Consider the following 282,553-nt stretch of genomic DNA (forward strand, 5'->3'; position numbering starts at 1 on the left):
ATCCTGAATATCTGTATAAAAGAAGCAAGGATTCAAAGTGCAGGTGCTCCAGTTTTCATTTTAACATATTATTCAGTAAGTTGATACAGGATACTATCATTTTATATAAAGTGACAGTGTTCTCAGTAAGACTTAAACATTCAGTTACATTATCTTGCAGATTTTTTTCATTACTGCTACTTTACACTGTTGTAAATGAAGACTTATGCAATACAGGTTTTTATATTCTTAAGCTAACGAGGATATAATAGGTTGGTGGTAAAGGTTAGTTTTCAGAGCTAAGCTATATATGTGCTGCAGATCCAGCCTTAGAAGTATATATATATATTTATTTTTTTTTTAACTTGTAAAAACAGGTTTCAATTTTCAAAAAGAGACTCCACCAATCTGTTCTGGGACCTGCATACACTGTCTTTGGAGCACACCAGCAAAGCTTCCAAGTCCACTAGTTAGGGATACAGCTCCAGGCAAGGTCACGCTGGACATCTTTCCTTGGTGGCCGCAGCTGGGAAAGGGCTTTCTCTCTGCTGGGTCTGGAGCAGCCGGAGGCCGCTGAACCCAGGGAAAGGCAAATGGGCTCTGCCTTTTGGCGCAGCAGAAATCATCACATTTAACTACGTTTGCCTGATGTGCCAGGTAGGCTTGGGATGGACTTCTCACCTTTATTTGAGTGTACCAGTCTTGAGTAAGTTAGGAACCAGGCAAGTGTCACTGAAGTGATCTTTCGTATATTCGAAAAAATAAAATTGAAGCATGAGTTAAAACCTATCATCTTCTTTGAAAAAAAAGTTCTATGAAATAAAATTATCCTTCAGGGATTTTGCCTGGAACTTAATTTAATCTGAGGTCCTATTCAGGTTGACAGTGTCCCTTTAAATTTTAGGTACTTCCTGTTTTGTTCATTTTTTTCCCAAGAATCAGATCTCTATATAAGTCTGTTTTAAAAATGCATGTAAATATCAGTATTAAGTTTATATTAGAAATTAGGAACTAATCTTTACCATTTTATATTGACAGCAAGATTAATAATACACACACTTCACTGACGACTTACTTTTTTTCTGTATTTTGAATAAAACTTGCATTTGTGTAACATTTCCCACAGAAAGAGTGATTATACTTCAAGATAGTTAAGTTTGCACCCCAACATTTTCACATTAGTGAAAACGATCATGTTTTGAAAATACCAGGGCCTGTGCCAGGTACTAATAAATACAGAATTAAAAAAAAATAAATAAAAAACCCAACTGCCTTTTATCCCGACATAGTAGAGATTTCATAGTCACTGGCTGAGGTTATTGGTTTACCCATCATCCTTATGTTTTTAGCATTAGTAATCCTAGCCATCATGGACACAGGCTTGTCAAAGTACCTAACCAGTGCCGGCTCAGTCAAAAGGGAGGCTAAAAATTGTTCAAAGGTGATGGCCCAATCTCTGTCAATGCTAGTGCTTCTATGAAGAGAAGTGGTGTGGTTGCTCCGTACCAAAACGGTGTCTTCACCGATGTCCTCGCAGTGCAGCTTTTCTTCTTCATGTGAACCTGCACTCAGTACTGAGTAGGAGGACATGGAACTATCATCTTTTGTATCGTCATCGGAAATGAGCATGGCAGAACAGGCCCCGTTGTCCCTTGGAGAAGAGTCTTCGAGCTTGATGTCTTCCATCTGCATGCCCAGGGTGCTGTCGGTGCAAACGGCCTCCTCGTCGTTGGTGACAAGGCTGCTTTGGAACGGCTTGTGCTGTTCGAGGGGGTACTGCTGGTGCTCCTTCTTCTGAAACAGCTCACTCTGAATAGTTTTGCTGCAATTGTTACTGCTGCTGTCTGCCTCTTTTGTGGGCTGCACACTGAAGAGCTTACCGACCTCCCCTATCTCCAAAAGCAAGCTCGTCACAGCAGCGGTAGCGTGGTACAGATCTTGTTCATTGGGGTCTTCACTGAACATGTTGTACATTGTCTTGCACAGTTCAATGAACTGTCCCTAAACACAGAGGGAGGAAACATTAACGAGAGAGCAGGAAACAAAATCAGACTTGAGATCTACTAAATCAGTTTTAAAAGTCTGGAATGGAGGTATGACACAACAGTTTATGTGATTAAAGTGAAATTGGAAACAATCTAAGTGCAGTCTAGAAAGGATCTCTGTGACTGGGCAGCCAGATGCGTTGCCTCTCTCAAAGCTGTTTAAAATAAATTGTGGGATGTTTCTTCCAACATATGACAAATTTATTTCTCTGCAGCCACAGGAGGGCAACAGAGGGTGAGCGGTGAGACACTTAGCATTCATTTTGGTGGATTTTCTCTAGGAATGATGCTGAGTATAACTAGGGGTCTGACAAAACTAGTGACAAGTAATGAAAAATGAAGTAAGAGACCTGCAGCACTCTTGCAATTGACAGTGGTAACTTAGTTGGATGAGAGCCTTTTGGAATTCAAAACTCATGAATTAAATAGGAAGGAGATTTGCTTAGGGCTACCTTAAGTAAGAAGCATTGTTCTACAGGGAACAAACCTTCCCTATATGCTCTGGAGGAAACAGCTGTCCAATGGGTCTCCTCCTCCTTAGCAGCTATGGATCTAAAGGGAACGAGACTGACAGAATATACTACAAAACATCAAATGTGTCTTTCAGATAATGCATATGGAACATTATGAGCTAGCTGGTGATATTCAGTGTCATATCACACTCTGTCTAGAGATCAAAATAATATGTTATCATTCCTGTATGTGTTTATCTTACTTTTAGAATGTTTTGGGAGCTGAATGTCAGTTACAACATTCTGAAAACAGTTAACTAATTTCTGTAATCAGCTGACTGCTGCTCTGGTAAAAAAGAATCTGCCTCAAAATAAAACCATTTTTCAGTGTTAATGTATTGAATATTTATAGGCATGTGAAAAAAATTTAAAGTTAATGAAAAATAAGTACCTGATTCAGTTTGGGCAAGTCCTTTGTGTTTTTTGCTTTGGATTTCTCTTGGCTCCACATTCTCAGATAATTACGATTCTCTTGTGAGCTCTTCTTGCCTACTGTCAACAAATTACCCAGAGATGCAAGAAAAGTCCATGAAGAAACCTTAAATTAATAATTTCTTTTTTTTTTCCATTTTCAAAAGGAGCATCTTTATAAGAAATGAAGGATGTAATTGAAATGGAGACACCATGCATACCTTTGTCTGTTTTCAGACTCACTGTAACAAACCCATCATCTACTCCTTGTTTGTTCCTGCTGTCTAGGCCAACAACTAGGAAGTGGAGGGGCAGGGGGAGAGAGAGATCAGTGTGGTTTTTAGATACATACATACTTTTCATATGTACAGTGAAAAATACAGAAAAAGTTTACACTGCAGAAAATGCAGAGTAAAAAAGATAGGACTAAATGATGATTTTTGCTTATTCGTAAATCTGCTGACAAATTCCATATAATTAATAACATAATTACTGAGACAGGGACCATCTTAGGTTTTGTTTGTGTAGTACGATTGGCCTGTGTTACCACAACAGAAGCAGCTTCTAGCATGATATATATTTGGTGATGATATTAGTGCATCTTCTTTTGTCTAAGGGGACTTAAAATTGCCATCTCTAGTCCATTAATTCTTATCTGAATTTTCAAACAACCCTCCTTCCCCCTGTAACCTGAAGGATGGGCAATATTTTTCTTGAATCAGAGAGAAACTTAGCATCAAGTATCTCAAAAGAGAGAGTGCTGTTTAAGGCAACAGCAATGAGACCTAGGCTCTCGTTAGGGCACAAAAATATTTCAAATTGCTGAACTACATTTTGATATATCTTTTGGATTCAGTTTTTTAGAATATTTTAAGTTCTGATCCTTTTGAAAGCCAATGTATTTATTCTCATTCTCCATCAAGGCGCATATGCTGCACTTATCACAAAATTACCTGTATTGCAAACACACGTTATTCTGAGAGTACTTCTGCAATGCCTGATCCAGGGGAGTTCTTAGTGTACACACCCCTGCACCTCTAAGGATATCAAAACATACACAAAGACTACATATTTCTTTTTACAGCAAATACTTCACTTACAAAGTTTAATCCAATAAAAAAAGTAGCTTTGTAAAAAGACATGTTGTTTGAAACACGTTACCTCATCTTTCCATGCCCAAGACAAAAGATGCCTACCGTGTGTACATTCTGGTGTGATGTCTTCAAAAAAGTACTGAGTAGCTTCAAAAGCAGAGTCTGGCTCTTCTTGCTCAGGGGATGGATCTAAGCAATAAAATAAAATTCTTTCATTAAAAATTCCACCCTTTAATTAAAAACTAGACCATATTTCCATTGATACATTTAGAATGTCAGTTTCTAGAAGTAAAAGCATGATGATGTGATGAGTTAAGAAACACCTCTTTTCAGCTCACAGGAGCTGAACAACTGGACCTGTACTGTCTCATCCCCGATACTCAATCCTGTCTGACTAACAAGGAGCTGTTTGCCTTCAGAGGCTGGCTTGCTCATCTTCCCATGTCTACTTCCATTACTTTCTTCTATGCAGCTCAGCGTGTCTTAAGCAGGGTACGAACCACTTCCTAGCTGGAAAGAGTCTGTTGTCATTTGGTGTGAGCTTACCAGTCCCCGAACACCAGAAGCTGCATTCTTAAAAATGGATCTCTTCTGTTAGAGTTCAAGAAAATTTTATTTTTTCCAGTTAAACTAGTTAATCACTCAAGCCTACCTCCAGCAAAGCCAGCTGGGAGCAATTAGAGACACATGTTCAAGGCACATGAAGGTGAATGTCCTCTCAAAGTTTTTAGATATCTTTACCAGAGGATATAAATGTGCACGAGAATTAAACTGCCTGGACAGTGGCAACATATCACAGATTCAGTAAGGACAGCGATCGGTTCTTTATGCCAAACGTGTGACAAGCCAGAGAGGATATAGTTCCAGAACATCATTTTCTTCAGAGGCAAAACTGTTTTGAGCTGTTTCCCTCCCCTCTCCACCCTAAACTGCCTGTCTCACTCAGCTGAGCCCAACAGTTTGTACAGCTCCCTGGAAAACACATCCAAGAAATGATCTGGAGCTTCTCTCTGCAAACAGTTGTATCAGCCCAGAGGTGAAACCATGAAGAAAGCCTGGGGACAGAAATGAGAAGCCAGGGCATACAGGAACATTTTAAGATAGCTTCACTATTAAATACAGGGCGTTACAGTAATAAAAGCTGAAGAATACTGTATTTGTTATACATGGGGGAAGTCACCAACCGCAGCTAAACAGGCAAGAGACACATATAAATGGCCTGTTTGTGGCCAGAGCAATAGAAGGCTCCATAGGTGCTTTTAGACTTTCCAAATCCATGTCCGGTTATGGCAGAAGCTCTCTTATTTTACTGCTGCATAAACAGCTACAATAATTCCCACAAATTAATTTTTAATTGGGAAAGCTAGTCATAAACAACTCTGCTCCAAATTTCCGTTCTCAACAAGACAACAGCTATTTTAATATCATTTACTTACCAGGCAAAACATGCATTCTGTACAGTAACTTCAGCTTCTCTGTAAGATCTCCATGGCATGCCGCACCTAAACAGCATTATATACAGTATGTTAATACTCAGCATTCAATGCTGTTCTATTTATTATTGCTACAATATTTTGTTTTAGAAGCACTGTACTCCCTTTACAGCCTGAGATCATAATGCAGTCACTTGACTTCTAAGATCATATGGTCTGCAGTAGTAACAGCAAGAGAACACAAACCACCTTACCCTGAACTTTGTACTTCAACTTGGGTCCTTCATTAAATGTCTATTTTATGCTCAAAAATAATCTATGATCATCACATTACCACTCAGAAAGGCCTCTAGCTGAAAGTGAAGAAGACCTTTTTGTGGGGACTTCAAATTTTCTGAGAATCCACTAATAACATCACATGATTTAGAACAATAAGGCATTGACCAAAAAAAGAGAGAGAAATTCAAGTAAACAGCATTTATCACAGCTTAGCTACAGGCTAAATTGATGTTCAGGCAATACTTTCTAGTAATTTATTCACCTCAACCCCTGTTCCTTTCTGGTCTATGCTACAATTAGCTGTAGAAAATCCAAGGAGTCTACTGTAGCCCCTCCTTCCAATTAATTAAATGGATATTATTTAATTTTAAAGTACTAATCCAATCAATAATCAGACTTCTTCACAAATCTTACCTGTTATGACATGTAATTAATAAACAAATGAATTAACCTTCATTAATTAGATTACACATAGATTTATTTTATCTTGCAGGCTACTGTGTCAACTTACCTCTGCTATGCAAACTACAAAGCTTGGTTTAGCAAATACTAAACGATCACAGTCTACTGTAAAGCTTACGCCTACAACAAATACAGATGTTAGGCCAAAGAACTGAGTATATCTACATTAGGCATTTTGCTTTCGGCTTGGTCCTTTTTAAGCACAAAACCTCCTTATGTTCCTATCTGGTGTACCACATCGTGCAGATAATGGTTTCCTTTCTGGTGAAACTATGTCTTAGGTTATGCACCTAAGTACTACCTGAATTGCCCCACTGCTAAAGGCAACATGAAATAACCAAAGCAAAGAACACGCTGCAGTTCTGTGTTCTCCAGCAACAGCTAGAGAAGTATTCACCAAAACAGGATTCAGGACATGGGATATCTGGTGGCACGTACCGGCTTGTTCCTCTCCCTATCCACAGATCTGAAGAGAACTGGAAAAGCTCAACAGCTACTGCTTTTCGCCTGAGATGAATCTGTGTGTGCCCTTTTTCTCCTCAAAACGTACGCGAATGAAGACAACACAACGTGGGACAAGTCTACCAAAGATGTTACCTGGACTCTCAGAGACAACCCTCTGGGTCTCTCCTGGGAGAAGTCAGAAAATTTTACAAAGGGACGAACAGTCTACTGGCAATCTGCAGGAACTGCCTGGCAATTAGCTGCAAAGGGCTACCCAAGATCAGAGGACCGACGCTGTATTAAACAATAAAAAATATAAGACTACATTCATAAAGACAACTGAAGAGGAATGGACCTCTGGTAGACATGCCCCTATTATACAGAGTTAGGGGAGACCTTTGCATGGGTGGATACCTTGGCTCATTTTGACCAGCATGCTACAATATAATATAATCATTTCACAGGAGAGCCCAGAGAATTTGGTGGCCTCCTGCATGGCTTCTGTATCCCTGAACAGCAGAGCAGATGACCCTGCTGAGGGCCTGTGAACAGCACTGGGCAGGTGGCAAGACCGTTCTCAGTCTCAACCAGAAATACTTCTTTCCTGGCACTCTGCAGTCACAGGTCTTAAGACCTTCAACAACTTTCCAGAAGTTTTGTCTTTTTGCAGTACAAGTCTCAGATGATGCATCGCCGGTTTCTATCCAGAAGTTTTAAATTTACATTGTGGTGAGAGAAGAAACTGTGCTTGGGAGAGAGCATGACTACACCCTTTAAACAGTGAAAGCTGTCATCTTCACACTACAACCAATGTCCTCACACACCCCTGCTCTTACCCCTTGCAGGGCTTGACCACCACACCCGCCTCTTTCATGGCATGACCAGGAACAACATTCTGATTGTTCTCCTTCTGTCAACACTATGCAGGTGTCAAGTCTTTTCTGGGCATAATGTCATATCTACACAGCTTTTCCCCGTCTTCTTTGAGGCCAATGGAAAAGTAATTAAACAGGTTAGAACTTTATTCTGTTAATATAAAACTTAGTAGCAACAGAAAAGTGTTGGCTTCAGTTGCTTCTCTCTTGGTCACAGGTGGAGGGGTGTGGAGTGTTTGTACAGCGTTCAGCTTCCCGAAAGGATGGGAGGAATGGTGAGGTTAACACTCTACTTTCTGAACATCCTCTTGCAACCTGTGCTTGGAGAAAAGCTGTTTTCCGAAAAAAACCTTACAACAACCTACACTCAAGTACTCCTCGGGAGACATAGATTTCATGTGCCAACTTTTGCATGAGGCTGTGGTGAGTGCAGAAGTCACCAGCAGTGACTGGACAGGTGGAAGATCTGCATGGTCTGAGAAGGGAGTATTGCAAAAACACGATGGGATGCAGGCGTCCACTTTGAGTCTATGTGGAAATCTCTCTAGCTTATGGGCATCCCGAGTCATCCAGTGTGGTATGGGAGTGCAGGTGAGCTTCTTCATGACTTAATACCCCAGATGGCTCATAATCAAGACTGACAACCCTTTCTGAGCAGCATGCTCCTAGAGCAAACTAATCAAGACCGCTCCTTTATTTGAACTTGCAGTAACACAACACAGAGTCAATGTACAGGAAAATATGCAAGGTGGTTCCATCTTTGCTCAGTTGAGGCCCCAGAGGCACCTGAAGTAGGAAGCTGTTTAGCTATTTGCTGCAGGGGCTATGAAAAGGAAATGGAGATTCTCAGTTGCAATTACAGCACTCTCGTATCCCAAGGATTTCATGCTGACACAGAAGAAAGGGCCTCAAGCCCACGTAGGGACACACAGCACCCCTTTGGACCTCCTAGAAGGAGTCAGTGGCATCAAAGAGAGGCTTTGAGGGAGCAAACCCTTATGGCTATGCGAAATAAGGCCATGAAAGAGAGAGTTGTGAAAGGGAAATGGCTCAGGTGCCATGGTTGCTTCAGCTGTCAACAAGCACCCTCTGAGGTGGGCCATGTCTAGGAAGTATTTGAACAGAACATTTCCTTTAGGAAAGACAAACTTGACTAACCAGGGCCAGAGTCCAATACTACTGTCTGGATACAGTAAGAGAGAAGATGGTGCCCACAGGTCAGCTCTAGAAAGCCCATTCTCTAACCATGCTCTTTGGGACAGCCACAAGGAAAAGGTGACACAGTCCCCTGTTGAACAGATGCATCTTGCTCCGAAAGAAGGTATTTCTCATTTAGGAGACTTTCCTAGTCAAGGCATATTGGGCTGAACCAAAGGCAGACTGAAGCAGCTGATGATTGTGAAATTTTTAAAAGTCCTAGGGCATGGTGAAATATGCTCAAACAAATCTTAGAATGGTTTGGGTTGGAAGGGACCTCGAAGATCACCTAGTTCCAAGCCCCCTGCCATGGGCAGGGACACCTTCCACTACACCGAGCTGCTCAAAGCCTCATCCAACCTGGCCTTGAACATCTCCTGGGATGGGGCAGCCACAACTTCTCTGGGCAACCTGGTCCAGTGTTTCATCACGCTCAGAGGGAAGAATTTCACCCTTAGATCTAATCTAAATCTCCCGTCTTTCAGTTTAAAGCCATTGCCCCATGTCCTATCACTACATGCCCTCGTAAAAAGTCCCCTCTCCAGCTTTCTTGTAGGCCCCTTTAGGTACTGCAAGGCTGCTAGAAGGTCTCCCCAGAGCCTTCTCTTCTCCAGGCTGAACAACCCCAACTCTCTCAGCCTTTCTTCATAGGAGAGGTTTTCCAGCCCTCCAATCATCTTTGTGACCCTCCTCTCGACGCGCTCCAACAGGTCCGTGTCCTTCTGTTGGGGACCCCAGAGCTGAACACAGTACTGCAGATGGGGTCTCACAAGAGCAGAGTAGAGGGGCAGAATCACCTCCCTCAATCAAATCTCATGTTGTTTTTATTAACTGTGTTGTCCTTGCTACCATTCATGTGCTGCTTAAACAAGAAACAAAAAAGTGCTTGGGAACGTTGACTATATTAAAAAAAGTTAGTTTTCAAGCTATGCCACATTGGGTTTAGTTTCTAAAAAAAACATGTTTTTGCAGAATAAGTAGTTTCGATTGTTTAGCACGTTGAAGATTTAGTTCAATCATGTTGACTTAGTGCCATGCCACGTTTGTTCATTTTACATTCATTTCTGTTCACAGTGCTCAACACTGTTCCTCATTCTTATTATTCAGTATTGGTTCTAAAAAATGCTGGTTGATTGCTATTAACAGCAGCAACAGTAGTTAATCCATGGGTCATGTCTCAACAGGCCATTAACTGGCAAACAGTCAATTCTCAAATAAAATGCATACCTGCATCATAGAAAGTACTGGTTTTTTGGGTGGAGTGAAGGAGAGGTGTGCCATCAGTTTTACCCTATTTGGCACTTGTGAGAGAACAGCTGTTACAATTGCTGTACGGAGGTTTCAATGCAAGGCTGCATTTGGAGCCCTACTGCTTAAAAATACCACTACAAAGAGTTGATGAAAGCCAGACTAGGAAACCTTTTCTCTCTCAAGAAGGATCAAAACGTAAAGCTGGAGGAAATGCCAGGTAGCTGGGAAATAACCTGACAGATGGCGAGACATTGGTCACTTACAGGGAATAATTCCTGCTATATTCAAAATAGGGATGGTCAGCTCCTGCCTCATCTTTGCTTCTTCACATTAATCCTGGGGCTTACACATTCCCTTTGTTCCAGTATAGACTTTCATGTGTTGAAATCTTGCTTCTACAAGGCTTGCATGGGATGTAATCTCCATTAATAACATTCAGCCTCCCTGACCTGCACCTCCACTTTCTCCTTTTCAGATAACTTCCATCCTGCTCTCTCTCTCCCTTAGTCTGCAGTCTTGGTTATCGATTTCATAAGTAATATGGGTAGTACCTCTCACTGCGTATTCTGTGAGGTATGATACCTTCCCCTCATGCAGGGACACATCTATGTGGGGTATCAGCAGACTTCTGAAAAGAAGCACTTTTATTCAGGGGCAAACAAAACTAGCATCCTCACTTTGTCCTTCCCCTGCCACTTATACGTGCACATAAATTTCTCAAAAGTATTCTTCCTGAACAACCAATGAAGCAAATGCTGCCTCTTTCCCCTCTCCCGGCAAAAGGTATAAATTCTCAAAGGAAATACTTTGATTGGAAGTAATCACATTGTTAAGCACAAAAATCGCAGGTCATTTTCATGTTGAGAGTTAATGGTCAGGGAAATCCTCAGACCCAGTAGCTCATGCGTGGTCCTTCTCCCAGTGTGATACACCACTGGCTAATGTAGATGCACCTACTGAGAACAGCCTAAGCCCCAGTGGGAACCACTGTCACAAGCATGATAAAATGAACTGAATGGTAGCGTAAACAGCTCTTAAAACAAAGGTGACATGCAAACTGGTATATGTCAAACTCATTGTCTGACAGCTAATATAACATCTGTGTTTCTGAAGGACTGGATCCCCTTTAGACACAAGCTGTTTTGGTGAGATTATTTTGAGAGTGCTGTGAATTCTCCTTACTTAGCCCAGAGACGAATTCACGGAAGTTGATGAGCAAGTCTCCGTTTTCATCCAGAAGCCTGAATAGGCGTGCAGCTAACACATCTGAATGAGTTCCACATGCCCAAGGAAAGAGGAGAGCAAACATCCCCTTGAACTGCTCGAAGTCAATACGGTACTGCTCCAGATAAGGCAGGCTGGGATCATGCCGGTCAATAGCATTGCTGTTTCCTCCCCAGTAGCAGCTAGTCAGATGTTCTGCCTGAAAAGAAGGCAAATGCTGTGAGATTGTCATCACCTCTGTAAAAAACTCATCGCTATCAATGATTAAAAAAAATCCAAACAATTCATACACACATTCTTACAACTACACAGGACTAGCAGATATATTTCCATCTATTTAGCCCTTGCACTTCTGCAAGAGGTCTCTCCTCTAAGCAGAACAGGAAGACATCCCTCCACGAAAAAAAAAGAAGATAAAGCAGAACTTCTTCTGTCTCCTAGCCAGATGAAACATGAAATTCCTGTTTTGAACAGAGCAGTAAGCAGCTGTGACTTGCACATATACACAGGCTTGTTCTGCTTAGTCACCCCCTTCAAGCTCACCACACACTCAAGTCAGAACGGAGACTTCCCTGAAACCTTTTAATTTCAGAACATATGAAAACAGCTGTTTATTTGAAGTATTTTTTGTTTAACTATATAGTCTCAAAAATACTGTTTGAAGTCCTACTCTTTCAGTCTTACCGAAGTCAGTGAAAGTTCTGGAGCTGATTTTGGTGGAATCTAATTCAAAACAACTCAGAAGCTTAGAGAAAGAGATCATAGCACTGCACAGTGATCAACTGGAGTGGAATGTCTGACTCCATCTCACTGATTCCATGGAAGACTGAAAGAAGGCACTGAAGACTTCGGACAGTTGTAAGAACTGTCATTACAGATAGGAAACTGAAAGAAATTCTTCATAATATACCAACATATCTCTCTTATAACAAACAGAAGAAGAAACTATCTTGTTTTAAGGCACTGTATATGAAGGTGAAGCTAAAGCACTGTAACTGCTCATCTTTAAACTTGTGGATCTAATGGTATTGCTGTACACTCAACTTTCAAAGACACATCACTTTGTGACACTAAATTTCCAGGTAATACAGTATACATTAAGGCATTAACAACAGCAAAAATGACCTGTTGTGTTATGGAAGTATTAACTGTCTGAGATAACAGAATAAAGGTATTTCTGTGCTACGTTCTAAAACTTGGGTCAAGTAGAGACGCACATACTTCAGTTTCTGAAGACTGATCAAAAGCCTCTATATATTTGTTTTTTCATTATAATAGTTTTCATCAGTATATTCATTTTTTTCCATTAACAAATCATTTGCTGCATTACTTATTTCCTGAGCTTTTGAAAACTAGCTGGGTTTTTTTTTGTGTATTCAATAATACAGCAGCTAACTAAAATTTTTATTAAGATTCTGATAGTAACTCTCAGACTCAACCTGTTCTTTAGAAAAGAAACAGTACCATAAAAAAAACCAAACACATTTGCATTGCCTGCAGGCACATGATCTCTTCTTCACTTAGCTTTACCTTGAAAAGTGCATACAGTTCCTCCAGTTCATCAATAGTAAAGGAAGTCTCTGTCACAATAGTTCGTACCTTTTGAAACACAACAGTAACAGTTACGGATTTGAAATCCATGTCTCACTAAAAAGCTAATTTAAATTTCAGAAACTGACTGACCTTAATCTTTGCAAAGAATATTATTTCAGCACTTACCACATTGCGCTTTGTAGTATCTTCAAGGGTTTGGATAACTTTCAGCCTTTGTTTGAATCTCATTTGTTCAATTAAATCTGCTCGGATACTTCCAAATTTCTTAAAAGAGAAAAAGTAGTACAGCATAGTCTGTGTGTTAATATTTGCAATACTTAGCTAGCCTTTAATGTATTTAAGAAATTAATTTAATTATGTGATATACCACAAATGGTATGTTTAAAAAACTGCTATTAAGGCATTAACACACGACAAAGTTACGCAGACTTTAGGAAATAGAATTAGATTTTATTTTCCCCAGTAACTTATTTTCATTTAATTTGAAAGGTTTTTATTAAGTTACAAATCCTCAGATTTCAAACTTTAATCTCAGTAGTTAGAAATTTCTTCCTTGGCAAACCTCTATGAATAGATTGTTTCCTAACTCCTTCTGCAGGGTTTTATTTCAGCTTGCCCTGGAATATGTCTTAATTGCTACAGAGAGAGAAGATATTTAGACTAACTAGATCTCTAACAGCTGAGACAGTACAGAAGTTCTTACATTCATGAGGATCTGAAATCAAGCATCAAGAATGCAACTTCCATTAGGAAGAAGATTCTCAAAAGTGCCCAATTTCTTCTTATTTTCGGAAGTTTTTTTTTTAAATGCACATAACAGTCTCAGGGAGATTCTGCATATACTACAGAAGCATCCCAGGGGAAAACCTATTAGGAATAATATTGCATGTTTTTGCATGTAGAGGAATGTCTAAACCCAAAGACTTCTTTTTGTGAATTGTAAGAAGTCTTTTTGACATCAGGAAAACACTTGTAAACACATACTTAGAAATGCACAGATGACCAGCAGGAACAGTAGTGCCAGACATCGAGTATGCCACACGTAAAACTAAAAGGGGGTGCCAAGATACGCTTTCAGACAGGATAGATTTATACTTCCAGTGCAAGTGCATCTACACAGGCAGTGATCAAATTAATGCTAAAGCTGTGATGCTACTTGCACCTTTATCTTGCTCCTCACAAGTAAAACAGATGTTTCATGTACTTGGAATATTTAGCAAATAAAGAAGTCTTTTGAAAAAATGGAATCTAGATAAACATCCATGAATATTAAGCATCACACAGGTCACAAAACCTTGAAAAAGAGAGGTATGCTGTGGCTCTGACACCACGTCTATTCCAGTAATCAGGGCTTATTCTCTGTCTGGAGGCCAAATGAGGTGGTCTGTTCACACCCATATAACTAAAACTCACGTAGCCTACAGAAAAGGAAGGTTGCATGCAATTACCTTATGGGAATGGTCCCTTGCTCACGTTAAATTTCAAATCATACCAGGAACTATGGGAAGCTTGCCACTTGTTCTAGGTCAAAACTGTACCAAACCTTTCAACAGTACAGACCTTTGAGTGTCAGTTGTTTAGTTAAAACGGCCAAGATCAGATACTACTACAGATATAGCTTAAGTTTTTAAGGCTCATTTTTTTTTTCCACATTAACTAACACATAAATTAAACGATTTTTAAGCACATAAGAGCTCTGAATATTTGAATCAACACACCACTGACAGTTAGTGAGCTATACATAAGCTTTTAAAGCTCTGGTGATTATGCATTATTTCAGTCATTTCTATTGTAATTATTCTAACGTCAGGCTCTACCTATGGCTTCTGAATTAATTGCAAAATTGAATGAAAAGGTAAGAGATTTTTTACTAAAAAGTATTTTCAGTAAATGAAAAAATTACTGGCAGGGTAAAGTGTATTTTTAATATTGTATATTCTCTTATTCCAAGAATGTTTCTCTTTTAAAAGCAGAAAGTCAGTTCCATATCATCACAGAGAGGAGTGCTAATCACTTAATTACCAAAAAATTCCTCTGCATCACTTCAGCTTTCACTGGAGACTTCCCATATATCCATCTGACATGATTACCTAAGAGCTGGACAGGATCGGAGAGTGATGGAAAGTAACTCTTCATAAAACAATACAAATATTGTGCTTTTGCCAGTGCTACTCCTTCACCAAGTTCTCAGACTCATTACGCTCCCATAACAAATACCTAGGACAGTCTGCAAGGGACAAGGTTCCCCCCACTTTGGGGACATGTTTGTGTGTATCAGGGAGGACAAAGCATTTTTTTCAGCTGTAGGTCTTCCTATTTTTTGTAAACAATAAATGCCTAGAAGGTTAAGGATGGTTACCAAACAAGTACCTTTAACAGCTTAAATTCTAAAAATAGCAAAGATGTGCTCTCTTACTCAATATTTTGCTCTTAGTAGTTGCAGCAAAGCTAACATCATGAGCTCCCAGCCCTGACTACACACAATTAATTAAGGAATGTAACAGCCATTGAATAATAGATTCCTTGGAGTTTTTTATTTTGATAGTTTACTATTTAATTATTGGGTGTTTTTTTAAATAATCAAACCAACTAACAACGACTCCCCTGAAACTAATGCTCTCTTTGCAACCAACCCCTGCTTTCCTTGCAGTTCTTCACTCCCTCATGCTATTTGTTTTGCCTAATTATACTGCTGTACAGCTGGTTATTTACCTAGAAGGAGCTACAAGGTTCTGTGGTGCATAAGCCCAAAAAGACAGATGGGTTCTGCACGGAGTCAGGTTAATCATCTAAAAGCAGTTAAGCCAATGCAAGCTGTCTTCACGATGAGGAAATCAGAAAAATACAAGGGAAACAATTTCATGTAAACGTCCTTCTCCCCATTACAACACTGTGTGAAGGAAAATACACCTAACTTAATTCAATTTGCCTTTCAGAGCAGAATAAACTAAGGACTACTTACTTTCTTGTTAAACAGTTATCACATTATTAAAGCAAGGAGGTTTTAGGGACATAGGAGATGCCTCTGAAACAGCTGTCATATTGCTAAGTATGAACCTACATCTTGAGCTAAACATACTAATTGATCCTGCATATCAATGGAAAGAAAAAAGGAAATTGAGAATAACTCTTTAAAGTTATTCTTTAATTTTTATTAAAAATTTATGTGTCAGTGTAATCATCAGGGATATTTTAATTGATAGCTTGTTTTTAAAATTTAAGGGCAATGAAACTGGCTTGCAAATTTTAGGGTTTTTTTTTGCAGGCTTTGTCTTGTGCTTTATAGCTATTAGTTATTACCAGTTCCTTTCACTTGAAATTTTTTTATCTTTTTGTGATAATACAGAAGGTAGTGGCCGATGGTCGTAATCAGCACTTTCTGGGGGAAGAAAAAAAGAAGGAAGAAAAAAAAAAGGGGTAAAAGAAACAAAGTTCCACTGATAGTAGAAAGTCTTCTGAAATCATATAGATTTCATTAACATTTCAGTCTGGAAAAGCATGAAAAAGCTTAGATGAGAATTAATCTTTTTTTAATCACAAGTTCAGTCCTTAGTTTCGAAATCACTTTCTGGTTGGAGGCTGCTCTCCTTTGATGCTGCAGCCTTCTATACAAAACAGCTCCAATTAAAAGTTGTGGTTAAAAGGAAAATAAAGCCTAACTAATCTCCCTGCCCAGTTTCAGACTTGTCAGATGAGTCTGTATTTCTTTAATGTTCTTTAAGTTCCAAATGAAGTCAAACTACAGAGTATCGAATCCCCCTGTAAAGCAGTACTAGTGTGGGTTGGCAAGTTCCTGGTAAGAAATCCTATCCTACCTCATAGGAAGACCTGATTAGTCTGAAGATATCCACCTCAGGATAAGGCTCCACATCATCACTGAGCAGCGAGTGAAGATGAGGAATGGGTGGAAGAGTGCTGTCCTTATTAGTTACGCTGTCCAAATATCTAGTGGAGACAAAAATTAGAAATGAGAAACCCAAGATTCATTTGTATCGCCATCCTTCTGAGAGTTAACAGAATAAGGGTTACACATAGATTATTAAATGTAAAAATGATCAAGCCACTCTCTACTAACGAAATACACGATTTTTGACATCAGTAATTTGCCAAATTCTAACACTGCTTTTTCTCAAAGAGACCTAAGGTAACCCTGGTAATTAATTACCCTTCTCAAGAAACAGCTCAAATATAGGTCGGCACAAACGAGTGGCTTACTGAACAGGTTTGTTGCTTCTGGCTGTTTAAATAAGCCAAGGGAATTATGACATTGGTGCTTCAGCCTACATACCCTCCCTGCCCTATTACTGCCCAGCCTCACTGCAAGGGGCTTTAAGGGCTTTTGCCTCCCACTGGTGCAGCTGCTGTACATCATCTGTCTTCTATCCTGCAGCAGCAGAACACTAAAGTCCTCAGCGAGCACTGGGTCTTACTTCAGAAAAAACATAACCACAGTTGTCTTTAATCCCAAAGAAACTAAAAAATAGACTTCAGTAAGGCTATACTAATGAAACTCACTAGGAAAAAAATTTCCAAAGTTCCAGCAGCATCTTGAAAAGTAAACACTGGTACTAAACACAAGGAAATTGGAGGCTGCACTCAGCAGTATTAGTTTGTATTAAATAACTCAATACAGTATCTACCAGCCTCCTGTTTTACTGAACTCTATTAAGAGCCTGCCTAATTCTTCTGAGTTCCATTTAGTCCATTCCCAAAACAATTTCCTCTGAGACCAAGGTTTTCTCTTAGCAGCTTTTAACAGTAGCAGGCAAAAGATGAAGTAACAAAAAACGATGTAATCAACTAAAATAATAATCCAAAATAAGTTTCTATAACCAGGTTTGGGAAGTTTATTTGAATGTCTTGAAAGAAAAATTTGTATCTTGTTGGTCACTTTACATTACTTTAAGATAATATAAAGAGTATCTTATATGGGTGAGAAGGGACTATAAGCGTATAAAAGATTTACATATATTGTACTGGTTCAAATTGAGTATTTCTACATAGAACACAAATCAGAGAAGTAGGCAAAAAGAAAATGAAGAGACTTTATTTTCTGTAATAAATACCTTCCCAAGACTGTCATGGCTTCTCCATCATCTTTACAGTTAAGCAGCTTGTCTACATTAGCATCGAGGACAGCGAGTGCTAATTGAAATATCACCTTTATTCCTTCACAGAAGAAACAATCGACAACCACCACTGCACTCTCAAAAGGCATTACACTGAGGAAAAGAGTGAGGAACCAGGACAGGGAAATGGTGGATATTACACCCAAGTCCTGCATGCAGTCATAAAGCTGTGGAACATAGTCACGAGCCAACTCTTCAAAGACACCCTGATCCACCAAAGCTCCTGTTGAAAATAAATAAGGTGGATATCCATTAATTCAGGAGCAACTGACCACATCACCATCTAGGAGAGAAAAAAATACATACACATATATTCTATATATATAAATACAAAACCTAAGAACATTCTACATGACGCTTATACACATTTTCTCACTTTCAGATAAGTAACAGATTCTATTCACCTACTAAGCTGTACATACAAATCGAACTGTAAAAAGGTTTTTTGTTTTAATTATACACTTCATCAGAGCTAACGAAGGGTCAATTCAGTATAGCACCTACAGAAGTCATATGATGGGTTAGTACTTACCATTACTAATTAGAGGAATACTTTTCCGCATCATCTATTGGAGGAGGCCAGGCTGACTGTCTGTGAGGGTTTGGATTCAAGAGAACCCTGTGTCATACATATCTCTGCCATAAGATCAGTATCTTAAGCAGGTCAGGAAGAATAATTTCTAAGGCGTCAAGTACATGAAGCATTTGGGAGCTCCAGTAAAGACAGTTCCCATGATGAACTGAAGAGCCATTCGCTTCCAAATACACAAGGAAACCATTATCTGACAACAATAGCTTTCAGATACTTGTGCCCTTTCAAATCAGAGGTAAACAGGCATAAAAACTTCTACTGCAAATTGCCAAAGCTCCTGTTTCTACCTTACTTTTATTAGATAACTGATTACCTAAGATTCACATTTTAGCCTCCCATCTCTTCTTTATTTACTTTGTTTAAGCTCACTTTACCAATTAATTTGGATAATTTTTGCACTGTCATTTTAGAAAATTTCCCCATAACATACCAACAACTCTTGTGTTGTAGTAGTCAGGCAGCATACGTTCACACAGAGCCACCAGCAGCCAAAAAGCTTCCTCCTCTTTTGCATAAAGGAGGAGTACTGAAGTGACAATATTCATAGCCTAAAACAAAGAGAAATATAAATTTCCTGGACCTATTTATTAAATATTTAGCACAGTAACTCGGCAAGTAAGTGGCTACTATGGTTAGGAACTTAGCTACATCTCCCCATACAGATCCCAAACTGTTCAAGTATTTTCCTGTGAAAACAGAAGGCAGTGTTTTCCCAGTGCTCTATGGAAGGCTTAAAGTCTCAAATAAACCACAAAAAATTGTTAAGTGTTGCTTCTTTTGTGTTTGGTTGGTTTTTTGTTTTGTTAAAAGAAAAAAACAAATCAAGATGTCTTTTCACAATCAAGGGCCTACTCAGGTCTGCAAGTATCCCGTCACGCTGCTACTGATGTTTTGCCAACAGGTGCTCTTAGGGAATCTGGGTCTGATGCAGACAAAGTGCCTCCTACAGCAGTGCTGACGGCTGCTGCTGCACCACTCCCTGCCGAGGCAGATTGCCCTCTCCATGCCTTCTGCTCCGATGAAACGATCGAGACACAGCACCTGGGAGCCGAGGCAAACGCCTGTAATAGTGTCAGTCGTGAACAACTAGAGTGCAGAGAAACAAAAGTCTCCTGCTGTTGTTCACTCTCCATGTTTGACTATACATGAGTTTATGGCCCCTTTCACTCCGTTCCAGCTATCACAGCATTTTACAATGACCTCTGAATTGTTTGCTTACAGCCTTTGACTAGACCTGTGTTAGTCTGAAGAAATGAAGTATTTTGGTACCATTTGCTTCTCAATTTGCCTCCTAAGGAATTAGCTGCTCATTTCAGATCCTGTAACATTTTAAGACTCCAGCTCAATCATTATCCGTTTGAAACAGCAATGAAGGTTTCAACTGAAACTCAGAACAACATTACAACTCTGTCATGGTCTATGCTATTCCTTTTTATCTTGTCTACCATGTATGAAATACTACAGTGCCCAAATTCTCACTGTAACCGTGAAGAGGCTGCCCAGGGAGGTGGTTGAGTCCCCATCCCTGGATGTGTTTAAGAATAGGGTGGATGATCTACTTAGCGATATGGTTTAATGGGGATTAGGGACAGTTGGACTCGATGATCTCTAAGGTCTTTTCCAACCTAGAAATCTATGAATCTATGAATCTATGAATCAGCATTCTGAATGCCAGGGACCAAATCCCACAGACATTAACAATTACTGTGACAGCTTTAAGAACCAGAATCACAGTGTCTTTCTACTGTTCCTCTGTTAAACAATCTTCACAAAAAGTTTTTGTAGCTATTACTTAGTATTATATTTGTAATTAAATAGTTTATGATGGTATCTGTTAGAATTGCTTGCACTTCCACTTACCCATGATGCATCTAGACATCTTAACAGTCAGATATTAATCAGGCTTAATACTCAGGAATTAAAGTTTTCTTTTTGCAAAAATAGGTAGGAAGGCAAAAAGAGAGCCCAGATGATAAGTCAAAGCTACATAGCAAGAAAGAATGATTTGGGATCAGATACTAAAGTGACCTGAATCATAAGCATAAGAACTCCAAAACCATGCACTGGTCAGCATTAATTCTATTGATACATGGTTGTGATGCACAGTGATAAGCTATCTTCTAGGGTGCTTTTTTTTAATTTTTTTTTTTTAAGTTTTGTTTTAAATGATTGAATGGCGTCATTGCAAAAAAGTACGGGAGGTTCTGGATGGCCATTACAACTAATACATTGAATAAGTAGGTAAAAATTTAAGGCTGGCAACTAAAGTTTGAGGTTTTTTTCCTGCTTAAAGGAACCTTTCTTGAGGGTCCATTTGCCATTTTCTGTAGATGCACTTCAGGACAGCTCTGTTGTTATTCTCTGTCCAGTCTCCAGATTTATGGGCAGAAGACATGCTTCCAGAAATCTATGCACATCTCTCAGCATGCACTGCTAATACTTCTGTTAGAGTATGTTAGAGGAGGTCTTTGTGTCAAATCCCTCTGACCTCAGCATTACTGTAATTCTGCAGCATTGAGGCTTTACGTCACAGCATTATACATGTATCAAGGTACTTTACACAGCCAAATACTCGTGTACGTGACTGAAGAAATAAGAGTATAAGGAAAGAACTGGAATTCCAGAAATTGAAAGGAGTGACAAGGTATTTCCATTACCTGACAATATCCTATGTTTGGATTTCTAAAAGCATAAGCTGTCAAGACTCTCCTTAGAGCAGCAATACCCATCTCATTCTGGAACGCAGGGTGTTCCGGAAGGGAGCGGTGCAGATCCCTCTCTATCTCTTCTGTGGCAAGGTTATACTTCCCCATCGATTTCTCCACTAGGTCCTCATAATAGCCAGGATGAGTGGCCATTTCATTAATGGCTCCTGAGAGTGGGAGAACAGTATTAAAGCCAGAAGAAAAAAGCAAGGGTTAGCAGATACAGTATCCCAACACGATGATCATCTGCTACCCTTTCATCTTGAATGTCACCAACAAGCGGTTTAAAAGCAAATACGAAACGTTACTTTTGCAAAAGTGATTAAAAGAAAAATGCTTAGGTGATTGAGGTACCACTCCTTCTTGTCTTCTGCCCTAGAGATGTTTTATAATGAGGTTAAAAAAAAAAAAGAAAAAAAGGGAAGAAGATAAAGTCTGCCTCTCAGCCAGAACGAAACAGGAGGCACAAAGAACAAACCAGCTGTGCAGTCACATGGTATCACGAGCTCTCTCTGCAGTTGGCTGTGGGTTTGATTATCCTAAATAACTCAAAACATGCCTCTGAGAAAGCTATTTGCCCTGAGGAGGGAGTAGATTCATGCTTGGCTGCAGAAAGTATGATACCTCAGCCAAAAGCAAGAGACAGGTACTCTTGAGCTCTATTCCTGCTTCTGAAGATGACTCTGTCATCCTCAACAGGGCATTTTGCCTGTCTTAGGGATATTATCCCATGCTCACAGAGTTGCTATGAGATTTCACTGCTGGCTTTAAAACTTCTCCGGAAATGAAAATCTCAGCAGCAAAGGAAATCAAGTGTCAGTAGCACAAAGTAACGTACGTGGAAAATACTAATTATACCTACATCATCAAAATTGGTCCAAACTAGCTATTAATCAGACACAGGGCAGATCTGTGCGTTCCTGTGTATATTTTCTGATAATGTTTGTTTAATGCCCAGCAGCAAAGAGAAGATGTACAAGATTAAGCATTATTAGGGAACAAGTAGAAAACAAACCAGGAAGCATCATTTGGTCATCATATGAAGTCCCTGGTGTGCTTGTATCCTTAATGGTGCTAGTAGACGTAGTAACTATCTTGCTAAGGGGCAGAGCTAGAGAAGGCATACTGTAAGTGAAAGGTTATGAAGAAAGCCTGAAGTATAGACTGATTTCCATATAACTAGTAATAAAATGAATAAAATTCTTCAACTTCGAAAAAAAGCTTAAGGGGAGACAGATCCAGAGAATCCTTGATGGCACAGACATGGATAAAAATATTTTCTCACCATTTTTCACACACTGGGGGCACCTAATAAAATGATAAAGTACTTTTATTATTATTTAAAAAGAAAACAAAGATAAAAGTTCCATGCAATACGCCCAAACTCTAGAATTCCTTGCAACAACTTGCTGTGAAGGCCAAAAGCTTAATTGGATTCAGAAATGATTAAAACAAATGGGAAGCAGGCCTGCTGCTGGTTGCTAAACATCTAGAATCCCCTAGACTGCTGGCTTCTGGTAACAAGAGTGTATGTTCTGCTTTTTTGTATTCTTCTCTAAATATTTGAGCCTGTTTGAGAAAGGGTACTTACTGGTCTAAACAGAACTCATGTCTAAACTAGGCTGGCCCCTGCTAACAATCACAGTCTTAACTTGCTCCAAATATTTTTAGATACTTATTATTTGCACGTTTAAACATCCTTGAAATCCTTTATTCCCTCATGCTTTTGCTTATATCCCACAGTCACATTCAAATGAACACCTACCTGAGAATAGAAGCCAAAGCTCCCCTCTCATGCCTTCTGGAATGCCTTTCAGCACAAGGTCTCTGGTTTTCTCTGTACGATACATACAGACTCCTTGGCCATATTCGGCAAAGTGAATCTTCCAGGCCTGTTCCTTCAAAAACTCTTTAGCCTAAATGCAAAGAAAGGCAGGTGTAAAGATGCAGCTTAAACTCTCACACTCTGCCCCACTGAAATGCTAAACGCTAAACAGCCTGCAAAGTCCTGACTGTCCAACTGAGCAAGAAACAACTTGGCTACAGTCCAATTCTCTTAATGGGCTGCCTCCTCCCATGCCTCAGATTCTATCCCGGCAGACCTTGCTGTTAAAAGAATATTGTTGAAGCAGCTGTACTTAAAAGCAGGCATACAACCTCTCCTTGATTTACATGCAACTTTGCTTTTTTATGTAGTGAAGTTGTTTGTATTGGTAAAACGAGAGCACATTCAAAGCTTTATTCTGCCTCTTAACTCTCTGTGGCAGAATGAAACTCTTCTGGGTCAGAAACACGGATTTTAAAGAAAACATAATTTAACAACTTTTTGAGTCAGGTACAGCACTCTGAGGTGTATTTTACCAGCTTGGGGTTGAACTCCTCAGGGGACCTCCGTCGATACATCGTCATTAAAGCTTGAGTTGCTGTTGGAATGCCGTTGTCATTGAGATTGAACTGTCGCTCTCCCTCCGACTCAGAGCTGAGGCTTTTATGAGGGCTGGCAGAAATTAAACTACTTGATCTTGTAAACACCTGTAGAAAGGAGTCACAAGCAACGCAGACATGAGGCTGAGCCAGAGTCTGGACTTTTTACTTCATTTTACTTCAAAAATCTATACATGCCCACAGCTAACAAACTGAGAAAATTTAAATTACCCAGGTATATTCACAGGCTGAGCATATGACAGCAGAAATTCTACCAGTATAGAATAATGCAATTGTTTCCAGTTTCTCAATAGCTACCTCCTCCCCAGGAAAAGTAATCAAATCCTATAACTAGAATTGCTAAGGCAATGTTAAGTAGCCCTGGGCAATTAAACCAGCTCGCTTGGGCTCCTGTCAACATCATAGAATCATAGAATGTTTAGGGTTGGAAGACACCTCAGAGGTCATCTGGTTCCAACCCCCCTGCCATGGGCAGGGAAACCCTCCACTACATCAGGTTGCCCAAAGCCTCTCATCCTCCTGGCCTTGAACACTTCCAGGGATGGGGCATCCACAACTTCTCTGGGAAACCTGTTCCAGTGCCTCACCACCCTCAGAGCAAAAAATTTCTTTCTTATATCCAATCTAAATCTCCCCTCTTTCAGTTTAAAACCATTGCCCCGTGTCCTATCACTACATGCCCTTGTAAAAAGTCCCTCTCCAGCTTTCCTGTAGGCCCCCTTTAAGTACTGGAAGGCTGCAATAAGATCATCCTGGAGCCTGTTGATTCCACAGGTGGCTCCTTGACTGTCCAGAATGTAAGATTTATGTATAACATATATTTATATATGTGTGTATGTACATAGACATTTACGTCTGTATATATGTTTATACAGACATAGACAAAATAAATTATTTTGTTCCTCTCAAAAAAAAAAAAAGGTTCTACAGAAAATTCAACACTGTCAGATTGACGATTTGGAAGAAAAATATTTTGAAGAAAGGATTTTCTGACTTCTGAAACGGATTTGGAAATCTATCACAGTAAGATCTCATATAGCAATTCACATCAAATGCCTGAAATTGAAACTAGTCACGCACGTCTACGTATGTAGTTATATGACTAAATGTAATAATAATGCTTGCAATTATTAATTTGTGTTTATAATTCAGTAGGTAGAATATGTAGATTCATTTAGGGCAAAAGGCAAGACAAAGTTACAGCATTATACATATATGCATATGTGCTCTGGTACACAACTACACCACCACACTAATTATGCCTCGCCATCAACAAAGCAAGTAAAAAAACGGCTTTTAAGATTTACCTGGCCAACAGGGTAGGGCTACTCAGTGCAATATTGAGGTACAGCTTAGTACAGACTCAGAACGTGAGATCTACCTACACAATACCAAAATGACACACCACAAAAGCCTTTTCTGCTTTGAGATCTGAACTGTTAAATTTTGCTGGGTTTAACAGATCTGATGAGGTTGTGATGAAAAGCACCTAAATTTCACACATAAAACCGAAGGATTCGGCAGAAGGCTTGATATTAAAAACGCCTGAGAAAAGTTTGTCTAATCATATCTTTTAAGAACCATTTACTTTGAATAGGTAAATAGGGAGATGGTTCAGAACAAGGCCATCTGATATCCAGGACAGAGTTTGGATTTTTTTTGTTAGTTCAAATGATCCAAAGTTCGCTAGCAGTGCACATGCAAACTTGCTCAGCTCAGATGTTGTTTTCTGAAGAATCAAAGGATGAGATTTTACAGCTAAAGTCTCCAATAAAAAGAGTTTCATATCAACTGATCATTTCTTCAAATTATTAAAATTCCACAATTACATTTTGACTTTGACAAAGTTGACAGATACTAAACAGTCTTACTCAATTAACCAACTGGTTAACTATGACATTTTCCAGCAAGATACACTGTAATTTCAGAATGTGGCAGCAGGAGTTAGAGCAGCTCATCCACAGCAATAGTGATTTGTCTTAGGTCTAAAATGAAAAAAATAGATTCCCGAATCGTAACACTTCAACTGTTCAGCTTGAGAAAGCTAAAGGCATTAACACAAAATAGGTAACATTTCTGTGTACAAAGGTTTAGCTTTACAAAAATTTAAAGGGTTTTCCTGGCTTCTCTCTCCTCACACCAGTTAAAATCCCCTTCTAGTAAATGATTCATATTCTTCCACATACCTCATCATCTGAGCTGATATAGCTTCCAGAAATATTTTTTTCCAAGTATATTTTTGAAGTGGTTTGTTGCAGAAAGTCTGAGATCCTCTGTACAAGAAAGTCTCTGTCTTTCAAGTTGGCAAAGAGGAACGTCATTCTGTTTTTCGTGCTGATTGATAACGGGCTGGGCAACACACTGGAGCTGTCTGCCTTTTCCACTATTGTCACCTAGAAAGAAACAGTAGCTACAGCTTAAGATCTTTACTTAATCAAGTTGCTTGTGGTCTAAGAAACCATCTAAATACAATAAACCCATGCCCCTTCCCCCTCTTATATTGAATTGCTACGGACATCCCACTACAGGAAAAGAGGATTTGGATACAAGGACTTAAAAGTCTGAAAGATGAAGACTGTCATCCCTCAAACAACAAGCTTCAGTACATTCTCCAGCAAAACTCCTTTGCAGTGTTTAGTTTATTTTCCTCAGGCTTTTAAAAGAATCAGTAAAACAAAATTTCTTCTGAGAGATGCAGATCTGCAGGCTTTTTATAAGACCTCCAAACCCCTCTCCTGCTCCCCAGCACCAGTACAGGTCTCTCAACAGAAATTTTTGCTTACTTTTTATTGCCAATACATATGAATAAGTCATTTTTTGGACACTCTTGTACTACTATATTATAGTTGCATACTGTGATGACACTGTTACTGCAACTGTATTTTCACAGTACACAGAAACCTGCAAGAAAGGGAAACTAACCCCATGTCTTTCCTTACAAAGGAAAACATCTAATCCAGTGAGGTGGAGGTTTCTGTTTGGCTTTCCAATTGTTAGTGTAACTGCCATTAGTCTAACTGAACTCCGTCCTGTAAACAGTACTCACACCATAATCTACTAAGTACAGGGCACTAGTTCCCTGAGCTTTTGGTAAAACACTTAAACACAAAGAAATCTCAAGGATAAGTCACACACTGTGGATGAAATATCTAACAGTTGTGTGTTATAAACATTACCAATTACTAGCCTTAAAAATGAATAAACCAATGAAGTTTGTGCAGTTCATACATTGAACAAAACACAAATCACAATTTTGAGTACTTCTAACCACCGCTTTTTACGACTTTAAACAATTTCCTAGACAATGAAAACTGCCTTACTGCCTTCAGAATAGAAGAGGGCACGTTTTGGTTTACTAGGTTCTTTACTTTCATTTTTTTAAGAAAACTCTTTTAGAAACAGAGATCGATGGTAAGACATTAGTGCTACAACATTAGTATCTCTCTAGGGAAAAGGATAGGATAACAATTTTTCATATAACATTTTCTTTGAAGATGTATTTTAAGACTGCAATGCACGCACAGCCCAGGTGCTAAATCACTTATCCTTCCAACTTCCTTTGATTTTTCTGTTAGCTACGAATCTGTTAGTTAATGAGTAACTTCAAGGACCTTCACTATTGAAATTAGCTAAAAAGAGTTCCTATGTCATTTTTCTGTTCCACTTAATGATGGTTTGAGCGTAATCAGCACAAGAGAGAGACAAGTTCTAGAGGCACAGGACAGACGTTAGAGCAAGCATGCTCTGCTATAATGACAGCCGATATCCACTTCTTTCCTATTCAAGCAGAGACACACACACACACATATCCAAAGTGCTCATCCTGGAGACTGCATCTACAGGGTGCAGTAAGCAGCACAGTCAGCCACTGAAAATCATCTTTTCCGAACGTCATTTCTGAATGAATGCCTTGTTATTGTCTCATCTGTCAAAGCATCTCCAGAATAGCACAAAATACTGGAATAAGGTTAGGGTCTGACCCAAAGCTCTAATTAAATCGAAAGCTTCCCTTTAATTATTAAGGTTACTGACCAGTTGTTCTGACCAGGACTGGTGCTACCCAGTGTGTTATTGTTCTCCTTGCTGGTGAACAGAGTCTCAGAGACTTAACCCGTCCACACAAAAGCACTTACTCCTTCAGCTATTTCTTTCTCTTAAAGCTTTAGAGCTGCTTGGAATCCCATGCTGCTGCAGCTGTGGTTATCAAAAGCAGTTGCTCAATCGGCATCCAGGAAAAGAGGTCCTGTTAAATGCAGACTTTGTCCTCCTCCTCCACCACTTTACCTGGAGGACTGTTGTTCCCTTGGAGTTCCAGACAAACAGTGCAACCATAACTGAATGTCTCTTCTCAAATAGCCAAAGCCATTGCAACACATTGAGAAAAAGCTGTACTTCAAAGTTTCCAAACAAATACCATTTGTTTTTACTCTTAATGATTTGTGGGGGAAAACAGTGCCTTAAAATATTCCATGGTTCTTCAGTCAAGTCAAACTGGTCTTGGTTACATCAGCTTTGCTACTATTTCCAAGGCTTACTTTACAAATTTTTCCATTAATCCACGAATCAAGTAAATCATAAAAAACCTCTCCGACGTAATTTTTTTTATTGCATCAAACAAATTCTTTTTACTGGCCACCTGCTTTAAGCAGCCAGCTTTAAAAAGGGAAGCACAACAATTTGTAAAATGCTGAAAAATATTTCCATACACAGGAATAAATGATTGCAAGTCTGTGTGAAGAGACAATGCAAATCTTTAGGATTATGAATCTTTTTACATCTGACAAAAGCAAATCTTATCTGACAGATTCTTCAATAAAAGTTTCACTCATCAATCCAGAAAGTTTTATCGTCTGTCCCTCCCTGTAAGGCACAAGAAACGCAGCATGGGACTGTAAATCAGAGTATAAATTATGGGAGAGGACGGACTCACAAGGGTTGTAAAAAACTGTAAGAGAAAACTCCCTGTGAATTTTACTAGTAGGAACTTTCAATGAAGATACACAGTCATTAAATATTACTTAGAGCACGTCAGAATAGTATGCTCACAAGAGATTAAAGGGATGAAAAGAGGTTTCTCTCCAATAATGAAAAAAACATCAAAGCTAGGATGCAATTTCTGATAGGATATTGCTTTATTATTTGCCCTATAGATTTACAAATACAAGTATTTACCTCTCGAAGGGGAATAATAAGGCTGCACAAGTTCTCTTCTTTACTAGTAAAGCAAATGTAGTTTGTAGAAACAAACATCTGACCCAAAATATGCATTTTGTTGAATGGAGTCCAGAGAGTACAGTCTGTGTGTCCATCTAATTTCTCATCCTTGGGAAGTCGGAACAATGCACGGTATCTCTCACTCTTTGCTCTGGCATCAAGATCTCTAAAAAAAAAAAACCAGCCTCAGAAAACTTTTCTTGTTTTAAGAAAGACATAATACATTTTAAGGTATATTTTATACAAATCATTGCAAGTTACCTGCAATATACAACTTGGTTAAGTATTGACTGTACAGCAAAGCAGTGGAAATAGTTTGCATATAGGGGACGAACAGTTTCCACTGCTGGAAGATTCTAAAAGTACATGGAAAAAAAAAATTCTGTCATGAATGATTTAGAAAAATTGATCCTGACTTCTCAGAGGGGGCAGGTTGGGTGATCTTTTCACATTCAGCCCTGCTTTCTGAGAATACATACGGCGAATCCATTTATTATTAAAAAACACATGACCCCATGTAATATTACATCAAAAATGCTTCTTTGAGGCTTGTTTATTAACATAATGGAATCCTTAGGGCTAGAGTTTGTTAACAATTTCAAGACTTAAGTCTTGATAATGCATTCAGTGTGAAACAATGAATAATTTGAAAGACAAACCCAAGCGATATAATGCATGTCAGATGTCACTAAGTCATGAGAAATAAGAACTGGTTACAATTCTGTATGGTTCACTAAAATGACCAACAAATAAAATAATGAAAAAAATTAACAAGAAACTATTAAATTGCAGCATGCTATCTATAGAAGAAGAAGAAATATTTTCCAGGTAATTTTTCATCCCTTAGAATTTTATGTAATTTTTGCATTTCTGCTACCTAAAATAAGTTCTAGATAGAATTCATCATCTAGAGGAATTATTCAATTCCAGTAATAGGATCAAGTATGAATGTTAGGTGCATTTCTTAATAACACTTAAATCGCTTTACTACCTTCCCCTGGTAACATAAAAGAGCCTTACAACAGGTACCTAACACAGCCAGTGTTGAGAGGTACATCAAAGAGCTGCTGCACAAATGAGAATTCGGCTCAAATATGTTTATTTTATTTTTGAAACATGTTCATATTCACATGTTTTCCCTTTCCTATTTCAACATGAGACCAAGTAATTAAATGTAAACAATTATTCACATTTTGTCACCACTGGAACTAATCATTTCTTTTGGAATAACAGTAAATGGCAGCAACATTAGAAAACTTTTGGACAAAACGCTGCAAGTAAAAGGACTGAGGTGAAACAAATGACTAAGAGCCAGTGCTACCTACCGTTTCAGTGCAGATACTTTTTTGGGGGATTTCTTTTTCAGTTTAGGTAATGACCTGTCTTGTTCAAATCCTTCATTGTCCAAAAGCTGTCGCATAGCTATATTGGCAAGCTGTTCCATTAGTTTAAATGTCTCACTGATATTAAGGAATACTGAGAAGAAATGTTCACTTGACCTTGTGCTCACTTTGATCATATCAGGGAAGAGCAGTGTAGCATTCTTCTCAAGTTGAGTGATATCGACCCAGCGGATAACTAACTTTGCTGAACAGAAGCAAACAAAAAAAGATTAAGTACAAAAACTGGCATAGTCAAAAGCATTTCTCTGTCGCTTTCTATAAAATGCATTCAGCTGAAATTTTCTGGCATCTTGAAAAGTTGGGAGGACAGCATAAATAGATCCAGCTTGTACAACCAAACTATGATCACCTGACAAACAGTAGATAAAAGAGCTTAAATATCATTTGCTTCTGTACAGAACACCGCACAGAAGCATTACAAAGCTAGGTGGGCTAACATAGTCCATCACTGCCACAGCACTAGCTCAGACTCTGATGTTCGCTCTTCCTATGAAGGCACAGAAATGTAGTCTGAACACATTAGACAGGCTTGTGTTAATTTTATACCTTAAAACATTTCAAATATCAGAGCAAGGGCAGATCCTTGGCTTTTCTTCCAACACCACTACAGGTTAGGACATCGTCCTTAAAACAGGGACTAAATTGATGCTCATTTTTGTCAAAAAAAAAAAAAAAAAATCCAGTCATTCACTGGAGTATGTCTATACAGCTCAACAGAAAGACCTGGGAATGATCCATTGCCCATAACCAAGTACTGCAGACTCGCTCACCTCCACACTGTTTAGAATCAACCCCCTGTAGAGCTGACTGGTTGTATCCACACTAAGTGGCCCTTGATCCTGGGTCTCCTCTGAGCCCTTTGTGATGCTCTGGTTTTGTACACGAGTAAACGTGACATTTGAGGTTGCAAAGTCTGCCAGAGTAGTACTGGGGGATTGTATAAGAGCAGAAGCCAGAACTGCTGTGATCTCATCCACGTTCCCTTTTGGGCACAGTCCCTGAAGTGAACCATGCCTCTAAACAATGCCCAGGTATTGTTTTACAGAGAACTACTTTGAGAAATACAAAACAAACAAGGGAATAAGCACACAGTTAAGCAGTCTGATGATCAGGGAATTGCTCTCTGCTCCTCTTTTCCTCAGCAGTGTTGTCTCACCCCCAGCAGTTCAGTAGACGAACAGTAACAAATTAACAGAATATTTCCTTAATAATTCTTAGATGCACAGACCACTGTTCCACTGTAAAACATACCTTCCCTGCCCATGAGGAAAGAGTAAAAGCAAAGGTGGTTAATGCTGAGATACACCCAGCCCTGACGGGGAACCTTCCCCTTCCAGTAACTGCAGGAGTAGTAGTTGACTAATTTCTCTTCTTCCGGCATTCCAAATAGCTTGTGAAATTTCACTATGGCTTCCTTAAATTTTTCGGTATCATCATCCTCCTTGATGCCATTGATTTTGTTGTACTCAGCGATGATGCCCTAAGTAGGGAGTGAAAGAAGTACATAGCACGTTAGTTGCCATGGAGAATCCGATATCCTTATTACCATTGCTGTCTGGGCCAGAGGCCACAACAGTTACTGCAATGCCAAGAAAGTCTTTTGCTTATCTCTTTTTCTTCTGCTCATTCTTTTGCTTATATAGTTATTTACCTTATTCAAGGCTGTCTTTCTGATGACCTTGCTCCCTACCATCCCTATGTCAAAAGCAACCAAACACCAACCACTTGCCAGCACCTTGTTTTAAATTAACCAGCCTATCTCAAATACTCCTAACAACTAACTCTGTGAAGCACCTATGATTTGTAATATTTTTTGCCTCCATGTAAATATGCTCCTTGCGGAGGCAGGGATAGGATTTCACCAGAAAATTTTCTCTAAAAGGAAGGGAAAAAAGTCAAAGGAAAAAAGATCTGTCATTCATTAGAGAAAGTATCAAACGACTTCTATGACCCCTCTTAAGGGACCTTGAGCAAAAGAGAAGAGCAAGAGGAATAAAAGAAATATCTTCTATTAGATTATCTGGCAGGATGAAAAAATCATTCATGCTTTCAGATGCAGAAGACCTTTATCAAATTTGAAGTGGTAGCAGTCTTGTGAAAAGCTGCTTTTTGGTACCTCAAAGACTATGGTTTCTTCTGTTCTACACTGAAGTTCTGGTCTATTCATTTATTTTCCCAATCTCTTTTATAAATCTTTTCTATTGCCTTCTATATCAAAGTTGTAAGAAGGAAAGTGACTTCTTGCCTTCAAATTGCTCCATATTTACATGGAAAGCAGAGTATAAGACAGCAAACCATCATTCATATTTAATATTTGTCCAAGTCTAGAAAGTAACAATTTCCTTTAAGGATCGTATTTCACAAGACAGATGTCTTCTCACACAAGGTGTTTCCATGGTCCTCTACAACCCTCGTACCTGATTCACTAGTAAAACACAAACAACTAGGAGACTCTTAAGACAGTGGACTTAATACATGAAATGCTAAAAAAGGAATGAGACAAAGCCAATGCTTAGAATACACACAAAGTACAGCAATTTTGCTTACAATCAATCTTTTACCAAAATATTTACTTTTAAATAATTCTTAGTGTGGATAAAGTACTTTTTACTAGTATAGCTCCTATCTCTCACCTAAAGACAAAAAGAAATTCTGATAAACCAGGCAACCAATCACTGAATATCTATCAACCAGCAACTCTTAACATCTATATGAAGTGTAAACGCAAACACTACAGGACTTAACTATGCAAAAGAGGGAAAGGAGACATTATACGATAAGTGCATGAAAAAAAAGAATTAAAGCTTTGCACTGGAAAAGGAGTTACATAGAAAACTGTCAAAGTTTAAGACAGAAGCAACAGTGCAATTGATTTTAAAACCCATAAAGTTTGAGGCCCTACCTATATATATAAAAATATATATGTATATTTAATCACACTGCTCTAGTTACGTGTGCTAATTGCAGTTTCCCTAATTTTTACACTCGTGTTGCTACTCAGAATCTGATTTTCCTTCAAAAAGACGAAGCAGCTCAGGGACTATCAGGTCAAATTCGTTCAGAATTCACATCAGTTTTCCTTCCACAGTCATATTTATCATTAACGACATTTAGAATAATATTCTTAACTACCTGTATTTTTCCTCTGACAAATGTATTGATGTCATTCTCATTTTCAAAGATTGAAAGAGTTTGCAACAAATTCTGTTCAAGCCATTCCCAATGTTCAGTGATTTCCTTCCTTGAGCAACCTGTACATAAAAAAACACAAACAAACAACCCAAAAAGTCACAAAACACATAATCACCAATGTCAATGTCCTCTCAATCATAAACAAAAGACTCTAACAAAACTCGCCAATAACTGGAGATGTGGAATTTCACCAGATACTGTGTCCCTGGCAATTCCAAAATTTCCTCCCAGAGGAAATTCCAAAATTTCCTCCCAGCAGCCTAATGTCACATAAAAGAGCTAGCAAAGGTATTACCTGCATCTGTTCGGAACTGAAAAACAAACCCAACAGCTGTACATTCTACCATTGGGTCCTAATTCTTCACCATTATATACATCTATAAATTATGAAACAATGATAAAGTTTCAAGAGTGAAAGCTGAAAAGGATAATTTTCCTGACAATTCTATTACAATGTCTCTTCCTCAAGAGAAGAGTTTTGATAGACCTTTAAGACAGATGTACCTTTTCAGGGGAAGAGGGTTGTCAGAGGTGGTTTACTTTTAACAATGAATGAATAAACTAAACTTTGATGACCCTAGTTTGCTTAGGAGACCAAAAGGGGTCAAGTGAGGTATCTTTGATACTGAGGAATCAGCTTACATGTAGCCTGTAAAGCAGTACAGAACAATGATGAAAAAGCTTCTTGTACAAACAAGAGTTTATACACGCAATTTTTTTGCTTCTATTTTACTTCAGATGGATTGTAATAAATATAACTTCCATTTTGACCCCAATCTCAACATCTTGCAGAACAAAGCTGTTGGTGCTTTTCAGGATCTCCCTGTGCCCACCCTGAAGGAAGAACAAATTCACGTACACACAAAAAAAAATTGTTCCCCCCAAAAAGGATGCTGAAAGAATTATATCAAAACCAGAACTTTTGAGTAAGTATTTTCAGAAAACAAACATTACATGTTCACACAGAAACATCTGTACCTGGAGCTTGATTAAAAGTATCTCAATCCAGGTGGGAAATAGTATCAATACTACGTCATCTTTCTGTTCAGATTTGGCTCATTTTACTCAGAACTCACAAGTAAATATACCTACCTGCTAACTATCACCTACAGAACCCAACAAAGCGAAGGGGCTCATGTGAGGAACCATTAGAAAGAGGTTGAACTACAACAAGCTGTTGCTAATAACTTCTTCACTACAGACACAAATCGTCCCATGGCTGTGCATAAGCATTTCCATGGTTTGTAGAAACACTCAATGTGATCATCTTGAATACATACCAAACAATCGTCTTCCTTGTTGTTCAGCAACAAACGACAGGGGACAATATTCTTTCTACAGTATACAATCAGAGCTTTACACAATTCCAATGAAAGCAACCAAAACCAACATTCTGTGCAACTTCCAGGGGAATGTCACAATTCTAGTTGTAGTATGGATACATAAATCATATTGCAGAACAGCCTGCATATGTAAGCAATGTCTCAGAACCACAAGTGATTGCCACTGCTGCTCTCCTTAAAACTACTGGATGCAACCAGACCTTTCTAGAACTCAGGAGGTGGTCTGAAGACCGATTTATTTCTTCTCAGCTTTTACATTGCTGTAAAAAGCAATGATGAAGTACATGAAGAGAATACTCTTTCTTGTTTGCAGTTCATAGATTATTTTTCATCACTTATGAAACAGCTTTGGTTGATTATTCTCAATCTGTAACAACTCCTCTCATTGTTTCCATTGGGAGAGTAAACAGTAAGATAGTGGAGACAAACAGCAGTCTCCTCTGCAGCAGATCACGCAATCAGGCCAAAACCCACATGCCAGTTCTCACCAATTTATCATCACAGTCTAGATTTTTCTCTTTGCTTTGTTCACTCAGGATTAAAAAACACTTTTGCTGCGATGTTTTAAACTACAGGTCTATTTTCAACTCTGCTACTGGCAAGTCCTTGCCTATCTTGGCGTATTAGAAGCATTCATCATTTTGCCATCATTGGCCTTTTAGGTAAATTAAGCAATATCTCTAACTCTCAGGGAAGGGAAAAAACATTTAACAGTTAAACAAGCACTTTGGAATACAGAGCCCTCAAGACTGGCGGGAAATAAAAGGGAAAATAGGAACAATGCATACAGTAGGCTACTAATCACTCCTTCCTCTCCTCTAAATGGTACATCCATCTTAGGGAGTGTGCTCCGCTGCTGAAATGGTGTAATGTTGGCCAGCATCCCTGGTACGCTGAGCTATCCTCCTCAGTCTTCAGGGAAGAAACTAGTAAGCATGTGAAACAGAAGTTGGAGAGCTAAGGGAGGTCCAGACCAGAAGAGCTGGATGGAGGAAGGGTGCATGGTGCTGGAGAGAGGATGAGAAGATACAATTGCCTGGCAGGTGAGGTGGAGCAACAGCAAGAGCAACATGGGAACATCTCTGGGTATCAGGGTTAGGTTTTAGCATCTGGGTTGGTTTGTCTAACGTAAGAGGTGAAAGTACAGGGGGAATGTGATTGAGCTCAGGACTGAGAGGAAAATTAACAAGTCATATAAGCATGCTTTCAAACACACTCAGAAGTATAACCTCAGTATTGTTTCAGCCAGTGACTGAGGAATAGGAATGGCTTAACTTGAGACAACTGATGAGGCTGTCATGTCTGGTCTTCTCTTCTAAGTAGATACTTACCAAGATGCTTATTAGTCAACCTGAACTGCTGCTGTCAACAGAATGCACTGCAAGAGAACTTTTAACACTTCTGAACCTGCCATTACTGGCAAGAACGATTTTAGGCTCCCTGGAGTGGACTGGCAAAACCTCAATTTGCAGAGAGGCAAGAAGAAATAGTTATGTCTGGTAGCACTCTAACTAAAATTTGTAGCTTTGTTAACCAAAGCACGTGGGCTTTTCTGAAAACCTTTTCCAAGGCATGTGATAAAATTTCAAGGTTGGTGCTTTAAAATAATCTGTAATTAGTTTTTTTTCCACATGTGAAACATAGATTTAGAAACTTCTATGAAAATGCATATAATTAACCATTACCGCAAACCTACAGCAATGGGTCTATACCTGAAAAATACAGAAAGCCACAGTAAGAATGACCAATTTCATAGGCAGAGAAGGATCTAAAAAAAGTTGTTCATTTCCAAACAGAGTTTACATATACTATCATTTTTCCACGTAAATAGAAGACTAGCAGATCAGGGAGAGACAATGACATGCAACACAGGAAGGCTATTACAATATGCAAGACTGATCATATACAACATTTTGGATTTCTAGACCATTACAAAATTAAATGCTTATTTAAATATGCTTAAAACAGTTCTTGAAAAGTCACCAATAACATCTTTCCAGTACAGTTTAATAGACACAACTTGAACTCTTGACTCTTCAACACAACACTGAACTGGAGAAAGTGCTGTTAACAAGCCTCCTCTACAGATCTATAATGCCTCAAATCTATCAGCTCGCATTCTCATACAGCCTGGATCAGCAGAGCTAATACCCAAGAAAATCCACATCCAAAATGAATTACAAACAAATCTGGGGTCTAAAAGTAACTTAAATGGTAATTTTAGAGCAAACGGAACCCCTTGGATTATGTCTTACCCTCAGTATAGCCTTGTACAGAGCAAAACCAAATGTCATGCAGCATGAATGAACAAGGAAACAACCATGTTTCTTCCAGCCACTCTGTATAGCTACTTACTTATGGAAAGCAGAGGAGAATATGACAAATTTCTGTAAAAATAAGAGATTACAAGTACCAAATGACCAGCAGTCTACCCCTAGGGAACAGGGAGGGACAGCTGTACAATGCAGGACAAATCAGAAGTGCATAGCTAAATGCAGCCAAATCCCTTAGTAACCTGTATAATGGTAACAAGCCTTGATCAGTTCAGAAGGAAATGCTTTATTTGCAAATTCATAAAATAACCACAGTGTAGAGCCTTAGGCAACATGGGGCTTCTCAGCTTCAAGGTTGCGTAGATAAGCAATTTGCTTTCTGTAAATTCTGTAAAATTTTACCTCCCTGTAAGAGCCACACTATTCCCCTCAGGAGACAAGACTAAGCTAGTGCAGTCTTATAATTTAACAAAAATAACTAAGCCAGTCAAACAGCTAGGTATTAGAAGACTAAAAATTCAAGAAACACTCCACAAAACTGAAGCATAGATATATACATTAACTATTTCAGCAATTTCAGTTAGCGTTAATATTCATAACTGAAGAGCATGTCTATTAAAACTAGCTTAAATGTAAACAGACTACCATATTTCTACATAAAACCTGCAATATCTGTCACAGAAGAGAAACAAAATCCTCACAGTTCAGCAACAGCATAAATTTTTACACGTATGGTAATTTGTTTATTCTCGGGCCATAACTCATCTGCCTTCAATTTTGTGCCTCCGGTTATCTGAGGACACACATTGTAGGTATAAAATTATAGTAATTATCTATAGGTGTCATGCAAAAAACTTGCAAATACACTTAAAAGTAAAGTCATATGGCCTATTTCCAAAGTCTTAAAAATTAATTTCTCAATATGAGCAGAGTATGAGCGTCTTTGATGAAACACTATTTTGTTGAGAGCTTTATGATATACTATTTTCTTTGGAAGAGAGTCTGCAAACAGCAAGAAAATTTGTGCCCTTGGTTGCTGCTCCCTTTCAAATTTATGGGACAGAGGTGCTTACTAGTTGCTGCACACTGATATTTGGATGAAGGGAAAAAAGGGTTGTACGTGCACTTGCAGCTACCTCTGTTCATGCATAAATAGTGTAAATAAACACACTGGAAAGTACTTTTATGCTTCTTTCTCATGACTGAGATCCATGGAAAGCTGACATGCAAGGTCCTATTAACTTCATAATATTGACGATTTCATTGATATCTGGTTTTACTGTTAGCTGTCACTAATGCCAAATTATGTTACATCAATTTTAAAATCTTCAGTGAGTTGGTACTAAGAGGTGTAGAGGGAAAACCGGCTGCTTAAATTAATGCTTTCTTTCAGGTTTGCTACCATCAAAAGTAGCAAGAAATACTTGTGCTAAGATGAGTTATTAAAAAACTTCCTGTTGGATTGAGAACACGACACAGCTTTGATATCACCTTCGTCAGACACACAAACCATATGCTCATAAGAATAGAGCCTGCTTTGAACTTCTAAAGTTATTAGATCTATGGCAAACCTTCATCAATTCCTCCTCCTCCTCTTCGCGTCTCAAGAGAGAGGATTTGTCTGTAGGAAAAGTCATCCAATTAATCTAAATGTCATATATTATTGGGAGAATGGGGGCAGATGAGAGGCCACTGTTAGGCCAGAAGAAGTCTACAGCTTCATTAACTAGTATTTTTGCACGTCAGGCAGCACTGGGGGTGCTGGAAGTTACCAGTCTATTAAAGAGATGACAGGCATGTATGCACTTCTCATTTGTCCTCTTTCTCAATTTTCTTTCAAATGAACAGAGTTCTGGCTGGTGCCTAAACCAGTGTTTGAAACTTTCAAGCTAGAGGAGTTGCATTCAAAAGCTTCCATTTGCTAAGAGTGAAAAGCAATACTATCAAACTGAGGATCTCACCTTACAAGCTTGGCCAACCAATGCTAAATAACTTCAACCTTCTGCATTCAGCTTCAGAGCTATTTTCAGAGCTGGCAAACAGAACCAGAAACGAACTACATACTGCTTTATGCTACTTGCAAGAGGTACCTGACCACAGAAATAAGCATTTAGTATTCACTAGACTTGATGCATGCAAAAATCCTATTTAATATACCAAAACATCAACTTCATTGATTTCACCAACTATTACGACAGAAGAAGCAGTCTTACAGATAGATCTGTCAAAGTTTGAGCCTTGAAGACCAAAACTCTTAAGAGTTGTTGCATCTACGAGAGAACACACATTTCTGTATTGAACTCTAATGGAGCTACAACCTTGCTGAATTTCTACATATGTCATATTTAGAATGACAATGCCAACAGACTGTCTGAAATAAACATCCAGGAGGTGGGCATCCCTGGGATCTAGATGGTATTTATCCTCAAGGAGACAGAGCTCACTATCCAGGAAACACCATACCGATATTCAGTACTCAGGTGAGAGTTGGGGTTGCACTATCTTCCTGGTTTCCCTTTCAAGGGAAGCCAGGTGCCCAGTCTGGGTAATTTGGGGGCACCTCCTACCATACTCTATTTAGAGATAGCCCATCATTTAGGAATGCTGCACTTCAGAAGTGTTGTAGGAGTGAGTCATGGGCATGGAGAACATGCAAGGAGGAGAGATGGATACTAGAGTGCTTGTCTGGGAACATATTTGGAAGATGAAGAGTGGGAAATAACAGAAGCTTCTGTCCCTATTCTATGGCCACTTTTGGTTTTACTCAGTCATTGTGTGTAACACATACAAACATGCTGGCATTCGAGGTCTGAATATTAGAAGCTCTGGAGCTTCTTAATTTAACCACCAGAGCAGGTTTTCATCCTGACCCATTTATTTGTCCTGAAATGACTGTGCTCAGCAGGCAGGATGCTCTATTAGTTATGTGGTACAGTACTCGGGAAGAATAAAAATCCATATGTCAGTATGTTCGTCCTTACCACAGGCAATAGTCCAATAGACCAAGGAGTCTGGTGCTTGGTAGAGGATTCGATACGGTGCCACTCTGGCACTGGAGTCCAACACGACATCAAGAGTACCCACAAGGAGACCTATGGAACAGGAAATTCTGATGAACACACAGTGATGGATCATCCGAGATTCCACAGGAGGGGCTCTGCAGCACACCCTCCATCTTCCGTTTCACCCTCCACAGCAAAATGCAGACCTCTCTATTCATCTCCACACTTGTTGCCTCATGTTGTAAAGAGGGAAGGTGACTCAAGAGGAAAAATCTTCAGTTTCAACAAGACTTTAACTTTTAAATACACACTGATTTAAAAGTTACTTAGTTATTTTCTGTGTCTTATACATACTTTTGGAGCCCCGGGGGAAAAACAAACAAACAAAAAACCACCACAACATCAACAAAAAATGCCAGACAATACACCCTAGAAGGCTTCAAAACTCAAATGTCAGGAAAAACGTCTTAGGAAAAACTAAGACTTCCAGCAAGAATAATTATGCTACTTAACGGTCTGATTCTTTAGGGTAGAAAGGATCAAAAAGCCTAACAGTCGAGCTTTTTTTCAGCTGAAAGGATACTGATGAAAGACAAAGCCATACTGTTTTACCCAAAGTAGCTTTGAAAATTCTTTGCTACTGAGGGGGCCATCAACAGTTGCATACCAAATGCTACCAATAATTCCTAACTATATTTACTTAGTAGTAGCAGAGGGTGTCCCTGCCCATGGCAGGGGGGTTGGAACTAGATGATCTTTGAGGTCCCTTCCAACCCAAACCATTCTATGATTCTATAATGTTTCCACAAATTCTAGATCTTATTTTTATAAGAAATCACACACAAACCAAACCTCCAATCCCCCAACCTCTCTCCCACAGGAAGCCCTCTTTATTTTTAAAAGATGTAAAATTTTTTCCCCCTTTTCACCCCTACAAAGAATTTTCATTTTCCCTGCAGAGAAGTCAGATTTAAATTCTCATGTTGAAGTTCTCAGCAAATTCACATATTGAAAACAGATGGATGGACTTTTTCAAAGATTTTTTTACTGTAAATGTTTATTGGGGTAGAAATTAGGGGGTTTTTTTTTTACACAGCTGAAATAAACTACACGCACCGAAAAACAATTCTAAAGCACTCCTGTTAAAATCTTCTGCTTTCATCTTTTACTGTCATAGTTTTATTAGTTCCTCATTCTGCACTATCACAACTGATACAGAAGAATTGTTGAACTGTTTCTCTCGCTGTTCTTCTTTCAGATCTGCTTTATGTAACCCAAAGATATAAAAGCATTACCCATTTTCCATCTTAGTAGATCCCTTAAACCCAAAATGAAACTGATATTTGGAAATATGCCACCTATCAGTGATTTTTGTATTCCCCGTTCTATGGTTATTTGCATTTTGTTTTCTACAGATCTTCACAGACCAGATCAAATGCCATCTCTTCCTGTCCAATACATCAATATCCACCATTTTTTAATCCAAAAATTCTGAAATACATGAGAAACAACTGTCATGGTTTAACCTGGCCAGCAACTAAATGCCACACAGCTGCTCGCTCACTCTCCCACATCCCCAGGGAATGAGGAAGAGAATTAAAAGGGAAAAGGGAAGAAGACTCATGGGTTGAGATAAGAACAATTTAATAATAATAACATAAAATTTAAAGTAATAAAGATAAAATAATATCTAAAAATGATAACAATATAAACAAAGAAGCGATGCACAGTATAATTGCTCACCATCCAGTTACAAGCGCCCATCCCATTCTGGCAAGTGATTCTGAAATATAGAAGTCCCAACACCGCAATCCCGGACAAGTAAGAGATCCGAAAAGAGAGCAAGTGAGAGAGAGAGAACTCCGAGAGAGTCCTCAAAAGAGAATTCCAAACTTCCCAGTGAACTCTTATCTATATACTGGGCATGATGCTGCATGATATGGAATGCTCCATTGGCCAATTTGGCCCTCGATCCTATGTCTAAGTTCAAATCCTAAGGCAGGAGCTGTGGGTCCTTTGTCCCAGCTATTCTCCTCTCCAGCTTGTTGTGCACCTGCACGCTGGCAAAACACGGGAAGTTGAAAGGTCCTTGATTTTCTTAGAAACAACTGAAAACATCAGTACACCATCAACATTCTTCTCATAACAAATCCCATACTAAATCCAAAACACAGAGCTATTCTAGCTACTAAAAAGAACTAACTCTGTCCCAGTGGAAACCAGGACAGAACACATCAGGCCATTTGTACGCAGTGTTAGAGAGCTGCCTGCTGACTAGAGGATACGAACACAAAATATTAATGTAAAACACCCCAATGCTCATTAGCCTAACTAGTTTTAGTTGTTCCTATTGCCATCTTAAACCCTCATTCTCATGCATTTTGCTTACTGGTGTACACTGACAGGCTGCCTCTGATCAACCCTCCATCAGCCCTCCTAGACTCCTAGCCCACCTCGACTCCTTCCCAACTCAGCAGACTGAAGTAGGTTAAAATACTGTTCCTTTAAACCAGTTTTTCTGTTAAATATACTCTCCATTCTAGCTTCACAAAACCAGCATGGCCCTGGTCCAGAGAGCACATCTGTGGTTCAACCATGGGCAAAGATCCTCAAACTCTTAAAGCTGCTAGTGAGCTCAGGAGTATTGCCCAACTGCAGTGCAGACCAAGCCAGGTGCCTCACTGCTTTACTCACCTGGGTTTGCTGCAAACACATAGCAGGGCTCATGCCAAAGATTCTGCATGCTTCGCAGCTTCACGTGTCTACTGACAGTACTAAATATGCAAGAGGCATGATGTAATATCTAAATAAAGTTGTATGCTGGCCAAGTGCAATCTTCTCTGAGGTACAGATACGCTGTTGAGTCCCTGTAATCTTTAAAAATATGCTTGTTTCTTTCCTTCTGCTGTATTTCCAAATCTGTTGGTGTGTGGGTGGTCCTGCCAACCAACTCTGCCACTAGTTCTAGGAGGGTGCTGCAGCTGTGAAAACTGGGATACACAGGTAAGGTCGGGGAGCCAGAACAAACCTACTGACTTGTGCAGAAACATCAAGCTAGGAGAAGCTTCTCATCTTACCTCCTTCCATCCTGCCTTCTTCTCCCTGAGATATGGGAGATAGGAGACGGACATCCTCCTGTCCCATCAAACAGGAACGATGTAATACAGAACAGTGTACGCAAGAAATGTGGAAAGCATCATAAAAAAAAAAAAAAAAAGGCAACCAAAAAAACAAAAGAGACTAGCCAGCACTGAAAGAACAGACAGGAGGCAAGGGAAAGGAAAGAAAGAATACTCTCCTCTGGTGCAGTAAGTAGGAGTTGCCCAGTGCCTTTTCAGCAATGGCAAGGTTATAGAAATATCCACCCAGTGAGGTTAAAGGAAAAAAATTCACAGAACTGCAGAAGACCACATGGAAATTCGAGGTCTAGCTTACCAAAATAATTGCAACAGACAGTTTATCAGTACAATTTTACTTATATAATGAAATAGCTGTTTTGATAGATGATACATGTGATATTTAAAAAAATAACATATGTTTTTATATACATCAAAGCCAATTAGTATTTACTCTTGCAATCATGCAGCTACACCCGACTGCTGTCCTTCAGGAACTGTTCCATTTTGCATAGTAGGTCAGTGTTGTTTTTTGGGTTTGGGTATTTGTTCGGGTTTTTTTTTAATAACGCAGACGTGATGCAACTGGAATGAAATCACGGCAGTTCAAATTGATAATTTCTCTGAGGAATTTCTACATGAAGTAATCATAATAATTTTTTTTAAAAAAACCCACAACAAATCAAACACCAATTTATTTTAATACTGTTCATTAATTCTTCATATAGCAAGTATTTTTTGAGACATGATTAAGAAGTAAGTAGCAGAAAGTTTCTATAGAAACAGAACAGGCAACAAAGAATCACATTCCTTAGATTAGAATCATGCAACTCTACCAATTGCAAATTTTTTTCCTGTTATTTCATCAGGTTTCTGACTACATAGTGAAATAAGGGAAGGAATACTCAATGTAAGAATACTATATCTACCAGCCCTTGTTCAAGCGAGCAGTTTTCAAGAGCAAAGGTTTAAAGCACGTGTTAAAGTTTGTGGGACTAGCGTCTGGCTACCTGAAGACAGCCCCGATCCTGAGGGCACTCACGCACAAGTAGCCTCATATTGCAGAACAGTCCCATCAGACACACACGCCAAATATCTAGAGCAACCATACCTATATACGAGGGCAGGAGGGGAAAAGGGAGGGATAACGCCTTTGTTTTGTTTGATACGACTTTTGGAATAAAGTTAGCTTTCTCTTTTGCAAATCTGAATTCTAAAGCAAACTTCCAGAAAATCGTTCAATATTCCCTTTCTTTTCTGTAAAATATAGGTATTAGCAGAGGAAAAGCAGTGAAATGTAGTGTCTAAAGCCAGGGAACACAAAGCCACAACTGGCTAGGGGGCCTGGGCGATTGCTCTTGCGTCATGTTACTGGAAGGACATACAATGCACTAGAGGGTATTACTGGAAAGGAGTTCACAGTTACCTGATGTGATTTACACTGAAGGAAGAAATCATACATTCTACTTATCTGACCACTGTGCCTCACAAGCTGGAGGGGGAGCCTATAACCGTTGCACAAAGGATACAGATTAGAAGTCTGTATACGTGCATTAAATTATGATGTACTGTACTTGCATCCTTACACTAGCAACCAATTTTCAAACTGCTTTTTACTAGAAGGGACTACGACCACACAAAACCTGACCTCCTGCATAACGCAGACCCCCTTTAAGCCAAATTATTTCTATCTGACCAAAGGATATTTTCCAGAAAGGCAGGTCCATCTTGATTTGAAAACTGTGCGAATTGATTCAGCCAGTTAAGACTCTTCCAAGCACCGCTTGCACTCTCCACTCTTTGGAGACCAGCATTCCAGATGGCTTACAGTCCAGACCGATTACAAATTGCCCACAAACGATAATGAAATCAAGTGATGACCTGCAGTAGAATCAACTTTGCACACTGTGAGTTACCAACACTGAAAACACACACACTTTAAAACATATGGACTCAAACAGCTGTAATAAGTCACAATATTTTCAGCTGCTTGGATATCTGTGGCACAGACCTTTGCTGCAGGAACATTCCTCCCTCTTTCTTTCAAGATGTAACTAGAGATTAATTTTTTACCTTTCATAAAAATTTGCAAGCTTCTTTGTAAAACACCAATTACTGGTGTTTTTCAAGAAAAAGCAAGTTTAAGCATCTTACATATGAATAATCCTTTTTCTTACAAAAGGATTTTTTTACTGACAAACAGTAACCCTCTTTCACAAAAAGTCATGCTTTGATTTAAATAAAAACCACAAAGATCAAGTAGTCTTTATCACCTTTCTACAGTCCCCCTGACAGCAATCGTACATAATTATGTTGATGAGCCGGTGGTGTTTTACCTGTTAAAATACACAGGGTTCTCAAACTAAATTGGATTACATTTTCCAGAGTGAAGACCTGGATTACGTATTACTTCTTGTGCCCCTTATTAAAACACTAAAGCCAATTTATTTACTGTTTATGAATGATATTTAATAATGACACTTCAGACCTTAAAAATAACCAGCAGTCATGGCTTTGCTGCACAGCAAACACTATTAAAAAGCTCAGCACACCATCAGACAGTGACACTTCCCATTCAGGTTTAACCATGCAGTCCCCAGACCCGAGGTGTTTTCAGCACATGCCAGTGACCCGTGATACATCTGTTGTTCAGTGTCATGGGCAACTCGCACCAAACCTTGCCAGTGCTGGAAGGAGGTCACTCCGCAGCTGGGGCCACTGTTGTGCCTGACGACTGCCCCCAGGGACACCCTCTCTTCCTCCAGTTTGCCAGACGACAAGCATGTGTTATGCACCCAGTTCCTGAGAGCTGAGCCCTGCCCTACCACATCCTTCCCCCAGCTCTACACAGCCTGAAAGTCTTTCAGGACACCTTCTGTTAAGCAATTTTTATTTTAAAAATGCCTAAACAGCATACATCTTTCTAACACGTAAAGCAAACACTGAAGTATATCCTCCAAAAGAGCTAAGATTTAACACAGGTCAGACTGTGACTCTTGGAGTCATGCCCATGAGCTAGTCACCCAAACAGTCCCACGGATGTCAGCAGCCTATTTGTGAATGAGCTCAACACCACAACTAGGAAAACCTGCTATGTCACGTGTGTCATTAGTAAGAATTTTTCATAACAGGCATCGTGATGTTCCAACGCTGAATGAAACACAGACTGCTTAAACGGGTCCCAGTATTTAAAGTGTGCTGATGAACCCTTCTCTTTCCACTAAAGCAAGATGGACATACAGTGAGCTCTGGTCTTAAATCTGAAACATCCAAGCGACCTACTTGGATTGTAGATGTCAGTTGACTTCTGAGAAAGCCTCAATCAATAGGGTCGACTTAAGTCATATTTGCACCCTGAGGATTCAGTTTTGTACTGATTTCACGGCCAATGAACAAACTCTTCCTAAAGTTTAAGTGTTACTTCCTGGACTATAAAAACAGTAACTCATAATGACACATAGCTAAAAGATACAGCACAAGCTGTTGTTTTCCTAGTAACTGTAATGAATCATTACTCTTCCATTCTTTCTCAAGGCAGTCCACGTGTTTAAGTGATTAGCTCTTTCATTTGTTATTACATGATGAGGTCATCCAATTACTTGTCTGTCAAAACTAAACCTAGAGCAACAATCTCAACTCCAGGGGTAATACTACAGACAAATCCTTTGAACGAGGACGATCAAGTCTATCTATTTCATTTCATGGGAGAGCCTAAATTACTAGTAAACATTATACATCACTCAAAAATAAATACAACGTTAAACTTCCAATCCCGGTAATAATATCCACAAAAGCATGGAAACAATCTCTTCTCTTCTCTCTTGTGAACACCACCCTTGGAACTTTAAGAAGGGTTATACAGTTTTGGTTTACAGGTGTTCATTCATATGAACGGAAGCAAAATAACCTCTAAATTCTTATTTGATAACCGTCTTCCCATGTGAGTTATATAGCAGTGGCTCATATGGACATATTGTGGTATCGAGAAAATCAAATTCTTCCTCTGAAATTAAGGCCTAAGATGTGTTAAGTCTTCCCCAGTGCCTGCCTTTGCTGCTCCCTCTGTCTTCCAATGCAGTTTTATACATTTTTGGATTTGCCCAGCCACTGTTTTCCTGGCACAGGAGTTTTCAAACTGCTCAGTGAAACTGACTGTGAGGAAGTACTGCCCCTCTACTGACGTTTAGCAAGACAAGCAGCAAAAACAGTACTTGCTTTTTCTGTCTTCAGGCTGATGAATACAAATGAGAGAAGACTGAAAACCTAATCACTAATCTTTGAAAAAAAAAAAAAGCTCAGGAAAGGCCAATGTGATGATCTGGCTCGACCAGTGCAGGATAAAGCAGTAACAAAGGATAAAGCTTTCATCCTCCCTTCAAGTTTAACAATTGTGATTGAATTAGATTACCATCCAAATATCTTCATTTGAAAGTGATCAGCAATTGAACGGCTACCACAGTACTTGTCAAGGTGCCCAAACAACTCATGACTATCCCTATAAAAATCTGTATCTTAACTCGAACCTAAATCTGACCAGATTTAGACTTTCAGCTTTTAGAACTTATTTAAAGCAACTACACCTGCACCAACATAATCTTATAGAATTTATCTGAATCTTAAAGTACAAATCAAGTAAGTGAGCAATTGAAAAAAAAAAAAAAACACAACAAAAAAACAAACAACAACCCAAACCAAAGGCCAACTACCACCATCCCTGAACTAAGAAAAACAATCGTAAACTGAATCCAGCCAACAAAATCAATGGTACAAACTGAGAACTGAAGCGTGCACAGTAAATCCAGCTTGAACTAAGGCACAGTCCTGAAGCACAGCATGGTCCAATATAAGCTAAATCTGAAGAGAAGCAATAGTTTCAGGAAAAAATTATTCAAATTCTAACTGTTCTGACTGAATAGATAGATCATTTCAATAAGCTATCAGAGGAGGCACTTTACCAGCGAAAGGAATGATGCTGAACAGAAAATCCTAAGAACTTGGCTAATAAAATATTGGAAAACACAGAGGGGAAGCACAAGACAAGACTATGAGGAAACAAACAAAACCACATGAAGAACTTACTAGCTGACTAGTAAGTCAGCTGCTGCTGCTGCTCTAGTAGGAATTCATACACTCCTATCTGGAAACTTCAGAAAAAGAAAAAAAAAAAAAGAACAATCAGAAATCAGGCCTGGAGAATACTTACAACCTTTCTTTTGAAAATAAAACAAAAGGAAAGATTTTGAAGAAGTCCTCCAGAACCGAAGCTCATCTCAGCACCAGATTTAAGGGCAAAATGCAAACGTAGATTACTGAACATCAACATTGATCAGACATCAAAAGTATGATGAGTGATCAAAGAGCTAAAAAAGCGCAAGATCACAGTCAAATGCTTACAGCCCTTTATACACTTTGTATCAGCATATTTCAGCAGTCAGTGGCAGCAACAACTCATCTACCACAGGAAAAAGCCATGCACAGTGTGATACTACGAAGCATAAAAAAAAAGCAGAGGTCGCAAATCTTAGGGAAGAACAGAGAAAGCTGAGTGGATCCTGTCTGTACCAAATATTTACAAGAACAGTCATATGAGAATACGTGTGTTTCAAACACCTTTCAAAAGCCTTTGAGAGTAACGACATACCTTGTAGAACCTTTTTTAATTCTACAGAACTCTAACTGAAACTAAGGCCCAGATCTCTGTGAATATTCTCTCACTGTAGGAGATGAGCATGTTCATCTAAGGAACCTGAAGATGTACAAGTCCATGGGACCTGATGAGATGCATCCACAGGTCCTGAGGGAACTCGCAGATGAAGTTGCTAAACCATTATCCATCATATCTGAGAAGTCGTGCGAGACTAGTGAAGTTCCCACAGACTGAAAAACAGGAAACATAACCCCTGTTTTTAAAAAAGGGGAAAAACAAAGATCCAGGGAACTACAGGCCACAGTCGGTCTCACCTCTGGGCCAGCAAGATCATGGAATAGATCCTCCTGGCAACTATGCTAAGGCACATGGAGACAAAAAAGGAGGTGATTGGTGATAGCCAACATGGCTTCACTAAGGGCAAATTTTGCCTGACAAATTTGGTGGCCTTTTATGATGGGGTTACAGCACTGGTGCATAGGGAACAGCAACTGGCATCATCTACCTGGACTCGTCCAAAGCATTTGATACTGTCCCGCACAACATCCTTGTGTCTAAACAGGAGCAACACGGACTTGACGGATGGACCACTCAGTGGATAAGGAATTGGCTGGATGGTTGCATTCAGAGAGTTGCCGTCAATGGCTTGATGTCCAAGCAGAGATCGGTGATGAGTGGTGTTCCTCAGGGGTCAGTATTGGGGCCAGTGCTGTTGAACATCTTTGCTGGTGACATGGACAGTGGGATCGAGTGAACCCTCAGCAAGTTTGCTGACAACACCAAGTTGTGTGGTGTGGTCAACACGCTGGAGGGAAGGGATGCCATCCAGAGGGACCCTGACAGGCTGGAGAGGTAGGCCTGTGAGAACCTAATGAAGACATGAGATCTAAGGAAGACATTCTTCACTCTGAGGGTGGTGAAGCACAGAAACAGGTTGCCCAGAGAAGCTGTGGATGCCCCATCCCTGAAAGTGTTCAAGGCCATGTTGGATAAGGCTTTGAGCAATCTGGTGTAGTGGAAGGTGTCCCTGCCCCATGGCAGGGGGGTTGGAACTAGATGATCTTTATTTAAGGTCTCTTCCAACCCAAACCATTCTATGATTCTCTATTCTTACAAGGATGCATAACTGGATAGTGGAGTTATGGAAATATGGAAAATGATGTGAAGAAGTGCTACTTTCTCTATACCTTTCAATGTAGGACAAGAGAGTAGTATCAAATTCCCTGTAAGCAATACAAATTCTGGTATAACACAGAAAATTACTAAGAGGCCTAGACATTTTTTGCCTACTATATTGAGATCCTGTGTGACATTTCCAACAGGGTTTCAGAGATCTCAGGAGAAATAGTAAGCCATCCTTGAATTCCATGGGTCAAGCAGTAACACTATGTTAGCAGGTAAAAACAGCAAATGACAGCTCAGAGGTCTTGATGGGTCACACTACTCAAAGTGTAAAAAACGAAGAAACATCAAGGAAAGTCTTTGACCAGGAAGCATTACAGTACAGAAACCAGAGCTACGCCAAGCAACATCGCAGGCACTGTATCTGTGCAAACAGTGGATTTCCTGTAAGAACTGACAATCAAGAGAAGTATTAGGCAGGAAATGAGACACTTTCCAATTAAGCACCTGTGAAAGCATCTGAGAATCCAACAGAAAGACTGGTGAGTCAATCTGGAGAATCAAACAGCAGTTCAACCCTACACATCTGCATGTCCTCTTGAAGTGGAAATCTACTAGTGTGAAGAAGCAAACACACCCACAGCAGATCCTAACAAGAAGCTCAGCAGCATCAGAGCCAATTTAGTGACACCAAATGACAGAGCGGAGCGGAAGAGACTATCTTCCACCCCATGAGCCAAAATGAACATGGAAAGCTGACGGATAGGCTGACCACTCATGTAAGTTATGCTAATCGCATGCATTTGATAAATGATGTAGCTCAAGTATCAGAAAACATACTTTCCACTCAAGTGTACCAAGTTCAACACGCAAAACCCTAACTGTTGGAGTCAACGAGGACAGAAAGTGTCAAGTTTGTTAAAGAACAAACCATCCTTTCATCAAGCATATGATACACTGGCCAAATGCTTTTCTAAATCTTGGGTATAAACAGGTTTTCAAGCAACCTCTTCCTCAATCCTCTGAACTGAGAGGTTGAGAACAAGATAGAATCTTACCTCCAAATCTGAGCTACTAATTGTGTTGTCCAGCAAGGCTCCAGAAAAGTGTTTTGAGTTAGAACACTGTCACATTATTAAAAATGAGCCGAGCTCACAAACTCTCCTTTCTGCCTTTACAATGTGGAAATTACATGCTAACTCCTTCTGCAAAAATATCTGGGGAGAAAGATGGTACTTCATTAACTTCTTTTATCACCACAAGTCAGAAAATGTCCATCTGCTCTCTTCTGCTTAAGCATTTGAATCATCTTCAGCAACATCTCATGGACAGACAAACTCGTACTCAATCTCTCACACATGCGCTGTCCCAGCTGTAAGCATAAACACCTTACCTGCAAAATAATTCACTCCTCAAAACAGTTCTTGCAAACTAAGAACTACTTATTTGCCTTTGGATTCAAAGAGATCTTTCATTCTAAACAAAATTACTTAGAATTTCACCTCCGCTTCACACACAAACGGAGCACAGCAGTCACAAGCTAATTGTACCACACCCCCGATCTCTCTTCCCGTAAGCTCTAAGTGGATACCTTCCTCTGCCCTCAACTATTAGTTGCACTAATTCCTTGCAATATTGCTTCCAAGTAAAAGAGTTTGATGAGCATTACCACAGTACGGCAGAAAGCAGTTAGAGACTTTTTTAATCTGTTTGTTGCATCAGAATGCAAGATATACTTAGCTCAAAAACATGAGCTTTTAGTTATTCACAAAACTTCAACATGTTCAAGATCATGGAAGTACTGCGGTCATACAGGGCACAGTGCCGAAATGATGGGAGAGATGTGGGTTCATGTTCTCTCCAAATGCCTGTGCTTCAGCTGATGTAGGCTGCTGTGGAACACACTGGATCCCTCTGGAAAAGGAAGTATTTCGTACAGGCCAAACCACCAGGCTGCCCAGGGAAAAGAGCTGACAGGCAGGAGGCAAAATAGGTACAAAGGGGAGAGGGTTAATAACACCCAGTACCTTTGAGAAAAGTCATAAGAGCAAAGGAAGGACTTCTTCCCCTGTTGGTGAACAAAAGGAAGATGAAACTCTTGAGCCAGGGTCACACAGAAACAAAATACAGGCATGGCATTATGCGCAAGGCATGAACCAAATTCCATCGTGGAAAAAGCTCATCAACCACTTTTAAAGCAGGAAAGTACATTTTTTGCTCTTGTCCTGGAAGATTAACGTGGCAATGCAAGACAATGCGAGTTTGAAGAATAGCTATGAAAATACAATTTAAAATCCCATCTACAAGTCTTTCCCATTTTTCTTTTGTTAAAAAGGAAAACTAAACCCAAACAACTCTTCAGTGAAGGCATGCTTACAAAGGAAAGTCACATTGATGTGACTGGCACTGACACAGACACACTCATTTAAAAGAGTCCAGGCCTTAATTCAGTAGAAAAAGGGATTCACACTGCTTAGTAGAAAAGCTGTATCCCTTAAGAAAACTATTCACCAAATACATTTTGTTAGCAGAGATTACTTCTAGGGACTCACTAATTAGGCACTGCCCTAACACATAAGATCATCATGATGCTTCTAACTTGTTACAATCTAGTATTAAAATAATTGCAGAAAGTGTCTCCAAAGTTCGAATGAGTATTTAAATAAGAGGGCTTTCCCCATTCAACTAAGTTACATAAATCGAGGCCAAGAAAACTGATGCTACTTTTCCTGCAAAGGGTTGCAGTACTCAGAGTGGACCCAGGAGAAGAGGTAACGTGAGTACTGCTCTTCTGCTTCAAATTAAAGCCACCTGGAATTACTTTCACTCACCCCCAAGGCTATATAAACCTATCTGGCTTTAGACCGAGACATGTCGAAAGACCTAAAAGATCCAGTCTTCTGACTTTGCTCTGGTGATGGTAACCTCTGCCCACAGGATGGTTGTGAGTGAGTGATGGAAGACAGGTAACACCGAGACCCTGGGAGCTGCTGCAAGGGTAATCATCAGCCTTCAGCCACGTTTTCATTCACAGCATCCAGCCACAGTGCTGTCTGAAGAGGTCTGTCCCCAGCCATTCCTCATCATTCCCATTTGCCCAGGGGAAAGCACTCTCTCCCTTCAGCTATGCCAACACAACCACACTACGATGTGGCCCCAACGTAAGCTCTTCCAAGTCTGACATGTTTGCAGATGGTGAGAAGGGCATTACACTTAACCCGCCTCAGTTTGCTGACCAGCAAACCTAGATTCGAGGGCAATGCCAGAGAATCAATGCTTCTCGTTGTCGAACCACTGCTTAAGTTACAGAGTGAAGTCATCTCATGTCATCAAGCACACAGACTCACCAATTTGAGAGTCAACTGTCATGCCATAATTTAAGACAAATGACTTCAACAGTCAATAAGGAGGGAGTACAAATCAGCAGAAGTTAGATCACAAAAAAAAGTGACAGCTGTATTTACATCTTCTCTTGCATACATCAATTCAGACTACTCCCACCACAGTGAAAAATCTTGCATACAATATTTCTAGACAACTTCAAGGACACATAATCTGGTTTCCCACAGAGTAACCAGGACAAATTTTATACCACATTCATGGGTGGATAACTTTTTTTATTGTATCTGAGCAAATTTCAGCATTATGTCCTTAGAGAAGGGGCAATTAAGAAAAAAAAAAAAAAACACAGCAAAAACCCCACAAGTTTCTTTACTTTTGACCTGGTAACCTCCACCTCTGTCACAAGAGCTATATCATCTACAGAACTTCCACAGGGTCATTCTAAATGCTATCACTACTGCAAACAACATTACCCTGCTGACCATTTCAGCAGATTTATTTATTCTGAACCCTCAGGATCAGTGAGGCCTCTCAATAACTTGCTTTCAAACAGTCTTACCTACCAAGAACAATCCCTTGCCTTCCTTTGCCTGCCTTGGCCCTCAACAGGTAGACCACAGCTGTTAGAACAACCAGTGCAAAATTCCAGTATTTCCATGAAAAAAAAAAAAATCTTAAATTCCACTTATTACCGTGCCTACCAAGCTGGGAGTGGCCTGGACACTCTACATCCCTTCCTTTCTTCTTCACCTACCTTTTGTTGACCACTCTGTCAAAACCCCATGACCTAAAGTGACAAGGTCTGACGAGTTCCCATACAGCCCTTTAAAAAATGACAGCACTAAGAATTTTCTGCATGCTAGTAACGAGTATTTGTTTAGTTATGGTTCTGGCAACATACTGAAAACAGCCACAACTTTTTTTCCAGCCCTTCCCCATACAAACAAACAAAAGCCCTAGAAATTGTTTAGCTACTTGTTGGTACTACCTCAAGGCCACAACATCTGCAATTTCAGGCAAAGCACAAACACTACTAAAAGCTACATGGAAAGCAGTTTTGAAATACGCATAGAACTTTTGCATTCTAAATCATATTCGCTATACAGGCTGAACTAAAATAATGAATACAGCGCACAAAAACTTAAATTCCAAGAGGGGAAAAAAAATGCAGAAACAAAGATAGAACTATTTCTATATTCTGAACTCCCACCAAAAGCTGCCAGCTTATCTGACCTTCACAAAAAAATGAGTGCACATTTATGGATCCTTCTCCCACTCAAGGACTAAATCTTCAAAACCGATCTCTCCAACTGCACAGTGGTATCATCAATCAGATTATTACACATACAAGTGGAAGAAGGCTTATGTATACATGCACTGTGCAAACAAGTTGAAGAGAAAATCTCAAATTCTCAAAATGTTTCCCCAATAACTAAGAAATGTTTGGAAAATTGTCTTGAGTATCTCAAACAATCTCTAATCCCTTGTCAGATGACCTACAGTAAGACAGAGGAAGAAAGAGAGCCTGCAAAGAATTCCTCAGTAAACACAGTGAGGGCAAACTTTTAAGGGAAGAAATTCTTTTACGGGTTTGTCAACACTGTCCACAATTAAAAATATTAAAAAAAAAAAAAGAAAATCTACAGTCAACGTGAGGTGGCTGATGGTCACTTTCCACGCAAGAATGAGGTGGTTTATCAACACACAGCACTAAAGATGACTGAAGATCTCAAGGGCCTACATGAAAACACACTTTAGAGAGGTGCATTAGTTCAGATTATAAACTGTTTACAAGTCCATAGAGCATTCAAAGGCTGAAGAAAGACTTAATCTCCTGGTAAACACGCACAGGACCTTGAAACAAACATAGATGTAGTCCGTGTGCTTATTTTGATGAGCCCGAAGAAGTACTTGCAATGCAAGCGGGTAAGGAAGAAACCACAGCTTTTCAGAGAACGAGTTTGACTGTTTTCTGCCAAGCGGTGGTACCACCATTAGGTTCTATATCTCCAGTTTCAAAGGCAGGCATCCGTGTTGCCTAAAAACAATGAGAAGTCTCTCCAAACGTATACGCGCAGCGTTACAGAGACCAAGACGCATATGACCCAAACACACACAGAAGTGTCTCCGGTTGCAGCGGTGGAAAACAAAGCATTCCCAAGGACATCCCGAAGAATACGGAGAAGCCGAGGCAAATCTGTTCCCACAGTACGCGTTCGTAAATTACGACGCGGTCTTATTTGAAGTAACGCCTGTTCGAGGTTCCAAAATGAAACCCCGCAAGCATCTGGGCAAGTCACCCCCTGATGCGGGAAGGCAGCGGACACCGGTGATCACCCGCACGAAGCCTCACGGTGCGTAAATGCTCCGGGAGACCTTCGCGCATCCTGCGCAGCCCCGCACCTGAACCCCAACCAGGCGCCCAAGGCTCCCCCGGCCTTGCAGCGCCGTGCGAGGCACCGGCCGCCGCCCTCGGCCGCGGCAGGGCCGCCCGGTTCCCCCGGGCACGGCCCGGGAAGGCGGCGAGGAGCGGGGAGGGTCCCCTGCAGCCCCGCGCCGCGCCTCACGGTGGTTGCGCGGCGGCCGCTCCCCGAGGGCCGCCATCCCGCCCAGCCGGCGGGGACCCACCGCGGGAGCCGGCGCGAAACGCGGCGCCGCCCCGCTCCCCGCGGGACCCCGGCGGCGGCCGCCGCCGCCCTTACCCGCCAGTCCGCCGCCGCCGCCATCGCCTCCGTGCCCCTTCCTCCTCTGGAGGATGAAGTAGGGGTTGGCCCGCTCCGTCACCCACAGGGCGTTCGCCAGCAGCACCTCCTCGGGGTTCACCCACATGCTCCCGGCGCAGACAAAGGCCGGCCCGACCGGCCGGCTGGCTGCGGGGCGCGGGGACTCACGCACGCACCGTCCGCATCAGACGCCACCATGCCCGGCCGCCGCGGCGGCGGCGGACGGCGCAACCCCGCGGGCACCGGCGGGCGCAGGACGGACGAGCGGCAGCCGCATGCCCCCGCGGCTCCCGCCGCCTACCCGCCCAGCGCCGGGCGCGGAGGGGCGGCCGCAGCGGCCAGGAGCGGCGGCGCCGGCAGCGCCGCGGGCAGCAGTGACATCAGCGCCCGGCCCGGCCTGGCCCCGCCGCCGGTGGCGCCGCGCCGCGCCGCGCCGCGCGCTCGCCCGCCCGCACAAAGCCGCCGGCAGCCGCCGGGCACCCGCACGCCGCGCGCCGCCGCTCGCTCCGCCCGCCGGGTGCGGGGGGGGAGGTGGGGGGGGGGACCGGCGCGCTCCGCGCTCCCCGCACCTGCGCGCACGGTGGGGCGGGGCCGCCGCGCGCCGGGAAGAGGGGCGGGGCTACCGCGGTAACGGCGGGTCGTACCTGCAGGCGGCGGGCGCCCCGTGTCGCGGTGCTTCCCGCGCATCCCGCGGGGCGCCGAAGGGGCTTTGCCCCATCAGCAGGCACCGCTGGTTGGCGGTCCGTCCCCCGGCGTTAGTCCGCAGGGTCGCTGGGGAGGAAACGCGGTTACGTCCCCCGTTTAACCGCCCGCTGTGAACGATTCGGGGCCGTTTCATCCCGTGGCTCAGAGGAGTTTGTGAAATTGGGTGTGGAAAGGGAGAGAGGAGGGCTCCGGCCTCGGCTTTGCGGGGAGCCATCCTGCGCTGCTGGTGAAGATCACCTCTGCTGCTCAAGGGGGCACACGGTACCTGCCACTTAAGATTGGGGGGAGCTTTGGAGGGCCTGAAAAGCCCTAAAATAAACCGATATATTTGGCAGACGTGCCAAGCACACTCAGAGGGTGTAGTAGTGTACAGAGATAATACATTGTGTACCCTCGCAGCTCTGAACACTAGTTTGATTTCCAAGTTTGACTCACTGGCCTACCTTTAGTCAGAAAACTGTTACTATCTGATCAGATCCTTATCTTTAGTTTATTAAAGAGTAAATTAAACTCCAAAAAACATATTAAAACCGTGGTCCAAACACAAACTTTTCATACGCAGGCCATAGCTTTACAGTAGCATTTAGCCTTTCACCACCTGATGCTGGCCTGGAGCTGGATACCTGGCGCTCACGGTGTGGAGACGGATACACAGTCATGGGAGAAATGGCAGTGGTCATGCAGCTGTTACGGTGTAGGTAGAAAGTTCAGGGGAGGGAAGTGGTCACGTCTGCTGGATGCTTAAAAGTTGATAGTACTGTTGTTGGCCCCTCTGCACCATGGGGAATATTCGTCATTGTCACTAAGGCAGGATACTACAGTCTAAATGGGAATGCAGAAAAGTTTACTCACCTTTTCCAAATTCATCATAGAATCAGATTATTTTGAATTTTAGTATTGTTGAAATTACTTTGTCCTTCTAACTGGAAGCTTTTAGGAGGGGTAGTATTTTTAAAGAAAATCTCTGAACAAGCAAACTTCTTATAACATTGAGAAGAAATTTCAGGATTTCTTTTTTTAAACCAGCTCGAGTTAAAACCTTCATGCCAAGTAGATTGGAAGTTAGATTCTAGTCTGGTAGCTTCCTTTATTAAAGGCAAGATGTCACACACACAAGGCTTGTCAATGCTGCTGTGTTGTCACAGGAGTACTGGTGGCATTACATACTAGTGATGTCATCACTGCCAACAACCTGCAGTAGAACTACTACAGCCACACCGACATTTTAGGAAAGAATAATGAAATGATTCTCTGCAGCAGTCAGAGCCAGGGATGTTCATTTTCTTTGTGAACAGTTCAGTTGACCTCAAGAAGAGAAGCTTTATCAGAGACTGGGAACTCCTCCTGCTTCCCATTCCTCCCTTGCTTTTCCACAGTGGGCACAGACAGTTACGCACACGAAACTGTAAGTGCTGAAAGCAGCTACCAGACCTTATTAGTGCCAATTAGTCAGTTTTAGGTGCGAGTAGAGCGACAGATATTACTGGCATAAAGAACACCAAAAGCGTAATTTCTAACATCCTTCCTATTTATTTTCCATTAAGCGTTCTAGAATATTCGAATAAAAGTGGAAAGAAATAAACTGTCATCACTCGAGTAAATGTCATTTCAAATGAGGTTATATTGTGTCTTTTCGTTGCTGTGTTGCAGATAGCATCAAGGCATTTTTAAATGGAAACCTGATCTGCTTTCACAGTTACGAAACATAGGTGTGGTGCTATCATGGCTGACCTTTTTAGTGAAGCCAATGCAAATATTTTCTCCTCTATGCCCATCACATATTTTTATCTCTCATGTAAGATGCTCATCTATGTGTATTTTTTCAGATTTTAGTGCTCCGTTAAGAAGTTTCTTTTTCGTCATGTAGTTTGGGCACAAAATGAAGAACATCTGGCCAATCATGAGAGTTATAAGAGGAATGAAAAAACTCTTAGATGCAAATAAAGGAATAATTGCCCCAGCTTGTTTTGTTGTATTTTGTTGAAAAAACTTACCAAGTTGGAACCTCAGTGTGGTTTTAACACTGAATGGGACTGTTTAAAGATCTCTATACCATTAGATTTAAAACTTCAATGTATGCCATTCAATTTTGAAAAAAAAATTAAAGAAATCGGGAGCAGATATCAATACAAAGTAAGGAGTTATTTCTTATAACACTGTATCAGAAACCTCTCAGAGAAGAAAATAAACATGATTCTAGAAGGACAACCATTCTATGCAATGTCATCAGACTAACGGACAATAACACTACTCAAGCAGGAAAAAGATGAAATAAAGCAGACATTTTACCATGTATTCCCTAGAAGACCTTCTTACAATGAACCTCTTTTCTAGATGCAGCCAACTAGCATTTTCTAGTGGTTCAGGACTGCCATTCAGTTGACTAGGAGCAAAGATAAAATATCAGGATGTCAAAAATTATCTGAGAAATGCACACATTTTTCAGGTTGGAATAATAGCCGTGTATGTCCTACATGAGGACTTACCTTAGCATGGAGAAGCACCTAGCCAGCATTATCTAGAAGCTTAGAGCCTTCAACTACAGTAAACCAATACCTTGTTTGTACCTGGAGAAGTAGGTGTTTAGATTTTTGTGACTTTTATTTTACAAACAGCAGTAAAGCTTCAAAAGACTGGAGGATGTTACTTTAGGTATGATGTGGGATGAAACAGAAAGTGGGGAAAAGCGGTATCTGGGGTTTCTTAGTGTGTGGTCAACTCAAGTGCCACAAACCTTAGTGTTTATATGCCTATAACACCCTGCATTGAAGAAACTCAAAACATTCAAAAACAATGTTCGCTTTTATTACGCTCCTGCAAGTACCTATTACGAGCACTTTTACAGGTGAGCGAACTGAATCATGCAGAATAATTCTTGCTTTAGGTCATCCAGCAAGTCTGCGAGTAGAAGTAATCAGATCACAGCATCCACAACCTGCAGTTCCCCACTTCCCGGCCCTGATCACAGTATCCTTCAATGGCAGGACCGAGGTAAGTCACTCTCAAGCCCTTTATCGTGCCAGAATAATTTTATACTCCTTGGGTCTAGTCTCAAAGGCCATTAATGGACTGATTGCTTACCTGAGTCCCATTTGTGTCGAGTGCCTGCTGTAAAATGTACCTTTTGTGTGGAGTGTAAGACTCAACACATGTCAAATCTTTACTCTGCATTGGAACACGACCTGCCTGATAGGAAAGAGTTAATTTCTGTAGGATTGAGGCAGCTATTCAGTACTGGGCCACCAGAAATATCATTTACTATCCCAAAAGGACAATGTCAAAATGTCTCCCAAGAGAATCTGGAAACAAAATATTTCAGGGTCAAGGAGAGAGAAGGAATCAGAAAGAATCCCAAATGAGCCCCAGCAGTTTGCAACAAAAGGTGGGGACATGTTTACCAGCATGAAAGCAATTTGAGAGGACAAAGTGTGCCCTAACTGCGTAGGCTAGATAAGCATCTGCACCCTATTAAGAGGATGCTGACAGAAGATTTTTGCATTTGCTGCTTTGCAGAAGAACAAATCTCACTTTTTTTTTTTTACCATTTTGCTTTCTGAAACCTTTCTTGACTGTCCTGTATGCCATAAATGAAAACATTTATTGGCTTCTGCATTCATTTCAGAGGAGTTAAAGGTGATTTCAAAATAACGGGCTAGCAGCAGGGCATTCTGTTCCTATCGCTGTGGTGATTCTTAGAGAGGACATGTTTGGCATTTCTTCTGTGTGCCTACAGAGCAGCAGGGTGGATCTCCACCCAGCTCTGGCAGCTCGTTTTGGCAGCTGTTCCAGAGGTGGAACAGAAGAGCAGGGTCTCAGGCATGCAGCAAGGCAGCCGGGAGAGCACCTGACCCTCTGGCAGGGGCTTTCGACAGTGACTGTCTAACTTACCCATACTCAATGAGGCTTTTACTAAAGCTACCTACGTACCAGGAGGTCTGTTACAGCTGAATTCTTTTATGTTTGCATAACTGACAGGAAACATCAACTTTAAAGATAATACACAGTTGCCTGTTTCTCTTCCCAGAACTTTTTCATTGCCTGGGAAGGTTATCAAATTCAGGACAAACAATCTGACTGGATAAGTTCCAAGGAAGGTTAAATAAAACAGTTTCATGTTCTACGATGCATTTTTTGCGCTTCCCTATAATTATGACAGCTCTTGTTGAATCTACCACTTACTACTTTTTCTCTCGTTGTGAATGACAGCCTTTTTAGGCCAGTCTCTTGTGGGATTCTGCCAGTCTCCCATGACAAAGGGACAACTTGCTGCAGGTTGATAAAAAACAGTTCCCTACTTTCCGGCAAGATGTTGTATTATGATACCCTTAGGTATCATAAGGACTACTTTACTCTTTACAAAGCACTGTTGTTGTACCAGGCTCTCCACTTGGTAAGGCAGCTGCCTGCCCACAGCCCACGTCTGTTTGTGGGCTACCTTGCTTCATGAGGTGTGTCAGATAAGACTCAGCATTTCCAGCTCTCCTGTCGTGTCTATGCTGTCCTTAGAACTCTCATAATTTCTGAAGTGTAGATATCAGAATTGTACAGGATATTTTAACAGAGCTTTACCAGTTTTTGTTTTGCTTTGACAGAAGCAAGGTCTTTGCTACTTTGGAGACATTCTGTCTGAATCATCCTTTTCTGACAACGGCACTGCATTAGGAACACATGAGCACTTTATCCAAAATCTTCATGCAGGAAGAGCTTTCCAAATCAGCCACCTGTATTTTGGATATAACTGGCACTCTTTGCCTTACGTCTTGTTTATGAACATAAGCACTGGGCTGTAGTAGAATTATCTGGCTCCTGATACAGCAGTGACTTTACATCACTATCATTATCTTGTCAATCCCTGTGTCATTTAGGAACATTGTCATTAAACATCCTTTAGCACAGTATTGATCATGTAGAATATTAAAATTATAGATGGGCTGCTACCAATTTCTCACTATTATCTACAGATTACCCACTCACTCACTATTATCCCCTTATTCTGAAATCTCTCTGTGGGTTCATTTTATACTCAGCTGTTATGACCAAGTTAATTCCGTATATGATCCATCTTTACAATTGAAATTGCTTTGGTAAAATCCAGATGTATGATACCAATTCTACTCTCTCTATTGACCAAAGCTTTTACCCTGCCAAAAAGAGAAACAACCTTTGTATGACAGGACCTACTTCTGTGAGACCGTATATTGACTGTTCAAGATAAAATACAATTATATTCTCATCCTGGAACTAATTGTTAATATTGTGGCAGAGTAATTATTCTGTTATTGTAACAAAGTTCAGTGACAGGCTAACTAGTCCGTAGTTTGTTAGATCTAACTAACTAACAAAGCTTGCTGGTTTTGAATGTGGGAACTACATCAGTATAAGGATGGATGTATAAGTTTCAACATCTGCTGTCTTCTAGTGGAATGAAAATAGAAAAAGCTTAAAAGTTAAAACTCCAAAGAAGTTATTAGAATTTCCTACAACAAACCAAAACTGACATAATCATAAAACCGAGAAGAAAAATAGCAGCTCTTTGAATATGCCTTAGGAGGCTACACACAGCTGACCTGATGTTACTAACAGAAGCGGAAAACCAACAAACATTTGATGGCAGCTGATATTTTAAATGCAACAGTGCCCTGAAAAAGGCACTGTTACCATACCTCAGTGAGACACGAGGGAAAAAGGGAGATACACATCTTGGTAACAGCACGTTCTGCCCCTTTCTCTCAGATTCAGTGATCCAACTTCGTTTTGCACCTTCTTGTTTGCGCTTTCAGGAGCCACCGGCAGTCAGACAGATGAGAAGTCACCAGACCAGTTCAGCAAGCAGCTTCGTCAGCACTGCTTCTTCAGCATGACAGGAGTAAGAAAGGCTGAAGAAAAACACTGGCAAGGAACAAGGTTTCTTTTAAAGATTTTGATGGTTTCGTTACATGCTCTTGTATTTAATAACTTGAACCAGTTGGAGATGATAGATCTCTTGAGGGACATATGTTGAACAGAGAAATGCTGGACTTAATTTGGCTTTAAGAGTGTTAATACTCAGTAATTACCTACCTCAGAACCTCTTTGTTAATTACTTATGCTAAGTACCTGAATTTAAACACTTTATTGTGTGTCATAAGACTTAATTACCTTTGCCCATTCATAAACTGGTTAGAATTGTTTATCCTTAAATTCAGAACAAATTTTGTTTACCCTCCAATGACATTCCTTGCTTTTTCTATGCATTTTGTTGTCTGTTTTATGCTAAAATAGAGTGCACATCTGAATTGAAATTATTTAGAGAAGCAGCATTCCATCAAAGATGAGGAACAAACCTATATTAGACCTATGGAAACATAGAGAAAAGCCAAGGTAATGGTCTGTCTGTTTACTCATTTGTGGATTGAATTATTTACAGAGTTAATTTAATTTAGAGTTAGTTTACTCTAGTGCTTTCCTCACCATTCGTCTGGGGTCTTCAGCAACATTTCTGGTTGCTGAAACCAGAAACCTGCAAACTGGCTCAGAGATCTTCAAAGCATAACTTCGCAGGGAGACATCAGGAAGCAGAATACAGAATTTCCCCTTGATTTGGCTTACAAACTCAGGTAATAAATAAAAGTCATAGTAATGTATTACAACAATTGCAATTCTTCTGTTTAACTGTGATGTCCCTTACCTTTTACCAAAGAATCCAATGTGATTATGGAGGGAGCTGACAAAGATGTTGATAATAACATAATTCGTGGGTGTGAATGTGTCCGTTCAGTGTCAGTCTGTAAATGGCAGTGAGGTTTTATTTGTGTGGGTTTTTTTGTTTAGTTGTTTTTTGTTTTTTAGTAAAGAAGTTTAAAATTTGTGTTCCAAGTTCTACTAATGTCTCTCTTGTTGAACAGCCTCTTCAGAAAACCAATTATCTTTGATACTTATTTCTGATGCAGTGCCACATGTATGATAGTCTTTTGAACATGGGTCAAACTGGGGTCACCATGTTTAGATTAAACTCCTCAATGATCTTATCAGGGCCTCTTTTTAAAAACACAGTTGGAGCAAATAGGGTATAGTTGAATAGTCACTATTTTAAGTATTTCACAAATTATTATGGTGTATTTTTGTTTCATTTTACCTTTTTTATTTTTGTCTTTAAGTGTATCTGAGATGTCCTCTACTTACTTACAAAATATAAGAACACATGGCATACACCAGGTAAATTCCTAATACAACTCCAGTGCTATCAGTGAAGATAAATCAAGGAGGAATCTTGCTTTGTGTGACTAAATGCTTAAAAATTTATTATGTGGCAGCTGGTATCTGAATTGGTACTTAAAAATTTCCATTATATGTTCTTAAAGGAACTAGATGGTTCCTAAAGTGCTGATAAAATATGCTTGTTTTGACATCTAAATGGTGGGTGATAAACTGTTTACCAGTTACTTGCCTGCTTATTGAAAATAACAGACAATACCAAGATGAGTTAAGATACTGAAATTAGAAGAGCTGGCTTTCTTCGAAAACATCACATCTGTTCCAGTTGAGCACATTAAAATCCCCCATAAATAATATCATTGTACTTGGTGTAACCCAGGAAGCCAGGTTTGCCATAGCAATAGAGCCACATAGCCTCGCAAAACAAAAACACAAATTGATTTGTGCTAATTTTCTGAATGAACCATGGAAAGAAACACTGACCTAGATAACAAGTTGTTTTTCAGTTTCTTAGAGCACTGTTGCCTGCATTTAATCATAGGCTCACAAGACTTCGTTATGTGCGTAGCTCTCTGAAACCTAAAAGACAACAAAAACATGCAAGTTTTTATTACTATTATTGGCTTTGTAGATCCAAAAAAGAGAATATACATTTCAGTGTTCATCAAAAAGGTGTGGCCAAAGGAGGCTTTGAAATGCCTATCTATTACAGAGTTAATTTAATTTACAGTTAGTTTACTCTGGTGCTTTCCTCACCATTCGTCTGGGGTCTCCAGCAACATTTCTGGTTGCTGAAACCAGAATCCTGCAAACTGGTTCAGAGATCTTCAAAGCATAACTTCGCAGGGAGACATCATGAAGCAGAATACAGAATTTGGATGAGGTGGTACTCAGTGGAGGATAATGTGATGCCAACCAGACTCTTAATAAATCTTTAATTCTTAGGAAATTTGGAAGAGGTGGAGGGAAATGAAAAGTCTTTGATTATCACAGGAAGAGAAATGGTATGGAACAGCTTTGTGAAGCGGCATGGAAGGCCTGCCCTGATTCCTCTCAAAACAAACAAACCAACCCAGCTGTCTTCCCTTCACTTGCTTGAAGTTCAGACCTATCCCATCTCCGTTCAATGACTGGATTTAACCTACCTACCTCCAAGGCAGTAGCTGAGGGGAAATGAGTTGAAATATTCCTGGCCATAGGCATGCTGCTTCATCAGCTTAGCACCCGCAGCTGGCTCCTGAGCTACCTGGAGTTGCAGAGGTCACTACAGGGGGCTGTTACCATGCTTCAGTGAATGTTTGGGAGGGGATCTAGTCATGACTTACCCCTCAGCCTTTTTGGTTAGTCTGGTCATTCTCACTTCTCTAGTCTCAGCCTGTAAAATTTTGAATTTCTTCATTAGAATCCTCTTTACTTTCTTTTCAACCACCTCTTCTCCCTGTAAGCAGAAGAGAGTGGCAGTTTATTTTGGTATTACAATAGATCCACAGTGAACAACTCAAATAAGGGTGTCTACCCAAATGAATGTAGAAACGAACCTAGTTGATGCAATTTCTGCATAGCTCCCTGCTGGCCGAGGAACCCGTAACGAGCACGCACATTTCATTGTGCAAGTTCTGGAAAAATACAGAAGTTGATTGTTTGAAAATAACAATGCAAAACTAGTGATATGTTGCAGAATACAACAAACTCTCAGCCCCCTTCCCACTCCTCCCGGAAGAAATTGCTGTTGTGGGCTGGGCAATTACTTCATGTGTTTGCTCGTGATTATGTCTTGTGCTAATGGCTCCTATGGAAGGAGCTGCTCTATACTCCTTGTGCTGATGGAGCTGTATGGGAAGGATTTGGAGTGAGGGCATAAGGGACCAGTAGGCACTGGTAAGAATAAGCTGCCTCTCAGGAACACTTAAAAATGATTCTTCGGTCATTTATAACAATTTCCCTTCCATCCCACTGCCTAGGAGAAACTATTTACAATAAATCACATGTTGCAGTTGACCACGTGTATTAATAGTAGCTTTCTGTAGAAAAAAATATAGTTTGGCTCATTTTCAGGTAGATATTCCCAGTGGTGCAGACCTCAAAAAACAATAAGTGGAAGGTCTTCAAATTTTCCTCTTTTGCTTGAAAACAGCCACTGCAAGCGGTCATGGAAAAAATCAGTTCTGAAAGAAATCTGTTGAGACAGTCACATGTCTGGCAGGTCATGAACACAGAGATACGGCAATAGGATTACAACCCAAACTACAATGTGGACCACACCAAGAGCTTTCAGTACAATTAATATTTCATTTTGGTGTTAATTTGATTTGCAATTGACATGGACTGTTATATCCAAGACAGTCTTGACAACAGCATTTGTAGTGATTTGTGTGGTTTTGTTAAATATCCTATAGTAATTCTGACATGTTTTTTCTCTTCTCTGCTTACTTACCCTGATGTAGAAAAAAGGACATGTAAAAGTTGATCTGTATCAGAAATGAAACTTGTATCCAATAAACATGTCAGAAGCTTTAAAATTGGCTTTGTTCTAAAAATCCAGTACATTTTTACTGTGGTTTAGAGAGCGGTCTATCAGAGATATGTTAGAAATCAATAGTCAGGGAGATGTATGTCTGTATGAAGAGCTTTATTTCTAATTTTTTGGGAGTGGAAATTTGTGTTAGAGAAGGCCTTTAGGACATCATAGAAATCAAAGCTGCTGTAGCAGAGAGGATCATGCCTGTGCTTTCTACCACACATACCCAAATCTGTTCTTAACCCTTTCAGAAAACTAGCATGCATTACAAGTGCTCTCAGCTGAATTGCCACTCCGCTTGCCACGGAAAGTTAAACTCTATCTGTAGAATCTTATGTATTGATTTAGACTTTAATTTTACACACTACGTTTTGAGGGGAGGGGGAAACCCCCTGAACAGCCCTGTTAGAGTTAAGGATTTTAAGCTCATGAAAATTGTAATAACTTATGCAAAGTAAAAAAATACTGAAATAATGTGAGCATTTGTAAAAAAATATTTCTATATTTTATTAGTCTATATGCATATATTTATATATAATACATAAGATGCATTTGACAATAATAAACAACAAAAGGGTGACACAATATCTAGCAAGCAATTTGCTAACTTCATTTTTAAAGGAATTAAGCAGTACGCATACCATGGTCACATTCCCATGACAGAATTTTCGACAGTCCCAAATTGCAACACTTTGGAGAAACTTGCAGTTTCAGATGTCTCAGAAAACTGAGACAAAACAGGAAGGTCAAAGTTCAGATGTAAGAAAGAAAGAATTAGGAGACTTCCAAGCTACTGGTGTAACTGAGATACCTCCAAGGTAAAATTAAAGCTCTCATTTTAAGGTAATATCTAATTAAAAGGCTAATACCTGTCATTTTGTTCTGCTTACAACCAGCATAGCTTTATTCTTTGATACCTTCCCCTGCTACCCCAGGGTAAAACAGCTCCCACCATCATTTCTCATGAGGGAGAAGGCCTGCTGATGCAGCCCAGCTGCTGCATGGCAAAAGCTACAGGAAGCTTGTCTTCATTTGGGTTTTGTTAGTTAAGCCACAGTAAGTCACACACAATGTCAGCAGCACAGGCAAAAGCAGCTCTTTGGCAGGCTCCCAGCTGCTGCTCTCCCTCTGTCCCTCTGCTTCTGGCTGCCCACCAAGCAGCTGCTCAGAATCTGGGATCAGGGTTTCTGTCTCCACACAGAATGCCTGCTTCTGGCTGCAGTAGCCCAGGCACCCAGCCAGCTTCTTCACCAGTCTCCTTACCATCGTACAGCCAGCCTCTGGTACAAGAGATATTTTGAGCTAAAGCTAGCCTAGCCTAAGTGGCTGTAAGCTGCATAGCAACCTAGGCTTCAGGTTAATTCAGCTCAGTACTTGCCTGCTTTCCAGGGATCCATAAAGGTCTTAATGTCTTCTCACAGCCCCCCTCGAGGCAGAGGCAGGCTTCCCCTTATTTGTGGCACTGGATCAAAGCATATTAGTAGAAAGCAACAGGATACCTACTCCCATACACATATGCAGAAACAGCAAAAACACTGTTAAACCCAACAAAAACATGCTTGATGAAGAAGCTGTACTCCGGATGCAAGTATGCAAAATATTTGCAGTAACTGGTAACACCCTCGTAAGTCATTGCTTGACAACATCAGAGTTCAAGGCAAAAACATGTCTTTGAGCCATTCCAGTAATCTCTGCCAGGGGCTAGAGAGGAAGATGTATCATTCTTCAACCCATTCTTGGCTATTGTCAAATGAAAGTGAAAGAAAGGGATGAGAGAAACAGAAGAAGAAGGAGAAAGCAGAAGGAAGTGGTTTAAGGTTGAAGGAAAAAAGGCAAAATGATACGTAAAAACAGAAATAAAAAGCAGAGAAAGAGAAAAAGCAATTAATAGCAGTGTATGGAAGGAGTGGAGAAGAACTGAAAGACAAAATGAACGAAATAAAAGGACTGAGGCAGCACATCAAACTATCACAGTGTTTCAACATTGGCAGATTCTTTCAGTGCCTTGGCACCTGCTTTCTGGCATCACATGAGAATTCAGTCAACAAAAACATCATGGCAATTCATGCCAAGGTGCATGCAAAGCCAACTCCGCCGTATCCCAGCAAGTGCTACCGGAGCGATGCGCCCTGTGCTTTGCAGTGCCAGTGCCTCGCTTTCTGTTCAAACTGCCTCCTTTTCCAGCTCCTCTAGGCAACTCCCTTTTGTCAGGGGTGGTTTCTTTCTGGCTGTGGCTTTCAACCTCAGTTGAAGGCAAATCTCTTGATACTTTGGCTAGTGATTGCATGGGCCCACAGCATCCTAGGAGTGCCACTGTCTTCTCTATCACTGCATTATTTTCCACCTTCTTCATCAGGATTGGATGTGTGCACATGTGAACAGGAACAAAAAGGAGTTAAAGTTCTTCACTTAACTCATTAACCTGTTTTTCAGTTTGCAATGCATGTATGTCTTAACCCTCTAATGAAGAGGCAAATCGTGTAGCCATAGCATCTCGAACAACATTTCCACACACAAAATTAAAGACATGTAAATCAAGAGATTTTTCTCAGTTTCCTGGACCAGTTTACTATTGCTCTCACATCACAATGCACTGCATGGCCTGACCTCACTCTGCCTTCCTATACATCTAGGAGACAGTGAAACAGCAAGCAGAAGCGTCAAAAATCCTCTGCCTGGTTCAGGGGCTGTTTCTCCATGTAGGGCTGCACCCCACGGAAACCCACAGCTGTTCACAGGCAGCTGCCTCCGCTCAGAGCGTTCTTGCCTCCGAGATGGAGTTTGCCTAACCCAGGAGCTGCATTCCCCAGATCTATGACTCTAGGTCTGGCACTACCAGCCCACCCAGAGGTATCAGTCTGATCCGTGCAGGATCATATTGCCATCAAATTAGAGTGTGGTAGGAATGCCAGTCCAGTGCTGGCTCCAAAGGACAAAATATTTGATCCAGCCCCAAGCTTGTCACAAAGTTAATCAATCACAGGTTTTGGTCAAGATTTGAAGAATCAGATGCTCCAAAGGATCTGATTCAGTACAGAGCCCTAAGTTACAAGACCATATTTTGTTAAAAAGCCTCCCTAACAATAGCATTTACTTGTGGTTATTTTAGGTGATGAACAGGGATTCTGAAAATTGCCTGTGGAGACACAGGTGTGACAAACTTCACCTGTGCATCATTTTTTCATATAGCAATTGGAGGTAATGTAGAAAGGAATGTTAAGTAATAAGAGAAATGGTAATTTATCATGGAAAAATCATAAACCCACGTGTTTGTTCTTAGACAAGGTTACTGTTGATTTCAATACAGTGGTGGATCACCCAACTTCATTTTGTGCTTGTGCAAGCCATGTACTAGTCTTAAGTAAGTACAAGGATTGAATTATCTGGATTTGTACCAGCGAGGTATCCAAACACTGTGCTGTCCTGGGAGCGCCACTGAAATCAAGGGAACAGCCTCCGATATAAGCTGGCTGCTCAGAAGCCTGTTAAGCAGGGTCAGGCTCACTCCACCACAGCAGAATTAAATCTCCTACTTTCAGTGCACTATTGCAAGGTACAAAACCCCCCAAACAGCTTCTGATGAGAGATCACTTCACACAAAGACAGACTTATCCCCTTTAATCCTGGTGCTTAGCATCAGCCCAATTTGAGCAGCATAATCATTCGCCCGTGCCGTGGCTTAACCCAGCCGGCAACAAAACACCACACAGCCACTTGTTCACGCTCCCCCACTCCCAGGGAATGGGGAAGAGAATCACAGAACAGTTTGGGTTGGAAGGGACCTTAAAGATCATCTAGCTCCAAGCCCCCTGCCATGGGCAGGGACACCTTCCACTAGATCAGGTTGCTCAAAGCCCCATCCAACCTTGCCTTGAACACCTCCAGGGATGGGACACCCACAATTTTCTGGGCAACCTGTTCCAGTGCCTCACCACGGAATTTCTTCCTTGGATCTAATCTAAATCTACCCTCTTTCAGTTTAAATACGTTATCCCTTGTCTTATGACTACATGCCCTTGTGAAGAGTCCCTCTCCAGCTTTCTTGTAGGCCCCTTTAGGTACTGGAAGGCTGCTAAAAGGTCTCCCCAGAGCATTCTCTTCTCCCGGCTGAACAACAACAACTCTCTCAACCTGTCTTCAGAGAAGACAAAGGAGAGAAGGGAACTTGTGGGTTGAGAGAAGAACAATTGAGTAATTGAAATAAAATAAAATTCAAAGTAATAATGATTAAAATAATAATTTAAATTATAATATGTTCAAACAAGTGACGCATGGTGCAGTTGCTCTCCACTTGCTGACCAACACCTGGCCTGTCACTGGCTAGTGATCTCAAAGAAGACAAATCCCAAAATCACAATCCAGCAGAGAGAGCACCCCAAAGAGATCAAGCTTCCTGGCCAACCCTTATCTGCACACTGGGCATGATGCTGCGTGATATGGAATATTCCATTGGCCAATTTGGGCCTCAATCCTAAACCTAAGCTTAAATCCTAAGGTAGGAGTTGTGGGTCCTTTGTCCTGGCTATATTTCCTCCCAGCTTTTTGTGCACCTGCACACCAGCAAAACATGGGAAGCTGACAAGTCCTTTACTTTCCCATCAACGGTTAAAAACATTAGCATGTTATCAACATTCCTCTCATACCAAATCCCATACTAAATCCAAAACACAGTGCTATTTGAGCTACTAGGAAGAAACTAACTTTATCCCAGCCAAAACCAGGACAGATAATTACAGAGAAAAGAATAAGAGACAAAAGAATGCTAATGGCTAAGGGAAAAACTAACCTACCAAGAACAGTAAAACCAATGTGATCTGGAGAACATAAATTATTCAGAAGTTGAAGGAAGAGTCATTCGATTAAAGTGGGAAAGGAAAATAGATCGGATGAGGGCTAAGTATGACTGAACATGGTGATGAGGCATCAGAAGAACAAAGAATTAAAGGAAGCAGCGCAGAAAGGGTTTCATATCAGGAGGGACACAAGTATCACTGAAAAGAGGAAAACAGTTAACAGATCAAAGACGACAGAGAATAAATGAAAGACGACAGCAACAGTGAAAAAAGAAGGGAACAAAATATGCCAATACCTAAGACTGACAGTGAAAGAATTTACTTAACACTCATGCAGAAAAGTCATTATCTCACAGCTATAAATATATCAATGTGCACACCACAGCTGCCTTACTGAAATTAATTATTTGTGAAACTTCTATCTTATCATGTAAAGGAAAAAAAGAAAGAAAGGGATGTAGTAAGTGAATCTTTCAAAATAATTTGTCAATAAATACACATTTAAAGTAGCATTATATACTCCAGTAAAACACAAAAAAAGTTGCTTCTGTGTTTTTTTTTTTTTCTACGCAGTATCCCGGAAGCAGAGTTGTTAGTGGCACATAACCACAACAGGAAACCACTTTCACCACTTTCATTAATTTTTCTAGGTATGACTACGTATGAAACTGTTTCACAACAGGTAGAGCACCAGAGGCGTTAATTAGTCCTCGGCTATGCTGAGTAGCTAAGCGTATTTTTGAAAATATAACATCTTTTTTTTGAAACACTGTTCCATAAAATATCAACTAATTGATTATTCAGAGCAGTCCATAAACATACCAAGATAAAACTCCTTTCTAAGTAACTCATAATCTTAAATGAATTCCAAGGCTGAAACAAGTTTAGGTACAAAACGTTAGAAGATTCTATTAACAACAGCCCACAGCCTTTTAAGAAGTGAACATTTCTACCTGTTAGAAACTTTGAAATAACTCTCTACACTATTCTAAAGGTTCTCTCACTGATAAACTCCATTAAGTTTCTCTGTAGAATTAATTTATTACGTATTATTATGTATATTGTATGCCTATACATTAGTAAGAGCTTTGTAAACCCATGCTGATGACTTTGGTATTGTCCCCTTCCAGAAGCTGCCAAACACCAATGAAATACCTGATGACCCATGAATTTCACCCCCTCTCAAAGAGCTTATGCGATCCTTTAGCTAGGAGCAATGGATAACCTGGAGAAGCTCCTATCCCCGTCTTCTATGCACTAGGAGTGACATGACAGATGGTGTCACCAGGAGGGGAGTGACACTGCTGGTGCCGCATGTGGATGATCCCCAGAGCCCGCAGCACATAGCCCTTTGCACGCTTGCTTGTAGGGACAGAAGGTCAGCCTCTGCAGTCCCAGTTGCTGAGACTTGCATGGCTGGCTCAGTCTGTTCCCCATGATAAAAAAAGAAGGCATCACTCGGATGCTTGTTTTAAAATAAAACAAAAAAGGATAATAACAATTGAAAAAACCATCACAAACATGACTAATGCACAACCCCTACATTCAGTTTTGTTTCTAAAGCATCTTTACCTTGTCTGTGACCCTGATCCTCAGAGATGTTTTTGGTGGTACTGCTTGTATCTCAGCCTGGTTAATGAGCCTGGTGCTTGTGTGGGCAGGGAAGTGGACAACACCTCTCTTTCCCACTCGAAGTATATCTCAAGAGTCCACAGCTCTTGGCAAATCAGCAACTGCAGGCAACAGAAAATTAGTGTTGAAAATAATGACCATAAAAATATTGTGCCTTTTTTTTTTTTTTCCTTTCTCTGGAAGCACAGATGGCTTCCACATAAAGGTCAAAGTCTGTGTCATTGCATATATCAGTTTTGTGATGTGGTATGGAGGCTTAAGCATTTATTCTCCAGAATTTTACAAGTAATTTAGGAGAGAACTATTTTATATCTCAGAACTCAGTTTTTCCAACAGCTTATCTATGCAGAGAAGTGATATTTCTGTAGCCATGAGAACCAATTATGGGAAATCAAGGAAGTTAGTCAGACAACATTAGTTTGAAAAGTATTGAAGGTAATCTTCAACAATTTGAAAAAAGAACAGTTTTTACATAAAATAATTATTAGTTACAGTTCTAACACATTTCAAAATGTATATATATATTGAATGGAAAAAACCTCAGAAGTCAATTTGTTGAGATTTGAGATAGAAGCAGCCAGGAATACTTCTCATTCTCATGGATTAAATTTTAGTTCTGGTTTGCCCCGAACAGATGAAATGTAATTGTTCTCAAGGCAAGAACAGACACAGAGATTTTCAGAGACTGGAAAGTCATGTGTGTCTTGATCACACAGATTATTTTTTTCTTCCATAAAAAAGCAAAGGGGGGAAAAAAAAGGAAGCAAACTCTTGAGACAGAAGGAAAATGCTATCGAAGATGAAGATGGGCTCACACAAACACGTACGTAGACGAATTTTGCTAACATGCCTGTTGTTGCACTTATGTTTAAGCAAAGCAGTCACAGGCTTTCTTACCCATCTACATTTTTATAGAGTTTTCTTCTCATTTCGATTGTTTTTGTAAAAACAGATGATGCAGGTGAAAATGCCTTTTGGAGCCGACCTTGCAAGTTTCATCAGTTTAGCTGTCTGTAACACTAAATACTTGCTTTAGATCCCAACCCTCCAATTGTGCCAAAAGTATCTGACACCCTGGGTTAAAATCTGTGAGAGCGTTAAGTGTCCCCGAAAATACAAAGGGATCTTCTCACGTCTTCAGAGATCTATGATTCTATCAAACAAACCAGGAAAAAAAACACTGAAGGGATGCATGAATTACCACCCCCCTCGTTGGCAGTTTCCTGTAATAGGTGATCATCAACAAGGTAAATTCTGTTTAAACTTAGAGTTGCCTCTCGCTGGACTCGAAAGATGCAGAAACGTGCCCTCCTAATGCAGAAGGACCTCAAGAGCACTCTTCTGTGCAGGCCCTCATCAGGATAATGAGAGGGTGACAGTCAGTCCACAACATTTAACGTATACAAGAAACAGGAGGTCCACACACAGGTGGAGAACCTGCAAAAGAGTTACACCTGCACCTTTCCTGCAAAAAGAAAACAATAACAAAAAAACCCAACACCAAAAAAACACAATCCACAACCCCAAACCCAGCTGATTTGTAGAGAGGCATTTACCTTCAGACAGTCTTGACAACAAAGTGCCAGTACTAGTTTCAAAAAGCAGGAAAAAATATAGTGCTAAAGAAAAATTGTTCTGACCTGATAAGGTTTTCATGGGCTGGCTGCCGGCTGTAAGTCAGTCTCTCAGCGTTTCCCTTTAGTAGGTATCAAAGTAATTGGAGAAGGAGGAGAAACATAGGTGGGGGGAAAAAAAAAATAAATCAAGAAAAAAAATCAATGCAATCTGGACAATCTGTTCAAAGAACAAAACTCCAATGTAATGAATAAACTGTGTAATCATTCCAAAATAACCCCATGTTCAGACACATTTAAGAGTAATTTTGCTTTCATCAAGCATAAATCTGAAGGTGAATTATACTGCTATGGATTAAGGGACTCCTCCCTCTCCCCCCCAGTAAGTTTATGCTCCAAGGAATCATCCAGATACAAATATCACAGTGTGAACCCACAGCCTCCCATAACCTACCTTAATTTTCATACGTAGACCTGTGCTTTGCGAAAGGACAAAATTGAAAATGATTGCTGTTATAAATATTTTCAAATGATCCTTTGGCAGCTGCATCTTAGTTGATGAACACGGCAGCAGGGATAGTTTGGAGGGTTGGCAGTTTTCCATGGATTGTCAATCCTCGCTTAGTTCAACAGACTCAGAGCGGGGTGAAACTGCAGTGACACCATGAGGAAGACAACAGTGGCTTTCACCTGGTGCAAATCAACATGTCAACAGTCTTATCCCAATGTATTTTGGATGTGTCTCTGGACTATCAGGATCTATATTTAACAACTTGGCATTTTGTTTCCATGCATCCCAACTTCACCAGTCTCCCTTTATGCTGATCGCTTGGGTAGCCAGGGGTGCCCACGTGTTTGCTTCCAGATCTTCAGCCACATGTTCAGCTGGAAGGTGCTCTGGCAATGGCCGGAATAGCAAGGCCTGTCATGGAAGTTTTTTCTCCCTCTGCCTCTCTCTGCTTTGTTATCTGTGCCCCTGAAATATTGATTTGATAAAGCCGCACTGCCAGCTTAACTAGTCACATTGTTCAAACTCGTTTATAAAGGATGACAGATGGGGTTACAGTGCAGGGGAAGACTGGTAGATGGTGAGAGCACATAGTACCACACCAAGATGGTGTGAAAAATTATTCTTTGATTATTGAGAAGGAAGAGGCCTCTCCTAGCACTGGTAGACCTGCCTCGTTATCTGCTGCGCCTCTGTTGTCCTCAGTGCAAGAGGAAGGACTGCCAAATCAGGGAAACATTATTGCCAATTTGCATTTATTCAGCTTATAAAAATGCATCCACTAAAGCTCAGATGCCACGGAAGAATACTTATTTACAAGTCCCTTGGTAGAAATATTTTGTTTTTCATAGCACACATTTCAGTGGAGAGCAGTATCAGTGAAAGATTTAAATGTTTCATCTCTTTGAACATTTAGACCTCTAATAACTACATTAGTTCAGTTAGCAGCTGGGTCACTTCCACCAGTTTTCCTGTACTGCTCAATCCAGATCCTCAGCCTTGCCCTTGCTCCAGTGGATCTGGATTTCAGAGTGCATCAAGAAATCCACCCACTCCCATCTCAGCATCCTCTTTGTTTAGCATACAGCTGCTCTCTCACCTCTCTAATCTCCAATAGCAGCTGGAAAATGGGAACAGGAGCTGGAAAAGGGGGGGCACTCCACTTACCTTTCTACAGCACTGTGAACAAGGAGTACAGATTTAAAATCCCAGAACAGGGTCAACCAAGCTCTGCCACCTTCCCTTACTGGGGCACAGAAAAGGTTTTGATGGGCATTGGGAGGGAGGTGCTTTCGAAGAGGAGTCAGGCTTCCTCTACAAGAGATGGAAACCTTCACCTGACAAGGGACCCAGGAGAGCAAGTTGCACGTCCTCACTGTTTCACATGCCAAACAGCTGAGCATTAGCCTTGGAGGCAGTGCTGGTTCATCCACGAGGCTCAGCAAGCTGACAAGAAGGTAGCTCCTCCATGTGTCAGTGACCTTACATTTAAAAGGAGCAAGGTAGTGAGCAGCTCTCCCACCAGCACCTGCTGGGCTGGATGCAGAGAAAAATCCACACCATGGAGGCACCAGGACCCCTCACAGGATGACCCCGCTCCAGCACTGTTTCTTTTATGGGGTTTCACCCTCACAGGCCCACCAGAGCTGTGATGTGTCCCCGGGGAAAGGTGGTGACTTCCGAGGCGGAAAAAGCTTTTTGCAGCACGTGCCTGCAGAGAGCATCCTGCTGCGCTGCATCAAGCATGATGAGGTCTGGAGGGGAGTTGCGTCTCCTTCCTCTTTTGAAGGAAAGTTTCTCAGAAATATCAGGTTAAAAGCTTCCCCCCTCCTTTCCTTGCTATTAATGGCAATCCTGTTTAGCTATTCGCTCTAGGTAGGCATCTTTTCACGTAGATTAACATACTCACTGCCTGAAAATAAGCTGTAGAGAAGCTCATTTACTTGACAGGGTGACTGAAGGACTGTAACGCAGAACTGGTGTGCCCATCCATACTTTTGTTGTTACAGTCCTGACTCCTGGTATGGCTGGCCTGAACACTGCAGTGGCGATGAGCTCACAGGGGACGTGCTGGGACTTGCAAAGCTGCAGTAAACTGATGTTCCCTCCCTGGCATGGAGAGCAGACCGGTTACTAGACAGGGTGTCAGTGTCATCACCCTTGTCCTTATTGTTTCCAACGGTTTGGCTGCATCTGAGCATCCCTCATCTTCTCCCCTTGACTGTGCGGGCAGCAGCCTTGGGTTGAGTCCCTGTGTAAGAAATTGGCAACCAGCAGCAAAGACTTTTCCAGAATTAATGCAGGAGCAGGTAGCTCAGCCAGCATAGCATTTGTTACCTGGCAATGACCACCAGGCAGCAGTGCCCAATCTGCTTGCTGTTGATCCATTGCCTTGTTTCTCCATGTGAGGTATTTCAGCTCCTTTCCCCAAGGTATCTGTCCGTACCGTGTTTGGACTGCGAGTAGTTCAGTGTGCCTGGCCCAGGGGACATGTGGCCATCACAAGGTTGCAGCCCCCGCACTGGCACCACATTAGCTTTCAGAGCAATTAGTTTAATCTTATTTCTTTTCCAAGGCTCTTGAAGGACCTGTTGCCAGACGCTCTTTCAGGGATGCCCTCAGCCCTTGCAGCAGACAGATGTTTCTGACGCTGGGGTGTTCCCTCTTGCCTCCATCAGCAGCTCTGGCCAAGCTCCCACTCTAACCACAGCTCAGAGAACAGCCACTTGCCCCCAGGCACCACAATGACACTGCACACCAGTGCTGGAGGGAGTCTTTAACTGGACCTGTCTTCGAAGAGCAGATGTGCCCCCTTGGGCAAGCCCGACTCCTCCTGATGAGGGGGCTTCCCACCCACCTGTGCCTGGCCACCTCCCGGAGCTGGCGATAGGGAAAGCTGTTTCTGCATTACCTCTAACATTTTTTTTCTTTAAATACAAAGTCCTTACCTGTAATACTTTTTTTAAGCTCAAATATATAGTTAAGATCAGGAGTGTATCTGGAGGTAGCTGGAATCAAACTTCATTGTTAATCAGCCGATGACTTTGGCTGAGCTGACATTTTCCCGGCTATTTTTAGAGTATGACTCAGACACTGCACTACGGAGCCTGCAAAATCCCTGTGGGCTGATACTGGAGCCTCATTCAAAGCTGTGCTGAAGCATCACGCGAGAAGGAAAGGCAGTCAAAGCGGGCAAAGGCTTTTGTTCATCCCGCTTTGGAGCTCTCTTCAGAAAAAGCAAGTAAACATGGGAAACAAGGTGTTGTGGCACCGTGCTGGGATATTAGGAACTGGAAGGGAAATCCTCTTACCTGGCTCTCACAGGAACATTTCCTTCACACATTATTGGGCTGGTGGAAACAAAACTGGAGCCTTGCGAGTGCCCACTCCTAGATGTGCAGCTGAAAACCCAAAAGAGAAATTTTGCGGTGGTTTTTTTTTGGGGTTGCTTTTTTTTTTTTCCTCCCACAGCCAGTTCTATGAGTAATTGAAGCCCCTGCTTCCCTGTCTGGGTCAAAGTCCATTGCTCAAGTCTCAGCTCTCACCTGGCCTGCCTACGAGTTGTTGTTGTGAAGACCCACAGACCCAATTAGTGTCTCTGTTTGGTAAGGAACAAGGATACAGGAGCTATTGGGGGTGGGGAAAAAAAAAGGGCATCAATCTTTTGTGAACTGCCTTGGTCTCATGCATAACTTTGTTATGCATCACTTCAAAGGGGGCTGATAGGGATACCCCTGGAGGCTAAATTTCCCACGTGTGGTCTCCGAGACCTGCCTGTTGAAGCAGCAGCTATTCCCATCAGCTGGGTTTCTCTTAGGAAGGGTGAAACAAACTAAGCCCACATTGATCAGCTTTAATGCAAGTCAAAACTTTCCAAGGATCAAATCCCTGATTCCTGCAGTCCTTAGGTTTTATTTTTAATCTTTTTTAATTTCTGATAGCAGAAAGTATATTTGGTCTGAGGGGAAAGGGAAATTCTGGCTGCACCCTGGAAAGAAATAATCTAAGCAGTTATCTATTGCTTGGCATGAATGCCCTCAAGGACATCTCTGACCTGAGTGCAAGCACGTAGAAATGTATCTATCCCCATACCCAGTCTGAACATGGGTAGCCGGGAAGCTCTGTGAGGTGGTGAGGTCAAGAGCCCACCTCCCATCTCCTGAAGAGACTTACCCACTCTGTACTCAAAAAACCAACAAAAAATAGCTATTGTAGTGACATCCACAATACTAAGCTGTTATAACTGAAAGAGGGTAGGTTTCGATTAGATCTAAAGATCATTTTATAATGAGGGTGGTGAGGCAATAGAACAGGTTGCCCAGCGAAGTTGGATGCCCCATCCCTGGAAGTGTTCAAGGCCAGGTTGGATGAGGCTTTGAGCAACCTGGTCCAGTGGAAGGTGTCCCTGCCCATGGCATGAGGGTTGGAACTAGATGATCTTTGAAGTCACTTCCAACCCAAACCATTCTATGATTCTCTGATAACACACACAAAAAGTGCTTAGGGAAAGGTTGAGCTGTCTCCTTCCTACCACCCATCACCCAGCTCTCACACTTGCTCAGGCTGCTAATATCTCTCATCTGGGTTTGCTGGGCTAGTTATTACAGCAATGTATTTACTAGGGCTTGAAATTAAGAAAAAATACAGCTCTATATAACACACCGTAATTAAAATCAATTATTTACTTAGTGCCATGATGCTACTGATTACCTCCTGACTGCAAATGGGCGTCTCCTGTACAAGTCCAGGCAGCTGCTAAGCCATTGCAGCCATCCTACCACCTTGAGGGTAGAGGCACCAGCAGGAGAGGGGCTGTTACAAACACCATCCCTCCTGCTGCCTTCCCTGCCCAGGCGGCCGGGCACCGCACATTCCCACTGCCTTGTGCTATCCAAGTCTCTAGCACCTGCTCCCCTGCTTGCTTGAAGATGCCACTCTGTTGTTTCTTTTTCCCCAACCCTGCTTCTGCTAGAGTTTTCCTTCATTTCTAACCCTGTTTGTTGGGCATCTTCTGATTCTATTGCAGGCATGAGATCCCTATCAGTGCTGGGCTGGGAGGGAGACAGCTGAGCCGGTGGCAGGGGCAGCCTGACTCCAAAGTCCATGGCACTGCATCAATTTCAGTCAGCCAAGGGCCTGGCACTCAGCCTTCCCAAGGAGATGTCATGAGTGACTTTATAGCGAGACATAAAACATTCATAGCATGCCTAAGTAGGCACTGCAGTAATACACATGGATGGGAGAAAGCATTTCATTCGGGCCCCGCCAACTAACAAGTGAGCAGTAGAAAGATTTAAGCCTAAGGAGTTTGGGTTTTGGTTTGTTTCCATTCTGTAATTATTTTAATTCTAGTTAGTACAACTAGAAATGTTACATGTGGCACCCTTGCCTTAAGCATCAGCAAATCCCACAGATCAATAGGATATTGCATTATGATACTTCCTTTCATTGCTTTTAGGTTTCATGTCTTTCATGCCTTTATCTCAAGCATGAGTAAATAACTACATGATTGTTTTCTACAATGGTACTTTACACATCTCTTCAGCTTCCTGTACAAACCAAGTAACACACATTTTAATATCCATCTTTAATGGGGGTATAAAGTGCTTTATATCCTACAAAATTGATGACTCAGGGCTGCTTCTAGCAGCCTTCCAGTACCTAAAGGAGGCCTGCAAGAAAGCTAGGGAGGCACTTTTTGCAAGGGCTTGTAGCGATCAGACAAGGAGCAACAGCTTTAAACTGAAAGAGGGCAGGTTTTGATTAGTTATAAGGAAGAAATTTTTTACAATAAGGGTGGTCAGGCACTAGAACAGGTTGTCTAGAGAAGTTGTGGCTGCCCTGTCCCTGGAGGTGTTCAAGGTCAGGTTGGATGAGGCTTTGAGCAACCTGATCTAGGGGAAGGTGTCCCTGCCCATGGCAGGGAGGTTGGAAATAGATGATCTTTAAGGTCCCTTCCAACTCAAACCATTCTATGACTCTTATGGCAGGTACCAGATTTCCAGGGACTAACTGAAAGTGTGCAGACCACTGCGGACATAGGACTGAACACCAGCTAAAACAAACTCCAGTGTGATGTCCACCCACCCCTGCCCCAAGTGGCCAGCTCAATCAGGCAGCTGTGGCTTCCTTGCCTACAGCAGCTCTCAAAAGCAGACTGCAAGAGGCACAACCCTCAATACACAGCTTTCCTTGCTAACATGCATTACCAACGCAGGTTTTGTATTGCATCCCCATAGGGTGAACTTCCCTGCCATCACATTGCCCAGGAGTCTGGGCTTGCGATGCTCTGAGCACGCAGGTACGTGAATTGTAAGTGAAGGTGGATGGTAACCATCTGAATTTATGTAGGTGCAAACTGCAAAGAGATTATAGACTCCCCACAGCCAAAGAGCAAAGTTTTTCTGTGGATAAAAATAATCCCAAACCAAAACACACCCACCATACTTCAAGTTTGTTCATATACACCCCAAACAATCACCTTCTCCTCCAGCTTGTGATGAGCAAAAACCAAGCCAGAGTTGCATGAGCACAGCTGACACAGAAAGGTCTTGCTGCAGAAAATAGCTCCTCCTGTGTGACCAGAATATGAACAGCTGAAAACTTGCACTAAAAGGACAGAAAAAAAAAAGCACTGCAAAAATACATCAAAGCAACCACACTGCCTTTTATTGGCAATTTGCTGCTAGCTCCTGTCCAAGATACCTCAGAGGGACACTGCAGAGAAGACTCCTGCCCTCCTCCTTCATGTCCTGCCTAAAACACTTTTGAGGGATCACTCCTTGCAAAGGAAAAGGGAGTGGGAAAGGTGCTGGGAGACCAGTACAGCACCTGACACGCCCTGTTAGACTGGTCTGGATGATGCCTACGTTCTTCTGGTTTTCCAGATGTGGGCATCATCAGCAGGAGGCCTGATTGACAGGGCCCATTTTTCCCTTGGGCTGGGACATGGGAAGGAGATGAACCCTCTCACATGGCAGCCTCAGGCTTCAAGTGTCCCCAAGGGTGGATGAGCAACCTACGACAGCTATGCAGGGCTCAGCCCTGACCATCAGCCAGGACACATTCCCTGCTGAAGCCATTGCACACAGACAAATGTCACTAGAGTGTAAAGACAGGAGGTGGCTGTGTGGTCCGGTATGCCCAGGACCTGCGTGGTGGAGGTGGCTCAGTGGGTGCATGCATACGTATGGATGCTGAAGCAGCATCAGCAGCAGAGACCGAGGGATCCTGCCTTTATGCATCCCGTCCTGCAAGACCAGCATCTGCTGCACCCGTCAGCACTGCCGCAAAGGGCGAGGGGTGTCCCCAAACTACAGCAGCCATGGCCAGGGCAGTACTGCTGGGCTCTTCAGTGAGAGCCATCTGTCACAGCCTCCTTGCTCCATGGTGCATGGAAGGAGGGGTTTGGCTTTCCCCAACACTACAGGGGGTCACTGGTGCCTGGGGGCTTCCCTGCCTGTCCTGGGGCAGGGCTGAGGCTATCAGTTGAGCCTCCTGGCTGTCATGGCCATTGCTCCCCAGTGCCCGACTCTCCCTCCACACCAACTCCAGCCCCTGGGTCGGGCTGGAGCTGGGTTCCTCCATGCCATTCCCAGGCCCAGCAGTACCACTCCTCTGCAGCATGGGGCAGAAGCCAGGCAGCTTCCTGGGAAGCAGGACTTGCTAGCGTGGGCACCATAAAGCTATGGCCGTCCAGTTACATTTTCTAAGCTCCTTTCCTAATTTTCTTTTCATAACTGTCCCATGAACACATGCACCCAAAACCACTCTAGGCTCCCTTGCATACACAAAGCCAAACGCTTGCATGAGGCGAGCATGAGGCTCTGCTACTACTGCAGGATTGACCTACGGTCACCTGGGCTTTTCACCACTGTCCCAAACGTACAACTCTGCAGCCTCTTTTCCCTCCCCGACCAGTTCACGTGCAGCAGCATCACCTCTCTGCCATTTGCACATCCTGTCTCCTCTCCTCCTCATTTCTCCTGCTTCATAAGTCAGACCACATCAGATTTTTCTGAATAACCTGCTCCATTATGGCTATATTTAAGAGATGTTTCTTTAAGGCATAACTCATTTGTGACTGTTTTCATATGATAATTTGTTGCCACATGACAAGCTCAAAGTCAGGTCAACACAAAGAATTACAGCAGTAATGGAGAAACAGCAGGGCAGGAGGGGAAATGCTCCTGAGCATCAAGACTTCCATAGAAGCGAGCAATAAAGGATATATAAGCATAACCTTCCACCTTCTAGTGGAAGGTGTCCCTGGCCATGGCAGGGGGGTTGGAACTAGATGATCTTTAAGGTCCCTTCAAACCCAAACCATTCTATGATTCTATGATACCTGAGGAATGGGATGCCCAGTTTCAACCTCACTAAACAGGAGTCAGGAATAAAGCCATCAACACCTGTGGGGTTGTAACAGCAAACTGGGTCTGACCAAGAGGCTCCAGGCTGAAAAAAAAAAAAATCATACAAGGAAGGGAAACTTAGGGGGCTCCATCTATTGTCATATCTTAGACATGTGGGAAACAAAGGCACCCAGCAGGTCTGCAAGTAGCTCATAGGTCTGGCTCCTGCTGGCTGCTCCTCTATCAAACTCAAAATATTGTGTCCCATGGGTCTCTCCCACTGAGATGCTGCCCCAGCCTGAGCTACTGATCTCCTTCAGCCACCAGCATCCCTCCAGCAAGGAAGTCCCAAACAGCACCTTCCATACAGCCCTGCTCAGCTTCTGCTCTCCTTCTGCTCTCATAGCTCACATCAGTGAGCCAAGACCATCGATTCCCATGAAAAAAACAAACCCAAGCAAACACCTCTTCCTTCACAGCCCCTGCCATGCACACCACAGAATCCTCCCTCCAGCCAGCTGAGCCCCTGAGATCTTTACAAAAACCGAAGTATTTTAACATGGTGCTTTCAGAAGGTTTTCTTTTTTTTAAAAAAAAAAAAAAAGAAAGGAGGGACAGCAGTGTCACCTACTTCTGAAGGAAAGACAATGGATGCTGTTTGAACTTTAAACACTCCAATACAAGCTCTCAGTCAGGTCCTTGGAATAACTGCAGTTTCCACACACCCTGTTCAGAGCCAGAGGACCACAATCCTTTGAAAGCAGGTAACAAAGCTAATAAGAAAGGAGAAACAAGGTTGACAACATTCACAAGAAAGTATTAGAAAAGCATTTAACTCCCTGGCTATCAGCAAGCACTACATAAACCAGAAGGCAGGAGTAATCTGTCTCCATCCAAATTAGAGATTAACAAGACAGATAATGTTTCCTAACACCAGCAAGAGTAACAGTATTTAGGAAGGTTTCTGGCATTATGATCAAGGGCAAACAAAAGCAAGCTGACACTCTTCTGCTAGAAAGTCAAAATCATATTTACGCTCCACACACGGTTTATATTTAATGTGTCACTTGTGCAGAGTGAGACTTCACGTCCGAGAGAAGGTCGAACGCGTTTCTGAATCGCTCCGTTTGACATCTCAGATGTCTGAGGACCAAGATTCAGCAGTGTGCATTTGCTCCTTTGCTGGCGAGGTTTCATCTCAAGGGAGATGATCTCACCGCTGCACACGATTATCAGCTTCAACAAAGGAGAGAGAAATACTCGTGGTCAGAGCGAAGCTCCTTCGCCGTGGTTGGAGTCTGGCTGCCAACAACACACACGTCCGTCGCTCAAACAATAATTATCACCCCCCTCCAAAGCCATTGCTGTTTCTATGCCCTTAAGCTGAGGATACACTCAGTCAGTTCACACAATACTCAAGTGCCTGCTCAACCCCTCCGAGCCCTCCATCGCAGGGGGATGTAGCGAGGCACAGCTCAGCTCTGCAGCTGGCCAGTAGGAGTCACACCGCTGAACAGGACCCCAGCTTGGAGTAATGCTCCCTCCTCACTCTGACAAGGAGCCAGCCACCAAGTAGTCCTCCACCTCAACTTATTTTGGTGAACAACATTTTGCCTTTTAATAAGGGGTGTGTGACAAGCCCAAGCAAAGTGAAGGGTCCCAGGTAGCAACACACCAGGTGCACTCCAGGAGCATTTTAGACCATGAGCTGGGCAGACCTGCTCCAGCAAAGAGACAAACAGCTTTAGGCAAAAAAAACCAAAACATTTTCCTACCAGTCAAAGCACAGGCAAGTCCTTTTTTCACACCTTGAAGAACAGCTCCCCAGCATTGCTCTGAACACTTTTCTTCCACCAAAAAAGAGACAAAGAAAGCCCCTAAGGCACAGCAAGCAAAAAGAAAACAAACATGCAGCCTTCTCATTTCACAGGCTTTATACCACCAACCCCTCGAGGTACTGCCATCGCCTTCCCATCTTGCCAAGCATGCCCCCTCCCACACCCCTGGCTCAGCAGGAATGACCTAGGCTGGTCATTGCTAACAAGTCATCACATGCAGCTGGGGAATTTTGGCAGCTGCTTGTATTTAGGGCTTCATTGAGCATTAGGAAATAGTGAAGTGTTTTTTTTCCTTGGCACTAATGATCCTTTTCAGAGCAGCTTCACAGCTGAAAGTCAGTCAGGGTCAATTTTCCATATGAAAATCCCCTTCTCTAGTGTTCTTCAAGACAATTATTTAAAAAACACCACCCTCATCAAAACAGCACGGTAAATAACACACCGTTGTGCAATTCTCCTTGCCCACTCTTTGAGTTTTCTGACTCTCACACCCAAGCCAGGCTGAAAGCAAAACTCATCTCCCACCTCCTCAGAATGCCTCTGGAGCCACCTGGATGTGAACAACCTCCCCTGCTTCCAGGCAGCGCTGCTGGGAGAAGAGAGCTGCTGCCAAGCATCTCTCTGCAGGTGAACGCATGCTGGGGTTCAGAGGGTGAAGTAATTCACACCTTCAGGCTGTACGGCCACCCTGGGTTGTAACTCATGGGCATGAAACTCAGCCTGGATAAGCAAGGACATTGGCTGAGATGATGAATGGTACCGAAGCAGATCTGGATTTCGGTTGAATTGTGTCCAGTTAAAGGTGTCTATGGACAAACGGGGGTTTCTCATGGCTGGGTTGGAATAGGATGTGAGATCCAGCACCCTACAATGGGCATCATGCTCCAGTTTGGGATTTTTCCACTCTCAAAGTCCCATTCCCGTTCGAGTGCAATTCCCCATGCAGAGGGACTCTGGCGATCAGCACCTGGGTCTGTTCCTCCACAGACCGATCCGTAGCCAAATCCATGCCAAAATAACCCACTTTCAAATGATATAAGCATGCGCACAAACAGAAGTTCAACAGATTTGCTTTAAAAACACTCCTTTAGCTGAAATGTAGCTAAAATGTGCCAAGTCCTTAGCCCAGGGGGTTGGGCTGTGGTGGGGGCTGCAGTGCAGGTCTGCAGCCCCGCTCTGGTCCCTGTCCTGCTGCTAACAAGCCACTGTCAGCAGGTGTCTTTGCTGGGTTTTGCTCCGTTTTTCCTGTCTAGGAACTGGGGTAGCAGTCCTGCTCCCCTCTGCTAAACCTGCTGGCTCCGAGGCCGGACGGACGCACCAGCAAGCACAAACCCAGCTGCGCTTGGAGCTTCCCGGGGCTTTCCTGCAAAAACACCCCGGGTGACCAGGGGAACCTCTCCAAGTGGCTGCCAAGGGCTAATCGCAGCCCTTTAGCGGTGACCTTCAGCCCTCGGCCTCCGTCCCGCAAGGTCCCGCGCTGCTCCGGCATGTGCCGCCCCACACCCTAGACGTTTGGGGGGATCCCCTGTGCTTCCTCACGCCCGCTGAGAAGGTCAGAGAGCTCTTCCCCACCCACACGACGGCCACAGAAGGGGGAAGCCCGACAGGTCTCTGTCCGCTTCACCGCCTGGTGGGGGGGATGGCGGGGACCCCGGGCTTCGCGCAAGGGGTTCGGAACACTCCAGGAAGAGCAGGGAAAAACTTCCCAGTGGCGCCTTTCTCTTATTCAACACAATAAATATCGCGAAATAAATGAATGAGTGAATACTCATCCAGAGATAAAGACGATCCCGCCGGCCGGGGACGTACCCGCCCCGCGCGCCCGCGGGTGCCCGCGCGGTGCATTCGCGAGGCGGGGGCGCCCCCTGCTGGGCAGCCCGGGGGGGACGGGACGGGACGAGACAGGACAGGACAGGACAGGACAGGACAGGACAGGACAGGACAGGACCGGACGGACACCGGCAGCTCCTGCCGCTCCGCACCCCCGGGAGCGATGAGCACCCTTTATCACGCGTTTTGTGAGACCCTTTTTCGGCTGCAGCCCCACCTCGCCCGCCCTCCCCTCTGCCCCTCCCTCCCTTGCCTCCAGAAGCTGAGGTTTGCCAGAAAACGCCAAATGTCGCGACTATCGTTAACAGGCAGCACGTGGGCTCACACCCCCGGGCACCCCCGGCCTTTGGGGAAGCCGCAGGGTGCCTGGCCGGGGTGCACTGCTTGCGTGCTGGGGCGGTGCATGCAGGTGGCATCTGAAAGCTGCGGGAGCCGGGAGTGTTTCCCGTTGCAGCGCTGGGTGATACCTTGGCTGTGTCCCCCACCACGGGGCTTGTCCCCGTCCTCTCTTCCTGGCGTCGTGCTCTGGCTGGGACCCCCCCCATGCCGTGTGCTTAGGGAAAGGGTAGTGGGGTCTGGAGGACGGCAGCGGGGACATGCTGAGGCACGAAGCAGCATCCCAGAAAGCACGACTGAACTGGGAAGTGCTGACACCACGGGGATTCACAGGACCTCTGCAAAACCAGGAGCAACATGCAGGGGGGGGGAACTGCCTCGGTGTTCCTCCTTTGCGAGCATCTGCTCCTGGTCTCAGTTGAGGCAGCGGTGGCCCAGGCAGGCTGCTGGCCTGAGCCAGCATGGCTGCCCCAAGCAGGGACAGAGGAACAACTTCATCTGAGCTACGACCTCTGACAGACGAGCTCTGGGGCTTTGCCAACACATCTAAGGTGTTACCGCTCCCAGACGGCTGCTCTGTCCCTCTGCCAGGAGCTACCAGGCTTCCTAGCTGGAGCAGGAGGAAGGACATTTGCCTGGGCTTCAGCCACCACGAGTCGCTGCTGGCCTCCCTGTGCAAACCTGTCTTTGCTCTCAGGTGAGAGGATAGACCGCAAAGCCAAGCTGCCGCGATGTAGATGTCCAGGAGGATGTCCAGAGGAGCAACATGGTAGCCTGCAGCAGAGGGTGTCCCAGGCACACGAGGGTGGTGACACTTTGCCCACTTCAGCTTCTGCCAGAGTTTGCTTGCTTGCTGGCAGCTTGCTTGCATGGAAATGAAAGGCTGAGGAATAAGCGTGTTGCAAAAATGACACCCTCACCTACTGAGCACAGATTTCCTATGGCTTATCTACAATAAATGCACCAACCCATGAGATTTCCTTTGGGGCGTGGAGTCTTCTTACACCCTCTGGGGTGCCCCCAGACCTGACCTCCCCATGTTACAGAACAGCCTTCTAGAGTGACCATTCCCGAGCAGCTCCGAGACCCAGCACAGATGACTGTGGCTCCTCTTCAGGCACCCTCAAGCGTGCAGCACAAAGCTTGCCTTCTCTCCTAGCATGGTTCGGGCATCATGGGACAGAAGGGACCCCCCCCCCCCGACCCCAGCTTGTACAAATCATCGCACAGTGCAAATATGGATAAATTCCCGCTGAATCCTGCGCTGTCTCAATTGACTGTGACGGGTCTGAGGGTCACCTCCTTGAATCACAAGTACAATTTGTCTTATTCCTTCTGGAGAAAAAAACCCAAACAGCAGAGTGTAGAGCAGCGCAGCTTTATTTCCGTATTTCTACCAGAAATGAATCCCATATGCATTAGAGAAGAGAGTGATGTAACCCAAGCCCTAAGTATGTGCTTGCATCCTGGAATTAATTGCCTTATACCCCTTGTTATTTATAGCCCTGACGCCGTACCCAGCAGCTCCACGCTACATTCCTTCTGCCGTGCTACTCAACCGCGCGGCCTCCTGCCGGATCTGCGGCACTGGCGGCAGCTGCGTTGTGCGTGCGGATCGCGCGGCAGCTGTGCACAGCTGCCTGCTAAGGGAAACCAGCCCCGCTCGCTCACTCGCTCTCCTGCCCGGTTATTAAATGAAGGCAAAGAACAAAGCAGCGGGCAGGGAGGGAGCTGCATGGGGAAGAGCAAGACCAGATTCCTTGGCTAGCAATACCTAAAAATCTCCCTCCGCAGGCAGCCCGGGGTTTGTTTCGGTGCAGCAGGCTTCTGCTCTTGGAGAAAGGCTGGTGGGATGGGGAACTCCAGGCTGTGCTGCCAACTGGCTGGCATGAATTGGGAGGGGAAAATAATTCTCAGCTTGCTGATAAAGCCGCGTTAAATCACGGGCGGTTTTCCAGCTCCGAGCCAGCTTGCTGCCCCTCCATTGCCAACAGCAAGGCCCAGTGGAAGGGGGGCACATGGGAGCAGGGAGGCATGGAGTGGGGTTTGGGGGTGCTGAGTGTGATCTAGCCCATGGCTGCTGCCTTCCTTGCTCCTGGGTGAAATCTGAGTAAGGGCCTCAAGGGATTTGGCACGGTGATGCCTCAACACACCACTGCAGCTGGGAGAGGTATTCGTGCGGGCGGCTTTGACCAGCAAGCACAAAACGTGGACCGGGATGGGGGCAGAGCCAGGATTTGGCCCTCCTTCAGGAATTTCCATCTGCCGCCTTTTGCATCCGCTGGAAAACTTTTCTTTAAGTCTCTTAAATTTCTTTTAGGCAGGATTTTTACCGTGCCTCGAACCTCTTGTAAGCAGCATGCCTATGCCGGATGGCATGACAGCCCCTGGGGCTCTGCCATGGCCCTTTGCTCCCAGGGACTCAGAGCGATGAGGGAAGAGCAGCCGGACAACCCCTCATGACGACGGTGCAATTCCCATAGGCATGGCAGAGCTGTCACCTTTTAAAGCTATTTTGACACATCATACCCAGCATCTGGGTGAGGCTGCAGCTCTCCCTCAGGGAAGTGGAGGCATCCACCTCCCACGCAGCCACTGCTTTCTGATCAAAAGAAGAGGAGGGTTAGGGGGGACCAGAGCAGTGACGGGATTTGGAGCAGTGGCACGGAGGCCAGGCTGCCACTTGGGTCCCTTCCTGCTGTAGCTTCTGCCTCCCGTGAATGCCAAAGTCAGCAGCCGCCGAGTTCAGGAGGAAACCCTCAGCAAGTCTCACGCATCAGGAAATGCCAGTTTCACACAGTCTGTTAGAAAATATGTACGACACAGTAATCAGATTCATTTTATTAAAAAAACTTGCAATAAAATTCCTTGGAATTCACCATCTTAACTTTGAGAGTTGCAATATTTTACTAGTACATAATAACACAGTCTCACATATTTACATTATAATCCTCTATATAACAAAAATAGCCGTGTTGTACTACTGAATAATGCTTCCAAATATTAGCCTCAACATTTCGGTACTTCCCCCCAGCTGAGTCACTGTCCATGCTCTTTAGCATTTACAGTATATAACAAAGCAAGAAGAAAAAAAAAAAAAAAAAAGCGTGTGCCTCATGATTTCAGGCAAATCCCTTTTTCAAGAGAGATAAAGTGCATTGGAGGGGAAGATGGATGCATTGTGAAATATCGGCAAAGAGTTAAAGTGTATTTGGGATACTGTACAGAAAGTGATGCTAGGAAAAAAGGCTGGCTTCACCAACGGCTACTGCACTGCTTTGGCAGCAAGTCACAGGTAGCAGGAGGGGTGGAAGTAAAGCCAACTACAAGAAAAAGATCCGCCAATGCAAATGCCACTGTGTGATTTCGCCACGGCCTTTCGCTAGGTGTTTCGCAAACCAAAGTGCAGCTGTCTGGAAAAAGGAAAATGGTGTTTTTAAAAAAAAAAAACGTGGAGATGAAGGGTCGTTTCCACGGTAAAACAAACCACGATGTGGCCAGCCTGCAGAAACCGACTGCCTTACCCACAAAAATAGCCTCCCATGCCGAGGGAGCCGCGGCACAATCAGGGACACAGTGCGTGAGCGTGAAAACCCCGTCACCCCCACAGCGTGCCGGGCTGGCAGCCCTCCCCAGGCAGGAGCAGGGCGAGGGCCAGGGCTGACCGCCTCCCAGTAAACCCACTCCCTCTGCCCAGGGCAGGACCTATTAACTTTGGAGAATCTTACTGGGACAGACTGCTGTCTCCCAACTGGAAGTCATTTTGGTAAGCTGTGCACTGATTCATATAGTATTTATTTCGCTTGGGGAGTTTTCTTCCCTTTTTAACATTGGCGTTTGCTGGTATGGCGCTGCAGCGTGTGGGAAGAGACACGGCTGGAAAATCACTTTGGAGCCATCACTGAAAACCAGGATACTTCTGCCCTGTTCATGAACTGCGTACAAACGGGACGCCACATTTTTTTGGTTCGCTTATAAACTACTCTAAATAAAAATAATTCTCTTCTGAAAATGGATGGAATGTATATTTTGACAAGTACAAAACCATTTTAAATGTTGCTAAATACAAGGAACATCTTGCTATAAAAATAACAGGCCCTCCCACCCACTGTCCCCTCTTTACATTTCTAATTATAAAATGGTACAGTCATTTCAGGTTCCTAACATGAAACAAGAAGTAAGGATGGTATCACGTACACATACAAAACATTCAGCTATTTGACATCTGAAATAACTGTATACATTCAGAGCAAACAAGCATCTTGTTCTTGCTATTGTTTTTAACGCTACACAGGACTGCAGAATCGGAAAATAAACAAAAAAGGGAAAACATTATTTCTTCCCCCCCTTTTTTTTTCTGCATTCACTCCAGAAAGAAACAACTTCCACCAATTCACAATTAAAATTGAGAGAGGCAAGATTAATTTCAGATGCAAAATTCACCCATTGGCTTTTCATTCAAAATCAGCAACGTTTTTCATTCATCTCTCTCCTCTATTTCTCCCTTTGAAATATAGCTCCTGCTCAGAAGCTCTTTTTCTTGAAAAAGAAGTGCCAAAGAAGAGGAAGGGAGTGGAGCGGGTCTCCAGCCCAGTGGGGGAAGCTGCGGGCAGCCTTCTCCCTCGCTCGCCATTCCAGCCGCAGCTGCCATCTGCTACACAAACACATCCAGACTAAGAAGTCCATCTGGCGTTCCTCTTTCAACTGCACAAGTATCAATTAGTTCAGGTAACAGCTTGGTAAAATAAAAGAAGAGCTTGTGTTGGATCAATTGTCCTGATTTAAAAAGTCTGCTAAAACAATATCTCCACCCTCCTTTTCCCTCGCCCCTAAAATATTTCATGACGTTTTTCACCGCTGGCGTTAAACGAGCCGATTCATTTCTCTCACGCTGGTTGCCCCACGTATGCTCACACGTTTTGCATGGGTAAAACAAATGAGTCAATGCTCAGTGTTCTTCAATGAAGCAGCAATCCCAGTCAGCACTGGTTATGAAGAAGGTTGGCTGCCCTGAAGCCCTTAGGCTGAACTTTTAAGCCCTTAGGCTGGCTCCTTTCCCCCATGCTCAAGCAGAGCAGTCCAACCTGCTACAAGAGCAGTCCAACCTGCTACAGGCAGCAAAAAATGCGACAGAGGAAGCGGCACCGCGTTAGTTTGATCCCACCATCTCCTTCCCCTGCAACAAAGGCTCACGCTACAGCAAACATTTGTGAGAAGGGCTGGGAAGGAACAGGCTGGATGTCTCTGCTCTTTCAGTTCTGCGAAATGGGCACATCCCAACAGCAAACCAAGCCCTCCCTCTTCTGTTTGGTCAGCTCGTCCTGGCCCCTGTTCCTAGCAGACTGGTAACTTTGGCCCTACAACAGGGATCTACAGGAACAACAAATGGTTAAAAAAAGTCTGTTATTGCTAACAAAGAGAAATCAATAAATTGCTATTGGTTTTCTTAGATTGCACAGCCTATAAATTCCTATTCCTGACTTATTTCGAACTATATGCTTAGTCATGAGCTTTTCTATGGACAGAGACCATGAAGGAATCGAGCCTCTTACAAACAAAGCCTGGGAGATTCCCAGCTGCCAGGGCTGAAAGGCATTTCCCGCTGTTACGCATAACCTGTGTCGCCATTTCAGTACAGACCAATTATCACTTGCAGTCCAGAGAGTTATATATCAAGACCAGTGCCTTGATCTTTCCCTCTTATTCACAGAATCTGCTCAAAGGGCTGCGGCCTATATTCAAAGGAAAAAGTTTGTAAGGCAAAACTCTGGAAAATCTATACGACGACTGCACTCCAGGTTTAACAAGAATGGCAAAACCCCCCACACTTTACGGAAGATCTGTAGCTGTGTTGTACTGATGACCAAAAGTACATAGAAGTGTTAAGTGATCTCCAGATACCCGCCAGGGCAACCCATCCATATGCAAAGTTCTCCTGAGCTAGATGTTCAAATCGGACAAGTGTTTATTTTTATTTAGGACAGGGGAAAGGAGGGTGTGTTAACTGGTTTGACAACAAAAACTTTGGATCGCAAAATGCATATTCTTTGAGAAAGATTAAATTCAGAGCTGTGACCGTCTCTGGTGCTTGGGTTCATTTTGTTAACAAAATAGGAACGTATCCCAAAACAAGCCCTTCAACAAGAGTCGAAGTACTGTCCTTGCAATGACTCCCTCTGAACCTGATCCAGGGGTCATCACACTAGTGAGACCTGAGGGACCTCTTATCAGATGTGATTTCAATATAATTTTTTTTGAAATTGCCTCTACAAAGCCTTTTTCTTTAGTGCCACTAAATCTCCCTCACGTAAAAAGTCTAAAACCAGCAGCTGCTTCTGTTTTCACTACAATACAGTTTCCATAGTCATATCAAGACACTTTTATATGCATACATGGCAATTTAGTTGTATAGAATGCTTAAAGAATGAACTGCAGTGCTATGATTGCCCTGATCCTGCTTTTGAGGCTCTAAAGCTGTCAGAAAATTAAAAAACCCCTAACCCTCAGCAAGTGCCAGATCTGTACTCCCACCAGAACGGGTCAGCCGTGGGGATGGGACACAGAGCTGGTGCCCTGCACATCTGCACGCACACATGAGGTCGTTTGCGAGTGCAAAATTCTGCCTGTATAACTTTTTATGTGTCCTACCTACTGAACAGACCTTTGGGAAGGCAGTTTAGCGAAACCCATGAAAATCAAAGGATGCTCAGAGCGCAGCCTATGTCTGTCCAAGTTTCATCTTGCAACCCAGCCCGAGCTGGGATGAGCCTCACTAAGGCGAACGCTTCCTCCACCTACCACTCGCTCACAGAAAAAAAAGCCTCAGATGATGGAGCAGGAAAATCTCAGAGAGACACAAGAGTTTCACGAGAGCCCCTTTCTCAGAGAGCTGCACCGTCCTCTGGCCGCCAGCCCCCTGCAAGGAGATGCCCCTCGGCCTCAGTCGTGGCAGCAAAGCCACCGGCGCCGTGGGTGAGCAGCCATGGCATGAGCCTGCAGAATTGTGTGCACGAGCACTTGTTCGTCAGAGGGCACCAGAGGATTTTGTTTTTTCCCCGGCTGCGTGCTAAAGGCTGCTTTCCCTTCGGAACAGGCAGTGCTGTGTCCCCGGCATCCCAGTCCCACATATTTAATGCCGGAGCTCAGGCTCGGTGAGCAGCAGAATGGAAGACTCATGCAATGCTCAGGATGGGACTAATCTTGCCCAAAGCTGCAAATCGAGAAGTTTAATTCTACCCTGCAAGGAATCTCAGCGGAGAGACTCGCGTAAGCAAAAATGTGCATGGGCGTGCAGATCTGCAGAATTAAGGCTTTTCATATGTGTTACAAACACACCTCTGGGGGTCTTAATATTTATGAAGCACCTCAAATTCCCAAGGCATTTCACAGGTCATATATACAAAGAATATTGTCAGCCAGGTCCTGCTTTAGGAAAACATTTCCATTTGACACAGGGGCTTAACTATGCTCATAGAAGACCTGTTGAAAATAACACGGTTTTAGTACAAATCAGAAATCAGTCCTAAGTGCTTTTCTGAAGAAGGAAGGAATAAAACATTTACTTAAGTGCTTCCCTAAGTTCTGGATTCAGTGATGTGTAACCTGCTTTTGCACTTGTTGCAAAGCACTTGATGGCGCTCAGAGCTGTAGAAAACTCGAGGACAGGGATGGAAGAACATCATTCCTGAGTGAAACTGCAGGTAGAACGGGGAAAATGAAAGCAGAGACTCCTGACCCACATTTGCTAGGGTGCCTCTTTCGAAAGACCACAGTATGGGGATACGTCATGGGTGCTATAAAAGATGCCTAGCACCCTGCCTCTGTCAGTGGCCAGCTGTGGACCCCGAGAGACCATATCTAGTAAGAGATACTTAGGAAAAGAGCGTGCACAGCGTGATCTCTCTCCAAAACCCTTCCCAGCTCCTAATGATACAGGCAGGGTCTCAGTTACTGTCTACACGATGCCCCTTTGAGCACTCCCTTTAAGGACTTTGCTGGGCAAAAGACCCAGTTCAGCATAAGCTGGGAGTTTCACCTCCTGCCTCGCTTTTTCAGAGACGTCACTGGCTCTGCTGGGCTGTGGGTGACTCTGCTAACAACAACAGATAATTGGTCCATCTATCCATTGGGATTAACTTCATTAAGTTTGTGAAACAAGACAAAGACTTTGCGACAGCTCCTCTGAAACCCAAAGAATTCAGCCAGGAGTTTTTTGTCTGCATGTTGAGCTGCAGTGGGAGGATGTTAAAGGATCATCAACAACTCGGACATCGTGTTCATGATGTTCCTGTGACATGCAGCACCCAGGTTCCAGCACTCAAGAAGAAACTGTACCCGCGTGTGTACTTTCCATAGGGAGACCTGGCTGTGTATCACCAGCTTCACTCTTCCCCCTGCAGTCATTTGAGATGAATTTCATTCCTGTGTGAAGGGCCAGTGTTTGGTTAAGCACCACTTAAATCCCATTTCAGCGTTATTTCCAGAGCTTAAGTGGAGCTGCTGCGGTACCTTGTGCAAACTCTCTCGTGTCGGGGTGAACTTCAGCATCGGTTCCCTGATACTGTGGGCCTTTCTCACAGCAGCAAAGAATAGAGAAGACATTAAAGGATAAGGAAAATATGATTACAGAACCACAAATATTGGCAAGACTGACCTAGCTGTGCCCTCTGGAAGACTCTCTAACTTTCTTTTTAAACCAAGCAGATTTCCAGCTGCCTGTATCTCTTTAATTAAAAAAGAGATGTCCTTTTGAATGGCCTATAGAAATGTAACGGCACATTTCCGGATCACGGTTTTGAAGGATCATTAGGCTGTGCTCCTTTGCCTCAAAGTTACTCTGCAATTTAGGGACTATGAACATGAAAAAAAAAATCATGCTATAAAATGAACTGAGTTCTAACAGGACTGAAAAGCAGGGAATACAATTTTTCCTTCTTCCTGTACTAAGGAAGCAAGTCACCTAAAGTTTTAGGGATAGTTCTAAACACGTTGCTTCCTGAGTAAGATCTGACAAACTGAATTTTGGCTGGGAGTTGATTTCCACAGCTAATGAGTAAATCCACAAGGAGATTAAACACAGCAAGAACCCTAATCGTTGCATTTTGAATGCTGCCATGACCTCATCAAGTCAAAACGTTTGACCTCTCCATGAAATTTCGATGTAAGATGAATTGTTGGATTCTATGGACTTACTCAGGAGGCAGTAATGTGATTCAAATCATCTGACTGTCAACAGAAACCACTTACTCTTGTATAACGGTAAGCTCAAAACGCTTCTTCACAGTTGAGTATTTTGACTGAAAAACAAAATTGTACATTGAACAAGTAACAATAAGCTTTTCCTTGTAAAGCAGAGCTCAGAATGAATGAAATAATCATCACAGGTCACTACTATTTAGGTGTTTTGATTTATGTTAGTTCTGTTTATTTTCAAATTCCTTCCCCTCTACCCAAAATATTTTGGTGTGTATATATATCTATATACAAATTGCAAGTATTCCATCATGCTTGCGACAGTGCTGGCAGCAGCTCTGGAGGGCAACAAACCACCTGAACTCTTATCAAACTCTCTGTTTGATAAGAAACAGGCAAAAACTGCCGTCAAAACATAAGAAGTGAAATGCACTAAGAAAAAAAAAAAACCACAAAACAAAATAAGAAGTAAACATTTCAACCCGGTGCCTCCTGCTTCATTAGCAATTTCTGACGCCGATATCAGCATCTCCAGACCCTTGCTAAGAATACTTTCATCGTCTGCGTAACGCGCAGCTGTTAACACGCAGCCTCTGGAAACCTCTCGGACACTCCTTCAGCCTACCGGTCAGATTTTGGTCTGTAAAACTAAGACCAGACATGGTGTTATACTAGATCTTCTTTTCCTGCTACTGAAGTGTGACTTGAAGGAAGGCCATTAACGTACTGACAACTGCTAATAGCATAAAATATAGCAAAGGACTACAAGGACGGAGTGAAGCTTTAAACTTTTCTTTCTCTCCTTCACACCGTACGATACTCTTCTCTAGGACAGAGCTCTGAGCAAAATCCAACATAACGCAGTTTTGATCCAAATCTCAGCAATCTCTGTTAATTCAGAGCTCTCTTACAAATCAAGGCCTTCAGAATATACCATTTCCAAGGCTCCCACTTCAATGAAAGCAGGCTTCACATTAACGCAGGGTGCTGGTGCACCATCCTTCTGAAGCCACGCATACTTCATGCAGAAACGACAAGGCAATGATAAATCCTGGAGTCAGATCATGAAGTGACCAGCGAAAGGGAATTCAGATTTCTAGATTGAACTCTTGAAAAAGCTCGGGTCAGTCAACAAAAACAGCGTGTCCATCCATAACAAACCATAAAGAAACATAACAAACATACATCTTTTCAAAAAAAAGAAACAAAACCCCGATGGAACAAGTGTAGAAAACACTCAAGCTGTCATTTCAGTTGCGTATTTATGAGCCACTGAAGAGTTACAAGACTGCTCTCAAGCACGTGGGTAAACTGGAAGCGTTCATCTCCCATGTGAACAACATGAACGTACGTAGATGATGAAACCGCATCCAGGCAGACACAACTGTTGCTATTGCTTTTCGTGACCATCTCAGAATGGAGTATGCAGGAGTGACAGTGCTCTGGAGGCATGTGCATGACTGGTCCAAATCCTAGAAAGCTGACTCGGTCCCTCCCTGTGACCCTCCCCTGTAGTTTAGTGTTGGATCTCTGTTTTTCAAGACTTCACCTCTTCGCAGTCTTGATCAGTGGAAAGCTCCACATCGGACAGTCCAACCTCCATTGCCATAATCAATGAAATATCTGAATCACTGCTGACTGCTGGCTCCTGTTCATCTGTGAGGGTAGAAAAGACAGGAAAAGGGCATTATGGTCACGTCTTTCTGCCAACGTGTTACTATGTTTTAGTTCTGCAGATGGGACCCAGAGGTTCCTCACCACTGAGGTTGTGCTTAGGTTCCAAATTTTGCTCTTATTCAACATCTGTCTAAAACATTTCAAAAATATCAGAAAATTCAAGCTGTCAGTAAGTGAGAAACATGATGACAAGGAGCCTGGATGGGTAACGCTTTCTTCTCCTAATCTTCCCAGGGCTCTCCATCCAGGCCCTTCATCCCCATGACCTTCCTCCCACCACCTGAGTACTTCCCTCCCCGTCTCCTTTCATTTCCTCAACGTGGCATCATCCTGCTCTCCCCACAAAGACAGCAAGTTAAGGACAAAGTCACAGGCACCTGGTAGAGCGAGTTGGCCATCAGGAAAACATTTCTAACAGGGAAAAAAGTCCTCTCAAACTCTCCTTAGGTGACAGAATCTCTGTTAGCGGAGACTTTTAAGAGGGTGTGAGGATGATCTCTGGAAGGGGCAACACGAGTGTTATTAGTTCTGCTCCAGGACTCAGGACCAGGATACCTGCCTTCTCAGGTGCCTTCTCTCATCCTTTTCCAGTCTCTTTTTTTATTCACCCTTTCCTCTGATTTGAAGATACCTTGCAGGCCGAAGGGGTCTACCTTTATCCATCATGAACCCAAACACAGTAAGAGTCAGATTATTGACTTTTGCCAAACTGCAAGCGTCGGAGGAGTAACTTGTTTTTGGTTTGAGTCCACAGCACTTACTCTGTGTGTATTTAGTAGCAGATAAAGCCAACAGATTTTAAAGGACTAAAAGCTAATTTTGTTTCAAGAACAATCAGGAGAAGCAAAGCACACTGGATCTCTGGGGAGATTTTCAAAGGCACAAAAATCCCATAGACGGCTGAGTCCCTAAGAGAAAAAGTTGATGGTTCATATTTCCAAGCGGCTTAATTACAAGGACGATATTTATACTGTAACAATACAATGTATTTAAATCTGTGGCAGTTTTTCCTTTACATATTTTATTTTTTCAGGCAATAGAAGCAGAGCTTGATTGATGCTAAAAAGTCTAAAAGTCAAATATCTAAGAATTAATAAGCAAGAAGCATTACAGAGGAGCCAGGAAAATAATAACTCCTCACAGTTTAATTATTCACTTGAAGCTAAGTGAGCACAATTAGTCTCCTCTTAAGAGCTGCATGATTTTTAAATCTGTTTTAGAGAAAAACCATGTATTTACTTGCGCTGGGATAAGATTTCATGCTCTGCGGAGAAAGCTTGAGCGGGGTCTGCATTATTCAAACTGAAAGAGCCTGTGCTTTCCTTTACAACCCTTCCCAATTTTCAGCCTGGATTATTTTTACACTTTCTTGATTGCAAGATAAACAATTAATGCACGCAACCTCTTTATAGCTGTATATTTTTTCCCCTATCAATATGGCAGTAGTAAAACATTTCAAGGCACTGCTTCTGATTACAAATGTTTCCACTGGAGGTGGAGGAAGTACTTATGAACTGAATGACATCTCCTGCAGACTTCAGTGGGCTTCAATTACATTGAACCATGAGGTGAACTGCTAGATCCAAGAACACAGAAGTGCATCACACACACCTCCGAGACCTAAAGCATCATCTGTAGTGCTAACAGCTCCCTGTGCCAGAACGATGCTGTTCCAGACCACTGGATTATTTATCATTCTTCTATAACTAAGAGGATTCTTATAACAATGACAATTATGCTTTAAATGTTGACCTAAGAGCAAGTTTACATTTGCATGGCAGAGTTCCTGAGGCTTAGCTGTATTAAACAGCTGCTTGGAGCACTCTTGACAGAAAGGTCATTTTCATCTGAACTAGCCGTGCAGGAAAGAAGGACTGGCTGAACGGTGACAGCCACACCACGCTGAAGAGGCAGGCTGAGCTCCCAACACCAAATGTCAGAGTGTCAAATGAGAAGCATTTATGGTACCAAAATCAAAATATTATTTCAAGGATTGTTGTTTCTTCTCGGGTTGTGCAGCAGGAAAAGATCTCAGCTGAGTTCGAGACAGGCAGATAGAACAGAAGCAGATTTACAGCTCACCTACCCACTGTCTAACCGATGTACAGGAGCACCTGCTTTCCAAAACAGCAAGCTTGAGTTTTACATTAAAAATCCTATACAACTATTCAAATTCTTGCCTCTTAGTTTTTCCAAAGCGTGGGCTTCGCAGTCTGTCTTCTTTGGGACTGAAGTGCAGGTCAGTAGGAACAATGAACAAAGGATCCTAAAAACGCCCATGCCTATGCCCTGGCATTGCTCTTTCAGCGCTGTGAAAGTGCGTAGAAACATGAATGCTCCACCTTCCTTGCATGCCAACAGTGCAGCGGTTCAAAATCCTAAAGCTACAGTCCGCTGCTTCAGCACAGCGGGGAAAAAAACTCTGATATTATCGTTCCTTACACCTTCCCTTTTGGGGAAGGCGTCAGCACTGATGTTTCTTTGGAAGACACAGGCAACACGAGGAAATTAATCCATCCCTCAGCATTACATGCCTGCTCTGGTACACAGGAGTCCTACTACTCACCCCAACATGCAAAGGATGAAAGTCTGGGAGGCTGCAGAAGTTACAGCAGATATCTATCGATCAGCTGTAGGTAACTCCGGCTGCAAGGTCTACAAACTGCCTCGCTGTGGCTCCCCCACACAACACAGGCTTTCTACACTGTCGTGGTTGCTTGGTTTTGTTTCTGTTCTGTTTTGTTGTTTGTTTTTTTTTCTTCCCCTCTTTGGCCGGCTGCTCAATAGCGTGAGCCAGCACAGTTAGTGACATTTGTTAAAGGTAAGCAAACCTCAGCTCAACTGCAAGTGCCAGGAGCTTAGCCTGCATTTTGCATCCCTGGTTTTTAGATCCTATTTACAATGACAAAGCTTATACAATCACACAGCTTCTACAGAAAATGCCTGACTCCCTGTTAAGAACTTTTATGACCTTTTTGCAAGTTTTTTGAAATTCCTTGTTTTTTTCTTAAAGCCCTGAAGTCAGGTGAGGATCTCAACTTGCAGTGAAGATCTCAGCTTTCACTTAGAAATAAAAGAATCATAAGTAGCAAAAAGGAAACAGGGAGTTTAAAAAACCATATCCCTAGTTTCCAGACAGATTTTATGCTGGAATATCTGACTTGTGATTTCAGACGTCTGAGATTGGCAACCCTGTCTAACAACACACACTATTAATACTTCCACCACGTTACACAGCACTTGACGCCACAGGCATAAAGCCTTTTGCTTAATGAAGCAAAAGACACATCCCAAGCTGCTTTTCAGCCTGCGTGCTAGTGCCTACAGCAGGCAACTGTAGACCTCACTGCCACATTCCTCTCATGTCAGCGAAACACAATACACCACAGCATGCTGCCTACTTCCAGACGGACTTTTTCCACTCACTTGTATTCCCTGACACACATTCATTTCAGCAGTACAATAAAACAAACTCCTTCTCTAGCCAATATTACTTTAAATTTAATTATGCTAATGCAGGAAGAATATCACCACGTAGATATGGAACTGCCCTACATAATAGTAGTACGGCCCTCACTTGTTGCAAACTTCATTAAGTGATGTTTATATTTGAGTATAATTGCAATCAAACAAGGAAGAAAACAGCTAATTACTCTGGTGCTTTAAAAACAGTAAGGCTGCACACTAGTAATAGTTACCTACTGCTGCTGCTACTCCTAACTCTTTGAGTAAGTCTGTAGCTGTTGTACGCTAATAAATATTCCAAAAGGAAAAGGTCAGATAATGGGTTTCTAAGAATTTGATACCGTTTGCGAGAGTCTTGGGAGCGACCTAAGCATTCAACAGTAAGTGAAAAGCACACGTACAAAAACATTCACCTGCCACGTGCAGGTAAGCATACAGACATGGGCACAAATCGAGATGTGCTTGTAATGTCCCGCTCGAGGATGTGGAACAAGCTGATGTAACTGTGGTGGGTTTTGCTCCTCCTCACCATTGTGCTCCTCCCTAGGACATGGGCAGTGCCATGGGGCTCTCCTAAAATTGCTCCTTCTTGTCCCAGAGGCTGAGATTTTCCCCAAGCTCATGGAGCTGGAAAAGTTGCAGAACCCCATGACTGGGCTAAAGGGTCCAAAAGCTGCAGAAGGTTAAAAGGTTCACAAGCAATTTGCATCCAGGGAATAAGCAGAAAAGTAAGAATACACTAAAATGTTATACAGCAAAAGCTTCTCGGCATTGAATGCATGTAAGGTTTATCTAAGATGACAGACTTTTTTCCTTCTCTGGACCTTCAGGTAGCTCTCTGCTAGTACAGCCCTTTGTGAGTAAGCAGAGAAGTATCGACTACTACATGTCAAATGAGAGCTGCCACCAAGTGTGTAATTCACCTACTGAAAGAGTAACTAAAGCCAGCAATCTCCTATTCTTGTGGATTAAAAACATGGGCCACAGCAATAAACTATTCAGTTGGGAGTCAGGCTCCCTTCCCTCATTTATTATCAACTCTCCGTGAACTAATTCAGCATACTCAGCCCTGCTCCACACAATTAAACCGTTGCAGAGAGCTGGGTGGCTGCTAATGGTTTTCTTCATCTTACGACAGTCACAGGCATCAGAGGGTAAGAAAAAGCTGCTACTGTGCTGCTGACTTAGGTGTCACCTATTTGCCCAGCTATAAAGTTAAGCATTTAGCACAAGAAACAAGTCTTGTTTTGCGCAGATCTTCTGTTCTTGATGGTAGATGCCCAGCTTTGAGGAGAACTGAATAATTATTGATTTCTTCATCTAATGAAATGCTGTGAAAAATTCATCAGTTATTATTCCATCCTTAGCTGGCAGAAATTGTACAGCAGATAATGGGAGTCTGTCTAAAACCTCTTGACAATAAATATACAGCAAAACTGGGACTTGATTTCACTGTTCGTTTCACATTCTCATTACTGTGAAATACACCTTATTTCAGATCTCTTCATTTTCTGAAGATAGAACTAAGCCAAAATATGAAATCTCTGGTGACAGGTATGCTCCCAGGTCTAGACAAATATCTAAAATTTATGTGTTAGCATAAACCTTATTCTGGTCTGGAGCTCACTTCTACTAAACAAACATTGCACCCAGTCAGATGTGTCTAGAAACATTTTCCTCCAAAACAAACCAGAAACGTGACCATCTCCTGGAGCTCTGAGGACCTGAGAAGAAAATATATCCAGGGTCACTAGATGCATTGATATGGGACCTTTATCGAAAAGGATTCTGTTCAGCATGAAGCCACAGTGAACTGCCAATGCAAGCAGTGTTATTCAGATTGTGTTTCCAGTATCAGAACAACCAGAACACTATTCATGAACATTTGATTTATGGCAGGGAGAGAGAGACATTTCTAGAGCCCTCTATTTTTCTTTGTCTGCACAAGAATGCACTTTACCAATGCAGAGTTTATTGCTCCCTGCGATTGCAGCCTTGCCACAGCATCGCTTTGCTGCTTGTAGTCTAAGAGGAGGAGCATGGTCCTGTGAAGTTACTACCTCAAATGGCAACTCCTTCCACAGCAGTACCAATCAAATTAATTTTATGACTAAGACCCTCTTCTTTAAAAACACTACAGAGTCTTAAATCTCAAATCAATCATCCAATACTTCTTATTGCATCATTTTATACGTCAGTCTCAAATACCTTCCATATCGGCTTGATAATTGTAACGCTTCAGAACAGGCCACAACTGCACTAACAAAACAACTGAGATGAAACACAGGGGAAAAAAATGCCTATAAAACCTCTAATGCAAAAGAAGCAGTGGGAATATGTTTGAGGGGAAAGGGTTATAAAAAACCTGTTACTAACACGGTCCTTTTGTACACAGAGGCTAATAAAATGGATGAAGAAGTCTGGCTGGCTACAATTGAGAACAAAGTACTGGCGAAATATCTTGTTGCTGTTCCCTAGCATCAGAGAGAGCAACTTCGAGCAGCAAGAGGAAAAAGTACTTGAGCATGGTAACTGCTTTTGGAAGAAAAGGTTAGCATCTTTTCCATAAATAACAAGCCAGAGCTCTGTGAATGTACTAACGGCCACAGGGCTTCATCCAGAGGATAAAGGAGACAACGTCTGACGTCTGAAGCACATTGCAAAGAACACTCAAACATCAGCACATCAGGAAGAACCAGATGTCATGACCTTGGCAAGCTTCATTCAAGACAACATTTCAAAAACGTGGTTAACTGGATCAAGCCCCTAAGCGGTTGAGAGACTTGATAGACGGGCCTGGATATAACATAAAAGACTAGAGTCCCTCCCAAAGCAAACTTGTTTTTTTCTTCTTACTGAGTGAGAAGGCAACAAATTTTCTTCCATTAATCCTCTCTAGGATGTATGTTTTGGGACAACATACAGTGTTTCTTAATGGAAAACAGTCAAAGGCATAGTTCCCTGTCTTCAAACATCCTGCAGTATGAAGGGGTAACATCATCATCATCCTAGACACAAGCTACTGAGATGGAGAGTCACAGCTCTTCAAGGCATTCACTGATTCTGGGTGCCCGGTTAAGACACTATAAGCCTGATTTTTCAGTTACAGCAATAACCTGCGCATCGTATATCCCAAGCATATATTCTACTAAGTTCAGCTACAGCTGTAAGTACTCAGCACTCCTGGAAATCAAATTCCAGTATCTCAAGTCAAGCATCAACAAACAAAGGGGAAACTATTAGTAATACAACCAATTTCCTGAAGCCTAAATTTGGAATGTGTTGTACTTAAGCAATAAACTTTAACACCAGTTACCTGAGAAGACATATTGTGTTTTGGCAAGACCAATAAATTTATTTTCATAAAGAACATAGAAGGTATCAGCACCCAAATGTTCTCTCCAAAAAAGAAAGGGAAAAAAAAATCTGTCCAAATAAGGATATATAATATAAAGTACACAGAGCAGACAGCAAACACATTTGCAGAAAGCTGAGTAAAAGGGGAAGAAGACATACCAGATCTTATTGCATGGAGAATGTTGGACCTGACTGGCTGGAAAAGCAAAGCATCTATCTATCTATCTTTAATGAGCATATACTAGTTCCTTGGGATTTTGTCCGTGAATCAGAACACAAGGCATTTGAAATTCACAGCACATGAACAATATTTTAGAAGTCGACACTTTGGAGATCTGTCTTCTCTCTATGTGAGGTTGGCTGATGTTTTGGAAACTCTTGATCAGCTGTCTTAGCAGGGAGCTGCCAACCCTCTCTGTGACACAATGAACATGCCTCTGTCCAGTATGGCACAAGAAAACCTAGAATTTTTGCTTTCAGTATACTTTACTCTTTCTCCTCACTCTTATGTGTCGTGCTCATCATGTTCCCGCTCTAGGACCAGCATGGAAACTCCTTCTGCGGCCTAGATACTGCAATATAATTTTCTCTTCCCATAACTAGTCTTTCCCCTTTCCTATCAGAAACTCAGTCAAAATATGACCAGAAAGATTACTTGAAGAGTCAATGGAGTCATCACACCAAGGTCTCTTGCACAGACCTCTATGCTCTCATATCCGCTAATCCTCATATTCAAGGTACTTCACAGTTTATCTGAACATCTGGTCTTACTACCAAGTATTTTCTTCTATCTTTGACTGACCCCATTCTTGTGTTCCACACTCTCCTCTTGTTTGATTGCCAGACAAGAACGACCCTACTTCTCTCACAACAGGGCATCCAGATTTAAACTGAAAAAGAGTAGATTTAGATTAGATCCCAGGAAGAAATTCTTCACTCTGAGGGTGGTGAAGCACTGGAACAGGTTGCCCTGGGGAGTTGTGGATGCCCTGTCCCTGGAGGTGTTCAAGGCCAGGTTGGACTTGAGCACCTTGCTCAAGGCCTTGAGCAACATGATCTAGGGGAAGGTGTCCCTGCCCGTGGCACGGGGCCTGGAACTAGATGATCTTTAAGGTCCCTTAACCTAAACCATTCTATGATTCTACGATTCCGTTCTCTCTCCAAGCCTTCCCACTGTCTGGAAGGGAAGAGTGACAGCAGGATGCCGCTGCACACCCTCCTTACCACTCACCCCTGGCCATCCTCAGTGCCCCAGTACTGGACCAGATGCCCCTCTGGTCAGGATGGCACGTTCCTCTGATGTCCACAGTAAGTTTGAGAAATAAATCTGAATGAGTTTCATTCAATGTACAGACTGTTAGAAATGATTATTATTTAGAACATGCAAAACTATTCATGCATTTGATTGAAAATCATAAAATGAGATCTCTCGTAAAGAGGGAAAATATTAAAAAATCCTGAACATGAGGCTGTAACTACTTGACAGTTTTGATTCTCAAGCACCTTAGCTCTGGTAATACAGTAAATAGTCAAAAGATCTTTAATTCTGAAAGAGTGTAGCTACTTTTGGTAACACCCTGCCATTTCCTACACTACTCTAGGAATCCTAAGAAACATTAAATAAAGATTTCCATTTCATGTTAAACAAAAAGTCTAATTCAACTCTTCACCAAATTAACTCACAAAAAAGTCTCTTAGGCCCCGACTGAACTACAATGGCTATTCTCATGCAGTCCCAAGCTCTGCCACAAACACTTCACGTGCAAGTATTATTCTCTGATAATTTCTACTATTCTTCCATTTAATTTCTCTGTATGCAGACCAAGTTTCTGACTTAGCTGAAGCACAGCTCCATATACCAGCAGCATGACAGAGCCAAGAAGTGGAAGTCCAAGGCCCCTGCCCTAGCTCAGCCTCCTGCCATCCACTCTGAGTCGGCTCTGCTACTCCTTTTATTGGCCTGGGAGTTGACTGAATTTAAAAAAAATGTCTGCAAACTACCTTGGAAATGTTTTTTGCTACACTAGCAGCTGTATAGGCGGCTCAGTCACAAGGCGAGTACTGCAGCCAACTGCAGGAAAGAAGGATACAGAAATAGAGAAAGGAAGAGAAGGGACTCCCCACCCCCTGCATTCAACATCTGCAAGCTGTCCCTGCGGTACCATGATGTCATACGTCTAAAACGTCAAGTGTGGCATGGGGACTACATTTTCACTTGGTTTTGTTAGCCGCTGCTAAATGAGCTGGGCTCTTTGGGGTTACTGCAAAACAAACAGCATTAAGTGATAAAGTCAAAAATAATCATGCTTCGCCATGTTAACGGCATGTAAGGGATATCGCAAGGATCCCTCCAGTAGCCGAGGTGAGAGGTGTGGAGAGACACACACCCTTCGAGCATTGAGCAAGCATCCTTAATCACACTGCCAGCCTTTTCCAAATCCGAAGCGATGGCAGGTATGTGACAAAAGGAGAGTTAAAGGCTGTATGTACCAGCATGTGTTACACACTATAGGGCCTATTGGCAGGCTGTCATAATAAAGAGACTTTTACATCCAAGAAGTACAATCACACAATTTCATCGCGTGCATCTCAGTTTCCATGGGCTACGCTGGTGACTGCTATTGTGACTGAACTTTCTTATTTATGTTTTAAAAACCCATGTCAGCAGCGTGCTCTGCTTCCTGCAAGCCTGAAAGGAGAAGGAAATTACAGCCTGACTCAGACACACACTGTGCTGGATTGAACGAGCAACAGCGTAACAGTAAAAGAAACTTCAGTTCTGTTCTATTCTTAAGGAACATGGAGACAAGACAAGGAACATATCGATAGGACAAGGGGCTATGGCTTTAAACTGAAAGAGGGTAGATTTAAATTATATCTAGGGACGAAAATTCTTCCCTCTGAGGGTGGTGAGACACAGGAACAGGTTGCCCAGAGAAGCTGTGGATGCCCCATCCCTGGGAGTTTTTGAGGCCAGGTTGGATAAGCCTTTGAGCGACCTGTTCCAGTGGAAGGTGTCCCTGCCCGTGGCAGGGGGGTTGGAACTAGATGATCTTTGAGGTCCCTTCCAACCCAAACCATTCTATGATTCTATAATGTAAGGAAGAAACATCCTTTCATGGGTGATTTAGGGATGTACCGGCCAACACCACGCAAATCTCTCAGAGCAGTCACACCGGAGAGGTATGGCAATACCCACAAGCACGATACAATATTAAAGCAGAAAACTCAATGTAAGCCAGTGGTTTCCAAAATTTTTTTCTCTGATCATGCTGCAGAGCAGTGACCTCTCCTTGGGGGACTCCACAGCAGAAGCAGCTGCACAAAGCCACCTGAGATCACTCCTTCTCAGGACACCGAGCACACACGACAAGACGAGGACAGGAAAGAGGACCTGCAGAATAAGACCTGGATAGGCTGTTGTAAGAGATCTCAGGTTACTGCAACTTTTCTTCAAGGCTGTTAGAAGCTTCTCCCTCCTACTTCAGCTCATGTACAAGGTGGCTACTAGCCAGTGAAAATCTGCATGGGAGCAATTAATTCTGAGAACTTGACGCGAAACGTAGGCTGATGTGACAAGCAGAAAAAAAAAACGTTTCTCCTTAATCCCTGTGAACTGCTTCCTCAATCACAAGCATGCACGCAGCTGCAACAGAAAACAACAGCTTGCTTTAAAGACAACTCCTGTCAATTTTTGAATGAGAGGGTTGGAAAAGCTCATGTTAGTCTGGCTGAGTTTGTCATGGCAGCACGTGCATGATTTTTCAAATCTGGCTATTTTAAATATCTTTCACTGCATAAGCTCTCAAAAAACCTAGGTCACTAGGAAAGCACAGTACTGGGGAATCCTATATAGAACTTTCAAGAGCAGTTACGATGAACATCCTCGTGCAAAGATGTCACAAAAATGTCTGTGCATATATTAGAGGATTTAATGAGAAAATGCACAAGGAGGTGGCTGAAAAGCTCAACAGTGGTGGAATTTCTTGAATAAAGTGCATGTGTATCTTCTTTCCCTCTCTCATATGCATGGTCCTGCCCTCCTTTCCAATGCTGCTAATGCTGGGCTCCACCTGAGATCTCCAGGACATTTCCAGGATAAAGAAGCAAGCCATTAGCCCAGCACATCCTGGGCTCTTGAATTTTGTGCATGTCGCTAGGAACCCCTTCCTCACCATACACGTTGGTGAGAATGATGCTTGGCTGAAAATTAATTCCATTAGAAAGGTCCGTAATCAAAATTTCACCCAGGGATGTCTTCTCATTAGATATGAAAAAAACGCACGCAGTCATGAAGCCAAAAGAGAAAAATTGCACAGTGGTGGTGGAGGAACCCGCCTGTCAGATATGTCATTTTTACTGCTGTCACTAGTAAAATACAACTTCTAACAGTCTAACTTTTACCTCAAGGGGAAAACAATCTTCCTTTTTGTTCAGTACAAGGAAACAACAAACCTGAAAACGAGCCTGGCTCTGTTGCAGCAACAGCTCCAACACCTGAAGCGAAGCAGGGCACAGCTGTGGGACCACCACGCCTGCCAAGTCTGGGCAGATTAGCAGGGCATTCAGTGGTCATCTATCCACACAGCTTCAGCATCCTCTGCGCTACGCAGAGGCTGCCCATGAACCACAGACACGTGCAGAGACTATAATGGCTGTGTGCCATCCTTCCTCCCCCCCAACCCCCCCCACCCTCGACACCTAACAGCAAGATCAGCGTCTTGACTCCCACCAGCCACATGTGGACTTGCAGGATTTGACCATTTCTAGTCACCTGTCACGTACTCACACTCCTATAGAACTGTCAGGTACACGTCCCCCAAAAACTAGAGGACATTTGACCAAAGGACACTGCTTAGGTTAAAGATCAATTGTCACGAGTCCATAAAAACAGAGAATACATGACACAAACAGCACAAAAACCCAGAGAAAATATGTTCTTGAACTTTACAGGATTGTCTAACCTGATTTGAATTGGACAGCTTAATTATATATTTTGTCATGGGCCATGGCTTATCTACTTAGTAGTTCAAACAATAAAGAATGATTTAAGTGCAATTCAGCTGTAAATAAATCTCTTGTAACAACGCGGGAAAAAAAAAAAGCAGAATCATGGAGCCTCAACTGTACAGTGTCTCAGCGACTCTGTAAGAAATCCCCTGTTTAAAAGCAAAGCACACGCTTTCCAGTCTTACAAACTCCACCAAGTACTGGGAGATGTAATTGTTCTTGACGGTGTGGCATTGGCAACTGTGCAATATTCAGCAGACGGGTGTGATGCATGTATGGGAACAAAGAAAGAACCTAAAGAGATGACCAGAGCCATACTCTATAGCTATACTATCTCTGCTATGCTAAGATGGGCACATAGATAAATAGAGATTTTTTCTGAATACATGGAGGGGATGGTTCAATTGGTTAGCCGGGTATTTTTTATGTCTACACAAAACATTTAAGAATTAGTAGAACGACCAATTAAATAAAATAAGAACATTCAGTTTTCCATACAGAAGAAACAATTTCAGCCATCTGTATGTGCATTAGCAATGAAGAAAAATAACGTGACAAGCTGAAGTGTCACCCCTTAATTTCATTAGAATTGCAGCAGTTTTTAAAAATAAATTCTAGATGTTTTCGAGGTAGCATATTCTACTAATTTGAATCTCCTTCCTACGGGCTTCTTACAGCATTCATACACTTCACTTTTGAGGCCCCTAGGATAATTTAGAAATTCTGCAAGGAAGCTTTCTTGAATACCCAGTTTTGCAGAACCTTTACATGAAGAAATTTTACCCTAATTGAAAACAGTGTACACGCCATTTCTAGCGCCCTGTGTTCAGATGCACACTTGGTAGGTACTTGTGTCTGATCCTCCCTTGGACACACACAGAAAGGACAGCCCTGACCTTCACTGAACACTGGCAAACACTTGAGGTGAGTCACTACCAGCTGCTGAAGCCACCGTAAAGGTCTCCTTTGAAACAAGTAACCTGAAATGCTTCACTGTTTTCAGATTTTTCATCTTCTCTGGAGTCTAACTGACGATGATGTTTTAAAACAACAGCAAGAAAGGGCAGAAACCACGCTTCAAAATAGCTTCAGTAGAACAATTTCTTTAACACACGGAGTATTTCTCTTTACTTGAAAAGGATGCCTTAGGAGACTTGCACTGGAAGGGATGTCCTGGGTAGTTGAGTCTACTCTCCACTATTGTAGTGGCTGCACGATATAATCCCTTTTCCGACTTGCTAGCAATTAGCAGCATTCACTGTACAAGCTCCCCAGCTACCTAGCTCATCTCTTTGCCGGTGCAGAACCGCAGTCAGATGTCAGTTAAAAGCCGTAATATCTGGTTTTCAAAAGAACCCTTCATGCAACACCAACCCACAGAGATGTAAATTTTTTTTTTTTTTTTTTACATCCTACGATGACAGATGAGTTCAGCTGCTAACGCTCCTTTCTCTTAAACCTCACAAGCCTATCCAGCCTTGCGGTACGTTTTACATTCCAGTGTAATTATGCAGTTTCTGAACAGGAACTATTCCAGCTCTGATTTTCCCTCCAGCCTACTCAATAGTTTCACTATCAGTAACATTATCTACATACAGTTGTGGCCAGCTCTTTGATTGAGAAGCCAATCCGACCATGGCCACGAACAGCAATCTCCCTAATAAAATGTGAACTTTTGTACCTTAGACTTCCTAAAACGGGAGCTTCCTGCTGTTTGGATGGTCTACGTACCACCAGGAAGGTGTCCTTGTGTGCCACTGGACACTCGTAAGCAGAATGTGCCTGGTGCCAGGCTGGGGGTTGGCATTTTGCACAGGGCATAGAACGACTCAAACTGCTGCTGCTGACATTTATGGATTGGCAGGTGGGATATGACATTGTCAGTGCTGGTATAATCGATAAATCTTGTATAACTGTGACTGACTACTAGCAGGATAAGTTAAAGCAGATCTATGCAGCCAGAACCAGCCCATAGTTTCCAGCAGGAACATTTCTCAGGACTTCCTGCAAACTTAAGCAGAAAATCCTGATTTAATCTGCCTATGCATAGTTGTTTTTATGGGAAATGTGGCTCTTTTCATTAGTTTAGAAATCAGAAAAAAACCTCAACAAAACCCCAAACAGAGACTGTATCAAAACCTTTTCTTTTTGGAAAAGTAAACCATCTTAAATGTCCTTTGGATCTCCTTTAGGCTGCTTTCACAGTTTGCTTAAAGGACTTAGAAATACTTTTGATGTAACCAATAGCATTCTATAGGAAAGGAAAAAAAGCACGTTTAAAACTCACCACAAGCAAATGAAATGAGGATTAAAATATGACTAGGAGGTATACAGAACCACTGTCTATTCTGGGAAATGCCCAAATTGTTACTGTATCTTACAGCAGGGCTAGTGCACCACATAAAATTCTAACAAGCTAGGCTGTGTATATTAATGCACATTCACAGAGAAACACATGAGTACACAACAACAAGCAGTCCAGAAAAGCATTCACAAAGAAAAGGTCAAGAGCTTATCTCTTGTTAGTTCACTTAAGAAATTTTTAATCAGTTGATGCCAATCTCTCTTTAATTGGAACATTTCTTTGCCAATGCTGCAATAGCTCAACATTTTTTTTTTCCCCCATTAAAAAAAAAAAAAAAAAAAAAAATCAATCTTTCATCTGCCAGGCCAGGCCTGCTACATTCAAATCTTGTCTGAAAATACATTTATAAAAATGGCTTAGGTAAAGAAGAAAAAAAAAATCCGCCTTTACAAAAACTGAAACCAAACTAACAAGCATTTTGAGTTAGAGATTTTAAGTTAATTTAATGCGAGTCTCCCTCCGATCCCTTGTCTCCTTCCTGCCTGTCTCCCTTTCTGCCCCAAAATGAGCCTGTAAGAAAAAGAACATAATGCAGTTTCACTTGACCTGTCTCCTTGAGCTGAGATGTGAAACCAACGATTTTGTCTCACCAGCCTAAAGCAAGAATGTGAGCATGCTCCCTCCTTATTTAACCAGCTCCTTTTGCTTCCCTTGCTCGTGGTTCACACAGGTAACATCACCAAAAAAGTGAGCTCCATTTACTTGCTTACAAAATGCTAGATGTGACAATTAAAACCTGGAGAGGGGCAACCAGGACTCTAGGTGGCAAGGTTAACACTAAAGAGGGAACTTATCTCACCTACAGGCCACTAAAAGTGCCTAAAGGGCACCTCAGTCCCAGCACCCGGGATAACTTCTTACTGGCCAAGTGCTCTTGAGGGCCTGGGTCTGGCTGGTAGAAAATCCAGTAGGGACATCAACAGAAACTAGTCTTAGGCTACATAAATCTAGGGCCATTTAGCACTTCCTTTCAAACACGCTTTGCAGTCACAATCTAGTTTCAAGTGAACAACTTCTGGCATCAGAAAATCCCCTCCAAGCCACTGCTTTTATCAGGGACTCTTGCTGAAATGCTGACGAGAACATGAGAAAGGCCAAGGCCAAGACCAAGACATTTGTTTCCAGAGTTTCATCTCGGAGTAGTGGAGGAGAAAGGTCAATTTAAGTTTCAACAAATTGCAGCTGGAATTTCACTAGAAAATATGTTCATTAGGTCACTTGGATGACACTACTACCATCAAGACCTCCCTAACACTCTACAAGTGAAACTCAAATTGGAACAGAGTAATTTTAAAACACCGTTTCTCTGTATTAAAAAATGTTGTCTCTGCTTCAGTCTTTTCAGTGAATATATACTCCCGTTCCACCTTCTTCTGCGTTCTGAGCATTCACACTCTTCAGAGAGGCAGAAGAAAGAGATACTACCCCATGCACCAATACACACCTCGAAAAGTAAAAATAACAAAAGCTCTTGGAAAATCTGGAAACCAATCATGTAACTTGAAAAAAAAAAAAGAAATGCCTTTGCACTGGTTCATTATTATTTCCCTTGGGAACACTACTGTAAAGTTAAGAGTCAAAATTTTGTGACATTAAGTTTGGTTTTCACCTCTTCTGCCTTTCCTTTTCCATTCAAGTTCTTCACTTTCAACACCTCTCATTGAAAAGTGGTAGTTTCCAGAAGGTTTCCAGGCAGTTCCAGAAGAATATTTAGACCTCAGGAGCTTTTAGAAAAAATTGAAGACTAAAATATTATTGCATTATTTATCTAGTCTGGAAAGAGGGCTTTTAGAAGCTGAATACAAATTTACAGTAAATTTTTCATTTTTACAAGGGAAGTGGACTTGCATCTTTCAGTCATAATCAGGCAAAAAATGAAGGATTCATTTAAACAAAAGAAAGACAGAAGGAATGAATTACTGCAAACAAACATAATTGTTTCCACCCCATGGAACATGCAGCCATTACAGTAGTTTAACAAGGCACTTTTGAGGGTGAACAACTGAAAATACAATCTTTCTATCATAGCTTTTCTTCAAAACTGTTTCCTTTGAAGTGTATCTTTAGGCTGCAGGTTACTCAGCAGCTGGGAGCACATGGTACATCTCCCAGAGCAGGTTGGCAGAGGGTCAGTTTTCTGAAATCTCCTACTCTGAGACTATTGGTCTCACAGGCTGATGGCTTTTCACACACACAGACAGACAATTTGCTGGTGCCACGACCTTTTCAAAAAACAATTATAAAGACGTAATAAAGTTTAGCAACATCTCAGTTGAACTCAATATCCCTGTGCACATGGAGGCAAATCCGAAGCAAAGTTTGTCATATGTACCTGGCATACCATGTCTGGTGGCTGTCTCCCGCAGAAACGTCAGCAGCTGAAAACATTGTGTTATTTAACTACCTGTGTAAGGAACTGGCAGATTTTAAACCTCCTTTGTGTGATTTCTAGCCCCCCCCACTAAGATGCTATGATTTAATAAAGCTATTTTAGCAAAGTGCTTTTCATATTCTGACTTTGCCAGTGGTATTTTTGTTCTATACATTTTCTATGCATTTTTACTGTAGGAGTATGTTTTTTCATTGTCTTACAGCACTATGCTACCTAGGCAGTGGGAAATAAGAGCAGAAATCCACCACAGAGATCTCCAGGTTAAGTTGTTTTGCACATTAATATCTGTACTAACATAGAGTTTAATTATTGCCACAACAGAGCATATTTTCTCGCCTACTATGCGAGTGCCTCAGATACGTTAACATGAGTTAAAATGAAAGAATAAAAAGTCAAAACATAGTCACAATAAAAGACCAAGTTGGGTGGATATTTCATCATAAATCTCCCAGGCACTTTGGAAGCCCAGATACTAATTAATGCAACTCTGATGCTACTGTGCTGAGTACAGCCTGAGTACCTTCCTCAGGGTATCAGCCTTGTCATTGAAGCAGCAAAGATAGCATCTAGTTGGGCTAGAATATAACCATGTGGGTCCTAAATGTTTTCAGCATCCCTAAATGTGAGGGCTCACTCACCCCTCCTGTCCCTCCCAGGCTCTGAGGCAGGAAAAAATCCTCTCCAACACTCATGCCAGTAGCTGGAGATTTCCTCTTGGATGTTGGGCTTGACCTGCTACCTATTTCTCTTCTGATCATTCATGTTTTCTATAAAAACTCAAAAGCCAGTTTCTCCATCTGGCCTATCAGTTTCAAAGCACCAGTTTCAAGCATTATCTTCACTTAAAATTGCCCACATCCAGAACGATAAAGATAAAAGTCCAATTACTAAAGATTTAGTGAGAGCTCTCACTTCTAGGTGAAGTGACCTGCTTACTGTGGTAACCTACAGGATCCCTGAAGCACCCTAATTTCTGCTGGAGGTGGAGATAAACAACAAAAGAAAGAGCTGTTACAAAACCACACCAGGACTTGACTGGTATTTTATGAGCAAATATCGAATTATTATTTTTTGTCCAGGTTGAAATTGTAAGTACTAGAAACTGTATGTGGAAATCTGAGCTGTTGCCCCTAAAAGAATGTGGAGAAAACTTAAAACAGAGCAGTTTTGGATGCTTCTAGCAGGCCAAACATCTTCTGCAAGACTATTTATCTATCGTACAAAAAAAAATCACACGGGTATGTGCACACACACCTCCTTCACTTAATCTGCTTCTAAATACAACTCCCTCATGCTTTTTGAGAAATCAAAACTGCTGGTTACAACACAAGAAGCACAGGTGTAAGCATGCACGCCACCCTTTAAATGCTTGTGAGAACCCAGGCGGCTTCCATGTTCCTGTTTTTACTCCCCTATAGTACAGCTGCTTTTCCACTGCCTTTCTTTTCCCACTAAATTTACGAGATCTGTTTGCTTGCTATAATCTCTTACCTGTGGCTTTTTCAGAAGTGGGTCCATCCATTACTCTCTGTGTATATAACGACTGGTACAGCAGAGCCTGACCCTGGTAAGGGTCTCTGGGGTCTGCGCAGTACAGGTGAGCATTACTTTTGCATTGCTTATCTGTCTGAAATAACGGCAGCAACCAGAAGCGCTGACCCCAGAATCCTGCCTTTCCTCTGCCTGCCTCGCTACAGAGCTGCTGCTCAGTCTTACTTCTTAATTCTCACTTTCAGGTGCTGATCCAAGCTGGATCCTTGTGTCTCCCGTCTGCCTTTGTTCCCGAATTGGTCAGAAAAAGAGCCAGAATCACAGTAGCTCATTGTATCTTAAACAGCACTTCCTGACAATTTCGGTGGAGGCTTTTGTGTAAAAACTGAAGAGAATGAAAACTCCACAGACGTTAGAGATGTGAGGATGAGTCCTAAATAATCAAGCAGATTGTATGCAAGATGCTGCACATCTCTTGCCAGGCAAGGTTTTCATTCTCAAGTATAAATCAAAGAGATCAGCTAGTATTAAGTCATCTGGTCTCTCTGCGGTTCAGATTTATATTTTACTCTACATTGCTTGTCCCTCTTTCTTTAAAAGCTTTCTTGTTCAACATTGTATCTAGCTCTCTGCTTAAGACAGTGAAGTATAAAGAAAGACAGAAGCTATGTCGTCGCTGATCCCAGTCCTCAGATCCCCTTCTCCCCTGCATGTGAACAACGCACATTCAGAGCAATTGGGAATGATGTATCTAAGGACGCGCTTGTGTGCCGGCACAGTTTTTACAATGGTGCTTTTCCTGACTGAGATAATATGTAGCTAATAAATCCTTTATGTCTCTCATATTCACTGACCGTTAATAAAATGCCCATATACTCAGATATGAGCATTCAAACGAGTTTTGAAACTTCATGCTTACTTTGCCTATTCGTTTATCCTGATTCCTGGGCAAAACAGACAGCTGTGTAGGGTCTAGTTGTGCTTGAGATGGTGTGCTTGCTTTTGGCAATAGTGTTGTGAAAGCTCTCTTCTCTCTGTGTCCCTCTCTTGTGCTCCATGTTTCTTTCCTCCGGTTGTACTGGCACAGCTACTGCTGGATCAGGGAATTGATCCAAATTAAAAAAAAAAAGTGAAACAAAACCAGGAGGAAATTGGTTAGCTTCTGGATTGGGCTCACAAGGTAGCTGCACAACAGAATGGCGATGTGGAGGCAGGAACAAGTAATCTGGGACAGAGAGAGGCAAGCTGGTCACTGCCACAGCATTTACATGTCGAGACAGACTTAGAAATGCAGCTTCCACTACTGAAGGAGAACGGTTTCTTCTAAATCACTCCCTAGAGTCAATTATTAAGCAAGTTTCTTAAAAAAAAAAAAAAAAAAATCAGACTTTAAATTTGCTCCTTGTTTCATAACATTTTTGTACATCCTTCTTTGCAATTCGCTGTATAGAAACACTTCATCTGCATTTCACATCTTAACATATGGAAAGGCAGAGCAGTTTCATAACAGGAAAACTTCACTGTCCGTTCACAGAGCCTGGCAGGAGCCTTGTAGGTGTATCTAATAATCCAGAGCACATTTTTAGTGTCAGGTTTCACTCGGTGACTCTTTCAGACCACTGCTGACCTTCCAAACCACCGGTGCTGTGCTGACATTGCCCTGAGTCTCAAGACAAACCTAGGACCTCAGTTTACTGCAATTTTCAGTCCATGGTAGCTATTTAGTGCAACATCGCACAGGCTTTCAACAGAGCCACCAGGACTTATGTCATTCTCCAGGCACATGGGACCCAATCTGCTCAATCTTTAACTAGGTCCCATCAGCATTCTGTCTCCAGGACAGCGTTAGGTGCTAACGCAAGTGTTAATAACTTTCCATATTAACTACTGTCTAGGGAGTTTTTCCACTTTTTCCTCCCCCTTTATGTTCTGCCTAAAAAAAAAACCCCTATTAATAGCAAGGAGGAACAGTCAAGTGGTTGCAAGACAACAGCGATTCTTATGCGCTTCCATCCACTTCCAAAGGCCGGTTACTCTTCACAAAGACATTTTAGACATACACAGATCAAAATAATTACTTGAGAAGTTATATTAATAGGTTTAATGAAGAGCTATCAAAAGAGACTTGAAAGTGTCCTAACAGTCATGATGAGCTATACGTTGGCAGGGTTTTATGGAAAGAACAAAACGAGAGGCAGAAAAGGAACTGCCGGTATTCTCTAGGCTGCCCACGCTGCTGTACCACCCGCCAAACTTGGTGGACTTTGCAGCTGATATGACACCTTGGGGGAAGAGTTTGTAGTTTTTTCATACTAAAACTCCTGCTCGTGTTTGTAGTAGAATTATTTATGGACAACAACTCCTCCAAATACAGAGACAGTGCTCGTGGGATTTCTGAGGCCTTATTCAATGTGATGAGATGTCCTGTTGAAGAGAATATAAAAGCTTGTCTAAAGTGAAAAACTAGAGCTATTTACCAACAGAGAGCAAAGACTCAGGCAGAGCATGTTATCTACTGCAGAAAATAGCAAGTGCCACGTGGGTTGAGGGACATGAATGACCATGGATGCTACAAAAGATGAAGAATATTAATAACTACTTTTTCCCCTGCCAGTGTCACCATATCACCTTTAAAATATCCAGATGCTACTCTCCCAGTGAACTACCTTTTGTAACTGTATCATTCAATACCAGCTCAGCCAGACCCAAAGACTATTGCAATCTCCTTCTCAAATCCCAAATCCACCTTCCATTCCTCCAAAGCTGGTGTAGCTCAGAACTTCTTCAAGTTCAGATCTTAGCCAAGTCCAGCTCACGCTCACATCATCTGCAGAGCAGGAAATTCCACCTGTGCTGAAATTTCCAAAGATGTTAGGGACTTTTGCACAAATCCCTACTGAAAATTAGGCAACGTGGATTGCTATAATGTGTTATTGTGGAAAAAGAGCCTTAGCTTATCTTCTTTCATACCCTCTGGAGGGCTGAAAAGTAATAGGGTCAAAGCAGGAAACTCAGTTGAAATGAACTCTTACATATTTCACACAGTTTGTTCACTGTCCCCTTCTCCTCCTCCCCCCCCTTTTTTTTTTCCAACTCCAGTTTTTCAATTTTTCCATCCATCCATTTTCAGCAACTGATTACAGAATATCACATTACAAGATGCTATCTTAGTATCCTGTACAAAATCCCACCGCTGAGAGCAAACAGTCACTAAGACTAAATACTGAACAGACTTTAGGCTGTAGATACGCCCAAGAGACTTGATGAAGGCTTGGATCTTGGTAGAAGACAGCTGAGAGAAACTGCTGGTCCACTTTTAAGTGCTCAGTGCAAGTACATAGGAGATGCTTGGTTTAGCCAGGAACCCTAGGGATGGGCCTCCAAATGAAGTCCCATCCAGATGTTCATAGCACACTACATCGCCCAGGGTCCCATGGAAGACATGATCTATTGAGGAGCATGGGGAGCAAAAGGGAGGGAGAGAAGAGGAAAGGTCTGCTGAGCACACGCACAGGAATAAAAAGAAAAGCGCTGGCTGAGTTCCAGAAATAAAAATCTGGCCCTGCTGGAGTAGGTGGGAGCTTTGCCATTGGATTTCAATGGAGACAGAATTTCACCCGATGCAAACAGTGCTCTGGAAATATCCTCCCTCCAGACACACTGTGGGAGCTCTTCTGGCTCTGAATACTCACTGGAAACACAGAGAGGGAAATTAAACCCAAACCGAGACAACAATACCAGAACCATTAATCAACAAACAAAAAGGATGCAACAACAATTAAGCAAAAAGTATTGCAGAAGTGAGCGGAAAGAAGGCAAGTCCTTTACCTCCTGGGCCACTGAACTTTGCCAGGAATAAGGAGGGATGCGAGGACTTGTGGTGGTGGGTACAGGGTGCCATGTCGAGACTGCACTGGAGGCAGTTTGCACAGGCTCAGTAACAAGAGGAAGAAAAACTTGTAGCACAGATTCAGCCTTGGAGCATGCTCCTGTCGCCAGGCTATATAAAGGAGCCAGAACCTAGCAACTTCAGCAAAGATTCCTAGGAGCAATCAGCGTCATCGCTTACAAATTCCCAGGCAGGCTAGTTCACAGAAAGGGCACGCTCAGCAAGCTCTGCAGTTGTGTAACTATGAGGATTCTGGAAATGAGAAATACAACGCCTGAATACAATAAACAGACACAATGCTTGTAAAGCCCCATCTATGTGACAGCTATGACCCAGTTATTTAGCCTACAGTTGCCCTCTGATTTAGTAGGCTTTTGGTTTCACAGCACAACTATACAGTGGTCCCAGACATCCCCGTTTCACTGACTTAAGAGTTCAGGCTGCCCAAGATGATAAGTTCTACCTCGCAGAGTGCCTGAGCATCCCAAATCCACCTAAAGCAGCTGAAGGGACAAATTCCCATCACTGCTGGAACTCAGCCCCTAACCCCCAACCAAAGACCTCTTCTTTGCTACAGCTCTGCTGCAAAAAGGGACCAAAGGGCTCTGTTTCTGGAAACTACTGCAAATTACACCACTTGGGAGGTGGTGACGACAGCACGTAAACTTGCACACCTACCACTGACTGATACTCAAGTACTGTGTTCCACTTTGAGATGAGAAAGCCAGATGAAGATTCATGTCTACGTATCAACGATGGGTGAGTGACAACAGCTAACCAAGCATTAAACCAGAGTTCCCTGAGTGACTGTGCGTGACAGGCACAGTGTAGGCAGGGACACACTAGGGTCTGGAAGCTCCCAAGGTCCTCTGAGCTTTACTCAGGACTCCTCCTTCCTCACAAAACAACTGGAAAGGTCGGTTTTTAGCAGTGAGTCCCCAGCTACTCCTGTGATGGCATCAGTGAATGAATTCCTTGTTTTGCTTGCGCACATGGCTTTTGCTTTCCCTATTAAACTGTCTTCATTTCAGTCCAAGAGTTTTCTCACTTTTACCCTTCTGATTCTCTTCCCAATCCCACCGGGGAGGAATGACCGAGCAGCTATGTGGGGCTTAGCTGCTGGCAAGGGTTAAACCACGACACATGTTCACTATTTATTTTATGACACACAGGGAAGAGTAACTTCCACAAGTACACGCATCAATCCGCTTCACAAAGAAGCCAGGTGATACACGGTGGGTTATCATGGTGAATGGGATCACCTACTATAAACAGCATCTGAAGATGACCATAAGTTTACACGTTTTATGTTGACTGAAATAGCTTGTGCTGCCCATGCAGGAGACTCCACTTAGAGTCTGATATTCGACACACTGATTCGCACACAGGCTGGACGCGTTGGCAGTACAGCAGAAGGACGTGACATTTAAATTTACTTACCCTGTGGATTTCCGCTGGGCTTACAGTAAGGCCATTGCTCCAGTGAAAAAGCCCTCAGAGACCACTTTTCCCACACTAGAGATGGGTTTGTGATTCGGGTTTCTAAACATTGATTTCAATGCAAATTCTGCCAGAAAAAGGAACTTACTGCTTGTTGTGAAGTTACCTTCCCCAACCTGGGGAAAGGAGTCTACGTCTTGGATGACTTGTAGTACTCCCACAGTCCGCACTGGGGGATCCAGGGCTACTGAGCTCTCATTCACTGTTATATCGCTGGCTCCCGTTATCTGGTTAGTTGGTGGTCCTCCTATGGATGCTTCCAAGTCTGGAGGTATATCATCCATGCAATCTGCATTTGGCTAATGGGAAAAGAAAGAAGAAAATTGAGCTTTCACCTGATAAAAAGATTTAAATTACCTGTTCCCACTTCTTTAGGGCTTTTTCATTTTCTTTCAGTACTGAAAATGGCAACATATCATGAATAAACAGGCACAGTTTGTTTGTTTTCATGTACTTAAAAGTTCTTAATACAATCTGTTGCAAGAGAGATCCAAAGTATGCACTGGAAATATTCAGTATTAAACTATGTCACCTACAACCTCTAAATAGTCTTATTTACAGTTTTTAAAGGGTTTGGGAGAGCGCGCATTAAAAAAGTAACTCACTTATTGATATGATCTGCTCAACACAGGCAGATTGCTGAGTCAGATTACAAATGTAAACAGAGACAGTAGCTGAAGGGGAATGATTATCTCTTCCCTAAATACACATTTTATTGCGCTGATATGAGAGCTTTCAGGAATAGGAATCCAAGGGAACTGCCTGTGGGTGCATCTATGTGTGGCATGCAAAAATAGAAGCTAAAGCTGTTTATAAGACGAGTTTTTTAATATCAAAAGATCCTTCCCTTTGCTAATGCCGTATTTCCTACAAAATAAAATTATATGAAAAGAAATAAACAAGTGATAATTGGTATTTGAAGAGCATTATTCGATCCATAGCCTTTTTTGCTTTCTGATTCAAAGAGACCAAGGATGGAACCCAGTTCTGGTGAATTTAGACACTTCTGTCTTGCAGTTACATAGTGAACGCATCGACACCTCCGGAAGGAGCCAAGCTCTTCAAGTCAGGTATCTGCCTTTCCATTGACCTTACAGGGAAGCAATGAGGGGTGGGCTGCGGTGCCCACCTTTTGCACGGTATCCTTAGCATTGAGCTAGGTGCACTGAGACTTCAAGTGGGTGCTGGGCAGCAAAGCGGATCATTTGTCCAGAAACACTATATCCAAGAGTAGTTTCTACTCTTGATTTCTCCAGCCATGTTATAAGCCTGATGCTCCCATTCATACAGCAGTGATTTCTGTGGAGCTCCCCATAAACACTGGTGACAAACATTTGAGTAAAACCTTCTGTTCCTCTAAGAGGAATCTCAAAAGAGATTCTTGTGCCACGTGCCCATAGAACCAGGTCTCCCAAGGCATGGAGAAAAATTGTTTGCGTAACTATTTCAAGAACAAGGTTATGAAGTTTTAACATATCCTAACAAAACTAAGGCTAATTCATAAACGAGGATGCAGTATGTCAGGGTGCAATGCTTCCAAAACGACAGAGGGACATAGCAAGGTTGAGCTGTAGTCACGTGGATATCTTGTTAAGTCAGGAAATGTGAAATTACATTGTTCCCGTTTATCCTTATGGTCCAGGAGTCAGACAGCTAATCTGGATCAGTCACTTAGGTTTCCTCTAACTTGAACAGTTTGAGACAACTTCTCTGTCAGACTCATCCCACCCTAAGGTAAACAGGATGAATTGCCCCCTCTGCCTTCCCACTGCTCAGCACTAAGCAGAGATGGGGCTTAAGCTGCTAGGCTGGAAATCCAACATCTGGATAGCTAAAGTCAGAGGGAGGGTGATGTACCCTGCTCTGAGGATCTGATTTTTGCTATGCTTAGTTATCTCACTTGCTAAGGTATTTTTGAAAATGTCACTACCTGCCTATCTCCAACAGCAGGCACCTAGAAACTAGGCAAAATATGATACTGCAAAGACTTATACAGAGGCTTAGCTTTAAGCACAAGAGTAATCCCTTTGAACTCAGGCATAGAAGGTTACCATATGGTTGCATTTTGTGCAGAACCAGGAATGTAGCATGTTTTCTCTTTTCACATACATTCCCTGTCTTGACTGTTGCCACCTCATAAATATTTTTTTCACAAATGTTCCTAATGAAAAAGGCAGGCATTTTAAACAACCCTCAGATGACTTACACCACAAACAAGTTTGGGATAAAAATTAGAATTGTCGTTGTCTGGCTCCAGGCTAATCCACAAGCAATGAGAGCTCCTCAGAACTGGGATAAATGCACATTCAGCTATACCAGGTTTTAATGAAACTCATTGAACCTGTACTTTTCTAAGTGAAATACCAATCATTTATCTGCAGGACTTGGATTCAAAATTCCTTCCTTAGATCTACCATTCTTTTCCTCATCCTTAGCTGTTACAACAAATGCTTTCAGAATTTAATTTTTAACTGAAATTTGGCCTTGATAGCAGTGTATCTTGAAGAAAAAAGCCCGTTCTTTTCTTTTCTACTCTAGGGAAACCCATTTCAAATTTTTTCAGGGAATCAGTTGTTTGTCCTTTGCTCTGACTCCAGTTATTTGTAGAATTTTTTTTTTATTACTAACTTTTAAACTTTTAAAAATGAGGGATTATAATTGAAAGCCAAACCAAACCTTAAAGATGCAAAAATAGCACTGCTCGATACAATTAATCCCTTTACACCTGAATCATTTTAGCTGAAAAAATATACCCCAAACTAAGCAGCACACTGTAAAACTAATGATATGAAATACTGATCGAAAGAAATACATTATGGCTTCTGCTGTCAGACTGACCCAGATACATTTGCTAAGTTTAATTATATTGGTTTCACTCATTCCCTGCATGTAAGTGCTTTGAGGGCACAATTCCACTAAAGTCAAGGGAAGGCTTTGTATTGACTTCTGAGGGCTTGGCTAAGGCTCTTAGTGAATAGCTTCAAGTCATCCAATCTGCTGCCAAAAATGCAGCTGTCTGCATATCCAGCAGATATTTGCAGAAAAGGGGGAGAAGCAGAAGGAAACTATTTTATGTGATACGATCATCCAAATAGCAACGTGATTCTTTAAAAGTGAAAGACACTTTCGCCGATAATTCACTTGAAATATTACAGCCAAAAAAGAGGTATAGCCCGAGCTGAATCCACTGGCAAAGAGACAATGAAAAAGGTTACGCCAACTGTTTCCTGATAGATAGTTAGTTAATAATCCTTTGGAGCTGCAGAGAGCCACAGTGAAAAGCAGAGATGCTCGGGTGCTCAGCTACCGTGAAAATGAGTGCAGTCATTTCGGTGCCTCGCGGCAGCCTGGGAAATCTGGTTTTAGGGCAGATAATATTTGAAGTCTCTGTTACAAAGTAAATGGAGAGTTTAGATGTGAACTGAATTGAAGCACTTAGATATTTGGGTTTTAACCAATCGTTTCCTGGAAGATCCTGAGTCTTCTTGCTAAATGAAGCACAATATATCCAGTGTCACACAAGCCAGCTCTTTAAAAACAACCACAGGACAGACATGCAGCTGGCAGGAAGAAAATCATATTAGCCCTGCCTATGGTAAGATTTCCTCATTCCTCCCATTGTAAAAGCTTGCAAAAGGACTTCGGCAAATTTGCGCCCAAGTCTCCCATCAGAGACTGCTGCATGGAAATTTCAGCTAATATGGCTCAGCAAGATCCAAGACTGTGGTTAGCGAACAGCATTTTGCTTTATCCACTCTACCAAAACGTTTACCAGCTCTCACTGAGAAGTCCTAGAGCTTTACAGCTTCTTCCAGGGAAATGTCCTTTCCCACAACAGTCTACTGACATCTGGCTAAGATAGGAGCCTCCAAAAACATCACTTCCCACGTGCCGATAGAGGCTGGTGGCTTATTCAGGACTGACGACGACACTCTCCAAAGAGAAGAGGGCTTTGCGTGGTGCCTGCAAGCTCACGGTGGCACCAGCAAGCACCCCTGGGGCTGATGCCCACCCCAGGCTGCCCTCAGCTGCTGCCAGGCAGTGAGAAGGGTGAGGACACACAATTTCCATGTGGGTGGAGAACGGGTCCTGCAAGCTGAGCAGGGAACACGAGTAGCGATGGCAGGGCTGGAGCTCAAAAGGATGAAGGTTGGGCAGGAGGGGTTATGTGGAGGAGAGGCAGGAAAGTGCACGAGGTCGGAGAGGGAGAAGCAGGAGCTGGGGCGTATTTTAGAAAGAGAAGGCAGAGAAAACAGAGGAAAGGAGCAACTGATAGCAGTGGAGGAATTGTCAACCCCCAAGCTAAAAGATGCTCTCAGACTCCCGCTTCCTTTGCTGTCAGCCAGAGGAAACTCCTGACACAAAGGCCACCATCTGCTCCCAGTTCCCCTGGACAACAGCTCCTACTGTAAGTCACCTTGAGGGGTAAGGCTCTAGTGTGCGGCTCTGCCTTCATGATCCTGACCGATGATCCATGTGGGTGGGAGCCAGTACGCCTCCCCTGAACGATGGAGCAGGCTGTTTTCAGTTGGCTGTCTTAGAACAATCCAGGCAAATTTTTACAGGAATTCATACAATAAAATCTTCTAAACCAACTGTGCTAGTGGAACATTAACATCCAAGCACTTGATTTTTAGCGTTAAGACAGATCAGCACTAAGGCTGGTTCTGAAATCTTAATTTGACCCAGTTGTTTATGTTGGTTAAAGCAGTATCTTTAATTATATGCCCAGTTCAATTATTTCCACAGAAGCTTCATGCGGAAGGCACGGAGGGGAGCAGGACAGATCCCCCTTCTGCTACGCAGTACAGAGAGAACGAGACAGGGAGCTGTAAGAAGAGAAACGATGGCTGAGGAAATCAAATGGCACTTGAAATTATTCCTGGCAATTAGGTTCTCTACCTGCCACTACAGACCTGTTCAGTCATGTATACCAAAACCTTTACACGTGGCCTCTGGGCATGTTTTCCCTTCCCCTCCACGTTCCCAGGCTCAGACAGCCTCTAAACTTTCTGGAAAGACCTTAACATCTCACTGCAGGCCTCCGAAAAGTGGAGGTCTGATTTGTCTATATCCCCTGATCATGAACCCAGATGAAGAGCGTGTTAATGTAATGAAAAAACATGAATGGACCAGTGTGAGAGCAGAAATGGTATGGTCCTGCATGGTACAGAACAAAGCCATGGAACAATATACTGAGTATGGAGAAGAGGTGTCAAAGTCCTGGGTAACTGCTCACTGGCAGACCTGTGAACTCAGTTCCACGTGAACTGAGACATGGAACCCGGGGAAAAAAATTCTGTGTTTAAGTCTAGGCGCCAAGATGCTGAATGGCAGAGCCAGTCTTTTCTGACTTCTCAAATACTGATTTCACAGTTGTATCATCTTTTAATATTCTAAAGATAATACATAGGCTTAGCAGCAAAAGTAGCCCAGCTGTAATGACATGTTACCCTAACTACAATGCTCTACTTCATTTTTCCCACTGCGTGTTTTTAGCTTGGATTATATTAGGTTGATTAACATACCTGCCTACTTCAGTAAAAACACACTTCGTCACTTGCTGTGCAACCTCTTCTGCAGCCACCTGCCCGCCTTCCTCATCTCCCTGAAAATGAACTCTTGGGGAACGGCTGCATCGGCTCCCCTCGTATGTTCACGTGAGCTATTTTACTATATACAGCTCTTGCATATGTGAGCTGGTGTGTCACCATCTGTAACTGGGGAGGGTATTTACAGCACCTGTTAATGCATCAACTGGTGGTGCTTCACTAGTGAACTTCACCATCACCTGGCGAACCTCGCACGGTCTGAGACAGTGACTCACCTCTTCCTGGAGAAGCCCCTGACCTCTGTGACAGCTTCGGTTAGGAAACCCTACGGCAGACAGGACCTGTGCTATCTGAACGTAAACACACAACCTGAAAAGATCAATTGCTTTGGCAGCTTCTAAACACATCTGGATATTCCGAATAACAAAGAGCTTAACAATTTCTTGTACGTCATGGCTTAGTTACTAAGAGAAATGCTCCCTGATTGGAATTAGGAGCACAGAGCTTGCTACAGACTGACTTTAAGAGAGATCTGACAGAAAAAAAGATTTGGCTCCCCAGAATGAGCAATTAGTCATCCTCAACTGGTATAGCACGGAAAATTTTATTTGCAACCTTCTGCTTTGAGATTCGAACTGAGAGCATGATTAAAAAAATAAATCCAGTGCTGATTTAAAACGCAAACAAAAGCTATGCGAAAGAATCTATAAATCCACCAAAACACCAGTAAACGATCCTCTGCTCCACAAAGCAGGCAACCACAGCCACACAAATCCCAACACCCAGCCAACCCCCATACACAGACTCTTCCTTGTTAATAAAAGTGGGGTGCAGGAGAGAGGTAGAGTCAGATGTTTCAGCTTGTACTGCCCTTAATAAATCACTTAATAAATCAGTAACATGGCAAGAAGAGTAGGATGGGGACAGGCAAAGGGACAGGGATACACCCAAGTAGCTGGTGTTTCCCTTCTCCCCCAACCAGCTGCTCTGCGACATGCTTACCGGGATCCCTAGAGCCTTTAGAATATTCATTTTACACATCGGGCAGGTGCGATGGTCTAGCAGCCACGGGTCTACGCAGGACTTGTGGAAAAGATGCCTGCAATGAAAACCAGGATGTTTTAATTCAAATCCACCACAGCACAATTTATCACTTAGTACCAGGCGCTTCTGAATTCAGTAAAGTAAGAGTATTTCGAACGGTGCAGTTTGTGACCTCTGCAAGGACTGCAAAACTATATCCTACACACACAACAAGGCTAAAATTATTTCTGCAGCATCTCAAGCACACGTGCACAGTGTTGCTCAACTGAGTTTGGTAAAGAAGACGTGTATGTAATTAGAGAATTAGGAAAAATAAACAAAATGCATCAGCAAACCCCATATTCCTTAAATGTTAAAGGCAGTCAGTAAACAAACCTGCTTGCAGGTAAAGGTAAACATCACATTAGTGTTTCTTGATGGTTTTACAGACAAACCTGATTACGCATAATTTAAATGTGAAGTCATGGGGGGTCTGGTATTTTTTAGGATGCAGGCATAAGGAAATAAAGTAAATCAAAAAAATAAAAGAAGCTACTTTTCATTTAAACGGAACAAATAAGATGATGCTTTTTAAAACAATCTCCCTGACTTTCCTGCTCTTTGGAAGTTGCCCATCAGAGTGAGCTCCTAAACAATTCCAGCCCTGAATGGGTTGTTGCTAATCCTGTGCTTGGGCTGAAGTGGCCACTAAGCAACTACCTGAGCCCTGTGGCTGCTGGGGGCCACTTTTCTTAGACATTATCCAGGCAGAGGAACTGAAAGCTTCTTGTCTAGCTTCTCCTGACACAAACTGAGATTGAATATAGATATATTTAATGCGTGTACCTGACTGACAGATTGTATTTGCTCTCGTGAGCATATTTTGTTACCCTGTGGTTATAGAGAACAAACATTATACAATGCAGGAATGTGGGGCTTGCGATTGAAGAAACGCTGTTGAATAGGCCAAGTAGAGGAGCTGGGGCTCAGCCCAAGGCGCTGAAGTTTGTTCAGCCCCACTCCTGAAGAAAAGGAGAAAAGTTTCCTACCAGGCACATAGTCTCAGAAATCAGACTGGCACATAGGAAACTGAAAACTGACTTGCCTTCTTAAAAATCTTTTTTAATCAGTTAATTGAATAGAAAAGTTGAGTTGGAAGGGACCTTAGTCCAACTGCCTGATATAACTTAATAATAACTTAAGCAAAATTGGAAGAGGGTATTTTATTCTGAAAAGTGAGGCTCGATACACAGCCTTGCTCCAAAATGTACAAACTAAGACGAATTTTCTTGTTCTGAAACACTACACAGATCAGCTTGAAATTTCCTTTCTGAGGCTTGCAACAGGTGCTCCACGTTTTACTTGGCAGAGCCTGAAAATCACGTTTCGATCTGCTTGAACTTTCGCATTTGAGCGGTCGCCAGCTTGTGTTTCCCTGTGCTGTCACTGCCCCACGTGCATCGCTCCTACAGCACAGCCATGGAGTCCAACCACGGACCACAGCCCAACCACAGGTGGACACAGCTCACAACTGCCCAAGGCTAACTGCATGAGCTTCAATAAGGCTCAGTGTTGGGTCCTGCAGTTGGGTCACAACCACCCCATGCAATACTACAGGCTTGGGGAAGCGCGGCTGGAAAGCTGCTTGGTGGAAAAGGACCTAGGGGTGTTGGTTGACAGCAGGCTGGATATGAGCCAGCAGTGTGACCAGGTAACCAAGGAGGCCAATGGCATCCTGGCTTGTATCAGAAAGGATCCCAGGCCAGCAGGACCTGGGAAGTGATTGTCTCCCTGTACTGGGCACTGGTGAGGCTGCACCTCAAATAATATGTTCAATTTCGGGACCCTCATGACAAGAAAGACATTTCGGTGCTGGAGCGTGTCCAAAGAAGGGCTGCGAAGCTGGTGAAGGGTCTAGAGTACAAGTCTTATGAGGAGTGGCTGAGGGAACTGAGATTGTTTAGCCTGGAGAAAAGGAGGCTGAGGGGAGACCTTATTGCTCTCTACAACTACCTGAAAGGAGGTTGTAGCGAGGTGGATGTTGGTCTCTCCTCCCAAGTAATAAGTGATAGGATGAGAGGAAATGGTTTCAAGTTGCACCAGAGGAGATTTAGATTGGATATTAGGAAAAATTTCTTCACTGAAACATTGGAACAGGCTGCCCAGGGAAGTGGCGGAATCACAATCCCTGGAGGTATTTAAACACGTTTAGATGTGGTGCTTAGGGACATGGTTTAGTAGGACTTGGCAGTGTTAGGTTAGTGGTTGGATTCAATGATCTTAAAGGTCTTTTCCAACCTAAATGAATCTATGGCTCTGCCTGGAGCAGGGCACATACCAGACTCCACAAGGAAATGCAATCTCTGAGAAAGCCAGAATCACTTAAATATTTAGAACTATTTTGGTGCCTTAAGTGGTATGCATTCAGCTGAACGGGTCAGCTGCTGCCTTGTGTCGCGGTCTCTCTCATACAAGAAGATACACATGGTCTTTCAACTTGATGGAAGATACTGAGGTGCACTTCCACCAATATTGATTTGCAACCCTGGTCAGTCCACGTACTTGCTGGCTGGCTGGCTTGCTAGCTGCCTTCAGTCCTAAGTAACACTAGAAATACAAAGCCAAAACTGTGTGAAATCTCAGAATCTTATTCTTTTCACTGCAATGTTTTTTTTTCCTCGCTACTTCTAGAAGAAACGCGTCCTTTGTGGAACAAAGCCACAGGGCAAATTATCACATTCCTGTACTTGGTCTGACTTTACACAGCTATGGGAAAGGGCAAATCTGTTCTTGGAAGTCTGACCCAGTCTAATTATATCAGCTGGCTGCAATATCAAACTTTGTCAAACCTCATCTGATCTTGTGCGCCAACACGATTAGCACAAATGAAGTACCGTGATACTTGACGCTCAAACCACTGCTTTACTAAGGCTACTAAAGTTCACAACCCTCCCTCCCTCCAAACAAAACTTGCTTTACTAGGTAAAAACAAGATGCACCAAATTTCGGTCTCTGTCCTGAATAACTCCTCCTTCCTTTCATCTCAGAAGGGACATATTCAGCACATGATCAGATGTGCATTTTGAATAGGTGACAGCATAAAGATACAGTCTCAGGCATGTGTAATTTTACATTTAGAAGTCTAACCAACAGAATTCCTTAGGTGTGTTAATTCACAGAGAGTACTGAAAGTCAACGTTTGGCTTTTCAGCTATTTGAAATAACTCTGAAATTCTTCATGGTGATTGGTTTTCTATAATTATATACTCAAATTCATAAACAACTATGTCTAACTGCGAACATCTGAAGCACATTTGTGCCAAAATAACCAGTATATTTACAAAATATGAGATATTTGTTATTCTTTTGAAAAAAACCCTAGATTTCCAAAATCCGTTTCAGGTAAAAAAAATACATAACTTCTATCAAGCCATTTTACCATAGACCAGAAAGTCTCTTTCTGTTTTCAAGTCCAAGCTTTGCGAGCCTCAGTCAAGCTGTGGTTCATATTACAGCATTTCATAATGTTTGTTAATCACCAAAAACTTGGAACTTTCACGCTTTACAGACTTTAAAAACCTGAAATATAGTGTTCCTAAAGTTGACTTCGAAAAACAATATTCTAAAAGAAATCCTACTAATGCTGAGAAATTTAAATGCATGACAGATCACGTCACTTTGCACTTCTCAATACTAAACTAGCACAGTGTATTATGGCTCTAGCAATTTCAGATTTAATATGTACAACAGAAGGACCTTGATTATTTGACAGAAATCTACAGAAAAACAGAATGTTATTGAAAATCAGATTAAGATTTTAATTTTAAAATTTTTATACCATGCTATATAATTAGAGTGCTCACAAGATCTATTTTTGAACACGTAAACATTTGTGCAGAGAAGTGAGGTGGGAGGCTTTGCAGATCTGGATTCAAAAGTTTAGTTTCTTCGTTATTCGCTACAGCACTATATACTTGCTTATGGCTTCCAAAAAATTGCAAATTGTGTGCTGCCCTGATAAGTTTATCATTCAAATTCAGGTAAAATAAGGGTCAGCATGAAGTAAGAGAGCAACAGCCACATGGTAAGACAAAGATGTAAAAAGATCAGCTGCAACAAAAATCCCTCTGCCTCTGCCATTCTGACGCAAGTTTCAAAAGGAAGGAGAAGGTGGAGGCACCATGGATGAGTTCAGAAGTAATGACCCATAGAGGGAGACAGTAAAAGAGCTATTTCAAGCACAGGTTCAGGACATGGCTTTGACAATCAAAGTCTGAGCTAGAAAAAAACATGTTGGGTTTTTTTTGTGTTTTTTTTTTTTCTTTCTTTTCTGTTGTGTGCCACCACAAAGGTTGCAAAACTCTGTTGATTTGGGCGAGTTGAAAAGTTTCTCAAAAGAACTGTAATTGATTAGTTGAGAGAGAGTTAGGGGAGAGGAGAGGAGAGGAGATGTCGTAACAGCCTTCATCCAAAACAAAAGCTTCCATAAGGAGAAAGGAAACAACTGTTCTTCACCTCTCCTAGGGATAAGAGAGACAATGATGTGTTTAAACCGCAGCAAGTGAGATCCAGGTTACTTAATAGGAAAAGTTTCACCACAGTCAGGGTACTGAAGCACTGCAATAAATTATTAGGGGTATTTGCAGAGTCTTCATCCCAGGAGACTGCAGAGTGCGTTGGAAAAAACTCCCAAGAAGGACACGTGTGCAACCAGTGCCCCTGTGATGCTTCAGAGTTGCCAGCCTCCTGGGATCCCTCCTGTGCTCTTCTGTGGCTGCATAAAGCCCACAGAGCACAAAGAAAGAAAAAGAACCTCAAAATCCCAGGGCGTTTCATTGACAATTATCTAAATAGGACTTCATATTTTTTTTTAACTGGAGATTACTTTTCTTTGAAGTGTATTTAAATTTTCTTTAAAGCTGCAGTTTTAATCATAGAAGAAAAAAAATTCATTTCAGACTCAGCTCAAAATCATTATAATAACTTGATTGCTGTAAAACTATTGTAAAGCTTTCAGCTTGCAAACAATTTTGGGAAGCCTTTTTTCCAGGTTAAGGGAAACTGTTCTCCTCCCATCTTCAACTACTAGTCCCAATTTTCCAAGCTGCATGCAAACAAACCTAGCAGTCATGTAATTTTTCTCAGAAGAAAACGATGAGCTAAGAGAAAAGAAGGCAAAAGCAGAGAGGTACATCCCTAGGGACCCTAAGTAAGAGCATCAGTTGCCTGGATTAGGCACAGGGCTGAAGTAGAGGCTTGAGAAGGGTTTTAGTGAGAGACCGAGCAGCGCTGTAGCATCCAATGAGAAGGTTTGGGATTTTGGGAGTGCATGTACAGTATTATTTGTTTATTTTTGAGGAAGAAAAAAGGACAAAGAAGATGACGATGAGGGTAAGTGAGAGGAAGGAATCAAAGGGAAGAATCTGTGCCATAAAATAATTTTCATAGGAAGCTAATAAAAAGAGAAAGAAGGAGTGAAAGAGTCTCTGAGGTCATGGAGTGAAGGTTCAGGGGAAGGGAATGAGCTGGAACGGGGTCAGAAAATGCATTAATTGGTGACAGAAATGAAACAACCAAAAAAAGAGCTTATGAAGAACTCAGTAGAAGTGAGGTTGAAAGAATCATCTTGTCTCTCTGAAGAAGTTTAGTAAAGTTAGTAGAAGTTTAGTAAAAGGCACACACTGGGAGCAGCAGCACCACTAACTTCTCCAAAGCCAGCGCAGAAAAGACGAAGGCGTTTTGAAGCTGGAGATGGAGGACAAGCAGAAGGAACTAGAGCTATAACAAGAGATGTCACTCTGGGAACAATGAACTTGGTTACATTTGATGTTGTGTCAGTGTCCTCGAAGACAACTTCAGTGACGCCTGCTACCATTAAACATAAAAGCAGCTGCAAGCCAATGCTTTTTTTTTTCCCTCAAGTGTCAGCCCTTATTTATTTAATACATTCTGTACAGTGAAGTTTATTAACACAGTCAGTTGTGGGAGCTGGCTAAAGAGGACAGAGAGGAAGAAGCACAAGTTTACTGGAATTCTCTTCCTAGCTCTCCAGAGCAGGATACGCAACAACAAGCTATGCCAGTGCCTGCTCCCTACCAACAGAGAGGAGAGGACATTTGGGAAAACAGCGTAAGTACTAGTTAAACATATTTCTGTATGAATTCAGAGCTCATCCACTGCAATATTGGCTGGTGGATTTTTGGTACCAATTTCTTAGGAGACTCAGGCTCCAACCAGCCTTAAAAAGAAATCTCAAAGACATACAGGGCTGTATACAGAGCGTGCCGGCTGGCAGTGGTTTCCCTGGTACTGCCTGCAGTACAAAGCAGCTCTTGGGGTGTATTTGGCTTTGCGGGTAAAGAGTTCTACATGCTGAGCACCTCCTGGCTAGAAACACTAAGGTCAGCCAGCACCGGTGTCCTATGGTGCTGGCTTCTGTAAGGCTTGGTGAAATGCCAGCCTCTTACTAAACCGCAGGCTAATGAGGTTCCTATAGCAGAAACTGCACACAGTTTAACTGAGGATGCTGGAGGAAGAAATACAGAGTCTGTAGGTCTTTATCAAGATATAACACTCTCCTACTCACTTAAGAGAGACAGGCATTAATCCACCTTTTTTTTTTTTTTTTTTTTGGATGAAGAGATGAGGTTGGCAACAGAATCACAGCTATAATTTACAAGTCCAAAGCCATGCAAATGTGTAAAACACTGCCCTCACAATTTGTGTAGCAGGCAAGCCAGGGTTTGTGAAGTAGCTGCTGGAGAAAGATCTTTGAGTTTTCATAATTCAAAACTGCTTAGGCTCAAACTGCGAGTATCTTACGAGACAGTTCTGCTGCTGCTAACCTTTTAGCATGAGTCATTTTCTAGGCGACCTTTTAAGTCAGCCAAGAGCTGAACATCACCTGTTAACTATGTGTTTCCTATTCACTCTGCTTGACTCAACACTATGGATGACAAAGTCAGACTGGAGCCTCGTTGAATTACGAGGCGAGACACAAGTGAAAGCTCTAGCTTAGACAGACTTTTTGCTGTTGTATAACTACCTCCAAAAACTGCCTGTCTCTATCATGCAAAATTTCCAAGCTTTATTATGCTCCTATGAAAACAGGCTTGATGTCAAACCAGGGTCTAAATTTCCTGGTAATTTCTTATTTTTCTGTATTTCTGCTTCATGAAGTGCTGTATTTCTGCTTCATGAAGTGATGCATTTGTGTCTGCTTGCAGGAAAAAAAAAAAGAGTTCACATGCAGTTTGTCATTGTAGGGGATTTACAGTAGGTCAAATTTATGATTAATCTGTTGCTTTTTGTTTGCCATTTAGTGATGGCAGTAAACAGACTTAATGAGTCACATGAACAGAAATGGACAGCCTGTAACATTCAAATATCTACTGGGGAACAACATAGCAGGAAGAGAAACAAATATTTCAGTTTCTCAAGCCAGCGAACATGTCTGCAGAAGAAAAACTCTATTATAAAAAAAATAAATCTCTGCTCTGTACGTACAGCACTTGAGATTCCTATTTCTAGGGAACTCAAACGCTTGCTCTTGCTCTCCTGAGGGAACCACTGTTCCTAGGAAATTTCCTAAGAAACTGATTTCCTTAGAGAAATCCTTCATTAGCTAACACTTCACAGGTGACAACACAATGGCACAGAGAGATGAACACAGCTGTTACGGGTGGCAAGAGGCTGTGCTCCTGTGTCACATCACCACGAGTGTATGTGCTGCACAGGGCATGTTCACATGAGGGAGGAAAACAGAAAGAACGCACCCAAAAACTCCTCGTCACCTCCATGCTCCATGTGCCTGAGAATATTTTCATGACAGCAACAGACAATGTGGTCTTTGTCACATTCCCTTCTTGCTTTACTGTTTCTACTCAGCATTATCTCTTTTTATGGCTGGGTTTGGCTGGGTTTTTTTGGAAAGAAGTCATCCCTTTCTCAGCACCTGGACATGGCCCAGGACAGCAAAAGAAGTAGCTCCATGGGGAGCAGGAGCCTGCTCTATCCCTGGCTGCTGTGCCCAGGGCTCACCTTGAAGTCAGGGGCAAATTCTTCCAAGGCACTTATTCTGGACTGATATAAAACTAGTGAGGAAAACAGAGGAATGAAGCCTTTAGTTTGAAAATCCTACTGAAGACTCTGGAATAGGCCTAGATCAGACAAAATTTCTGACTATCATGCTGAACTCAGGTTCTCACCACTGTTGATGCTATTTTCACTTCAAGCTGAAGAGAGGCATTTCAGATACCTTTACAAACAGATTCGGAATAAATCAAAATGATGAACTCAGCCTTCCCTCCCCAAGCTTTCAGGTCCTCTCATCAGTGTGACACCATGAGAACAGAGCCTGTCTTCAAGTTCAGAGACTATCAGAGCTAAAAGCAACTTCGACTTACCTGCAAGGCAAAATTCTGACAACGTCATTGGGCTTGTAGCCTTCAATACAAACAGCACAGTTATCAAAGTCTGGCTCAGTTTCCTACAGGAAAGAGAACATTCATCATTTTCATTTTTTGATTTTGTCAGCTAATCTCTTCATACAAGAGCCCACATGACAAAAGTAAAACGGTCACTGATACATGCTGCAAATCTAATACTGCATTTCAAGACAAGCAAGTCAGATTTTCCAACGCATTTCAACTTGGAAACCTGCCCTGGGAAGCATGCAGATTTGTTTAGCATGTTTTAACTTTCAGGATTTTCTGCATCTTCACAGAATCACCACCTTCTCTCTCTACTCCAACCCATCCATAAATCGCTTACCAGTATTCCTCCCCTGTCTGAAGGACACGTAGTAGCTAAACAAGTAATTGCCATTCTGTTCTGCCTTGCTGTCCCAGCGATCTGAAGGAATCCTCAAGCACAGAGTTTCATTTGGTAATGAGCAATCTGAAAAATTACCTTATCACCTTTCCTGATTGTTCTGACTTGCAGCTTGCTGATTGCTTTCTTCGCAGCATCTCCCAGCCGGCGCTGTAATACAAAATTTGCTCTTAAGCAAAGAGTATCTCTTCATGCAGAAATCATCACCTTTTCTCCCTAGGCTTCTTAATAATCTAGAGTGACTGTACATGAAACAGGACAGTGCTGTATAAATATAAACAGATGAGGTCAGTCATACTGTTATTCACAACAAGGGCACAGTAGGTGCTCTAGGCTTGCTGCTAACCCACAGCTGATGAGGCAAAGCTACTCTAATGGAGTTCCAGCAGAGACTGCATGTGAGCCCATCATGATGCTACACTACAGCACCTTTACTATTCCAGTGAGTAGCAATGTATGTAACCAGTCTGCTATTCGAGTATCCTACTTCTTCCCTCTCTTTTTTTAATGATACTTATAAAAAATACATCATTAAATGAGGCTTGGGCTAGTAAGAAGAGTGAACTTAAGATTCAGTTAAAGATTAAGTTAAGATTCAGTTCAATTAAAGAGTGGACTTAAGATTCGGAAGGTCTTTATTCAACGTTCTCTTACGTCATTGCAGAACTAGTTCATGATCTTCAGCAAGATCTAAGTGCTGGAAGTGAGCTGTTAATTTGTTAACCATGAAAAACATGAATAATCTTCTCTGCTGTTCTCTTTTCCTGCAATACACAACTGCCTACTTCATAGGAGCAATGCACGGTATAAAAATGAGGCGAAAGCACAGAATCATAGAATGGTTTGGGTTGGAAGGGACCTTACAGATCATCTAGTTTCAACCTCCTGCCATGGGCAGGGACACCTTCCCCTAGACTGGATTGCTTAAAGCCTCATCCAACCTCCAGGGATGGGGCATCCACAACTCCTCTGGGCAACCTGTTCCAGCGCCTCACCACCCTCATTGTAAAAAATTTCTTCTTTATATCTAATTGTCATCTCCCCTCTTTCAATTTAAAGCCATTACCCCTCGTCCTATCACTACATGTCCTTGTCAAAAGTCCCTCTCCAGCTTTCTTGTAGGTCCTTTTAGGTACTGCAAGGTTGCAATCAAGTCTCCCCAGAGCCTTCTCTTCTCCAGGCTGAACAGCCTCTCTTCATAGGAGAGGTGCTCCAGCCCTCAGATCATCTCTGTGGTCCTCCTCTGGACTCGCTTAAACAGCTCCATGTCCTTCTTCTGAAGACCTCAGAGCTGAATGCAGTACTGCAGGTGTGGTCTCATGAGAGCAGAGTAGAGGAGCAGAATCACCTCCCTGGACCTGCTGGTCACGCTTCTTTGGATGCAGCCCAGGATACAGTTGGCTTTCTGGGCTGCCAGTGCACATTGCTGGCTCACGTTGAGCTTCTGTATCTGCAGTTTCTTAAGAATTAACGCACTATGCAGTCCTGCAGTAACATCCTATCCATACATAACCATTCGCTTGTTCTTCGCCTTTCCATCTTTCTCTCCAGTGGACCATGAATCACTAACCACGTGTCGTTTCTGACTGTTGTCCCATATTTCCAAAACACCGTTACTGTGCTGGCAAGGTCACAGCCACACAGGATTAAAGTATGTAGTAACAGCCTGACACAACACACCCTGTTCTCAAACGCTGAAGATGGAGATGACTGCCCCTTGCAAGAGGCTGAGAACATTACGGGGCAGCTCATGCAGTCACCGCTCAGCAGAGCTACCCTGCACCCTCTGCTATTGAGCTTGTGCCTGTTATCAGTGCTCCAAGGACTCGGCTGCTCACTTGTGCTAATCCGACGGCGAGGCGATCCAGAGACAGACTAGCAGGCTGGAAAGGTCTTTGAGAGGTCATGTACTCCCACTCCTTGCTCAAGGCTGGGTCAACTTCAAAGTCAGAGCTGTGTCCAGTCAAGTTCTGAGTATCTCCAGGAAGGGAGATTTCACAACCTCTGTGGATAATTTGTTCCAGCGCTTAACCACTCTCACAGTCGTCTTTTTTTTTTTTTTTTTTTTAAAAACATCTAAATGGAATTTCCCTTCCTGTAAATTTGTGACCGTTACCCTTGTCCTTCCTCTGTGCACCTCCAAGAGGAGTCTGGCTCTGTCTCCTCTCGGACCACCCGTTACGTACTTGTTCCTCCTCCTCCTCTGCTCCCCTCCTGGCTTCGCAAGCTGAGCTCCCTCCACCTCTTCTCAGATGTCACGTGCTCCTCTCCCCAGACCATAACAGTCACCCTCCTCTGGGCTCTCTCCATTTTTTTTTCATGCCTTTCTCATACAGTTTCATGCAGTAACACCTACTCCAATGTCATCTTGTCCATTTTATAAAAGTTCATGATATAGCGCATCCCAATTTGTCACCAATAAATGACTTAAACTCTTCTCTTCACCTCCCCTCCTCGTCCATTTTTCCAGCCATGTGTTGTTAGATAGGAGGGAGACTTAGGGAGCTTTAGTGACTCAGAAGACATTGAACTTTTTGGGCTGGGAACACCGCCTGTGCCAGAGTTCAGAGGGGCTTGTCAGCGGGAAGGGTTTGCAGCTGGAGGGGGTGAGAGCATGGAGCCAAAAAAGGAAGCAAGCTGGATGTAGTTTGTAAATGGAGACCTAATCACCATACAGATACAATTAATAAATTACCACTTTGTTCTTCAGATTCAATTAAAATCACTGAGTTCCATTTACAAAGTAAGCTTGTTGGATTGGAAAGACATGGAAGACTGTCAAAATGCATGCAGTACTGAAAGCAGAGAGCAATTTTGGATCTGGCTAAAGAGGTGAAAATGATCTTGGCTATTGTATGAGATTTACATATGAGCTTTCCAGCATAATTATTACACGTGAGGAAGTACCTCGTAGTTATAAATCATCTTTTCTGTGGTACATTTTTCTCACAATCTTCCTTAAATAAAGGGATCAGACGAGAGTTGGAAGCAATTCTTGCCAGCTATTTGTTTCTTTAATGTAAATCAAAGACAGACTGATAACATACAGCAAGACAAGAGCCATTATGTCCTGCTTCAGGAATTGCTTGTGATTCCTTTTTATCGTTATTATTACTTAAACTAATGAAATGTCTCGGTTCTTCTTCGCACGTTCTTCAAGGGGAGAGGACAAGATTAAAGACTCGTGTACCTCTTTGATCTGCTTGTTTTCATGTTTGCTTTCTCTCATCTATCTTAAATAGACAAGTTCGTGTCTTACATGCAAATGAGAATAATTTAGTTTGTGAGAGAACAGGAATATCTTGGAGTAAAGTCATAGTCTCAAAGGATTCTTCCAATTGAACGAAAGGTGTGCTATCACTAAGCAATGATCTCCCCTAAAAGATAAGAAGTATTACAATAGTTTAAGGGTTTAAAGTGAGGCTTAAAGATTTACAATCATAAATCTCATAATCTCATTAGCAAGGCTGCAACGTTCAGTCGTGGACTGGAAGGAGTTAAGCATATCAGATGCAGCAGTCTTGTGGAGATGGTGATACTAGTTAAAAAGAAAGGACAGTAGCACGGAAAGCATCACTTGTCTGCTCCTGAGCAACTAAACGACGGTAGAGGCTGTGGAACAGAAATTATGGTAAGCGCGTCTCTCAACGGCCTTGCCAAACTACCCACTTCGCAGGGAGGAGATCGCCTTGTGCCTTGCGCAGAAGGAAGCGCATCATCAGGACGAGCTATCAGACACATCTCCTGTAACCACAGATAACGTTTGCTGACTCCATCATTGGATGCATCTTCCCAAGACTGCTTCAAAGATTTATGTCTCTAGTCAATGGCCCAAAACTCCAATTCCAAGCCATGGCCAGCAGTCCTCCTCCTCAGATAATTGCTTTGCCCTCCACGTCCTGCCAGTGCCATACTGAAGTAGATCCTCCACTGGAGATGAACCCAGGACACAGAGGACCCTCCTCAGTCCCACTGCGATCACTGTCGGCTTTGGCTTTCGCTATCCTGCAAAACTCACGGAGCCCACCCTGTTTCTAAATGACTTTACAGAAAACTTCTTAACAAGAAACCAACGGGAAGAAATTACATGGAAGAAATACCATCAACTGGTCTGGCACTTAAACATCATCCCCTTGCCGTCTTCCCATCTCACGTCTCACAGCCGACAAAAAGTGAACTCTACTATTACTGGTGAAATATGAAATCTGACACACTGACGGGGTGGGTTTTCGTTTCTTTTTTTTTAAGCCTGTGACCTGGCTGTTACAGGGCTGAGACAGCAAGTCACATTTTGCTGAATTATCTCCAGGACAACTTGTCATGTAATTCCAAACTGCTTTCAATTAGCTCTGCAACTTGATGTTCCCTGATGCAAATGATTGTCATAGTCTTCCACTGAGAAACTCTCTCATCTTCAGGAGGGCTCCAGGAACAAGCCACTGAGGAAGCAGATCACCTATGCTTTCCGTAGACAAATTTATCCTCTTCATATCAAAAGGGCATTTCATCAGGGCAACTAACAGCTTCCTGGACATCTTGTTAGGTGGGAAAAAAAGAGGAGGCCTTAGATTTTCATCCATATGAATATTACTACCAGTCTTTTACTTCCACATGTATCATATAGTTGTCTGTTCTAGAAACATTCTTAAAAACAAAATGCATTAAAATCAAAACTGAAATCTAACCAAATTTGTAGCTGACACCCTGGCTGCAGGTGGACAAGCCCGTACTGCAAAACAGTTTTGTGCTCCGCTGCATTGATTCCCAGTCAAATTGGGACCAACAGGCAAGGGCATTCAAGGAGAATCCTTGAAGTCCTGATTTTCTGCTCTTCAAAATCAGGCACCTAACTGGAGCGAGCTGTGTCTTCTTTCTGGCACATGAACCTGGATTTTGCACACATGGTGAGGAAGAGTGGTGGCTGAAGATGCACATGCTGTAAGTCCAGGTTTCATCTCACTGGGGAGCCACAGGAAATGCTTCCAGGAGATTCTTCAGTCTTTCCAGCTGCTTCTCTCACTAGCTGAACTCATTGCTTTCTTGATGGATAATTAAATTCTTTCCTTTTGGGTTTACTGCTTGATCAGCAACTTACGCTGTTGGAAGAAGGGAAGTGGACCTGGAAAGGAAGGTCACCGTATAAAAGAGGACAAGGAGGCTTGACAAAAGGACACACCACGTTTTTCATGAAAGGAAGACATAGTTGCAATGGGTCAGCTTGGAAGAGACAAGAATAGGAGACGACTTAGGGAGACTTGGAGTGACCAAGGAAAGATGTTTCAGAAATCCTGCTTTCATGTAAGAGTGCAACACCTCTCCTGCTTGGAGGTAATGGCTTTTTCTGCCAATCATATTTTGCAGTCAGCCACATTGTCCCACTCCCTCAGCGCAGTGCCCAGACTACCAGTCCAAAGGAGGCTGAACTGCTCCTGGTAGCAACTCCAGTATCAGCCAAACGTAGGAAGTACATGCATGACAGAGGTTAACAAAGATGTAGGCATAGGTTCTTGTTTGACACAGAAAACATTGGCCCTCACAGGTCCTTGTTTTAAAACTGTGGGATTTTAAATAATTCAGATGTTAAAATAAATTTAAAATATTAAATAAATAAATGAATAAATTGTTTAACTGAAGTCCCAGTTTTTTTCCCTTTCAGAATAGGGCAGTCTGTCTATACAGTTAGATTTTATCGCATTGCGTGGTAGGAACTGATGGCACAACTTTCTCTGAACAGGCCAGCTGGCTCCCCCTTCATCTGATGCTCTGATTATCCAAACATTTCAACCTTTGGATAAGCTTCAGCCCGAGTACATCAAATACAAATAGAAGGAAGTGCCTTTCCTAAAGTTGGCCAGCAACAAAGGTGCTTACAACACATGCAAGGCTTTCCAATAAGTAAGCACAATACCTTCATACAAACAGACACACGCAAGTTATAATGGCAAAAGCTTTTGAGCACAATGGCAAAACAATCTTGCTCCAGCAAAACAACACAAACAATTTTCCTTCACTCTGAAGGTGGTGAAGCACTGGAAAAAGTTGCCCAGAGAAGCTGTGGACGCCACATCCCTAGAAGTGTTAAAGACCAGGTTGGATGGGGCTTTGAGCAACCTGGTCTAGTGGAAGGTGTCCCTGCCCATGGCAGGGGAGTTGGAACTAGATGATCTTTAAGGTCCCTTCCAACCCAAACTATTCTATGATTCTATGAATTTTTCTTGTATGTATCTGAATATCCAAGATACTAAAATAGAGCTTTGTGATCCCATCCTTGTGCTACAAGAGAACATGTCAAAAAAAAAAAAAACAAACAGGCAGAACTTTAGGTGAAACAGAGAGGAACCCTCATGGAAAGGGCAAGAGCAAGATGAGCTCTTCTGAACTATCTATATCATTATATTCCACAGCCAGGACTGAAAGAAAAAAAACAAACCACAGCAACCCATTAACACAAATGGTCAAGCTTTGTTTGCATATTGCTACCATTTTTCACATGAGAAGAGCTAAAGAGATTAGAGGAGATGTCAGGCAAAACTGTGTTAAGAAAGTACATGAAGAAATTCCAATTTGCCCCATGTGATTATTACAGCTTTGGAAAAAAATTAATAATAGATTACTGCTTAGAAGGCATGCTTTCTTATTCTTCTGAAGAACAGAACTAGTATAATAACAAAGTTATTAAAACCTCTGCACAGGACAACTGCTCACACACACATTAGTCTCGTTCAAACTTTGGAAAGAAAACACTAAAAAGGACATCTGCTTGAAAGCATAAACCCCTCAGTTCCAAACTAGGGCATATTACCTGAATAAGCTGCTTCTTTTCGCTGGGTTTCATGTTTACGTATGTCTATTTACACTGCTAATCTGCCTGTACAATCACTTGATTGAAAGCATACTTATGGTACTCACACACATAAATTAGGCACACATGTGTTTTTGCAGCCAAAGCATCTCAAAAATTTTCACAGCCGTTACAGTCACAGCGAATCTGCTGCCAGTGATGTTCAAATTCCAGCTGGGATAATCTCGTTCTTGCTATCCAAAATTTCATACTGTACATTTAAAAGGAAAATACATTCTTTCTGTCTGTAAATACAGGGCAGCTGCTCTCTATCTCAGAGGATGCCTGAATTTCAACAGGGGAGGGCGAGGGATCCTTATACGTGAAGTATACGTTACAGAGTTTGTGGCAGTACTCTCCTCTGCAAGATGACTATGAACACTCTCAGTTTTACTTTTTCTGCAGTGCAAGCAAGGCAACCCTCCCCCAACAGCAATTTATTAAGGGTCCAGGCACATCTCTGAATTACGGCGCATTTTTTTCCCTCCAGTAAAACGGTTATCTCCTCAGATTTCATACACTGATAACGTTTTCTACTGTACCATTAGAATGAAATGTAGAAGCCTCAGCTTCACAGTTCTGCTGATACCGAGATAGCTGCATCCAGTCAAGAAAAGATTAAATTTATTATGATCATTGCTATTATTATTCATTGCTGAACCACCATAAAGATGAACAGCGCTTTATAAATCCAGAGGGCCTCAGGACCTAGGGCTCATTCCCACTGCTGTCGACTTCTCCCCAGCTCCATAGTTTTATCTCTCTTTCAGGAATGCCAAAACCAAAAGCAATGGTTTGATAATATTGGTGGCTATCGCTACAGTACTCACACGTTCAGCGATCATTGCCAAATGAACAGGGACATGGTCGCCTTTCAAGCCCAAGACCCTTCTAGAGCAGTATTAAAATGAAAACACTTTCTGTTCTTTTTTTCTTTCTTCACTTATCTTGAAGCCTTGTTTCATGCACAGACATTCACATACCTCACTGTACTCTAGCCATCGTTTTGATCTCAAGGATCATTAGTTATATACGTTTCTATGTTGCTTGGCTATATGTACTAAGTTATTTCATTAATAAACATTATCAACTGTATACTACATACTTATTAACTACTTCTTTCCTGAATCCCACCTATTGACAGAATTCTTGGCTTTTCACAAACACAGGCATTTTTATATCCCCATTCTTTTCACTTTCTTGTTTTTTTTTGTTTTGATTCTTTTTTACCACACATTCACAATTTCCTCAAATTTCACTTTTAAGCTGAATCCCACGGTGACCTTTTGGAAACACAAACAGCCATTCCAGCAGCTGCTCACCTGATTTCTGTCTCTGGCATTTGCGTAGCGAAACCTCTGGATGTAATAGAAGACCAGCCATGCCAGCGAGATGATCATCAGCACAATGAAGGAGATGGAGACGAACACCACAGAGGTCCGGCTGACGTACTTCTGCAAGTTGCGTGTCCCGATGGTTATGTACATCATCACAGTAATGTTCCTCTCCAGGAGGCTCACTATCTCTTTTCCTTTGGGTTCAGGAATCATTATTGCTACAACATCTTCTAGGCCTATCAGACAGGAGACAGAGAAAAGTAACATTAAGTAAGACACGTAATAAAACGATGAGTGGTTGTGGCAAGGCCAGAAAAAAAAAAAGGAAAATCAGTAACAAAAAAGCTTCTCTTTCTCCTGCTGGTTTTCACCAAGAGGAAAGTCAGATGGATCTGGCGAAGGTTTCAACTGGAACCAGTTACACACTGTGTTTCTATAAACTAATCTTGGTGAGATACGTAAAATACATTTCATGGGTTGACATAAACACATATTTCCAGTGCTACTGAGGCATACCTAGACGATATTGCTGTAAGCACGGCTGAAAGGGACACAAGCGGCCGCCAGCATCTTTCCATCCAACACTCCATATACCTTTATCATAGCTCCTTTTGCAGGGTCACGAGTCTGTCAGGGAAGCCCCTTCCAAACCTCGCATTCAGACCAGAAATACTTTCAATCACAGGTCCCTACATGGTTCCACAGCCCGAAGGCACCAAAGCCTCACTGCCCTCACCCAGGGCTGGCAACAGGAGAAGGCTGCAGGGACAAGAGCAGCTTGACATGTTCCCAGCTCACCTGCTGCCCCACACTGCCGCAGGCTCCCCGCAGCCCGAGCCCACGCAGACGTTTGGGAGCTCCTTGCTGGGAGCTGCGCTCACCAACTGATGCAAGTTGAAAGTCAAGAGCATTGTTTTATTCCACAAAAAGTGCTACTGCAGCCCAGAGATCAGTCCTTGAGGTGGTCTGCAGCATCGCTACGCAAGGACATGAATCCACGCAACCAAGAAGACAGAGGGGTGCCCACTACTGGGATGGGGCAGGAACTTCCGACAGTCCTGGCAATCTTTCTGAAGGCTCAACCCTGTAAAACAGGCTCTCCACCGATCTGATGAGCCTCCTCTCTGCACCACCTTTCCCTTCTGTACAGCGCTGTTTCGTTTTACTTGCACCACGCGCCGCTGAAACTATTTTCCTTTCATAACTTTATGTCTCCTATGTACATGACAAACACAGTCTGAAATTATCTGGGATCAGGCAGCTTGTGAAATGCCTCTTCTGGCTTTATAAATAAACTATCACTGCTTTATGGTTTAACGTTAGGGATATTCTGTTCTTCCACTTCACAAAACAAGCATGTAGGCAATTTTTACACCTAAGCTAAGTTTTACAATAGTCAAATCCTGAATCGCACTAAGCGGCTAAGGACTAACAGGATGTATTTTAATGTAGAAATGTGCTAGAAACAACAGCATGTGACACGATTGCAAGCTGGCATTTAGAGACAAAGGTACAAACTGGTGTGGGTCTGAAGTCAGAGAGATGATGCTGGGTTGGGATTTCAGAATTTCATCTGAAATCCCAGGAAATCAGCCAGCAAGTTATTAACCCCACAGCTACCTGTATTTTGACTGTGGCAGGAGGACAAATGCCTGGGGACATTTGTGGAGATGGGAAGGGACTGCTTAACCATGAATGGAGACATGAGAGGGTGACATGCATTTCCAATGGCATCTCCCTCCAAGCTGATATATTAGAACGGTTTGGGTTGGAAGGGACCTTAAAGATAATCTAGTTCCAACTCCCTTGCCAGCAGCCGCGACACCTTCCCCTAGACCAGGTTGCTCAAAGCCTCATCCAACCTGGCCTTGAACACCTCCAGGGATGGGGCAGCCACAACTCCTCTGGGCAACCTGTTCCAGTGTTTCCCCACTCTCAGAGTGAAAAATTCCTTTCCTATATCTAATCAAAATCTCCCCTCTTTCAGTTTAAAGCCATTGCCCCATGTCCTATCACTACACGCCCTTGTAAAAAGTCCCTCTCCAGCTTTCTTGCAGGCCTCCCAACCTGAGCTTCATGCGAGTAGCACCATGCCCTGGTCCTCACGGTCCAGATCAGCTGTTTCTCCACCAAAACCCCTTGAGAGGTATAAACCACGTTTTCAAAAGTATTTAGATGCTAAAAACCAGGAGGTGTCTTGCAGGACTTTGGAAATACTAAAGCAGACAGGTGGGTGACACACAATGGAAAACACTAACCATGGTGGAAACTTTATAAAATTCTGCTGGGTGCCTGGATCAACTGGAGGTACTGAAATAGCTGTGACAGACTGTTGCTACTCACACACAAAATCTGCTGCAAAGCTGGGAATTGAACCCTCCTCTCTCACGTCTCAGAGTAGAAGCACAAATCCCACCACTCTTCCTCTCGTGAGACTTCCCATCATAACACTTTCCTGATTATGAACAGGCCACTCAATAAATAGGGGGAAATCAACAGTTCGGCTGAGTCAAGTGTTTTAGATATCCATGATAGGAAACTTAACCTTTCTGCTGATACTCTTCCATAAAGCAATAATAATTTTTAGCTTTTTCCCTTTATGTGTTTGGTAAGAGCTCACCTTCTTCTACCTTTGCAACTCTTCTGATACCTGTTTATTACAAAAGGCTAATGCACACATTACCCTAACAGCCTAGGGAGAATTTGCCAAGTCTCAAAAGTGGCTGAGAAGGGCACTGGTGCCATGCCAGTAATTTTCCTGCAGTCAATATGACAAATTCTCTGGAGCAGTGCTCAGCTGTTCACATGCTTGCCTTTGTTCTCTTCCCTTTCTTTAAAGAAAATAAAAATTTTAAAATCATTCTACAAGAAAACCAAAGCAATCACCTCACACATAGCCAAAAAGAACCCATAGTGAAAAATCCCACAGTCAAAAACACTGAAATGAATTTCATCAACTCTTCTCAAAAGCCACCATTCTGACCCACTCACACTTGCCCAGTATGGATCTCAACTTCATCTTCAGTACAATCTGGTACACTGTATGAATGATGTTACCTGAAAGCCTACAAAAATGGGAGATAGAGGCAAAAAACATTTTTCAGTAGAAAATATAGGTAGTATCTTAACTGTTTAATTATCTTGACTCAAATTTCTTTTTAAAACATTAACAACATTTTAAATTTTGTTTAATTCAACTGAATATAACTTAGTATATTTCTGGAGAACTGTAAATAATAGGCATAGACCAGATGTGACATGTTGCAAATAAAGAATCACATTCAATTGTTCAATTATGAAATTAATATTTTGTAATAAGAAAACAGGTATCCCACAGTAACATCCTAATTTTCTTTAATAGTAAGGTAACGAAAAAGAGGGAGAAAAAATTTGTGATCTCCTGTATAAATTTAACCTCATTCCTGTTTTTCGCCTCCTGCCCTTTCCAGCTAAGGGACAGTGCAGCTTTCTGGTTTCAATTCATGGTGGAAACACAACTGGTTTTGAATAGGAGTGCAGCCACGGACCTCCCTTCTCCGCTCTCTCCTCCTTACATCTCTCTACCAGGATGATCTACTGTCACCTTGGGCCTGGGGACTTTTAAGATACTTTAAAAACCACTTTGAATATACTAAGTAAATTGCCATGGATATATGCTAAGTAAAACTGTGTTTAGAAATTCAAAGTAGAAGACACAACTATTGCGAAAGGAAAGCAGCTGCTTTGATTTATTCAAACCCTTACTATATTCAAATTGCAGGCTATCTGATTATTTTTTTGGAAAACATTACTATTTTTAATGAAGCATTCTTGGAAAAAAATAACCAAATCAGTAACAAATAATAATCGGGATTTTTTTTAAAAACATTTTATTGAGTTTATGCTAATTTCTCCAAGGCACTATAGAGAATTCTATTTGATCAATCAAGTCATTAGATAAGATTTTAATATCAAACACACTCAATATTGGAAAGAAAATAAAATTTTTTAAAATAGAGAAAGTAATTTATTTCCCTTTTCTCCTTCATACCACAAAACGTTTGTATTATCTCAGTTTCAGTATCTAAAGGCACGTGGGAAGCTCCGACATACATGAAAACTATACATATTAAGGAGAAATAATGTAATGAGATGGCAGCGTTAGAGGTGTGTTTCTACACCCAAGTACACATTTGTTCCACGGACTTCAAAAAAGAGAAAGTATCTGGTAATCATCAGTGTCACTGATGAAGCATCACTGAGAAGCATCACTGATGCTTCTCTAGTGAGTTAAATGCTAACGATGCCTTTCATTAAACACATCCACAATGGTAACTGCATTTTGTGGCACTCGTGCTACCCAACACATTCCTTTTCTTTTCCTGGCCAAGATCAATGCAGAGTTTGACATGAATTTTTAAGGAGCTGTCAGGATGAATCAGAGATTCATAAATCAAAGGTATTCAGGCTGCAGTGAACGGATTTTTTTTTCTTCTTCTTCTTTTTTGGCTTAGGAAACATTTAACATATCAGTGTGCTTTGCTCATGAGCCAATATCAAAACAAGTAAGGTAGACCTTACAGGCATTTGGGATGATTTAAGTCACTTTAACTTACTGAAGCATAGTCACCTAATCAAATATTTCTGGGTGGAGAAAATGTGCTGCTGGTCTTCAGGCAGCTACTTTACTTCTGGGCTCCGCACCCCTGGGCACTACGCAGGGGTGCCATTGGCACGGATATTGGCAAGCGTCAGATCGGCCCGGGCATTGCTGGCTCCCGAGGGGCCATGCTGGGCAGCTGTGGACAGGCTCAGCTTGTTTCCCAGGCACTGGCCCAAATGTGTAGCCCTGTGGCTAATCCATCGACGGCACGACAGCTGCACCAACCTGCAGCTACTTCGTTCACTTACAAATAGTTGCTCTGGAATTAGTAGTTCCTGATATACCTGTGGTTTAGGCCAGGCAGCCGGCCACTAAATGCCACACAGCCGCTCGCTCACCCTCCCTCACCCCCAAGGGATGGGCAAGAGAATTAAAGGGGAAAAGGGAAAGAGACTCGTGGGTTGAGATAAGAACAATTTAATATTAATAATAATAATATATGGATACGTATAATGATAATAATATATACAAACAAGTGAGGTACAGTATAATTGCTCACCACCTGGTGACAAACACCTGTCCCGTCCCAGTAAACGATCCCGAAACAGGTAAGTCCTGACACCACAATCCTGGATGAGTGAGAGGCGCGAAAAGAGAGCAAGAGAGAGAGAGAGCACACACTCCGATAGCGAGAGCCCTCAGAAGAGCAAAAGCCCTTTTTTCTGGTCAACTCTCATCTTTATACTGGGCATGCTGTTGCATGATATGGAATACTTCACTGGCCAATTTAGCCCTCAATCCTAAATCTAAGTTCAAATCATAAGGGGAGTTGTGGGCCCTTTGTCTTGGCCATGCTCTCCCCTATTCTGTTGTGCTCCTGCACACTTGGCAAGAACATGGGAAGCTGACAAGTCCTTGAGGTCTCAGTGCCAACTATAAACACCAGTGTGCTATCAGCATTCTTCTCATAACAAGTCCCAGACTAAAACCAAAACACAGAGCTATTCTAGCTGCTAAACAGAAGAACTAACTCTGTCCCAGCCGAAACCAGGACAATACCGAATCCCCCAAGCACTCCACCTTCCTGTGTGGGTTGTCCTGGGCTCTTCCTCACCCCAGTCTGCAGAAGAACAAGTCTCATCTCCTACTGAACTGCTAATAGCAGGAGGAACCATGGAGTGAGGGGAGATGGAGAGCGGGTCTGCAGCAGGCACCAGCTGCCCTCCAGCACCTACACGTGGCGGCGGACGACACAGCTGCGAAACAGCGATGAAGTCAGAGTGTTTTCAACGGGAAGATGCACTCTTCACAAAGACCTGGAAGACTCTCTCCAAACCTCCCTCCTCCCCACAGCGCTCGGCTACAGAAATACACTTCAGCCAGGATATGTCTTTTATGCCAAATTGCCAACTTTTTCAATAACCATCTATTGACTGGTGACAGGGGAAAAGACAGACTTCAGTTCTGTAACAGCGGCTTTTGTAGAAGAAATGAACAGATTTTATGGCCAGATGTACGTAAATTCTCCACTTTGGCCACAGGCTGTGCTAACAAACCTGTTTCTTTGTTCTGCTCTGGGAGCTTCAGTAGTGATACTGAACGTGGTCCTCTGTTGTTCTAATTAGCAGCCAGACCCCGCTGCGGTGGGCTGCAGCTTTAACACTTTGTCAAGTTTTGACGAAAGGTCTAAAAAGTGGTATGCTCCTGACCCATCTTAGAAGAGACTATTTAATTCTTCATCCTCAGCAACTGCCAGAAGTCAGTTAGAGAAATAATTGAATTATTCGAGCAGAATTCCAATTTGGGAGACATATAGAGTCTTCTCCAAGATATCCTATTAAGATGTAAATAAGGATTTCTCTAATGTTGTACATCAAAATCAAGTACTAAAGTATTTCCTCTTACGGATTTTGTAACAGAAAACTCAAATGCTATTTTCGAGTTCAGAAATTGCCCTAATAAAATAGACAGCATTCAGTCCTGCTCAGAGCCCAGGAACAGAAACCTCACAGGAGGGTGCAAGAACCTAAGCAACTCCTCCTTTACTCCTCGAAGAAATAATTTCATTTTTAGGAATCAATTTTGGTACCGACCAGCTGTCAGGGAAAAAGAGCAAACCAAAGGCAGATCTAAACAATCCGACAACCTGCCCATGCCCAGCTCTGGAGCACCCTCCCCGGGATCAGCCCGTGGTCTGTGGGTCCTGCCAGCCCCACGCAGGCTGAGCCAGCTCGGCGGCAGCGATTCCCACGTGCTCCGCAGCGCTCACTCCGCACGAGGACTTACCGTGCCACCTACCACACGAGCATCTTCCTGTTGTAGCTCCTGCTGCTGCCTGTGACCGTGTGAATGGATTTTACGGTATGATATGGATGATGTGTAATATTTTAAGGCAAATTTGAGGCAAAGCACAGACATTATTTTTTAAAGAACACTATTTTTTTTTTTTCCCCCTCCAGAACAGCAGCTCAGTTGAAAATTTAGTACTGAAGAGAATGAAAAGGAATCCATGGTGATGGAGCTATAGTGGTGATTGTCTAAGGTATAACCAAGAATGGTCTGTGGGGCTATTAGAAGATGCTACCTTTTGCTACAGACCTTGTTCTCTTTGAAAATATTATTGCTTTATAATCCTGTTTGGTTTCTTTACAATGAAATTACATGGGAAATGGTATATAGGTTCATCAGGTGGCATTTCAATTGAATTTTAATGCCATGTAAACTGTTCCAATGTTTTTACAGTTGCAACAAGGGTTCCAAGTCTTTTAGACTATCCAATGACAGTTCTATCTTAGTTCTTCTGTTCTGTATCGTGCAATTATAAGTCAATCAGAATACCAGCTGTTACCTGTTTTTCTCCTTTAAAAACAAACATAGGCTTAAATTACATTTTTATGAACTCAAAAATTACTTTTGGAAACCAAACCAATATTTTGGGAAAGCTGATTCCTGAGCTTCACCCATTTCAGAGAAGCAGCAGCGTAATATTGTTTAAACAACGTCCTAGACTCTTACAAAGGCCAACTGGGAAGCATTACAGATAAGAAATCAAACTGAGTAAAAGGACTGTTCCCTGCAGGAACTCTCCTTTATGGGACATTCATGGCATTGATCTCAAAATGAGGTATCAGTAAATGAGGCTATAGAAAAAATTGGCAAAGAGAAGAGCAAAATATATAGTAAGTAACAGTAATACATAGTCAGTACATCGTATATCACAGGTGAAATAACTACAAACGGTCATCTATAATCTCTTGCATAAACATGCCAGAGGACTAGAAAGGACACCAATTTCTAATGAGGTTTCATAACAGATATGGGCAACTACAGGTCAGGTTGTCCAAAGTTATTCAGTGAGGTTCCTCACCAAAGACTCCTAAGCAAAAAAGGTGGCTATGAATAAAATAGGAAGGGCCTCACAGGAGAAAATAAGGGGTTAAAACCCAGGATCTTGGTGTTCCAAAACATCAGAGAGCCACCAAGTACAAAGGACACCCAGGAACCACAAACTGTTCGAGGCTGGGAGAGCAATTCTGGGGTGGCAGGACTAAACGTTCACCCTGCGCTTATACTCTTCCCCAAGCAGCTGCTTTTTGCCATTACGAGAAACGCGACGCTGGGACAGATGGACCTTTGGTCTCAAACCACAGGCTTGCTTTTACATGAACTGGGAACTGAAAGTTTTATCTCCCCTGGAGAGAAGAAAGATTAAGTCAAGTCATGACAGCGAAACAGCAGGGCTGAAGTCAGAGGTCTGATGATGCCAAAAAGTCCCTCTTCGAGCCAGAGTGGAGAAACCATACCTGTTTCAGGCACTGGTGATGAACAAGAAAGGATTGGGGCTGAGACAGTTGGTACCTCTTGCTTCTCAAAGCCCCAGCCAGGACTTGACCCGATGCAGAAGGATGCGTTTCCAACATGGAGGCAGGAGGGTAGGTTGGTGCCTCAGCCCCACACTCCACTTGATATTCGAGCATCAAGCACTGAGCTGCCACCGCGGGGTACGCACACGGGCGCAAAGCAGCGGAAAGCAGTAGCGAGATGGGAGAGGCACCATCACCCCCCTAACGTTGAACACTGCTCCTGGGTCCTGCAGATGGGCCTGCCCACCTCTGCTCCCAGTGCCCGTCCCAGAAAGGTACCATCGTCACCAAGGGCAAGGGATGGGCAAGGTTTTGGACAGGATTTCACCCTACAGTGAGGGACGGCTGCAGAGCAGGATGCAGGAGTCCTTGCCTACCCGATTGCGGGGCTGGGAAAGGAAAGCAGGAGTGTGACCGTTCTCCGTCCCCGTTGCTAAAACTGAGACGCAGTGGGCAGAAGGAGCTGACGCCCTGCTAGGGTGCCCAGCCTGAGAGGCGAAAAAACTAAATGCAGGGGAAGGCCAGAAGCAAAGACAGCATAGCAGCACGTAGCCCTGCTTTTGTGGATATCAAGCTACTGAAGTTACCAGAACATGAGCTTTCACCCTATAATCTTTTTTCTTTTTTACTCTAGAGCCCTTGCTTTGCGCTGACGTCGGTGCTTTCATCTCCCCCCCCGCCCACGTTTCCAACTTGTTTTCCTTCTCTGTTTAAAAGCAGAGTGATGTTTCCTTCAACTTATCCTCTCCCTCATTTCCCGCTTCTCCTTGGCACTGTTAGCACTCGCCTTGGTCCTTTGCCCATCTTCCAAAACATTTAACTGTAAATCAGGTTTCCTTAAAAGGCAAATGCAGCAGCCATCGAGAGGGGAGCGACACCTTTCCCCTACAGCACTTTTCCGTTTTGTAAAAGAAGGAAACCCTTTTACGCAAACTATTTTTTTTTTCTTAGACAACCTTATTGTCATAAACAATTTTCATCGCAGAAGCACAAATATCTAATAGGATAATTAAGTAAACTGCGAAGAAAAAGACCCACTGATGTTAATGACTGGCTACGGTATTTAAGTAATGGATACAAAAGTTTTCTACTTGGTCCCAAAGTGAACAACAATAACCTCCATCAGAGCTGTTCTCAGTTCATTTCTTTTGATGCTAAAACCAGGAGAGGCAAGATGCTTCTGGCTGTGATCTTCCCTGTGAAAAGCAGTCTCAGCCACTCTTTATTACCGTTTAGGGACACTGAAATTTCTGTTCATGTTTTTGTAATCAATGCTGGTCTTGCTGAGGCTGTAAGAGCTCAGAATATATTGACTTCCTCTGATTTTATGCACAAACTGCAGCAAAGGAGAAAGAAGGCAAAAGTTTCGAAATGCACAAAATCAAATTCAGCACGATAGCCGCGTTTTTCCTGGGCTTAGTTCCCACAGCGTCAGCTCATCTGTCTGCTGAACTAATAAATGCTAATGAACCAACGTGGTGTTATTTATTCACACTTAATTAAAGGAAAATGGGCGGTTCTCTGAGACATTTCCTCTGACCCCAACCCAACCCAAGGCACAAATTTTCATAGAATCATAGAATGGGTTGGGTTGGAAGGGACCTTATGAAGACTGTTATCTTAACCAGGATATTACACCTGGTTATACCACTTCATTATAACTGCGAATCATTTGTACTGAAGACGTCTCTAGAAATCTCCCTTCGTTTCTAAACAACGTTTACTGTCAATGGCATATGCTGCTTGTTGTAATTCCTCTGTTATGGAATTTGCATTGCAACGCTTTATGATTTTTTTTTTTTTTTTCCCCACACGCAAGGTGGCCAGACTCACTCCTTCACGCAGGCCTTGCAGATAGGATACGCTCCAACTCAGAGCAAAATATGCTACGGGGATAATTTATTAGTAAAATACAACCTTTTCAGAGTTGTGGCATAACATGCCCGCTGTTTAAAGCAGAAGCTGCTTTGCTATCTCCGCTGGAACCGTGCCAAAAGAAAGTATGTCTTAAATAGAATCTTACATAGTCAGGGTAAAGTACAATGCAAACACAAGCTCGTTACTGCGCCGGGCGCTCTTAGAACAGGTACAAATACATTTCCATTTACAAATGGGGAAACTAGAGCAAGTGTGTTGAATGACTCCTCGATAAAGGTTCTTGAAAGATAATGGCAGAGCATCTACACCCCAGCCCTGACAAGCAGGCAGCACCCATACTCCTCCAAAAAGGCAGGTGCCCTTCCCTCTGCTAGCAAGGCAATTCGGCAAGAGCTGGTAGACAGTGTCGTCGCCCGCTCCCTGCATGGGGACACGCGTGCCAAGCTTGTCACCGTACCCCTGCTTTAATCCCTCCTCCCTTCAAACTATGGATCCCCCTCCAGGTAAGCCCGTGTTTGGGTGAATCAGGATGCTCACAGAGAACATGGCATAAAAATAGTCGGCTGGTGATCCTCGAAGGGTTGAGGAAGGCAGTACCCCTCCCTGTTGGTGACTGCTCCCCCAGTGCACCCTACGGGGAAGCACCAGCGGCCAGCAGGGGTGTGAGTTGGTGAGACCCCAGCAAGGAGCACAGCTGCTTGCTGCAAACACCAGGCCACCTACCTCTGGCATGGTCAACCACAGTGAGGACCTGCAATTCCTCTTTCCAAACTTTAATCCCATACCTTGACAACACACAAACGCATTTGGTAGAAAAGCAGTCTTACAGGTGCGCGAAGATGCACGAACGCTCAAAGATAAAAGGAGGGAAACAAATCGATGACACTGGAAGTATCCAAAGCTTATTGCATAATTAAATAACCTGTTCGGAATTACGTCCTGCTAACAGAGCTATGTGCTGTTTCTGTTTTCCAAACTTCATGAACAAAGAGTATTGAAAACACACAGAAGATTAGGAAGCGAGCATGAGGCTATACATAGAAAAAATGTAGCCGTTATTACGCAGATTAATTACAGCTTTTAACTTAACTTTAGAGACAAGACTTGGTGATTTGTCTGATGTAGTGATAAATCCTGCTTGTTTATGCATAACATCAGAGAAAGTATTAAAAAAACCAACTCATGCCATAGGCAAAATAAACAACACTTGACCCTGGAGAGTAAAGTATCATTAGGAACTTTCTGAGCCATTAAAAAAGGGGAAAAAAAAAAAAAAAGAGAGGGAGAGAAAGACACATATGCAAAAATCTCATTTCAACTGATACGCCTGAGTTCTAAAATGATGTTTCAAACACTTTTAACACAGCTGAAAATACCTCTTAAACCCTTGCGGCTTCATCTACAACTCTGGCTGAGAACAACTCATTAAAGGAAATAGATGGGGACCAGATGAGGGTTTCTTAATAACCGGTTCTCATCAGCGGTGATGAGGACCCCAGGGCACTGCTGCACTGACCTTTGATTTCTCTCGCACCCTCCCCATCTCCCCCAGCATCTCCTAGGTGCAGCAGGTCACCCTGCCGGTTAGCAGAGCTCCTGCTGAAGGTCTTCGACCTTGGTACCCAAATTACTATGCAGGGACAGCTTGAGGCTGCCTTAGCTTTCCTGCATCTCCCTCTCCCCCACTTTCACCCTGTCCACGGGCTGCAGGCTGGAGGAAAGGGGATGTGGGACACTGTCTGCTGCCTGGAGAGGCACAACTGGGCACGTCCTCCTCTTGCACCATCAAACCTGCTGGTCAGCGCAGCCTTACAGGGCATCCATTTTTCTCAGAGAAGATGAAGCTTCACAGAAGCAGCCCTCAGACACCCTTGCCTATAAATCATAGAATCACAGAATGGTTTGGGTTGGAAGAGACCTTAAAGATTATCTATTTCCAGCCCCATGCCATGGAGGGGTCGGAACACTAGACCAGGTTGGCCAAGCCTCATCTAACCTGGCCTTGAACACCTCCAAGGATGCAGCAGCCACAACTTTTCTGGGCAACTTGTTCCAGTGTCTCACAACCTTCAGAGTGAAGAAGTTCTTCCTTCTATCTGATCTAAATCTGCCCTCTTTTAGCTTAAAACCATTACCCCTTCTCCTATCGCAACAGGCCCCACTAACAAGTCTGTTCCTATCTTTCTTATAAGCATCCTTTAGGTACTGAGAGGCTGCAACAAAGTCTCCCTGGAGCCTTCTCTTCTCAGGTTGAACAACCACAATTCTCTCAGTCTCTCTTCATAGCAGAGGTGCTCCAGCCCTCACATCATCTTCCTGGCCCCCCTCTGGACCTGTTCCAACAGCTCCATGTCCTTCTTGTGTTGGGGACCCCAAAGTTGAATGCAGTACTGCAGGTGGGGTCTCACTAGAGTAGAGTAGAGGGGCAGAATCACCTCCCTCGACCTGCTGCCCACGCTTCTTTGGATGCAGCCCAGGATACAGTTGGCTTTCTGGGCCGCAAGCACACACTGCTGGCTGACGTTAAGCTTCTCATCAAACAACAACCTCAAATCCTTGTCCTTCGGGCTACTCTCAATCCCTTCTCTGCCCAACCTGTATTTGTGCTTGAGATTGCCCCAAGCCTTGTGCAGGACCTTGCACTTGGCCTTATTGAATTTAATGAGGTTTGCACGAGTCCAACACAGAAAATCCCCAAACCAAGAGATTAAGGCAACTCTGGTTGAAGCCACATACTACAACTCTGGTGGCTCCGCGTGGGCTGGAGAGGTTTGCGGTTTAAAAAGCACAGATGACCGAAAGAGTGAAAAGCTGGAAAACAGCACAGCACATCTGGTGTGGTTTTAAGTAACGTTGCTGGGCATGTTCCAGTTCAAGTGACCCTGAATTAGCTGGGCAAAAAACAGGTTTGGAGCAGCAATCCGGGAACTTTGTAAAATTACTTCAGGGGATTTCCTCTTTACTCACTCAGATAAAACTTCCCCAGAGGTGCAAAAATACTAACTGCTTTTATCACTCTGTGCGGGGGGATGGAATTAAAAATAACTGATAAGATTATTGAATTAAAATGGAGCGAAAGAAAGAAACCCGTAAAAATAAATGGTAAAAACAAAACAAAAGGACAAATAAGCCAAATCTGAGGCAGAGGACCAGGAACACATCAGCAGAACAAAACAAGTCAAATCTGAGGCAGGGTATCACTGATGCATTGCCAAACCCTTCAAAATTGCTGAACATCGCTCAGTGCCATTAGATTTTTACAGGAGCTTTGCAGACCTCTACAGCATGTGCCCTTAGTCATCTCTTTTCCAAGCTGAATGATCCCCGTCTTACTCAGTTGCTCCTCATATGGAAGCCATTCCATACCTTTGAACATACTTTTCCATATAGGGGAAGGATAGGTTTGATTAATAGCAGAACATTGGCCAACACTTTTTAAGTTGCTGCCATCTTAAAGACTTTCCCAGGAACAAAAAAGGCTCCAGTTATTATGCTCAGTGTAAGCTGGAGCCACAACCCTGAATCTTCTTCTTTGTTACCCCACGTTAGTGTCACAGGGATGATTGATGCCACAAGCCTTTGTACCTGACGCAAAAGCTGCAGTCTAGCTTTCACGCAGAATTATCCCCCGTTTGTCTTTAATCAACGACAACAACATCATCCAGAAAACTACAAAGAAATGCAGAAATGTCCTTATTTCTCAGTTCAAGTAACCCTTCCCTATATTCTTTCCCAATCCTTTAGTAAAACACACACTCCCATGGGTCCAGCAACAGCCTCACATCTGGCCTGCAAAGCAACCTTTCTGCACACCAGTGATCCAGCACCACACGTCTTCCAGGTCTGGGGAGAACGGGAAAAATCGCCCTCCACATGCCGAGGGAAGAGGAGCAGAGGAAGGAAAAAAGAGGAAACATGCAGCGCGGTGTCACCTGCTTCCCTCGAAATGTCACCCAAACCAACGGCAGAAGGTGTCTTTGCTGTCCCCAGCCTGCTCAAGGTCATCCACCAATTAGGGAGGAACATCTGTAGCCTCTGGTTACGAGCTATTAAAAACCCGAATGCCAGTGACTTCCTGAATTAAAGAAAGAAACCAAAATCAAGCAAACACCTTAAAATAGAGGGGGATGTCTTAACTTCGTTCTGCCTCAGACACAAACAAGAAAAATAGTCTCTCCTGTTTTTGCTGGAGAGATCTTGTTTGCTCAAGAACCTTCTCAGGATGAGGTAGAGCTGCTGAATCTTTGACCTTCGTTTTCAGGCAGCATGGTTAAAAGCCACTTAAAACTGGGGACCTATTCCGCATACTGAAACAAGAAAGGGAAAACTAGTATAAATCAAACAAAAAATCAGGGCACAACCATATTATTCAGATAATAAAATTCACCTCCTTTCTCAAGAAATCAAGTTTTATTTCATTAGTCTCTAACACCGTTAGTTTTGCAATTCTCCATCTGTCCCTACAATGCCTTAGGGTAAACAACACTTAAAATGTCTAATGAAAGAAAAAAAAAAAGTTAATCAGAAGACAAATGTTAGGTCTTTCCTACATTATGAACAAATATAAGCTTAACTAAAATTGGATTTCAAACTGATACAGTTAACAACACCAATGCAAACCAGGTTAAAATAATTTTTAAGAACATCAACTTCAGAGAATGTGAGAGCTTTTAGAGTAAAATAAAAGTCCTGGGGCCTCTTTGAACATCATGGAAACGGTCTGCCAGACAACAAACTCAATTTTTAACTATGGTGTCAGGGTTTTCTAAAGACAAAATTCAGTAACGGTTTGGTTTACATGATACAAAAGACAGTTTAATAGGAATAGAGACATAATTAAGAACAACTGAGACAAAATTGAGAACAAGTCACCTAAAAACGCTGTTTTGGGGTGGCGGGAGAGTTGCTTAAATAGACTACTAGATTTTTGTTTGGTTTGGTTGGGTTTTTTTGCCCAAGTGAGCTACCTTGGTGTTAGCTAATATTCCTCTGACTGACCAATTCAATTGTCAGCTCTGTAGTCCAGGGCAGGGATGTTTAAGACTGAACAGAAGCAGACAAGGTTAAGTAAATAACCAACCTGAGCCCTGACTCACATAGCAAAAGAATGTCTGGAAGCAGCTAAAACTTTATCTTTACCATCCTAGCCACTGAGCTCTCTCTATGCCAGTCTTCAGCAGTACCAGCGAGTTGACCTAACCTAGCACCACGGATTCTGCTTTTCTGCAGTTGACTCTGATTGCTTGTGATCCCACCAAAAGGTTGGATGTTATTCTCTACAGCTCTAACACCATAGAACGGTTTGGTTTGGAAGGGACCTTAAAGGTCATTTAGCTCCAACCCCTTGCCATAGGCAGGAACACCTTCGCCTAGACAGGTTGCTCAAGGCCTCATCCAAGCGGCTGCAATGTAATGGGTCAATATTACCAGCTTAGAGTGGGGCAAGGTGTCCAAGCCACAGAGAAAAATCGATAGCAGAGCGGGGAACACAGCTCTGGTTTTCCCAACTTACCCATGCTCTAAGTCTGCAAGTCCCACCTTCCAGCTCTACTAAAGCGCAGGAGAAAGCAATCCAACTCACTAACAACCCAATGCGGAATAAAGAATATCTTCTGATACATTAGTTCTAACATTTACCTTGTGTAACTCCCAACACGTACCTAGTAATGCTCCTGAGGAAAACCCAGCCCAACTGTACACTATGACAGAGCCTGTTTCTTATAAGAAACAGCCTAACAAAGCAGATCAAATGGCAGGGAAGGGTTGCCTGCGGCAATATACATTGCCTAACACAGACCTACAAGCAAGGTGATGTTTCCAGGAACCAGGAAGTCACACTAGGAAAACAAATAAGGGGGAAAAAAGATAAGAGGGGAAAAAAACAACCAACCAAAAACCACAAAACCCCACCCAAAAACTCAAAGAGACTGAAAACTAGAAAGCAGTTATTCTGGCAGGACAGCCAACCAAACAAAAAAGTGCCACATCAGGATGGAGTTTCAGGGTAACCTTGTGGTAAAAAAGTACAGTCTTGGGATTTATAAACAGGAAACGGCGAGCAGAAGCAAAGAGCAACTGAGAGGAACAGCAGAATAACGCAATGGCTCGTGGCTGCAGAGGAAGCGTCTCGGGAAGACCTGCAGAACGCCAGGAGCTTCGTTTATGGAACAAAGGTCCAGGAGGTGACTTGATTACAGGTATACACAAACATATCTATATGAGATTATATATATATATATGTACATATGCTTTCTATGAGAGAAAATAATGGTTAGGAAGAGGGCCTTTGTCTACCTGGAAAAAAGCATAGTTAGAATCAACAGTTGGAATCTTAAGACAGTCTTTTCAAACCAGAAATAAATCATAAATAAATCATAAATTTTTAAACTGTGAGGGTGATTAGACAGGAGAAAAAATAATTTTTTGGGGGGAGCATGTCATTTGAGCTGAATAACCTATTCAGTCAGCACAGGAGAAAGTGACTGAAACTTGATTATCTGTAGTGAACAGGTTGAATTAGAAAAATGTAAAAATCACTCTGTAATTTCTCAGATGTGCACCCTAGCTTCTCAGAAGCTTTGAAACTTAGAGATGGTAAACTTACCTGGTCTATTTTCAAGCACATTCAGCTATTATAAGAACAAAGTTTTACAAAATACGAACTTTGCTGGGTTTCTTTCCATATGGACAGAAGTCCAAACAAGCACTGAGCAAGGACTTGAACGCACGTGTTTATTTGGTGCAGTCACCGATACATGCCATGGCAACCGTACCTCCCAGTTGCATTTGGGCTTAAAGTAACGCGAGTGCTGAAATGAGATTATTTGATGTGAAGTTCAAGATCGCCAGACAGTCTCACTAAAGAATTCCTTAATATTTTCTATTGGGTTGGTCATCCTCGGCTCCAGGAGTGAGACTGGAGAGGCACTGCAAGTTGCACATTACAAAACACATGCAATCTTTCATAAGGTGATGTTCCAACACAAGCACAGAGCAGAAATCCTAATTCAAAACAAGAAACAGAACAAACAGAAACAAACTGAAAAGAGGAAAAACTTCACAAATGAAACACAGGAGAAGTGTTTTTTCAGGCTTCAACTAGATGAATGAACCGTGTGAACCCAGAAATAGTTGGCAGCGTTAACCAAACCTCAAGCTCGGCAAGATACACCCACCCTTAGCTAAAACTACACAACAAGCCAGAAAATGTTTTGAATACGCAGACTTTCTCAAAGCAGAAAAAAAGAAAAACAACCTTCAAGAGCAAGTGAGAGTCTAAATGTCTTGGAGAAAAATATTTATCCTCCTATAGAGGCACACTGTTCATCTCTCCTGATTTCACACGGAGAAAGTAACCGGAATGCTTTCTAATGCAATACAGAGAAACAATTTTGCTCCAGGACCTTATGATTATTAAATCCATGCAGAGCTTGGACATGCAGCTTCTTTTAAAAATCTTTATAATGCACACCTTGCTATGACAGTAATATAAACGCTTCAAAAGCGCATTTATAATATATGAAAAGCAAATGTCTTATAAACCTTATTTTCCCACCTTACAACCCAGGAGGAAAGGTCTGTGCTTTCATTCAGTAGTCACACACCTTTTCTTTGTAAGGTCAGTTCTCCCCACAATGAAATGAAAGTTAAATCCCCCACTGACTTAAAACAATGCAGAACCAAATCTTTAGTATGTAAAGCCAACTGTGGAAGAGCTACTGAAGAGGAGAAGAAGCATCTACCACCGTTCAGAAAGCTGGAAATTTTTATTTACACACTGCTCTTCAGACAACAGGTTTTAATAGACTGGCACACAGGCCTTATTTTCCCAGCACAGGATATGAGCACTTCCTATTGATTACATATGGAAGTTACAGACATCCTGGAGAAAGGCAACAGGGCCCCAAATATCCTGGCAGGTGTAAGAGCAAAACGTTCTCTTAAAATCCTACAGTACGTCCCAGCATTTTACAGGTTGTCATTGTCAGCAAAGTGGAACTGCAGACTTCACGAAATGGCGTTTTAAACAGCGTCTGAATGAATCACTGCCAGATATACACCCTGGCTAAAACAACTCCACAACCTCATCTCAGAAATGTTATTTCCAATGAGTTACTTAAAAGGAGTTATAATTACTGAAGAACATTTCCCCTGCAGACAAAGAAATCCCTCTTCATCTGCTCAGGGCATCCTTTTCCCACTGTCAAAAGCATGTGGGCATGATGAGAAGAAAAGGGTTATAGCTCTGATATGCCTTTCAGATATAATGTCTCTTCATTTCTTTAAAGATACCATTATTTTTATGCCACCATTATCAAATCCTATAGAGCTGCATGCTTCATGATTGAATGATACAGAGAATTGAATCTTTATTCTTACACATAATGCGCCTTAGACTTTCAAGTCTTCTCACTGGAAATGCAGACTTAAGAAAATACACAATACAAAACAAGTCAAGCTATCTCCAACCACACCAGAACATGCAGGATATACACACAACTCCCTATTTCTGTTGGTATATGCTACATTGGGCAAAGAACATCTTGGGTTTATTAAAACCACTACATATAACACCAGGGCAGCTAAGAGTCATCTCCTTCAGTGAAAATATCAGCCAACAATTTTATTTCAGGCATTTTTCTTTGTGAATGCTTTTGGTATGTTTCTCCTAGAATTACCTTTATTCAGAGGCTCTCAAGACATTTACTAAGCAAAGACTGGAAACGAAACCAAGAAATAAAACAGTACTTCCTGCCCCATTGGGAGATACTCTGGACTAATTGGGCAATTACAGTATCACTCCTATCTACTACCCAAAGATTAGCCTGGTTTCGCAAGAGTCACCATCACATGGAGGAAACATCTTGTCCTCATGTAGTACTTGAAGAGATACAAGATTCTCAAAGAATATAGATCTTTCCTCCATACATCATTTGGAAATGTTTTTCTGATTCTGCTTAGGTTCCGGATGCCTTTAAAGTAGCACATTGGTTCCGTAATTCTTGTAAATGTTTCTGAGTTCTTAGTATTTAGGGCAGTGCCTCCAAGTGCCACTTGCTCATGTTAATGTCAAGTTTGAATAAATCCTCTCTCACTTCCCTTTTTGTTTCTATTCACTCAGTCTTGAAGCAATTAACGGGCAGCGATTCAGCAAGTTCAGTGTTATTTATGACATGAAATGAAGGAACTTCAGAAATAAAACAGGGAAATACCAAAGACTTTAAAGAAATTTAGTCAAAACAGCAACATACTTTATGTGATGCTCCAATTATATAAAATTTCCCCAGAATGCAAGCCTGGCCATCTCAAAGATTGGTACTTTGAAAGTCAACACATACCAGTCTCCTATGCCAAAAATCTGCTCCAGACACTTAAATCTGGAAAGCCACATCCAGAAGCCAAAGAGAAAGAAAAAAAAGACCCAAACCAGAACCAAATTCTTCTCTTATCCAGACTTACGGTGGTAATTTTTTAACATTCTTTCAACACAGTACTGAGACACAAAGTATACCAACAAAAAATTTCAGGTTTCTGAGTGAATTCTTTTAGTCCTCCTTTCCTCTCTGCAGACAGACTACTGCTTTGCTCCATGAAGCACTGTCAGGTTACTAAGAATATAAGGTGGATTCCCACACATATGGCCCAGTCATCTCAGACAGTATTTATCCCATCTACAAATAAAATAAAAGTAAAATGCACCTTGCTTAATAGAAGATGTGCTTTTTAAAAAATCCTGGTGCATTGTGAAAAACATTTAAGCCAGTATAGAAAGGGCGCCGGTGAGTAAAAGCACTCAGATTAATAAAGATGCAAACCAAACCTTTGTGACCCGTAGGAACAGTTGCTTCTGCCTTGAAATGTAGAGAGACGGCCTAAATGACTTTTTGAGATCCCTTCCAATGCTATTTTTACATGATTCTCTCAGACACTAGTTTGTAGCATCAAACTTATAGGCATCATGGTAGTTCCTAAAAATATTTAGTGGAAACATACTTGAAAAAAAAAAAAGTTAGGGAAAAAAAAACTAGAAACAATGCATTCTGCTTCTGTAGATCAGTTGTTTGTGAGTTTCATCTCAAAACCTGAATATGGCAATCTAAATGTTAGAAGACAGGTAAGAAAAACACAGAAAAGTTAAACCTAATACTCTAAACCAGGATGCCCAGGTTGGATGAGTCAGTACCCAGAAAAGGAAATAAAAGCGTGCTTAGGTGTGCTCCCATCAAAATCAATGAAGGATCTGATTTAAAATCATATCGTGGAATTAATGTCACCTCAACTCGGTTGGTAACAAGTCAGCTACCTCAAGACTCTTCCTACAGTCAAAAAAGATGAGATATTCACCCTCTGGAGATGCCTTGCTCTCCTCTTCAACAAGAAATGGAACCCAGCTGACTCATTCAGATTAGCAGCCTCACTTTTAGGTAACTTTGGTTAAAAAAGGGACGAGTGGTCTCCAAAGCAATCCACTCACTGTCATTAGGTAAAAATCTGTGGGAGACCAAGGAACTCGATCTCCACTCACCGAAGCCCACCCCAAACCACAAAGCTGTTCATCTCAGTATAGACTTATCTGAAAAGTGTTGACACTAGTCAACACCTATTTGTTTATAAGAAGTGAGAGAAAGACTAAGAAAGGAGTACTTTTTTATATCCATAATCAGAAATCATAGCAGAAGTACATGTTGTTGAAAAGAGAGGCTTTGTCAAGGACCCAAAAGGGAGGTCACTAGGCAATTTCCACAGCGAGCCACACTGACCTAGAGGTCTGAAATCTATGTCAGTCCATTATATTTTTATTCCTCATACGCGTGGAGGTACACAGCCATCCAAAAGAATACAAAAAAAACACATGCAAAAATTTAAGGTTGTCCTCAGCCTGATTTCTTCAGACTCCTTTCCAGCAGGAAATACTGTGCGCATCTTTTAAATCGGTTCTTCTATGCCAGGCAGATTAGACAGCACAAAGCAGAGGCAAAAAGACAAACAAAAGTTGACTTTCACCCAGCCCCAGAGAAGGTGGGCAGAGCAGCCATCCCAAGGCAGGCAGTCCTGCTTCCGACTGGAAGCTGTAGCCTATGCAAGTTGGTGACAGCTGCCACATAAAGCTTGACCAAGGGGGCTACCAAAAACGCTAAAGGACAGTTGGACCCTCCAAAAAAGAAAGCAGTTCAGCCGCCACATTGAAGTTCTACATCAGCAGCTTTTGTCGGATTTCACACTTAGCTGTGGCAAAAAGTAACATCTGGGCCAAATGATGCAAAGTAACTTCCACAGATCAATGATGCCACTCGCTAACTTGGAGCAAAGTTTGGCTCACTGGAGCTTTGATTACAATGTGAAGTTTTTAGAGCTCTCCATTTCGTCCAGATCCTGTGAAGAAGTTAACACAGAAAGAACTAAAACTCTTATATCACTGTTACGTGATATCTGCAACTCTGGTTGAAAATAAGCCAAATGCTGCCAGGTTGTACACTGGTGGTGGCTTCTGTAGTTCCTAACACGTAACGCTGCTGGAGCGTAGCGAGTTCAGACGTTCAGTTTAGAAATACTTGTATGGCTCCTCCTGACCGGGAAAGCAAATCCCAAAAGATTTCAGAGGTCTGATAAAACTTTCTTGTGTATTACTCTAATGTGCTTAACCACTGTGGTATTATCAATTCCTCGTCTTGTTTCTCACTCAGATACGCTTCAGTGTTAAATGCAGCGTTCGTCGCTTGGCTGCAATACCTGTATGCATTAACAGGGTGTCTGGATTACAGCAAACGTTGCCCTTTTCAGTTTCCCTGTTTATTGAACCGCTTAACAGTTCATGTACGTTATGTGAACTCTTCCTGGGGAATTTGAGTTTGAATCATACATGACTATTCACATCTCTAGTCACTAACACAATTCTTTTTACATGTTTCAGTAGTTGCTTCATTCGTTAACTCCCTAAACCCAACTGTTTTACATCAAAAAATATTGTTTCTGCTCTTGCTATCCTGTATTTTCTTCATTTTTAGAAAGACACAGCTGGTAAAATTGAACTGTAGCTGTCAAAAGTCACCACTTAGAAAAACCTGTTACGTAAGCAAATAATCAGTATTTACATACTCATGACATGCAGATAGTTAATCTTCAAAATGTCTGTTTGGCACACAATATTAGCCAAATGCTCTGATAACAAAACCTTACTGGTTTTATCGGAGTTACACAAGTCTAATTAGAAGGAACTGGAGAAACTGACCCAAACCAGGCAAAAATCTGGAACTGTAAAGAAAGACAACTGTTGTAGTTCCCTATCTCGGGCCAAGGTAGACTGACGCTGGGCTACAGAATGAAATAAAATCAGTGCCTCAACCACAGAGGGCCAAATGGGTGCTGTGCTTCAGTGGGGTTTTTGGAGCAGCTCGCTGAATTGGAGGGAATGAGGGCTGGGGCTGGATACCATGCAGCACTGTACAAGGTGTGTCTCCATGTGGAAACCTTCAGAATGACAGATGCTGGCTTAGAAACAGACTGATTGACTATGATAATCGAATAAGAGTGAAAGGGTTACATGTACAACAGGGCTAAGGGTTGGGACAGGAGTCAAGAGCCATACATAGGGCAGACCCAAAAAATAGCATGGGGAAAAAAGTAAACTCAGAGAGGACAAAGAGAAGATTCGAGAACCTGGGCTGCTCCAACCACCGCTGTCTGCCATCCTTTGGAAATGGAATGGAGAGGAGATGGCAAACACAACCACCTTTGATCACAGACAGAGAAGGTTTATTTGTGACCCTTCTAGCTATTTGTCTAGAAGCTAAAAATCCACCTGTATCAATCTAGTAGCCCAAGGGAACTCTTTCTTGACTATGGCGGCTTCCAGATTACTCACAGCCCTGGACAATCCCTAAAGCCATCCCATTCATACATGGACACTATGCCCTCTCTTTCACCACCAGAATCAGAGCTTCTCCCAGCATTTTGTGCCACTGAGCCCTTTCAGAAGGCCACTTGGCATCTCTTAAGCTATTGCCTTCAGGATCTTGTAAACACCATGGTGAGAAGTATCATGCAATTTATACGCTCTCCATAGACAGAAACATCCAGATACAAATAACATAGGTATATAACGAGACACAATGCTTTGCTACAGTGGTTAGGAAAAGTTTAGCAGGTCCAACTAAGCAAACACAGCATTCCCAAACAAAATACACACACTACAACCCTGTGACTCCACGCTGAGGTTTCCTGATCTCCTGGCAAGATTGTCTAGTTCTTGGCTTGTCCCCTACGCTGTTATTAGTTCAGCCCTGTCTGTACTGGCTGAAATCTCGTCTCTGTGACGTCAAAATATGTGCTTACACCATTGACACACAGACTAAAGTGAAACGCAGTTCTGGAAAAGGCAAGGTCTCTGTAGTTTTAGTGCCTGTTACCAGGCTTGCTGCAACCTGTGAGAACTGCACGTTGTCTTAATTTCGTTTGGCGTTTACCTCCCGACGGTTGCTGCACGTTAGCTAACATAATTTGTTTGCCCCTTGAGAAGATGCTTTGTCAAAGCCGACACTGTGGAGCCTGGATACACCCTGCACGAACACACTGCAGCCACCTACAGCAAATAAAGTGCTCAGGGTCCACACCAGGGTGCCCTTGGGATGTGCTGCGCCGCTGCCACAGTAATATGGATAAGAGACAGCAAAGCCTCTGAGCAGCACGTACAAGGCACAGATCCCTTCGCTCTAATTAGGCTTAGGTCTTCCCTGCCCCGCTTTATGCCATGAAAAGCGAGAAAGACAACTACAAGTGGCTTCACCCTTCAGACATTCTACAAACTACCAAGCACTGTATAAACTGGTACTCAGGAGCCATATCAAGATGTATGGAACCAACTGAAGCAAGAGAAAGACAGTGCAATAAATGTTGACAAAACGAGATATGTATTCCCACCTTATCCTCTAGGTGAGGAGGAAATAAGCTTGCTACGTAGCTTGAATATGGGTGGTTACATACAAACCTATGCTGAGAAACAATAATCTTAGAAATTAGAAAGGAAGAACGTTAAGAGTAGCATAGATCGATTACAGCTCATTTCAGAACTATTCTGAATATGCTGAAAAGAAACACACACACAGAGTCACAAAGAAAAAAAGATTGTGAAAAGAGATTGTGAATGTAACCACCTAGGTTTTGGTCAGTATTACAAGGTGATGAAAAAAGGTAATCACAGGCTTATAAACTGGTCAAGGGAGACTGGTGGTGATATACTATTTTTTTTCCATAAGGGAAGCGGAGGACAAAAGCTAATGTGATGAACACATTGGCTGTTAATGCCAAATTCCATAGGCAACAGCCTGAAATTTAATCCTACAAATCACTAAAAGGAAAATGCTGGGCTGAAACAGCTTGCTCTCAGATGTGCTCCCCCCGCCTGCCCTGAGACTGCTCCTGAATGAGCTGTTGTCACTCAGCACATCAAGAAAACAGATTAACTGTTAGATAATCTGATTTGGGGGGTGGGGGGGGAGGGGAAGCTACCCACTAGCCACACTCTGCTAAAAGCACATGGCATAAAAAGTCACAAATGTAAGGCTGTACAGTCCAGTCTTCCTTTTGCCTTTGCAGGGAGCTTGGAAGCATTTCTTATCCAGCCAAAAAAGGCAAAAAGGATTTAATGTGGTGACAGTCAGCTCTTTGCTTAAAATGCCCACATAGCACATGGATGCTGCTTTCTGATTTAAGAGATTATTCGAGATCTGTAAGTAGTGCATATTATAAAAACCTGCATAAAAAAAAACAACCCCCCAAATCAAACAACACTTTACTTTTAAACGCGTAAAACTGCATGTATACTTTTTATGTTCTGAAGTAGTGAGTTAAACTGCAATAGCATGTCTTCTTTTCATTTCGCTTTCAGCAGCTTTTTATGAGTTAAACCTACTCTCCTCCATACTTGCAGTGATCCTTTACAATTGGTTTTACTTCTTGGTGTCAAGTCAATGTAAACGGCTGTTGCTGAATTAGAGAGATGCGCTTTCTCCACCCAAAGAAGTGATTTAAATCATAAAGCACCGAAGCAGGCAATAAAGCACAGCAGCTGCTGCTTTTCCAGAGCAACAAGCTGGAAACATCACAGCAATACCTTGGCTTTTCAAAATTAGGACCTGAGTTTGTTTTTCATAATGCATCACACTTACACGGATGCTAAGAATCTTGTTGTGTTTTGTCTAGGCTTCAGAAACAAATTATTATTCTGTGCAACTTTTAAGTTTTTCTAAGTGTCATAAAGTACAGTGAGGTCTACATTAATAAGTGCAAAAGAGAAAGCAGATGCGCACCGAGGTGCACATGGATTCTGAAAGTCATACCCCAGGCTATCTCATACCACGTTTCACAACAGAGGAAGTTTTTATGGATTTAAGTAGTCATTACAGAATTGTGTAAGTGAAAGTTTCACCTTACTGCTTTTTAGTTCAACAACTCATTTATTGTAACCCTAAACTGAAGATAAGGGCCACTACTTTCAGCTCACCAAACGTCTCATTTGTTAGTTTCCTTACCAGTAAGCGACTTGCCCGTAGGCTGTCCTTCCTAGGCATTTTTTCTGTTGTTGTTTCACTTTTATCTCTCTGACATATCTGCATTATAATATTAAAGCCAAACATTTCCACAGGACTGCCCTCCTGCTCCTTCGCACCTGAAGAAAGCTGTCAGTAAGAGGTCCTGCCTGACTCTATCTCCATCCTGAGGACTCAAGTAGCAACATCTTCACAACTCTATATTGTGGGGCTCCACCTTTGAAGATCTCTACAGCCAGGAGGTGCATGGGAGCCTGCATGGCAAGTGCAGGGTGACACTTGGCTCGCTCTGTACAATGACAACCATTGCATACCTATGTAGGTTCTTCGTGCAAGGAATCTGAATGCATGCTGGAAGTCTCCCAAACACGTCGGAAGGTGCTGGCCTAAACTGGTCCATAGGGACCGGGCAGATGAGGGATTTTCACTCTGTTAGCCTATTTAGCACCTTGAGGGCAAAGGCATAGCTTAGCGCAGGGATCTCGGCAATCAGTGCAGGTTAGAGGAGAGAGATCTGCGCTGACTGGGCTCGGAAGGGGTGTTTGAGACCCATCCTCTGCAAACTTATGGCCAGACACGGACTGTGATTTGTAGAGCACCTCCTCCTCAAGCTCACTTCCCTGCAGTGGCATTAAATCCATCTAAAACTAGCAAAGTAGTGATCCAGGCTCTAAATCGTCAGTGCAAACTCTTTAGGCTGTAACGTTACGTGCTGGAGGGCACGGAAGGCATCTTGGAAGAGAATCCCTGAAATTTTGAAGAACTGACAAATACTGACAAAGCAGCCGACTACGTTGCCCAACACAGAGCAGTAAGTACAAGAAGAATTTTTAAGCACAGCCTAAGGAAGTGATTGAGTGCATATGCAGGGTCACCAGATTACAGCTGAATAACAGCGCTGACGTCCTGTTGTGTGCATGATGCGTCCAGATGTGCGACATAAAACGGAGCTGCAGGAAAAACGACCTTCAAGCTACAGTACAAAACAACTGCCCATCAGAACATCATCCACGTGACGTATTTACGGAGCGGATAGAGGCAAACAGGTGCACATTTGGCACTCATCAAGAGTCAGCGCCTGCAATTAGTCAGAATCCTTAACGATTAATCCCGGAAATTCCCTGTTACAAAAGATGTTCAGTCATTTGGCCAGATGTTTCTCACATAGCCTTTAAGAGGAACTGCCCTATGTCTGCATGGTAAATATTTGACTGTCTTAGTCATTCAACAATGGAAATTTATTTAGCCAGCAGCTTGTTAATAAAAAGACAAACAAACATACAGCTTCCGAGGGATGTTTTGGTTCTCTGCCACACAAAAATTACAGGCATCATTCAACAAAACAATATGGTTTCAGATTTTTTTTTTTTTTTGTAGGGGAGCCATGAATTTATACTGTCATAAAACCAGCTCTGAAATCACAAAAATTTCCTCTTTAGTTCCAGCTAAAAATGTGTAAATCATTTTCTGTCTCATGCCTTTAGTGATACAGAAATATACTCTGGCAATTGTGTCAGGCAACTAAACAGCTCCTTAAAAATTAACCACTAACTGGCCCAAAGTAGCATATATATTTTTTCTAACAATGCCAACAATAATTTTGAACAAATAAACAAACAGATTCAGAAAGTGGAAGCAGAGATTCTACTAAATGGAAAAAAATCTCTAAGAGTGCTTCACAGAGTTCAAAAAATCTGAGACGCTTATTTCCAACATTGAAAGGAAAACCAAACCAGATCCTATTCTTCTCGGAATGTGAAAACCCATTGACTTCAATGGAAACAGAGTCAAGTTCCATGTGTGCAACGTTTCTTCCACTGCGGTTTAACTATCAGAAGCCTGGCTGATTTCTCCACAAGTATGTAGTTCAGCTGTTCCTGGCTGCAAAGAACCTGCAAAGTTCCTGCACTTTTGCATCCTTAACATACAAAAGAGGTTCTGAGCCAAATCCTTGGATCGGAACACAATCAGCCTCTGAAGATTATGTCCTTACCTAAGCAGAAATGAAAGATCCCCCGAATCGATTTTAAAAGCTAATCCAAACCAGCCTTTCTTATGATCAAACGTCTTCTGTAGTGAAGATGTTCTCACATCATTTTAGACATACTTGTAGAACTCCAAAATTGTAGCTGGGGTTCTAGTCCAACCTCTTCTTTGTCAAGAGAGATTTTTAGGCTAATTTCAGTCTAAGCTAGGAGAAATGCTGGATGAACCCCTCCCTACTACACATCTGCCACGTCACATATCATGCATCATGCACGAGGGCTCAGGCATTCTGCATTTGAGGATTTCTATCCCTGCCCATGGAAGGGGGGTTGGAACTAGATGATCTTTGAGGTCCCTTCCAACTCTAACCATTCTATGATTCCATGATTTATGCATAAGTCACTACTGCCAAAAACCACAGGTTGCTATTTGACTCCTCCACTTCTGCCTGTGTATGTGTGTGGCCCTCAAGGTTTTCTATAGTGTTTTTTCTTCCAAACATTAGCACGCAACCTCTCAGATACCTCAAATCTGGTTAAGGCATTGCTTTTTTTTTTTTTTTTCTCCTCTTTATAAAAGTGAATAACCAGCCAAAACACTTGCAATGAAATCAGGACCACCACAGGTAGAAAAAAAGTCACTCTCTACTCTTGTAAGCCAAAGAGATTTATCACATGTGATTCTTCACCCCCATCAAAAGTTACTTTTCCTCTATAACATGCTATAAAAATCTTTTCAGTGCTGAGGCTCCTTGTATGTGGTGAAAGCCAAAGGGAGATGCAAAACCTAATAGCACAGAAGCATGCCCTTTTGATGAGGTTTCAGGGAAAGTGTTTAAGTCCCCTGCTTTCAAGGCACTGGCTCGTCAGAACAGAAAATGGGGAGCAGCCTTCTCAGCTTTTAAAACTAATTCTTCAGTTTTCTCCTCCTGTCTGAAGACAAAGTAGGTGATGAGATTGGAGGCAGCTAGACTGGAAAAGGATTTGGACCACCACCTTGTACAAAATGTCTTACATTTTAATCTTTTGTGGATCCTCCTCATAACACATTTCAAATAAGTAAATGCATGAGGCAGGAGTGAAAAAAAAAAAAAAAGTGAGGTTTTTGCTTCTCTGCCCACTACCACCACACAGAAGTTTGATGTCAGTAAATGAAGCTTTTTTAAGGTCAGGGAATGGAAGGATGACAGAAGTTCTGAGATAGAAAGGGTATATTTTATGAAACATTTACAAGAGATATATTCAATAACATTTTTCATCACAGTGTACTCCATTGTGTTACACCGTGCTCTCTAAAAACATCCTCTGTAAATATGATACATTTTCTGTTTTACTTCTTGAGGTGCCTTACAGTGCTGTTTAGGAATCTGGTGTTTAGTAGGTCCAGTGTTCCCTAGAGTGTAAAAAGCCAAAGCATTACGCATGGCAAAGACTTGCCCAACTTCTGCTAAGTTCCATTTGACAGATGACCTTGATGCACGTCACTTTGGCCACTGTCAATAGACTTCTCCTCCTCCATAACTACCTAAGTATTTGGTGCAGTTTTCAATTTCAATACCCTGTGTTAAAGCAGACAGTCTAATTATTCTCTCTCATAACTAACAATTTTCAAGAAAGAGCTGTTGATGTAGGATGAAAGTACCAGATGGAACAAATTCCATTTAAACCATAATGTTGCAGCTAAACAGAGCATAAGGTTGTCATTCAAATTTTGGGTCTAATCCTGCCACCTCTGCCGTGCTCTGGGAAGAACCTGACTGACTGAATAACTGTTGAGCACAAAGCAGCTGGTAAAATTTGACATTTTATGACTAATAAGTAGGGATTTATCCTGCCTTTGTGTTTCTCTGTCTGCTATGCTATTGTTGCAACTGAGTAGTTAAAAACTAGTTCTGTATACCTTCATTTTCCTAGATTTACTACAGAAACAACAGAAATCAGCTTTCCAATAAACAAAGAAAACCGGTATACTTCCTCCTTCTCTGTCTACTTTCACTCCAGAATCCTGTTACTAGTAAGACGGACTTAAAAGCACAAATCAAACATTTCTGCACCATCCAGGCCTTTTTGCTGTAGTCCATTTATAAACCACGGCTGCTTTGCAGGGTTACAGCTTATTGCATCCATAAGAGAGTATGGGAAAAAGAAAAACATCATTTTGTGGGCATTATTGTACCAAAAAACTGGCAACAAGTAACCCCTAATCCAGCTACTGGTGCACATGTAGCAAATGACATTATACTAGCCTACATTATATTAGAACCGCATTCCATATTAACAGAAGATAGAGGTATATTTAAGTAAACCCATCATTTTTTTCTACTAAACAGATTTCAAGTATTAGTATATTTACTTCTCTTTGATGTCTATTCTCATACTGCATTTAGATGTGCGCAACTCCTCTACAGCTCATCTCAGAATACTGGTTAGAACTTGTATCATCATCATTTTAGGTGTTTTGCTCAGAAGAGTGTTCTGCATTTGTCTCTAACTAAAATGTGCCTAAAATCTAGGAGTAGAAACCAACTGGTATGAGGATTCATAAATTTGATGACAGATCAGACAACTAAAAAAATTGTTCCCTGTAGAATGAATCATCCATCCCAATATAGATGGAAAAAATAATTTCTATTAAAAACATTCACAAAATATTGCTGGAAAATGAAAAAATGAAACTTTCTGAAAAAAAAATTCTATTAAATGTTCTATCATTTCCACTCATTTTCCTATCTAAATCAATTTACATTTTTTGTATACTGGTTTTATACTTTCAAAAGTCAAAACCGAAACGTTTTCCATGTTCTAGATTAAAAGAACATTAATCTATCCTTCCTAAATCATTTAGCCTTCAAAATAAGATGCAGCAGAACTTGGCCTTTTAATACCAGCTTACATCAGGCTTTTCAGAGTGGAGGACAGACAAAGAAAACAATTATGGGAACAGTACTACAATTCTAATTACAAAGATCACTGTTCACAATGGACGTGTTATGAGCCACATTAAATATACAAATTAATACTCTAATGGTTCATCACATTATGCTCTAATGGCAGAAGATCTCTCCTGAATCTTGAGTCTTGTAACTGAAGTACTCTGAAAATATTGAGCCAACAAAACTCATGAGATGAATGAAAAGAAAAAGCATTTATTGTAAAACTACACTAAGAAGGAAAATAACTTTCTGCACTGCCTGGAACCAAGTCCTCTACCAATATTTTTACATCTACCACAGGGCACATTTTCCAGCTGGGGGGGGAGAAACAACAGACAGATAAGAAAAGCAAAGCAATGTAACTTGCAGTAGGATTCAACAGTAACAGGACTCCCTCTCAGATACTAGAAATTTTCTTTACCATCACCTTGAATAATAGTTAAGGGCCATAAAACTGAAAAGCCCAAATGTGTCATTTACGAGCTTAGAGGGTTTCAGTTTTTTGTGTTAGGAGAAATAAAATTCATCATGCCTTTATTCTAATGTCTGAAGCACACCAGAGGGGGAAAAGAAAGAAAAAAAGCAGGGTGGTATGTCAAACATTGACAGCTTTCTAAAGCATCATATTTGAACCTTGAGACTAATTTACATGCAAATGTAAGAAAACTTGGACCAAGACAAAAACTTCACAATTTATTTTATTTTCAGTTATGACTTTTCTTTCACAATATCTCTTTAGACTAATAGAAGTCAGGCTGCCATCAGAAATGATACTTTAAATCAAGATGAGAAAAATCTTTTAAGTTCCTTTTTTTTTTTTTTTTTTCTGAAAGACTTCACATCATCAAGCAAGCCCTTTTGAAATTAATGCTGGTCCCAGAAGAACAGATTTAAAGTATGCATAGTTATTGGCTTTCTTTCTATTGCCATCATCAACTATTCTCAGGTTTCTACATGCAAGCACCGCAAAGCAGGAAATAAGGAAAAAAAATGAAGACAAATAAGAGAATAAATAAAGAGAAAAGACAACTATAGGTTGGCAAAATGAAAAAGCTCAGATTCTTTCTTCAGAATTGGCTCTTTTATATGTAAGGCTTAATACAGAATGCTTATCAGCAGTAGCTGTGTTTTTGAAGTCGATGGCTCCCGCACTTAAAGCATACAGATGGATCTTCCCAGGATCACATATTATATATTCAATAGTGCTTGTTTTCAGACCTGGATGTATGTATCACTTCAGGATTTTTTTTTTTTTCTAGTGAAAAGCCGTGCAAAAGGAAAGTCTTGGGGAATTTAGGTTTTCTTCCTTATTATGCCTTGTCTTCGGAGAGTTCTAGATGAATAATTCATTAATACTCCAATAGGGGAGAAACAGAAGAAAGGGAAAAGGTACAAGAGCTTTTTCCTCGCACGTGCAAAGTGTGGAAACAGTGAGTTTTCGGAGCAAAAAGAACAGATCGTCTTTCAAAGGACAAGTACATCCATAACGCAGCAGAACTGTAATAAGCTACTTGTTGACAAAGGGACTATTTCACACTTAATTTGGAAGTTTCATTTCCTCAACGTAAAGGATGGTTTAAAAAAGAAAATCTTCAAACAAACACATGAAATGACTGAGATGGAAGAGACGAGGCTGACAAGCGACTCAAGTTTCTGCTGGGATTCTGTAAAAAGCATAGCTAATCTTATGACCTGGAATCATATTGTGGAAAAATAATGAAAATCTTGAATGTATCCAGAAATCCCACGTACTGGGCTCGATTAACTTCTCATAAACATAACTGGAAAACCTGACTACAATGGAAGGCCTGATTAGGGTTGGAAAAACTCGTGGAAGTATTTAGCAAGTTGATGGTTTTGCTTTCTCCTTCTTGACTTTGATAACGTGCCCATCCCTCCCACCTGCAAACATTCCTACGAAGCAGACTGGAGGATACGCAGCTCTGCGAGTTTTTCCTGAAATAAAACCCTCACCTGTTTTAGTATCCTGCCTCAGAAGCTGCATATCCTCACACCTTGTTGAAGCGCTGGGTAGTGCCTGTGGCATGGATGATAAAGCACTCAATGCCTCTGGGATGCTCCCGGTGTGGGATGCTCCAGCAACCTCTTAAAACAGTGAGAGTGCTGGGCTTGTCCAAAGACAGTGGTGGGGCTGACGGGAAGTCATCCACCTTTTCTCCGAAAACAAGTCCTCAGATAAAAGATGATCTGAATGTCAAGCAGCTAGACAGAAGTGCTAAGAGGCTAAGAGGATACTGTGGAGGAAGGAAAAATTAAGTAATTATATATGAACCTCAGCTTTCCTAAGAAAATGTTTCTGGACCTCAGAGCTTTTTCTGGGGAAAAAAAGAAAAAAAAAAAAAGCCTTAAGGAAAAAAGCAAAAGCTTAAGATTATTACACTTTGAAGTCTCACACAAGAGAGTGACAAAGAAAAAACCTACAGCGCTTTTTTGTCTCATTTTGGGGTTGGAAAAAGGAACTTAACTGATAAAAATTTGAATGCTGAGGGCTGAAAACACCGCATTTTCAAAAGATTGAAGCCCTGAAATGAAATGTGTGTGGATGGACTGTATCAGTGTAGGTAGAAGAATATTTTGAAATGCATACTTACAATAAAATTCATAGCAGGGGACTGAAATACTCACTGTGGGTAAGGAAGAGAGAGGAACAGTAAAAAAATGGTTTTCAACTTTTCTTTTTACTTTCTGATATTCCTGCAGTCATTCTCCAGGTATAAGCAATGCTATGTAAACAGATTCACATATAGACAAATAAGAGTAAGAATCTTACTCATACTTAATTAGAATCGCATCTTGTCACTTTTTTTATTTAAAGAAACTTAACTATATGGGAATTCGAGCTCTTAATGTATTTTAAGGACTAATTAGCATCACTACTACTTCTTCCATTTGAGGAGATCATTCAAGCCTCAAAATTCAGAGGACTACTGCAGCAGTTTTGTCCTCTGCAACATAGATCCTAGTTTCTAAAAAGATCACATTATAGCAGCTTCCCTTAGCAGTGCTGAGGGTGAAAAAAAGGCTTCTGTAAAGCACTGAAATGGAAAGTTCAAAACTAGTGTGAATAGAACAAGAAAACAGCTTAGTTTAAAAAAAAGCCCAGATATTAACTGAAAAAAAAAAAAAGAAAAACAAAAACAAAAGCAAAACATCTTCTGTGCAAACATTTGTGTTTCTGCTAGCGGAAACCAGAGAGCTCAAAGTTTAGTTAACCTATTTTCCTACTCATCTACCATTTGTATCCATGGTTTGGATTTTTTTTTGTTTTCTTTTTGTTTTCTTTTTCTTTCTTATGTTTAATTGCAACCCAAACTTCCCAGGCATGTCTTTGTTCTGGCAGGTGTATGTCTCCCTCCTCCTTCCAGCTCAGACTAAGGCTGGTTAAGACTCATGTAAATAAGTGCTTTCATGATGATGAGATAGGAACGTGTATCACAGGTCTTCTCACCTAACAGCAATGATCAGTAACCAGCAGACAGACATACTAATGTTTTAGTAGCACTAGACTTCATCTCCAGACAGCTCCTCTTACAGGCTGTAAATGAGTCTTAGTAACTTCACCTTGTCAAGGACAAGAGCAGAATTTGCACGCAACATTTATCCGCAACTGTAATATCAGCCAAAACCACCAAACCAACCAACCTGAACTTCACAAATGACACGCTGGAGAGGCAGTGGCTGCAGCAATGAGCTCTTCCGCAAGAGCTTCCCAAGGCAGAGAAGCAAGGACAACCACCAGAAAGGATATGCATGAATATAATGTTTGTGTTTAATGGGGAAAAAAGGGAAAACTGGACAAGAGAAGGTAATCAATCAGTCAAACATCCATGGCCATATAAGGATATTAAAGATTTCTCTCAATATACACCCAGAGATGTATATCTCACCAAAATGCTTAAATACCAAGCAGAGAGTAACAAATGACACAGAGAAGGCATAAGAACCAAAATTAACAAAGTTGAGTAAATTTAAATAATCATTTAGAAAGGACAAAATACTGTTTAGTGAGCTTCATACTGATCCTCTGCAAGTTTAGGAAAAAAGGTATATGGAATGTATTAAGTAAAAAATGAAAGAATAACAGCATAACAAATTTGAAGAGTAATAAGTTTGGTAGGTTTTTTTTTTTCAAAAGTGGTTATGTTAAACATCTAATTTTTATATCACAAGGTTAGTAATGCCACTGATAGCAGACACCATCTAATACACTTTTTTGTCAAGAAACAATAGCATCCAACAATATCAAAACTACCCTTACAAAGCAGGATTTAAAACTCAGTCATAGTGCCTTTATATTCCCAAGCAATATTCCTAACAATATATTTTTTCCTGCAATTTACAATAAGCATAAGCTTTTTGACATTGTTATTTATGTATCTAGATTGGATGTTGATTTAATGTGCTAAGTAACTAATTTGATTAATTGTAAAAGTTTTAGTCCATCTTTCTTCCTCATGGCAAAATCTTTGGCCATGATATCTTGCTAACACCAGCCTTTGTAACACCTGTTCCAAGCATATAATGTGTCCTGTATACTTTGCCATTTAAAGCTAGGAAAAGACAAGACGATGACCCTGGGTCCTTGTACAAGCATATACTGCATATTCAGCCAAAACGGCTGATATTTTTGACAAGAGTTACCAAAGACACTGGCTGCAGAGAGTTGGACCTAAATGCAGACTTGGAGAGAACTGGAGTGCTCCTGCTCCCTGTCCTTCAGCACCCTCCTCTCCAGCTGCCCTGCACCTGCTCACTAAGTCAGCACATGGACTCACTGCACACATCTGTATGAGATTTGACACTTCTCCAGGCACTGAGACGCCAGCTCCCGGGCATGTCCCGCACCGCTGGAACGCCAGCGGCCACTCACAAAACAAAATCACAGAACAGTTAGAAGGGATCTCAAACATCATTTAGTTCCAACCCCCCTGCCATGGGCAGGGACACCTTCCACTACACCAGGCTGCTCAAAGCCTCGTCCAACCTGGCCTAGAACACCTCCAGGGACGGGGCAGCCACAGCTTCTCTGGGCAACCTGTTCCAGCACCTCACGACCATCAAAGTGAAGAATTTCTTCCTTAGATCTAATCTAAATCTCCCCTCTTTCAGTTTAAAGCCATTATCCCCCGTCCTGTCACTACATGCATACATGCACTTGTCAAAAGCCCCTCTCCTACTTGCAGCTTTCTTGTAGGTCCCTTTAGGTACTGGAAGGCTGCTAGCAGGTCTCCCCAGAGCCTTCTCTTCTCCAGGCTGAACAAACCAACTCTCTCAGCCTCTCTTCATAGGAGAGGTGCTCCAGACCTCGGATCATCTTTGTGGCCCTCCTCTGGACCTTCTCCAACAGCTCCATGTCCTTCTTGTGTTGGGGGCCCCAGAGCTGAATGCAGTACTGCAGGTGGCATCTCACAAGAGCAGAGTAGAGGGGCAGAATCACCTCCCTCGACCTGCTGGCCACGCTGCTTTGGATGCAGACCAGGATACAGCTGGCCTTCTGTGCTGCAAGCACACTGTCAGCTCATGTTGAGCTTCTCATCAACCAACACCCGCAAGTCCTTCTCCTGTTGCTTTTTCGCTGGGCCTGTTTGCTTTTTCACTTCCAGATGCTGGAGTAGGAAGAGTCAGACCGTGGTGCAATGGCCTCCCTTGGTGAAAAAAAATCATCATCTTACCATTGTGTAAAAAGCTGTGAAACTTTAAGGTGTCATTTTGCAGTCTATTCTATAACTAAAAAACACCAAAGAGGTAGAGGAAGACATTAAGGGATATGGCAGTGCTAAAAAGGAAATTTCTTTTTACTGCCAGAAGAAAAACAACTTCAACAATATATTCAACAGTCTTCTTTCTTTAGAAAGTTAAAAATAATAATTCCAACGTACTGACCACACGTTGCTGGCTAACATCTGAGCTAACCTAGCTCTCGACAACTCGTTAAGAATAATAGCGCGTAACTCGCTGGGTAACTCAGAGCCAGCTCCAGGCTTCGAGAAATCAGGGAGATGCCTGAGACAGCGTTAGGTAGGGGAAGGGCTGAGCCAGGCCAGGGGCCAGTGCTGCGGAAGGGCTCGGAGCAGCACCCTCTCCAGGGTCCTTGCCTCTCCATTTTCACCTTCTCGCTGCTCGTTTCGGGGGCTCTCGCCCAGGCTGGGCAGCCACAAAGCGCAGTTTTGCGTGCCACGCTGAGCTCGGCTCCATCCCGAGTTGCTTATCCAGATACTGCTTCCTGCTGCAGCACACATATGCTAGATTTCTTCCCGTTTGGTGGTTTGTTGTGGTTTTTTTTCCGTTTTGTTTTTTTTCTTTTTTTTTTTACGTGTGGCCTAGTTAGTGACATCATTGCTAATGACTCTCCAGTCATGGCTCTGCTGCACGTATTTTCTTTACCTCTATTTTTGGCTTTATGCTTCCTTGAAAATACCTCCTGATGCCAAGACCAATCTACTTCAAAACAACTCTGAACCATCAATTTGGTTCCTATTACTCATGTACAGTATTGACAAATAAGTGAGTTTGCAGACTGCAAACCCTTTGGAGAGGAATTTTGTCAACAAACCCACCCCACCGAACAGCGACGTATTATACACAGGAAAAGATTGACAGACAGACAAACCCACCCTGAACCACTTTTCTGTTACTGCAGGAGGAAAGTCGCTAAGATTTTTCTGTCAAGAAATACATGTCAATGTATGAAAATCAGGCTCCTATATTTTAAGTTTCTTTAATTATCTGCCCGCTCCTTGGCACCTACACTCTTCTTTTTTAATTCGCCTCGGTCACACCACGTGCTCTGGCTGTGCTGCCATTGCTGCCCAGCTCCCGGCGCTTCTTCCAGTAGCCCCCTCAGCTGCTTCCTTCTGCCACCAAATTCACTATTCTGCAGAGAGGTGCCCAGTGCCGCTCCTTAGGGTATGTGACAAACCTGCATGGGGCGGCAGGTACGACACGGGATCCTCGGGAGCCCAGTGGGCAGCAGGATAAGCTGCACTGCCTACAAGGGTACTAGAAATCTCTATTTAATTGACTGAATCCTGCTCCCAAAATCAGGGATTTTTGCTCTGGACAGCAGACACCGAAGTGACTCTGGTGGCATGCTTCCCATCCAAGGCTGCAGGCATGTAACCCACGTTTTCTGGCAGTACAGTGACCTTTTAACAGTTTCTCACCTCATTTTTTTTTTTTCCAACATCTATGCCTTTTCGAAACTAAGGAATCATACCTCCAGTGCAGGTTTAAATGCCAGCTTTGGCGCATAAGTGGCAAAGCAAAGCCTGGCAGAGCAGAAAAGCCGGTCCTTTTGGTCCAGTGAACAGGTGCTGTCCCATCTCGTTGGGATCCCTTCTTCAGGTACATATGGCACAATCACGTGTAACTCTGGGACATACATCTGGAATTTCTGGTCTGTATCTTTACACTAGTCTCCGTGCTTTTGTCTAAAGCATACCTATTGCAAAACACTCTTAATTATTTCAAACTTACCTATTAAAATGCAGCAGTTCCAGATTTGAAGCCTCCTAGTTGTCACTTGAGAACATAAATTCGCACACAAATAAACATACAAGGGGATTCAAGAGACAGAATGCTAGGAAACTGGAGTATGTCAGAGTCTTGCTCTTAGTTACTACTTATGATTCTCTTAACTACTATAGAAAAAAATACTCATCAAAACGTGTCTGACACTGTTGAGCCCTGGCACTGTGGTGGAGACGCACTGCTCGATGAAAGGGGGTTTGAAAGACAGTTTCCCATGTCAGGAGGCCGCTGCAATACTAAAGTCTTCCGAGGCAGTAGTAGCTGCCTGTCTGGGACAACAAGAAATGGCAAGGTGGAAAGACAGGCAGAGGAGGAAACAGAAATCCTGAGCAATCTCTCATTTTTCTGCCCCTCTGAAAGAAAACGATGGAGCTCTGGACCTTGGAAATTTCTCAAGTTTCTTCTGTGAAGCATGTGCGTGCACAAGGAGGGAACGAAGTTGCAAGGAAAGCACAAAGGCATGAAGAGAATTCAGATAGCAGAAAACTAAAAGAGAGAGGAGGGAAAAAAAAAAAAAAATCTGATAATCTTCAAATGAAACAGAACAGTAAAATCGGTTTTCAACCAGAGTCATCTCATTGGTCCTAGGAATTCATCATTCAGCTTAGACTCAATTATTTTTCAAAACACCAGTACTTTGGTGTGACACAACAGTAAAACCACCTGATTCTTCCAGTCACGCATTTATGAACCTCATCCTTTTTTCTGACCTTGATAGACTTCGTTAGCACATCAACCTGCCCGTGAGATCGGTTTCTGCTTGAGCATGAGATGAAGAGTACGATTAATTTGCAAAGGAGGCACAACGAGAACTTGGTTACAGAACCAACCAGGAAAACACACGTAAATAAAGATGACTGCCGTTGGAAAGGAGAGGCAAATCGCTGTGTGCACAAGACGACCCTTATTTTCTGTTTGTACCAACTCCCACCGCTGCCTTCCCCCAAAAGGGAAGTGGGAAATGGGGCGGCTCAAACACCAGCAAGACGCGGCGACCGTTACCTAGAAGAGCTGCATTTCACTTCCAAAAGGCTGCAGGCGTATTCCTCCCGGAGCTGTCTATCTAAAGCTTACGCACGGAACAGGAGACCAGATTCTGGGACTGAGACCTACCTCATTAGCGGAGCTATATATCAAACCACAGAAAAAGTCTCACAGACAAGCGCATCAATTATATAATTATCCTCCTGGCAGCAGTTCAGCCTCTTCTGCTTCCACTGTATTTAGATTCGGTTTATTTAAAAAACTTCCTGTACATCTACATATATTTCTCCATGCATTTCTTACGCATAATTGCTGTTTGCTTTATGTTTGTTAGCTTTTGCACCCTCTTGCCCATGATCTGTTTGTTATTTAAAAAAAACCCAGCCAAACAAACAACAAAAACTTGCAGAGTGTTTAAAGGAAAATCACCTATTCAGGGAAGGGAGAAAACTACCATATATGTAAAACGGTGCAGTGACAAATCCATGAAATTATTAGGTGGTCATGTTCTGCCCTGTAACTACCTTTGTATCCAGCTTTGGAAGAAGGGAAGCAAAAGGGAAAGGTGATGGTGCTACAGTTCACTCCCAACAAGAATAAAAATCAAACAAAACCAGCTTTTGCAGCCAGATTTTTCTTATCAAATCCTTTTCTCCCACCAGCTTTGCCACATCGCTACCGAATACGCACATCTCTCTCAGGCTCCAGGCGGAGGGCATGAAGCCTCTCCACGGTGTTCAGACTTAGCTGGGAACAGTGACAAAGTGGCACCTCTCTGCCCCTTCGTTCCCACTACACTACATCTGAGGAGATTATTCTTTCTGTGGATGTTTTTCAGACAGGCTTTCCCCGCAATGCTTTTTTCTGGCAGAGACAGCGACGGGTCCATCCAGGCGTCTGGAAGCGAACCGGCATTTAGGCAAAAATGCGATTGCAGCTGGCAGAGAGAGCAGGGAACAAAGCAGGCTCATGGCATGCTGTTTGGAAGACAGTTCTCACCACTTATGCTACTGTCGTATTTAGATTAATGATGCATTTTATTTTCTAAACAAGCTAAAATCCCTCCCTCCTTCCCCTCTCACGCGTACACACATACAGATGCTTCCATCACGCAAATCCCCGTCTCATTATGTACAATTTAGCTACTGCTCACTACAAGCCAATCAAGTAATCTTTTACATTGAACTGAGGAATTCGATCTGAAATAGGCTTTTGGAGAAAGGAAGAGTACTGTGCCTTTATATCCCGACTCACCAATCTTTGCTCATTAAGCAGTACTAAATAATCTGTTTAATTCCGTCAACTCAGACTAAACCTTCACCCAAAGAGAATGCCCTTCTGAGGGAAACACAACATCATCTCTGACATATGCCTGCAGAAGAATTTGAAAGACAGATGTGGTTAAAAATATTTTATCTGCTTTTAGAAAAGGACAAGGGAAGACTGAAAAAGACCTTCTTAAAGAGTGGTTAATGAAACATTCCAGTACATATACTAATCAATTGCTGAATAGACAATGAAATTCAAACGTTTCCCAACTGCACTGAAATCACAGCACAGACAGAGACCAGCCACAGCCAGTATTTGAGTCTTTCGTCCCAGCTCCACCTTATGATCTGCAAGGAGAGCCTCTTGATCGCACCAGAAGCTCTGCAGAAGTCTGTGAGCTCTGACATGAAAACAGAGGTCTGCTATGAGAGATCTCACTTCGATATCATCACCCAAATTGGATTCTTGGACTGCAAATCTGTGTAGTTCCTAAAACTACAGCCTGAAATCTCTTGTTTTCCTTGTGTATCCTCCTGAAGTACTTGGTTCCCATGAGCTAAGTAGCACTTAGGTCTTCTGAGTGATCTGTATGCAGAATATTTCCCAATAATACAAATGAGAGTCGCTTTAAAAAAACCCACACAAATTTAAGTTTTAATAAACAAACGTATATCTCTGATTTTCCTCCCAGTCATCACCACTGGCAACTGGGAAGTGTGTGGAGCACAACTCCAAGCAGGGAATACTGGCTCTCCTGAGCCCACATCTCCCTGATTTTTGGTGCTCTGTAAGCTACTGATTACAGGCTACTGCCACACTGCTCAAAATTTTCAGAGGAATTATCAAAGTGCAAAATGAACAGGTATCAAGGATCTACCACTATCATCAGACAAATTACCCACGAGCAAAAACCTGAGAGCACATCTTCAATGTTTTCAGAGGAGAAGGCTAGATCCTTTACCTCTACCTGCTTATTTTACCATTTTAATCCTGTTTAAAGGGTGTTATAAAACCAGACTCTTAATACACCCAAAGACATTTACTCCTGATCATCAATATATTGTACATCTCTTGGTCAAGTTTAGTCTCACCTGTGTTCTGTCCTGTTGATAATCTTTTCCACCTTACCATTTCAAAGCACAGGATATCTCACGAGGGAGCTCAGTCTTACAAGGTTTTAATTTTACCCTGCTGGGGCTCGCAATCACTTAGGCACCTTACATGTTACTCGAATCCTCAGTATGCCACAGAAAGTACTCTGAAAACAGGACAAAGCTATTGCACTGGAAACTCTCCAAAATCAGATCAATAAGTATGGGGAAGCTCTTGGTGTTCGCTCCGCCCTGAAGGGAACGCAGGTCAACTCGTTGTGGCTGCTATGATGTTACCAGCGTTCTTGGTGTCCAGGCTTCCATACTCATGAGCCTTGTTGCATCTTGAATAACAACCTCCACAGAAAGAACAAGCACTGCACATCCCTTCGACCTTCTGAAGGCTATTTGGTCAATGTTAAAATTAAAGAAAAGGGACAAGCGGCAGATGCAAAGAGTCCATAACTTGGTGATTTACAAAAACTCTTCCAAGAACGACAAGCATCAGAGCAAATTCATTTTCCAACCTTCCACCCCCATTCTGGTCTCCTGTTAACTGCACTCCCTTTTAAAAATTTATTTTCCATGTTCTGTGGAGCAGAATCTCATTAATTTGAGTGAACAAAAACATTTTTTGTCTGCTGTCATCCACTCTCGTTTATATTTTTGTCTTTTAGATGTCTCTGCAATGATAGATGAAGAAAGGGAATTTTGCTTATTTATAGGTATTTGTATTCGCCTCTGAGTAAGTTAAAATGAAAATTATCCCATTGCTGTAATAACTGAGTACATCATTATAGATAAGTAGTGGTAAGGAAAATATGCTCAGGGATGGGAAAAAGGAGCCATTCAACCCAAATGGAGGAAAGGACTAGCTAGAAAAGCTTCAAGTTTGAAGTGCTTTCGCTGCTGAAGGTTTGATATTATTAAACTTCAGGTGATGCTTTCTGGGAGAGAGCAGCCTGGGGATGTGCTATAGCATATTTCAGGGTAAAAAGCATTCTGATCCTTGAAACTCAAAACTATGCCCTTAATTGTATGCTGGAGCGTTTGCACAGAGATAACCACCTTTACTTTGTTAATAGTTCCGAGTTATGCCAAGAAATGGGTTTCTGAGGATTGTGGCTATTTTCCAAGTAGATTTATGATGTGATTTTCAAAGGTCCTGGGTAGCCATTGTTTCCACTAAAGGAAAACAAGAGTTGCAAGTGCTTAGCTTGTCTCAGAAAAGACCATGCATGCAGACAAAGTTAAAATCACTGAAGGTCGTAGCTGTTAACTACTCGCAACTTTTCATATCAAATTAGAGCATGCATAATAACGTAAATCTTCTCACTAAATACGACACAATCTGGAGCAGTGATATGCAACAGAACCACCTTACAATGGTTCAGTGTGGTTAAATCAAACAAATGAAGATTCACGCTTATGCAAAAGGAAATGGAATTAAAAGGTAGTTTGCTGTGTTTGTTTATTTCTTCTTTCAACCAATACTGAAAAAACAGAGAAAACTGCCAAACTTTTAACCTGAACTTGGCCACAGCAAAACCAAACTAATCCAAATACCTCATTACTAGATTTCTGTTCCATAGGATAGAGCAGTTCAGTAAAAGAAAGCATTCCTGATGATTCAGTTCAGCACTGAACAAAAATAGCACCTATTAGTGTAAACAGGTTTGGCCCCCAAAATTAAGTTCCTTCATCAGTGGGAGTTGGTGAGGAATGGCAAGTACAAAAACCTACCGTGTAACTGGAAAAAACACTTGCATTTATGTCATAAAATATATGATACAGGTTTGAGGATTTTTTTTTTTCCTCCTGAAGCTATCTGTGCTGAGAGAACTTGCTATATTTTAGCTATTTCTAAAAGACAGCATCAGTTACTCTCTGACACATTCTGCATTTGATTGGCTCTTACTTTAATGTTTCTTGTTCAAATTCTCCAAGTGTGTTCATTTCTTAATTTCAGAGCCCCATTTAGGGGGTGGAAAGAGGAGGGTAAATCTGCAGAGGTCTCTCCGCAACTCCACTTGCATTTTTCCTGGTAATTTTAGACTGGATGTGAGCACAACATGGTCAAGCCAGGCATCGATTACTGGGGGACAAGTTAAGCTCTCATTTTGCAAAAACTGTACCCTGCTCTCAAAGTGAATATTGCCACTAAACAAACAAACCAAGCAATCAAAAAAACAATGTTTCTGCCCCAAGCCCCATCTAAATGCCTAAAAGGATAATTTCTCAGCGACAGACGTCAGCGTGCACTCCAAATTCTGGCTGCACTAATCTGCAGCACTTCATTTTGTATCTCACTCCATCAGCAAGCATTTTCTCTACGTTCCAGCAATCAACTAAAGTGAAGAGATAGACAGGGATCTTTTTATGGCAAGGAAGTGAGTGCACTGGCATTCAGACAGTAAAGCTTAATCTGGAATTAAAGTCTGCGAGCATGCCTTAAATGCCACTTCCACTATTCGTTCACATTATTTTCGCCAAAGTTTGTTCCTCTGAAGCAAATAGAATATGATTTTGAACCGTCTACCAGCATGTCAGAGCTAGAGTTAAGTGCACTTGTTTTGGATCAGGTTTTTTTTGTTGCTGTTAAGATGTGTTCCAATCATTCCTGAGCTAACTAGTAAAACCATCCTAAAATAGCGCTGTCAAGAGCTTACAAGGGCAGACGGTCATCTCTGCAATAAAAGGGACTTGTTGAAGAGCATTTCTGATTAAAGTAGAATTCTCAATTTATGCTAGACAAAGCACTTAAGAGTTTGATCTGGAGCCACAGGTGCTTAGCACCTGAAAAAATTGTTCCAGTTTAAGAACGGATGGGGGGTGGGTGGGCAGGGGGGAGAGATACTGTGGCTTTCATTACCAGATTAAATGGCATTCAGAAATAGATCAACAGTGTTGACAGACTGCTGAATTTCATTTTAGTTCGTGACCAAAATACATCCCACTTATTTTTATCACAGAGCCCAGATATGGATTATTTTTTCAGGTCTGAATTTGATGAAATGTCTGGTAAACAATACTCTTACATACTTTCATCTATTATAGCTATGTATTATTTTATAGATACTGCATTTCATCTATTTTTTTAAAAAGTTAATGACCATGAGATAGGTATATATGTAATAAACAGTGTTGATAGTATGTATTTTTTTTAAATAAAAAAACCCTCTGCAAACCAACCACAGGCCCACACAAACACAGCAAGGCTGCTAGGCTATACAAATGACAAGCCCATAGTAGGCACATGGGTTTTCTAAGCAAATCACTTTCTTTGGCTGTTATAACAGAAATATATACTAATGCTAATACTAATATTTCAGTCTGCAGTAACAGATTATTTTTTACAGACAGTTCTATTCTGCAAGGAATTTCAGAGAAAAGAGGCACAAAGTTTTAACCAGTTCTTTCCAATAACTTGCATATCAAATGTTCTTCATCCACAAGTAAAATTAAGTCTCGCATTTAGTAAATAGACAAATGAGTCAAGCTTTGTTCTAGCTGTTCAAGTCTTTTCTTATAGAAAACTACCATAAGCATGAATTAATTTGACTGCATCTGGGGAAGATGCGTTTAGTAGAAGATGATACCTCACCAAAGCTACTTTACACAACAGAGGTTCCCTTTGAGAAGTAAAACAGAATAATTTTTCTTCCTGTCTTGTCTCAGACATCAACTCTTTCATTCTCTAGGCTCCTGGATGTTTCCACGACTGAGCCACAGTTTGTGAGACTCAGGACTATGATTAAATGGAGATATAAACTTAGTATCTTAAAAATGGCATAGATGTCAAGATTTAAACTTCATATCTTAAAATTGCATAGATTTGAATGCAAAAAATTGGCCCATCTTGCTAAAAAGCAACGTTATTTTTACACAAGTAGTAGAGGAAGATGCATGAGGTTGTAAATATAAATTTGTAATAAAGTTTAACTGTGATTCCCAACTATCACAAAAGGGAATTGGAATGGAAATGCTTTCTTTGTATACACAGAATTCTTTGAATTTGAATTGTGATTTTTATCTCAATATGCAAAGAGATAAAAAAAGCTCTGCCCAAGTTTTATGTAACTTCAGTGCATGAACATTCTCATGTGAGGATCTGTTCGCAAACCAGATTTTTCAGGATCATATATACAACTTCGACAACAGTTTAGTGACTTTGCTTCCAATTACATCTTTTTTTCAGCAAAGCAATTGCCTTCAGAAATACAATAACAACTGAAATTTCATGCTTACAGATACCACAATTCTTTCATGATACTAAGTGCTCTAATCTTGCATATTTCAGGAATGTTAAAACACGGAACAAGACTATTTTTCTTTAGCTAATCATAAACCCTCATTTTTGAAAAACAGGAGAGCTCTAAATTATCCAGGTAGGACTTTCAGCAATTATCAAGAGAAATTGACTTCTGGACTAAGAACAAGAGTGACAACTTGAAGCTTAAAAGACACATTAAAAAAAGTTATAAAAACCAAACACAGGGGGATTAATGGCAGTGCCTTGTCTACCCTATTATACGGACAGCGTGACGTCGTAACCAGCACTGTAATTCCAGCCGACACAGTACAGTATCTGGAATTGTAAGAGGTTATAATTGGAGTTCTTGTTCATCTAAAATGAAAACCTATTTCACCCTATTAAATTCTGACAGTACAACATTCGTGCGTACAGAAAGGCTGACACCTGTAGCATTAGAACACACCTCTGAGTCCTCCATCTCCCAAGTACTGCGTGATTATCTTCTTTTCATATTTCCCAGGGAAATTCAAACTCATTTTCTTCTTATTAACCAATGTACGATGTTAGATTTACAAGCACCACAGAAAACGAGGAGTTTGTAATCGGCCTCTGCTGATGTTTTGCGTAGAGGAGATAAGAAATAACCTGAAGAGGTTGCTGTTTGGAATTCTCTCTTAGCTTTACAGAAACACAACTTTTGCAGCATTTTCTTCCTCACTGAGGCCAACGCCTTCCAAAGGTTTCTGCATGGGAGGACCTGTCCGCACCACAGCCCTCAACGAAGGCTTCAGTGGGTGCCAGAGAAGGATAGGTGCCAGAGAGGGTCCTCCCGCCGGCACGAAAAGCACTGACAGGACAGAAGGAAAAGCACCAATGACAGGACACACGATGCAGAGAGTCATGTTACTTGTGCTTTGCCTCACTCAGGGCTAAGTCACGACCCGAGGGACTTTTTCATAGCGTGGAGCAATGGCATGAAGACACAGGAAAAGAGCTCTCTGGCACTCCTTCGCCGCTGCAACAGCCTCTTCCTGCCACCTCCCAGCTGGGCGAGTCGCAAAGTTTGCCTAGAAGCGTGCCCGTACAGCGACATGAAGCTGCCTACTTGTCACGCTTTACTCCAGCTAGCCCAAATAACAGCAACACTGAAGATACGGGGAGTGGGCGTCAGCGTGTGGCAGGAAACAGAGCAGGAGGTGCCAGCAGTACGTGGTCTTGCTGCCAACGCAGGCGGTGCGGATGCTGTCGAGCACTCGCTGCTGTTATCACCGGTTCGGGATAACGCTGCTTGGCCTCAGGGGTTAAAAACACACCTCTCTTTTCTAGGGGAGCGTACCTTAAGGTGGCTTGTGGGATGAAGCTCAGCCCTGGTTTGACATCGTGTATTCATTAGATGAGCATTACATCCACATGTGCAGAGCGGAACTTAATTCCACAGATCCAAGGAAGAACAGGTTAAAAAACCCACTTAAAATACTTGTAGAAAATTACATTTCAAATACTCTAGACCATCGTCTTTTCTATTCTACTGAATGTTATCAAATGTTACAATAAGATAATCCTACGTAAGGCTATAAACCTATGATATTTTTGCCAGCTCACAAGCATTCAGCTGGGAAAATGAGTATAAACAGAAGTAGAATCACCTTATCAAAAATAACCAAATCACCAAATTGTGGTGAAACAGAAAGCACCTTAGGAAATGCCATAATCCACTCATGGTCTGGTGATGATTCCTATCTTGACAAATATTTCAAACCTTTTTCCTTCATAGGGCTTTCTACCACATCCCACACTCCTGTACTTCTCTTCTACTTATTTTTGCTGTTATCTGTTCTTTCTTTGGCAGTTCCTGCGTTAGTCTTCTGGCTCTCCAAACATCTGTAGTTTTTTGTCATTTCTATTTCTATTCCCTCTTTCTCAGCATTCATCCTGTTTGGAGCTCCAAATAGCTCCATAACATGCACGCCTGCCTTTTCACGAGATTGTTCTCCTGGCAGTAACTGGTGAAGCACAACGTTGGCAATAAGCCTCCGATGAGTCAATGAAACTGCATGAAATGATGGCACAGCACATGTGAGACAATGTGCTACACAATAAGGAAATCTGGAAATTTGTAATTAGCCTCCATCAGAAGGCTCCTTGTCATGGGCCCTGATACAACAGGGTCCTTGACCATAAGCCCAACCTTAGAAACGAGTTGTGTCTGACTTCAGACAGGACTATTTCAACGCTCAAAGTCTCCTCTGGCACAGGTAGCCTTACTGAGCTATGTATTGGACAGTCAACTGTACTAGTGATTAATTTTAAACAATTAAAAGTTTTAAACAACTACCTTGAGCCATGAACTGCCCTCCTGTAAGTAGCTACCAGCATTGCTAGCACTGTACACGATGCCTTTGGTACATATGGCACTTAGAAAACTATTACTGGAAGCAGAAGCAGAATAAGATCACACCATTTGATTATGCTCACCTCTTGTCTTTTAATGCAGTAACATTCTTTTTCTTCTAGAGCCAAAACCAAAGAATGCATTCTTCTTGTATTAAGATATAATAATTGTAGCCTGAGTATGCGCTTCTTAACAAGATTTTAGATAATTTTATTATTTTAGATAATAGATATTTTTACTAATACTGCTTTCCAGATGGTGATGACCAGCCTGATAAGCCTATACTGATACTCAAATCCAGCACCAGCTTTTTAACCCCTCATCCTTACTGACCCAAGAGGCAAAATATTTCTTTCCTAATCTGTACTTACTCTGTAACATTTGATGTATTAAAAGCAACATTTAATGAAGGTAGCTGCTATTCTGTGCTGTCTATCACAGACCTTTTGGTAAATTTTCCTAATACACAAAGGCCCCATGTGAAATGCAACATGAGCACATATTTTAAGCATAAAGTATGTACTGGACTCTGTGGAAGACCAAAACAGCCCAAAACCCCAACAATCCATGTTTATGCAATACTGAGGCCATGTACTCTGATTCTATACAGATCTTCCGCTTTGCTTGGTGTCTATTCAAATGAGATATGGAAGTGCATTAAGTTGCATTTTTAGCATATTACATCTCCCATCTGCAAAATAAAATAAAAACCTTCTCATTTCCTATGAAAATGCTTTTCCACTCTTTAATGTGGTCAGTGAATATCTTCACTTTTTATCTCCCCTTTCCGATTACTGCAGTTTTCACTCTTGCCAAGCTTGCTAATGAAATCACAGAGAAAATCATGTTAATGAATTAATAGTACATCTGTGACAGTGAGATAGCACAAGACTAAACAGAGTCTATAAAAGGATTTCAATCATTTAAAATGCATTTTAAAATGCCCAGAATTTTCATCAAAGATAGGTTTATTCACTCAAGTTGGATAACTGCTTTAGAACCAGATTTTCTATTTGTTTGCAATGATTTAATATCATTCTCTTAACTTAGAAGAAAACTCACAAATAGAGATGTGAAGAACAATTAAGAGGAAAACACTGTCCACTGCCTAGACAGTGTGATTCGGACAGAAACTTAATCAGATAATTCATTGCCATTATTTAGAGATGTGTAGTTGGGTACTCATGTACTAGACTTATTAGATACACTTCCATAAAATAAGGTCTATCTTGACTTTAAAGACAGACTGAACTGTACCTGTAACAGCTCAGGTCTAGGCAGAAGAGAGAGAGTCAACAACTTCACGTCGGGACTGATCTGGACTTCTGAGTTTCAGGCAGCTTTTCACAATCCTGACATGATCTGCAATGCTCAGTTTCTGCTATTTAAGTGAACTTCTGGTAGGTCTGAAGATCATTTGATGATCTATAGAGGCTGGTGACTATAGCAGAGTAGAGCAGAAAAACATGGTGGATCCCTGAAGCTATGACAAGGAAATAAGTTGTTATGTACATGAAAGAAATGTTGAAGAAAACAGCTTCTGATTTTTCATCGAAGTCATAAAGGACAGAAGGAAGATGCATAGAGAGAAAGATTCAGCTTTTAACCTTGATCAGAAAAGCTTACTTGGGAAGAGTTGCACTTACTATATAGTTTACTATTAGTTCCTCCACATCTGACTGGTGTATGGATGGGAGATGAACAGCAATGCAGCCATGTCATGTGAAGAATGAGCATGAACACTGCATTTGTACATGCTATTGGGAATTATTAACATCACCACCACCACGAAGCCACAGGCAGATTTAGCTGAGATGCATTCACAGATCTTCCATCGTAAGTAACTGCTCATCCTTGACCTCAGCTACCTTTCTTTGAAAATTTCCCCCTGCCCCTTAAAATGTTTTGGCCAAAAAGACAGATGATCTACCACATGTCAGAATATTACAGCTGTTTCAATAAGGTGCAGCTACTGAAACTGTGCAAGAATATTAGAGACTACCCTTAGGAAAAGCATTGATTAAACACGGTCAGGCAAGCACATGGCTAAGAAAGAGCAAACATTTGCCCTGTAACAGTGTGGCATGTGACATGACTTGAAATCACAGTTGGAATAGAGAGGAAAGAGACAAAATGAGGATGAACTCCTAACGGGACAGGAGGCCATCAAGGATGCGACAGATACTCTACAGGAAGAGACGGCTCTGCTGGAAGAAGGAATATCATCAAGCCAGCCAAACCACAGGGCATGCCAAGATCTGGGGTGCAAAGCTGCAGCTGGTGAGACAGAAATGCTTTCAGAAGAACCAACATGAACAGCCCAAGGACGCGTGGCAGGGAAGGACTATGTTGGCAGTCTGAGGCTGGGCAGCTGGAGCATACACACTATATGGCCAGTCTCACACCCACGTATGACACGCAAGTTATTTACACTAATTCCAGTCCCGTGGTCCTCCAACAAAGCTACCAGCTGTTTTTCCGTAGCCCAAACCACTTCAAATGACATTTGAACATACAGTAGATTTATGTACAGAGGCCTTCCTGTAAGGTGGAAGTTGACTCCAGAAACAGGGGAATCCTTTCTCGACTGACCTCCAATTAGGAAGCCGCTAAGGGGCTTTTGAGCTTTGCCTGCACGCTGCTGCTCTATTTTGCAGACAGCGTAATAAACACGGCTGCACTTGATGCTCAGCTCAAGATGTAATCCATACGCAGTTCCACTGTGCACTTTCTTTGAGAGCAAAGCCATTGCACAAAGTTCCTGGCCCTCTTTGCCACCAGCTGCTTGCTCCTGTCCCAGCACCAGCGGTAACACCACTGCTCACCCCGCCTTCAGCTCGTGCAATGTGGTACTAAGGAACTGCAGGGTGAATCAGGTCTGATACCATCTAAAAAAACCCCAAATAAGACTTGTTGTTTGTTTGTTTGTTTTTTAATTTTTAAAAATCTTTTTAAAGCCCAGCTCATTTCGGAAGCACTAAAAGGGCAGAAAACTGCAACACAGGGAGAGACTGCTAAGATATCTATGCTGCTGAAGAAAATATACTGGGTCATTAAGCCTCCTGTTGTCTCAGGGCTTCTGCAGACAATCTGGGGAATTTGTCCTACCTGGAATCTCCATGAACACAAGAAAGCAGAGACTGTGCCATGGACAGAAGATTGAGAAAGATAAAGTAGTAGACTAATGCAAAGCTTGTAACAGTATTAAACCCCATACATATATAGGAATGTCTTGAAAAAATTTAAAAGTTCATTAAAATGATCTTGCATATTTTTTTCAAAGGACGTTTTCCATTTCAACTCTGTCCTCTCAGAACAGTGACACAATATCTTTTCTCAAAAATAAAGGTTTTATGCCAAATGTATAGAAATTACAACAAAGACAGAGCCACTGTTGTGAGCGCTATGACTAAAGAGGCAGTATTCCCTTCTTCACCGCTTCCCTGTGACTTCTAGTGTCTCCTAAATTAGAACCACTAAGTCACCAGTAGCTTAAAACTGGCAATCAGCACCTCATAGCATCTGGCTGCTTACAGAGTCCAGTTATATGCAGTGCACAAGAGGCTGTATTAGAACCTGAGATGGGTTTCATTCATCTTACAGAAATACATTAATCTCACCACCTTGAACTCGATGTGCTGAATCAGCATGCTGAATAGTTCTGATCACGAAGCAGGTTTGTAATGCTAATAATCCCACAGTTCCTTTGGTGTAATCCCAATCTAGTAATTTATCCTGCTAAAAGTCAGAGAAAATACTTGACAATCATTGTGCCCAAATAAATCATTACATTTGTGTTTTCAAATGCTTTTAAAAGCAACAAACTGCACAAGGGAAGCCAGCTTCCTGACGCATGCTGCACAGGAAAAACAAAACAAAACAACACAACCCTATACTTTTAGCCTGGACTCAGTGAACTTCCATTTGTAACCCTCCCAAGGACAGCTGCAGGCATCCTTAACACACAGTCATAATATCTGCCCCTGCAAGCGTTCAAATTAGCCATCCTAGGTGTGTTCATGGATACCAGATACCTTCCACAAGTATCAGGATATCAGCAGATGAAATACCATTATTCTGCAGCTGGAAGAGTCTGAAAAAAAGTGTATTATTCAAATTTTGTATGAAGTCTGTTATTTCAATAGGAGGGGAGCAGCATGAAATGCATTTTTTCCAACTATAGTTTAATGTAAGGATTTATTGCCTAGATTATGTTCCTCCCTCACAGCTATATCTTTTTTTGAGATTTACAAAACTATGAATTGGTAGGTTGAAGAAGAATTTCAGAATATATATTAAAATGATAATATATTTTTTAAATGGAATTACAAGAATTGCTTATGGAAGAAGCGAATACAAACGGACTTCAGTTAAGCATGGAGCAAAATCAGTCTTATTGTAAAAGAAATCCAAACCAAACTTGGTGGGAGTTCAAGCAAACGGAAAGAGTAAACAGCACCAAAACAGGCAAAGAACAAGCTTACAGAAGCAAGGTGCTGTGGGGATGGGAATGATCTGCTAACTACTGAGAGAAGGGAACTCTGGAAGGTTGGAATCTGCTCCTGACACACTGCAAGATCTGGTTACTACACCCTGTCAGTTTCTCCATTCTTAAAATTAAACATTGTTTATTTATCTTTATAAAGAAAATCATCCACAACTTTCAAAACAGTAATTAAAAGCAATTTTGTGAGTTCTATCAGTTATAAATCCTTCTTGCAGAGAGGCACCAGTAAAGAAAAGCTGCAAGTATTGCATGAACTACTTGTGAACATCTACTTAATTAAGTGTATTTGTTTGCTACCTGGATTCTTGTCCTGCCTTATGATCTGCAGTGTCAACTCCTGCTCATACACGCAGCGCAGTGAAATTTAAGGAGCACCATCTGGGTACAAACATATACTGCCTAAAACCTATAAATAGATCAAGCAAGTTCATTACATGCACGAGGTACTTGCCCACATGAGTATTTTCAGCATGAGGGCCTAAGACTGTAAAACTGTAAAACTAATCTCTGCAGTTTTCTTACAAACAACCTTGTCTTTTTAGCCGAGGAGCTAAACACTTTAACAGAATTTTTTAATTTCATATCTGAGCTTATCACGGAGCACACATGTCCAGATGGAGAAGAACAGAGACCACTCTCTGACTCATTTCTCATCAAGCAGTTGGAACAATACGGGAACAACATTTATTTCATTTTTGTACCCAGAAACTGAGAAATTCATCTCCAGATGGAATCTCTTGCTTCTAGTACTCTGAAGTGCTAATGAATAGACCACAAATCCCAGTCCCCGCTCCGTTACACCTATGCATAGAGGAGCTGCAGCATAGCATTATGAGTTGGCTGTATAACACATTCTATTTACATTCTAAGAACTGAAAGGTTAAGGACTAGAGCTGGCTGAGACATAATTGTCCTTTCTCCCTCTCTCCTCAGTCCCCCCTAAATCAGAGAAAGAGCATGGAAAATCGGCTTCTTTAAAACTTGTTGCTCACCAACACAGACTGCAGCTCCACAGCAGTTTGTTGCATCTCCCACAGCCAGGAGGAAACAGCCCACCTTTTGTAGGAAGGGCCTAAACCTTAATTAATTATATAATTACAAATTCATACCAGCTGGATGCATATCCATAATTCCCCCTTTTTGTTTGCCAGGTTTTTTTAAGGATTTAAGGTGAGCAGAGACCCAGTTAAATAGCTTCAATGATTCTTCTTCAAAGATTTTAACATTCTGCAATCACATCGGGGTCACCAGATGTTGCTCACCTACATGGGCTGCGGCTCCACAGCAGGTTGTTGCATCTTCCACAGCCAGGAGGAAATCATAGAATCATAGAATGGTTAGGGTTGGAAGGGACCTTAAAGATCATCTAGTTCCAACCCCCCTGCCATGGGGAGGGAAACCCTCCACTACACCAGGTTGCCCAAAGCCTCATCTAATCTGGCCTTGAAATGGCCCGCCTTTTGTAGGAAGGGCCTAAACCTTAATTAATTATGTAATTACAAATTCGTACCTGCTGGATGCATATCCATAAAAACTGTCCAGAAAATTTTTAAAACTCTTTTTCATTTTTTTTCCATGTTCTGCACAACTGCAGTTGAAATGAACCCCAAAGCAACCAGCAAGAGTACTACCACCATGCCATGTGGACTCAAAACAGGGCTGTTTATGCCAACAGAGATCACCCATTGGCAAAATAACTATACCAGGTATCTACATGCCCTGGTTCATCTGTGAGTTCAGATCAGGTGGGGGTTATCTGCTGTAGCTGATCTCCCTGGAGGAAGTTACTATTTTTATAGCTAATGTGTGTGTGAATAAGGACACAGACACATGCTTACATCTGTATCTATAGGCAAAGGATTCATGCTATCTACTCCCCAAAAAAAAGGTATTTAGATGCCTAGATAGACGTTATGTGCATAAACAGGTCCAAATCTGCTATAAGCAGGCAGAATCCTTCCTCTGTACCATTCCGTTTATAGGAACATGTCAATACAGCCTTTGCTTCTGACTATTCAGTCAGAAATAAATTCCTCTTAGCACATACTTCTCAGGCAAATTAAATTCATGATGCTCTACTGAAATGATCTCTTCAGAGCGTGTTGCGTGCGCTCATATTTCTAAACCAAAGCATTTGTCAGAGTCACCTGTCAGTATTTGCAGGCTTCACAGAAAAGCACATTTTTGCCCACACTACATTTTGTACAGCTGTGACTGATGTTGTTATATGGTTCATTACATGGTTTCTGTCATTTCTCTGTAAGATTTAGGCAAGCTTTGAGGATGATGAAAACAAAAGCACTTAACATAATGCTGATATCACAGTACATTGCTAATTAAGAGTTCTTATTTTTAATACTCAAATGAGTACCAGTGCAGATCTCTTTAAAGGTACCTGCTGATTATAAGAGTTTCCCATGCTGGATCTATCTGCAACAGATAAGTACCATATTCCCCTACTGAAATCTGACTATCTGAACATGTACCAGAGCCAGAAATTTCAGATTACAGTTCTAGACTGAATGTGAGTTTCATGACTCTTTAAATGACTTGAAACAAGAATTTGGTTAGAAATACTTGGGATCTTAAGATGTTCAGAAACTAAATCTTGCAACAAATTTAGCAAATTTTAATACCCAAGACAGCTAAAGATGTGAAGGGTATTTAAGTTATACAGTTGACTCCAAACCAAGGTTTGTTTTAAGCCAATCTTCAGTTTAATGGAAACTTCTAGTTATTCCCTGAATGCACAAATCAGATCCTGTATCATGCTGGTTCAGACATTCCCATGCTATTTTACATGCCTGTTTCCCTTCCTCTCCCCTGAAAAAAAAAAAAAACAAACCACAAACAAACCCAACAACAACAAAAAAACACATATAGGCTCCCAGGAAAGAATACTAGCCCTGACTATTGGAAGTTTCTCTCTGCTGTTCATATATTCCTATGTTTGGATTGGATCAGAGACCAATTAAGCCCATATGTGAGAGGACATGGAAGGTGGGTAATTTTATTTACCTTGGTTCTTGTACGATGGCTTATGTTCTCTCTCTTCATTTAGCTTTTACGCTTTGGATGACTCAGTGCCTAAGTACAAGCAGATCAAAACTACCAGCTTAAAATCACGAACTTCAGCTACCCTGTTATTTCTATGCTGAATCACCTATCTAGATCTCTCCTTTGATTTCTGATAGTTTTATGTAATTGCAACACTTCTGTTAAGCATAGCTGTGCATTTGATATTTCTGCCTGCATTTAGCCTCCTACAATTAATTTGGATCAAAGAGATCAAAAGGCAAAGAGTCTTTGGGATACAGCAATGTCTACACTAACTGAGAGACAAGGATTCTTTCATTAGCAAACGTCTCAATTAGCAAAGAAATTCTCCATAATAAGGCATGCCGAAGACTTACAAAGGGATTAAACTGTCACAGATTTCCAAAACGAAGGTGTAGCGAAAACTGAAAATACACTATTTGCAGTACAAATCACACCATTCAATACCTTGCCATCTGAACCTGAAAAGAGAGAGCGATCTGAAGCGTGTTACGGGAGCCAAATGAGATTAACATAGTAGTGGTTTTGAAAATCCCACAAGCTCTCAAAACTGATCAGCATCACTCAAAACACAATATGCACGTTAGGATAAAGGCACTGAAATCGCCGTGCAGTATGGTCTGCATTCTGTTCTATTCAGCCGAATGGTATTTCCAGGAAAAAATAAGAAAAAAGGAAAAAAACTCACCAACAAATCACATAGTTCAAGATGTAATAACTAATCCTCTGTCTGGAACAAATTCAGCCCATATTAAATGCCATCTTAACTTGTTCAGACTGGAAACAAGCAAGGAATGACCTCTGCTAGGCTTAACATGGATAGACTTTGTAACTATTTCTGTGACAACTGGCCACATTTATTTGGTATATAGATGGATGGTATAGGACATAGAACACTCCTTCATTAGACACTGTAAATACTAATTTTGAGCATTCTCCAGGTGTCACTGAAGCATTCCCCCTGCGATAAGCATCATTGCTGTTCCTTCTTAGCATACCAGTTAGTGAAGAAAGGTGTGAAAACCTCACCCTCCAAATATAGAACAGGTCTTTTTGCAGCACACCCAGCCAGTACCTGCTCGAGATTTAGAAGCTTTTATCTCAACGATAACTTTGGTCAGGCAGCAACACCTCTCGCAGCTCTAGGGAGCCTGGCTGCTCCCTCTTCTTGGAGATGAACTACCAGGCACATGCATCTTGCAACCCAAGCTCTTCAACCTCTTCCTGCAGCACAGCTCTAACACCACCACACCGCCATGATTCCTTTCCTTTCACACAAAGCCGTAAGCCTTGCGAGAACTCAATTTTAGCTGTCAGTAGATTTCAGAAAAAAATTTGTCTTGGAGCCCACTGTCAGAAACATGCAGAAGACGTGACCTACTGCTCTTGTGCGCTTCAAAAGGTAAGAAAATTGACTTCTGCCTATATCATAAATGTTAACGATGGCTACGTAATTTATACAATCCCTCGAGGCCAGGTGGACCTTTTATTAAACGCGCTGGAGAACTAATGCAAGTTAATACTTACAGCTTGGAGGCACTCACAGGCTGGCCCATAACTTTACTCAATTGCAAAACGACCTTAATGAAGCCCTGGTGTTGTCTGTTGTGTTACCTCAATCTAAAAGATGCATGCGCTTCATACGAAATGCAGACTGTTAATACTTCACCGAGATTGCTGGTGAAAGACTGCTATTATTTCTGTTGGGTTGCAATGAATGGGGCTTTTCTGTACTTGACAACAAGGTGTTAAATGCTATGGGGGCAGCAGAAGATATTATTAATGAGTTCAGGTATTTATTTTCTTGCTTTAACTACTTGGCAACAAAATCCTTCGGAAGTTTTGGCATTGACTTCAGCAGGGCTAGGATTTCAGAAGCAGAGGTCACAAATTAACGGCATAGGTAAGTGCATTGCTGGCAGTCAGCAAACTTATAATGCTTTTTCTACAGGAAAGATTTGGGGGTTGGAATTTTACAGGATGGTTATTGGTTTTCTCTTAATAACATCAAAAAAATGTAAATAAATGAAATGGAGACTTGAGATACTTTTAAAGTAACAGTGGCTAACCTGAAAGTTCAGAAATCAGCATCTGAGCTGGCCTGAAAGCAGTCTGCATAAAGAAAATATGGTCTGTGAAAAGTCAGTTTAAAGCCCAGCCTAATCCCGATACTCCATGTAAGAACTATAGAGACTGTCATACTGGTGCTGGAGATATTTCTTTTCCTGTGAACTTCTGATGACTTTTCCAGCCAAGTCGTTTATGTGCTTCTTGAAAGTATCTAGAGAAGTGGATCTAAAATTCATCTGTCTATTTAAAACTTCATACGTTCTTTCAGTTTCCATGACACCAAATCTGCATAGCACAGCATCTTTCCATGAGAAAAAGGTACAATCTCTTCAGTGCTGTAGCCTGAGGGTGCTTAAACGCTGCTGTGTATATTATCCTTTTCAGTGACAGAGGCATTGTCATTATTAAAGATGGAAAACAAAAACAAATTAAAATTTTTTTTTTTTTTGCAGCTGACTGAGTATTGTGCACTTGAATAAAGACTTAATGCACTCTCAGATCCTGAAATTCTTGTCATCAGGTGGAGACAACTGTCGGATAACAGCATGAACATCTCAGGTTTATTTTCAAATTAATCAAACCTGCAATAATTCTCTGATGGATGGATTCTGTGTTAGTAAACAAGGAGAAACAGGAGAAGGCAAACTAAGGCCCAGCATAAAACCCACAAATGGATACCAACCACCTCCACTCCCACTGATGTCCATTCACATTGAGATTATGGAGGATCTCTGAGGCTTGTGCTGATAAAATACAGATTGCAGAGCACTAAAGACACTACTGAGTCACCTCAGGTATTCATTAATATTTGTGTATTATACATTAATATCTGCCCGGCTTGGCAAGTCTTACTGTGATTTTAACACGGTTTTCATGGGGTACGCTTACATACTGAAAGGTTATTACAAATAAGTATTGTATTATTTCCAGGCAGATCTCTTTAACTAAATATGGCAGCTAACTTGTTAGGAAGGTCTAATGGAGGAATATCTGTTAATTTTACACTTCCCTCCTCCTTGGTTACAGTTTCCCTTTCTCCCAACAACCACCCAAGTCGCTGAAACTACCATCGGGAACATCAAGGAAACCTCTCCTGAATTTCTCAAAGCAAAATGAAGCTGACAGACTGATAAGGCCACAAGGGAGGATGCAAAATTTTATCTGCTGGATTCAAATCTGCAAAACATTACAATAATTACTCCCAAACTGGAATGGGCATAAGCTACGGAGCTGCTGTGTATCTGATAGGCCTTAGGTACGTACGTATTTCCAAATCAGGCAACTCCCTGATTAGCAAGAAATGCTGCGTGGCTGTTCTAAATCCCATGAACTCCTTTAGCTCACCTAGCAAATACAATTGACTGGTTGATATAGATCTCTAAGACACCTGCAAATAACTAGCCAGCTGTCCACGCGTCTCACAGCCATGATTGTTCCTCTGCATGCACTGGTGCCAGACGTCAAATAAAACACGGTTAAGTAGTGACAGCATATGAGTCCTAAAGGGCTTGGGTGGTCAACTCTTCCTCAGATGGAAGGGAAACAGTTTTGACTGCGAGTTGAGAGAGGCACCTTTGCTTCTTACTGTGATGCAGACATGCCTGATAATCCAGAAAGCAGAAGCCAATCTATGTGGAGAAACGTAAAATAACTAAAGCTTCTCTTTCAGTAAGTATTTATAAAGCATCTGTTTTACAAAATACATAAAGTGTATCTCTTATATTTGCCATAATAAATAAAAACACCTTATCATAAGGACCTTGACTATTCAGAGTGTTACAGGAAGGCATAAGATGTTCCAAGATTACCACAGTAACATTCTTCGTAATAAACCCCTGGGCTACATCACACACTTCTTTCAAAGATGACATTTTTCTCATGAAACCACTTTCAATCACATCTAGTCAAGGTGCTCAACTTCTGGCCCATTCTTCACAAGAACTAAACATGAGCTTAACTATAACTATTTGTGCAAACATTGTCCTGAACCGGGACATGAAGCAATCTCTCAACGAACTTAATGTAATGTAGACATTAGAAATAACGTATACCCTAAATTTTAAAATACCTACTAGTGAGTTTTAGGACAGCAAAATCACTACCTTAGGAAAGTGAGAAGTGATTTTTAAGTTACCACTCTCATTTGCAAGTAAGAGATTTTAGGAGGTGCCCTATTAGTTGAGGCGAGACAGAGCTGCTACCAGACAGTCTATTGCTTTACATATGTGCAATAGCTCTTGTTTTGCAGGCTAATCCTCAACAGATTTGGCTAGTCAGAGCCGAAGACAACAGCTTTGTGATAAAACTAGCAGAGTTACCTTTGCATTGGCAAAAAATATTTCTAGTCTACAGACACAAAATGAATTATCCAGAAAAGATCAACAGCAATCATTGTGCTGAGTCAACACAGTACTAGTTGAGAACTCAAAACAGATTCTACACATCAAATGTACAAAATAGCCAATAGAAGATACTCTATAGTAAAAAAACCAACCAAACAAAAAACCCCCAAAACCCCACCAAAAAACCCCACAAAACCAAACCAATCAGTGCTTGCTTTGTTATTTTTCATAAGTCTAATAGCAGATAGATGGTTATATAGATTAGTTAATGGGAATTAAGCCCTTAATGATTGGATAAAGAAGTGATAGGTCACGTATATTTAGAAACCAAATAATATAAATTTTCTGTCACTAAAAACTTCCCTAAACTAGCAACCATTAGAAATTACAAATTTTGAAAAAAAAGTTATACAGTCTTCTTTTTTTTTCTTAAAAATAACACTATAGACTCTCATAAACTCCATCTCAATAAGTTCTGGTTATTAGACTAGGACAGAAAATAAAAAAAAGGCTATCTGGGACTTTGATGGATAAAGAAAAAAGAATGTCTCCAGAGGGGGAAAAAAACCTCAAAACATAGGAAAATGAAATTTTCCTATGTGGTTTCTTAAGCAGAGGTTAGCAGGCCAGGGGAGCGAAAAGGACAGATGAGTTCTCTGAAGAATCAATACACACTAGAGGATCCCAGCTGCCTTAAACATAGCTCATTACTTTCCCATGCAGTTTTTAGGTGGCTATCTCTAATTCACCTATGGATCCAGCTGGGCAATATCCTGTGGGCAATACAATCCCCCATACTCAAACACCAAGAAACATGAAAAACTGCTAAAGGCAACGAGAAAACGTACAAGCTCAAACCTGAGCTCAAGGTGACCAAGATCCTCATCATCTCAGGGAATGTCCCCACCACCTATAAAGGCAGCAAGGAAGGACTGGAACAAACAGCAAAGAGGCAGCAAACAAGAAAACTTCACAGATCGTGACAACGGGTACCAGTGAGACACCAGAGTCAGTACAGAACTGAAATGGGGATTAAGACATATGGATAGTCAAATAAATTTCATAGTCTCTATGAGAGGAGGAATGTCTCCCTGGCGATGATGCAACAGAGGTCACAAGCTGTTTCCACGGCATTATTTTCCCATCAACGTGAATTCACCTCTCCAGGATTCAGGTTCATTCACATGACTTTCATTGGATGGCTATTTCAGCCATTTCTCTGGCAAAGTGAATGATGATACTACTGGCTTTTGAAATATTTCATCCCCACCTGTGATACCTTCGCTGCTCTGGGTTGCATTTAATGATCATATTCCCTTGTGCTGGCATTTAGCGTTTAAACAGAAGTTCAGGGAGAGAAAGGCTTTCAACTTCTACGATGTGAGAAGACGCTCCAGCAAATGCTTGTTTAGTGGAGGCTTACAGGCAGCTCTCTGCGTTTGTTGGCTATCTTCAAACACACAAAAAAAAATAGAAGTGGCTCAGACTATGTTTTTCTTGCAAGTGTCTTTTCTTCCAGCTTCCTCTTCTATAAGCAACAGTCACAAAGAAATAACAAACTTGACATTGGTTCATCACTGTCACCCAGCTAAGTTCTTTCCAGGACATGCTATGCAGAGATCCCGTCTTGAAAAGCTGATGCTTCAGGCCGCTAAGGTTTACCTCTGCCCAAAGTGCAGAGCTGCTGCCAGGGCTGTTGTGACAGTCTCCAAGTGTTGAAAAGAGCTCGATGGTAGTTCCAGAGAAGTACAGTCCCAAAAACCATAAAGAACTATCACGATCACCTTCTCTAACCTTCCTTGTACACATACTACCACAATTTGCCCAGCGAATGGGGTAATTTTTCCTGGATGTGACTTTCAGAGAGCTATCCAAGCCCATTCGAATAACATTAAGTTATGGGCAACCATTTAGGAAATTGCATCTTACTACAAGCCTGAATTTGTCTCAATTCCACTGACAGCCACTGATCCTTGTTATGGCTTTGTCTATGAGGGCAATCTTTATCTCCTACCAAATATCATTCCTGTGTGTATCTAGACACAGTGCCAAAGACATGTCTAGCCTGCTGGTAAGGATATGTACATACACAGCAAGGGCCAAAGATCTTACAGCTTAGGGACTGCACTACAGGAGGACAAAGCTGGTGGCACACTGTCACTGGGAAAAGAAATTCAGCATTGCAAACCCAGTTCAATTTCCTTAAATAATAAATATTATTATAAGGAAATAAATATTTCCTTAAATAATCAAATGCGTACACTGATTCCTGGGGAAGTGTTAACATCTGAGCTGGGGAGAAGTCAAGTCTGTGCTCTGGGGTGGAACTAGTGCCTAAAGCTGATAGAAGCTGATTAAAATGTTGTATGTCACCAAAAAAGGAAAAGGAAACCAAACTGTTTCTGAACCTGAAATTCTGAGACGTTAAATATTTATCAAAATAAAATCTTTCTTCAAATTCAGAACTGTAAGATCTTTTCTGGAGAGCAAAAACTTTCCAAAAAGAGTTTTTTGTTGAAAATCCGTTTCACTACTAAAGAAAAACAGTTTTGATGGAAAAATTCCCCGTCAGTTTTTTCTAGCACCCAGCAGGGGAAACTTAATCTTCTTCCACAAAAGCATGAAAGAGCAGGATCTGCCCCTCTGCATAGGGGGGGGACCATAATTTAGTCTTTTAAGAATTCATGACAAAGACTTAGGAGTGCTCAGCACAAAGCCATTCTATGCATAGTCAATGTGCCATGCCTGGTTGGCAGTCTTTTGTTCAGAAACGGCACTGCCACACTTCCCCATTGCCAGTGTCCCACTCCGCCACGCCAACCCTGAGCAGCAGACAGCAGATGCTCTTCAAACCTGGAGTCAGCTGAAAAGGCAAAGCAACCAAAAGAGCATAATCCTGCTCTGCTTCCCCTTACAGTCAACTTTGTATGTAAAGCCACAGCCTTTGGCTATTCTCGTCAACCTGGTAAGGGGTGGGGGGAAAATAAAAAAAAGACAGAAGGGATGAGAAATAGGTGCAAAGCACAGAAAAAGAGAAGTGAAGACGACAAAAAAAAAATGAGTGAGAAGTCCAAGGGAAGGATTTATTGGAAGTGTGAAAAGTAAAAAAATTACACACACACACAAAAAAAAAAAAAGAGAGAGAGAGAAAAAACCCAGCAGAAAATGAAGAGGATAGAGGATTGAAGGGGGGGAAAAAAAGGCAAGAGAACGACATCAAAGGCAGTATTATAACAAGACATAATGGATTTTACTCAGCTCCTCATTTTCCAGTGTGAAAAGTCTTGATATAGTATTTAGTAAAGGTATGAATTTCATGGACAACCAGATGGTACTTCAAACACACGGACATGTAAAGAGCGATAAGAGACCAGGCACGGAGATTACACAATCTTGCGAAAGCTGCCTCACTCAAGGAACATGATACTGGCAGGTAAAACCAGGGAGATGGTGAGCGTATAATAAAAGCTTAAAAAGGCACACGAGGGGAAAGCGTATTCTGTACAAGTATAAGAAGCAATCATGAATGAGACTGCAGCATCAGACTGTTCTGTTTTAAAGATTTTTTTTTTTTTTTTTTGAGTACAGACACAGATATGTCCCAGAAATACGGCCAAAGATTTCAGAGTCTCTAATACAGAGACTTCTGAAAGGGCAAAGGAACAGCAGAAATAAATATCTGTCTTCTAATAGAAAATACTGAAATGGAAAAGGAAAAAGAATACTAACCTTTCAGGTGGCATCACAAGATGTAAAACCAGAGAGACCTTTATCAGATACTGATACAGAACTCTTGCATAATTGGAAAAGCCAAGAAATCTTTTATAGTGAAACTTGCTAGACACCCAGAGCTTTGATCATGAGGAACTGGAATTGCTCAGCTAGTGTGACAGTAACATCCAGGTGCAAAAGCTTCTCAAGTGCTCCACAAATCAAATTAGGCAAAACAGTAAAGCCACACAGCTCATTGTACTGGGTCTGAACCCAGCCGACCCACAACATATATTAAACTAATGCTGACACATTTTACAGTAATCTTGAGATCTGACATACGTGTTAACTAAAGATGAATTTACCTAACTAGGCTCTTGAGTCTGTTCTTAGTGCTGCTGTGTCATGTCAGACACATTCAACACAATATAACAGTGACCGTGCTAGAAATGAATTTTCTGACAAGGACTGCAAGATCAAGCAATAAATAGAAGAGTACAGTTTAATGATGTGTGATTTATAAAGCTAGGAGCCAGAGATCAATGTGATGCATAATTCTCTTTAAAATACATATATTATCTGGTGAGATATTCTTACAATGACTTGCAAAAAAAGAAATGCCTTGCAAGGAGATATTTGAACAGTAAGAGGCAAACCAAAGAGCATATAAAAAGGCAGAAAGCCTAAGGTATGGAAAAAACTATGAAGAATAATATCCTATCTAATTAAGCCAATGTACAGGGACAAATGATGGTTCATAGACAAATACATCAGTAGTAGGGGGCTGTCTTGGTAAAAGAGGGTATAGAGAGAACTGCTTTGTTATGGAACACCCCAGTGCCAGGGGTCCTCTCTCATGATAAAGGCTTCAAGACACTATCGAATAGAAATTCATTTTTAAAAGCTGTATCTCATTAAGTGTGCAGCATAAAGGAGTACTTGCCAACTTACCCTATTCCATGTATCCCTGGAGGAACTACAATTTCTATGTGGATATAATGCTTCTAGTTGTGTTTAAGGAGTATATAAGATATACTCAAACCAGAACTCTATGGGGTTACATGGCTGTAATTTACATTTCTGTGTTTTGGGAAGTAAGAAGATAGACATTTTGTTCCACCAATTTTGTCTCCAACTGAAAATCATGAGGTTAAAAAAATGGGCTACCTTTCCGAGTTACAGCAGCAACTGTTACATACATAAACACAGTTAAACACACCAAATTTGAGATCAAAACTCCAACAGACCCTTAGGTCTAGCAGTGTAATTGAATATCACTATGATTATATTGTCAGAAGCAAATGAACAGGCACTTTGCTTTACTGATGTTATTTATAAGTCACTCTTGAGAGGGAAAAGAAGTGAACAATTATTTGAAAAAGCTATTATATCTTTACGTAGCAAAGAATAAAAGAGGCCAGCTTTTCATATTTCAGTGTCAAAGAGAAATAAAACAAACAGGTTAATCTTTTCATCATCTTCTTTAGTTCTCCTCAGTTCAGTTTCCTAAGGTTTATCTCAAATAAGTTATTGAAGAGGAGCCAAAAGATAAATAATGCCCTCGTTAAGCCTCTCTTGTAAAACACAGCTGCATGGTATTGTTGTTTCATAAGCAAACCAATCTTTACAACCTTTCTCCATCTACTTGAAGTGGTGAAAGAAGAGACATTTCCACTCATCCATTTTTCAACTAAAAAACATTGTTTCCATCAGGGTGATAGGCACCTAAATCAGTAATTTTCAACCTGTCCTGGCTGAAGAATTACTTCTAAGGGGCCCACAAAATGCACTGAAGAACAGTAAGTCTATTATTGATGATGTCCAATTCACAGCAAATTCATTAGCAAACTTGTAGGTTCGTGAAGCTTGGCATCCACTAATACGGGCGGTAGGTCAGACAGTAGATACAAAGCTGGTACTTTTAATACAGTAAATTTTAAAAGTTGAGGTTTCACCCCAGTGATCTGGGTTTTCTCCTCCAGTAGTAGAAATTGTAGTTCTTAATAGAATTATCTTCTAAGATACCACATCTAAATACACTCATGAACAAGAAGGATACCCTGGGGGATCCCTGACCTCTGCTCATCCACATGCAGGACCCGGTCAAACTGTGCAATGGCTGACTGGTGGACTACCTGTCTAGATTTCTTTTCCAGAGAAACCAAAACAGCATGGAGTGAAATGAGGAGAGAGCCGGACCCCAGTCCTGGGTCACATCCCACTATGGAATCAAGACACAGCAGAGTAAGTCTCTTTAGCCATACCAGTTACAAAATATTTTGCCTCCTCTTTCTTCTTGCAACTGCCATATACTTCCCTAAACTCTGTGGTACAATGGATACAGTTGGTTTTAAACCTTATCTTTGAGCAGTTATGCCTCTGCCAAGATGACTTTGTGGAAGTTATGAGAATTAAATATTATTGCAAGATATAGTATTACTATTTAATATCCTCTTACATTTTATGTCTTGCCTCAGCACCAGTCTGCTGCTCACATAGACTGCATTTAGTTCTGAAGCACCCCAAGATTCTATCCTTTGCAAGATGCTAAGCAAAAAGCACTGTGACAGTAGTAGCTGGTAACACTGCAGGAAGCAGTCCTGCATTAGTAAGGTGACAGATGACATGGACTACTCTGTCTTTTCCATATCTGGTTCCTACGAGTCAATGATTGTACTGTTCACTCCCTTCTGTACCAAAGAAGTCGTCAAGTGACTAGTACTCAAATGCAACCGAAGGGGCAGAAGTGGGGCTTGTCTTGAAACCGAGCTGTTTCTGTGCAGAAGTTATTGGGAAGTAGAGAAGTCGTTGGGCTATCCCTTCACGAAGATCTAACTCTCCATCAGCCTGGCTCGTGGCGTAAAAAGGCAGAGGTCATCCAAAACTCCATCGTCTCACGTGACAGTGCACTGTAAGCTCCATCGAACAAGCGCGGCAAAATAATGGGTGCTTTTAGTCCTTCACTTACATGAGAAAAGTAGAAAGTGTCCTCTTCTCTTACCAGGAAGAGACTCTTAATGTGCCAACACTGAACTAACTGTAGGTTTCTCTCCCGTTCTGCAGAGAACGTTCCCATGGTTTGTGATGCACAACGAAGGGGGGCAGACAGAAATATATCTGCATGAATTAGTGAGCTACAATGGAGTTAACACACTAGCCACAGACTGCCACAGTATTCTAATAACCCAAGACAACATATACCATTTTAAAGCCAAAATATCAACAGGACTAGAACAAACCAACACTTTCTTTAAAAGCAAGCCATTCTCCTAAGGACAGTATATCAAAAGGAGGTGCCCCAGACTAACAGGCAGCAGTTAGAATCAACACTGATACGGATTTGTTTCTGAGGAAGATTTTCTTCTTGCTGTGTCACTTCTTACTGCAGAGATCTGAAGACAGCACTTGTACGAATATCACTGCAAACAAATGCTGCAGATAACCGAAGGGCATGCAGAAATCTCTCTGCTTTTGCAATCAGTAAGCTTGAAGGACCAATGCAATCTTCAATGAATCGATACTTCACCGCTTTGTAGGGAAAGCTGTACCTTATGACTTGATCCAAAGCTCAGTGGACTCTTTGTCTTTCCACTGAGTGCAGCGGGCTCTGAAGGACACACGCAAGCCAGTCGTGAGGTCAAAAGAAGATGCGAGATTCAACGAGGCAAAAAGCATCTCATCTAACGACAAAACTCAGTGCCCCAGCGCTGAAGGGGTTGCCCACGTAGCACCAGAGACTAAGGTTATTTTGTTGTCCTCGCCATTGTAGGTCAAATTAATCCCTTTTCATTCAGTTAAAGCCAAACCAGTCACCTAACACCACAAAGTCCCCCCAACACCTGAACACATCTGCAGCAGAGAAGTCTAGCACTGAACCACAGCAGAGCTAGTAGGCAGAAGCGTGGCTCACTAGCCAACGCTGTGAGACAGTTTGCCAGCACTGCTGCTGGCTCTAGACAATGTTATAAATCTTTGATTTTGATAAATATAGAGAACCAGATTTCCAAAAGCTACTGAAAGCCAGGCCTATATGATGGAACCAGAAGCTCCTCCGAGTTCCTAAGGATGGCAGCACACCTTGGCCATGCCTCAATTTCATGATGGATAAGGCTCAGAGATGTACTGATCTCCATCTCCCTCCCCCAAAGTTGGTTTCTATCAGGAGTGAATCCTGGGCGCCTGGAACAAAAAATAATTATGGCAGGCCCTGCAAGCCTGAAATCTCCAGCCCTCACATAATTCACACTAATCCATATGTAAATTCAGCGTGAATGCTGTCAGCACATTCTCCTCATTAGAATTCAACAAAACTTTAGGAAAACAATTGTTTTAGTAAAGGAACAAATGTAGCTACAGTACTGAATTAAGTCTGTAAAGAGAGAAATCTTCAACTTCACTGTTTAATTTGCACATCACTTACAAATCTACAAGGGAACCCAAAGCCCAAACTACTACCAGCACACCTTGAAACATGTAAAAGGCAAGACTAGTCATTAATCACAGAACAAAAATCTGAGTACAAGGGGAGAAGCTGTTATTGAACCGAAGGTGCATGGATCAAGGCTGGCCACATTCACAGCACGTGTGGAGGAACGCATCTGGATTGGCAGTGGGACGGCCATGCCCTCCTCACGCAATCCAGCGCGCGCATGCTGCGCTTGAGGGCCAAAAAGGGAGGGAGGAGACAGAGTCATCTTAGACCACATATGAGATTCATGGCTCAAAGATAGAGTAGACAGTTGCTGCCGGCGTGTACGAGCCATCACAAAAAACGAGGCGCCTGCCTCTCATTGAGAACGGGCTGCCATATGCGCAGCACGTGACGTAACATTTGTGATGGCATGCACTGGAAAAGCAGAACACAGGGAATGCAAAGCTGCCTGAGTCACATCTGCTTCTGATGCAAAATCCTTCAGATGCAATTTACTTCATACAACAATCATATCCATTCTGTGAGATATTCTGATGCACCCCAGAATCCAAACTGAATGCTACAAACTGTACTGAATACAGATTTGATTTTCAGCCACATATGAATCCTGTACAGTCGCAGTTAACATCCCTCCCTAGTCCCAAGCACCTGGCAGGTGCCCAAGTTAGAAGTGGTCAACCCAGGTTCCCTCAAATAAGAGCTGGAGAGAGGCAAGTTCTCACCTTGAAACATCTCCTAGAAGGCTCCCTCACTGTATCTATTGAGAGCTCAGAGGAAGTGTTAAGATGTGCTACAACAGGTAGTAAGAATATTTCCCATTAGTACTAAGTTACTAAAGGTAGACTCAGTGGCCAGAGCCTCTTCTAACCTGAATAACAGCTGATTTGTTCTGAATAAGAAAAAATGCCAGTCAGAAACCCTAGCCAATAACATGGATTACTCTTTTAGAGCAAAAAGTACATCCTCTATATTATTAGAGTGCTCTTCTACTAGAAAAGTTGATTTACAAGAAATAAAAAAGCATCTGAAACAGAAATTCTAGATGTTTTTGTTCCTTCTCTGGTTAAAAATCTACTTAGTCAAAAAGCAAACAAAGTTGGACTCACAGCTCCCATACCATACTTCAAGCCAATAAAAATACAGATGCCGGTTTGCAAAAGGCTGTGGCAGATGATGCAAAAGCTAAGTGCCTCCTAGCACGAGAACCACAGCGCTCCACGCTCCCTGGGAATGCAGATGTCACCACTCTACCTCACTCTTCTGGATGTGCAAGTGGCAACCGAAGTACAGGCCCCCTGAAAGCAAAGGCTTTTGATACGGTGACTGAAACCGGTTCAAATCAAACATTTTCTCTGTTCTGTCTGGTGTGCTACAAACCAATCCTGGAAAGCTGTATTTGAAGATTTCCACAAGAAGTTTCACTACATACCACTCCGGTTTTGATCTGGGGGTGGTGAGGGTGTCGGAAGGAGGGAGGTCTACCAACCCTCCTTCAAATTCCATAATGTTTTCTTGCTCCAGTTGCCTATAGATTCCAAAATCGGGAGGCACCATGTTAGCAAAGGGTCATTGGCATGCATCGCAGCGGAAAACAGGAAATATAATTCAACATACAGCTGTGAGGTAAGATCTTTGGCAGGAGAAAGAGACCTTTGGGAAGAAAGTGTCGCTCTACGAAGTAGCACAGTAACGTGGTCGAGAGGGGGAATGAAGCACAGGGGCAGAGATGAAGAAATGAGAGTGAGAGGAGTAGAAAAAGAAGCACAGAGAAAAAATGACAGCGAAAGAAAGAAGGCGAAGCTTACAGAAGAGAAGAACATACATAAGGGAAAGCATCTCTCAGGAGTAATAGTTCTTTAGTAAGGGCAGCAGCCACACTGTTATGCAACAGGACATACTGTTTTCTCTATAAAAAGAGTTTATTTAAGCTTATAGGAAATCTAAAAAAAAAAATCCATGGGAGAAAATTATTTTTTTAAAAAAGAGAGTAACATCATATTTCTTTTGATTTTTAAATTGCTTTTTAGGTCATATTTCACCCTCCCCTCTCACCCCCCAAGTATTTTCCAGGATGGAATTTTCTTCTTCCCACTCCAGGATTTGGCGTGGGCAGAGCACCGCAGATGCTGCTGAACTCAGAAACCAAGAACCTGATTCATTCTTCCCTTGAATCTTGTGCTATCACTTAGACTGCGACCGAGCAAACGTCAAAGGCTGCAAGTCAGAAAGATAATGTCACACAGCTTCTACATTCACTTTGTCCGACTGTAATGGTGCTACAAGAGGAAAAGTAGAGATAAATCCAGTTCTGAATCCCTGATAGTTTGTCCAATAGTTGGTTAAGAATAATTCTTTTTCCTCCTGTTCCAGCAGGCTTACACTCTAAAACTCCTCTGAGTTTTGACTGTATGCAGAAGGCAGGTTTTCCCTAAGGTAGGACCAACAACCAGTTTTCAACTTCACAGAACAAAAATCCTTAAAACGAAGACAACCTCATACAACCAATCAGGAAAGCCCTTCAGTCTCACTGACCGTGTTCAACAAGTCCAGATTATTTTCTGCAAGTTTCCTTTCATTCCAGCCTCTGGTATTGTACAATCACACTGCTGAGTATCAATTCAGTACTCAAAAAGTATTCTCAGAATAAACTGTAAGTAGTCATATGACACAAAAGAAGCTGCCCCCAAGATAAGGGATACAGTGTTTGGATTTTTGAAGGCTGAGGCCACTTTGAGTAAGAAAGATTCCCTGCTTACTTCATTTTAGACTTTAAAACAAACAAAAGCTCTAACATTTTAAAAGGTTAGACACATTTTTTTACTCCCACTGTTTCTTAATAAAACACCATTTGTGTGGGAAACCAGCTTAGTGCATACTTTAAAAAGAGGCAAACAATTAATTGATCCAACATGTAGGCTGTTTTAGAGAAACTCTCTAGACAAGAACAAGCAACGGATCTTAAGTTTTGAAATAGCCTGAGCTTCACTTCAAGGGTCCACAAGCATGCCAAGCTCCTGCTACTTCATACTGCTTCGTAGATAATCTGTGATACTGAAAAGTACCAAAAAGTATAATCTGAACAGCTACTAAGCCAGGTGCAGGTTATAAAGCACAGTTTTAAGAAGCGCAAGAAGTTATGAGTTACTTGTCTCACAAAACCAAGAGAAAATACTAAAACACCCCCATCTTCCACCAGTCCTACCAAAGAAACACGAATTCGCCCAAATAAATGGTTAATCTCTCAAAGTGGCTACACACGAGAGGTTCCAAAAGCGCTACTTTTGCATTAACAGTATTATAGCATTATTGTTGGGCAACAAATTGTTTTTCAGCACATCCATGCTAGCTACTTTACTGTGGAAATTTAAAATGTCATTAGAACAACATCCTGTTTTCCAGCCTTTCTGTGTTTCAATTTACCCCAACTCTGCTAAGATTCAACTGGCATGAAACAGCTGGGCATGATTAGTTACTGGATGCAAACCAAACCGAGATTTCACAATAGGTGGCATTTTAGTCTCCATGGCATAGGCTGCTGGTATAAAAGACCAGTGAACCCTGGCAGAAAACACTGTCCCTAAACATAAATCTGGCAATCTGTTTTTAAAACAACATTATTTCAGATCAAACATTGTTACAAACCCAGTGTTTTTTGTGGCAACAACCCAAGGTTTGGGTTGTTTCCAATGACTGGATTTCTGCTCGATTCTAGTTGAGGAGCACACAGTGGGACCCGAGCACCCACGCGCTGACACCGCGAGCACGAACTCCATCGGAACGTTCACCTGGGAGAGCGAACACCCCCCCACAACACCCAGTCCTGGACATAAATCTCTCATATTCTCAATAAATCAGATAGTCGGCATTCCTCTGCAATCCCACAGCTTTTACACTGTCGTAGGCAAGACAGTGGACACTCTGTTCCCTGCTTTATTGCATCTCCTGATAAGCTTGTACCGTAAACACCATGCTTCTCTTCTGAAGGTCTCAGTCACACCCGATCCCACACGACACCTGCCAGAGGATCCTCAGGACACACCAAAACATCAGTGCCCCACAGTGGGCTCAGGGTCCCATTCGTTCCACCGACTAGACCCAAACTTTCCATCTCCCAAACTTTTCACCCCTGGAGCACCAGCGTGCACTGCTGCCAGCAGCACACCCCTCCTTGGCCATGGCAGCATGGAGAGGTGCTCCACGGCCCCCAGGATGGGCACCAACCACCCGGCGAGCCCGCCGCCCACCCCACTCCCTGCCAGGACGTACAAGGACACCTTGCCCCCCACTCACCAGCTCCCACCCCAAGGATGTGGGACGGCAGAGTCGGCTGCCATGCACAGGGCAACGGGGCCCGACCGCCCCTCACCGCAGCCCCCGGGGTGCGCCCACGGAGCGCGGGCGGGGTGCCAGGGCTCACCTGCGTGGGGCATGGTGATGGTCTCGTTGGCGTTGCTGGAGCCCACGTTGTAGATGACCACGGCGGAGGCGTTCTGGGCGGCGGCGTGGCGGATCTTGTCCTTGTAGGTGCAGTTGCCCCGCGGGATGAGGGCCACCCAGCTCTTGCCCGGCGCCGGGGCGTTAAAGCGGGTGCCGGGGTCGCAGGCGTAGCGGTCGCTGGGCGAGGCGGAGAGGGCCACCTGCCCGCGGGCGTCCTGCTTGGGCGACTGCTCGCCGTAGCGCCCGCACTCGCTCTTCTCGCTGCGGAGCTCGGCGCTGCCGGCCGCCGGGTCAGCGTAGGTGATGTTGACGAAGGCCGTGTACCACTCCTCCTTCTCGGCCACGGTGAAGTCCAGGCACAGCAGATGCACGAAACAAAAGGACAGCAGCCATGTTGAGAGAGCCAAGCTGCGGCACGCTTGGATCACAGACATTGCCATCTTCATCTGCCGGGCCCCCCCCCGCCCCGGCCAGCCCGCCCCCGCCTGCCCGCGTGTGCGTGCGCGTGTGGCGCGCCCCGAGCCGCCGGCTCCGCGCGGGGCGGCGCTGCTCCCGCCGGGCGCTGTGCGGGGAGGGGGAAGGAGAGGGAGAGGGAGAGGGGGACCCTCCCCTCTGCAGCCCGCTGCCTAATTCATGTCGGGGCCGTTTGATTTCCTCGGGCTGGCCCCGGCCCCGTCTCCGCCCTCCCCCTCTCTCCCCTCCCTCGCCCTGCCCGCACAGCTGCCTCCCCCGCTGCTGGCAGCCCGGCCGGCAGCCGAGCGGAGGAGGGGGAAGGGGGATTTCCACGCGCACACGCACGGCGCTACTCCCGCTCCCGGCCCGGCCCTTGCGGACGCCCGGCGCGGCCCGCCGCAGCAGGGCTGCGCTCGCCCGGGGTGCGGGGCGGCGGGGGGCGGCGGCGGAGGCCGCCGAGCGCGGGCGGAGCGGCGCGCGCGGCGGCACGGCGGCGCCACCTGCCGGCGGAGGGGCGGCAGCGCGCGGGGGGAGCCGCCGCGGCTCGCGCCTTCGGGGGCGCGCGCGCCGCGCCGGGGCCCGAGCGCCGGCCGTCCCGGGGGGAGAGCGGATCCCGGGGGGAGAGCGGATCCCGGGGGAGCAGCCCGGGTGCGGGGTGCTTTGCGATTAGTCGGTCACACCTCCGATCCGTGGTTTCAGCTTTGATTATCTTCTCTTTTCCTGACGGCTGTTAGGACAAGTCAGAAAAACTGGGAACGTGGGTGTTCTAATGTAATTACGCCACGCAGCTGAGAGGGATCATCGCACGTACGTCAGGTTTTAAAACACAAACCGAATAAATTTCTTATTCTGCATTGCTGACTGATGCTGACGGGCACGTTTACCGCAATCAGGTGCGGGACTGACAGGAATACGGAGACCCTGGAAGGTGAAACCTCAAAGAATGGCAGAGCTGCTCTCTGGAAACACTTGAACTCCACAGACAGAGATGGAAAAGAGTAGTTTCATTTTGGCTCAGGGAAAGCCCGGATTTGGGGTTTTTCAATGTATATAACACCTCAAATGAGTTTTGGCCAAGACTCAAATGCCTTTCAAAAGGGTCAAACCACAAGTGACTCTATGTTTGTCTATCCCAGTGCAAGCGAGTAGCAAAAATTCTGCTTTTCCATAACTATGTTCAGTAGCAGAAGAATTTCTCACAAGATTAATACATATTGCCTTTTTTAGCCCCATTGTTATTAAAATCTGCTGCTAGAAATACCATTCCCTTTCATTTAGATGAGATGCCCGAGTATCTCACTAGTGTCAATATTTGCCTGTTTCCAGTTCATGTTTGTAGCTGCCATTGATCTAACCAAAGAGATCACAGATGGTTTGGGTTGGAAGGGACCTTTACAGGTCTTCTGGTCCAACCCCCCTGCAGTGAGCAAGGACACCTGCCACTAGATCAGGTTGCTCAGACCCCTGTCCAACCTGACCTTGAATGTTTCCAGGGATGGGGCATCTACCGCCTCTCTGGCCAACCTGTTCTGGTGCTTCACCACCCTCATTGTAAAGAATTTCTTCCTTATATATAGTCTAAATCTACATTCTTCTAGTTTAAAACCGTTACCCCCTCATCCTATTGCAACAGGCCCTGCTAAAAACTTTCCCCTTATCTTTGTTAGAGGTCCCCTTGAAGGTCTCCCCAGAGCCTTCTCAGGCGACAGCCTTAACCATATTTTAAACACACACACATGCTGCTTTGGAAAAATTATTTCCCCAAAATTGAAAAAAGACAATTTGGGAGAAAAATGTACAGGCAAACAGGGGAATAAACCAGAGAAGTTTAGAAGGAAATACAGTGGGTTGCCAAAAAGTCTACCATCAACAAGAAGAGAACTTTCCTTGAAAGCCCATTCCTGGAGAAATGAAGTCAGCAACTAAGAAGAAAAAATTACCATGTTGAACTAACACTGGGAGTTCAAAGTAGATGGCAATCAACATTAATTAGAAAGCGTTGAGATTTCATAAGGGAAGCAAAAGCCACAAGGGGAAAATCCATGCCTGGAAGGGCTACGGGCAATAAAGCATTTGTATATTTGGTAGAGTAAGAAGTATTGTTAGAAGAGAAGGTAAAAAGCTATAAATGATCAATAAATATTTCAGGTTTATATTTGGAAAGACAGGGAAGACGTGTTTGCCAGATTAGTGACTCATAAAGAAAGATTAAGAAGCCTCTCCTAAGAACACCCAAAAACCAGCAGACCCAGAAAAACGGCATGTGTGAATCCCGAAAGAGTGGGTGGGAGGGCGCATAATCAGCTCTCTGACACTACATGTTGGGTTTACATGGTGAGGTTTTGGTAGCAGGGGAGGGGCTATGGGGATAGACCCTGTATGGACCTGCTAGAAGCTTCTCCAGCTCCAAACTGGACCCACCTCTGGCCAGGGCCACGCCAATCATCACCTCTGTGAATAACATATTTAAAAAGAGACAAAGGAACCTGTACCAGGCAGGACCTGCAGCTGATGGAGGTGAGAGGCTGGCCCCTGACCTCCTGGATCTCGCCACTCTCCACCACTCGACTGGTGGTGGCTGCAGCAGTGCAGCTTGGAGTGCTCCAAAGCGCTCTGCTCCTGGGACACCTGCTGGGTAGAGCTTGTCCTGTTGGGACCGCCAAGGTTTGTTGGGCTTGTTGGGCCTGGCGTGGCTGCAGTGGAGAGAGGAGGGAGATGTGAGAGAAACAACTAAATAGCCATGAAGGTCAATGAAGATGGAGCAGGAGGAGGTGTGCCGGAGCTGAGATTCCCCTGCAGCCCATGGTGAGATGGCAGGCTGTCTCCCTGCAGCCCATGAGAGACACAGTGGAGCAGAGACCCACCCACAGCCTGTGGGAGAGGATCCCATGCTGGAGCAGATGGCTGTGCCCAAAGGAGTTCATGGAGAGCTGTCTCTCATAGGAAAGGACCCCATGCTGCTGGAGATAAACAGTGGAACAGAGATGCATCTGCAGTCCGTGGAGGATTCCATGTTGGAGCAGGTGGCTGCACTCGAAGAACCTGTGACTCTGTGGGAAAACCTGCACTGGAGCAGTCTGATGGGTACTGATTGCATCCTGTGGGAAGGACTCATGTTGGAGAAGTTCATGGAGGACTGTCTCCTGTGGGAAGGACCCCACACAGGAGCAGGGGAAGAGTGTGAGGAGTCCTCTCCCTGAAGAGGAAGGAGAGGCAGAAACAACGTGGGATGAATTGACCTGCAGCCCCCATTCCCCATCGCCCTGCACCGCTGGAGGGAAGAGGTACAGCCAAGAAGAAGGGAGGGGTGGGGGGAAGGTGGTTTTAGGATCTGGCTTTGTTTCTCACTATGCTCTCTCATGTGATGGGTGACAAATTAAATTGATTTACCCTCAAGTCAAGTCTGTTTTGCCCATGACTGTAATTGGTGGGTGATCCCTCCCTGTCTTTGTCTCGGCCCTGGAGCCTTTTGTCTTCTCCATCCCACTGGTGCAGGGCGGCGGGGGGGTGTGCGGGGAGGGTGGTGGGAGGAGGAGTGAGGGAGCAGCTGCGAGGTTCTTAGTTGCTGGTTTGGGCTAAACGATGACACACTATTTTGAGTAAATCTTGGCATAACAGGAAAATCCTGAAAGACTGAGTGTGCAGTTTTCTGATAAGATCCAGAAAAACTAATTATGGTGACCAGGTAGTTACAGGCTGGTTAGCCTAACAATAACCAACCCCAAGAAAAACAGGAGAGGCAAAAATCCAGTGTATGGATAAAGCTCGTTTTCATGGGAAGTAGCCTGTGAAGCAAACACGATTCATGTTTTTGTGAGGAAATTATCAGTGTGGTTAGTAAAGTTGCACAGCCATGCCCATAACAGGTTTTCGAAAAGCGTGTTACTCAACGATACACGACGTTCTCACTGCACGTGTAACCTACTAAGGACCAGGTAAGATGAGGGCAGTTGAAACAGAACGTGTTTTTAATCGAGCTCAATGCAAAAATACGACTCCAGGTGACCGAAACTGCCAGCCACTTGGGAGCAGAACTGGGGAGAGTGTGGTGTACTCTGCACACAGGGAAGGATCTGGGGGTCAGAGTAGGAAAGAATTGTCCTATACTCATAGGGAAAAGGGGCCAAAAGAGAGCACAGCTATCCTCGGATGTTTCAGAGGAGTAACGAGTAAGAGTAGGGAAGCGATTTTCTCTCTGCATGAAGCATCAGGGAGACGGATATTGGAAGATGTCCAGTTTTGGTATCTGCATTTTTAAAAGGATATCAAAATACTACAGAAGGTTAAGAAAGGACCCCTAAAAATAATTTGAAGTAATTCCTCTCAGGGAGAGGTTTCAGGTGTCCAATCTATTCAGCCTTTCAAGAAAAGAGGCGATGTGATTACACTGTGTAAGTACCATCACAGGGATATAACAGCAGGTACTAATAGGCTCTTTAAGCTAGTGGATAAAGGCATAACAAGAACGAAAGTTTAAACTAGACAATGGAACTTACAGCAACAGTAGCTGATTAAACAGTGATTGTGCACTGGAGAAAATTCAGAAGTGAGACTGTCCTGGGAAGTGAAAGACAATCTACTCTTATAATCAAATTAAACAAAAAAACCCCAAACAACCCAAACCAAACCGCTGGAAAGCACGCTTTCTTGAAGTGCAAGATAGGAAATTCTTCACAACTAATTTATAATCTAGTGGTCACTTCTCACCTTAAATGTACTCCTGAATAAAAACAACAGAATATTATATTACTTTTGTTGCTGAAAGCTGAACCACAATTAACTGGGTTAATGCTTTGACTTATCATCACTCAGTTTGGTATAAGTCAATGGTGGTTCTTCTCATATTATTTGTCTCTGTTCACAGAAGCACCTGAGGTTCTCCCTTTGCCTGGCTCCCCAGAGCTCTGTTCTGGTCCTGGCACAAGAACACTGTGCTTTCAATGTCCATCCAAGCAGCTGCAAACATGTTTCCTCTCAGGCCAGCAAGACATTTGCCATCACTGTACTCTAACCTTTGCTTTCTGCTTAAAAAAAACCCAAACCCTGGCACTTTTGTCCCACTTCAGCCTCCACAGAAGCGTAGAAGGCACTTATCCAGCATGATCACAAATCACCTTGCCTGGGTTACAATGAAAAGCACAATCTCTACTTTTATATACTATTGAGAATCATTTTTACGTGTCTGTAGCATTGGGGTGGGGAAGCATATCTCTGAATTTTGGACCTTATTTATGACTGTAATAATATATTACAAATTCTCCTCCTCGTTTTCCACACTTCTGAAGTGGGAATAATTCCAGCTGAACTATACCTTGTAGAAAGTTACAAGACCAGGATATTCAAACTTGAGTGCGTGAGAAGTGGCATGTGGGGAACTCCAGCTCCAGATTCTCGATATACAGAATCTCAAAGCTGGATTTAGGTAAAAGCTAGTAACAAGCAAATGACACACTGAAATTCACTACATGACTACCTCTAGTATGTGCCACAATACTCTGTTAGATTGCCTTTTCACAAGGTAAAATTCATTAGTTTATACCCTTTTTGGTTTATAAGGTAACTTGTTATGCTTGGATTGTGCTGGATTCTGTGTCTGTACCCAAAACAATCTAAAGGCAATGGCTAGAAATTGCTTCAGTTAAAGATGAGCAATCTCCTCCAGGTTGCTAAGCTCCTCTGTTATGGAATCCCGTGGTGTTTTGTAGGCCTCTATCTCAGTCTATTGGGACAATCATTGCCAAGAGGTAAAATGGCGAAAGGTTCAACAGCTAGGCTTTCAAAGACTAGGCTGCCTAAATTCTGCTGAAGTAGGGATTTACCTGGAAATTGGGAATCTTAATCCTGAAAAATACTGAAGATGGCACTGCAGGGTATTGAAAAAGCCTAAATTAGGTGCGTTGGCTCCCTTTACCATTAATGGGAAGATCCTCCAGCAAGTAATTCAGAGCATGCAAAGTCGATGCCTTATTGTATACAGGACCTAGATGCACCCACAGATCAGTGATCTTGTGTTGCACTGGGCACAGGCAAAAGCAAATTTATGGAAAATACACGCCACAGGGTAGCTAAGAAATCCCACCTCTTTTCTTTACTCTCAGGAGGCTTTGGTCAGCAGCTCAGTTCCCTCTGCATTGAGTGTGATGAGTCTCCTTGGGGGCAGGACTCCAGGAGGTGCGGGCTGGGACAGACTTGGGGTTAGAGCTAACTTCAATGCAGCCTGAAGGCTTCTTGATGCTGATGGACAGCGGGAAAAGTTCACTGAAATACAACCTCTTTGCAGGTGCCCAGGAGAATGAGTTCTTTTGCCTTCCCTAGCTATGAGACTGAAATTGATTCTTGTTTACAGCTGAAGAAGAACAGAAGAGATGTTAACACTGGGAGACCACACAAAGGATAAAACAATACCATCGCCTCACCCATTTGCTGCCAATAATGCACTCTGAGTTAAAAAAAAAAAAAACACCACAATAAGTTTGTTCATTTAGAGAGTTAATTGAGCAATACATCTTTTCTTGACCTAACTGACATTGTTAATACTCCATCCATCTCACTATTCATATGCTAATAGCTATAGTGCCTGTCACTTTAATACAGAACCCTGCCTTAGACTGGAATACTGCTTCATTCTTCTGTAACCTTGTTTGAATTACTATAGTTGCTACTGTAGTTCTGGTTTCATTTACTTAGGTCAATTTAATATTCTTGATAGTGCTCTGACACTCTAAAGAAATCTTCAGAGTAAAGTTCAAGAAAAAAAACCCTGTGTTACAGCCAAGATAAACTCCTCACGGAAGCTATAGGAAAGGTTCAATAGAATTTATAGGGAAAGTGACATTTTCATTTAAAAAATATGAAAAGACTTGAAAGGAGCTTTATCTTGTTTGATCCTTATTAAGTTTTCAAAGTGAGATGGTGCTCCCTGTGTCCCAGAGGCAAAAATTGCCATGTCTTATCATATTTGTTTAGCGTCTGCTTTTGTTACAGAGATTTTCCGGTAAACTACAAGAACCCAGGAGACTGCTGCTGATGAACATCTTTCTGCCTGTTCCTTCTTCTATTATAGCTTCTCAAAAAGAAAGAACATTTGAAAGAAACGTCTCCTTTCTGCAATTTCTTTCTCTTCTGTAATAGCTCACTCAGCTCCCTTAAACTTTCGGCATTTTCCGCATTTCTCATTACTCGCATGTAGAGGCTTACTCCGTCAAAATATTGGCTTTTCCTTTGCAACATAAAAATATCAAAAAGTTACTTTTCTCCTGTTACTAGGTTATTTTCCTTGCTCTCCTATACAGGGAGTTACTTAAATTGTCTTACTCAGAGAAAAAGTGAACTGACAATATCCCGCCCCAGCTCTGCAAGGTAGCCAAGGTGTCAGCACAGGGCCAGCACTTCCTGCCATCCTGTCTGAGTGGTTTCTCCTGCAGGACACGAGTAACTTGATTACAAGTGCTCACCTTACTTACTGTTCCTTTCCTATCTGTCTCCTTCTAAGGCACAGCATGTGTAACCAAATATATCAAAGGTTTACCAGGACTTAATAAGCTACGGCTATTAAGATTACTGTCTTCCGTAGCCTACAGCGTGGGAGGAAGGGAAGGAATTACTAGCATCAGATCCAGGTACCTTCATCTTCTTTCTTGAACAGCCAGCCAGACTGACTGGAGGCAGCCTTTAGCTTAAGTGTGGGATAAGGCTCAAATCTGCATTTCTGTGCCTGCGCTAGCTGCTCTGGTGTGGACGGTCACACACAGAGTGCAGCGCAGTCCTGCTAAGGCAGAATTCATTAACACACAAGGATTCAAGCTCCAAAACGGTGCCAGTTTCTAGTGTTTTAATCATCTTCCAGCGGAAATACTGTGAAGAACCTGAAAGAAGCTGCAACTTGTAACATAGATTCTTACCAAAAAAACAGACAAATCAGAAATGTATTAGCCAAGACTGCGTAAAGAGTGGAACGTGCTGCAGAAGCTGCATAGAAATGTGTGATTAGAGATCATCTGTGCCTCATGCTGGAAGTTCATGTGACCTGGAATGAAGACAGTCATGCTACGTGCTAGTTAGGTTGGCTCATAACGTCTGTGATATAACACAAATCTTGGAAGTAGAGGTTGCCAGCTACATGCCATTCTCTAGTGCCTAAAAGAAATAGAGAGTTCAGTCTCTGTGCAGAAAAACACACTGTCTATTGTGGACAGCATATATGAAACGTGACTGCAGTTTTCAAATTAGTGGTAGAATCCTGCTTCACACTATTTTGGTTGAAACATATCAGTGAACATGCTGCAGGAGAGGTAGTAATTCACATGGACAAAGTTACTCACTCAACAGACATCCTGCATCTTGCTCCTTAAGGAATCACCAGCAGAAGAGGGTGCAGAGCTACAAAATACAACGTTCACCTCACCAAGGCTACACCACAAGTTCTGAGTGGCACAGTTACACTGAAAGATTTTCTAGTGGGAGGCTCAGCTTTTGAGAGGACACCCCTAAAATCCTTCCACCATTGCTGAAACTAAGCTATTAATTGCCAGCATAGTAGGTGTGTAAGAGAGGACAAGCTACATGTGCACATCTTAGCTATGATTCAGAGATTGCTCACAAGTGACATTTCCTTTACAGTGTTACTCTTGCATAAAGCCACCACACTCAGATCAAAAGTTGAGTGTACTCAGTGACACACAGATGCTATTGTTTGTCAAGACTTCCACCGACAAGCCTCTGAACATAATAATGAAAAATAGGTAAACGCAGGATAACGGTGGGAATGTTTATATGGCCCAATTCAGACATATGTAGTAATTCCTGGTCTTGCTTGAGAGACAGGAAGCATATACCTGAATTAATTGAGCATCTTCCTACACTAATACACCTTGCTGATGAACTTCTGTAGAGCATTTATCCAGTGCCACACAGGCAGCAAATACAGACACGTTGCCAAACAGAAGATAGTAGTACGTTCTGCTGAAAACAGATGAAATAGATGTGTGAGGTTTCTAATGGAGGTTTCCCAAGTGAGGTTCCTGGGACTGATCATATTTAACATGATCATTAATGATCATAGCACATACGAACAAAATGAGAAATTCATTGATGACATAAAATAAGATGCCACTGGCAATAGAGAGAAAGGCATGTATGGAATGCAGGAGAACCTTATTGATCTGACTGAGAGAGATGTGATGAAATTCGATAGTACATAATGCCAGGTCATGAATTTACAGACTAAAAATACATATTTCTGCTCTTGACTGGAAACTCATTGGTTGGGATACTGGTTCATGAGGATGTCAATGTCATAAAGATCCCATTAAGCCCCCTGCTTCAAAAGTGGCCTTAAAATGCATTAGCAGACAGGATCAGCAGCGATGGGGGGCATGCACGTCTTCTCACACGAGGCCTCAAGAAAGCCCACCTGGAGTTGTGCATAAGAGGAACTGCATTTGTAGAAGGTGCAGAAAAGGGCAGCTAGGAGAGTGAGGGAATGAAGAATTATTTATGAAAAAGTTAAAAGCTTGGCAACAAGGGGAAGGCTGAAGGGGATACGACTGCTCTCTGTGGGTACGTCAGGAAGGTTAAATGCAGTGGAAGGAAAAAAGCAATTTATAATTTGGTACTTAAAAAATTTAAGACTGCAAGTTGACCATATACAGATGAATACACAAAAAAAGGAGGAAAGTTTTTAATTAACAGAACTGTGAAATTTTCTAATTATCTAACTGAAATTAAAGAAGACATGATAAACTGGTGTGAAGGAATTATTAAATGAGTGGTTGCAACAGCAAGGTTTGGACTAGATGATCCAGGAAATCTCCATTGTCTATATCCAAACTTAGCTTTAAAAGTTGACAGGATATTTCTTTCCTTTCCCTCATCTAAAAATAGCATAAATAGCATTATTGGAAGACACCAGATGGTGCTGTCACAGACAGTTTTATAAGCTCAGTACATCCAGACTTCTGTTTTTACAGGTTATGGCCAAAATGCTGTGCAGCTGTGCCACATCAAGCATATTTTATGATGTTCCTGCATATGCTATTAAAGTTTGTTTGCTGCTCAAATTTCTGACTGAACAGGTTCTTAGAAGCAGTGCTGCTGCTCAAAGGAAGCACTTTCATATACTAAAATTTCTCTTCAAATGGTATTTTTACCACTGGTTTGAATGAAAATCGCACCGAATCCTAGCGATGCCAAGCACACGAAAAAGATGAGAGCCCAGGATTCTGCCATCTTGTTTTCTAATTTTCTTCATTGGATCTTTCTTTAAATTAAGTGAAAGGATATTTGTTACCTGGACTGCAACTCAGATTACAGCCTATGAAGACTTTGAACACAGAGTTAAAGGAAAAAGTACGCATAGTTACTTAAAAATTTGACAGAGCTCAGATGGGTTTTATTAATTTTGGGCTACTACCACTTCTCATCATTTGTGCTTTAGATCTCTGTCCTCCTATAAGGCTAGTCTTTAAAAGTGAGCGTTCTGAAGTAATCACTCAAATACTTCAGACGTTGCATTTAGAGTTTAGATAATAGCCCTGTCCTTTGTATTGTGCCCTCTTATCTCATACATTTATAAACTGTTTACAACTACAATTAGAACGGCAGAGAAATGGTCCATGCTGGAGCGACAGGGAAATGGTCCATGCAGGGTAAGAACTGATGAATGATTTATAAGTACTTTTAGCAAAAAAGTCGTTCAAGGAAGTTTGCTCATCAAGTTCTAGTTCTAATCTCTGATGTGGGAGTTTTTTTTTTTTCATATAGAATTGAGCACAGCAGTTTGCAGTGACGCTGCTGTTTGTCTGGCAGAGTTGAACTCTAATTGCTCAAATCCCTTTATTACACTGCACCTTTATTTGGAGTAGGCCTTAGTCAACATCTTGTCTAAAAGCTTCTTTTTGTGAAGAAACTAAAAGTTTTGTTGTCATACAAGTCAGTGTAATGGTTCATTATAACATTGTCTTGGGAGGAGAAAAGGCTTTTGTGGAGTCAGTATGGGTTTGCTTGGGTTTGTTACAGATTGCAAAGACCAATTAGGATTCCTGTAAGAGGGTCCATTATGATCACCTATTCTGATTTCCTACAACGCTAATGATGTTAATAACATTTATATTGTTAACATTGTTTTTAATATCAGATATAAGTCCTAAGTCCCTGTTTTGTGAGACGTTAAAAACAAAAAGGAATTTCTCAACTTGTTAGCATTTCAAGAATTTATACAGGGTTTTATATTCCATAATACTTCTCAAAACTTTACAAACTAATTTTTGATCTTCAAGTAAGTTTGCAGAAATTCATCAGTTGGTTCCTAAGCTACCGATGAACACAGGCAAAAATTACTTCCACTATAAGTAATTTTCTTCTTATATCCAAACTGTCAATAAAATTAGCAGAATGTTTCAGTAGGCAGTAAGGTTGCTCCACACATGTTGTAGATGACAAAAAGTACATATAAATGCAAAACATGCATTTAGAAAAAAAAACTAAAATTCTTTTCTTTAGGCACAGTCTTGTTCTGGTTTCTTTACCTTGAATACTTCGGTCCTAAACAGAGTGCTTGGTTTAGTAACTGAATGCAACTACCTGTTCCGCACAACATAAGCAAACAAGTAGTCTTCTCCCCAAATGCCTGCTTGCTCCCTAATAGCCTGAGAGATCTAAGAGAAATATTTTATTAGATTTATCAAATATCAAGCCTTCCACAGTCCAGCCTTTTGAAAATCATCCTTTAGGCACGTTTTTGAGAGACGAGGCTGAAATGATTTGTCAGGAAGCCCTCAACCTTTTAGTCTGTAGGACCTCAAGAAAGGTCAGCGAAAGCAGAGACTTTCCACCTTGAGGCAGGAGAAGCCTCACAGCCTCCTCTCCTGCAGGGGCAAAGGGAAGGGAAGGAAGGCTGTGACTGAGAAACGTTGCTTTACACTCTTAAGAGTGGCAGAAGATCATATGATTGACGCTATATGTATGTGCAATTTTTACAGAAATAGCTATACTTGTGAGTTTTCTGCCAATGTTTTGCTTTTTAAACAATTACTATTTATTATTATTATTACCTTCTAGGACCAGGAGATTCATCTGGCACCGTCCATGTTGCTGAAAGGTCTTCTGGAGGAGTGACCTCTTTGAGAAGGAATCATCTGTATCTTCCTTCTCTATTTTAAAGCAGAAGGAAAAGTGCACCAAAATGAAAATGCTCCACTTCCTCTGTAGCTATATTTAAAACTTTTAGGGGAATTATGTGGTACCTGGGAACTAGCCAATCCCTCAGTACAAGGAAGCACTCAACAGACATCCTCAGAGTTAAACTGTGGCTGTGGGTCAGCCCCCTGAGGAACTGACTGCTCACATAAGTCACTTGAGGCTGCTCCTGCTTTTTTAGTGCTGACTCCAGAGATTTGGCCAATGTTCCCTCATAGTATTTTTAATCAAGATGGGAGCTTACAAGCAGTAGCCACAGTGCAAGATTTCTCTGCCTTTCAGAACTGGAGAGCTACTACTGACTCCCAGAAAAAAAGAAAACCAAACCAAAAGAAGAAAATTCATCATTTGTGTCCCGTGCCTGTTGGCCACCTGAAAGTAGAGACAATAGGCAGGTGTCTCTGACTGGCACGGGTTAGGAGCAGACCATGACAAAGCTTGCATGTAGGCACTGCTTCACGCCTGATTGACTGTGTAGTAAAGTGCACAGGTGGTGGTTTCCAAATTTGGTTTTCTGGCAGACCCTCTGATGTCCGGTGGGCATCAATTAGTCCTGGACAACAGGCCAGGTAACACTGCTAGAATTCTGTGCCCGCTAACCATGGAGATACAGCATCCAGGGTAGGTGGAAAATAAACATATCACATGCTTAGTGTGCTGCAATCCACAGGTAGTGGCAACATTTCCACACTATTTAGGAAATATTTGTGTTGCCCTCATGCATATCAGAGTGATATGTGCAGAAAGAAAACAGCTTTCTTCTCGTGGTCTATTTTCTCTCATACTCAAGCCAGTGATTTATTTGTAGGACCTTGGAAATGGAGTATTTTAGCAGCCATACTATCTATGTGAACCAGCATCCCACCTCTGAACGGTCAAAACAAGGAAACACATTGGAAGGTACAAAAAGCCCTATGATAAGCTGATGTGAGGTGATTTGTCCTCTCGTCATTGCCTCCACAGCAATGGAGTATGGCTCATACTATACTGCCTTCCAGAAATAACTGTCTTAAATCTTGAAGCACAAGATCTTTGCATTGTGCTAGCATCAATCACCAGAAAGAGGCACCCCGACATAGCTCACAGTCCAGTCTCTGAGTTTCCCAATACTCTCAGTTACAATGACATCTCTTGGTAATGGAATCTGTCTGTATGTTTCTAATCAAGCCTCTCTTCCCAAGGTTATTGAGAAGTTTAGATGTGCTCCTTCACTGATATATTGAGATTAGATTTTTTTTTATATTGACTTCCCAATCTTCAGGCTACAGATTTTACATTAACGTTGGCAGCACATAACAAAAGAAGAACGACATACTTTAGGTCTGTACACAGCCACTGAGGGCTACTTACACATCACATTTCACAGCTTACTGCACTACCTAGCAGGAGCAGAAAGGAAGTCTAGCGATGATTTTGATGCTATACAAAAAAGAGATAGTTTCCTTCCTCAAACCCACTGGTGGTTTAAATCACATTTCAAATCAGTGAAAAGATTTTTAACTCTCAGACCGTGGTTGAACATAAACAATTTCAACTTAAATAATACAAGCTTTTTACATGATTAAAGGTAATTTTGTAACTAATGGAACACTGTGAGCGTCAAGTATCATTAAAAACACTAGCCAATGTGAAGGTAAGTTAGATTATTTACAAGAAAGTAATTTTAGAAATACATTTTTCACCAGCTGATGCAGAATACTTTGTACTTCAGTTAGCATAACAGTGAAAATATGGTACTTTCCTGTATACTAGCACAGTGCCACAACTTTTGGATTGCACATATTTAGACTGATGGGAACATTCACCTAGAAGGCTTTAATTGCAGAAAGTTTATCTGCTTTTTTTTTGTTCCACTTTTATGGATTTAAAAAAAAAAGTCCCTTTTCAGCTCAGAACATTAACATCAACATGAGTGAAATTCTAGCAAAGAGGAAAACCCATATTCTCTCAGAGTAAGCTCGTACTCCCCACTTACATAAAGGACTTGTACAGGAATAGTTAGCGCTGCAGCCAATGTTGTGGCTCTCTCTAATTTAGTAAAAATTCGAACTCCTTTATAAATGGGACCAACCTGAAGCTTTACCAGATGACCACAAGAGGTCATGATCGTTCCATGAGAACAGTTTCTCTGCAGTCTAGTAAGAAAAACATCGGCATCTCAAGTGTATTGGATTTACTCAGTATTTATACGAGTTAAAGAATTAAACATAATACTGGTACAACTGAGATTTTTTTTTTTTAATGTAGAAGGCAAAACAAAGACGTTTCTGCAATAAGTTCAAAGTGATTTCTCAAAGTATGCACCTTTATCTTTAATACATCCTTTCTCGCTCTCCTTAAATTTATTTCTTGAACCTTTCCACACACTCATAGTTCATCTTTAACACGAGGATCGAGGAAGGGGATATTATTTGGGATATTACAAGACTGTCTCACTAGCATAAGGAGGTAGAAAAGTTTGAAAACTGTTTTATACTTGGAGCCGTCCAGAGATTCTCTTACTCTGATTAAATCTAAAGCTTGCCAATTTCTTTCCTTTAATCTCTTGAAAATTACTTTCTTAACCACACTTGCACCTAAAAATTCTTATCTAGGAACCCGTTTCATATCCTAATAAGAGCTTCACTCATCTCATGTACTTACAGGAGCTTCCTTTTGTCTTGTCCTGGCAAACGCTATCTCGCCAGTTCAGAATACTGTTAAAGTAAGATCATCATCTTATCTTCGCCCTTTTCCCTCCTTTCTTCACATTCCCCCACCACCTCTTCCTTGCCGGCCACACCAAATTTCTGCTGCCAACTTCATCTTGAGAGGCATCACAGTCTCTCTTGGATTTGCCACTGCTGCATCCTCACCCACCTTGCCATCCCTCTGCCCACACTGCCAGTCTCTGCTGCCCACTCAACTTCCAAAAAGCACTGCCATTGCTTTCTTTCACCTGCTTCACACAAAAGAGCAAATCACTTTGTCTTCCTTCAAAAACGTCCTTAAAACCAAAGTAAATTATTCAAATGGCAAAAACCAAACCCAATGTAGTCAGGCAATGGATTTGCTTTGATCACTGCCAATTCTCCTTACCTCATTTTTTCCCAGTCTTTCTCATAAGCTCATCTGTATCGAGCTGTAAGCTCTTTGAAGAGGAACCATCTTCTGTAATTTTGTGATCCCTTATGCAATATCATCCCACTCCATTCTAAGGGCTTCTATGCAATGAAATCAAATAAGCACAGATTAAGGGTTTGAGTTATGAGGGAATGGCTTGCATAACTTATTTAATATGGAGACATGGTCAGACTGAGAATGGGTTTGAATGTCAGCAAATTCCATCTGGTTTCAAGCAACACAGTGAACAGTTTAAAATAAAAGTTATTGTCTCGACTACAGACTGCCTTTTTGGGACCTATATGACTCCAGAGCATGTTTCCAAATGCAGTCATGATAGAAACAATATCAAATTCACTGAAATAAACAGCAAATTCCCATTGATTTTCAGCAGAGCTGGGACTTCATCCTCAGCTAGGCAGGCAGTTCAGAATCACGTTAGTACAAAGAAATTGTTGTAGAGGCCATAGTCTTATCCAGTGAAACCACCATGGAAACCTCACCACAGATCAAAGCTAACAATCCAGTGGCATTCAATTAGCACCAGCGTCAGGCTACTCTCACAAGCAGCTGCTATTTATCGAAATACTAAAAGCTTGCATGACTGATACCACAAAAGGGAAGAAAAACAATTCATTAGTTTCATGGATATATTACAACATACAAATTTTATAGCTATAGAGTATATTTATCATTGTACTTTCAAATATTTTAAATAAAGAATTCCACTATTAATATTTATTTCATACTTTATGCATGACTGTCCTCATCTCACTTTTTCTAAGCAGCATTGCTGTTAACTAACATTAGAGAAACAGAGATTCAAACTGAAAAAGAATGATGCTGGGGAAATAAATGTACTGCTGAAGTACGTTCAACTTGCAGTACAGACAAAATGTGCTAGATATTCTGAATAATTGTATACAACTAATGTATAAGAGATGCACAGAATTGTGGCTTACATTTGAATGCTGCAATATACTGACTAGCTCTACCAAATAGATGACTTTCTCTTCATGTAGAGTGTTGGTTATTTTTTTCCACTATATGAATCATAGTCTAACATTCAACTGCTCTGAACACTCTAACTAGATTACTAGACCTGACAAAATGCATTTTTATGTTACATCAAGAGGAATGTGATAAAAAATACACAATCTACAATTTTCTAACTTATTATGGCTACTTCCTGTACTGTAACAAAAACAACTCCAATTGTTTTCCATCTCTATCGTATTTTCCATGAAAATTGCAACGTACTTTACTCAGACGAAGTTCTCGTAATTCTTATACCAAAAAACAGTTTTAACGTAAGATTTCATATCTTCCACTTTCCATCAAATGAACATTATCTGCTAAATCATATTCTGCATATGCACAGATATTCTGTTAATTAATGCCCAAGCGTTAACAAAAGTATGCTAGCTGTCACTACTCTGCTAAGTCAGTTATTTCATAGCCTGACAGACGAATCCAGCCCAGCTCTGCAATCAGGAGTGAATCCAGGCCTTTTCAGGTAGTTCAAAGCTCAATATCCTCTGCACGCTTCATGAAATGAGGAAAAACCAGTGACAGAGTTTTCACTCCTTTTTAGTCACAAATTCTATACAAAACCTTGGTTCCTTCTGTGCTCAAGGGAACCCCCCTTCTTCCAAATTTCTCTGCTTATGGCTTCAATCCAGCATTTGACCCCAAACATCCCCTACCCAAAGTAACTGCCTTTCTTGTAGCTGTATCTAGTAATCCTTTGTGCATCTTCTCTCAGCTTATCTGTTCTGTCTGCTGATTCCCTGCAGATAGCTAGATAAGGAGCCAAGGAGCACAGCTGGGTTTATCTCTTTAAGCCACACAAGCTTTCCCTTTATTGTCCATTTTTACAGGCATAACTACACCAGGAAAGGTGGCAAAGAATCCCATGTGACAAGGAAAAGGGGTGCTATAGAGACTACACCATACACCGGTTTAGCTAGTGCCACTTTAACAAATAGTCTTTCTTCTTCTCCCACCTTACGTTACGCCTCTGCTACAGGACTTGGCCAGCCAAGATGTGCTACACATGGCCATGCTGGATTCTAGCTCGCTGCCACGTAGCACGGCTTGAGGCTGTTGCCTCTGCTCTGAGTGGTGCCCCTGCTACATCAGCTACGTGTTACTCAGAAATATGATTTCATGAAGCCAAAACACAGAGCTCTTCTAGCTGTTAAGAAGAGCTAACTCTGTCCCAGCTGAAACCAGGACACCATTGCAAAGGGAGGGGCTAGAAGTCCCATCTGTTAATGCCAAAGAATTAATCCAATATGTTTCAAAACAAAGGGAAAAAAAGTCTCTTGCTTTCTCCCTTTCTGTGTGATGACTTTCCACAGCTGGGATCTTTGCACGTTTCCCAGCTCCAGATGTCAGGGGACTGCATATCTTGCCCTTTTCTCTCACACAGCTTATGGAAGCACTCAAACACCTAGCATATTCTGGGGACTTCCTTCTCCCTCCGTCTCTCTTCCACAGTTTTGCTTTGCTCGCTTTTGTTGAATGAGTTACTATTTCAAAGCAAAAAACCACATTAATACGAGATATTTAGCAATTCTAATTTCTTGTGTAAGAAGAACAGCGATTTTACATTTTCCTCCAGTTTGTAGGAATGAGCTCTGAAATCAGCATGAAAAGCTGCAAGAGGAAAGGCAAACAGCTAGGAGCAGAAAAAGGGATGAGACAGGCAGACCAACAAGTGACCAGGGAATTACCTCTACAACCCTGTAACTATGTGGGCTGAGAGGGGACTGAAGTGCCAACCTTGGGCTGTGCAGCCACTCTTGCCCACTTGTTAGGGCCAAGGGCTAGAGCAAGGTTATATCGCCAAGGACCCATGGCCAGACACAGAAACCGAGATAACAGCCAAGTCCCACGAGCTCAGAACAGAAACCAGGATGTGAGCCAACAGACATGGCACAGCCACCATGAGCTCCAACTGCTGCCCAGACAGGAGACCTCTATCACCTGCCCTGTAGAAGCAGAACCCCCCAGCTGTCAGTCACAGAGGGGGCACCCCCAGGGCTGGCCGAGAGGTTTTGCTCATCAGTCAACTGCCAATGAGGCTGAGCTAGGGAAAACCTCGCAGCCCTGTCCATCGGTGATTCAGTAGGCAGCAAGGATGTTCTCTTTCAGTCAATAATGAACAAAAGCTTTTGAGGGCTGCTAATGTCTATTAGGCTATGGGAGGTGCCATCTTCTATCAGAGGATGAAAGTGGAAGGACTGTTTCTGTAAAATTCCCCAAAGGAAAAGCAATAAGAACTGTGTGCCAGCCCATTTCCAAGCTGGATAATTGTGTTTCATGTTTATCTGCATTTATCTCTGTGTCTTTCTTTTCCAAGGATGTCTGTAGTATTCCTGCACCCTATTTATTAGCTGCATCTGCTCCACAAGAGACGTAGCTGCACAACAGAGATAGGGCAGCAAACTCTCTGCAGATAATATTTGACTAGCTTTCAATAACTGCTTTTATTTTAGCACCTCAGTTCCAGCTTTGTTCTTAGATGGGCTGTGTCACGCAGAGCTGGCTGTGAGCTTCCAGTGTACACTGCTACATAGCAAGGATAAAGTATCAGCAATAAGAAAATCACTCCAAACTTTACATCAGCTTTGTCTCAGATACAAACAATGCCATCTGCCACCTACCCAAACATTTGGATGAGATCAGCACCAGGCTGAAGAGCAACTCAGTTGAATCCAAGGAAGTCTGATGTAATGGCAGATTGGGTTACTGAAAGGAATGTATTATTTCTTTAGCCTTCCTTCAGGACACCCTCCCAGTGCTCTGTAAGAGCTGCACCGCCAAGATATTCACTGAGACTCCTTACACTTGTGCCTACTCAATTAGGAAATAAAAAAATGACACCACTCTCTAACAAGTACTGCTTCAAAACCCGCATCTTGCTTTCTCGGAGTCAAACTCAGATTCAGTCACCAACTCTATGACATCCGTGGTGAAAAAAATAGCCTTTTAGAAAAGGTCTGATAAGTTCATAGCAGAGGTCCATTTACTCAAGAGTTCAGCCTGCTGCAAGCATCCTGCAGAAATACCTGGCTCCCCTGGGAGCCAAGGGTGACTTCAGAGCTTCCCGTTTGTCACAGATGGAGTGATGCACTTCACTTGCAAGAGAGAAGCAGCAATATATTTTATTGCTACAGGACAGTGAGTTAACCAAGTTCAATGGTAAATGTGACAGTGGTTTAACAAGATTCGATGGCAAGGTACACTGGATTATTTACTGCACAGAGGACAGAGTCAGACAAAACTGTCAGGGAGACCATCCTGTTGAGTCATGAGGCTCAGAAAGGACCCCTTGGCTTTCTAAACTCCTTCTCAGAGAGAAGCCTAGGTACGACTGGACCCAATTCTAGTCCCAGACTTGGGTTTATGTCTAAAGGATTCTATGTGCACAAACAATCTAAGACATAATCTTACCGAAGCTTAAAAGTTTAGCCAGCTGTTAGTCACTTACCGAGGATCTGTTCTGACAAGGAATCTCTCAGCCTCGAGCAGTAACCTTGAGAGGCATCCCTACTCCAGCGAGGATCCTGGCGTGCAGCCCGCTGCTGTGCCAGAGAGCTCTGAGGGTTCTTGGGCTGCTCACTATGTATGGAGCAAGACAATTGACTTACAGTCATATTTGCATACTGACTACAGATGCCAGTTTCCTCCAAATTTGTCTTGAGTCGGACACCAACCAGCACTGTGGCCAGGTGGGCGCAGCACCATAGATTAGCCTTTGGCTATTGTGTTGTTACCTGTCTCCCCCAAATCCACCTTGAGCCCACCTTGAGCCCGGAGGCAGCAATCACAACTAGACACATCCATCACAACCACCACTGGTGGTCATTGCTTGAGCAGGATTATGGGAAAAGGTCAGGTCGGGGCAGAGGAAGCACACCACACCATCACACCATGTGAAAGCCCTCCATGGGAAAGGGCTGCAACAGAGGACCAGCACACGCGGCTGGGGATGGCCCAGTTGGCTGCAGTGCTCAGGCCGATGTACAGCCTGCAAGGGCTGCAGCAGTGCTGGGTACCCTGGGTCTCACCCCACCACAGGACATAACCGGTTCTGCTGATTCTGCAGATGCCATGATAACTTGGGTTTGAAGACCATCGTATAAACCCTTCAGCCCTCCAGCCTTCATTTCTTCCTAGCTTGACCTCTACGGGTGGCCTCCAGGTGCCTTAATTCTTTGTATAGTATTAATTCCTGGAATGTCTTTATATTCATCTACAGAACGGCCTAGTCACCTCATTTAACTCCATTCGTGCCACACCATGGCGAGTGGGAGTGATGGCATCCAAGAGATTAAGATGAAAGGACAGACCTGACAGCGAGGGAGGCTGTGACGCAAACGTGCCCCCCAGTCCCAGCGCCAGGCGGAGGTAAGGCAAGGCCAGGATGGCAGCGGGGGCAACGGGACGCAGGGGCAGACCGGGTGAGCGCCTCGCTGAGAGCACCAGACTGTGTGAAAAGGCAACTAGGTAAAGCGTGATGTTAACATACGCTCAGCGAGGGAGCTCTGAAATTCTCTCCCTTGCGTTCTCCCAGTAGCTTCAGCAAGTATTTGCAGGCTGTCACTCCCATTTTACACGTGCTCTCCTCATTGCCCAGTACCTCCAGTCCCCAGCCCACTAACGGATGAATGTTACAGTCACCACCCCGCACCGTGCAAAGTGAGACAGATCCGCCAGTGACTGTGGAGACACCTGTTAAGCTTGAGAGCATCCCATGACAGGGGGTATGTGTGCAGGACTCTGAACACCTGTCAAACCAGTGATCCCATTCCGATTTTCCAGTTTTAAGGATCTTAATTAGCAGTCTTTCTTTGATCTTCCTGGGAACTTTGAAAGACCTGGGAGAAACTGCCGGGATGCTGAATTTACTTTAGTCCCTGAAACCTCATGAATAAATTCAGCAAGCTATGTGTTTTGACAATCCAGTTATTTGATAGCCTTGATTAAACCTTTTTAGAATGACTGGAGGCTCTGGATGTTATTTATTCATATTCGAGCACAGAAACAGTCACTCATGCATAGAAATCCTCAGTGACTCACAAAATGACGTGCTTACTTATGCATAGCAAGCCTCAGTAACTCACACGGTGACACACTCGGTAACGTGCACAGTGATGGACTGGCCAGAGCACTTATTTTAGAAATCCTCGCAGGTTCCCACACGGTTCCCTTGAAGCTGAAAACAGAACTCCCCAGTGACTCTGGCCCACGCTGCCAAACACGCTCATCCACCTCCCGCTCTGAGTCGAGCCCCTTCTCACCACTGCGGTGCTTCCCTGCTGAGGGTCTCCCTAGGGTCGCTACTGCACTTAGGAAAGGAAATCTCATTTTCACTACCTTCACGTTTTAATATCTTATTGCCAAAGAGCTGCTGTTCTGCTTTCTGGGTTTTATTTTGTTTTGTTTTGCATGGAAATTTTACATTAAACAAACATTACATGACAGTCGAGGGGATGAGAGGGCTCAGGGGATCGGTAATGGGCTGTGAAGCCTCTCATTTCTAGGCCAGTGCTCCAATTCATTCTAGGCTGGTTTAGCGGGATTTAACATTGGGGAAAAAAAAAAGTATGCTCATTTAAAAGGTCTGAGCTCTCTGAAACGAATTAGATTTAAAACGAACTGACCACTGACAAAAATACCACTATGCAAATATACTCCACCAAGCAGCCACTTGAAAAAAAACCACAAATGGAAGTAACATTCTACTTCAGCTGGGTAAGGATACAAATGGAAACGCTCTGGAAACATACTGGCTGCCAGGGGCATCTCATCCATCTTCCAGCCCAAATCTGTTACAGAACTATCTTTTGCAGGATGCCTGGAAGGTCTTGAAGCTCAGAGTGGATCAGACCAAGAGAAACTGGCAGTGACCAAAAGTTATTGCTATCTAACTTCACTCATCATCATGCAAATAGCAAATTCATAGCCTCGAGGCCCTATTCCTTGTAGACAAATATTTAACTTCATATCAAATACACAGCCATATCCCAGCTGCAGATGGCATCAGCCTGTCCAGTGAAATGACAGCAGCAAGAAATGTAATAAAACAAACAACTCCTCAAACACCTTGATGATACTTCCAGTGACCCATCCGACACGCATTCAACACAGAGACTGCGCATCTACAATGACTTAGAGTGAACTCCATCTTGTCAAAAATAAAAGATCTACAGCCTAATAAAAATTAGCAAAGAAATCAGATGCCAGTCCAGGATGCTGTTTTCATAAACTGCTTGCTTTTTTTCTTGTCCCTCTTTTGGAGTTTTACCTTAGGTACATCGGTGTTGCAGTTTTCCACCAGTGTTTTAAATAATACATAAATACAATAAAATAACTGAAACAAATTCTTTAGTTCCCCCTTATACTCTGCTTTTTACCACCACCACACTTGGAACACTTATTATAAAATGAAAATGTATTTCACAATATATCACCCGTTGATACGCTCTAGCTCAGAGCAGGAGTACAGATTCATTACTCCACAATAAATATAAATAAGGAGTTTAGTGAACATTGAGCACATGACTATTTATAGTGACACTTCAATAACTCTAAATGTACTGGTACTTGAGAAGCAATAGAACTGTTATTACAACTTTGTACTATAAATGAAATCTAACAAATAAAATACAAATGAGAATGGGTAGGAACTATCATCAGAATACCAAATAACAGCAGTGGAACATAACCAAATGGGTTTTCTAAATCAATCAGAATACCAAGGGCTGAAGTTCCTGCCCAGAAATGGTTCCAAGTCTTGTTATTCACAGTGCCACACGCATATGATTTGACACTCGATTACCTGCATTCAAACATCTTACCTATAATATAGGTATTACATCATCTACAATATGAAGCTCAGTATGTGATGAATTGCTGCATGATGTTGTTACAAACACTGGGAGTAATTCTGTTCTTTATCCACAATGCTTTTCAAAAACATGGTGAGGGCAAATAAGATGGGAGCTTGTTGAGTCTGTGAAAGAGATGGTATGAGAGAGCTCCCTGCAATACCAGGGAAGTGAACTGTGGATGCAAAAATTCTCTTTCAGTCCTCTGAACCGACAGCTAAACCACCCACGTTGTATTCCGTAAAGCAAACAATCTGTCCTTTAGCTTTCATTAGCTGAATAAATCCAGTATTTAATCCAGCCAGTGCTCAGTACCACTGATATTAGTCTCATCTAAATGGAGCTATAATTAGACAGGAAAACCATTCAGTTCGTATTTGCATACGATTTCTACAACCACATTCTACTGAACAAGGAAAAGCCACAATTAAAGGAGAAAAATTGCTATCTAGATAAGAAGTGACACAAAAGAGGAACACGTCATACAGCTCGATAACTGAGGAAAAACATGGAACAGCTGATACGCTGAATTTGTTAGCACAGATATTGCAGGAAAAGATGGCAAACAAATACTCTGCCTCATCTAGGCCATAATCCAACTGCCTTTGAAGTCCACAGGATCCTCCTATTCCAGATCTTTGCAGGGAGAGTTCTTAAGCCTGGGAAAAGGTTGCCTGGAGCAGTTGTGCAATCTCCATCCTTGGCAACATTTAAGATTCAGCTAGACAAGGCCCTGGCCAACCTTATTTGATGTGGAAATTTTCAGCAGGAGACTTGGCTAAGTGGCATCCAGAGGTCTCTTCCAATCTAATTCATTGTGTTATTTTAATAATATCCACTCTAAATTACAAGAGAGTTTCTTGTTGTGGATATATGAGGCTCTGGCACAGCTTTTCCACTGCTTAACCACTTTCACTCCAAATAATTTTTTTCCATATACCAGTCGTAATTTCCCCTGCTGCAGCGTGTGGCTGTTGCCTCTCGCGTTTTCACCGTGTACCCTTGAGAAGAGTCTGGCTCTGTCTTCTCTATAAATTCCCCTCAGGCCCTTGAAGACAGCAATTAGATCTTTTCGGCCTTCCCTTCTCCAGATTAAACACACTCGGCTCTCTTCACGCATCACACAACTACAGCCCCTGAACCTTGACACTCTCCCTCTGTTGTTCTCCCTCTCGCACCACGCGGCCCCAGGCTGTCTGTAATGTTTTACACCCATTTGCTCTTGTGCCGGAATGGGATTTTTGCTCACCTCCCTTACTTGGCACACTAACAGAAAAAAAACCTGCCCCGTTTTTACCTTTCATTTTGCCAGATATGGCACATCTTTTTAGGCTCCTCCTGTGTGACAGGCTGCTTAGTTTCCTGATCACCTTGGTGAAATTTCCTTCCACCTGGCTGTAGGAATTCTTTACCTTGGACAAGGATAAACGGGTATTATCTGGTCCGTGCTTACAGGGGGACTTGCAGGAGCTCTACAGGAACTTCAGCCGCTCTTGCTCCTTCCTCTCTGCTTCAGCATCCTCCAGGGTAACACATCTCTTGACTTGTGGTACGGCTGCAGCTGTGCAGCCCCCATTTTAGATCAGGGCTGAACTCAGGTAACTGTAGCAAATTACTAGATAATGTCTTGTGAGACCTTGTTGATACCACTACCTCTTTGCTAGCTCTGTTAGAAACACCACCTCCAGTATATCCTAGAACCTTACTTTCTCTGACATGGACAGCTGGTAGGCACCCTGGGCAGGTTTCATGGCACCTAGCTTTAGCTGTCTGAAAAAAGGGATCAAGCTGGCCTGAGAGAGATGGCTGACCTCCTTCAGGTGCCCGTCTCTCTCTGTTGATTAGAGGGAGAGGCCAGACAAGCAGCTCAGACCCACAAGCTCATGACTAAACAGCTGAAGTTAGGTGAATTCATCTCATATCCTGTGACCAATTAAAACATTCACATTTTTCATTCTCCTCTGTCACTTCCACCTGACAAGCCTCCAGCACTGTGAGATAAATTCCTGTCATCAGTCATTCACTGTCTGACCTTGCTTTTTTTTTTTCCCTCCCACTTTTCCCATTTCTGTCACACAGGTGCTCCTGTTTATTTCCATCCAGTATCTCCCTCTTCTTCACAAAGCCTCCCAGTGTCACACATGCAGCAAATTTATCACCATGTGCCAGCCTTTTGATGGGGTCAGAGAGAAGAGAAATGAGATAATTTATAACATTACAATCTCATCATGGGAAAACAATGCTAATAACTTGCTACCAGCCAACAAGTTCTTTTTCCACCACAAATAATTATTTGTCGTGGGTTAGGCTGAGTCCGTCAACCAAACCCACGCAGCTCTCCCAGTCCAGTAAAATGGAGAGGAGAGAAAAATGTAATAAAAGAGCTGAGGATCGAGACAGGAACAGAAGAGCACCCACCAACCACGGTCCCGGGCAAAAGAGGCTTTTTCTTAATGCAAACTATTTATTAACAGCTACCTAGAAAGAGAAAAGCACACAAAAACGGTTACTTAAGAGAATAACGAGAAAACAAGGCCAGGTCTTAAAACCAACACCACTCCCCCCCACCTTTGCCTCTTCTTCCCAGCTCTACCTCCTCCCCCCAGCGGCGCAGGGGGCAGGGAATGGGGGAGTGCAGGTCAGTTCATTCCAAGTTGTTACTGCCGCTTCTCTTAAAGGAAAAGGAGTCCTTACACCATTGTCCCTTGCTCCAGCGGATCCCCTACTCACGGCGAAGGCGTGAATCCTGCCCGCTGGGGGGGAAATCCTTACCCCATCGGATTTGCCCCAAGTGCGGGCTTTACCAGTCCTGGGCTTTTAAGGAGCTGCAGCCACTCGCTCTGGCGTGGGTCATCAACAAACTTTAAATGTGCTCCGGCGTGGGTCGTCATGTCGACCTTAAATGCGTCTCCGTACAGACTCTGAATACGTAAAATGCGTAAAATGCGTAAAATGCGTAAAAGTGTCTCTACCTGTGCCCATGATTCACAATAGTCTCAGGCTTAGGCATCTCTTTCCAACGTGGGTCATCCACTGGTTGCGAGTGGGTTTTCTGCTTGCTCCACCGAGGACTGTTTGTTAGAAGGGGCCGCTCACAAGGGGGACTCAGCCGCGGCACACGTTGTTCCGTTCCATCTTCACTGACCTCTTAGCTGTGTGGCCGTTTCTCTTAGATTTCAGTCCTGTCTGGGTGAACTCGGCCCGGTGGGCGCCCCGGCAGCGGGGCTCTCCCCGAGTTCCCCAAGTGGCTCCGCCGCCGCCATCCTCGACGGAGCGGGCACCGGCATGGAGCGGGCCCGGCCCGGACCAGGCCAGGCCGCCGGCCCGGCCGGGAGCCGGGAGCGGGGGCCGTGCCCCCCTCTCCTCGCTCCTGGGCACAGGCACACCTTTCCGGTTCCTTTGTCCGACGTAAATAGGGCAATTCGCAGAGGCGCCGATTGGCTCAAGCCCCGAGGGGGACGGGAGTCCGGTCTGATGGGCAGCTTGTGCCACCCGGACCTCCCCCCCCCACTTCAAACCATAACATTATTGCTTACTCCTTTTGTTAGAAAATGAGAAACTGATAAGTCTTGCACTATCCCCTCACCTCAGCAATCCCAGTTAACACATGATACCACATTATATGTGTTACAGAAATCCCAGCATTAGCTTTACTGCGTATCTTTCACCTTAAAAAAAACAAAACAAAACAAACAAAAAAGCCCCAACAAACTACCACGCAAAAGTGCTGCTCAGTTCTTTGTTGAAGAATGGAAGATGTGAAAATATACAACTTGAGTATCATAGGAAAGATTAATAGTTTTTAATAAAGAAGTTGACAACTGAGAAGGCTCCCTGAATCAGGACTCTAATCACTTAACAGCAAGTTCTCTCTTTTTATCTCCTTTTTTTTTCTTTCCATTTTGATACATTTCACAAACATTGACCAGACAAAATAACCATTTAGAAATTTCTTTGGGAATAATTTTCCAGGGCTAAGATTAATGATGGGAAGCACCAGTTATAATAGCAAGGGAAAAAGAAAACATGCATGCAAAAAAATCTTTTCAACACCTAATTCAGGAAGGCTTATTTTAAAATATATTTGAATGTGCCAGTTCAGCAGACATGACCAAAGATTTTCGCCTCAAGTTCTTTTCTTTGTTTCCCTTTTCTTTATGTAGTTAAATCACTAAGGATAAATGTCTGTGGACAAAATTATCTTACATCAAACAAATATTGACGTGACTTTTAAGGTCCGTTGCTGCAAGGCCAGGATTTAAAAACAAATTAAACTTGATGTATGCCGTTTCAAAGGTCAGGTAGAAAGGTATATGCTGCACCCGTTTTACAATGCAACCCCCAGGGAGGCAAAGATATCGAATGCTGCCAGGAGACACTGCAATAATGAAGATAATTACCGTAATAGGTAGGTAGGTAATAGGGGCTTAATTAGATCAGAACAAGCACGCTATTTAGAGAAAAAGAAATCACAGTGTCTTAAATTAAAAGTAAATTACAACGAGTCAGCTCAGTATTTATTTCAAGTTGATAGTTAACACGCTTTATTGTATCTTTAAAGGGAGTGAGATATTACAGCAAAAGGCAGTAGAAACGTTTCATTGTCATCCAGCACAGTCCAGTGTCTCTGCATACAAAGGTCCTGTCTCTTCCAGAATATTCTGATAGAGACTGTGCACACAATTTCCTGATTTTCCTTTCGGATCTCGATCATTTTCAAAAGTAGAAGTGAGATGGGAGAAATCCTTTGTTATTACTTGAGTAGCTTAAGGAATAAATGAGTGCCCATCCCGAAACGTGCCCTCACTGGGAAGGAAGAATTTCTATGAGATGAGCAGACGGAGGAGTGAGCAGGACAATTCTGAAGAAGGTTAGTGCCCACATGAGCTGGTACACTGTGCTGCAATGGTGCGACTCAGCTTTGCCACCGGAAAAAGCAACTCCCACCTTCCCTCAGACAACTATTCCCAACACTTCCTTTTGCGGAATTATTCCCGTTTAAAATGTTTGTGAATTTACCACCCTAAAAACGCGTATCTGACTGGCAGTCAGCACGTAATCCATAGCACTACTGCTCTGCCCTGCCACATGACTCCAAAACGTGGATGAAAAAGGGAGCGAGGTAGAAAGACGGTACCCAAAATTTTGTTGTTCTGCACCCTGGACAGCAATTTATTTTGGAGGGATTCTGATTTATTAGCATCCTGTGGCCCTTTGCATAGGCAAAACTAACTTTGCGAGAGGCATGGAAAAAAGGAGTGAAAAACAACGCCTGCTGCAGGGCGTGCCTTTTAGGTGTAAATGCCAACCAAGGTGGCCGTGCTGTCCTTGCATCATTTAGTTCACAAGAGTGACTTCCACTGCCAGTTCTCTCCAGCATACAGCTTTTACTCTGCAGGCAGCACAGCTTAGGGTTAAGACAGCCACCAATATTTGTGCTGTCATGCAAGCTCTTGCCGAGACAAACACCTTTGTCAGGCAACGCAGGGAGGCTCTCACAGAGTCTCGACCTGTTTTCTCAGCTAGACAGACAGTGGCCATTAAGCAAGAACATGACAGTTCTGATTCTCTGTAAGGTAATATGGAATTATGACAGTTCAGAGGCACACACGCTGTCCTTCCACAGCCTCTCCTACTAAGGTCACTGAAAATACCTTTAGAAACGAGGGTGACTCTCACTGCTTTCTGCTTGTGTCTTTCAAACAACAATAGTCTGCAATAGTTCCCCAGAGGGCAGTCCAGTACAGCTAATGGAAACTCTGTAAGCTCTAAATTGGCTATTTTCAACTGATTTTTTTTTTAATACATTTGTATTACAGCCCTAGGCCACTTCACTGGTTCTGGAAATAAGGTATTTTAATGCTTATGAGCGAAGTGACTAACTCATGCCATCTAGAGGGTGGCTTCTGGAACACAATTGAGGCAGATATAGTTTCACAGGATAAAATAAAACAACTGCTTTAAAGCCAGTTAAGTGACACTAAGAGAAAAATCTTAGTGTCTGCTTGTCTCCTTGGGGTTCTTCTACATTTCTCCCTCTTTTTCACTCCTGTGTTTGTTTATGTAAAATGCTCATTCAGATCCCACCTGTGGATGTATATGAGTTCCTTCTTCAACAGCTTCATTCATTCATGAAAGCAGATTAGCTGACCAGGATAATTATTCTAAAATAGATTAGAACTTTCTGTTTGTACTTTTTTCCAATGCTATATCATTTATTCTCATTGTGTTCTTGCATTCGTGGCTGCCTAAAACAGACTAGAATGGTCACAATCAGAATATTAATGATTAAAGGCATTCATTAAGAAAAGCGAGAATGACACAAAAAAGCTCTGAGGTCTCACAAAAGATCATATTTTGTACTTAGGATGTTAGATAAATAGCATATAGCCATGGCTACTGACAATGGTTAAAAATTACTTCTCCACATGCTTTCTTATAAAGGAGAAACGTCCAGTTAAGCAATCATCATGAATTTTTGTCTTAAACAATAAAGCCATTTTCTTTCTGTCCCACTAACCCGGTGTGAAGATTACACTTTGATCAATAAGCATGACAAGCAAAAAATTTGTCACGGGAGGTACAACCCTGGCTTCACAACAGTTAAAAGAGTCTTCCTGGATGGTGACCAGTGAATACCTGCCTCTCTCATTAAGCCAAAATCACATTCCATAACTAGCAGTCAACTTTCAGTAAGAAGTGCATGACCAAGTACAACGGGAAGCAATGCAACTGCCCCACCTGAGTGAATGGACGATCAAAGCACACGAGAAATAAAACTTATTTATATGAAATACGTATCAAACCCTTCATAGGCCAAAGACTATGAAATACACTGGGATGTGATTGCTCCGTGATCCTTGCACTCATCTTTGTTTAAACATCTATACGATACATCATCTAACATCACTTTCACAAAGGGTTTTCTAAGGCAATATGCGCAAGAGCAATAAATACGCTTGTAGGAAGAACTTTTGACATTAAAATGAATCAAAGACATCCTTACATTTCTACTTGTGTCGTACGCCATTTATGTGGAGGAGTTAAGCAAGGGCTCATCGTACATACAAAGAAAAGGGAGAAACAAGTCCATCCAGCTGTCTTCAGTGCATACTTCATACCCCTTCACACCTCATCTTTCACACGTGCCAACCACACCAAGCTCCAGAGCTCACAGCTCTTGCAGAACTCGAGCAAGCACCACTAGGATACAGATCTCTAGGCAGCTAAGTTGGGAAACAAGCAGAAATTGCTGAGAAACAGGCTGAACTCTCCTGAAAGAGGCACATCAATCTGTGACAAAGCATGACTTGCATAACTTCAGGCCAGACAGAGTTGTGTACAGGGCTGTTTTTTTTTTTCATGGTACAGATATTATTTCCCTTTTTAAGCCACAATGTATTCCTACCATTAAGATTAAACAACGCTTTATTTTGAAAACAAATGGAGCCACTGATGAAATATTTCAGAGAAAACTTTTCAGGTGTCAACCCTAATCAATTACACTCACAACTAATTGTTGCAGTTACTATGCCCTAACATTTGGTCTCTGTCAAGTGAAAGTTGTGGGGCAATCCGTACAAAAGCAAACAAAATCTGAGGCTGGAACAAGCGCTGAGCAATAACATCCATGCAAACAGCTTGTAAAAACTTTTTCAATGATTTCCCAAACACAGTGAAACCAACAGCATGCTTAAAGTGAGGAGAAAGATTACGTTAATTAGGATCCTCAAAATAGCTTCAAAAGAGGTTCCCCCCCCCCCCCCCCCCCCCCCCAATTCTCTCCAGGACACAGACGATCATGTGGAGATAACAGTTTAGGCCTTTTCTGTTTTTTTGTTTTTTTTTTTTAATCCAAGAATACGCAAGTACACACAAATACGTGTTATAACACAAAGCGCTCACAAGATGCGGGTACTAACTACCCCTGCTTAAGAGCGCTGCCTTTAGCAGCCATATATTTACCATTTTTTACGACGTCTCCTTCCAAAACTCTGGCAACATCTTTCCCTGCAGTGTGGAAATCACGCCCTTTCTTGGTTCCCAACCATTCGCTGTCCAACACTGCAATTCCGTGAGGAGAGAGCGCAGACCTGCTGGTTTGGCACTTGTTTCTCTCCCTAACTCCCGCCAGACACACCCCAGGCCCTCCCGGCTCCCTGAATCCCCACCGCCGCTCCCTTCCCGGCTCGCCCCTTCAGCCTCCCGCCACCCAGCGCGCCGGGCCGTGCCTCCGAGACCACCCCTTCGCCCCCCGCTGCCCTGACGGGCGGGCCGGCGGGCCGCCCGCCGCAGACGGGGCCCTGCCGGGGCTGGCCCGGCCCCGCGGGCCGCCCTCGGAACCTTCCCGCCGCGCCGCGCGCCGCGCCGCTTCCGGCTTCCGCGCGGCCGCTGGAGCCCGGTGGGCGCGTAGCTGTTCGGCGGGCGCTGAGGGGGCGGCGCGGTCCCGATCCCGATCCCGATCCCCGTGCCCCCCACCCGCGGCTTCCCGGTTCGAGCACGCGAAGCGGTCGCCGCCTTCCTCAGAGATAAGTCCCGAGGGATACGGAGCGCGGCGATCCAGGTTGGAAGCGTGTTGCGACACGGTTTGGGGGGGGAGGAAGGCGGGACCCTCGGTAAAAATAGTGAAAATAAGGCAAAACACTGAAAAGCAGCAGTACGTGTGTTGTTTCGAAAAGCCAACGGCCTTAAATGAGGCGGTGAGAGCGCGGCGGCCTCGCGGTCGGCAGCCGTTACCGGCAGGGACCGCCGTTCCCGCCGGGGCCGAGGTGCGATTCCAGCGGAAGGGATCGGTCGGAGAGGTGCCCGAGGCAACCCCAGCCCGCCCGGGCCTGATCCGCGCAGCGGCCCCCGGAGCACAGTGAAGCCACCGCGGTACTGAACGGCGGAGGGAGCCCGGGAGATCACAGCCCCTTGAAAATCATTTCGTTATCGGAAGGAATCACGGGCTGGAACGACATAAGCATGAAATACCACCGATGCAGATTGTTTAAATGTTGTGATCTGGTGTGATGCTTGTAAAGTGGGTAAAGCAGGTTTTGAATGGAGTCAGATGTGACCCAGCAAATTTACTGTGGTTCCTCTTTTGATGAATATGCATAAAGCAGGTGGTCAAGTACAGGAAGCCTTGAAACGTGGGAAGCCTCTTTTGGGTGTTAATGTTTGCATGGCATGGCAAGAGTAACCTGACAGGTCCGCTCCCCCCAGATGAGTAGCTCGTTACAGCTGTTCATTACGTTTTTGACAGCAGGGTGGTTGGCTTATCACATAAGATAATATGGCGCAAGGGAATGTCATGCTCGGCACAGAAGATCCAGAAATCTGCTGGTGCAGTCTGCTTTCCTGACTGCTGCAAACCTTGTGCGTCTTTGGGACCTCATCAAGGACAATTTTCAAGAGGGGGGGAAAAATGGCATAGGCATGGTACAACCTCAACAGAATTTAGATGCCAGACATTGTTTATGTGTTTTACATTGCACAACTGTCAGGTAAAATACACGAGCAGTCGTTGGAGCTGTGGTGGGAACTCTGCTGTCTTGGCCTCTGTTTACCTTACCAAATGATGCAGCACATGAGGAACAGCAGGTGAAACTTTTACAGAACGAAATACGCAGTACGGGGGACCCAGTGCTCACACAACACATTTTAGGGCTTTTTCTTTGAACTTCTGCTTACCTCACACACAGCCTCCTGATAGCTGAACCCTGCTTTCTGTGCCTCAGCACTAGCCATGAAGCTGGAGAGTCGCTCTTGCTCCTGTTGCTGCCCTGAGCCAGTCACTCCGGAGCATTTTGCTCCTGAGTAGAAAACTTCAAACGGAGAAAAACCCCTTGTGCAGAACCGCTCCCAGTTCGGGAGCTCGGGCGCTCTGTAGGGCAGCAGGGTCATACCTTCTGGGGCTGAGGGAACCAGGCATGGACCTTCTGTGTCCTGGGCAGTTTCTCTTACAACAGCATCATAGATGACAATGAGGGTGCTAGCATGGCTGTAAGACTCTGCCTTCAGGACAAGACCCAGAGGCACTTTTCTCTCCCATGCACCTCGCAGGGGACCTGGACAGCAGACAGATTCCACCAGGTCTTTCCTGTCTGAGCTTTTGGTAACAGTGTTGTGGTGCCTAAATACCTTTTTGGGTTATCCATCAGCCTCAGATCGTAGAAGTGTTGGCAAAATTAAAGGTAGGACATACTGCAGAGGCATTTTAAATACTGATTAGTGCATTTAAAACGTGCAGTAGTCTGATTTGAAAGGAATTGCGGGTGAACAAAGTTTTTACTATCATTTCTGGCATCATAACACTATTAAGCTCTAGTCAGAAGAAAATTAAAAAATAGTAAATTCCCTAAAAATTTAGAACTCAGGGCAAAGACAACAAACGTCTTAAGTGGAAGCTAAGAGAGAAAGAGAGATAAAATATTGATCTGCAGGATGTTGTTATTTATTGGATGGTGTGTGAAAGCCTGGATCGACTTGATAGCTTTGTTAAAAGGACCTGACATTGCAGTTTTGTTATTTAGTTTAGTGCAACTTCCTAAAGACTACCGTCTTAAAGATTTCTCATGATCTGTGTCCTCAGTAGCCATTGAGACAGTGTTTTACCTGAGAACAGTTTGTCATTTTGGTGCTTTCCATTCGGAGGTAGTGTGAAGAAGTCAAGCTGTAAATACTAACCATTAGATTCTGTTGTTACATTAGCGTGCGAGCAGTTTGAAAATTAGTGTGCAACCTCCTACTGGACTCCCAGTGTCAGAAATGTCACGCTCTAGAATAACGACAGCTGCCAGCAGGCAGCTCAGCAATATGATTTTGACTACAAAAGATGACACTAATACAATTGAAACACAGTGCAAAATGCTACAGGGTGAGAAAACTGATTTATGTGTGCTATCAAAAACAAATTTTCGTATTTGGTCAGGGCAATATATTTCTTTGTTCGGGAGAGTTAGGATTGTTGGGATCATTTTATAAGACCTTTTAAACGAAGATACTGATTTTTCTTCCAAGTTTAAGCTGCTGCAATTCACTGCCTGTTGATGCTGCAGCTGTCCTTACAGATGCCACCACACGTATCTACATGTCTGCTTGGAGTTGGGGATGGGGAGAGCAGGTACCTCCCATTTCCTCAGGCCAGTGGCCCCAGTAGCCACCCATAGAGCTGCTGGAATCAGCAGAACCTGCCTGAGCAGAGCTGTCCCATCATGTGGGCCGGTTTCTGCCAAGCCTCAAGACTAGTGATTTTATTCAGACTCTGTAAGTGGAGACAGAGATTTTAAGATGACACTTGAGTCTCAGTTGTCAATTGTTCGAAATTGTATTTGTGCAGTTTTAGCAATCAGAGGCAGAGCAAGGAGCACTGTTAGGCATACTGGTAGCTAGAGCAATGGGTTAGTTGTACAGTGCAATATACATCGGGGCAACTTGCTAGAGAGGCCAGATTTTCAAAACAGCAGCTCTGTGGTGAGGTACCAAACTGAACACTTCCAAAAATTCAGCCAGCCTGTCATCTGCAAGGAAATAGAGTTTGGTAGCTGCAGCACGAAGTGTGTCCACTTGGCCCATGGACTGGGAGTTGGTTTTTAGAACTATGTTCAATAAGGCAATTTTTTGGTCAGTAGGGAGGTACTTGCCTCTTCCTTAGCTACTTTCTTGCTTGCTAAGCACATACCCCTGCTGCCCCTTTCGCTGTCTTCCCCCATCAGGTTGTGCTACTCTGGGCCTTGGGGGTGCTTGTTGGTTTGTTTTTTTCAGTTTTGTTTTTAACCTGTGTCTGGTTTAGAATGTGACACCAACAGTTATATCAGCAGAAATGAGGGGATGATAAAGATGGAGCATAAGGAAGGGTGACTATCTTGAGTGCCTCTGTTGATGAGAGAAGTTCTAACGTCAGACAACACCTTTAATCTCTTAGTTGTCCATTTCATGAAGGCAGGATAATACTTGTCTAATTTATTATAAACAGAGTGAACTAAGCACATGTGAGTACTGCACAGTTCATTGTGGAGAAGACAAGAGAGCAGTTGTCTGATTGATTGCCTGATGGTCTCACCGCTGTATTGCCTTGGTTCCCTCCTAGAACGTTACAATAGACACATGCGTTGAACCAGATGGAATTAAATTAGTGTAAACCCTCCTAGGGAAACAGTGGTGTCTTTGAGGCGTGCTCATCTCTTCGTTATTGCTAATGTGCTAGAATGATAAATAAGCAGTACAAACATCCCTTTGTCATAGCTCTTAAATTTATATAATGATATTTTGCTTTCTAAGCCTTCATGGAGTGTGAAATTTGCATTTTTGCAGTACTCCATGATTCACTTACCTGAAGAATGCTTTTTAACTGATTGAAGTAGTCATTGAGCATGAGAAGAGAGAGAAGTGAAAGAGAAAATTAGCTGAATATTGTCCTATTAAATAGACAAGGCAAACCAAAACCACAGAGGTCCATCATAAACAAACTTGCAAAACATAGTGATTTTGTTTTTCTTAAGGCAAAACACTTCAAAGATAGTTAAGAGCAAAGTTTAAGACAGCAAAATCCATTCCAGATCACAAGGTTCTTCATGGTTTGTCACATGACTCTTCCTAAGGGCCTGGCCCCTTATTCTACTTTTGAAGAGAAACTTTCAGAAAAGGAAATGAATGGAGATGAAGCACAGTTAACATGGGAACTCCAAGATCCAGTTTTAGTGCTGGACATGTTGTGTATCCATGTGTTTATAGACATAGTTTCATGTGCATAAGTTACAGACCTATTTTTTCACCCTCCACAGATAGTGAAAAATGCCTAAAAAGAAGACTGGTGCTCGTAAGAAAGCGGAGAACCGTCGTGAACGTGAAAAGCAGATAAGGGCATCAAGAGCCAACATAGATTTAGCCAAACATCCTTGTAATGCTTCAATGGTAAAATAACCTATTTTATATTGCAAGACTTGATTTGAAATTATGTAAAACCAGTCATAATACATTGACTGTGTTTAATGCCTCTAGAATGTCATTCCTCCTGCTATCTTTCCTTTATATTTAAGGTTACATTTGCATCAGAGGAATAATACTTGAATAAAAGTTTTGTTCTTCATCAGAACTTAATTCAGAATCCCTGTGGTGTCTGTAAATATTATATATTTTACCTAGAATAAATTAATTACCAGTATTTTATTTCTTTTCTTTAGGAATGTGATAAGTGCCAGAGGTAAGCATTTTTCCCCTTCTAAAACCAGTAGTTTCACATTCATTGGTTTCAAACATTTTACAAGTCTTTTTTTTAATGCTTCCTTTCTTTTTTTCCCCGCCTCCACGTGCCTAGACGACAGAAGAATAGAGCTTTTTGCTACTTCTGTAACTCTGTTCAAAAATTACCCATTTGTGCACAATGTGGTAAGTAGAAATAATAAATGAAAACATACTATGCTCCATCCCATTTGTGGTCTTAAACTCTCAGCAGTTAAGAGTACCTTTGTGATTTTTGGGGCAGGTTCTTTTAAATCCGCAGGGAATATCCTACTCGAGAAGAGATCTTGCTTCATCATACACTAATATGCATGCCTCTGACCCCTAGAGGTTTGCAAGTCTGCGTTGTGGGCACACCTTCAGTATTTGATCTTTGGAAGAATATCTCTCACTGCCTTTTAGGATTGAGAACATCTGGCTGACCGTTTCCCTAGATTGACCATGTGGAGTATTGATTCATAACAGCAGTGAAGTTAAAAACGCTCTGACTGCCAGCAATGCTGCTTTTTAGGGATGATATAATTTCTGATCAGTTTAATATCAATTAAAGCAACAGTACATTGTTCACTTTACATAGTCTGGTAATGTAATATGCTGCTCACGTTATTCACGTGTGCTGGAGGGCTGATGCTTTGAAATTAGAAGAGAAGGGCTCCTAGTGACTGAAGTCGAGTTCCGAGTCAGGCTAAAATGCCCCCTTTTTGGTTTTTTAAACAGCTGCTTGCTTGCAGGGGATGTTGACAATCACTTCGTACTTTGAGGTGAATTGTATTGTTTTACAGTTTCAACCCATCCTTGCAGATTTTCAATTTGTCATGAAGCTGTTTGGCTGTTTTGTAATTTGCCTCTCAGAGCTGCTGACACCTGTGGCTTCCAGTGCCTTTGCTGGGACCAGCAGACACTGAGCAGTTCTGGAAGCCAGGCTGTTAGTGTGCGATGGCGGTGGGTCATCCTTCCTAAGTCTTCCTTATGTCATCGTGCAGTGAAGGACTAAAAACACGCTGTCTTACAGAATATTATACATCTGAAGTTGACTCCTGTGCGTTGAATTTATCTTCATCTGCAGTATGTTTCTGGAGAAAAAGCATTCCTAATAACAACTATAAACTAATATTGAATCCCAGGGTTTTCCAAGATAAAGACCATTAGAGCTGTTTGGTGCTTAATCAAGCATTGGGGACAGCCCCTAGAAACCAACAGCATCCGTCTTAGAGAAGTCCCTGAGGGATGGGAGCAAGGTAACTGTGTTGCAGTGCTCCAGTCCTAGTAATAACCCCCCCACCTAACAGTGCCCAGCTCAGCCCACCACTGGTCCTTCCTCACCCTCTAAGTGCCATTTAGTATCTAAGGTGTGATTTAATACAAAACTCTGCTGATGCTGCATACTGGGATTTAATTATATTTTCAGAATAGAATTTGGTTTTGTCATCTCTTGAACGGGTTTGCAGGGAGCACCCTTTTGTTGGTTCCTCTAAGCAGGCAGTAACAGAGACACCAACGGGATCTGTGGCAGGACAACTTACATCCGTGAGAAAACTCCGTTGCGGCAGCCTGGACTAACTACAAGACTTTTTTGCTTGTATAACTGCACACACAGGGCAGATCTTTCTGGTGGAGCTAGTTATGTCAGAGGCAACAACCACCACCAAAAACCCAACTATCCAAGCACCTGTGAGTAATTACATCATCAGGTGCACATGGTTTTTTGTTTTCAGAGGGCCTCAGCCTTGCACACAGCACATGCTGCTTTTGTGGTGGGACAGAACTAGCAGAAGTTTTAAATGCAACTTTTTAAGATGTCGTGGCTTGATTTTCACCTTAGTTTTGTTCTTTGGTTCGTTTTGACCTTTGAAATTCTTGCTAATGCTTTAAAACATAGGGCAGGATGACACGTTGCCTTGTTGTCTCAGTACTGAGGAAAGGGATTTTGGCTGAAAACAGACAATAATTAATTTGATCTAAGGGAGATGTGAGGGTGGGTTGCAGACATCTGTTTGCATTATTTTTGTCGAGATTTACAATTAAGCACAGGCGTTTGGTTGAAATACTGCTCTTATGTGAACATTCATTTTTATTTTTTTTGATTTTTTATATAGTTTTCTTCTGGTTGCTTGCCTTTTTTTTTTAAACAGGAAAAACCAAATGCATGATGAAGTCTTCAGATTGTGTTATAAAACATGCTGGTGTGTACAGTACTGGACTAGCAATGGTGGTAGGTATATAAAATTACAGCCTTTTTTGCACTATGAGGTTATTCTATGCAAATCTTTCTGAAAAAAAGAAAACAGATTTATGGAATGATAGCATGTACCATGCTAAGTTTTTTTCCTTATCTTACTATCACAGACTGATTTTTCCCTTACACTGGAAGCCCAAATTTTACATTTTTAGATTCAGCTCCTGCAGACTCCTGACACATGTCCTGGGTGCTGACAGATCTGTGTTGGTGGCAGGCCCTAAGCGCATGCATTAGCAGTGCTGGAGCTTACATGCCCCATAGCCAATTCCCAGTCTCCATTAAAATCTATGATCATTCTGTAGAAACCAGTGGACTTCTGTTGCTGTCCTCTCAGTATTGCAGAGACCATCAATATTCCAGAGAGGAATCTGAAATTCCATGGCATTAGGGGAGAATTTTATTAAAAAAAAAAAAACAAACCACAAAAAAACAAACAACATTTTGGCTCTTAGCAGAGATAGTCATAGCTTGTGGCCTTTGAATCTTTTTTTCTTAGGACAAGTTAGTTACTCCATTCTGGAAAGCAAGGTAACATAACCCTCTGGATTAAATGCTGTACGGACTAAACCTCTGTCCTGTTTCTGTCTCCAGTTGACAGTCAGCTTCTCAGTAACACAGTGGACTTTCCAGACTGAAGTTCCTAAACTCTTTCCATGCGTTCAGTGATGCAATATTTTCATCAACAATTAATTTGGATTCACCATTGTTTTCTTAGGTTTGTGTGCATGTAATGCACAAAGTAGTTTGTTATATATGGGCTGAGGAGGCTTCTTAAATGGTACAGTTAAGGGATAGTTGATGTGTAGATACTGTAGTTCAATCAAAATGAAAGTTCAAGAGTCTGTAACTTATTTCTAATGAGTTATTTGATCTTTGCTCTCTATGAAGCTTGTATTCTAATACAGCATGGCTTAAAATCTGAATGAGTGATTTCAGCTGTTAGGATCTAGTGGCATTTTTCAGATCTTTTTTGTAATTGCACTTTTCCAAGAACATTGTTACCATTTATGGATCTCAGGTTTCAGCTGGAGGACACAATTTCCATGCATAAGATTTGAGATAGGAAATGTAAAAAAAAAAAACAGAAAAGGAAAAAACCAGGTTATTTTACGTTATACTTAATCGTGCAGAATGAATGTAGAGCGAACAAGATGAACTGTGGAGCAGCCTGATAGGAATACAGATGGAGTTCACACTCTCCCACTCAACTGGAATGAACCCACTGAGAGAATGGATGCTTGGATACATTCAGGGTTATGGAATAAGAGTCTCTCTCTAGCTACTGCGGATGTCCTAAAATGATACCTTCCTAAGATGATACCTTTCTGTACTTGCAGGGTGCCATCTGTGATTTCTGTGAAGCTTGGGTGTGTCACGGGAGAAAGTGTCTCAGCACACATGCCTGTATCTGCCCTCTTGCAGATGCAGAATGTATTGAGTGCGAAAGAAGTGTCTGGGACCATGGTAGGTTGCTCCCACTTAATAAAATCTAAAAGATACTTTTGTCCTCACATTGCTGAAGTTATTGTACCTATATTCTTAATGTAGCATTTTTAATCTTCCCCGATTAGTCCTTGCAGTGTGTTTGTTCAAAGCAAGGCATTCTCCTCGTTTTAAAAATAGACCTTGTGCAGTGGGGAATGTAAATGACCTGCCCAAGAACATACAGTGCTCACCTCAGGGATGGTTGTGTGATCTAAGGCAGTAACTGTCCTATCAGCTGAGGGCTTCACAAAACCAGATTGTCAGCACAGTTTCCTGCCGCTCTCACTCCGTTCATCTGCAGTATTACAGGTATTTGGATTCCCAATTGCTTAGCAAACTGTACTGATCTCCATTTGTGGAATCCTTTAAAGTGTTTCTTTCGAACGCGCATCAGAGGTGAGAGGGTGGGAGGGAAGGAGACTGGATGAGAATGTCATCTGATTTAAGTAAAATACTTAATTCCATAGTCAAATTAAAATGAAGAAAAGTAGTAATACTTGCTTTATATTTATGCTGTCTGGTATTGTAGGATACGTGGTATTTTTCGGTCTAGTAATGGATGGCAGTGTCTAATTTAGGACTTTATTGAAGCATTTGTGACAGAAGGGAGAACTGGTCTTCAGTCAAAAGTACTGCCTAAATTGTTTGGAGAGCACAACTTGATGCCTGTGCCCATTGCTGATTATTTGCCTTGATAAATCTTTCAGGAGGCAGAATATTCGCCTGCTCTTTTTGCCACAATTTCCTCTGTGAAGATGATCAGTTTGAACATCAAGCCAGCTGCCAAGTTCTGGAAGCAGAGACATTTAAATGTAAGTTAGTTGTTCACGGTGCCTTTCACTACAGCTAAGCAGGCTCTCCGATTGCTTCCTCTGTGCTCCAGAATACTGTCACCTCTTCTAAAAAACTTTCACCACCACCAGAGGAAAGGGCCTGTTTCCTATATCCTTGCTCTCTGTATCCAGTTATCTAGACTAGAGCTTTTGTCTCTGACCTTCCTCCTTGCCAGACTGCACATGGCAGTTGTTTCCCTGCCTGGCTCTTACAGGCATCCCATAGGAAACTGCCTTTGCAGAAGCCAGCAGTCTCTAAAGTTGCCGTGTTGGCAGGGGCCAGGACTGCAGCAAAACTGCTGGAACTGCTGATGCTGCTTTTTTACTCCACAAAGCTCTGCAGGCAAGAAGGAGCTCTCTTCCACTCTGCTGACCACATGATGAGCTATTTCTAGATACCTGTTCCCATGGAAAACAGCTGCCCTAAATAAAACCACCTGTGTTAGTCTGGCTAAACTTTCCCAAATTGCTGTGGCTGGCCTGTATGCTGGTAAAAGGTTTGTCTCTGTTGATTTTGAAAAGCAGCAAGTTTTGAGGAAGGCCATCACTCAGGAAGCAGTCATCGACTGATGTGGTGAGACAGAGTGAGCATGGAAGGAAGTGAGAAAAACCAAGTTCATCCAGAGCATGAACTCCGTGTTAGTTTCTTCTCTGACCAGTGGATTGTCCACGTGTGTGTCAGTAACATATCGAATGTTGATACATGTTCACTTTTAGTGAGTAAAGAACTGTGTCCTTTCCAACTTGGATTAGTTGTGTGGACAAAACAAACTCGTATTTGTAAGAGGACACTCTTACATGGCCGTGCCTGACTTTGCCGGACCACTGCTTAATCTCTGGCTGAAGCAGGCAGACTTGAAAGGAAGGTAACAAACCAAAACACAAACAAAGCAGGACTGTATATGTTTGAAATGACTCATCTTTTGTAGAAGTATTTCTTTTCTACCCACCATTAACTACTGTTTTGTTTATTCCATGAGACAAGCATTTGTCCTTTCCAAAACTTGTATGCCTGCATTTTGACTATTATTTTAAGTCCTTATTATAGAAATTCAGGGTGCTTTTTATCATGTATAAAACTGTTTTCTTCAGAACTGACTAATCTCTTGTCCTAATTGATTTCCCCCAATTCAGAATATTTGTTGATTTCAACAGATATAGTCTGTGTTTTTAGAACTCTTATCTCCTTTTTATCTCTCATCCTTTTTTCCCAGCCAGCTATTTTCTAAGCCTTGATTAGCTTCCCTTCATGTATTCTGCCAGAATATCTTCCTGCATAGCAATATGGAAGCAGCAACAGCTGTTCCACAGAACGTTTTTTCAGTGATTGTTAGACGCTTTTAATTCACAGATGTGATGTCACACCCTGAAGAGAGAAATTGCTTTTTTGAGGGTTTTCATTGGGTTCAATATTTCATGGCACAGTGCAGTCTTGGTAGAGAGGCAACATTTTTGTCAGTGTGTGATAACACGTGCTAAATCCTGTGGCTGTCCTGCTCATGTGGAGAACTCAACGATAGTTATTACTTCCGATTTAAAAACTATGTTGTCGCAGGGGCAAGGCAAGGTGGAAGGGAACGAGTACTTGCAGAGACAGATAACATACTTAGTACTGCTTCCTGAAGAGAAACTGCTCATCCAGCTTCGCATTGCTGCCAATTCCTGTGTGGCTGCCTTTAGTGTACTCCCTCTAGTGGGGTAAAGAAACCGATTTGAAGCTTCCAGACAAGTTAGATTTTGAGCACCGATTCCACATGTGCCAGCTACAATTCTTCAACACAGATAGGCTTTCCTATGAAGTTGCGTGCAATAAAGTACGTTTCCAGAGGACACGACAGAAAATACAGAACAAAGCAACTCTTCTAGGTTTGGAAGTTTGCAAGCTTTAATTGTTCTCACACTCCATTTAAATGAGATAAAGGTATTAAAGGCTGCCATGGCACTGTTTAAAGTGACTGTAAAATGCTAGTGCTCCTTCTTATGACATTGTGAGAAAAAGAAAAGCAAGGTGATCACTTAATACCAAATTGGTTCTGAAACTTCTGTTTTTAAAAGTTTGGAAACTCAAGAAATAATTAAACCTTTTCCCCCTTCAACTTTTACTCTGTGTATCAAATTACATTATTGCAATGAGGCTTAGACTGGTAAAATATCTAGTAAAATGGTACTGTATGGTAAAAGGACTGATTTGTGTTGCTAAAGTGCAGTTGTGTCAAGTGCCTCAATGACATTATTACATACTTTTACAAGGTTTTAAAAACATCACAGATCTGCCCTTTCCAGGTACTGAGTTTCACATCTTGATTTTCTCCAACAGGTGTGTCCTGTAACAGGCTTGGGCAGCATTCATGCCTGCGTTGTAAGGTAAAGAGTAAAGATATGTTTTGATCCAGTGTAGAGCCAGGACAATTTAAAAGTTGATGGTTTTTTGTTTGTTTTTTAAACAGTCAAGTGATGATCTGACCAGAAAACACTGCAGCCTGGATCCAATAGAAATAATCTCCACAGCTAACTCAGTTTTACACATGCATAAGCTAATTTGTTGACATCAGGCTTTTGGTTTTACACACTCAGAAGTAATTTTGTATAAAAAGTTCCACCTGCTTCATCATCAGCATTGCCCAGATTTCTCCAGGTGCTGGTTCATTGCTTGCTCTTACTCTTCTTACTCCATATGTTTCCTTGCAGTCTCCCATGGTGTCAGTTTCATATTCTAAATTGTTCCTTTCTCCAAATATCTTCACTGGCACCCTGGTGCTCAACAACTGAAATTTCCATCTCTAATTCTTGCCTTCAGGTCACTACATAATTATGTTCTAGCATAGATCTGATTGTGTTTTATTTAAGCTTCTCAACATAAACCAAAGTTGGCCAGGCTCCTTGTGGGCAGCGCTGTAATCCAGTCCTTGAGTATGTTACTTTCTCTACTTGTTTATCAACACTTTTATCCAGCCTCTCCCTCAGGAAGCCGTGAAATTATGCTCAACACAGAAGTGGTTGCGCCATGTGCAAACTCCACCACTTCCACTGCCAATAGAGCTCATTAAATTTTAATCCCAACCAGGAAATCCTGCTGCTGTCAGATACTTTTTTGCATGCTTCTTGCTGAAGAGTGTTCTTCTATGATTTAAACATTTAGCCTTTTTATTCTCCTTTCACTCTGCAGGCATGCTTTTGCGACGATCATGTGCGAAGTAAGGTTTTCAAGCAGGAAAAAGGAAAAGAGCCTCCCTGCCCTAAATGTGGCCATGAAACTCAGCAGACAAAGGATCTGAGCATGTCAAGTAAGCCTGCTTCTCTAGCTAACAGCGGTACAAGTACCATTGGTGACTACTTTTCTGCATAGGAACACTGAGTAAAGTCCCATTACTTTTGATTATTTTGCAAAGCTTTGCTGTGTCTGTTTTGGGTAAAACTTGATGTTCCTTAGTTCTAGAATTGAATGGTCTCTCATTCTTAATCACTAATTGATTCCAGTACAGTGAAAGCTTTTGTTTAGTTTGAGATTTTAGTTATAGAAAAATAGAAAAAATCAGCACTTAAGCCTTTATTTCATCTACATGAAGCTGGCTGATGAATTCCAAAGTGCAGTTTGATGAATGCATACAACCTACCTCAGCCATTCTTGAATAAATCACAGTATGTGTCGTGTCTGCAAAGCACATCCAGTTACAGATTTTCTTGCCTAGAGTACTAAAGTTTTATCCCAAAACTTGAGTCGTACTCCGGGGGCAGTTGCTGTTTATACAGACTTGGCTGCAGGGGGACAGACTGTGTGTAGCAGAAAGGTTCTGTCAGAGTAAGGATTAAACCTGAAAATGTCAGATTCAGAAAATGGCTGGCTAACATGGTATGCTCTTTGCTGAGTAGTGAAAAAGAACAGAAAAGGAATGTCAGATGCTCGGCTCAAGTTGTTGTTGAGAGGTGAGAACATGATTATTTTTCTCTGCCTGCAGCACGCTCTTTGAAATTTGGCCGACAAACCGGAGGTGAAGATGCAGATGGAGCTTCTGGTTATGATGCGTACTGGAAGAGCCTCTCCTCCAGCAAGGCTGGAGATGCAGGTGATCGTGAGGATCAGTATGATGAATATGAAGCAGAAGACGACGATGAAGATGACAATGATGAGGGAGGGAAGGATTCTGATACTGAGACCACAGATGTATTCAGCAATTTGAATTTAGGAAGGACCTATGCTAGTGGGTATGCACATTATGAAGAACAAGAAGATTAAGCTTAGTATGCTGGCAAGCTAAAAACACTTGGAAGGAGTAAACAGTGCTTCCCTTGAGTTGTGTACATGCCAGTAGGATGACTCTATCAGGTACTTACATATCAAAGTTAGGGAGTAAAGAGTGTGGGACTTCTGCAGTAACTCCAGGTGAGGTTTTTTTGGGTGTTTTTCTTTTCTTTTTTTTTTGTATAAACCAATATTGGATTTGGGACTGGGGGAGAAAATAGGAATATTTTTATTCCCCTAAGCAACAGAAGTGGTTTTGTCCTTGAGTTACTGAGTATAATGGTTCAATGCCATTTCCTCTATCAATACAGGAACATCGGAGAGCTGTAGAGCTTGTTTCCATTTGCTCATCAGAAATTAAGTTATTTTTTACAATAAGTTTGTTAACTGATTTCATAAAATTAATGTAGTGGTGGGCTGGTGACTGTGGATTTTTTGGTCTGCACAATAAAAGTCAACTGCATTCTCTAATGAATTGTCATAAATATTGATCTCCCTTGAATAGTTGGAGAGCAGGTTTTATATAAAGTGTAAATTGACACTAAACTAACTTACTTGTTTATGTAGCTAAGTCACATCGATGTATTTCTGTGTGTATGAACATAACTTTTCCAGCATTTTTAGTATGAGATATTAATCAGTGGGGCTATGTGCAGTCAGAACAAGTGCACCCCAGATAATCAAAAATTTTACTGCAATAAAAACATTGGTGTATCCTCTCTGCCACTAAAATTGATAAGACAATTTCTCTTTAGATCAAAGAGACTAGTTTCTTCTGTGCCTAGTTTTCAACTCTTTTCCTTGCACATGATACAAAAAAAAAAGAAGACAAGCCCTGTGCATGAATTCATCAGGTGAGAAAACACGTGTGTTCAACATACAGGGCTCAAATGCTGTTCTGTGCAAACGTGCTGGTACAAGGCAAGGGATGAGCACATCCCACCTCAGGAGGTGACACTTGCAGAAGTGTTTGTGGTGGTTCTCATTCGAAAGTCGACATGTTAATTACCAGTGTGCGCATCTAAGAGACAGTATGTAGTTTCCTCCTGTATGGGAATGTTGAGAGGATGGCAACTTTAACAGCAGACAGACCAAGATACAAGGGCAGCCACCTGAAGTGTTACTCCAGCTTTTTAAATGCCATGCTTAAGTGCAAGAGAGTTTCTTGTTATCTGTCAAATATCTGATTATAGAACTACCTACTTCTGTGATGCTTTCTGTTCTCTCTCTTAGCAGCTAAAGGTCATACGTTGGCAGAGCATACCCTATTGAGAGTAATTTTTAATGATGTTAAGATTGCCAAATGAGCATTTCCTAACAAAACAGGATTGAGGAACCTGGCCTTGATGCTTCCCTCCTAAATGCATGTCATACCAAACGCAGAGAAGACATGAGCTGGGACACATCCAAGAAAAAACCAAACTGACAAAGAGCACAACTTGGTTATGGCAGCTGAAGGAAGAAACTGTACTGGAGAGAGGGACGTGACCTCATCAGTACATGTCAAATGCTTGCCTTCAGAACTGGAGAGGAAGCCAGTTAACGCAGTGTCTGAAAGCCAAATCCCCCTCAAAAATTGAAACTCTAGGACCATCCGGGTTCATGTGCTAGCAAAGACCTGCCCATCTTAAATTACGGACCTGATAGATGTCTTGATGAGTCATCTGCATAACCAAACCCAAAGTGAGGGCAGCAGGGTGCCTGCCAGTTCAACGCTGATTACTTCCTTGTAAACTGGCACCTGTGATCGAGTGTGTGCTCAACTTCAAGCGGTCCAGAAACTTCCACAGTGGAGTCCATCTGTGGCGGGTCAATTCCAGCAGCAATGCCAGTTTTTTATCTTGGCTGGTGTTTTGAATAGGAAGCAGTTATGCGTCAGTACAAAGTCTTATGTAGGATTGAGGAAAGCGTGTGTGGTTTTGCATATACATGCAATTATAGCTGCTTGCATGTCACTTATTAATATTACTATTTATCTGCGCAAAATTGCCCTTTAAGGTTCTTGGCTCTTGAATTAGTTTTTTTTCCATGTGAAATCTGCTGCTGTCACTGGCTGTGCCAAAGGCTGCTGACGTAACAGAATTAATCATCATAATCAGAGTAAAGAATTATTCATTTTCTCATTGAAACGTCCTTGCACTGATCCTTGCAAGATCAATCCTCTAGAGCTAACGCGTGTTCCCAGGACACCGTCATAAGAGAAGGTCACGGCACTGCCTGCAACAGATGCTCAGGATACCTGCTGTAATTTAGCAAGGTCACCACTCAACGGACAGAGGCTTTTATTTGCTTTTTCTTCGTACCTGCTCCTCACACCACTGCAATAAATGCCTGTGCTGTCAACCTGGCTGGAAGCAGGGTCCAGGCGTTAGACCCGTGGTGGCTTTGGAGGGGTCAAAACAGGCCAGTTTAAGCTGCTTTAAAGTAATCCGGCGGATTCAAGCTGGAATAGACAAACATGACCGCGTTTTCGTGGCAGGACAGGCAGGATACGATGCTGCCCTTCCTCATCCTTTTCTGCTTATTTAGTGAAGTTAAAAGCATGTGGTCTGTTGGGGACAGGTCCTCAGAGCTTGCTCTCACAGGAAGCGTGTCATTTGGGTTGCCTTGAGGTACATTACAGACAGGATAAACCAGAACAAACATGTATCCTGGCTTTATTGAGAAACAGGTCTGGGACAAACTTTCCATCTTGCTGGCTCCATTTTTGTTCATCGCCATTAGTCTGCTTTGAAGTGTCTTGGAGGAATGTTAGTAGGGCACTGACAGGGCAGTGTGCCACCTCTACACATGGCACTTCGTTTACTTGTTCCTCTGAATTCGGCAGCTGATGTAGCTGCTGCTAAATCCAAAAGTGAGGATGCTGCGGTACTGATCACGTACGTTTTACAGCTGGCAGGATCTCAGGCTAGTTCAGACGCTGCCCAAATCCAGCAAGTACTTTCAGGAGGCTGCTGGGCTGCTTCTGTCAAAGAGAGATGATTTTTCAAGTCACAAGTCCAGGACTTAGTGCCTGGGCTTACGGAAAGGCCCCTGCATAATTCCAGGGTTTTAAGAGTGCAGTACTGCAGAGTGCGCTTCCTGGTGGGGTGAGAGGCAGATAAATAAAATCCTGAGATTGTACATGACACTGACTTTTTCTTTAAAAATCCTGTCCCTGATTAAAGCAAATTGAGCTGAGAGAACGATAGTTTTAACATGTAAAGATGTCACTTTAGATGGAGAGTTACATATAATACTCCAGAAAATTAAGATCTTAATAGAGTCTTACACTTACTTTAGATCTTTTCCACCTCCATGGTAACCGTTTAAGGAAAGCTTAAGTAGAATTTGAATCAAAATCACACTAAAATTTATTGTGCCTGTAGACCCTAAAAGGCAAGAGCTGTGGCCACCTCTGTACACTCTTTTCTGGCGTTAGTTTGTTACGGTGACAGCACCAGCGCATTACAGATTCATTGTGTGCTTATGTGGATTTAATGCATTTTCGTTTGTGCTCGGTGTGATTTAGCACCTGCCTCTGGGAGTCTTCTGGTCCATCCTGTTGCGGGGTTGCTGGTTTTGTTTCCAGCAAATGGCTGTGAAGATCAGTGTCATGTACTGAACAGTCTCAATTGCCAGTTGATCAAGTAGTAGCAGCACGCGTGTCGCAGAGAACCGGAGGACAAGCTTCGGAAGTGCTCAGAGCCCTGTGTGTTCAGGCAGAAAGCATATTAGCGTGTCTTACGAGACATTACATGCATCTGTCCAGGTCCTGATCCTATTTCCAGAGGGACCAGTGGCAAAGCTCCCATTCGTCCAAGTGGTAGCAATTTAATAATCTTTAGTATCTACGATTCATCTTAAAAAGTCGAGAGGTGTTACGGAACAAAACGCGAGGATAAGCTGATGTGAGGAAGATGGAGTGAAGCTTCACGTGAGGTTAATGTGCTACCATTAGCGTAAAAATATTTGTTCTAAATTTCAACAGTTCTACCGGAAAGTGTTTTCAAGACTGAAAGAGAAAGCTGTTTAACGCAAGAAGAGAGACGATTCTACAACAAAACACATTTAACAATGTGAATTGTTAATTACAATTTAAAATTTTAATTGTTAATTAGAAATGTAATTACTCATCTTCTGAAAGTCTGCATGTAGTCCATAAATATTTGCTAAAAGCTCAAGGCAATTAGGACACAGACAAATTTTATCATCTCTGCTTTGTAGGTACGTAAATAGAAAACACAGTGATTGACAGAAATCACAGCCTGAGCCATCCAGTTGGCAACAGCCCTCTGCCGCTTGGGCTCTCCATCTCCTACCCATGAAACTCCACAGCAAACAGATTTCATAACTAATGACACCTCTTTATTAAGATTATGTGCACTGCAATTAGCTACCACATGTCTGAAATTTGAAGCAGGGCCTAGTTTTTAGCTTCCATAGCCAGGATAGACATAAAAAAAAATCAGCAAGAGAATGTTGCAGATGTGAGGATCATTCCATGGAAAAGCCACTGGTTTCCCTTTGCTAAGCAAACGATCGGCTCACAAGCCCGTACTTTGTCTTCTGCAGCTATTTACTTGATTAGATGCTCATACAATATGGAGGGAGAGGGAAAAATAAATTACATTTCAGTGTCTCACCAAATTAAGCTACTGCATGCCGTTTTGCTGTTAGTGTACAACCATCCTGATTTTAAGCACTGCACAATGATTTTTGAAAAAAGGAACAACTGCAGAGCGTGAGAAAGCCTTTTGTAGCTATCCCTACTCCTAAATTTTCTAACACTAAAGTATACCAGATGTTTGCTGCATTCTTTTTAACCCCACTTCTGAAGCCAGTGATTCTTCCACAGTGTTCTCCCAAACTTAACCATAATTGGAAATTCAATTTTGTTTCCTTCTGAAATGAGAAGTACTGAGTGCCTACAGGGCCTGAGTAATACTTTTGACTTCATCACGATGTTATGTGACATCTATTGTAGATTTTCACAGTACAAAACCACTGAGTAAGGTTGTTGTGTTTTTTTTATTATTATTAAAGATCGTGCCAAAGACCCACAATTTCTTTAGCACGTAATACAAATATTTCGCTGCGATAGTTCCCGTGACTCTTCCTGCTGTTTTATTTTTGCCATAGAGAAAGAGGTTGCTTCTTTCAAAAGTGAATCACTGCTAGTCAGGCACAGAAACCCTTGGGCTGCCTCCAGCCTGATTCCAGTTCAGCACCTTATTTTGACGGCAGAGACAAGGATGAGCCCCTTTGAGATTTTCCTACCACCAGGAGATGCACAAGGACCTCACCCTTGGTGTCAGCATCAATTTGAAGCCGTGCGCTCTCTGGCCAGTTCAAGGTGGTAACAACTGAAACGTGACTTTCCACTAGATTACTTTGGAAGCCTGCAGAAACCCAGACACTGCAGCCTCTAGCTCTCTTCAAATGTGCACTGGCTGGAAGAACAGCTACAAAGCTGAATCCCATAAAGAAGGTATTTTCACTCTGTTTCTTCCTCAGGGATAACAGAATGTGTCCACAAGGTTATACAGAAGTCATTATTACTGTGTTTTTATTTATTAAAAAAATAATAATCCATTGAGCATGGATTTAAACGAGAAAAAGAAATGGCAACAGAAAAATAAAGATGTTTCCCTATCAACAGCTGCACAACAAAGCCAGACTGAGTGCTTCAGCAGAGGGGGATGGAGAGACAATACCATATGCTCACAACTGGGTTTTTCCACATCCTCCTCTTAAGCCTGGAAGTACAGGCCAAGAAAGCATTACACAGAGCTTAACCTCATGGGTTTTGTTTGCCAAAGCATTAACAGTTGTTCCAAGGGAGCCCCATACAGTTTCTTACCAGGCATTTAGCACACAACCACTGCAACCACATTCGGAACGTTAAGGATGACTTAGAAGTTGGATGATAAATTGCATTCCTTGCACATTCTCACAACTTTCTGGACATTACATGTATTTCAGAGATCCCATTGTGACATTTACATGCTAATACTGCACAAGCACACTTCTCTGATCCACCATCAGATATCATTCCTAAGCAGATAGTGCCAACATAAAACATAGCAGGTACCATCGAGGTTTATCACACCTTCGGAAGAACGCCACTCCTCTTTTGCCCAACACTTCACAAAGCCATCAGCAAATCAAGAAGCCTTTCCAGCAGGCAACATTTCTGACCTTGGTTTAAGTCAGTAAGTTTTAGTCAACTGGGGGTGGACCTGTGTCCAACACACTGCTGGTACTGGAGTGCAGATGCGCACCTGCCGTTCCCATACACCCTGGCTCTGTACCACCTGCCCCAAACTCAGCGACGAGATGCAAGAACATAGTCACGGTACCGTCCCACGGCCCCGCACAGCCACCCTTGAACGTGCAAGAGCTCACTCACAAAGGAAACCACTCACCACCACAAGCTTTCCCCCCTCCTCTCCAGGCCTGTGAACCATCTCTTCTCCTTCCCACCAGCTGTATCCGACCGTTACACTTCCCTCTTAGAGAAAGCTGAACTATTACTCACCCACAGGCAAAATGACTCCACCACAAGATGCCAGCCAGGGCTCCTCTGCGCCATAGAAGGTCCCAGCTCACTGACTGCCCACTCCCCTGTTTATAACCTTCCTCCCCACCTGCACCCCCTCAGCAGGGCCCAGTTGGCCCCTCCCTGACGAGACAGGTGAGCGTGGCCTCTCTGCAGTTGGCCTTCAGCGTCAGCCAGCCCAATAGTTACCGCAGCCTTTGCCTCTTGCTGCCAGAGGAGCTGTTGTGGCCACTCTGCATGTTTGCAGATGCTGCGTGATCAAGTGCTGAGTCCTGCTGCACCTTCCTGCTGGTTTGAAAGATAAAATGTTGCAGCATAAAGTGTAAATAACATTTATCCTATTTTAAATGGATATTTAAAATGGATAACCTATTTAAAATGCGACAGATCTCCTATGCTATGCTATTTTATTATATCTAAAATGAATTTGCAGATGATGATATATATTTTCTACTGACCCTGGATGCGTTATCATTAAAATACTAGCACTGTTTTTACAATGCATTTATAATATATTCATATGACTATCTCAGCTTCTAGCAAACTGAAATATAACCTCATGGTCTTTTATATACTGTAATTTTTTTCTGAGTATTAAAAAAAAATAAATTAAAGCTGTATCGGGGTATTAACAGCAAAAATAAGCCATAACCCCTCCAGTGCCATTTAAACATCTCTGAAAGTCTTTGTCCTGTTGGAGATGTTTGGTTCTCAGATAACCAACTTGCTTCCAGCTCCACAGAGAAAGTTAAGTGGTTTTCCCACTTGCTCCATTGCTGGTCTCAAGCTGCAGCCCAGCAGCCGAGTGTGCTCTGGGGTGGCAGACCTTGCTGGAGCTGCCAGAGAAGTAGTGGTCAGCCCGAGTAGGGATCTGACCCGTGAAGCTGCAGGACATGGTACTTTGTTTCCAACCAAGCTCAGGTCCTTTGGTGGAATGTCCTAAGGCAAGAACAAAAGCCAAGTGATGTCATCATGCTCTTTACTGAACTAAGTCTAGTGTCTGCATTTTGTTCGGCTCTACCAGATGATTAATAAACCTGAGGGATGATTTTCCTCTGCCTGTCTATTCTAGCCCTGCAGCTTCCTGCGTGCCATACAGCTCTCCTTGGGCCGTAGTCCTTTGCTTATCTCAGTCTTTGTTCTTTTCCCTCCTGCCAAAGAACCCACCACTGCCCACTCACTGTTGGGTTCAGTCGAACCGCAGGAGTGATGCCCAGCACCCAGTAAGCCGTGACTCTTAGGATGAGCTGGGTACCAGTGAAACAGAACCTGCAGACTGGGAAAACGTGGTCTCTGGACAACCTCCTCCTCTGTCTGAGCCTGCAGGACCTGGTGGGGGTTGCCTGCTTGCTCCCAGCTGGGCTCACACACACCTCTCCCGACTGTGGCGGGGCTGCACCTTTGCCTGGCCCTTTTCCCAATGTTCGTGCTCCTTTTGGCACCGACTTTGATTATTTAGTGTGTGAGATCAAACGTTTGAAGCCTTGTAAGTTGCTTTTGCAGTACGGTAAGTGAGGGACAGCCCACGTACAACTCAGTTTTATTTAGCCAGAGCCGGCAGCTGGGAACAGCAGAAGGCATTTCTTGTCTCAGGAGTCTCAGCCCAGCACCAGTCCCTGGTTTCCAGGGAGCCATTTCTGCCTAAAGAACCGAGCCTAATCCAGGACCGAGGCAGAGAGCAGAAGCTCCAGCTGCTTGCAGAGCCCACGCTCCCCTGAGCAATGCCCCTGCACAGAGCCTTGCAAACCAAAGCTGAGGGCACGCGGCATTTCTCGCTGAAGCTGAACAGACAGACCAGCACAGAAAGCTGTGTGCATGCTTTGGTGTTCTGCTAACTACAGGACTTTCCACCTTCTGGGACTCAAAATGAACGGATACATGTAAATGTAGAATTAGCAGCTGTGGTTTCAAAATCCCCTCGCTTAAGACTCAGGGCAGATTGCCCCTGTGTTTAGCACAGGAAACAAGCAAACAATAATTTCTTGTCATTAACAATCAGGGAGTTGTGCAATCGATCCTGGGAAAGTTAGAAATGTGCCGCATACCAAGTACTCAATTCCAATTGGTACTATGTGAACAACAAAATACCTCACGTTGCTTCTAAGGGCCCACTCTGAAAACATTTTTTTCCAAACTCACCTTTCAGATATTGTGAGACCTCTATTGCCATCGTAACTGGAAATTTATGGCACCCAGGCTGACCTGTTCGCCGTTACAGCCACACTCTGAAGGGAAGAGGAAACTGATACGATGCCTGACTGAAGGAATACCTTTTGGAGATGTGCAAGATTAAGTAGAGGTGCTAGGAGAAGGAATTCTCAGGTCTATTGTATACTGACATATATTTAGAGGTGTTGGAATTGCATGCCATCCTTGGTCAGTTCAGATTAATCCTGAGATTCAGCCGCACCAGACATCCGTGGTCTTTGTTCTTATTTCTGCCATGGAAAGCGAAGTCTTTAATTTCACTCTTGCATTCCATTAGCCGCCGTCAAATGTTCCATCATGGCCAAAATGGTGAAAGCTGTTTCTTCATCTGTGCCTGTAAGCCGTGAAAGCACTAGCTTTTGATGTAAATAAACTCAAGTTCTTTAGTGCTTTGAAGATGAGCAGTCTCATAGAATTTTCTGCTTTTATTAATGTCACTGCTCCAAACATTAGGATTCCAGGTTTATCCCCTTGCTCCTTTATCAGTAGAAGAGTGGTTTCTGATCTTAAATTTGATCAGAAATTTTGGTTCTGGTCTTAAATTTGTACTCCTAAATAGTACAGAACTTGAACTGTCGGGAAAAGAGGTTCTTCTGTCGCTTGTCCAATTTACACAGAAAACAGCCAGTTACTTGACACACTGGCCAGTTGGAAGAGCTAACAGTATTATTCCAGTTTCAGATGCATCCAGGTGATTACATGATAACTCAGATATTAAGCTACCTTTGTGTTTTCAATTACCTACTTTTTAGATGCCGGGAAAGTAACTACAAAATTCTCAGCATAAAACTAATAAAGCAGAGAGTTCTATAAAAGTGGCAGGTGAATTATTGCAATTGCTCTCGGCAGTGTAGCCTACTTCTGCACATAGTCACAGATGGGAAAGGTTTACTCATTGTCGGAATTTTAAATGCACAGAAAGAAAAGCAAAACACAAAAGCAATCCTGCTTCCTCTCCAAACTCAGTTTTTCCTTCTTCTCACCTGCCAGCAGCCAAAAAAATCAAATTACTTTCTTTTAAAGCAAAAGAGTCTTGATGGGACTATACTGTAAGGTGAAGGAGAAGGTTATTAACTAAAATTATATTGCAGCTTAGGGGAGAAGAGTAACAGTCTAAAGACGTAGTGAATTTCAGAAAACCAAAATGTAGCCATCTTAAATTATATTTTTATATTTGATTGATCAGGCAAATGTGTTGCTTTAGAGATAAGGCAAAAGTTATCATATTGAGAGATGGCTTCTAACCACTCTGTCATCTGGTTGAAAAGATGCAGCACCCACAGCCTCTGCTTGTTTATTAAAAGCATGTTTTATTTCCAGAAGAAACATTAAAAATCGTTGCCTCAAAAAGTGCATGACAGAACTGGAAGGACAGAGCTACTTTAAGTCGGCGAACTGACAGAGGTCCTGACTCTGCCCCTTACGAACCGTGGTTGTCGGTCACACCAGCAGTCCTACTAACTTCAGCGTAACTCCTTTATGCCCGAGAGGTCCTACCTGGGGTATGTCAGCTGCGTGGCACCCACACGTGGGTTTAGCTTGCGCAAACAAACCTGATCCAGCTGTGAAGTGGTAAAAAGCCCAGCCCAAAGCCAGTGGGTGAGTGCCCACCTTCCTGAGCCCAAGGTGCCTCAGCAGCACCTGAGCCGGGTGGGTGGAAGCTCCTTCGGGTACATCTGTAGGAGACAGCACAGCCCGCAGGCGCAGGGTGCCCTAAAGCGGTGCTGTGTGCAGTAGGGCCAACGTTAGCTCTCAACATCTGGCCCGATGTTGCAAGTGTGACGCTGCGGCTTCCTGACCTGTTCACAGCAGAGGCCGCAGCCTCCTCCAAAAAAGCCCAAGCAAGACCTGTGCTTGCTTGGTCCCAGGAGGGAGAGGAGAGCAATTTTGCTGTGCCCTGGGAGCAGAACCCCGATGTTTGCGCTCCGGGAGTGCGTTGCACATGGCAGGTTTTGGAAGCATCAGACTTGCTGCACCTCTAGTGTGGGGGTCATCCGGCAGATCCCAAGTTGAGGCACGCTAATCTTCACAAACTTCTTGCTGTGCTCGGTAAGAGACTCTTCATGAGGGCTAAACTCCTGCTGAGGTCTTCTCTTTTCTTGAACTGATAAAGGGGAGAGTGTCCTTACTCTGGGGAACCGCGGCTTCATAATTCTGCTGCTGTTTAGATCCCAGTGTGCCAAATGCAGAGGGAAAGATGGAGAGGTACCTAACTGTCTTCAGATGTGTTTTATCTCCCCTGTCATTTCATGAAACCTGAAGACAGAACGCTATGAAAAGGGTATTATGAGGATTGAGTTGCCTTTCTTTTCAACAGCATACTGCCTGCTTTTAATGTTTACTAGGCTTTTGGCTGTAAAAAACGTACATGGCTGAGAGGTTTCTCTTGGTCTGTAGTCACTGCCACAAAGGAATTCCTCCAGGCTCCTTTGCTTTCCCTCCTGAGCTCCTCAGAGACTTCTGCTGCTGTCCCTGGCAGCAGACCAAGGGGAAATAGCTTCAGTTAAAGCTCCCCTCGCAGCAACAAAACACCATTGATCAGCCACGTTCTGTCAGTGCCAACAACGTTTTGAAGCTGGCGCTTTTCCAATGCCTGGTTTCTCTTTTTATTCAGGTTTCAGGTATGCAATATAAAGAAAACCCCCAGAGAGTTATTTTCCTTTATTTCATCCTTTGAGTTGAATTTGAAAAGAAAACCTGCCGCAGTTGAGCACCCCTGAAAACACCAGTTTGGATCCATCTCAGGCCAAGCCTGGGAGGTCCTTTTCCTGCCCTTCAGGTCTGTAGGCAGAGCAGAAGAAAATATGCTGGAACACCAACTGAATAGCTAAACGCCTGGCAGAGCGAGCAGAAACTGCTGAGCAATGCAACTGCAACGTCAAGGTAGTCAGTAGTTGTTGGAAAAAGGCAGTGGCACATCAAGATACATATCAGGGAAAATTGGTAATCAACCTGTTCTGCCAGGACAGGGCAAAACACTGTCCTTTGGTGCTACAGCTGTGGGTAAAACATGAATGACTGTTGGCAAAATAATAACGCATCCTCCTTTCTCCGCTGAATGGATATCTTGTTTTCTTTAAAGGGTAAGCAACTCCCTGCAGTCAGAATAAACCAAAAGTCACTCAGAAAACTACAGTCAATCCTAGAGCTGAACAAGGTGTCCCTCGCTTGGGAGCAGGCAGGAGGAGTCCGTGATGTCCCACATCGCTCCCTTATCATCACCTCCGGCTGAAGTTCTCTGCAGGCAGGGCAGACAGCTGCCACTGGCTGGTCCATGGTGTTTGGCACACCGGTCCAGAGACATCCAAACTGGGGACAGAGGCCCTGGGTTAGTCCTCAGCTGCATCGGTGTGAATTCAGGGTGGTTCCTGTAACTGAACTGGAGGTATTCCGGATTTACACCTACGTGCTGACTGGCAGAGCTCAGCCTGTTGCAGTGAAAGATCCTAATCTTGCTTTCATCCCCACGGGATATCGACTTTAACAAAATACTCCATGCTTCATTGATCAGCGTTGCAAAACAACTTAATGGATCACATACTTAGGGGAGCACTTCCATTAATTTCTAGCTTACATTCTCACTCAGTCACAACACCAAAATGTCAGTGGGTTTAGCCTTTTCAATACCTGTTCCTCTGAGAGAACACAAGGGAAAAAAAAGGTGAAACATAAGCTTTTATTTAGCTAAAGCCATCCACATACTACCTTTGAGCATGAAGTTTAGTATGTCCCTGATTCTCCTCTTGCTCATGTATTTATCAAGCATGAAGGTTTGCTATAGCTGACGTCAGTGGAATTTTATCAGCATAAAAGCAGACAAAAATGTAAGTACAACTGACAGAAGCAGCAGCTTCTGAAAGCAAAAATATGCATTTGCTGTTACTGAAATGAGAGGAAGAAACTTATACTTGTCTATTTGTAGCTATATTCCTTTGAAGCATTACAAAACCCCGTGAAAATCGAGATGGTAGAGACTGTATAATCACTTAGAGAGTTAATGTGCATAAACGTTTATAAAATGATTGTTTGCATTTTTCCTGCACAGCCTTTTTACCGTATTACTGTATAAATCAGACCTATTTTATTGTCACTTGCTAAGCCTTGTACTCTTTTTAAAACATCTCAGTGAATGAATACATATTTCCAGATCCTTACAGCCTTAAAACCCAAATTTACTTGTATTTTCATGGAAATGCCTTCAAGAAATTTTTCTACAAAGCATATTATTTGAGAGAGGACTGGGGGAATCTAATGGCTCAGGATGGGATTTCCAGCCTGTGAGGTGCATGACAAATCTGAGCATAAAAGGTCACATCGTAGAAGAATAGTGAGTCTTAACAGCAACCTCGAAGCTCACCGGCCCTGTGCTGTTACGGTGGCAGCTGCGCTCATGACAGACGCATTCCTCTGAAGATCATCATCTTTTTTTCTCATGCTTCTGCTGGTACCCAAGAGCATATGGCCGTCATCGCACGGATGAGATAGCCACAAGTCATACCCACACAGAAACTAGGAGAAAAATCGCCCTGATCATTTGAAGCATATGGCTCCAACGAGGCTTGAAAGCTGGGCTGAGTGGCGGGCTGCGGCACGCTCCGCTGGCAGTGAGCGACTGCGTTTTCCAGAAAGGGCCATCCTGCAAAAAGTGACTGGAGACTGATGTCTCCCTCGTGCTGAATGCAAGTAAAGGGTGGTTTGTAAAGAGCAGGACAAACCAGAGTGGTACGGGAGGTGCTGCCACAGTGTTAGGCTCCGAATTTAGCATCCTCCCACGGAGAAAAGCCACAGGCAGGTTAGGGAGCTGTTGCACGGCAGAGAGAGAGGGGTGCTTACAAATCTTCTTCTTCTAATTGATTAGAGATCTACTAGACAGCAGAGCCCTGAGTGTGCTGGATGCCGTGCACCCAGCGAGCTGCTTGGCAGGCACACAATGTCCTCTGTCTGCAGTGATGCTTTTGACCGTGGTCAGCACACGGGACTGATTCTGGGTGGGCAGGCGGTGAAGGGGCAACACCCCTCCCCAGCTAAAACAGACAGCCTCATAGCTTTACTTGCTGCTCTTACATCAGCCAGGGCTTTCTCGGTTGGCCTGTGCCCATTTGCATTTTATTCTTTACCCAGCAGCCCTGCGGATGGATGTTCTGCCCTCAGAGACCTATGAACGTTATGAGCACAAGCGGTGCCGGGGAGGAGGGACCTCACGGTGTCCAGAAGTGATTAGCTCTACTTCCAAAAGGGAAAATCGGTGAGAAAACGTGTTAGAGCCCTTGGTCCTTCCCAATGACACGAAGGCTCTGGCTGTAATGTAGATGTCTGTCTAACGGGCACTGGGCTAAGACCAACAAAATGCAATTCATACAGGCCACTGAGCAGCTCCTGATGTTAATGACTTTCGATTACCACTGGCCTGAGTTGCATCTGTATTTTATTAACACTGCGTACAGAGTGAGTAGAATTCCAGATGGAGTACAAATACGTTTTTTTCTTGCTTTGCCCATAACTGCAAGCACTTAAAGTGAACCTGTAGCTGTTTTATGACTCGACATTGACCTTAAACTCTGTGCGTTTTCTACAGCGGAACATCTCAATTTCTAGGGAGTGGAAAGATCATATAGAACTGGTCGATGATGTCTATGATGCAAATAAATATAGTACCATGAGTGCTCAAATACATATTTCTTTCCATTTTGTCTTTGCATTTTTATTGCTTCCCCAGGTCACTCGAAATGAAATTGTCCTTCACAATTCAAGCTACAGTTGCTTTGCAGACAGCAAAAAGACGGTGCTTTAAGGTCGTTAGAGCCCTGAAGATGTTAGAGCAGTCCAGATGATTTGCATTTCTGAGGAAAAGGTTTTTATTTCTGAACTGTTCACCAATTATTGATCTGAAAAGGTACTTTTTTTCTCATGAAAATGCATGTCCTCAGAATTAAAAGACGACATACTCAGCCTTGATGTGCCAACCTCTCCATCATATCTCCATATTTATCTCCATCAGGTGCCCGCTGCACTTTGGGTAGAAGTGATAATGATGGACAAAATGAGGACTTTGGGCTGCAGAGCTGCCCTGGCTCTCAGTGGATAATGTGGAAGGTGAGGAGGTGGGAGACCCAGCCCCAGCTCAGGGACATGACATGCTATCTGCTCTGCACCACTCTTCCCTCACGGGAAGCCAGCCGCTTCTGCTCCGGCAGCTCCGGAGCCCAGGAGCTCTTTTTTTCAATTTGCTGCTTGCTGCTGGCAGGCAAAGCTTTGCAGCCTCCTGAAAGTTTGAATGTGAAGTGGATGTTTTAATGAGGCTCCCTCATGTCCCCATCAGATGGGACAGGTGGTGCCTCTAACACCTTAACTCTTCTCTCCGCCGTCACCTGCAGCCGAACAGGGATCCTCGCCTCTAGAAACCAGTGGCTGAAGCCGGGGTGCTCCTTTCCCTGAGCTTCCCTTCCCTGGGGTACAGCCAGTGCCGAAGAGAGCAGCCAGGGCGATGGCCGGAGAAGCAACAGCCTGTGAAGTTGAACTCAGGCTCAGGAGATGAGTGAGGATGTGTGAAAATAGCATATGGCAAAAGTCGATGGAAAAGAGTGCCTCATTGCTCACAGAGATGTCATTACATTTTTAAGGCATTTCTGAACAAATAAAATGCATCTACAACTGGGGAAAGAGTATTCCCCCTACCTGCCGTGTTTCCCTCCCCACCCTCGAGCAATCCTTTTACTTATTAGAATTTCAACACTGCTTTTCTCTGAAGTACAACCTGTATTTTAGTTACATCATTTCCATTCAGACTGTGGAAATAAAACTTATGACAGTGTTGATTTCTCAGATCTGCTCAGAGTCTTTGAAATTTGCATTAGATTATTCTAATCACTTAGCCTCATTGTATATATTTACACAAGCCCTTTTGATGTTTAAACAGACTGGGCTGTGATGAGGTGTGCAGGGGGAAATATATACCCTAAAGAAAAGGAATGTTCTTTTTTCTCAGACCACATCTTAAACTAGAAGTTTTCAGATAAAACAGTGGGTCAATGTCTTCAGGACCTGAGGGGAACAACTGGAAGGATGGAGGGATTGGCTCTGCCTTCAGCTGCAGGAAGAAGAGAAGGAACAGGGCTGGGTCCCTGTGAGCACGAGGAAGGCGGTGAGGACTTGTCTACTCGCACCCTTCATCACCACTGTAACCTGTGCTCCTGGCCATCCTGGCAGAAGAAATTGTCCAGCCTGAACCCGTGATGTCTATACCTACAGACAAAGGTTTCTGGGGATTGAGCAGAAGGAGCAGCTGCCAAATCCTGGCTCTGCTGAATTCAGTGGGAATAGTAAAATGTCCTTTTTTGGGGACAGCAAAAAGCCTGGAACTGTGGTGCGGTTGTGCTAGCTCTGACCACAACATGCAGGCAAGTTCTGCAGGACCTGTGCTCCTACAAGCAGGAGGCAGGAGATCTGGGAAGCGTTGCAGTTGAAGCAGGTCTTCTTGCCTGGGCTGGAAGAGGAGTGGGCTCATTGCCAGAGCTGGATAGGCAGTCACCAAACATGCTCCTACTCCCTTCTGGGGAGGGCTTTCATTCTGGTTGACTTATTTGGTTCTTTGTCCTAACTTGCAAAGTTAAACGCCTTGCTGCACTGGTAATGGGATGCTGCGACTCATGCAAGGCACAGTCAGGATTGAGAGGCTAATGATCCTTTCTCACCTTAAAGGATATGGATTTGTGAAGCAACCAGAAACACCAAGAGATTCATTACTTTTCTCCCCCACAAAAGTGTGACAAGACATAGACAGCACACACAGTAGGAATCATGTTTTTTTTCTGTCAGAGGTAATTGATTTCAACAGGATCATTTTGACTTATGCCACGAGTACAGCTTCGGTGCCATGTCTGTAGAGGGACAGGGAGAAATGCATTTTGATGCCTACCCAACATTAGCACAAACCTCCAGTGGCGAACAGGTTCATAATACATAAAGGCAAAAGCCTCTTGCTGTAGCCCTCCAAACCTGGATGGGATCTCCTACCGGTTCTAGCCTGAAATCTCACAGATTCCTAGAGTAGCCTTGCATCTTCCTTGTGACAACAGATGAACTTTCTATCTTGACCACCATGATCTTGCTCAGATATTCTATGTAGTGCCCTCTCCTCTCCCACTGACAGCTTGGCACATAGCCTTGTATTTGAGATGATGAAGGTGAGGTGCTCTGAAGCTCATGTCAGACAGTAAAAGTGGATTTCAAAGATGTTCCTCATACAAATCCAGAAAATCTGTCTAAGAGCTGTGTGAACTCGTACTGGTGATTATTAGTGGAGACTAACAGACTTCTACACATCAAGGAGGGCAACTGATTGGTTTTATTCAACTTCTTACGACCACTTTATGTTTGTGTCTAAAAATGTACAAAAAGACACAGAGGCATCACACCTCACCTTGAAACTTTATCATACTGTTATCCTTCTGGAAGGTGTTACAGCTTTTTCTATGGCTAAAACCTGCAAGTTGCTAAAATTACTGCCATTGTTATATGCTACTTAGACATAAAACATGCCTATAGTTATAAAAACTGTGTTGTGAGGCCAATGGGTGCGAAAGACCTACCTAACGGTGAAGCTCTGGCTCTAGGTTACTTTCTGGGTTTGTCATGGAGAAGATGAAAGAAACATTTACATTAGCAGTTCCAGCCTCGCCAAGATGTGTTAAAGTTGAGAATCATTTTCATGTTAAAGAACTGTGGTAATTAAGCTTTGAGTTCTAGATCAATTTTCAGAAGTAAATTCTTAAAACAATAAATATTTATGACTAGGTAATGAACAGATGAGTGCCTTGAAACAGCTTCTGAAGTTAGTTTTGCTCAACTTGCTTATTCCAAATGAGAACAAAGATGAAGCCTATGCTAAGGAAGAGTGAACTGAGTGATTTGCTTGAGAAGTTTCCAAAAGCATTGATATCTTTTCCTAAAATAACCTAAACCAATATATATATAAAAAAATCCCCTTCCTCTTAAAAAGAAACACATCAAAAGTGCATATTTCAGCGTGCTTCCTCCCCAAGGATTCCTCAGTTTAGGAAAAAAACTGATGTTTTTTTCCAATTGCCTTCAAAATGTTTGCATGTCTGCCAGGTGGTTTGCTTCTGATAGTCAAATACTGCTGCTGAGAACTATCAGTTCCTTCAAGGACTTGACACTGCATCCAATTTGTATCGCAAGTGACTGTGAAGGAGGTGACTGCAGCCATTATTTTGTTAGATTTAGCCAAAACAGCCCCAGAAGATGCAGGAGGGTGTGCTGGGAGTTGTTTGATGAGCCTGCTGGGAGAATAATTACATGGCCAGCAGTTTGTTCACTTCATCTTTTGAAGCACTTTCTTAGCGGTTTTTGTGTGGCTTGAGCACTTGGCTTTTTGAATCAAAGGATCTTTACTGCCGTTGTTTCTTTAGCTAATTGCTGGATTATGCAGTTTCAGATACACGTTCCAGGGCTGCTTCTGTATTACATGAGGTATTAGAAAATTAAAATACTTTCTTGGATATTCCCATTCTTACTTGAGGTGAAATTTTCTGCACCATATCTGTGATTGAATTAAAAAGAGTTGCCTGTTTTGATTGCAATGTTTACATAGACCTTAGGCCCATTTGTCTTTTAAGCCTGCTTCTTTGAACAGGATGAATGTCAAAATTTGCAATTTCAATACCATTTTTTGTGTTGTTAAAATTGCACATACAAGCTTTGCATTTTTAAAAATGTAACAAGTTACAGCTTAAAGTTTTCAAGAGCAGCTTAGGTACCAGGGGACCAAAGATAAGGTATAATTTTGCTTTGACTTAGTAGCTTTTGAAAAAATAAATGCATATGAGCCCCTGGAATGACAGTAAGGGAAAGTATTACCAAAATACCAATTCTGAGTCAACAGGATAATCAAAAGTTATGAAAGAATCACATTAGAAACCAGAATCCGTGCTTATTCAACTGACTACAAGGGGTCCATGATAGCTGTGGGTGCCTTTTATAAGGCAGGTAGGCAATTAAAAAAAATGGTCATTAATG

The 282,553-nt window shown here is 42.4% G+C and overlaps 3 protein-coding genes across 5 annotated transcripts; 1 reads left to right on the forward strand and 2 right to left on the reverse strand.

Moving 5' to 3' along the window:
* Positions 1–1,254: 1,254 nt before the first annotated feature.
* On the reverse strand, positions 1,255–56,114 carry TBC1D9 (TBC1 domain family member 9). 3 transcript variants are annotated; one of them, XM_086611365.1, is made up of 21 exons: positions 55,988–56,114; positions 40,038–40,148; positions 33,381–33,499; positions 31,500–31,728; positions 30,171–30,432; positions 28,804–29,011; positions 25,818–26,024; positions 23,548–23,718; positions 22,952–23,102; positions 21,139–21,353; positions 18,912–19,029; positions 17,827–18,112; positions 16,576–16,705; positions 12,926–13,024; positions 12,737–12,805; positions 11,165–11,405; positions 5,478–5,543; positions 4,144–4,230; positions 3,169–3,243; positions 2,928–3,025; positions 1,255–1,980 (listed from the first exon to the last, which is right to left on the reverse strand). In XM_086611365.1, the coding sequence occupies exons 1-21, from the start codon at positions 56,112–56,114 to the stop codon at positions 1,255–1,257; spliced, it is 3,795 nt and encodes a 1,264-aa protein (XP_086467491.1). The 3 variants fall into 3 exon arrangements, with proteins under 3 accessions (XP_086467491.1, XP_086467490.1, XP_086467492.1); XM_086611364.1 differs by having other exon boundaries at positions 2,928–3,017; positions 3,158–3,243; XM_086611366.1 differs by lacking the exon at positions 12,737–12,805 and having other exon boundaries at positions 2,928–3,017; positions 3,158–3,243.
* Positions 56,115–98,019: 41,905 nt separating this feature from the next.
* On the reverse strand, positions 98,020–218,543 carry RNF150 (ring finger protein 150). Its single transcript, XM_086612085.1, has 7 exons — positions 218,078–218,543; positions 145,199–145,449; positions 137,114–137,185; positions 136,609–136,691; positions 128,183–128,279; positions 121,717–121,927; positions 98,020–98,138 (listed from the first exon to the last, which is right to left on the reverse strand). The coding sequence occupies exons 1-7, from the start codon at positions 218,541–218,543 to the stop codon at positions 98,020–98,022; spliced, it is 1,299 nt and encodes a 432-aa protein (XP_086468211.1).
* A 31,655-nt stretch (positions 218,544–250,198) lies between these two features.
* NOAZFP (nucleolar atypical zinc finger) lies at positions 250,199–263,917 on the forward strand. Its single transcript, XM_086611674.1, has 10 exons — positions 250,199–250,311; positions 254,516–254,645; positions 254,915–254,934; positions 255,049–255,119; positions 257,105–257,184; positions 258,549–258,675; positions 259,404–259,508; positions 261,847–261,893; positions 262,696–262,813; positions 263,486–263,917. Exons 2-10 carry the CDS (start codon positions 254,526–254,528, stop codon positions 263,761–263,763), a joined length of 966 nt encoding a protein of 321 aa, XP_086467800.1. The 5' UTR covers positions 250,199–250,311; positions 254,516–254,525; the 3' UTR covers positions 263,764–263,917.
* Positions 263,918–282,553: the final 18,636 nt, after the last annotated feature.

Source organism: Tauraco erythrolophus, chromosome 5, assembly GCF_009769465.1.
Source record: "Tauraco erythrolophus isolate bTauEry1 chromosome 5, bTauEry1.pri, whole genome shotgun sequence".
NCBI lineage: Eukaryota > Metazoa > Chordata > Aves > Musophagiformes > Musophagidae > Tauraco > Tauraco erythrolophus.

What these genes read in the sequence shown, in the direction of transcription:
- TBC1D9 (XM_086611364.1), bottom strand. Translation starts at nt 56,114, where the DNA reads ATGTGGGTGAACCCCGAGGAGGTGCTGCTGGCGAACGCCCTGTGGGTG. An exon ending in AAAGTATCTGCACTGAAACG is followed by an intron (nt 29,012 to 30,170) that starts GTAGGTAGCACT and finishes TTTTTTTTTTAG; the next exon opens with AGATCTTGATGCCAGAGCAA. An exon ending in TGAATTCGTCTCTGGGCTAA is followed by an intron (nt 5,544 to 11,164) that starts GTAAGGAGAATT and finishes AATGCTGTTTAG; the next exon opens with GTGCGGCATGCCATGGAGAT.
- RNF150 (XM_086612085.1), bottom strand. Translation starts at nt 218,543, where the DNA reads ATGAAGATGGCAATGTCTGTGATCCAAGCGTGCCGCAGCTTGGCTCTC. An exon ending in TAAAGGCTCTAGGGATCCCG is followed by an intron (nt 121,928 to 128,182) that starts GTAAGCATGTCG and finishes TTTTCCCATTAG; the next exon opens with CCAAATGCAGATTGCATGGA. An exon ending in AGGTAACTTCACAACAAGCA is followed by an intron (nt 98,139 to 121,716) that starts GTAAGTTCCTTT and finishes CTACCCTCACAG; the next exon opens with ATGAACAGGAGCCAGCAGTC.
- NOAZFP (XM_086611674.1), top strand. Translation starts at nt 254,526, where the DNA reads ATGCCTAAAAAGAAGACTGGTGCTCGTAAGAAAGCGGAGAACCGTCGT. An exon ending in GTACTGGACTAGCAATGGTG is followed by an intron (nt 257,185 to 258,548) that starts GTAGGTATATAA and finishes CTGTACTTGCAG; the next exon opens with GGTGCCATCTGTGATTTCTG. An exon ending in ATTCATGCCTGCGTTGTAAG is followed by an intron (nt 261,894 to 262,695) that starts GTAAAGAGTAAA and finishes TTCACTCTGCAG; the next exon opens with GCATGCTTTTGCGACGATCA.